The 241,131-nt window shown below is 22.8% G+C and overlaps 23 protein-coding genes across 24 annotated transcripts; 16 read left to right on the forward strand and 7 right to left on the reverse strand.

The window, feature by feature from the left end:
• Window positions 1-3,107: 3,107 nt before the first annotated feature.
• On the reverse strand, window positions 3,108-26,064 carry LOC128955617 (Wilms tumor protein homolog A-like). Its single transcript, XM_054301290.1, has 5 exons — window positions 25,981-26,064; window positions 10,203-10,455; window positions 6,099-6,719; window positions 3,489-4,172; window positions 3,108-3,421 (listed from the first exon to the last, which is right to left on the reverse strand). The coding sequence occupies exons 1-5, from the start codon at window positions 26,062-26,064 to the stop codon at window positions 3,108-3,110; spliced, it is 1,956 nt and encodes a 651-aa protein (XP_054157265.1).
• Window positions 26,065-27,059: 995 nt separating this feature from the next.
• On the forward strand, window positions 27,060-34,933 carry LOC128955618 (uncharacterized). The gene is made up of 4 exons (XM_054301291.1): window positions 27,060-27,110; window positions 27,508-27,754; window positions 34,350-34,478; window positions 34,584-34,933. Exons 1-4 carry the CDS (start codon window positions 27,060-27,062, stop codon window positions 34,931-34,933), a joined length of 777 nt encoding a protein of 258 aa, XP_054157266.1.
• An 11,793-nt stretch (window positions 34,934-46,726) lies between these two features.
• On the forward strand, window positions 46,727-54,573 carry LOC128955619 (zinc finger protein Gfi-1b-like). Its single transcript, XM_054301293.1, has 3 exons — window positions 46,727-46,750; window positions 47,640-48,231; window positions 54,266-54,573. The coding sequence occupies exons 2-3, from the start codon at window positions 47,745-47,747 to the stop codon at window positions 54,571-54,573; spliced, it is 795 nt and encodes a 264-aa protein (XP_054157268.1). The 5' UTR covers window positions 46,727-46,750; window positions 47,640-47,744.
• Window positions 54,574-62,520: 7,947 nt separating this feature from the next.
• On the reverse strand, window positions 62,521-65,595 carry LOC128955620 (enolase-phosphatase E1-like). The gene is made up of 2 exons (XM_054301294.1): window positions 64,754-65,595; window positions 62,521-62,553 (listed from the first exon to the last, which is right to left on the reverse strand). The coding sequence occupies exons 1-2, from the start codon at window positions 65,576-65,578 to the stop codon at window positions 62,521-62,523; spliced, it is 858 nt and encodes a 285-aa protein (XP_054157269.1). The 5' UTR covers window positions 65,579-65,595.
• A 17,692-nt stretch (window positions 65,596-83,287) lies between these two features.
• Window positions 83,288-84,054, forward strand: LOC128955621 (ctenidin-1-like). The gene is made up of 3 exons (XM_054301295.1): window positions 83,288-83,405; window positions 83,582-83,972; window positions 84,042-84,054. The coding sequence occupies exons 1-3, from the start codon at window positions 83,288-83,290 to the stop codon at window positions 84,052-84,054; spliced, it is 522 nt and encodes a 173-aa protein (XP_054157270.1).
• A 3,607-nt stretch (window positions 84,055-87,661) lies between these two features.
• LOC128955622 (major facilitator superfamily domain-containing protein 4A-like) lies at window positions 87,662-90,075 on the forward strand. Its single transcript, XM_054301296.1, has 7 exons — window positions 87,662-87,757; window positions 87,879-88,005; window positions 88,079-88,225; window positions 88,288-88,740; window positions 88,964-89,316; window positions 89,402-89,745; window positions 90,072-90,075. Exons 1-7 carry the CDS (start codon window positions 87,662-87,664, stop codon window positions 90,073-90,075), a joined length of 1,524 nt encoding a protein of 507 aa, XP_054157271.1.
• A 50-nt stretch (window positions 90,076-90,125) lies between these two features.
• On the reverse strand, window positions 90,126-97,280 carry LOC128955623 (uncharacterized). Its single transcript, XM_054301297.1, has 19 exons — window positions 97,105-97,280; window positions 96,910-97,037; window positions 96,446-96,812; window positions 96,183-96,325; window positions 95,844-96,099; window positions 95,496-95,786; window positions 95,291-95,407; window positions 95,065-95,213; window positions 94,875-94,991; window positions 94,657-94,752; window positions 94,472-94,576; window positions 94,299-94,363; window positions 94,054-94,205; window positions 93,861-93,927; window positions 92,130-92,603; window positions 91,863-92,068; window positions 91,600-91,766; window positions 90,569-91,522; window positions 90,126-90,454 (listed from the first exon to the last, which is right to left on the reverse strand). Exons 1-19 carry the CDS (start codon window positions 97,252-97,254, stop codon window positions 90,253-90,255), a joined length of 4,206 nt encoding a protein of 1,401 aa, XP_054157272.1. The 5' UTR covers window positions 97,255-97,280; the 3' UTR covers window positions 90,126-90,252.
• Window positions 97,281-102,007: 4,727 nt separating this feature from the next.
• On the forward strand, window positions 102,008-103,125 carry LOC128955405 (putative per-hexamer repeat protein 5). The gene has a single exon (XM_054301073.1). The coding sequence runs from the start codon at window positions 102,143-102,145 to the stop codon at window positions 102,998-103,000; it is 858 nt and encodes a 285-aa protein (XP_054157048.1). The 5' UTR covers window positions 102,008-102,142; the 3' UTR covers window positions 103,001-103,125.
• A 2,006-nt stretch (window positions 103,126-105,131) lies between these two features.
• LOC128955443 (N-acetyllactosaminide beta-1,3-N-acetylglucosaminyltransferase 4-like) lies at window positions 105,132-106,146 on the forward strand. The gene has a single exon (XM_054301114.1). The coding sequence runs from the start codon at window positions 105,191-105,193 to the stop codon at window positions 106,142-106,144; it is 954 nt and encodes a 317-aa protein (XP_054157089.1). The 5' UTR covers window positions 105,132-105,190; the 3' UTR covers window positions 106,145-106,146.
• An 838-nt stretch (window positions 106,147-106,984) lies between these two features.
• Window positions 106,985-110,268, forward strand: LOC128954942 (NFX1-type zinc finger-containing protein 1-like). Its single transcript, XM_054300558.1, has 2 exons — window positions 106,985-107,637; window positions 107,711-110,268. Exons 1-2 carry the CDS (start codon window positions 107,131-107,133, stop codon window positions 110,210-110,212), a joined length of 3,009 nt encoding a protein of 1,002 aa, XP_054156533.1. The 5' UTR covers window positions 106,985-107,130; the 3' UTR covers window positions 110,213-110,268.
• A 444-nt stretch (window positions 110,269-110,712) lies between these two features.
• LOC128955334 (uncharacterized) lies at window positions 110,713-112,408 on the forward strand. The gene is made up of 2 exons (XM_054300998.1): window positions 110,713-111,593; window positions 111,664-112,408. Exons 1-2 carry the CDS (start codon window positions 110,985-110,987, stop codon window positions 112,348-112,350), a joined length of 1,296 nt encoding a protein of 431 aa, XP_054156973.1. The 5' UTR covers window positions 110,713-110,984; the 3' UTR covers window positions 112,351-112,408.
• Window positions 112,409-114,129: 1,721 nt separating this feature from the next.
• On the forward strand, window positions 114,130-117,012 carry LOC128955034 (axin-1-like). Its single transcript, XM_054300667.1, has 2 exons — window positions 114,130-114,187; window positions 114,704-117,012. Exon 2 carries the CDS (start codon window positions 114,715-114,717, stop codon window positions 116,971-116,973), a length of 2,259 nt encoding a protein of 752 aa, XP_054156642.1. The 5' UTR covers window positions 114,130-114,187; window positions 114,704-114,714; the 3' UTR covers window positions 116,974-117,012.
• An 11,455-nt stretch (window positions 117,013-128,467) lies between these two features.
• On the forward strand, window positions 128,468-137,456 carry LOC128955624 (peroxidase-like). The gene is made up of 9 exons (XM_054301298.1): window positions 128,468-128,640; window positions 129,617-129,820; window positions 129,909-130,126; window positions 130,192-130,365; window positions 133,401-133,577; window positions 133,768-133,869; window positions 136,046-136,504; window positions 136,582-137,230; window positions 137,363-137,456. Exons 1-9 carry the CDS (start codon window positions 128,468-128,470, stop codon window positions 137,454-137,456), a joined length of 2,250 nt encoding a protein of 749 aa, XP_054157273.1.
• Window positions 137,457-140,732: 3,276 nt separating this feature from the next.
• On the forward strand, window positions 140,733-148,878 carry LOC128955626 (G-protein coupled receptor 83-like). The gene is made up of 3 exons (XM_054301299.1): window positions 140,733-141,088; window positions 145,218-145,613; window positions 148,437-148,878. Exons 1-3 carry the CDS (start codon window positions 140,733-140,735, stop codon window positions 148,876-148,878), a joined length of 1,194 nt encoding a protein of 397 aa, XP_054157274.1.
• Window positions 148,879-154,640: 5,762 nt separating this feature from the next.
• On the forward strand, window positions 154,641-156,339 carry LOC128954954 (chitin deacetylase 8-like). The gene is made up of 4 exons (XM_054300572.1): window positions 154,641-154,739; window positions 154,821-155,118; window positions 155,238-155,409; window positions 155,517-156,339. Exons 1-4 carry the CDS (start codon window positions 154,685-154,687, stop codon window positions 156,258-156,260), a joined length of 1,269 nt encoding a protein of 422 aa, XP_054156547.1. The 5' UTR covers window positions 154,641-154,684; the 3' UTR covers window positions 156,261-156,339.
• Window positions 156,340-159,087: 2,748 nt separating this feature from the next.
• Window positions 159,088-161,613, reverse strand: LOC128954933 (protein tramtrack, alpha isoform-like). The gene is made up of 5 exons (XM_054300550.1): window positions 161,545-161,613; window positions 159,892-160,780; window positions 159,736-159,823; window positions 159,530-159,673; window positions 159,088-159,420 (listed from the first exon to the last, which is right to left on the reverse strand). The coding sequence occupies exons 2-5, from the start codon at window positions 160,720-160,722 to the stop codon at window positions 159,170-159,172; spliced, it is 1,314 nt and encodes a 437-aa protein (XP_054156525.1). The 5' UTR covers window positions 160,723-160,780; window positions 161,545-161,613; the 3' UTR covers window positions 159,088-159,169.
• A 3,754-nt stretch (window positions 161,614-165,367) lies between these two features.
• LOC128955627 (transmembrane protein 107-like) lies at window positions 165,368-166,283 on the reverse strand. The gene is made up of 4 exons (XM_054301300.1): window positions 166,194-166,283; window positions 165,963-166,030; window positions 165,753-165,853; window positions 165,368-165,528 (listed from the first exon to the last, which is right to left on the reverse strand). Exons 1-4 carry the CDS (start codon window positions 166,281-166,283, stop codon window positions 165,368-165,370), a joined length of 420 nt encoding a protein of 139 aa, XP_054157275.1.
• Window positions 166,284-169,393: 3,110 nt separating this feature from the next.
• Window positions 169,394-172,329, reverse strand: LOC128955628 (nose resistant to fluoxetine protein 6-like). The gene is made up of 10 exons (XM_054301301.1): window positions 172,308-172,329; window positions 171,926-172,216; window positions 171,647-171,743; window positions 171,104-171,348; window positions 170,930-171,023; window positions 170,605-170,863; window positions 170,296-170,492; window positions 169,653-169,836; window positions 169,468-169,563; window positions 169,394-169,426 (listed from the first exon to the last, which is right to left on the reverse strand). The coding sequence occupies exons 1-10, from the start codon at window positions 172,327-172,329 to the stop codon at window positions 169,394-169,396; spliced, it is 1,518 nt and encodes a 505-aa protein (XP_054157276.1).
• Window positions 172,330-181,523: 9,194 nt separating this feature from the next.
• On the forward strand, window positions 181,524-185,190 carry LOC128955629 (G-protein coupled receptor 83-like). Its single transcript, XM_054301303.1, has 2 exons — window positions 181,524-181,684; window positions 184,785-185,190. Exons 1-2 carry the CDS (start codon window positions 181,524-181,526, stop codon window positions 185,188-185,190), a joined length of 567 nt encoding a protein of 188 aa, XP_054157278.1.
• Window positions 185,191-188,478: 3,288 nt separating this feature from the next.
• LOC128955630 (substance-K receptor-like) lies at window positions 188,479-188,979 on the forward strand. Its single transcript, XM_054301304.1, has one exon. The coding sequence runs from the start codon at window positions 188,479-188,481 to the stop codon at window positions 188,977-188,979; it is 501 nt and encodes a 166-aa protein (XP_054157279.1).
• A 6,240-nt stretch (window positions 188,980-195,219) lies between these two features.
• Window positions 195,220-199,316, forward strand: LOC128954937 (uncharacterized). Of its 2 annotated transcripts, none has more exons than XM_054300554.1 (7): window positions 195,220-195,743; window positions 195,831-196,163; window positions 196,714-197,009; window positions 197,092-197,319; window positions 197,410-197,977; window positions 198,079-198,711; window positions 198,790-199,316. In XM_054300554.1, the coding sequence occupies exons 1-7, from the start codon at window positions 195,626-195,628 to the stop codon at window positions 199,209-199,211; spliced, it is 2,598 nt and encodes an 865-aa protein (XP_054156529.1). In that variant the 5' UTR covers window positions 195,220-195,625; the 3' UTR covers window positions 199,212-199,316. The 2 variants fall into 2 exon arrangements, with proteins under 2 accessions (XP_054156529.1, XP_054156530.1); XM_054300555.1 differs by having other exon boundaries at window positions 198,079-198,705.
• Window positions 199,317-199,781: 465 nt separating this feature from the next.
• On the forward strand, window positions 199,782-201,306 carry LOC128956346 (surfeit locus protein 4-like). The gene is made up of 4 exons (XM_054302063.1): window positions 199,782-200,096; window positions 200,233-200,496; window positions 200,583-200,910; window positions 200,986-201,306. The coding sequence occupies exons 1-4, from the start codon at window positions 200,046-200,048 to the stop codon at window positions 201,153-201,155; spliced, it is 813 nt and encodes a 270-aa protein (XP_054158038.1). The 5' UTR covers window positions 199,782-200,045; the 3' UTR covers window positions 201,156-201,306.
• An 11,146-nt stretch (window positions 201,307-212,452) lies between these two features.
• On the reverse strand, window positions 212,453-229,111 carry LOC128955631 (neuropeptide SIFamide receptor-like). Its single transcript, XM_054301305.1, has 4 exons — window positions 228,652-229,111; window positions 225,118-225,217; window positions 217,616-217,775; window positions 212,453-213,072 (listed from the first exon to the last, which is right to left on the reverse strand). The coding sequence occupies exons 1-4, from the start codon at window positions 229,109-229,111 to the stop codon at window positions 212,545-212,547; spliced, it is 1,248 nt and encodes a 415-aa protein (XP_054157280.1). The 3' UTR covers window positions 212,453-212,544.
• Between the last annotated feature and the right edge of the window lie 12,020 nt (window positions 229,112-241,131).

Below are 241,131 nucleotides of genomic sequence, written 5' to 3' on the forward strand. Positions count from 1 at the left end.
AACTTCTTATTTTTTGCCACAATTCGACTCAATATCCTGTCCTGTTTAGCACTGGTACATCTTTTTCGACCACTTCTTGCGAGATTTCTAACTGTCCCGTACTTTTCGACTTTCTTTACAATTGATCGGACAGTATTATCAGTTGTTGTAAACAGTTCCGCTATTTTTGCGTATGACTTTCCGGTGCTGACTCTCATATCATAATTTGTTGGCGAATTGCATCTGAAAATTCTTGTATTTTAACCATTTTTATGATAATCACTGCATTTTGTTTATTTACGTGTATTCAAATTAATAACAATGCATTGGAATCAATAATGTGTCTGAAATCACGCGCGTTTTAAAAACACGAAAATAATTTTTGTACCTAAATTATTAACACCTATAACTTTACCTTGATATATTTTGTTATTTAAACCATCTAGTATATCAATTTAATTGTGATTTATTACTCTATTATTTGATATCAAATATTTAAGTTAAAAAATAAAAAAGTTCTTAAAGTTTAAAGTTAATGATATCAATATTTTTACGATACGAAATTAGATTATGTTTTTAGTATATATATAATATTTGTGATAATCTGTTTAAACATTGATTTTTAGATAAATAATTTTAACATAGAAAAGTTATTTTAAACTTTTAACAACAATAATATTTAGTATTTTTTGCTATGCAAAATGTATAGTAAAAAACTAATACAACATTATTATAAAATTATTATACAATATTGTGTATAATGTAGTATTACTCATATATGAATAGTCTGTATAAATAAATAATTAATTGCTTAGACATGTGTTTAAATGTTGTGATAAGCCATTGGCACAGGTAGTCAGTCAGCCCATCGGTCGCTGACATCAATGATTTAATAATTACACGAAAATACATCACTTTTTGTGATCAGTCAATAATTTCTTTATATTTTATAACAATTTATTATTATTATTATTATTATATATATTACGCAAAACTAAATTTTATATTATATTAGTTCAATAATTGTGTGTTTAGATTAAGTCATTAACTTTTTATATTATAGGTTTTTAAACTTTCATTTACTTTGAATTTTATTGTAATTTATTTTGCGCAATAAAAAAATTATTTAAATTTTATTACCTTATGTATGAAAATTTATTTGAATAATTTGCTAAATAAAAAGTTGATATTAGAATTACAATTATTTTAAATTATATAATAATAATAATCAAATAGTGTGTCTATAGATACCAATACTTAATTAACATGTGCTAACAAATAATCCTATACTAAAAAATCATTGTATTTTATGTTTAAAACCAAATATAATAATATATATATCAATTCATTGTTTAACTCTATTATAAGCTTAAAATTATTGCACAATAAAACACTCAAACATGTTATTCAATCATATTATTCATTTTTTTGGCCCAAAATTTCTGATATAATAATTTGAAACAAAAAAACACATAATTTACGATTTATTCAATTTATGGTATAGTTTTTTGATATAAAATGAATTGCTTTTACAGTCAACATGACATCTGATGTTTTATATGTTTTTAGTTATATTGTTATTATTATTAATAATAATATACTGTATATATAATATATATTTTAATAATTCAATCGGTCATTGGACTTACAAATAATATATACATCAGATATTAAAATAAAAAAGATGTGTTTAATTGAATTATAACCCAACAAAACAATGACTTTATGTTAAGCAAAGTTAAAACAGTTGTGTTTTATTTTATTTATAGTTTTTGTTGTTTTTTTTTGTTGAAGAGAGAGAGACATAGTATCACAGGTAATACAAATCCTCAATCAATTACTTGTTTGCTTTAGACAACAGGTGTGACTTAAATATACAGTCACTAAATATCTGTAATATAATAGTAGACTCTTTAGGCATGTATTTGAAATCAACAATTGTTACAAAATATATATTTTCCATTAAAATATTATTTATAAACTATAGTAAATTGAAAATAATTTGTCTAATAATATATTAATTTATCAATTTTAGTACAATAAATATTTTATATTAATAGTTTATATTTATAATAATTATAAATACTGTATATGATATATTTATAAGAATAATATACTTCTACTAAATTTAGATATTTACAAAAAAAAAAGAAAAAGAAATAATATGTACTAAAAGTTTTTAATAATTTGAATTTTGAAAAAATATAGCATAAAAATGAAAAATAAAATTAGACTAGATGATTTATACATTAAAATTAGATCATCATATTTAATAAATATCAATATTATATCGTATATTGAATAAACAATTACTGTATGAATTGGCATTGATTGTTTGTGCAAACAAACATTTAATACATTGCAATAATTAAATTTAAGTTAAAACTCTATAAATATCTAATATATAATTTTAATTAGTAATTAATATTTTTTTATATTTAAAAAAGACATTATATATTTTACTCAATATTTTAAATTTATTTTATGTTGTTGTTGTTTGTAATTATTTTGTATTAATTGTATAATTAAACTTTGTAAATAAAAATTATTTAGAATAATATTCTATAATATTAAAATAATGAATAATATAATTATTTATTTTATTTAATAATTTGATTTATTACAAAGTTTTGATATGTTTAATTATTATGATTATCTTATTAATTAATTTAATTAATAATATAAATACAATAATTGAAGATTATTTAAGATTGACACAACAATTTTGACAATCATTTTCAAATATATTTAAAAACAATGTGAAAATTATGATTAAACATATTAATAACTTTTCATTAATATATAATTTGTGTAAAACATTAGTAGATTACAATATTAGCACTACTATTATAAAGTGCTAAAAAATAATATATATAATAATATGTAAAACATATAAGTTTACATTAATAATAATAGAGATTTATAGTTCATAGTTAAATGTAAGAGTAAACAATAAATATACATTTAATATTTATAAATTTGTAATAACTATTAATATCAATAATATAAGAGAAAAGACAATCAAATGGCAACAATGAATATGAAAATGACATTACGTTTTACATCAAAACAAATATAATAATAATTTTTTCTTACATTTAAAAAGTATTAATAAAATAGTTATAATTTTATTTAAAGACAAAATGATTTCGCATTTTGAGATCATTTGTTGCGATGTTTTTATTGGTATTATTGGTTTGAGTGTTGCCATTATGGTTCAGGTGCTGAGTGTCGCGGTGTCGCCTGAGATCAACTTTCCTCTGGAAAGCTCGGGGACAGAGCTCGCATGAGAACGGCTTATAACCGGTGTGTTTGCGGGAATGGGTTATCAAATTGGATGACTGACTAAACGCTTTGCCACAGACCACGCATTTGTGTGGCTTTTCGCCGGTATGTATGTACGTGTGTTTCTTCATATCCGACTTCTGGTGAAATCGTTTGCCTACAGGAGCCACAAGACATTTAGCAAAACATAGCTTAAAATAAACTACAAATAAATATATACGAACCACAATATATACATGGATAGGGTCGGGTGTCCGAGTGAATCAATAAGTGTGTCGACAGTGTGGACGACCGTTTGAATACTTTACCGCATTGTTTGCATTCAAATATGCGGTCATTTGTCAGATTACGGTAAACCCGCGGATTGTGATGGTGTCCATTGGTCTTAATCATTAACGGCATTGACATCATTGTGTTGGTCGCCGACTTCAATGACTTGTATGGCGGCGATTCCATACCTGAGCTCAACGGAGAGCCAACCGGCGAACTAAGTGCCGAATAGATTGAAAGCGGCGGCGAAGAGACACTACCGCTACTGTTGCCGCCGTCGCTGTTGAAGAAGCACTTCTTCGACAAATTCATCGGTTCGTCGTTCAAACGCTTTGACTGATTGTTATATCTGTTGTAATGACTAAACTCGTGACTATTGAAATTGTTTTCACTGTTATCTCGTTTGAGATCAAGAATGGCATCGATTGAATAGTCGGACATTTTTCGTTTCGGTACCAATCGATGGTAACTCTGATAATCACGCATTTGGTCGCTCAGAGATTGATGATCCATAAGCTGTCGGGCGTTCAAAATGTTCGGCAGATTTTTCAAATGCGATGGACTGATACTCGATGGAGGTATGACTACTGATGGTGACGGAGTGCCAAACCGTCTGTTAAATGTGTATACATTCATCTCTATATAAAAGTGATGGCAATTTAAATAATAATTTTTTTTAAGTATAATAATCATATGAAAATTATTTTTTAAAAATTACTATTATTGAAATAAAAACAAAAAATATTTAAATGTGTTTGTAGACCACAATTGAAAATATGTAGCATATATTGAATAATAATATTCAAGCTAATTTACATAGTTAATATATGACATAACTTGTTGTTAAAAAATTATTAAATGATAAAATATTTCTCTAATAATAAATAGAAACAAAAATCATATGAATTATGTCAATCAAACCTAATAAACAAGTTATTATTGTTTGATATTAAAAGATATTTTTAGTTTATATACCAGAATATATTAATTTTTCTACATATAAATTATTTTCAATATAGATTTATATACCGGTATATATATAATGCATGTAAAAATTTATTTGTTTAATGGGCATAAATATTATAATTTGTTTGAAAAAATAAGTAATATTTCTCATCCCATGTATTGAACAGTTGTTTAAACAATTGATTTTACGGTTTGATTCTATTATTATATTTTATGAAATAAATATCCGTTTATTTTGTGATTTTACTGAATTTATATATTTAGATATTTTGTTATCAACTATAAAACATTGCACTTTAAGGCAAACATATAACCAGCAAAAATAACAAATGGTTGATAATTAATTTTAATTGTCAACCAATATATTACAAAACATTATTATATATATAAAAATAACCATAAATTTTTCATATTTGATATATCTATATTATAAAATGTGTTTTTTAATAAATAAAAACAGCATAAATAAAAATATTTCAATTTGTTTACATCAAATTTTGAAACAACTATACTATAGAAATATTCTTTCAAACAATAGATCTATTTTTAACAAAATAAATATAACACTAAATAGAAATCTGTTATTTAATACAATAATTGTTATAACAATTAAGTTGTCTAATTTTAGTGTATGGCATCTAATTTTTAAAAATTGTGTAATTGATAAATTGGTATAATTAATTTTATAAATATAATAATAAAGTATATTCAACAACAACAACAACAAAAATACAAATAACATGTTATAATAAAAATAAAATAAAACTATTTATACTATATATAAATTATAAAATATATAATTTATATATAGTATAACATAATATTGTTGCATAATTTTGATAGTCAGACTATATTGAATGAGTCAAATATAAAATAAGCAAGGACATTTGTCAATATTAATATACTGTATATATAACTAAATTTGTAATAACAATATTTGTAATAACAAAATAATGAATCATTTCATTTTGTTTTTCTATTATTACATGGAAAAAATATTTTGAAAAATACTAATTTAAAAATATTTTTTACTAAAATTTTCATCACTAAAAATCATAGGGACATACCATATGAGATGATTTTGACAGTAAATTGTTAATGAATAATGACAATAAATAAGTTAATCATACAATATATGTACAGTACATGTTATTATTGTAGCTATAAATATTCATTAATAAAATAATAATGATAATAATAATAATAACAAAAATAATAATTTAAGTTAAAATGAAACAATCCCTGAAAAAATGATATTAACAATAAAAATACATAACAATCATTTATGGATTGATTTTTACCGCTAAATATAATCATTTTAGTTTTGAATACATAATGCATGCAATGTATGTATATATATATATATAGCTTATTCATATATTTGGGTGATTTAACAAAAAAGTCGAGTCATAATAATTACATGCATTGATAGAGATAAAAGCAAGAGTGGAGAGAGAGAAAGAGAGAGAGAAAGAGAGAGAGAAAGAGAGAGAGAAAGAGAGAGAGAAAGAGAGAGAGAAAGAGAGAGAGAAAGAGAGAGAGCACAAAGATAGTAGAGTAACCCATATATGAAATTATGATTATAATAGAGGACTCACCTGTATTTACAGCACAGGGCCTGCTATCGGTGGTTCCATTTGCGTGAAGCCAACTGTTATTAAGTGGCAATACATTGAGACAGCAGTTGCCACTACATGTTGGCCTTAGTGTAGTGCCAGTACTGGGATGAGTGGGCGCGTGCCACGTGTCGTTGCGCGTACCAGTTGTTGCCAGTTGATGCACAGGTGCGCCACTATTAGCTTTTGGCTCGTAATTAGTGGCACTAATGTATGGCATATTATACAGCGATACGGTAGTCAGCGATAGTCTATGGGTCGGAGGCATAGGTGAGCTCTGAATGCTATGTTCGCCATATGGCTGATGCTGTTGTCCATAGACACCAGTCTTTATATCAGTGCTGCTCTTAGACAATGAGCCATACATTGTTGAGATCTGTTCCTTATTGGGGACAACCGTAGGGCCTGAATGACGCTGCGATATGAGAGGCGGTGGCTTTGGTAGCACTGGTTTGATGTCAACAGAAGAGCTACATCTTCTCGTCTCTTCTTCCATCCGTTTCTTTGACTCTATTTCTTTGATGAGCTTCTTATCGATTGATATCTCGCCAGAAGATGACGAATAGTTGTCGTTTTCGCTGCTCATCGATATTAATGTCATATCTGGTGACAACAAAAACAACAAAATAGTCCACAAATTATTATTATTATTATTTTAAAATCTTATACAGTATTATATAAAGATTTAAATAAAAACAAAATTTGAAACCACTTTTGCAAATGGTTTTTGATTAGACAAAAAACAAAATAAAAAAAAGTTTTTTTTTACAAAAATTAGAAAATAGTTTCAGATTTTAAAAATATGAGATTTTTTTTAATAAATTGAAAGTGTATCTAAATATAGAAGATATACAAATATTTTATATCTAAATAATTAAAAAAATGTTTTGTTGAGAAATGTATTGAAAAAATTGTGTTTTTAAATCTTTTAAATAATAAAAAAAAAATTGAAAAAGCTGTAGAAAAAATAGAAATTAAATTATAAATAAATACAAAATTAATTGTATTTTTTAAATAATATTTACAATAATATTACTAAAATACCTCTATATAATATACACAATACAAATATAATAGATAATTAATAACTAAAATAAAAAGTTTCAACAACACATTGTAACACAATTACTATAATAAACATTTAAAATTTTGATTAAATCAAACTAAATGAGTTATTTATATTGGATTTATAAAAGCAAAACATTTCGTAAAAGCAATAGATATGTTTGATTATCCATTTATTATACTGTATTTCATGGATGGTTTATCATTACAATACTGTTTGGTTATCAAAAAAAACAGTTTTTTCAGATATCATAAGTTTGTTTGTTTAAAATATTTTAAACTACTATATATACATATATATATATATATTGTATATATTTATATATATATAATTGCTTTTCATAGCATTGGCACATCAAAAATGTGTCTATTTTCCCTAACCACTTAATTAGAGATATCATAAATTTGATTAAAGATTTAAATATCTGTAATCTCTATATAAATATTATATTATATATAATTTGCAATAATATTTCATAAGAAATCAATGACTATTTCAGAAATAATTATTTTTATATTGCAATCAAAGTTTTATTATTTAATAATAAGTTGAACTTTTTTTTAATATTGATTATACGGTATTTATAATTTGCATAGATTTTTATTATTTATTATCATAATAGACAATAAATGTAAATGACATTATAGAAAGTACAAAGAACTTTAATTAATAATATAGTTTCCTCATTCATAGTAATTAATAGATATATAGTAATAATAAAAATAACAATAAAATAATAATAATAATAATAAATAATATATTGATTTATAATCAAAATTATACCGTTAGTCCATATGAAAAACCGGCCAAACATTAAAATAAAAGTAATGCATTGAAATATTGTGTGTTTGAAAAATACAATACACTTTCTATACTAAAAACACATTTTAGTTTTTAAAAACACTGTTTTCGCAAAACAAATTGTTAGCCGTTATTATCGTCAATCAACTAAACAAAACAAACCAATTGGTGGCCGTTATCGTTACCGTCGTATATAATAATATTGAACACATTTTTATAGAGTACTCTATATATACACTATATATATATATTATATCACATTTTGAACTTATTGTTTGAAGTTTGAGAAGTCAACAGGTGTTGACTCTCAATACCCTTTCTCTCTCTCTCTCTCTCTCTCTCTCTCTCTCTCTCTCTCTCTCTCTCTCTCTCTCTCTCTCTCTCTCTCTCTCTCTCTCTCTCTCTCTCTCTCTCTCTCTCTCTCTCTCTCTCTCTCTCTCTCTCTCTCTCTCTCTCTCTCTCTCTCTCTCTCTCTCTCTCTCTCTCTCTCTCTCTCTCTCTCTCTCTCTCTCTCTCTCTCTCTCTYTCTCTCTCTCTCTCTCTCTCTCTCTCACTCACTCATTGACTATCTATCGTACGAACAAATGCAATATAAATTCATATTCTGGTAATATATTAATTGCGGGCATTAAATAAAAGTCCTTATTATCTAAAATCAGATATTTGTATTTATATCTAATATTATATACAGTAGTTTTTTGTTGTAATAAATAAAACTTTGATTGTAATTAAATTGTTTTATACTATTTATGTAGTGATTTATATATCTATTTATATACAGTATATATAATATAATTGTAATTAAATTAAATTAAATTAAATTATTTCTTTTAAATAAATGTTATTCTGTGTGAATATGTTATTGTCTTAAAATATAATTACTGTTTTTCAATAATTAAAACAAAAAACTGTATATTTTATAATTATAGTTTAAATAATAAATTTTATAAATATTCCTGCCATTAAGTATAATTTTTTCGATATTTATTGACTAATTTAAAAACTCAAAATTACTTTTTAAATATGTAATCAAATTATTTGAATTTAAAAAAAATATTATATATATCACGAAATATACTATAATTATATTTTTGATTAACTAATGAAAGTATTGATTTAACAATCTTTTGTAAAAGTATTGCTTATATAAGTTTAAGCTTTTATACTAATTTATATTATTATAATTTATTATTTGACAAAAATATATTTATTTAAAAATATTAAATTATAAATATTAACTGAGAAAAACTATACACACGACAAAAACTTATTTTAAATATAAAACATTAGAGAAAAATAAATCGAAATTTATTATTATTATTATTATTATTAGGCTTTATATATTATATTATATAATTTTATAATAAAAAAAGATTTTTAAATTAGTTTTTTAAAAGATTATATAATAAATGAAGTGTAAGTTAAAATTTATTATATTAATATAAGAATAGTTAAAAATTATACAGTTATATAATTTTATATATAATATATATATATACCTTTTATCTCTATTATCTATACATATATATAACTTATGCCTGACTATCTATAATCACTTATTATTTATTTCTAAAGCCATTTAAAAAAATACAACAATTCTTTATATAAATAATTATTTAAAAAATACATTAATTTTAATAATGATAAAAAACTGTGTGTGTGTTTAAAAATATCATGATATACAATCGTATATATTATTTTTATTATCACATGTGTCTTTGTGCACAATACTTATACAATATATAAATGATTTGTTTTTATAGGGTAAAGTCCTGCACATTATATTATTGATATTATATATATTTATATACTTTATGTGCGATTTCTATATGTGATTTTATCTTATTCACAACACAACCAGACACACACACAGAGAAAGAGAGATAAATACATACATACAGGAGCTTTACCTATTGATAGATAATTGTATAGAAATAGTAAATTAATAGTAAATTTGAAGTAAAATCAATTTGTGTGTTATTTTTATCGATAAAAACTAAACTGTGAAAAAAATTCTCTACACTTATGTAATAGTATTATCTGTTATATAAAACACAGATATTTTTGTAATTATTGTTACAATGATTTTAATTTAATTAATTTCATTTGCATTATAATAGAAACTAAAACAAAGCATTGGATTTTAAATCAATAAACTTAAATGAAAACATAGTATAATAATACTACTAATAAAAAATAATAATTATATCACTAATTACCTCCGATTTCAATGCGATTAGTCTTTGGTGTGACGACACGGATAAGGCTTTCCATACCCTTTGGCGATAGTTTCGATAGTTTACTCGCTGTCGTTGTTGTAGTTTTTGCTGTTGTTGTTGTAGTTGAAGACAAATCTGTTGGTAAAATCTTTGAAGAAGACGACGATGAAGACAACGGTGTCGACAATGATGTCTGCAGTGATGACAGGGAAGTGTCGTTCAATTGGTTTAAGCGACTCTCATATTGCGATAACTTTTCCAACAAAAATTTTTTGTAATTTATTGATGAAGACATTCAATAATAATTTTATTTATTTTTATTTTTATCAAAAAAAAAGTTTTTTTTAAATCTTCGACTGAAGATTACTATAGTTTGGCCATCGAGAAGAAGAAGAAGAAGTTAATTATATTAAAACTGATGCAAAAAAAGAAAGACTAGTTGTTTGATAGTAATGTTAGTCAAACAATGTCGAGAACTTGTATGTGAGTTCACCACAAGTTATTTGATGTCTGATTGAGTATTTTTAAAAGAATAGAGATATGAATTGGTTTATATGTATAATAAAGCACAAGTAGTATATATACAGTATATATATATAAAGTATATCAGTATCTCGATCTCTGGGCACTAGTAGGTAGTTGTATAATCAATTGCGCGCATTCACTATCCATATGTGTAGAAGCGTTGACGTGAGTGGAGAGTACTGTGCAATCATTTTTGAATAATAGAATTATATGACTCCCATTGGCCTCTCCAGTGCTCTCAATGTATGTGCACTAGTATTGCATATAAACTACTCGATTAAATGTAAGATAAAATAACGATAAAATATTTATATTATTTTTATCATTGTTTTATTAATTAATAAATTTACATAAATAATACTAAAATTAAAATATTTATATATAATTTGTAAAATAAATATAATATTAATAATTTTTATATTATATTCTTTTTTTTTTGAGATTAAAAACCTAAATAAGTTATTAAATTGTCTAAATGTTATCATATATTTATTATTATTATTATTGTGAGTATTTTTAACCCAATCAAACTTATTGTAAGTATTATTAATAGTAAAAAATACTTGTGTATTAATAGTCATAACATTTACTATATTATAGTATAGTATAATCATATGACTCATCAATTAAATAATAATAATACAATCATGTGGTTAAAAATACTCACAATAATAATAATAATAATAATAATAATAATATATAACAAATGCTAACATTGAGAATATTTCCCATTAATTTATTAAAGAATATTCTTATATAGTATAGTAATATTAACAATAGAAAAAAATGTGTAACATTAATATAATGAAGTTATAATTATTGTGACAATTATATTACAAACTATTAATAAATAAATGAAAAAAAAACAAATATAACATTTACTGAGCGAGTGATCATTTAATTACTACAATATATTTCTATAACATTATTAATAATATTTATCTGATTGATTACTAGTAATTAAAATTGTTTTAATTTTTATTATAAAAAAATAATGATTAATACATGTATTCTATTATATTTAAATCTATTTTCAATAATCAAGGTGATATCTTACTATAACCAGACATATACAGTATTATCGTAAAATGTGTGCCAAATATAGCCATCAAACAAATTGTACGGTTCGTGATCTCAAAAACACATGTATTTAGTGCAAACATATACAATGTCTTATATTTAATAACAAAAAAAATAGTTTGATACTACAGTAGGTTAGGTTAGATTTTTTAAACAAAAAGTATTTCATAAACCATATGATATAGATATACATGAGTTAAATAATATGTTTTTTTTTGGTGGGGTGTCATGTCAATCACGATTTTTTTTCACTTTTGTCTAGAATAAACAGTATTAATATCTCTTAATAATATTATTATGTTTAAAAAAATTAATATTTTAGTCAAACCTCTTCAATTATAATTTAAAAAAAAATACATTTATAACAAAAATCGAGTAACATTAAAGTAACAATTTATATTATTGTCATATAAAATAATTATTTAATATTTTGATATTAATTTTAATATAATTTAAAATTACTTATAGATTAGTCATAGTAATTTGTTAATTAATATGTTTTATATAATTATTACACAAGTTTTTAAAAACATTTAATGTAATCATTTATAAAGCATATATTTTTTTAAAGTTAAATATGATCTAGTTTATTTTATAATAAATTGTTAAATAGGTAAACTGTGTATAAATAAGTGTAAGATGTCAACTATTGATATACACTAAAATAATAAATTTCTAATTTTAACTAGAACAGATTTATTAGTTATAAAAATATTTTAATATAGAAAATTGTACCCGATACTATAACAAAATGCACTAAAAAATAACTCATTAATAAACAAATAAATATAAATTAGAATTTTATTATTATTATTATATAAATCATATATATAGAAATTTTTTGGTGATTTGTCATTTACTAACACTATATTGATAATCATTTTTGCTAAAAAAACACATGTTTAACACAAAAATTTGTGTTACAAATAATTATTTAGTGATGTGTGTGTGTGTGTGTGTGTGTGTGATATAATTTATAGACAATTATTTTTGTAGTAAATGTTTTCTGCTATTGTCAATGATTGAGTGGATTTGTTAATGTAATGCACAACAAAAACAAAAGTTATTATTATTTAGCTATTAGTCCATAGAAAAAGTTAATATAATAGTACTAAATATTGTCATCAACAACAGTAAAATGTTAAATAATATACAAAAATAAAAATATTACTAAAATCCCATCAACAACAAAAACAGTTTATTTCAATGAATTTTATGATAATTATTAATAAACGATTCAAATAAAATAGGAAAAACTTATTGTGATCTCATTTTGAATATTTGCATATAAATCAATGGCACTGACAGGTGAGCTAACGGGCCAAAAGTCAGGGAAATATTGTATATGTGAATACATAGTATGTATTACATACTTCACTGTATTTAAAATTACAGTATACTGTATATAAAGTACTATAAATAGTATGTTATAGTATATAAAGTTTGCTTAAAAGCAAATGCTTGTGTGTCTGTGTGTGACTTATGACGGAAATGGGGTTAATCTAAATGACATGCGATTAGCAATCAAAATGACAATAAAATGTATTTCCTTTTGTTTGATAATACCGGTGCCGCCAATAGACTACTCTCTCTCTCTCTCACTATGTGTGTGTTTGACCACCGGAGCCAAACACAAGTATTACATAATCATAATAATGATAACATTAATGCACATTATGTTTATTCAAATACAAAATCATTATTACTATTATTGCAATTTAGAGGACAATGTGTGCAATAAATTTAATATAATAGAGACACACGTTTTATGAATATGTGATAACATTTAGACAATTTAATAACTTATTTAGGTTTTTAATCCAAAAAAGAGTATAAAATAAATATTAATATTATTTATGTAAATTTATTAATTAATAAAATAATGATAAGAATAATATAAAAATTTTATCGTTATTTAATATTTAACATTTTATAAATTAAATTACAATCTTTCAGTGTATACCCAAAGGTGTCTCTCATATATCACATAAAATTATTATTTATTTAATATACAATTTTACATCAATTTATTTACAATTTATTTACTAAACAGAAAAAAAGTTATTTGTAAAGTTTTGCAATTTATTTAATAATAATATTTACTCGACATATATATATCTGTTTTGACCAATTTTAATAATCCCTAACCATTAAGTGGCAATCATTATCAACAAAATTATTGTCATATATAATAGTAAGTGCTTATGAATCACTTGACTGATCGTTCAAATTATTGATAACACAAAGACTATACAAAATACTTTATATTAACAGTATTTTAATTTTGTGCCACAAATATGCTTATACTTTATACTTATATTTAAAGTTTTATAATTTCAGTTGTGTGTTCAAAAAAAGCTTTATATTTAATATATCAGTACAGTATATATGATATATATATTGTAAGCCTCCCTACACTTCAATCAATGTATATCTAACTTTGCATCACTCAGTCATTGCATTCAGTAATCCTTAACTAATAGACCCTTTAAATAGCGGTAAACCATACCATAGTATCCACAGTGGGAGTTGAAAGTTGACTGAAAATATAAGGTTATATCCAAAACTATATTAATTATGTTTGTATAGTATATACTGTACATAAAAAATTAAAACTTTATTAGAAAATATAGAAATTAAAAAATAAATGTTAAGTATAAAATATTGGAGAATAAAAATTACTTTAAAACATCCAGTATTTGTAACTGTACTGATCATACTATAGAAACCTCAATACAAAAAGGCATAGGCATTGGTAAGTTATATAACACGGTTGAGCAGCTAAGGGATAGAGAGCCCGGGCATAGGGCGCGTGTCAAGTCATGCATATTGAGTGGGCACGTGAGGCACGTGTCGCATATGAATTCGTGCTATTCATTCACTTTAGCAATGATATAGTAATAGTAGTGAAATGAACAGACAGACACTTAATAGGGCAGACAGTGCTGTATATATATATATATATATATATATATATATATATATATATATATGTATTTTATATGACCCTCACTATAGCTCACCGATAGACCAGAAAAAATGCCACAAAAATAATACCAACATATTTGACATATGGTGTGACCCAATAGTTGTCGATAGTTATTAACTTTTGTTTTCACTATTGTTATCATTATTTTAATGACAATAACTTTTATTCATTGTGTTTGTAGATTTGAACCAATATATTATAGGTTCTGGTTGTGTATGACTTTTCCGATACCATTATTATTATTATTATCATAGTATTAGTATTATTCAGATTGCTTTTATCTATTTTTACATTTGGGATCTAAACTGAGCCCCAATATGTTTAGTAAAAATCATTGATTTTTTGTTGTTGTTTTGTGTATAGATATCTATTGTAAATTTATTTGACTCCAAATCACTGACCCCTATATACAGTATATATACTGTATATCAATGAATGAAAACAAAACTTTAAAAGTTATACTATAATCGCAATCTGTTTGCTTGAGTAGGAAAGACAACTGACTTTTTCTTAATCTTTATATTGTATATAGAATTGCATTTTGAAGACAGTTTTCTTTCAAGAAAAATCACTGCCTTTCCCAGTGTAAGGCAGTGTAAACTCTCCCCCCCCCTAAAGGCACAGGTAATTATTATGGTGTGTGCACTGCACACACCATAATCACATACTGTACTCATATGTAAACTACTCATATATAACTTCTCATTCACAAAATATTTTTTACTATAAAAACTAAAAGTTTTTTTAATAAAAATATTTTTCATAAACTAAACCAAAGAAAAAAATAGTAAAATTAAAAAATTATTAAAAAACTATTAGTATATTTTATAATTTCAACACTTTGTAACAAAAATTAATAGTAATTTTTTAATTTATAAAATATTATTAATTTTTTTTGTTTAATGAAAATTTCGAGATATGAATAATTATTATACATTTTGTTGATTTCAAAATAACTATTAGAATTAACAATTAGTTTTCTAACATATAAATCATATGATAGACTTTTAAATAAATCTTATGAATCTTTTAAAATACGGATCCAGACATTTAAACATACAGTACAGCTATTCGGCCTTTTAAAAAGTACAGTTCCTTAAGGATTCATATAGACTAATGCCTGGAGAGAAAGAGAGAGAGAGCACCGGTAGGTAATTGCAGTGGACGCGTGCCAAGCGATGATCAAGACTATACATAAATTGTATATTTATTATTCACAAATAAACGCTTCATTGATTGTATTCAATAATACCATTCAAATATATAAAGTCCAATACTAATACTACTAATACTAATAATAATAATAATAGATTTAACTCACGTGTTATTAACAGAGAAAGTATTTAATAGCTATCTCCAAATGAGCGCACCGTTTGCCATATGCCTGTCCTCGAGGAGCAGCAGCAGCAGCACAGGTATCACTTTACTATCATATTTTTCTGACTGTGCTTTTCATTAACATACAGTATCTACTCTATGGCTGTGACTTGAAATCACATTAATTATAGAGTGATTTAACTTTTATTTGTATGCAATACTATGCATCTCTCCTCCGCTCCTTTACTATAGACTTACTTATCTATAATATCTATCTATCGGTGCTGTATAACAACAATCACTTTGTTTAACTCGTTTTTATAATCTAGTCTTTGATGGGGTGTCTATGTGTTTGCCATAAAAAATGTGTGTATTTATTAACATTTCTATTGTGATTATTAATATGCAAAACATAAAAATGTTAGCAAAAAAAACATTAACTTCTGTCACAAATAATTAAAAGCATATGCCTATTGCCATTCAATATGAATAGTATATAAAGTTATTAAATATTTTTTTGTTAAGGAAATCCCAATAAAATCCAATTTAATTATCAAATAATAAAACAATAATTTCCATAATAACTATCTTTATATCTAATAATAATTTTTTTAAAACTAACCATCAAATAAAAAAACCAAAATTATCATATTACTGTATAATAAATGTGCTTTCATTAACATTTTGAAACATTTTTATTGGATTTAATATTTTAATTGTTTGATTATATGATTTTTAAATTAGTTTATTTATGACTTCCTTATAGAAACATAATGATAATACAAAAAATAAGTTTAAATATTATATATTGTCTATATGTTTGATTGATTCATACACATATGGAAATTAATTAAAATTATATATAGACATCACTTTTAATAAAATATCGTATTTATTATTGACTAATTGTTATAAAAAAACTAAATGTTTGATTGAAAACATTATTATATTTTGGGGCAACAATTGAATCAATTTATTTTGTATGTTTGACTAATAAAGATATACAAAATTTTGTTTTTTTTGTTGGTTTCATATTTTCTTAATTGCATTTCACGGATATCTATCAACTTTATATAATAACTATATATACTTATACTGTATGTCTATTATTATTATGCCATAAACATGCTTTATTATATATCATATATGATATCTAAAAAAATATTTGTTGATGAGATTGGCGCCACAATTTACAGGAAATTGAGTTAAATATCTAATGATTTTAATACATTATTTACTTATGTCTATATTTTATTTTTGGTTAAAATTTTCTTATTATGTCATAAATATGTAATATTGTATAATAATTTGTATAATACAGTATCGTATAGTAAAAGTAAAGTATATAAAGTTTATGTACTGTTAAATATGCGTTAAAAACATAAGTGAAAATTATTGTCAAATATTGTGTGAATTATGTTTGCATATGATTTACGGCATTACGAGTCACTACATATTTGTACGGAAATTAGATACTGACTCTCTCTCTCTCTCTCTCTCTCTCTCTCTCTCTCTCTCTCTCTCTCTCTCTCTCTCTCTCTCTCTTTCTGTAAAGTAAAGCAATTGACGTTAAACTTTAAATCAAATACAATATTATTATTGGTAGTCATCAAAATGTCAAACATTAGGTCAACAAAATAAAAAAATGCTTAATTTTATGCTTAACTAATAGAAGTTTTTTTTATTAAAAAATTATTTAATCTATAATTTAATATTTGATGTTATACTGTATTTTATAATAATAATATTTATTAATTAAGTATTGTATTAATATTAATCAACAATATGTCAGTATATATACTGTATATATTTATATAATTATTTAAAACAATTTTTAGAAATTAGAATAATATTAACAATTATTGTTAATAAAATATGACTATCAAAACATATTTAATAATTTTTAGCTAGATTATTTTTATGCTATTATTTAATTTAATTAATTAAAAAAAATAAGTTATTAATTTTTGAGTAAATAATACTATAATTATTTATATGATCTAATAAAAAGAATACATTCAATTAATTATTAATTTTTCAATACTTATCAACAAATAAATTGAATGTATTTTTTAATAATGCATTATACGGTACAGTATATTGTAATATCATTATTTATTTATTAATTTTTTCATAATACATTGTTAAAGTTTATATTATCTGATTAATTATGATCTTATTTGTTGACTAATGTTTATATGTCGATGAAAAGTTAGCCATTGATTGAAGTGACACAATGTTTGTACGGTAAGCGAAACTTTCAATTCAATTCAAATATTCAAACTTTTCATCAAAAAGCGTGTCGACTATTATTAGGCAATGAAATGCACGCAAATGTGTCACAAATACATTGTGTTTGTGTATGTGTTTGTGTAGTGGTATTGTCTATAATATATAAAAAATAAAACTTAATAAAAAGGCATTCAATTTTCAGATCTATTTTTCTCATTTAAAAAGGATCAACACATCATCACAATATCTATTACATTTAGCTCTACAGTTATATCGGGAACGGTATGTTTGCCGTACAGTTGTTTCTTCTCTCTCTCTCTCTCTCTCTCTCTCTCTCTCTCTCTTTCTCTTTCTACTCGATATACTATATGTTCGGTTGAGATGATGGCAAGTGAAGTGAAAAGCAACAAACACTTAAAAACAACAAACTTTTATACTGTATTATACAGAGTATATTATGTGTACAGATAGTCATTTAAAGCACTTTTTTTTGTACACAATTCAAGCCAAATGACAAAACACATGACAAAACTATGACCACACAATTCACAGAAAATAAAACAACAAAAAATATTGTAATCAATTTTAATCACAACATTGTTTTAGATATAATGTCATGAGATGTGTGTTTGTGTGTATGTGTGTGTGTGTGTGCGTAACTGAGAGAGAGAGAGAGAGAGAGAGAGAGAGAGAGAGAGAGAGAGAGAGAGAATGAGAAAGAAAAATGCTATAAAAATTTATATAGCTTTTAATATATTAGGTAAAAAACAGTGATATCCGAGCCATTAGTGTATTAAAAGGTGTAGCTTTCAATACACTTGTGGCATCATATCTGTTATATGCGTCCAAAACAATGCCTACCTGTGCTCTCTGCTGAACAACACAAACCTATTTTCATCACTATTTCATATGAAACGTCGCAAACCATGGGAGGAATGTATGTGTCATGAGTTGCCTATTAATTATTAATTGACTACTTTTTGCATTACTAATGAAATGCTAGTCGAGTATTTGGTAGACTGACTCAACACACACACACACACACACACACACACACACACACACACACACACACACACACACACACACACACACACACACACACACACACAGTGTAATCATAATATTAGTGAGAGATCGGATAAATTAAAAGTAGTGATAATTTTTCAATATAATAATAACCATATTTTTTGTTTTATTTGCCTTTATTACTGTAACGGTATATCTATAGAGTATATTATATCATATTATTGGGAAAACCTTTGTTTGATATATGAGTTATATTTTTTGGTGTTGTCTTTTACAAAGGAACAGTAGATTTATATGTAATACCGATATATTTAGTGTAAGTGGTGTTCAATCAATGAGTAAATAAAAGTTATATTAAATATAATATAATGGGCTAACATTTTATTAATATATAATATAAGTCAAACACATTTATTTAATTAAATGCTTGTTTTATTAATGATTTTTAATAATATGATATTACAGTATTTTTATGTATTATATCAGATATAATTTATGTTAATATAGAGCTAAATAACAGTTGTTATATTTTATATGTTTCAAAATATTGTATTAAATTTTCAAAAATATTTAATTTTAAGTGTAATTAATAAAAGTTTTTTTTATTAGATAATTAAGCATAATAAAATTAGTTAACTTTACATGTATTATAATTTACTAGTTATTCTACTAATTTCTTAATAAAAAATTAATTTATGAAAAAATTATAAAATTTAAAAAAGATTAAATCAAATATTGTTAAATAAAATTGTCTAAAATTGTTACATAAAAATGTTTTCTTGTTAACTTAAAAACAATATTACTAAATTGCACTTAAATATTTATATCAAATGAAAACTTATCAATAATAACTATTATTATTACTGTAAATATTATTGTAAATATCTAATAACCAAAAAAATTTGTTGGTATTGCACAACAATTATTGTAATAAATATCTAAGAAGTTTAGAGTAAAGACATAAATCCACTAAATATATATCAAATATTGTTTGAATAATTTAAATTTAAAAAAAATAAATGATCCATAAGTATTCATAAGGTAATAATAATAATAAAAATATGCAAAATATAGTTATATATATGAATGAATTAACAATAGTTACACACATTGTTGGTAATTCACCATAAATCTTTATTACTAATTTATAAATATTTAATGAAAATAAACTACTTATATATATATTTATATATATTAAGATTTTCAGTTATTTAAAATTTTATAAATGTTTTTTTTAATAGTAATTTTTATTCATAAATACTTAAGAATAAACTGATATATTGTATGATATTAAATAATATGTTTAAATCCGCGTAAATATATATATATAATTTGAGTAATAATCAAATTGAGTAATTTATTACATAAAAAATAATAATAAATTGTTTATTATTAAAATAGATAGTTTTGTAAATAAATACTTAATTTAAATTCAATTTAATGTATACAATTGTGTTCGTATATACTGTATAATCTATTTTTATTATTTATATATATACAGTTTATGTAATTTAATAATTTTAAAATAATTAATCTTGATCAAAAATTTTTAAAAGTATTGTACAAATTTTATGAATATATTAAATAGATAAATTAAATACTAGTAAAACTTCATTAAAAATTTTTAAATAATTAATAACTACTAGAAATTTTTATATTTAAAATTATCTTTTATTATAACTTTTTATATTAATACACAAAATATAAAAATAATTATTTTATGGATAGGTTAGCTATAAAATACACTTAATTGAATGTAGAGATATATAAAATTGAATGTTACATTAATGCCAATAATTAATATATTTTAAATATATACTTATAATAAAAAATCTTTTATTAACATTCATGTCATTTGTAAATTTATAAAAGAGTATATGTAATATAATGTAAAAAAAATCATTACAACTATCTATTAGATAATATATGATAATAATATGATATAAATATTCTAATGTATATACAGTATATTTGTAATAAATCTGTATTTAAAAATATCTATAATATAGAAACTTTGTGGAAATATTGTCTGTAATATAAAATTCAATACACTTTAGGGCCTATGAATTGATAGTTTAAAAGATAGTTATAAACTTTTTTTTTTTATAAAATATACTGTATATTATATACAGTATATTGTACTCCAATGGCAACCAAAAAATATAAGACAAACATATAGTGTGTGTGAACTGATACAATCTGTGGTATAAATCTACACTACAAACAACAAAGTGATGTAATAAATCGCAATTATATTATGATTATAATTATTTTTATGCTTTCATGTTATGACAGGCAAATAATCATAACTAATATTATATATATTATACGATAATATTAATAATGTCTCCTAATATTGTATTTTTCGTTTGCTTTGCTTTTGCCATAAGCAGTAAAGAGAGAGAGAGAGAGAGAGAGAGAGAGAGAGAGAGAGAGAGAGAAATTTAGTAAAAATATCATCAAAATATACATAGAGTTATAGCAAGTATGAGACTTACAAAAAATATTAGACAATAGATGTATCCATACGACAGGTGCTGTCTTCCCAAATAGACTATTGTGAATATATATATATACAGTATCTACTCTTAATCTATCTCCCGGTGCTAAAAACATAAGCTTATACTACATGTATGATAGAGTAATACCAAAATACATATGATAAATGTTATATACTGTTTTATATAAAGTTTATATATAAAAAATTAACTAAATTAATGTTATTTTATATGCCGTGGCATAACTGTAACAGTAGTTTTTGTCTTTCATTTTTTTTTCAATGAAAAATCATTTTATTGCTAATGTTTTGATTGTTGGCGACACAAACAATCTATCATTGAATATTGTTTTTAGTATAGTATATATATATAATATTAATAGTAATAGTAATCATGATTTTTTTTCTATTGTATAATATATTTTATGTAATAATTTTTATATATTTTTTTTATTTATTAGTAGTATTATTGTTACTAATGTATTATTATTTCTAATAATTAATATAATAGTATGAATTCAAAGTACATTATACTCTATTTCTATTAATTTCTATTTGTATTTTTAGTATAAATTATTAAATAATATTTATATCTTTATATAGAATAAGTAGAAACTTTTATAAATAAAAGTTATATAATGATGTTTTGATTTTTTTTCTATCTATTGTAACTGTATTTATACTTTATTTTAACAAATCTAATACAGTATATATTAGGGATATTTTGAATATCACAATAATATATATAAATTATTTTTTAACAAAATGTTTTGTATTGTTTTTATAATAGTTTAAAGATATATGTATAACATAATGATCTTATATTGTAACGTTGTACAACAAATAATTATATTAATATAAATAACCATCTATTTAAATGTCAAGATATAATCAGTAGGTTTTGTAAAATGTATTTTAAGTTCAAAAATTATAATAGACAAACATATTTAAATTATCTATATTATTTATAAATACTATAGTTATATACTACAGTTATATCATATTGATAATGAGTCTTAATATTGTTTTTATTTGATAAAACAATAATATTTTCAGTTATCAAAAAAATGTGTGATAATATTAATATTATTGAAAATATTGTAATAAATTTTTCATAGTTTTTAATTAAACATTTCACGCCATAAAAATTTACATTAAACATTAAAATTTAATTAATTATTTTATTGAATTTGCATTGACTTTACGATAGAAAAATGTAATTATGATATATGCAAATTAACAAAAATAAGTTTTATTATTTTTTTTGATGGATCCTAAATTGAAATAATAGTATAATTATTTTATGTATAATAAGTACTAATTTAGAATTTTATAAATAAATTAATTGTTTATAAATTATAGTATTTTTTATTGAATTTATATGATAACAAAATCATTAAATAAATTTTGAAATAAGTTTGTTGATTAATGTTATTTGTTATTCAAATTTATTAATTATTGTACTTAAATAATCTTAATAATGCAAAAAATAATAATAATTCAATTAATATTGTTATTTTTAGTTATAAAAAATATTTATAAAGTTTTACAAATATGTATATATATTTATATGTATTTTCTAATAATATATAGGCTTAAGTTTACTCAACACTTTAACTTATATTAAAGTTATAGTTTTTGAAACCAATGGCCAAAAGTGTTTGTTTGTCGGCAAAAATCAACAAAAAATAAAATATAGTTTTGATTAGTTTTCTTAATATTAAACAATTATATTATTATCACGTAATGCAAAGACAATGTAATCGCCAAAAATTGTCTTCATATTTATAACTAAATTCAATGAAAATTAAATGCAAATATTGCAAACATACAGTAAAAATAATTATTTAGTAAATTAAATAGCAAACAAAGTTATAATTAAAACTATACTATATATGAATGTTTATATTAAATTAATTCATCTACAATTTACCTAGATAAACATGAATTAAATGTTAATGTTAGAAACTTTAATAATTATATTTATATAAAAAAATTATCACAATAATTGTAAATATACTGAGGTTAGAGTGTATTTGTTTTGAGACACACATATATAATATTATAATAAATGGTTTCGCATCAATCACTATACATATGTGAAGTGGTGGCCAAAAGAAAAACATTGAAAACATAAATTTCAATATTTATTTTGGCATTTGTTTGAACAATGAAAAAGTTGGAAAATAAAATACAAAACAATAACACTGTAAAAAAACTGCTCTCAAAAAGATATTGAAATATAAATATATTGCGATTATATTTATTATTTGACATATTTTTCGTATCATCTCTCTCTCTCTCTCTCTCTCTCTCTCTCTCTCTCTCTCTCTTTCAGAATCATTGAAATAAAATTTGAGATAAAACTCATAAATAAAACATATATGACTTTAAAATATTTCTAAACAATACAAAACAAATTGCTAAAAGATCACTATTGGAATAAATATAAGCAAGGTCATTTATTTAAAAAAATGTAGACTTTTTGTTAGTCAAAAAAACAAACAAACAAAAATTGATTATCTATTTATATTAAAGTTAGATAATTTTAAAATATACATTTAAATACAAATTAATGATAAAAGTTTATAATTACAAAATTACATTATCTTATTAAATTTTTATATATTACTATAGGTGAGAAATAATAAAATTTATTTTAGTTTATCAATAATATTATATATATTTATAATCTAATAAATATAATAAGATAATTATTATATATCATCTATATTTATATAACATATGATTAGAAATGTGCTAAAAATAAATAAATTCTTAAGATTGTATACATTAATATCTTTTAATTTATTATTAGATTGCATATACATTATAACAAACCTATAATAATAATAAATAATAATAATAATTATCTTACTTTTTTTAAATGTCTTATGATTTGTATTTTATTTTATATACAATAGGAGTATCACATGAGTGTCATTAAATCATATGAGTGCTCACATGAATCACATATAGTATACTATTCATTAAATTGTATAAATCTATTAATTGATTGACAAAATAAAAAATATTCAATTAATTAATTGTTTGAATAAATAATACAACAATAATTTTAATAATAATTATAAAACTAAAATTTCAATTAATTTATAGATACTAGTTTTTAGATAAACTTTAAGTTATAAATTTATACTAAAATGTATTATATGTTAAAAGTTTACTACATTAGAAACGACATTTTTTACAAATTATTTTTGTTAAATTTATGTTAATAAATAAAACTACAAACAGATTATTAAAAATTAATAACCCTTGTTAATTTATTTATTTAAATAAATTAAAAATAAAACAAAATTTACTTTATTAATAATAGTATTTGTTTATTTTTAATTAATTTAATTTCTAAAAATAAAATTGTAAATTTAATGTACAGTTTTATTATGATGTTATGCAGTGAAGAGGCTTTATAGTGATAGACTACAACAACTACAACATTAGTATTGAATTTTTATAACTAATCGGAAAACATATTGTAATAATACTGTATATCTATTGAAATAAATATTTAAAACTTTATTAACTATTGTATTTATATAGTTAGTAATTAGATAATTATACTGAGTTCATTAATAATTTGTATTACTATTAATTTTATAAAATTATTATTATATATATTTTTTTGTAAATTTGTTAATATAAACAATATAAAAATATTAGATGAAATTAAAATATAAAAATTATTTTGATTAAGTTAAGCTCTAGTGTAGTAAATAGTAGTCATCAACATATCATATGAGTCAGTCAGTGCTGGAGGACAGACACCATTGTAAGTAATCATTGCTATACTGTATTGTGATGTACAGTATTTATATGGACAGAGAGAGAGAGAGAGAGAGAGAGAGAGAGAGAGAGAGAGAGAGAGAGAGAGAGAGAGAGAGAGAGAGAGTAAGAGTAAGGGAGAGTTAGTGTTGGTAACGACGGCGCAGATCTAATGGATTGCATGCCATACATACAGCCTTTGACGGCACACATACATGTGATGTATGTATTTGTGAAGCATTATGGAGTGCTAACCACCGGAAAAAAGCACTGACACACAGCCTCACACACACACATACACTGAAAGGATACGATACATACCATACGGCACTGTTATATAACTGTTCATTGGCTAACAATATCTGCGACGGCTCAGAGAAGTCAACATTTAATGCTATTGTGATGATCATTATGTTAATATCCATCGACACCACCACTACCACCACCACTGATGGTACAGGAGTTTTTAGGCTAACCGGGCGATCACTTCATTATCTCATTCAATACCATATCACTCATATCGCATACCATACCATATCATATCATACCATAGATAGATAGACACATAGGTCACAGTTTATAAAGCAAAAGTGAATGAGTTGTCATTTATTAGACAACTTTTTTTATTGATATTAATATTAAACTCATTTATGTTAATAAGTGATCCGATAATAACTATTTGTTTTAATAGTTGAATAAAATATTTTTAAAAATTTATTATTTAAGATTATAAATTATATTGAAATTAATCACTTAAATTTAAAATCTTTTTTTATTGGATAAATGTGATTTTAATTTAATAAGACATTTGCATATACTAATGTACAATAATAATAAAAATAATAAATAACTATTTAAAGCAGTTTTAATTGTCAATAAATTCCTTTTATAACTTTAAACAATTGCATAGAATTTAATAATAAATTTAATTAAGATTTATTAGTTAAAAACATCAAAATAAATGATGATAAGATTTTTTTAAATGTAATCTATTGAAAAAAAAAGATTATATTAATGTACACTGGTATGCGATACATACATGAGCGCAATACTACACACACACAAACACACAGTTTGTGAATACAAACGATTGTATCAATGCATTTATTTGATGCTGTAATCCAATTAAGAGCTGATTTTTGACTAAATTATTGTTTTGTGTCTATATATCTCTCTTTCTAAAAGCATATATAAATTTTTTGATGCTTTTTTATGTGCAGAGATCATACTGTACTCTAACTTTATGTTGTTATAAATTTTGTGTGCAACAAGAAAATTGGTGATTAAACCTTATATATCGAGTAGTTTATATGCAATACTAGTGCACATACATTGAGAGCACTGGAAGAGGCCAGTGCTGGAGAATCTGGTGCCGAATGGCAGTCATATAATCTATTATTCAAAAATGATTGCACTGTACTCTCCACTCACGTCAACGCTTCTACACCTATGGATAGTGAATGCGCGCAATTGATTACACAACTACCTACTAGTGCCCAGAGATCGAGATACTGATATACTTTATATATATACTACTTGTGCTTTATTATACATATAAACCAATTCATATCTCTATTCTTTTAAAAATACTCAATCAGACATCAAATAACTTGTGGTGAACTCACATACAAGTTCTCGACATTGTTTGACTAACGTTCCTATCAAACAACTAGTCTTTCTTTTTCTCATCAGTTTTAGTATAATTAACTTCTTATTCTTCTTCTCGATGGCCAAACTATAGTAATCTTCAGTCGAAGATTAAAAAAAACTTTTCTTTTGCCAAAAATAATAATAAACAAAATTATTATTGAATGTCTTCAACAATAAATTACAAACAATTTTTGTTGGAAAAGTTATCGCAATATGAGAGTCGCTTAAACCAATTGAACGCCACTTCCCTGTCATCACTGCAGACATCATTGACGACACCGTTGTCTTCATCGTCGTCTTCTTCAAAGACTTTACCAACAGATTTGTCTTCAACTACAACAACAACAGCAAAAACAACGACAGCGAGTAAACTATCGATTGTCGCGCCAAAGGGTATGGGAAGCGCTTTCCGTGTCGTCACACCAAAGACTAATCGCATTGAAATCGGAGGTAATTAGTGATATAATTATTATTTTTTATATTAGTAGTATTATTATACTATGTTTTCATTTAAGTTTATTGATTTAAAAATCCAATGCTTTGTTTTAGTTTCTATTATAATGCAAATGAAATTAATTAAATTTAAATCATTGTAACAATAATTACAAAAATATCTGTGTTTTATATAATAGATAATACTATTACATAAGTGTCGAGAATTTTTTTCACAGTTTAGTTGTTATCGATAAAAATAACACACAAATTGATTTTTTCTAAATTTACTATTAATTTACTATTTCTATACAATTATCTATCAATAGGTAAATCTCCTGTTTGTGTGAGTGTGTGTGTGTGTGTGTGTGTGTGTGTGTGTGTGTGTGTGTGTGTGTGTGTGTGTGTGTGTTGTGAATAAAATAAAATCACATTTTTGTCTTTTATTTTTATATTTCACTAAAAGTATGAATCAATAATTATTTGCAACTAATAATAGTAATTATATTAAATGAAATCTAAATGTATAACTTATATAATACAAAAAAACAGATAGTAGAAATACTAAATTATATTTTTGAACAATATATATATAAAAAAAAGTTTTGAAAGCATTATTTACTATTATTCAATTGACATAAAATAGAAAAAAATAAAAAATCTTATTAAAAAAAGATAGTATCTATAAATATTGCAAAATATTAAAGACAAATATAAAAATCAATTTCATTTTTTTCACTAATCGTTTAAATCACAAAATCGTTGATCGATTATTAATGAAACAAAAAGCGTGAAACAAACAAATATATGATTGTATCAAATAAAAGTAAACAGCATTTATGATACCAAAAAACTTGGTGCTATAAATGCTATAAATTTATCCGATGATTAGTTTATGATTTATTTTTCAAGTGACTAATCACTTGATATAAGCCAAAGATAAGGACCTAATGTGTCAGTGATATAATTTATATATATTACTGATAATATACAGTAGTAGTCTACTGTTTATCGAGAGGTTTATTAAAAAATAAATTATGATATTTAGTTGAGTCCCTGTGCTATCAGTTTAATCATTGAATAATAACATTAGGCGTCAGCAAAGATTAAGTGATTGCTATCTCTTGTATATTAGTTTTATATTATATACTTTACTGTATTATTAAATAACATTATAGGCTATGAGGTGTTTGTCTAATAATTTAGTGCTTAAACTCATATATAAATATTATAATATAGAGATACTGTACTGATATATGTAATATATTGTGTATATAACATAAATTTATATAATAATTATTTACATATAGATATATATATATTTTATAATCAAGTTATCACTTCACTTGACTGAGTGTTGCCTTTTAATACTAGTCATTAATATCATATATAAATTTATATATCATTATTTTAAGTCATTATTGTTAGGATTTATAATAAAAGTTATTAACAATTAAATGCACTGCAAATAATAATCATATACACAGTAGTACAGTACTATATGTAAAATATATATACTATAACTATTTTGCCAATAATATTATATTATATATATTTTTTTGTAATAGTTGGTTATTATTTGTATAATTTATTATAATAATATTAGCTAATCGTTTGGGCAAAAAATATGACTTAATTTCTATGAGTTTTCTCTTAGGAAGGGATGACTCCAGACTCCTACCTAACTGTGTCTGTGTTTACTCATAGATTATTAGGCATTAACACACACAATGTCAATAGGCATATGCAATGATAATAATAATAATAATAATAATAATAACGGCAAATATCAATAGCCAAGGCCCCCATAACCAAAAAAAAGCAAAAGGGATTAAGCAATAAAACATACAGTCATATACAGAGACAGATACACCAGTGCTTTACGTTTATAATTATATTATATGACGAGTGGTTAACCAATTTCTTGAGCTTAAGTTTGAGTGAAATAAAATTATTTATTAAATATATAATACATTAATATAGTATTTATGATATAAACAGCTTATATATAAATATCATGATATTTATTGAGAGATTCATTTGATTGCTAGGGTTATTATATCATCATATGATTGCCTAATATTTGTACGACAAATAAAAGCCCTTAATTTGTATTAATAATAGCAGTTAAGGTTTAAAGTCATGTAAGCAACTAAATGATTGTGTTTATAAATATTATAACAATTTATGGGATAAATTGACTCAAAAAATATTTTGTTTTATATCATATATATTGCATATAATAAAAAAAAAAACTTTTATATTATATTATTACTTACTTGTATGATTTTTATTGACAATTTCAGGTATTATATTCAATAGTTTTAACAAAATCAATAATAAATAAATTGCAATAATCTAATAGCCATTTAATATATACCTATAATACTGTAATTTATTGTAAATATGTCTCATTATATCTGTATTTAGTAAATAATGCATTTTTATTGACAAATAAAAATAACTGCTTTAATGTGTGTACCATAAAAAAAGTTACAAAAATTACTATAAAAAATTTGTTTGTTTTTAAATGATAAGATTATTATAATTATTTAATAGCTATATTTAAGTTAATATATTTGATCGCTAATTTGCTTTTTAAAATATTGCAAAAAAATAAACATAGAAACTAATAGCATTTAAACACAATATACTATTACAGTATATACTGTACTTAAGTAATAATAGTAATACTGTATCGATAAAATATAGCAATGAATTTGAAAACATATTGTGTTTTAAAGTTTTTTTTTGGAAACAATAAACATTAAAATTTTATAACGATATTAGCACTTGAGGTATTAGTATTTAAATATTCAAATTTATTGATATAATATAATAAAAACTTAAAATAAATTATTTTATCTATAATTCTTACTCAATTTTATCTAAAAAATAAACATATTATGAACTAATAAAACTTTATTGAAGAGAAATTTCTGATATACCAATAGTAGTTGAAAAATAATATAACAATAAGTTTATAAAAGCAAAATACATTATAATATAAAGTTATATCAAACTAAAGTAGATTTTATATAAATATATCATTGCATGCATACAATAAATATATATATATATTGTTATGATATAACAATTAACAATATATTAGTACTGTATATAAAAAATTATATCTAAATCATTTTCTATTTTCAAATGGTGTAAAATATAACACATTTTTCAAAATAATTTTTAAATAAATTGTTATATTATTGTTCACAAACACATATGCATTTAAAATACTGTATATAATATAATGGAAAAAACTATTATTACAGTATATTATTGCAGAAATAATAATTACTAACGCAATGATAATTGAATTTTAATATAATTTATTTTACATTAGATATTTTACTTATCTATTACAAGTAAGATTGCTAATGATTTTTAGTCATCACATTTAAAAAGTATTTCAGCAATATTATAATTTTATTATCAATAAAAATTAATGTATTTATTAATATACATACTGTATATATATATATATATATATATATATTTAAGAATTATATTTTTAATATTTTTTGTATTTTACTAAAAATTTTATCCGATTAGTTTTATATTGTATATATTAAATTTAATGTTATATAAAAATCAATAAAATCTCTGTTATTATAAGTGATTCATTAATTCTCAGTACTTTTTATATCATCACTAATCTTGATGTCTGTGCAAAATATAATACTTAAATAACAACAACAAAAACATAATACAACAACTATTACTACTACTACTAATAATAATAATCATAAAGAAAAAGATGAAAAACTATATATAGAGTGTACTAACAGAGAGAAAGAGAGGAAAAAACAATACTCTTATGATATATGGATCTAATCTGTTATGAAATACATATTTTCCTATATATACACACATTGTTTTATACTAATATATTGTATACAGTTTTGTATATGATATGATCATCAATAATAATATAGCTATTTTTATAAAAGATTTATTTTTTCTAAGTATATATATATATATATATATATATATGTATAGGAATACTGTATTTTACTGCTATATTATTGAGATTATTATTATTATTATGTAATATAATAAAGTGAGAGTTAGTTGAGAGACAAAGTATTATATGCAGTGTTCCCGTCAGTAATGCCTTCGCTATCACTGAAAAACTAAACTTCTTATAGATTGATACCAACATTGGATAATAACAATACGGTATACAACATAAGCGCAACAAATTTAATCCCTTTCCATACTTTTATACTATTACTCAATGTTGTAAAGTGAAAGGCAGATGTGTTGTGTGGAGAGAGAGAGAGAGAGAGAGAGAGAGAGAGAGAGAGAGAGAGAGATCCTAAACCGCAAACATAACGGTGCGGCCAAAAGGCAAAGAAGCTTTAGGTTTTGCAACCGCTGGCAAAACTGATTTCGCACGTTCTCTACTGTACTACTAGTGCTAACAAAACATATATATATATAGTATGGTTTATACACATACAGTGATAAGTTTATATCATCACTGGTTACATAACAATCATCGCATAGTATAACTGATTACTGTTATGCGCTTGTATTGTGTATTAAACAGTATATACCGTATTTAATACTATACATTGAGATAATGACTACTGGAAAGTACAGGCATCACAAAAAAGCGAAGAAAAGCCACACTAATTGTCTGAGTTTTGACAACACTTGCGGTAAAGAAAAATCATAAACACATACACACATACATACACACACACACATATATATATATATATATCTATATATACACTGATAACTAAATGAATACTTTATTTAAGCCCACTTTCGGTACTTTTATTTGTACTTTACTTTTAGCATTTAACCCGATATTCTATTGTATTTTTATGACTACATAATACAGTATATACTGTACTATATATTATACTACAATATGCTAACAGTGTTGCCTAAAAGGCATTATTGTAGCAATGATTGAAATTAATCAAAAATTTTCTTATTTATGCCATGTTTTTATAGCTACAGTTATTTTCCAGTATAATATTCAATGAGTGTATGGTTTTTATTTTATAATAAAATAACAATAAAAACTAAAGCTAAAATAAAATTAAATATATAAAATGCTTTAAATAAATTAATTGATGAATCTGATGATTAATTGTTAAATTAATGTTTATGGCGTTATATTAACTAATTATTATCAAGATATATAGTTAATTTATTTTAATTATATACAGTTATTGGAGTTACGTTGGTTACTAAAATAATGTACATAAAAATATAAATTATTGAAAATGTTTCTAAATTGTAATAAAACTTTATGAGAATAAATTATTTAATATCAAATTTCACTGAATTTGATTGAATTTATTATCATTACTATTATTATATTTACTATTATTAAAATCATTGAGCTTTGCATTATATTATAACTACACTAAAAAATCTAATACATTATATGCATCGTTAGTGAAACAAAATAAAGCTCAGTATATACTTAGTATATAAAGTTTAGGATAAAAAATATTTTGCACACAATCTCTCAATAATGATGATGTGATGTTGTTGTTGTTGTTGTTAAGGCGGATCCCATACCAGTGCTCACCAACACTATATGGATGGGTAGACTGAGAGAGAGAGAGAGAGAGAGAGAGAGAGAGAGAGAGAGAGAGATCTGTGTTAAGCCACACATAAATATACAAATCTAACTATAGGAGCAAAAAATAAGTTATAACCACTTGGGATTTGATTGCTTTTTTATGCTACGCCATAGCTTATGCCTATGGTATGACATATACAACAACATCACCAGTTTGGTATGCCATACCTAACTCATGGTGAGCTTATGGATGCAAAATATGCCAATTTTTTTAAAATGCAGACAATACTGTATTACATTTAATAGTTTGCCCAAAAAAAATCTCTTTTTATATTTATTATTAGATTTTTTTTGCTTGTATTAGATTTTTATAAATAATAAGTTTATGATATATATATATAGTTACATATAGTTATAAATAAAATTATATTTATAGCTCATCACAAATATCATACAAATTTTGTATTTGTATTTGAGTCACATATAATAATTTGTCCAGGTATTTTCATAGATATTTTTTTAATCATATATCATACAAACTGTATGTACAGTTAATTTAAATTTATGGTTGTCTTTTCAAATATAATTTAAAAAAAATAATAATATAATGTATTTATTTCTATGATTATTCATCGCATAATATTGACTATTTTCTTATTAAATATAATATTTTCATTAAATGCATAATAAATTTTAAAATTGCGTTAAAAAACTAAATACTATACTTTTATGAAAAGTTACGATTGGCTTAAAATAGTTTGTTAGATAATATATTTGTTTGGCAATAGTTTTTTTTCATTGACTGTAAATAAAGCCAAAAATAGTATCACAAAAATATATATGTATAATAAATTAACTTAAAGTTTAGTGAAAAAATGCAAAAAAAATAATTAAACAAATTATTTGATTACATTAATTTAGATTTAATTAATTTAGTTTAGAATTATAGGATAAAAATATTTTAGATTTAATAACATTTATTTATTAATAGTAATTTATTTGCAATAATTTTTGTTTTAATAAAAAAAAACTATAACTAACTGATTGTTGTGATTGCAGGTGATCTTAGCTCTTCCTCGTCTTCTTCCTTATCACCCATTGGTATGTCGACCAGAGATCGGCCTTCCATTGGTGTCGACCGCAATAGTCGGCCGCCGCCTAACAGTCAGTTACCGCTACTATTTGCAGGTAATTAATTGATTAATTCAAATCTTGATGTTATTTGTAACAAAAATTGTCAAAAATTGATAATATTTTCATACAAACACATAATCCTTATTTGGATCAAATCAGGTGCCAATCCATACTACAGTCAATTGAGTCCATCGCTAGCTTCTATGTGGTCATCGGCGGCCAGCGAGTCGGCTACGGCTTTGTCATCGATGCCGTCGTCCAAACAGTGGCCAGATTTGTCCAACGCTTTGTCATTATTGCCATTTTTAAGACAGGGCACGCCGTCGGCCATAAGCGCGTGGACTGCGGCCGCCGCTGCAGCCTATGCTTCGTTGATGCCGACCCAAGCAACGGCCGGTTCTCAGGTGGACAGAGTTGCCGTCAATTCGGGAGCCAAACAACGACTGGACGATACTAACAGCGGTAGCGACGGACCTCTTAATCTCAAGAATTGTGAGTCTGTTTTTTAGATCAATCAATAGATATAAATATATTTTTAAAAACAATAATAATTTATTAATAATTTATATTTGTTTAGTTTTGAGGCATTATTATTATTATTACTGAATATTAAAGTAGATATTTTTATAAGCATTATGCGATTTAAGGCATTTTCTATAAAAGATAACAATTTATGTCTCATTTTGTATACACACATAAATATATGTATCGATAGATTAGATATACACTACAAACATAATTTAATTTCGTATCGCAAAAATATTGATATCATTAACTTTGAACTTTAATAACTTTTTTATTTTTTAACTTAAATAAACAAATTTGATATCAAATGAAAGAACACTTTTCAAAGTTTATAAGTCAATAAATAAAATTGCATTAATTATCATATTATCTATAAAAAAGCATAAGAAGTAAGAAATGGTAAAAAAAGTTATGTACAAAAAGTATTTTCGTGAAATCAAAACTTTAAATATTATTAACAAAATAAAGCTATTAATTTAGTAAAAACAATATTAATATCGAGTATTGCCTCCGTTGGCATCAATCACAGCCTGCAATCTTCTTGGAACACTTTGGATCAGCTTTTCTGTGACTTCTTCAGGTATATTTTTCCAGACATTAAATAACGACTCTTTAAACGCAGAAAAACTTTTTCTTTCGCTCTTTGGCACACGTCTGTCCAATTCATCCCATAGATGTTCAATAATATTGAGGTCAGGGCTCTGTGGCGGCCACTCAAGTGTCTCAATTTGATTGTCAGACAACCATTTCTTTGCCAATTTTGATGTGTGCTTTGGGTCGTTGTCCGCTTGAAATAAAAAATCATCGCTTATTTGTAGATCTCTGGCACTCTGAAGCAAATGTGGGGTCAAAATATCGTTAACGTAAATGTAGCGGTCCATAGTTGATGGAATTTCGACCAAATGGCCAACTTCCTGGCCTGTCATACACCCCCATACCATAACTGATTTCGAGTGCTTCACAGTTGGACATATATTATCAGGATTAATGCTTTCGCCTCTCTTTTTAAACACTCGTTGGCGACGTTTAGTACTAATAATCTCAAATTTTGACTCATCTGACCACAAGACCTTCCTCCAGTATGACATAGGCATCCGGATGTACTTTCGTGCAAAGTCTAATCGTTTTCTCTGATTTGTTAGGCTTATCATTGGACGTCTTCGCGCAATACCACTGTAATAACCCATTTCTTGAATCCGGTGTCTAATAGTGTTTCTGTGACACAAAATGTTTCTGGCGGCCAACTCTTCCTTAATCTCATCGGTGGTCAACTTCTTATTTTTTGCCACAATTCGACTCAATATCCTGTCCTGTTTAGCACTGGTACATCTTTTTCGACCACTTCTTGCGAGATTTCTAACTGTCCCGTACTTTTCGACTTTCTTTACAATTGATCGGACAGTATTATCAGTTGTTGTAAACAGTTCCGCTATTTTTGCGTATGACTTTCCGGTGCTGACTCTCATATCATACATTTGTTGGCGAATTGCATCTGAAAATTCTTGTATTTTAACCATTTTTATGATAATCACTGCATTTACTGTTTATTTACGTGTATTCAAATTAATAACAATGCATTGGAATCAATTGGTCCCAACAATGTGTCTGAAATCACGCGCGTTTTAAAAACACGAAAATAATTTTTGTACCTAAATTATTAACACCTATAACTTTACCTTGATATATTTTGTTCTTTAAACCATTGTTTTGACCATCTAGTATATCAATTTAATTGTGATTTATTACTCTATTATTTGATATCAAATTTGTTTATTTAAGTTAAAAAATAAAAAAGTTATTAAAGTTTAAAGTTAATGATATCAATATTTTTACGATACGAAATTAGATTATGTTTTTAGTGTATAGCCGACGGCTGGGTTTTGATTAAAAATAACAAAATTACTGATCATATTATCTAATATATTGTGTTGTCTTTTTAAATCAGTTGAACATATGTGAGGACAGATAGGAGTGGCACAGGGAGAGAGAAAAAGAGAGATTCTTTGTGTGGGAGAGATTGTCGGGCAAATCATATGTCAATACCTTTTGGCAATATTTTTGTATTATATAAGTTATGAATGAGTGTTACACTAAAATTTATTAATAGTATATATAATATATATATATAAAGAAAGAGAAAGACAAAAATTATTTGATAGATACACACATATTGTCTTAATATACTCCCGGAGCTAATAACATTCATACAATTTTATCATTGCCAGTTTTATCATACTAGTGCTCTGTTATCTGGCTTTAAGCAAAGTTATGTTTTTGTTTTACGCAAACTTTGATCTATTGCTACAAATTTGATACAATTGTATAAATTACTCTATAGGATGACATCCCAATGATAGATATGTAAAGTATAACATAATTATAACAAATAATTGAAAACTAAAAACAAAAATATATTTTTTTTTGTTAAAATTAAGATAAACCTATCATTTTAAAAATCGTATTTTAAGATTATTATATACAGTATTTTTTAAATGTTTAATTAGTTTGCATTACAATTTTGATTTTAATTGATGAAATCTAAATACTAGTATATACTGTATATACAGGTGTACAGTATTGTATTATTTAATAGTGGAACTACATGTATCATATGTTAGTCAAACAGTATAATCTTATAATTTATTATGGTTACATCCCTGTCCTCCCAATTTCTATAGTCAAGAGACTATACTATGCAGTATTTTATTGTTGTTGTTTTTTTATTATAATTCAATTACAGTGAAAAATCTATTTTGCATACAAATATAAACCAAACAAATATACAAAATAAATTTTTAAAAATCATAAAATATATATATACGGTATATAATGTACTTATATTATAAAGTATTATTTACATTTTAGTTTATATTTATATTTTAAAAATAAAACAATGCACACCAGAATATTCATTGTAATCCAAATACATACAGAATATGATAAATAATGAAATATATTGTTGTACTATAAAATAGATATTAAAATGTAAATTATTTATTACATGAAAATCCAAGAATCCCGAGAAATCTAATTAGTGTCATAACATTATGTTGTATTTTACATACACAGTATATATATATATTGAATTGTGATTTTATAGTATGTTATAATGCAAAAGCACAGGTATGTATTGAATACTGTATATGCGATTTTTGTGTTGCAAACTTTTTTTATGACCATATATATGATATAAAATACAATATGACTGAGTTTATTAAGTTAGACAACAACAATAAAAAATACCACTACTATTATAATTATTATTGTAAGTTAAGTTCAATGATTAATTTAACTAAGATTTTTGTTGTTGTTATAATGTTGTACACAATATAGGCCTAATTTTAGCCCTTTTATCTACTTTTATGTATAACAATCATAATAATATACAATAAACCTCTAATAATATAATTATTTTTATATACATCATTGAAATCATCAATCATATGATTGGCGTACAATTTGATTGTGTATGTATTCAAAGAAAAAAAATCTAAATATAGTTAAAAATTTATTGGGAATGAGAGCACATGTATGCAAAACTAGGGAAAGTTAGCTGACAACAAAAATCATATACAGTATATACAACTAATAACAACATTGACAACTGATTAGTTACTTTCCTCTCTTTATTGAAGACAACAATTGACAAAATTGTTTTGGCATTATATCTATCAATTGACTCTCTTTTTCTATCTCACTGTGTATTAGTCTTTTCTATGCCATCACTGATGTTTGCACTCACTTTCCCGATAGTCTCCCACTCCCTGTGCTCTCATTGCACTTGATTTTCTCATCTCTCGCTTTTTCCTCTCTTTCTGCTCTGCTCTCTGACCGCCTATCCCTGAGCTGAAGGCACTGGTGTATAGAGTGGCACTGTATCTGACTGTTCACTCGTGTGATCCTTAATATACATCCGATATATATATTGAACTGGAAATTGAGTTTACATCAGTCGAGTGCACTGCCAAATGTGATAATTATGATGACATACTCACTCACTCTCCCATTTTCATCTACCACTGCCCTAACCCACGCTTAATTGACTCGACAACATAAAGCACACACACATACATAAAATAATACATGTGCCGTATGTTACCATCATTTTCACTATCACTACACACATACCATAAATATATAATAAAGGAAATCATTTGTCGGATATGAGGAGTAGTGTAGTAGTACTATATATATGATAGCACTTAAAAGTAATTAAACGTTTAATAAATTATTATAATAAGTCACATCTCCTATAGATATATAACAATAATCATTATCATTGATAATATGATAGTAAAATAGCAGTCATAATATGGTAAATATCAATGTAAAATACATTACATTACATTTTTGAGAGATACAATTGTTTTTTAACACACATTATATTTGTAATCAAATATTAAATTGACTTCAAAGCCCTACCCATCACTCTATTGTTAACATTATTTTTATATTACTATATACACAGTATATATATGATAAACATTGTTTTTTATGTTGTTTTATATGTAATAAAATTAAAGGACCTTAGCTTTAATATCAAATATATATGATAGGATATAAAGTATAATAAATATAATACATTATATGTGATATAAATTGATATTTCGTTTATTATGTTAGAGAGACAATTAAAATAACTGTTAGTATAATATCTCTAAAATAAATACCTGAGACAAACATTATAATACTGTATTAATAGCAAGTAAAATGATTTTATGATATTTTTTTGTTGCAACAAAAATCCCATCTAATATTTAATGTAAAATTAAATATATACCGTACTATACATGTATACTGTATTATAATTTACATTATAAAGATATTATTATTATTATAATGACAATAAGTTAATGACAATATTTAATATATTGTTATTAAAAATTTTGTATTTATTATAGATGTCTAGTGTACAACCAATTACTTAACGATTCATTTAACAAGTTTTCAAACATAATAATTTAAAACTATAGCCAAACATAAGGTTTATAATAACATATAAAAATAATATCATAGATGATTGCAATCAATTGTTTTATTTGTTGTAATTTTTTTCAACAATACTTATATTATATATCATAATTGCTTTTTTAATTTTTTTTATTAATAAAACATAATATAATAATTATGGCTTAAATAGTTTTTTTTCAGTAGGTTTTACTATGATTTTTACAGATTATTTATCTTTTGTGAAATTTGAGTATTTCATGTGTGTATTTGTTAAGTAAAATGATCGCACACTAAGCCATCAATGGGCACAACACACACACACTTGTCGTCAATGATAATCAGTGAACTGTATCACCAATTTTTGTTATGTTGAAACATAACATACTTTACTATACCAGATATATACAGTATATTTTATCCACGATATTATTAGACAACTCAGTGAAAGCATATATAAACTCAAGGAGTGTAGCAAATGGATGGCAATGAGGCATACATTTGTTGAGTCGGCATCTGATCCCATAATAATACTTATTGAGCATACGGTGCACTGGCTTATAATACTGCCGTAATATTAGGCAACACATAGCAGACTCACACACACACATACAAACCGCAAGACATACCGCACACTAATATCATAGATATTAAATGAGAGATCAAAAGCCTTATGTTTTTATGATTGAATGAAAATAACTATATTTTACGCTTTTCTGTCAAATTTCAGTAAATTGTATGCGATTTATATTATAGATATTAAGAATAAAATACAGTATATAATCTTAATGTATATTTCAGCATTTAATTTGATTGCAGATCAACATTGTTTTATATTAAATATATACATTTTATACAGTATATATAACAGTCAGTTTATAAATTAATAATCTGTTTTTCAGTATTAAAGTAGTATTACAGATGAAACCTGTTTTATATCTTTATATTGATTTTAACAAAACATTGTTTGAATTGAAAAACAAAAGAGATCACAGAATTACATACTTTTTTCTCTTTTACTAATTACATGTCAACCACTATTCCCTTAGAATATTCTGTATCTTATTTAGTATTAAAAAAAATATTTAATTATTTTTTTGTAAATATGTTAAAATGTTAGATACCATATAATATTACAATAGTAATCATGTATCATTTATTTATAATATTTTGCAACAATCATTCAAATATAGTCTTTTATAAACAAAATTATATAGTTTTATAAAATTTTTTAAAAATTAATTAATTAATTTTTTAAAAATTAATTAATTAATTTTTTAAAAATAAGTAACTTTCATGATAATCATAGAATAAAATAAGATTTACTTTATTTTATATTAATTTATTGTATTGTATGTGTGCATAACATTTATGCAAAATATGAAAACTATTATAAAATAATTATGCAATCATTGTATTGATATTTTATTTGACAAAAGGGGATAATTTAATTGTGTTTATTGGCTATTGTATAACTATATATATAGTATACTTAAATATATTATATTGTGTATACATATATTGTGATTGTCATACACTATATATATATATATATATACAGTATATAAAACAATATATGTATGTATTGTATAATAAATATAACACAAATGTTAATCTGTGATAAAAATCGGATGAGATATTTGCCATATGGTTTGGTTGGCTTATATATATAATACTAATAACTATATATTGTATACAATGTATAGTACAGTATGTATTGTATTGTATAGTCTATACTCTACTAATTAGCTAATGGTGTCTCACGAGAATAAGGCAAAAGGTTTTATTAATATATTAATACAAAATCATATATTCAACTAACATATATCTGTGCACTGAACTCACTGCATATTCAGTGCACTCGTGTGCTATCTAACTGTCCATCTAATGCGTTGACCGGATTATGTCCAGAAAAAAACAGATTGTAAAGCAATTTGGGATTTCAAAAGTGAAAAATTAATTTTTATATTACAAACACACAGTAACTCATATATCAAATTGATGCTCAAAAATAAATTTGAATATATCATACAATTTATCAAAAGTCAATGTTTGTGATTATAGCCCATTATTAGCATTTTATTTAATAATATAAAAGTGTCACCTAATAGCTGTTAATCATTAAAATTGAGTTCAAACTTTTGATTTTAATTTCATTGATTACCAACAGTAGTCAAACTAAAATCTGAATATTAATTAACATATGATAAAAAAAATTTAATGCATATTTAATAACATTAATAATAATAATATTCAATAAAATCTAGAGTGAATTAACTAAAAGTGATTTTTAAATAAGATAAATAAAATATCTATTAAATTAAATTTTAATTATATTTTTGAAAGTATAATAGATGTATTATTTAATTATTATTTTTTAATTGAATCTATATAAACTAAAAAATTAATGCTATTTAATTATTTATTTTATTTGCTAAATTACAAAATAAATCACTAACCAAATAACTGATGAAAGAGAGAGAGATAATAGCTGTGAAATGATTTTTCCGATAATATAAGGTGTCATTAGTTTATAGCTCATGGATTTGATGGCAACGACAACAACAACTAATGGTTTCCTATAATAGCAAATTCCTATACTATAATAATCATAATTATTATTATTATCGCTATTTACTGTATATAAGACAATCAAATCTGCAAAATGTGGTGCCATTTGAATCCAAATATTTTATTATTATTATTATTATTATTATTTTCCAACAGAGTTTAAGATTTATTTATTTACTTTTATGTCATTAATTTTTGTTCAATCATAATCATTAGATCAATGATGAGAAAGAGAGAGAGAGAGAGAGAGAGAGAGAGAGAGAGAGAGAGAGAGAGAGAGAGAGAGAGAGATGATAGTTGCACTGGTAGTTAGTTGTGTTAGGAATGGCATCGCATTCAATCTAATGATTTTATTTTTGAGGACAAAATTTATATCAGAAAATTCCTGAGTGTTTGAAGTCCTGAAAATCACTTTTCACTTTCAATGAGCTCTTTATTATAGATATATATATATATTTATATATTATTATTATTATTATGTTCTAAAATATTAATAAAGACCTAAATTTTTTTTGAAAAATATTTAATATATTAAAGTTTTTGGGCTGAAAATTACATCCAATTTATTATTTATAAGTAATTCATATCATTTTATTTATAAATCTATGTTATTATGTGCTGTGTTTAATATTTGTATTTTAAAACATACATTCAGACTAATATAATTGAATTTAATAATATGTAATTTTATAGACAATTTTAAATCTTTACAAAATAAATCACTTTTTAATCAACAGAAAATTAATAACATTAAAAACTACCGATTTTTCTTTAAAAAATAAGCGAATGTTTTAACTGTTAGTTAAATATAATGTTATATAATAAGGGAGTAAATAAAAACACATTTTACTATAAATATCTTATTTGTAATTGACTTTAACTGTTATCTACTATTTCCCTAAACATTATGCCTTTCCTTTCCAAATAAATATACAAACATACAAATAAAAGTAGGTCTCTCTCTCTCTCTCTCTCTCTTTCTCTCTCTCTCTCTCTGTCTCTCTGTCTCTCTCTCTCTCTCTCTCTCTCTCTCTTCTCATTCATTGTTAATATAAACTTTATATTTAGTGATATACTCTCGGCATTTAATGGTACAAAAGGCGCCGATAATGTCATTTTCAGTTTACCTCCCATTGCCGACTAAATATGAATTGATGCCCATTCCCTCCTCCCTTTCCCCTCATTACTCAACTCGCATTTGTATTGATTTTTGAATACCGGAGCTTTAATAGTTCAACATTTATATATTATATATATCATATATCCATCTTTAAATATCAATGGAGATATAAAAAAATGTGAATTTTTATTTGAAGTAATATTTCATTTATTTAGCACACAATTTTATGACAATTTTAACTCAATAATATAAACAAATTAATAATAATAATACAATAATATACACATAAAAAATTATGGCAAATGCCAGCAAATATATGGTTTAGTTTTTTTTATATACAGTACAATGAAAAATATTTGATTGCATTGTTTAAATAGTATATCATAAATAAAATCAGTTAATAGTTAATATCATTTTATTTTTATTATAATCACATATTATAATCTAAAATTTATGTTATACTAATTAAATATGCAAACTAAATATATACATATATAAATGAATAATTGCCAAATAAATTTGAAACAATAAACTTTAATGTTGTTTCCATTATTATTATTATTATTACCAAATGTGTATATATATTAAGTTATTGTAAAATTCAATTACAATTTATATATCAACTTATATACTGTATATATAAATATAAATTTATATGAGTTTTCACATTAACTATTCATTTATAGTAATTACTAATATTTTTATTAGTTATTATTAGTAGTATTGTTAGACAGTGTTTGACTTTTATAAAAAAACGTCATCACTTGATAATAACAAAGAGACCACCAGAAAAACATCATAATTGTTATTATGATTGTGTTATTGTATTTAATATGATTTTCATATTATTTTACTGGTCTACACATTAATGAGTCTAAATATATCAATAGATTAATGATATTAATTTCAGTTTTGTATGCAAACCCGCTGATACAGAATCATATGAAAAAAAATGTTTTATATATAACTTATATAACTTTATTGTATATTTATATACAATAGTTATTTTGAAATTAAATGTCTTTACATTTATATTCAATTAAAATATCTTTTATCATATTATTTTAATAAATTTAGTATAATAAGTTTTATAAAATACGTTTTTTAATTATTTTAAAATTATCTATGTCTTTTCGAATTAAATTATTTAAATATTTAAATTATTTAAATTTCGAAATGTTAGCATAATTTTTGATATAATAGTTTTAATAACAATCATAACTTTTATTATTATTATAATTGTAAATTTTATATGAGATTATAAAAATTAAATGATTTGTTGAATTTGTTTTCTTTAGTATTATTATTGTTGTTTTATTATATAGAAAATAGTATAATAAGCCATTATTTTAAATATAAAATGCTTTATATTTTAAATGAAATCATATATAAAAAATATTACTACTTTTTATTGACATTATTATGATTACAATTATTATATCATTGTTGAAAAATATTTCTTTTATCATAATCATTAAAATAATATATTATTCAAATCAAATTCAAAATCAAATAAGAAACTATATATAAAAAATATAAACAAATATAACATTAAATTGATGTAATTCTTCAAATGATTTACATTTTATTTGAATTTTATAAATATTTAAATGTAATCCCATATACAGTATTACTTTATATATACAATATAAGTTTTATGTGAGTTTATATGAATAATAATTCAATTTATTTTATCAAAATGATAATTTTAAAAATATTTTTTTATTTTTAAAACTTTTATGTTTTTGTTTATGTAATATTTATACTAATCAATATATAATACAATATAATACAATATAGTGTGTGTGTATGTTTGTGTGTGTGTGTGTGTGTGTTTTATACTGATATTTTTATATCTGAGTTACAAAATCAATATATGATTACCGGTAAACTTTTTTTCAAATAACTGGTCGATCTATTTATTTATGTCTCAAAAAATATATAAAAAAGTCTAATAATGAGGTTTAATATTTGAAGGCAATAATAAAATAAATATAATGTAATAAAGTACTGTATATTAAATTTTATTATTATTATTATTATTTGAAAAAATGTTATCAAATAAAATAAAAGTTTGAGACAATTGAGGTTTTGGTTATTAATCTCGCAAAAGTCAACATTGAAATTGAATTTTTTTTGAATACATTTAATACATATATATATATAATAATATACAGATTTAATATCTAATCAATAGTTCATTAAAATACACGAATACTACTCAGAATTAAACAAATATTTAATTTGAAAACCTATAATATATTATACAATAATAGGTTTTTATTGCTAATCACTATCTGTTTCAACAACAATAAAAAAATGTAAAATAAATAATTTTTAATTTAAATATTTTTTTGCTTTTTATACAAATATATATATAGTGTCCAAACAATTTTATTTTAATAATAATAATAATAATAATAATGAAGACAGAGATGACAGTACTCGGGAATCAAGTGGTGATAAATCATTAAATTTTAATAATATCCTAAAGTCTCGACAATTTAGCGAAGAATATTCATTGTCATCGCCGATATCTTCGCGTTCAGAGTCACCTGAAATTGATTTAGTAGATGACGACAATGTCAACAACAAGTGTAATGTCAATAAAGAGACCAATGATGTTGTGGTCAATGGTAAGAAACATAGGAATGTATTCAAAGATGAAGAATCGGATGATAATAATAATAATATTAAAAATAAAAGAAATAGATATAGTATTAGCTCTGACGGCTCGATGACTACTGCAAGTCAGTCACCGAAACCATTATCACTGTTAACAACTCAAAAGTTGGTTGTGTCGACCCATTCCTCGCCGGTATTGTCGTCGTCAATGTCGCCGCCGTCGACATCGTTGCCATCGAAGCCCATATCAGTTACCGATCACAGTATATCACAGTTGTTAGCAAATAGTAGTCATAATAGTAGTCATAAAACTGGTAATAGTCATCATCAACAACATCATCATCATAATAGTAGTAGTAGTAGTCATCACTTTAATGATAATAATATTAATAATGCCAACCAAAGCAGTGGCACAGTTAGTAAAGGGAGTTCACCGCAAGTTATACTCAACAACAACAATAACAATCTGAGTAGTTGTGAATCGCAGCCAAATCTGACATCAAATCCAATGGGAGACAAACTTTTCAGACCATTTCAGGTATGACTGTGACTAAACCTATACATCAAAAAGCATTGTACCGATAGGGGAGAGAGAGAGAGATGGTATGCCATAAACATTAGTAGGCTTTATAGTTGCTGTTTATAAGCAATACTAAAATATAATAGAAATATAAGTCCAGAATATATAATAATTATTAATAATTATGATTAGACTTTTTTTCTGGTTTACGTATTGTCATAATGTTATATACAGGTATACAGTACTGTCTGTATATAAATTCCCAGTTTGACATTATAAGGGACTTTTCATTTATAGTATACTATATATAATCAAAGCATTCAATTTAATGTTAGCTTTCATTCAATTATTAGTCAAAGTTTTTTTTTGGGTGTCTGTCTCTCTGGTTTATAGTCTCAACACTCTTAATATTATTGATAAATCAGAAAACAATTTCTACATTTACTATATAATACATAGTTATTGCTTTATTTTTTATATAAAATAGTTTTTATCATATATAGCAAAAAAATAAAAATAGAAACAATCACTACTAATTTGACTGATTGAAATATTTGTTTTTTTATTAAATATTAATTATAGTTATATATATATATATTATTTATAAAATAGCTGTTAAATTTCTCTTTTAATAAATTCATTATGTAATTATGTCATTTTTTTATTTTTGTTTATAACATAAATTTATTGTACACACATCATAAACTGAAAAGTTTCACACATTGAAATTTATTGTACAATACTATTGTAAAACAATTATGTGATTTAAAAATCATGGATTGATTTATATTATTATTTTTTAAATCTCTATTCAACAATAAATTTTTCTAATATAAAGCCATATTCTTTAAAGAATATTCTATGATTTTTAAAATCTAATCTAATTAATTGATTTTGATTTTTATAGGACATTCCTCGCTATTTTAATCTACCATTATATGGCTTTACTGGTAACCCATTCCTCAGTTGCAACAGTAAACTGTCGCCAACCGAAACGTCTGCATCGGCCGCAATGTCGCCATTCCTGACCGCTGCGGCCACACTCGGCAACGGCGGACCGTTCAGTGATGGGTCGCCGCTCAGTGCAGCACATCATCACCATTTGAATCACTATAAGAACACGTTTTTCGGTGCCGTCGGTGGCGGTCAACCGTTTGGCGAGAGTATAGTCTTTTCGTGTATCAAATGTGACAAAATGTTTAGTACGCCCCACGGCCTCGAGGTTCACGCCCGTCGGTCGCATTCCGGTAAGCGGCCGTTTGCTTGCGAAATGTGCAACAAAACGTTTGGCCACGAAGTCAGCCTATCTCAACACCGGACGGTACACACGGCAGAGAAAACGTTTGAATGCAAACAATGCGGCAAACAGTTTAAGAGGTCGTCCACACTGTCCACCCATTTGTTGATCCATTCGGACACTCGGCCCTATCCGTGCCAATACTGTGGCAAACGATTTCATCAAAAGTCTGATATGAAAAAGCATACATACATTCATACAGGTTTGTACACATTTTTTTGTGGGTTTAAACTTTTTTTTGGTGTTTTTTTGTAGTAAATATTTTTATTAAATAGTTTTCTATACTTGTATAGAGTTGTACCGATATTATATACAGTACTCTACCAGTATTGTCACTGTTTTTTTACAGTACAGTATTATTATATACCGGTATATACTCTACTAATAGTCATTGAATTTGTTTTATGAATGAATGGATTTTCAATTTTCACTGTCATTTAATAGCCATTACTACACATTACAGTGAATTACACCACAAAAGTACTATACATAACACACACACACACACACACACCCAACTGTTTTTGTATTTCAGTACAACAAATACTACAGTAATTAAAATGAGAGTCAAAACTACCGTTTTTTTCACTTTCCAAATGATGACTTTCCTTAATGATTGTCTAATAGTGTATTAGTGAACATAAAAAAGTGTTGTCCACTAAATTGAAAACTTTTATTTTATGGCAATATTATGATATTTTAGTGGGCAGTAACTGTGCTTTTTTTTTATTATACCATATATGATATATTAATAATTTCTATAATACTTTTAGTAATATAATTGAAATTTGTGTGACCACTAAAAACATATAACACATTAAGTGCTGATATTATTCAGTCAACTCCTACTTGTAATCAAAAATTATTAGCAAATGATTGTTATTCAAAGCCATATGTTTATAAAGATAACGAAAAAAGGCATATAATAGTAATTGATTTAAATATAATTTGCATATTTTGTTAGTTAAAAATCATTTAAAAGGCATCAGTTTATGGGGACAAAATTAATTTTACTATTATTACCATTGTATATATAAGTGTAATACTGTAAATGGACTAATCATTGAGTTGTTATTACGATATTAATGTAATTTTATTTAATGTAATCAGAAATGAGATTAAAAATCATTATAATAATTGTAACCTTTAATAGTTTTTTAAGACTATTTATATTTAATATATATATATATATTTTGTTTAAAATATGATTTTATTTGTCATAGTTTTAAACACGAATTAGATAATTAAAAATATATTGTTTTCTATTTACAGTATTATCTAAATACTATAAAAATTGAAATATTACTTATATTTGTTATTTTTCTTTTAAATAATTTAATGATTAATGATTTTGCGTGTTTATGTTTAGATATTTTCAATGATTAAAATAAATTTTTTAAATTAGTAATAGTGGTTTTATAATATAATATATAACAACTGTTATCTTATGGCTTAAGGCATTTAAATTAACAACAAATTTTAAATATATTAAAATACTGTACCATTTATAATATTATAAATTATGTTATTTATGATAATGCAAATGACAATTGTTATCTAAATAAAACTTCAAACAAATGATTAAATTAATAAAATAAATAAACAACAAATTTGTTTTAATTAGTACACATAAACTAAAACTAATAAACATTTTAAAAATAATAATTATTTTAATTTTATTTCAATTGTTTTTATATATGTTTATTTTTCCGGAACGGTTTTCCGGTTATTTTTCTCTTATTATTATTTTTTTTTAGTTTAAATTAATTTACTTTTAGACCACCACTCCTTTAATTAAAACAATATATATATATATATATATATATATAAATTATATTTTTCTAAACTATTGAATCAAATTGAATTAACTAAAATTATAGCTTTGATAAGTTTTATATAAAATAATTAATGTCATGAAATAATGTATATAACTTTTACATTATGTTTATATACAGTACTTATAAAGTGTATATAATAGTACTGACTGTTTATATACAGTTATAGGAGTTGGTAATCAAATCAATCTTAATTCAAACAATCTTACATTTGATAGCCAAAGACAAAACCAATTACAGTGATGTTGACAGTGACTATCAATACCATAGGATTGAGTGGAACAGATGGCCTAACCATTGAGTGCAATGATTTGATGCATACATACCCTACTCTGTATATACTGTATAATAGGGATTACATGCTATGAGAGGGGAAAGAGATAGAGAGCTCATAGAGGCGTAAGAGTGGTTAAGACTTGAATCAATTGTTAGTACTTTTACTTAGAAATAATAATAATATGAATCAATTGAATATTTGTTGTGAGGATTAATCACTACAACAATACTTAGAGAGAGAGAGAGAGAGAGAGAGAGAGAGAGAGATGTGACCGCAATATTATATCGTTTTGATTCAATGGTTGACCAAATATCATGAATATGTGGCACTTTTTTAATGCTAATATACAGTATATTTATGTTTTACTATAACTCAAAGATTATATGTGTTTATCAGTTGTCTTGTACTAAGAGGTACTTTACTGACGAGTAGTGATCTCTGTGCGAGAAAATCTACTTTTGTTTTGTCAATCAGTGACCACTCTTATGATATCTACAGACAAATCCTATTGTTTTTTAGAAATTCAAAAACGATAATTATTTTGATTTTTTTTTTAATAATTATTATAAATATCTTATTATAACAACTTTATTATTAAGAGATCAATTACATTAGAGATTATACTGTATAGATTATAGTGATAGTTTATAAATTAAATATAAATTTATTTAATATTATTTATATGAAAAAATACACAACAATAATCATTGTTGTTTAACATAAACGATACATTGACTGTAGTATTGTATTTGGCGCTAATGATTGCCAATCATTTGACAAAACTATGGTTTTGAGCTTTTGATGGCAAACAAGATTACACCAACAAATCATTGATTGTTATTATTTGCTCTCTCTCTCTTTCTCTCTCTCTCTCTCTCTCTCTCTCTCATCGTTGATCATACCATACCATCACTGATGTAAAGCCTATCGGTTTAATCAACGCCTCGCATCTCTTCACTCTTTTATTCTCTCTTTTTCTCCTATTTTTCCTACTCTTTGTTGATTCACATTTGGTTTTATCTATAAATATAAGATGACATACACTCTGAAGTCTTATATTTCTCTCTCTCTCTTTCTTTCTCTCTTTCTCAGCACAACTAGCTATACAATACAGGCACCTATAGGTTGATTGGATTATAAATAAGAGATACATAAAAGTGTGAAAATGTCTATGAATGAGAGCAAAGAGAGAGAGAGAGAGAGAGAGAGAAAGAGAGAGAGAGAGAGAGAGCATACATATGAATTTGTACTTCAATTTGATATAAACCTCAAAGGATTTAGTGAGAGATTTGAATTTCAATCGATTTGTTGCCAATAATTACTTTTTGTGTGTTTAAAGATTTACAAATTTTTTTTATTCTGTATTTCATTAATTATTTAAAAAAATCTTTATTTTTATCATTTATCATTATATCGTTTTCTTATATCAGTAAACCCTAACAAATATTTATTTGAGTATTTTTTTCCACACAAACTAAAAACGCAAACTTTATTTTTATTATTCACTAAATAAATTAAACCATTTGATAGATAATGTCTTTTATGATTAAAAAAAAAATAATTTTCTGCTGATTTTTCAAAAAAAATAAATACTTGTAAAAACCTCTAAAAGTATATATATTTTTATTGTCAAATTGTGTGTATGTTTTGTGCGGCAAAAACACTTTGTTTGTTCACTTCATTTGATGTTCACATTCATTGCCGGATAACCTAATAATCAAAGTTTTAATTAGATTTCATAGCAATCTCTATGTAAATCAATTCATGTATTTTTGCAAACACCGAACAAAACAAAAAGCCAAATGGTTTTCAATTTTATTTTTATTACAAATATTTATAACATTTTTTTTGAAACACACTGTTAGCTATGTAACAGTACATCTACCAGTGTATATTATCTATTAGTACTACAATATAATACTAGATTTTTATAGCCACACATATATAAAGTATTGTCATCCCATAGTGTCTGTGATTGTATTGACAATAGGCTTATAGGGATGACATAATCTATGAAATGGTTTTATTTTGTTTGCCTAAATATACTGTTTTATACAATATATATATATATATTGCTTACCTATTTTTATTTTTATACAAACAAACTAAATTAAATCTAAAATTTTTTATTATAACTAAATTATTGTGTCTTTTATAAAATGATATATATAGACATATACTTGTAGACGTATACCTAATTAGATTAGTTTTGCCCCAAAACAATAGGCCAAACAAATTGTGATTGAATTTTATTGTTTTGTTTTTGTTTAAAAATTTAATTTAACAAAATGTATATTATTAAATAAATTTAGATTTTAGACAAACATTTCATGGTTTTAAAAAAGTTTTATTTTATTATAAATGTTTTAGTTTTTTAAATTTATATACGGTTTATATTTAGTTAGATAAAAACTTATCATATAATCTTTACATTAATTATATTTATTAGTATCAACGAAATATTTAAAAATTGTTTGATAAAATCAATATTTTTTCAATTCATATATTTTATGATTATATACGAACTACAGTATAACTTATATACAGTATATAAATATCAAATGTCAAGTTTTATGACCAAAAAATACGCTTAAAAACCATAATATTGTAAATATTTTTTCTAGTAAATAAAATCTTGTTTTGATCATAAAATTTTTATATACATAAGACAATAGGGAATGAATAATATCAATAAACAATATCAAAGTTCCTTATGTAATATACAATATAATTTACTATATATCACTATACTATATATACAACATATACTATATGTCATATAATATACTATACAATATATACTATAGTAAGTGGCATATATTATATATACACGCATTTAGTTTGATGTTAGCTAACGATTCAAACCATAATCCATCCAAATCATAGTCATAGTGTTGGATCCAATATTGTAATACATTTGTCTTTTGTTTGGTTGCAATCATATGAATGGATGGCATAAACTATTATAGTGTGTGTGTGTTTGTGTGCAGAAATCACCTAACTGTGCGTTAGATTTGATGCCCAAAAATTGCTAGATTTATAATAATATTGTTATATAAGCTCATTGTTGTTTAGTTATATATATAACAATTGAAACTTTTTTTCTTCGCTTTCTCATATCGTTTATGTGTTTGCAATAAGTGTTGGATGAAGTGTTTAGGCGATTGTATTCCCTATATATTCACACATAGACTGCCTAATGATCACATCATACTTATGGTTCATTATATCGGCTGAACCTCATAGGTCTCTGTAACATAACTATCCATATGATACTATAGTTTCTCTCACTTGAATACAATGTGTGAGAGAGAGAGAGAGAGAGACCAATCTTTTTATTTTCGGGTAACTCTCTTGAGATCTCATTTTGCTTGCAATGTTTGCAACAAATTTTTATTTTGTTATTTTCATTTGAAGATTTTATTTAATATTATATGAATCTCTCTCTCTCATCCTTTCTAGTACTTACTCTATTACAATACATTATATATATCTATATATATATATATATATATATATATTTGGGAGTTATTATGAAAACTCATTTATTTAATCAAAATTTAAATTTTTATTTTTATATCATTATTAATATTTTATTATCAAAGAAAATCTATTATATTAATAGGATAAAAGTTTAAATAGATTTTGGAAAATAATAATAATAATTGTGTATTACTATAGTTAGAGAAAATTAAAAATATTACCAGAATTTTTGAGTTGATTTTTTTGTGTGTGAATAACTATGAATTGACTTATTTATTGTAATACAAACTTAATTCTCTATATTTAATATAAATAGTCTAAATCTACACTAATGTTATTTGTTATATAAAAATAAAGTTATTTCGATTTAAATGAAACGGTTATACTTTGTGATTCAAATACTTAACAAAACATATTATAATAAGACTAAGTTTTACATACAGTATTCAATATATTAATAAAATATTGTTTGTATAATATTTTAATATTATATAATGAATAATTTATATAATAAATTCATTCATTCATTCATTTATTTTATTTATTGTAATACTATATAATAAGCAAAAATTTTAATATTAGAATTAATATTATTAAAATTAATTATTAATATGATTTTCGGAAATAAAATTTGATTTTAGGTGAAAAACCTCACAAATGCTCGGTTTGTGGCAAAGCCTTTAGTCAGTCATCCAATTTGATAACCCATTCCCGCAAACACACCGGTTTCAAGCCATTTGCCTGTGATGTGTGCGGCCGAGCATTTCAGCGTAAGGTCGACCTCAGGCGCCATAAGGAAACACAACACTCGGACATCAGATCACCCGGAGGTCATATGCCGGCCGTATCGGCGACGACAATGTCGTCATCAATCAATGGCAATCCTGTGATGCCGTCATCGCAGCCACCATTAGTGGCCAATACAGACCATATGAGATGTAATTATTAGTTTGTGAATAATATAACATATAATATAATAATATGTTATTTACAAAAATATTGGTGCATAATCTCTATGCTTGATGTTGTTGTTGTTGTTGTAATATGTTTTTATTAATTTAAACTAAATTAATGATTTAAAATTTAATAATTTAATTTAGACGATAATAATTATTATCATATAAACAGTACAGTTAACCATTAACAGTCATACACACTAATAATAACTGCACATAATTTTTTTTATTTATTAAAAACTATAGAAATTAAATTTTAAGCTATAATTTTTCCTGAACACTCTAAAAAATTGAAAATATAATTATTTTTAACAAACAAAAATATAATGAAAAAACTAATATGTTTGGATATCTGTAAAAATATTGTTTTTTAAATATTACACATGTATAAAGTTGTTATTTATTAATATTAAGTTTTTAATTGATTATTATTACTATTATTATCGAGTAAAATATCTATACACTAACATTTTTATAAATTAAGATAAATAGTATTTAATGTATAAATTATAAAACATAATTAATTAATTAATTAATATACTAAGATAAAGGTATTTATTTTGAAAATATATCAATTAAATTAAGTTAGTTAAAAATAAGGTTAAAATATAATTATACAGTATATTAAAGTGCAATGAATTTCTAAATTAAAATTTTATTTTTTATTTTAAAAAAAAATTTAATTAATAATTTTAACTCAATTTGATTATTTTTATTTTTTATTTCATATCAAATTAGTAGTTATAAATAATAGTTGATTAAATAATATTGAATATCAATTAAACTATTTTTAATGAATTGTATTTGACATAAATATGTATAATTATATTATCTAAAACTACTTAAAAGTAATAACAAAATTTCAAATTAATTATTATGTACTATATTTATAAAATTGTGTGTTTATGTGAGTGTATATTTGTGTCAATTATAAATATTTATAAAAAATATGCTTTTAAAAAATTGTAGTGTCATTGATAAAGTTGGACACATCTAAATATATTGTTATTATTAATATTATATATATAAAGTCATAATAATTAACTATTATTAAAATTATCGATTTTAGTAAATGATGTAGAAATTATTGTATAATTGATCAATAAAAAGTTGAATAACAATTTTTTGAATGCTAAAACATTGTTTAATCATTTAAAAGTTTTTTATAACTATTTTTTATCAATTAGTTTTAATTTTTTTTTTAAATTTAACAATTTTTCAATCTTTGATATTTATTATTTTCAGTTATATGGTGTCTATTATACAGTATTTTTCAATTACGATTTCAAGTCACAATATTTATATTAGTTTAAGTCAAGAGTAGGAAAAAACAAATAATATTTTAAAGTTTTATGTTTGTAAACAAAATCTTATGAGACGTGATTTTTTTCCCAGTCTAACAAATTGTATCCAAAAAAATCTATACAAAAGTTGAGTAACTAATAATCAAAGTAAATCTACAATTTATTTTTTTTGACAAAAATAAGTTTAAAACTAATATTTACTTTACAATTGAAAATAATAGTTACATAGTTTTACTCAATTCAACTAAGATTTAGTATAAAAGGTAAAAATTAAATTATTAAACATGTGCTAAATTAAGCAAACATTTATAACTATTACTGTACTATCAATATAATTATTTAATATATATATAAAAATATTTATTTGTGGTTATCATCGGGAAATAAATTGGTTAATATTTAGTATTAGTATTGTAAATAAATTTGGATAATCAAAAACATCCGAAATTATCTATCTGTCTGTCTGTCTGTATGTGTTAGTGACAGACAAATATGTGCGCAAAAATTCATGTCATATACCGTAAGGAAAATTGTTTGAAGAGATCCCACAGGACTTTCCACAACATAACTGTGCTCTCGATGTTATTGAATGAACGGACGAAACTGGATGAGAGTGGAGAGAGAAATGTGTGTAAAGTTGTGGCAAATATAAAGATTTCAACCACTGTTCCGGTGTGTGTGTGTGTATGTATGTGTGTGTGTGTGTGTGAGTGAGTGAGTGAGTGAGTGAGTGAGTGAGTGAGTGTGTGTGTGTATGAGTGTGTGTGTGTGTGTGTGTATGTGTTGTCAGTCAGCTCACGTCTCACTATATTTTTTTGTGGTGTGCAATCACTTTGACTACAGGGCGCTCAGACCTACTCATTGATTTAACTAAATACTAAGTTTTCGGTCAGTATTTTGATTATCATAACTTATAGAATACTGTAGTATTACTCCAACATTTTTATGATAACAATTGACACAAAAAAAACTAGATTATCATTTATATAAATTCATATTTTTAATTATAATAATTTTATATTTTGATCTAATTCATATTGATGATGAAGATGATTTATTAGAATATCAGGGTCATAATTGATTTAATAATAATTGTATGATTTAAATAAGCATAAATAAATCAATTTTTATAAAAATTAATGAACAAAAAATATGTATATTTATACTCCAAGTAATCAATGGGGTCTCATCTGTGATATACTATATGTTCAATATATTGGGAAATATAAATATTATTAAATCAAACGTTTGTATCAAATGGAGTAACCGATTACTGTATGAAAAAGGTCTGTACGATGGCATAGATTGGCATCAATTGGTTGTGTGTTTGGATGTGGAGTGCAGATCACGTCCGGAACAATCAGCGAACGATGTTTTCAAACATCCCTTGAGAGCCGATATCCCAACTCAATAGCACTGTTACCATCCATTTGCTCTCTCAATGAATGAATCCCATCCATGATTTTCTAGTATATCATTCAATTGCAACACACAATATATATATAGTATATACAATATAAGTTTGCTATGATTTGAAGCATCAGTTTTTATGGTACTCCTAGTCATCTAATGCTTCAACTCTATCTTTATTATTATTATTATAACATCGTCTCTCTCTCTCTCTCTCTCTCTCTCTCTCTCTCTTTCTATCACTCACTCACTCACTCACTCTCTAATTGTTGTGTCGTTTTCTTTTATTAACACAAATTGGTCTCAATTAGTAATGTCATTAAATTAGGTTAAATCTCTTGACTAATAGTATCCGATAATAACATGTACTGTAAAAAAAAGTTAGAGTCAATCACTAACTTTATGTGTAATGAAAGCCTAAATAGTTTGTGACTATCTTTTTCCTTTATTTTGCTTTATTTTATTGATTGTTTTTAGCAAATTCTATATATATATATATATATATATATATATATATTGTATAAGTTTACATTTTCTTTATTAATATCTACAATACTTTTTTGTTGTTTGAATAATTTATAGTTCATTATTACAAAATTTTTTTATAGAGTATTACAGTTGTTTCAAAAATATAATTTTATCATTTAATACTTTCTTATTACTATCATTATTATAACTTTAATTTAATCAAACCTATCGAAACATTTTATTTTTATGTACTAGAAATTCTAAAATACTATAAATATATATATATATATATATAATGTAATAATATAATAAATGTTTTGTTTAACTCAAAACTTTTTAAATCTATTTGAAGTAATAGTAAACTATAATAATAATAATAATAATAACTTTTTTCTTTTAACTCTCAGAGAGTTTTCATTAGATTTGATGAACACTTTTAGCACTTTAATAAACCCATACAATGTGTATGTGTTTAAAAAAAATTTCTGGTATTATTTGTTGTGTGTGTGTGTGTGTGTGTGTGTGTGTGTGTGTGTGACCACTCCTATTGAAAACTCCTACGAAAATTGATTTTATTAGACAAAAAAATCTTGTTTTTTATTTTCCAATACAAGTCTCTGGTAGGAAAGTTAGCACAAAAAAGCGAGATTACTATTCCAGTGAACACTTGGCCTCAAAAAAAGTAAAAAATAAAATAAACACTAAAAATAAAGTTTCATCTCTTTGTTGCCGATTTCAGTACAACTCATAAAATACACTTATAGTCTACAAAACAATTGATTGATTTTTTCTATCCTTATTGTTAGTGTTAGTGTTGTTATGCACCCAATGTTTTATAGAATAACTGTTCTCCAATTTACTCCAGCAATGGTCCGGTGCTGAGACTTGTATTGTATATTATGAGAGACAAAGTGTGTCAGACCCTAAATATATGGCCAAATCTCGTGGGTAATTGTATTGTATTGTACGGACCGAAGCGAAAATGAGTACTAATGAAATCACAGACCACTTCTTGCTTTAGGGTCTCTCTCTTTTCCAGTCTGACTGTGCACTGACTGCTGGAGTGATTGAATAAAAATGTTTGGGCTCAGCATCTCTCTCTCTCTCTCTCTCTCTCTCTCTCTCTCTTTCATTCATTCATTCAATCACCCATAGCTCACATCTATTGATTGACTGTGTATACTATATGCATCTAAGCACTGTTAATACATGAGCTCCCTATATCTAATCGGATCCGATTTGATTTGCAATGCATTTTCTCTTTGAAAGATATATATATATATATATATATATATATATATATATATATATATATATATATATATAAAATAGAAATGTTGGACAAATAGTGTTACCAATTGATAAATGGCAAACAATTGCCAGTTTGTATCACTTACGTATTGTGTGTGTATATGAGTGTAACAATTGCCTCAATAATAAAGTTTGAGGACTTTTTTTTGCAGCAATAGTTCGTTACAATAGTCTATTGATATAAATATATTCATACAATATGTTAACATGATCTGTAAATTAGCATTCAATGGCTGAGGGGGGTAGCCAAGGGTCGCGTATTAAAATTATTGCATAGCTTATCATTGACATTGACTTTGTTAATAAATAAAATAAAAAATTTCTGATTTATAGCATATGGAAAATTATTGGCATAAATATTAAACAATCAATTTAATTAACTTAAATGTTTATAATTTATAGGAGGCCTTTACCAAACTAACAAAAGTACAATTTTATTAATGTTAAACTTTTAGTTAATGGTAGATTTTTGTTGTTATTGTATATAAACATATAAAACATTTTTTATAGTATATATATATACTATATATTTATATATTTAATCTGAATTTTTATTTGAAGCACAGTTAGCATTATTATGAAGTGGGATCCTCGCTCTTCAAAAAAGGCGTTACCTATCGATAAACATTAGATAAATTAGATTTTATTTTATGTGAGTTTGATATATAATATTAAATATAAGTATAAAACTTAATAACAATACATACTATTGTTTACCATAATGTTATATACATCGTATATCACTGTTTTTATTTTATTTTTAAAAAATACTGTATATATATATATATATATACTGTATATATTGTATGTATACAATGTTTATTCAATAAATATAATTATAAAGAAAAATATGGGTCCGTAAGCAAACAAATGTGTAAAATAATATTTAATATACAGTATAACAATAACAGAGATGATTAAAAGTATTTCAAAAAAAACTGTTGTCTAATAATAATAATAATAATAATAATAATACTGTTATAATATCGAAATTATTATACTGTAGTTATTCCCCCTATTGTTTGAATATATAATATTTTAGTATTTAGTGTTTGTCTAATACATTATTGGATACAAATTTGATTTTTATTTAATTTACTTTATATACTTAATATACTTTTATACAGTATTGTACTACTATTCACATTAAAATTAAATTTACCTAAACATGACATTCAAAGTGCTGACTAAAGAGTTTGAAACCATCAGAAAAACAATAATAATAATAATAATAATACATGTGTAGGCTATTATATACAGTCTGTTATATCCCTGTCCTCTATATGTTTATCCTCCCTATCTTAATGATATACTTCTATATGACTAAAAACATTACAATTGTAGGGACAGTACACTAAAGCAAACAGTGACACAATAATAGAGGTTTCAGTTCAATAGGGTTTATATAAAATTTATATATCGATATATATTATATACAATACAAACACTACTATAATGTATGTAAGGTATTGTAAATGTTAGAGAAATAAAGGCCAGTCATATAATAATAGAAAAGTAATAATAATTGTGTACATAAAGTGATGGTTTGTGTCTTCTATTGTTGATTATCTATGGCTATGATTAACACTGAGATCCCCAATAAATATCAGAGGAGGTACTCAAACAATAAAATACAGTACTTTTATCCTAAATTTGTGTGTCTGTATGAATGTATGTATGTATGTATCAAACATAAGCTAACTGTCCACACAGTGTCACACAGAGCCATTCATTCACTCCCTTTTTCCAACAAATAATATATTATTGAATCCCAATCTCATTAACCATTTATATATTGTGTGCACATTTCTGGACAGCATTTTGTGAACAATTTTTCAAATATTACTTTTCATTAGTCAGCTCTCTCTCTCTCTCTCTCTCTCTCTCTCTCTCTCTCTCTCTCTCTCTCTCTCTCTCTCTCTCTCTCTCTCTCTCTCTCTACAAATGGACTGTCATTTATTTAGGAATCTCTTAATATTAATGGGAATTCCTATCAATATGACTGTTGGTATATATATAAATTTATATCTGATTATGTGTTTGGATTTAAATGAGTCAAAACTTCTGAAAAACCTAATAATATTATATTATAACTTACAGTAAGGCATAAATCAGATTAATCTATTGGACACTAAACAATGTTTCATATAATTTATGGTCAAAACAAATCAGTCCTCAATATTCACTACAAATAATTGAAAATTGTATTTAGAAAAATACCGCATATCCTATCATTTCATATTATTTTCAATATCAGTGCTTTTATATATTTACTGATTTATTGATATAAATTATATAAACAACTATTGGGACTCAATTTTGCATATTACTAATGTAATGTAAAATGTAATTTAATATTTTGACATTTATTATATTTGTATCTATTATACTATGATTTTCAAGATTTCAAATATTTTATTGAAAAGAAATTAAAAATAACTATATTTATCTAATTGTTTTACTTTAGATAAATACTGTATAAATATACACAATGTATTTTACACAATGGTTAGTCAATTATAAATTATAATTTATAATATTATACTAATTTTATTCATTACTGTAATGTATATGTGTTTAATATATGTCAATTAAATTTTAGTTTTTTGCGCTATTTTTTCATAATTTTACTTTATATTTGAATGACTACGTTAATGGATGAGTAATAGTAAATGGTGAGTGAGTGGGTGAGTTATTATTTAATTTTACTTTATTTGTTTCATTTATTTTTAAATTGTAAATTTGTATAAATATAAAGTAAAAACAAAAAATATATAATTTTTTTATAAGTTCATTCTGATAATGCTATATTAGATTCTCAACTGGTTTTCTATAAATTATTATAGACTATAATATGAATATTTTTGATAGGGTTTGACATTATGCAGATGTTTGCATTGTATTCATTATAGTAGACAATAATATAGTCAGTCTAGTGATCTAAATATCAATATTATAAAAGTTTTATTGCCATTGCATTTGACTTTTTGTTAGCCGTTTTCATCAATCAATTCATTTTCATTATTACAAAAATCTTTTAGTGTTTATTATGGAAAACAACTGTAACGGATTGGACACAATAAATAAAGGTTAGATTTATATACAATATAATATATATATATTACGATATATTAATCTAAATGCAATATAAATAGTGATATACAGTATTAGTTATTGATTTTATATATAAAAATATATATATACTCTATGCATGTTATTTGTTATGCATATTGCAAAACTAAAAACAAAACAAATCAAAAATATCAATCTATTAGATTATGGTATAATTGCGCAAATAAGCAAACATCACTACTATATATATATATATATATATATATATATATATATATATATATATTGGTGGACATAAATATAAATATATAAATTGAATGGCAAACCACTTTTGTAATCATATTTACATAACTAGATTATTATTATTATTATTTGTCAAAAGGCATTGCCGTTTTGTTGTTGTTGTTGCTTTATATAGTAAAGGGACTGTTAGAGGAAAAACACATAACTATTTTTATTTGATTATGTATTTAGCAAATTATTAGACAAATAAAATCGGACCACATTTGACGAGCACTGGTATATAACAAATGTTCCCGTGATTGCTACATATTTTTGTTGTTATTATTGTTATATTGATCAGTGTATGCATATTACATATTATGTATAATGTTTTATAACATTATTTGCACAGGTAGCAAAAAAACATACTATACTAGATATACTTTACAAATACAGCAGTTTACATTAAACATTGACTGATAACTAACCAAATTTAATCTATAAAATATAATAGTATTGTAAAAACAAACTTTCAATAACAATACAACAAAAATCAATTTCTATTATAGCTATAAATTTTTATTATTTAAATAAATCTTATTTTTGAATAGCAGTGCAAAGTTAGCAAAAAAATTGATTGAATAAGTTATTACAATGTTTTATATCAAAATAATTTTTAATAGAGAGACTTATTATTATTATTATATATAGGTGTAACTGTCCATCGATTTGTCTATCCATCTATTTATCCATCTATTGCTCTAAATCAGCACTTGTAGTAAACAAACAAAAATAATGGTGTGAACTGTTTGTCCGATTGAGGCGTTTATCTATAATAATAAAAAAGTAATTATCCATTAATTCACACGCAAATAGTTTTGTGTACAGTACAGTATGTCTGTGTGACTTATATATATATATATATATATTTACCGTTTACTTACCGTTACCACTAATGCCCTAATAGTTTAATGACAAAAGTAACGGTAGTTTTTTTTATGTCGATGCTGTTGTTGTTGTTGATGGTGGTGATGATGATCGACGCCTAATGCAAACATCAAGCAAACACCACAACAAATCAAATATCTTTTATATATATGATTATAAATAGTGAGTAGTCGTGTGTCGGCAACATTGGCTAAGAAGAGAGTGTTTTATCAAACCATACCTTTCCTTTTTTTTATTCATACAAATACTGACTGCGATTATTATTAATCACTGACTATTGCAATAATAGAGTGGAAATGGAGTGAAAATGAGGGGAAACTGATGGGAGAAAGTGATGACCTGACGGTCGGACAGTTGCACAGGGAGTCAGTCGTACAATAAATGGTTTGGTTGTGTACGGGTATTATAGATTGATGGGCTCATGGAAAGGGCTTTTAGTCGGTTTTTATAGTTATTATTATATTATATAATTGGGTATAAAATTGGACATCAAATATATATATATATCTAATAGGAAAGTGACTGAAAATGGAGTGTCGTATGAATGGACGTGTGTCGGGCACGCGATCATCAATAAGTGTGCACTCAAATTATATTTATATATATTTATAGGCGAAACCATTTTTCTGGACAACCATTACTATCTACCAGAGCTATCAATTTTTTCTTGTTGTTGTTTGGTTGTTGATAATTATTGTTTAACATAAAAATAAATAATTGTATTAGTAGTTCAATCAAATCTTACTTTTAATAATAACTAATATTGATTGAAGTAATGTACAATTATTATTACAGTATTATTTTTGAATAAAATATAAATAAATATCAATAACAAAAATATAATTTTAATATATAATTTAAGTAATTATTAAGATCGTATAATTAATATGTTTTATGATTTTATTATTTTTTATTTAATTTGTTGTTACCATTGTTTGCAGTAAATATACAATACATTAGCTTATGCTCTAATATGCAACTCCTTATTAAAGTAAAGATAATTGATTTATCAAATTAAAACACATAATTAAATAGTTAAAAATAAACAATATAATTTATTGATTTATTAATTATTATTAGATTATACTATACTCTATAATTTATTACAGTAGTAGAAAATAAATTAATATAGACTTTAAATAATTATACTATGAAGATATTATTACCAATTTTTTAGTTATAGATATTACTAATAAAAATATATTAAGTTTCCAGTAATATGTTATAAAAGTTTCCATAAAATATAAAAATAAATTAAAACTATATATTTAAAAAATTAGTAACACAAAATTGAATATTTAGTAAAACTATTTAATTTATTTACTAATTTAATATACAGTACATTAAAATTGATCAAAATATTGTCAATCAATTAACACACAAAATAAATCTATTAGATGTCAATATATTTATATAATAATTATATTTTTTTCTCAACAAAATCAATATCCATTAGTGATGTGATTGTCGTAAAGTTAATCAAATAGTAATCCCTAATCTTAAAACTGGTGTCTCTGATCATCAAAAGACATTTGATCTCATTTTGTAGATCTACTCTTTCGGACTGTCGATTACGGGCACAGACAGCACTCCGTCCACTGCCTGTTACGTACAACACTTCTTCACGATGTCGTACATCCAATGCTTTGACTATGCGATCAAAAGTGTCGACTTTGGCCGAACTTCCGATCTGTTCGTCGAAAATACGATCAATATATTGGAAAATATCATCATTTGATGGCAACAATCGTCGGATAGTTGTTTCGTCATACGCTGAAAGCAACGCTATTTTAATGTCTGACAACTTGTCTCGGAATCGTTTGAGAGCCGGCACTACATCCGAGTATACCTTGAGTTTGATCCGATTTTTTTCGAGTCCATCCAAACAAACTAATTTCTGTAGTCTTAGAGCATCGTTAGAAACTCGATGATTGTTTGTCTGCCAATCGATATAAGTGACAACCGATTCGAGTATCTGTTCGGTTGTGTGTTCCGGTAGTTCATCGACAACAACGGGACACTCAGAGTATCCATAGTCAGCCCTATCGTAATTAGATCTTTGACGCAAATTTGCAATTATTTGATTGATTTGGTTATCATTTTTATGTTCAGTCAAATAGTTTAACATATTGTCTCTGATATAGGGCTCAATGTATCGCTGATCAACTTTGTTGTCCACAACGACACCTTCAAAGCACAGGATTATCACTTTAGGCTTAAATACTAAAACATTTTCATTGTCCGATTCGTTGGTATCAGTCATTGTACAGTAATTGGACAGTTAGTTAAAATTTAATGATTATTTTATAATTAATATGATTTGTGTAAAATATTTAGTATAATTTATTTTTTAAATTATTTATCACGAGATTTTTATTAGTTTATTCAAAATTACTGTTTAGTATATCTGAAGATAAATATTTGTATTTTATTTGTATTTATGATTTTATAAATAGTCTATATTTCTATTAAATATATAAATATTTTCAAATAGAAATGTCGTTTAAAATTAGATTGTTATAAATAATATTGGATTTTAAACCTCAAAAACCCTATTCACACTTAAATATATAGATATATGAAATAAATTTAGTCGAAAATATTTTTAATACTTATTTATTATAATATATATTTTTGCAATAAAACATATATTCAATATATTTATATTAATAAATTTTACTTATAGAATATATTTTATGCAATCAAAAAATATTTTCTAATCAATTATGGTTTTAACTCACTTTTTTAAAAATTGTATGATAGGATTATGAGATATAAAAATTTTATAATATTTATATAACTATATTTGAATTGAAATATTTTACTTATATTATCTAAAATCTATCAGCAAATATGTCAATATAGATATGGTATATTTATTTAAATATCGATTATTTTTAAGTATAACAATAGTATAGCATACATAATTAATAATTTTTTTAGCAAAAAAAAAATAATTTAATAGTAATATTTGCTGATTAGCTTTGACACACACACACACACACACATACATAGCCAAGTAGTTGATATGGATTTTAATTAAATAACATTTAATTGATGATATGTTGAGGAACAGGGCTAATGAATCAGTATATAAATGATTGAAATCAGTAATAAAAGTTAGGGAAAGTATGTTTGAGATTCCTGTGACACCAAAAATATGTACTCTAAATATATTTTATAAGCAATAAAAAAGTATTTTCAGATATAATTTATATATATTGTGTGTGTGCTATGAATGTTATTATAAGTACTGTACATACAGTATATACGATATAAAATATATATACAGTACAGTATGTGTGTGTGTTTTATCTGGTGATCCCATTCCTCTCTAAATCTAATACAATATAAATTATGTTAAAATACATATAACTCATGACAAATGATTATGCCATCAGTAATAGCACCGTTAGGTTTGTTGTCGGCATAAAAGATGTACATCATTATCACAAATAGCACAACTGTAACATTTCCGACTGTGGGGTTGTCGTATTAGGCACAGGGATTATAGATGTGAATTAACACTTGGATCGGAACCCACAAGTTATAATCAATTTTTAAAGTTACAGTTCTCACAATTAGGATGTCATTATTATATGGACAGTTAGATGACAAGTCTAGTTGTAATAATAAAGTTAATTATAATATTATTATTTTAAATGATAAATGCAATGTAAACTCTTATAAAACATTTTGATAAAATTTAAGATATGCTATATTTTTGTTGTTATTTATTAAAAAAGTAAAAGTTACAAAAATTTCATAATATATTTTAAGATCAATTTAATCGTAAATATAACAGTTTTTTCTTCAACATAAAAATATTAAGATTTTCTAGTGATAACCCTCTTAATAAAATTAGAAATTTTTGTTTTTTATTCTACATTTAATATATATATATTTTTTTATTTCTCATAAGAAACATAACAAACCGGAACCAAAAGTCAAATTAATATAAATGTTATATTTTAGTGAAACTAAATACACTATGATATTGAATATAAAGCTATAAAATATAATATAAAAATAAACTGATAATTAATATACTGTATTTATAACAATTGATTTAATTGATATTTATGCAAAAAGTGATATATTATTATTATTTTTTTATCTGATTAACCATTTTATTTTTCAATAAATATATAATAACTATTTTGTTAATTTTTAATTAAATATAAAAAATATCATAGAAATTAATTTCTTGTTTTATTTATATTTTGAAAGTTAGTTATGGAAAACTACTAAATAAAAAAACAAATCCTAAACACATAGAAAAATAAAAAATATTTTAATACTACTACTAATACTAATAATGATAATAAAAATCTAAACCTATTTTCAGTGCAACATTGAATAGATTTTAATGCTTTTATATATATATTTTTAATATTTAATTCCATATTTATTGCTATTATTAATTATTTTATACATGTTTTTTGTATATAGTTTATATAGTATTTTTTTACTTAAATTAATTTTTACAGTAAAATTGTTTCATTATCGGGAAAATGGAGCTCTCGGTGACCAAAGGGTGGTCATACATACAGTTCCCCACTGTTTTACAATGACATCAAAACTCTAACAGTTTTATATATTTATGTCATAATATAAAATAATGATAACATTACTTAAAGTTATATATATATTTGCTACCGGTTTGCAATTATAATGATTACTTATCTACTTATAGATTATAAGTTTGATTATTAAAAGCATGTCTATCAATGGTATCATCACTACTAATGCAACTACAGTTAGGTTTTATTACTGGTGCACACATTTATTAACCAGTGCTCAATATGAATGTACTACAGACTGTAGTCTAAATATGTACTGTATATATATATAAATATATACAAATTTATATTTATATATATATTGTATAATATATATTTAGAGGACAATTATTTATATATAAGTTAATTAATGAAAAGAGTTCCCATTAGTGATTCAGGCAATGTGTAAACAGTTTAGTCATTTGTATTGCCAGTGTTGGCTGGTCTGCAAAAAATTATTGATAATAATAATAAAGCACTGGTTATGGACACAAATGTAGGGCGGATTTGACTTTTATTTGATTAGTTATGAAAGTTTTTTTCGTTGTTATTATAGTACAGTATATGAAATGGTTAGACGGCTTGTGAAACATCCGTTTGATTGATCACTAAAACATGTTCTCTCTCTCTCTCTCTCTCTCTCTCTCTCTCTCTCTCTCTCTCTCTCTCTCTCTCTCTCTCTCTCTCTCTCTCTCTCTCTCTCTCTCTCTCCCTATAGATACACATATAGATATATGTATTGAATATATAAAATACAATCACGTGTTGCAGTCAAACAATTTATAATACTGTATGTTTGATAATTTGATTTTTCCAAAAGGTTTTATTATTATTATAAAACTAATTTCATATTCACAATATAGTCTACATATTATTAATTATAAGCTATAAATTTTTGGACAATTTTTTGTTATTGAAATTCTAAAAATAATTGAAACCCATTAATGTCAGGTAAAAAAACTAACTCCCAATTGTTATAAAAATCTCTGTGAATGTGATATAAATTATACATAAATATATTAAAAAAACAAATATAACTTTTATTAAAAAAAGCAGTGAAAAAATTGATTTTTTACTGTTTGTACAGTATATATGTATTTCAATCTCTTTTTTATAATAATAATTAGTGTATAAATCTATAGTAAAATTGTGTTATCGCTAATTAAAAATATTTTATATATAGTAATATCATATTGCATAAATAATACAGTAATACTGTATAATTACTTGAAATAAAATTTTCAATTTACTAAACTAATTATAAACTGTCTAAATACTAATTTAAATGCTCAATAATAATGCATTGCAAACAGCTTAACAAAATTGACTCACTAAATGATAAATATTATAAAGATCAGTGATATAAACCTCAAAAAAATAATAATATATTAATAATGAGAAAATTATAAAATTTTCTATAAAAACATATTAAGATGAGTGTCGTGTCTCTCATAGATATATTAATATAATATATCACAGTATAAGTCAATGCACTCACAAAAAAAAGTTTTCAATCATTTTGCGCCTTTAAACAAAAATCTCTCAATTTGTTGGCTAATATTATATTAAATGTAAAATCTGTCATTCAGTGGCACATCTGACACAACATCACTGACACACACACAGGAATGTATTATTATTATTATTATTATTATTATATTATCAACCAATACATCATCCGATTTTTATAATAAGCAAAATAATTTTGTGAGATTAATGTATGTGAGATTTACTTTTATAATTATGATGAATATAAATGAATGTAAGAGAGAGAGAGAGAGAGAGAGAGAGAGAGAGAGAGAGAGAGATAAAGATAGAGAACCGGTAGCTTATACTTCACTGTTGTTATTGTTATAGATTTTTCGCCCATCATTTTAATCATGTTATATTTGTTTTGAATTATGATGATGATAAAAGCAATTTAATTATTAATACATCAATTTATGAAATTGCACCGGGGCACCGGTGGTTATCAAAACGGTTTTTTTAAGTGCCGGTGTCTATGTATGTGTGGGTGTGTGTGTGCGTCTGTGTGTGTATACAAAGGGTATAAATTTATATTACTAATAGTATTGTCAAATGTATTAAAAAAATAAATTATGTTATTTCTTAAATTTAACTTTAATTTGATTTTTATAAACACATTTTATCAATAATTGAATTATAAATATTATATTGTGTAATATTTTATCAATTTATCAAAAGGGTTTAAACTTGTTAGCAATAGTAGTAGTATTTATCTTTTTTTAGAAATTTATAAATTTCATATGAAACTCAATTATATTGTTATAAATCTAATAAATCTAATAATTTTAATTGAATTAAAATTAATTGTAATATTATCTAATTTTATTTTTTTATTACTTTTGTGCAACAATTTTTATTTTTCTTTAGATTAAGATTAATTGATAAGTTTTAAGCATAATAATTTTACAAAAAAAAATAATATTACTTTATTTTTAAAATACTGTATTAATTTTTTATTATTATCATTATATAAACTTCAAATTATAAAGAATATACAGTAAATTAAATTTAATTGATTTTATTTTATAGAAATTTTGATTTATAATTATAATCAAATACTACGGAAATATTAATAAATCATTAATTCAATTGGAAATTATTGCTTATATTTTACTGTTTAGTGAGTTCTTAAATAATTTATTTATTTATTTTGTAAAACATTTTAAAATCACAATTTATTGGTTAAATTTTGTTTGAGAAAATTTATGTCCACTTTGTGTTCAATTATTTTAAATTTATTTCAATCCTAAAAAGTAATACTAAGTTTTTTTTAACAGTCAACTGCAGGTCAACTATACACATGAGATTATATATAGTACCCAGAGTACTTCAATAACTATATATTTATATATATATATACCGTATATATATATGCATTTTGTTGTTGTAGTAGTTGTACTCTATATAACTATAATTTATTTGAAACAAATGTTAAATATTTATATATTGAAATTTTTAGGTCAGTCCATATGTTTCATTTGTGTGTAAAAATAATTTTGAAATAAATTCATTGGCAATATCAATAAAATTAATTTAATATATTATTATTATTATTACTGATTAATATTATTGTTAACTATGATTTATGTGACTAATTGACAATTTTTATAATAGTATTTTGTCATGGTAATTTTTTAGATTTTAGATATCGACAATATATTTTATAGTATATAAGTTTTTTAATTTACAGTAGCATTAATAATAATAAGCATTATGTGTTGACTGTTTTTATTTTTTGGAAAATTTATTGTGATTAAAACATTTACAAAATTGATAACAAGAAAAAAATATATATTTAATCTATGAATTGAAATAGTGTTTAAACACGAGATCAAGTGATCATCATTTTGCCAGTCATTACCGATAACGGGCGCAAACATATATTATTAGACAAATAGTAAATTTTTAACCATTATATCCAATGGGAGATATTGCTCTCTTGAGAGGCACAGGGAGTTAAATAGCGGGAGAGAAGAGAGAAGAGAGAGAGAGAGAGAGAGAGAGAGAGAGAGAGAGAGCTTAACATTAATACGAGTCCTGGTAAGGGATCACCGGTGCTTACAATACCAAACAATAGAGAGTGAAAAGCTTACATAAAAAATAGTTGTATTAAGCAATACATTTATATGAACATCAATTGACAATCTAATAGCTAGTAATTCGGTAGATCACCAGTTCCCCTCTCCTTTTATAATATACTGATATTACCAAACATTGTTAGAGCACCCAATTGACATGACTGTCCCCAATTTAAATAAATCTGCACTTTTCGGCGATACTAATACCAAAACTACTACTAATACACAATGCCCTCTACGCTCATGTAAATCAAGACATACAGACACCCAATATCACAACACAACAACACATACCATATTCATACAGACAATCAAAACGATATAAATTAACGAAATAAAAAAACTAGATTTTTATTAATTTTGGTTTAAATTTATTGTATTTTAAAACTATTAAAATTTATTGTAATTTTCTCTATTATGTTAAGGTTTTTAATATAAAACAAAGTTATCTAATATAATTTCTATAATATATGATTAATTTTTAATTTTTATAACATAACTTTTATATCTATTAAATTTTTCAAATGTAAACTTAATTTATTTAAAAATTTATTTTATCATCTCTTATGTTGCATTCGTATAAATCCTATGATTTTAATTTAATTTTATTTTAGTTTAATACCGGCCCCTAAAAGCATCTTTAAAATACAAACAAAAATCAAATAAAACTATTTTTTTATAGCCAAAGGTTATGTTCTTATTATACAATCATTTAACAAAATGATTGCATTTTTTTAATAAAAAAATGCGAGTCTTCAAAATTTTTAAAAATTATTATATTATATTAATACTACTTATCACTTAATTTTGTTTTTCAAAAAAATTATATAAAAATATTTTATTTTTTTAATGTGTTCTTATAATATGTAATTTATATTCATAGCTTCCTCTATATTATTAATAAATTATTTTATATGTATCATTTTTTTGTACAAAAAAATTGTTTTGAAATTATTAAAAATTGTTTATTATATAGAAATAAGATTGCGATAAAATAATGGGCTAATATATTCAATAAATACAATCTTAATTTTACTTTTTTATTAATATTGACTTAAATAATCTCAAGAAATATATATACAGTATATATAGAGCCTCAATAATCGTTATCTCTATTATAATCAAAAAGTATTGAGAAATTAAAATATTATTTCGGATTTCAATCCATTAAACAAATATCACATGTTATGAATATCAAAGCCAGTATGTCTATCACCTAGGTGTTAATTTTTGTAAATATAATAATAATTGCCTATATTTAAATAAAATTAATAACAATATATAAATGTTCAATTAAAATTAAAATTTAAAAATATATATAATATAGTATTTACTTATAGATAAAATTACTAATAAAACAATATTTTTCAGTAATATTAAACATAATCTATAAATATTGTTATTTTTAAAATATTATATTATTTACTATATTTTTTCTTATGTAATTTTTAAATTTTAGTTCTAGCTAATTATATATATATATATATATTAAATATTTTTAATCTGTATAATTGTATAAAATGACGATAACTTTAATAATAAAGTTTTATGAGTAGTCAGTATATTTACAAAAAATTAACACCTAGGTTATAAGTATATCCGATCTCAAGTTTGAATAATAAAATTAAAAATATTTTCGCAAAAATTTATTTTCTTTACTTAATACTATTTGATTGTAGTATAGATAACGATTCTTGAGGCTCTAAGTATATATATTATATTGATATTAAGCTTATAACTATAATAAAAGCTAATTTCCCATCAATTGTTTGCCCCAACATTTATTAGATCGTATATTATATAGATTGTACAGAAAAAAATTATTGATGTATTTGTGATAATGATTGCCCAAAAAAAATTTGTGGTCCAAACAAAATATAGGCATTTTTACTGATATAATAAAAGTGATTTCCGATTGTCGGAAATGACTTATCACTATAACCAGTGGTGTTAAACGACACGTTGTTATTGTCACAAACATCTAACTTTAGACTGTTTTTTGACAAAATTATTTATTATTACAATGATTATTGATAAAAATGAAAATTTTACAAAAACTAATGGTTAAATAAAACAAAAAGTATTTTTTTATTTATTAAATTAAGTTTTAAAAATAAATATCATACTTGTTATCCCCCCACAAACTATTTCATGTATTAATCATTTTAAAAAAATAAGATTTATACTAATATGGTAATAAAAATAACAATAATTTAATTATTATTATTATTATTATTATTACTTTAAGACCCGTAAAATTTAAATTAAGTTATAAAAAACAAAAAATACAAAACTAATTCTGTATTTTAATGTTATAATAAATGCAATATTTTTTTCATTTCAAGTTTTCCTATTTATGAGTAATTTGATATAAAAGTTTATAGTAATTAAAGTCATATTTAACTATATTTTAACAATAAAATATTTACAATAAACACAATTTTATTACTATATAAACAATTAATAATTAATTGTTAATTAGATGCAGGTATAATATATATATAATATAACTTAAATTTAATTAGAAAATTTATTTATAATAATTTTTAATGAGATTGTTATATTTACTAAATATATTTAATAATAACTTTTATTTATAATTCAAAATTAATTAATTAAAAATTGAAATAAATTTGCATTTAATATTATATATAACATATTTGCTATATAAATTTTATAATTTTCAAAATATTTTTTTAAGATAACAAACATACAAATAAAACAAAATATAAAAATAAAACAAACAAAAAAACATAATTATAACGCAAACATGTATATGATTTGTATAATACTATTATAATAATCTTTTATTTTTGATGCTATTATTGTTTTATTCAAATTATATTTAGATTATCATTGTTATACATATTAAAAAACATTTGCAATATTTACATATATTTATAGACATAAAATTTTTTATATCATAGCACTAAACTCAACACAACATTTCCTATAATATTAAACAAAGCAAACAATACAAAAAAAAACATTATATTATAAACAATAATGCTTTAGGTTATAAAAATAGATAATTTTTGTTTATTGCTATTCAAAATTAAGTATTTAAAAATTTTAAATATTATTATTTTTTAAATATAATTAATGTACTTTAAATTTATAACTTGTTTAGCGCTTTAATGTAGTACTTTTGAATATTAATAATCTATTAATAATATTGCATTTTTTCAATAATAAATTAATAATAATTTCAAAGTAATTAATTTGTATTTTAAGCTATTTATCAACAACAACAACAAAATCTGAATACTATTTTACTATAATCTCTTTTTAGTAAAAATAATATTATCAGTAAATTACATTTTTACGTGAAATCTAACTAAAACTTAATTTTTATTTTAAAAAATAGATTAATCATTGATTGAATAATTTGATGAATGAATTAATAAAAGACAAACCATTTCCTGAGCTTTTGATATATTCATAGCTTTTTATATATATATACTGTATAAGCAATTGTCCCCTCAATATAAAGAAAGACAACCTAATTATTATGTTTCAGAGAAATAAAAATATGTATCATTTTTAATATTATACTGTAATTTTATACATTATTATACTGTATTCAATAAAATAAACCACAAAAAAATAAATTAAATCCATATACATATATATATATATAAATGCTTTATATCGTAATATCTCTCATCGGAAACACAACACAACAACAACAGGATTTTTCTTCCTGTATTATACGGGGTTTAACATTAGCGGTAAATAATAATAATAATAAAAGTAATCTTAAGTGAATATATTTGTTTTATATGTTTTTTTGATACAATTATCAGATACCTAACCATAAAACCGAGAGAAAAAGCGAAAGTGTGTATTCAATAAAAAAAAGTGTAAAAACTAAGTCAAACTTTGTATATTAGCTAAGTATATAATTTACAGTACTGTTAGTACAGTAAATTTATATCATGATATGACATATAAGGGGGAGGGGGTATCAGTGCTCTCGCTTTCAATTTTGATGGCCTTTATATTTTTCAAAAAAGGCACTGTTGTTGTTGTTGTTGGAAAAAAATACTAGACTTTCAACATTTATTTATAAATAGATTGTATGGTAATATACAGTTTGATCTCAATGATCTCTCTTACAGCCCCTCAGATATATAGATATTTATATAATTAAATTTGAAAAATTGTTTTATACGTACAGACCTACCCAAACCAGTGCAGGTTTTTTTTATTTAATTTTAAAGTATATTAAGCACCTGACATACAGTTACACAAAATCATAGCAAATATTATTGTAAATCTCTTTATATATATTTATATAACACAGTACCTGTTATTGTTGTTTGAGTGAAGATATTTGTTTCCGATATCCGATCTCATAAAAAGGTATATAAATTGGATGCAAACCGACAAAAGTTTTACACAATTTTTCTTATTTTTACTAATCATTCACTTCATATGTGTCTATAGTTTTTGTGTTTTATTGTTGTTAGTGTTTTGTATGTTTAGTTTAATCGTCTATTTTGTTTAACTGTTATATATATTTATTTATTTGTTTGTTTGTCTGTTTGTTAATTTATAAAATAATTATATATATTGTGTGTGTTTTTTTGTGTGTGTATATAATATGAAGGAATTATCGCTTGCAGTGTTGATAGCCGTACTGTCCTATTGTCAGGGCTTCGGGTTTGACAATCATTTTGGTCCGGTTCATGTATACCAAACGGCCAAACATCCAGTCCATAGTATGTCTTTCCGCTCAAAGTTAATATATATATATATATATATATATATATATATATATATATATAGATTTTGTTAATTGAATACTTAATTGTTTGTCTAACTGTTATTTTCTAGTCTATAAAAAATTTCGGGTACCGGTTCCAGTTCGTACACCTGTCATAATTAAACCAATTATCAAAACAGTGAAAGTGCGAGTCCCAGTCAAAGTGCCCTATCCAGTTAAAACACCGTATCCAGTGAAAGTTCCCGTTGTGGTCAAAGAGAAAATTCCAGTCCCGGTTCCAGTTAAAGTTCCCGTTCCCGTAAGATATCCGGTCAAAGTGCCCGTTCATATCAAAGTTCCCGTACCCGTCAAAGTGATTGAAAAGCATCCAGTTTACATTCCCGTTAGTCAAAGTTATGGCAACAACGGTCCCAGCTATGCGTCCGGTAGTATAGGTGCTTCTTATGGTAGCAGTTATGGTGGAAATTCCGATGGAAATTATGGAGGAAATTCCGATGGAGGTTATGGTGGAAATTCCGTTGGAGGCTATGGTGGAAATTCTGGTTATTCTAGCGGTTCCACATACACAATTGGTGTCAATAATTATGGCGGCACTTACAGCAACTCTGGTAGCTCAGGGTATGGAGGAGGTAGTAACAGCTATAGTCCGCTGTCCAGCGGTGGTTACATTGCCAGCAGTCACAGCTTAGGCAGCAGTTATGATGATGGAAGTAACGGTGGCTATACAGCCAGTAATAGTTACGATAATGGACAGGACAGTCATGCTAACGATGATGGATACGGAAGCGATGACGGCAGCTATGGCAAAGAAGTGGCTGTTACTACTTATGGCAACTCAGGTGGTTATGCCAGTGGAGCTGGAAGTGGTGGTTACGGTGGCTCATCCCATGTCGAGGCCGGCTATGATGGAGGCTATGGTAAAGGTGTGCACGTGGAGGTCGGCAGCAGTATCTATGGTAATGCTGGTGGCGATGATTATGGAGATAATGGGTTTGTATTATAAAATATTGTGATTTTAAGCACTAAATTGCTTTACTCTCTCTTTTTTGTAGATATTCAAAGAGTTCATAAATCATTTAACATTTATTTGTAATTAAGTCAAAACATAGTTATATTTTTAAAAATTTTTAACTAAAATATTTGTTTTGTAAATATCAAACGTAAATGTAAACTCATTAAATCATTGATTCATTATGAAAATATATATAACGAGCATGGTCATCTATCAAATAATATACTGTATATTGTATTATTGATTTAAGAACTATTAATATATATATATATATATTTAAATATCTAAATAAAGATAATTATTTATGTTTAAATAATATTATTTATTATTTATAATTATAAAATATTTATGTTTTTATATATGATTTTATCTGTGAAAATGGATATTTTGGTTATTTTTTCTATTATACAGTATTAGATAGTTTATTGTTGATAAAATAAATTGTGTGTAACTAAAAGTTATATAATATTATTTTTTATACAATTGTACATGATCAAAATAGATTTGAATACAAAATAAAAGTAATAATAAAATTTTTATTAAATTATACAGTTTTATAATAATATGTTATTATTCAAATGTTTTAGAAAATTATTTAATAAATCTTTAATAATTAATTATAATGTACTGTAATATTCAAAATAAACATCAAAATACAAATTTTATGAATAGTATAAACCGGTTTTATTTTCATAAATTAAATAATTACTTAAAATGACAAATAATATACTATTATAACTTAATTTTAAATAAATAAATTATTATATAATAAAATAAATAATAAAATTTATTTAAATAAATTAAAATATTATTATTTTTGATGACAAATATGATGAGAGTTTTTTAAACATATATTTTATCAAAACACATTAATTTTAATATAATAAATTTAAAATTGTTTTAATTAAAAAATATATAGTTATTTACATTTTTAATCCATATTAATAATATAACAATTAAATAATAAAAATTATTTTAGAACTTTGATACAATGTTTATTTATAAATATAAGTTTAGATTATAATTTTAAAACAATACAATATCTATAGTAAACTTTAATACTGTACTTTATTATACTTTACTGTTCAAATTTTACTTTTATTACTTTTATTTTTCAAATAATTAAATTTACTTTAATAAAAAATATTAGTAAAATTCAAATTTTAAATTTTTTATATTTTAAGTTTAGTATAAATTTATCAAATAGTTTCCGCATAATAGTCTAATGAATCATAAATAGTTTGATAATTACTAAATACAATTAATTTAAAAGATTATCTTAAATCATTTTTTAGTCAAAAGTTATTTTAAACATAAATAAAATTAAAATAACATTATTAAAAAAATCACATTTTAATAATCATTAATAGAGTCATGATCTTAAAGATTAATTTTTGTTTTTATTAAACATATTTCTAATATATATATATATTTATATATAATATAATATCATACATAAAATCATTATATATTTATGTAATTATGTTTATTGCATGAATTTGAATAAAAATAACAAATAAATTTTACTAAACAATATAACTTTTAATCAAATTTAATAGAAAATAAATCTTATATTTGTAAAAATATATTTTATAATACAATACTACCGGAAATATCGTAAATTTAATTAAAAATCTTTATTAATTATATTTATTTTTTGTTATTTACTTTTTTGTGTTAAATTGCAAGTTAATGCTCTAATTATATATTTATGATGATTATAATAATAATAATAATACAATACATTTATTAATATAATTATCACTATAAAATAATAGTAATTATGACAAACTAAACAAATATTAATCAATATTATACAATCGTATTATAAGTAAATTATAATTATTTTGTTATTAATATTATTATTATAATATAGTTATTATTTTTGTTGTTAATAATCAAATTAATAAATTAATCAAAAAATATGTATTTCGGCTGTAAATCAAAATAATATAAATTATATTGAATTTTAATTAATGTTTTTTCCTTTTAGATAGTCATATCTAATACAACAAACAAGTAATTTAATTGTTTGCAATTATTATTATTATTATTATTATTTTCTCTCTCAAATGATTGTGTATATATATATGCAAAAACAAAATTATAATATTTATTTGTAATGAAAAAAAAACTTTTGCTCTCATTTGACAATACAAAAGGTCTTCAAAAAGGTTACACACATAAGGTTTATATGAATTAGACTTATTGCTCATATATATATATATATATATATATATATATATATATATATATACTGTACTTAAGTTATATTGTGTTTTAAATTAGGTGAGAGTAAGTGTTTAACTCTATGCACTTTCTGAGAGCACAGGTATGACTTCAGGCTAATCTACATTTTTTTCAGTTTCACCTTTGATTTATTTAATTTTTTTCAAAGTGCAACACTTGATATACTTAAACTGTAGCGTAATTATTACAATTTTACACCTTTTTTTTAATTATTATAAATATTAGCAAATTGTTGAAATATTTCACTTATTTAGGATATTTAAAGATTTTTATATTTTCTTAGCAATTCATTTATAATTAAAAATCATGATTTTCTTTTTTTGTTTGAAAAAATTTGTTATCATTATTAGAAAACTTATGATACATTCATACTGTATATCATATATGTTAAGCAAATTAGATTTAATCATCACTTTATTTTTGGTATTTAATACTTCCGGATAAATAATTTTAGAAACAGATTTGTCATAATATTTTGTTTTTTATTAAATTATAATATTAAATCAACTTATTATATAATAAAAACAATAATTTTGTAAATTTATTTATGAGTTATTTTAAACCAAATCTATTGTATTCATGATTTTTAAAATATTAAATCTAATATATATATATATAACTGTAAATAATATACATTACATATTTAATAAAAACAATAAAATCGTGAGTAAAACATGACTCTATTAAATGTAGTTATACTTAAAATCAATTACAATTAAACTAAAATTTATAAGTTATGTAATAGTATTTTTCAAAAACAACTTTGTAATACAGTATTTATATAATAAAATTAAATTAATAACAAATATTAACATTTAAAATTAAATATTAATTATAGTAATTTAAAAATATTTTCTTAAATCATATCCAATTAAATCTTTTTATAAATTAATATACATTATAATTTTATATTATAATGTTAATATTTTCAATAATTATTGTTTTTAATGGATAAATTTAAACATATATATAGTTATACCAAATATATCATATAATAAATTTATATTACACTAAAAATAATAATTAATAATAAGATATTAAAATTTGATAAATTAAGAAATATATTTTAATATATTATGTACTTAACACATCAAACAATTAAACTTTGTGACAAAATAATTAATTTAACTAGTTTATTTAAATAAAATGTTTTATTTTTTATTATGGCATAATAACTTAATATGTTTTAATGCTTAATAAGTTTTTTTTGTCTATTATGACATTATTATTATTATTATATAATTATTTAATAAACACCGGAATTATTTTGAATTTTAATATTAATAATCAATCAATTTTACCATAAAATTCAAGGTAAACATAAAATTTTAATAATTTCCTAATAATTAATCCAAAAATTTGTTTTTTAAATATATATTATTATTTTTTGTTTCTATAATATAATAACCCATTTGAATAGCTAATACATGGCTTACATATTTTATGCTAAATAAACTGATAAGATTTTAATTTATAGTATCACTAAAAATCAATATGAATATAATTACAGTCACAATTGTGATTGAAATGATTTATATATTAATTTTTTTGAAAGTTTTATTTTATTATACGTTTGTGATAGCATTTGATTGAAAGCATTTCAAATTTACTATAAAATCCATATCAGTATTAAATATACTTTAGATGTTTTGAAACGCTTTTATAATAATAATAATAATAATGTGTAATATTTATTGTCAAATCATATGTTTTTTATTCGCTTGTTTTGATGTTTAGATCATTTGCTTAATAATATATATTATTAAAGTAATAAAAAAATATATAATATATTTGCTCAGAGAAATCTTAGATAATATCTACTATTTTCTCATTGATTAATTAGCTCACAAACACACACTCACTCACTCACTCACTATTACTATAATTTTTTAGATAAAAATTTGTCCTTTAATTTTCTAAAGTTTATCTTTAAATAAAAAAATTAAACAATTTTTTCCAGTGAACTTTCAAACTTTTTTTCAACGTAAATAAAAAAATTATTTAATTAAAGTTAAATACCCTGTTAATTTGGATTAAGTCATAAAAAAGTTAGATTTTTAAAAATTATTAATTTTATATAATTTTTGTTTTGTTTTTTTTGTAATAAACCAAATAATTTGTCAAATAAATAAATAGTCAATATATTTATGTTTATATTATTAATGGCCTTAATTAAAAAGGGCCTGGTCACATTTTTATTTATTTTTGTTTGTTTTAAATATTCAATGTTTCCGTGTTTAATGAATTTTATTTTTTATAAATAAATATATTTTATCATTATTATAAAAAAAAACATTTAGCTTTACCCACCATAATATAGATGGGTTTTTACATGGGTTTAACAATTATTTTATTTTGTTACAAAATATTGACCACAATTTTAATTTTTATTATAAATACTGTTTATACTAAATTAAACAATACGTAATTATAAATTATTAAATAAAAACTATTAATTTTTCTAATAAATTAATTTATTAAAGATTTAGATATATCATAGTATTAAATAATTTATTTGTTAAAACCAATTTCCATATAAAAAAAATTATTAACTAAAAAATTTAAGTTCAGATAACACTTGAGATTATAGTCTTATTTGATTAACAATCAAACATTTTTTTTAATGAAATATAAATTAATAAAAATTGATTGTAAACTCAATCATATTAGATCAAAATCACTTATAATATACTTATTTCAGATAATAGTTACATATATACAGTATATATATTGTATATTATTATTTTAAAAATATTTTATAACATTTTTCCCCTCTCATACAAACAAACATTTTTTTGTGTGGTTTTCCTAAAACAATGCCCTAAACGAGTAATATTACACAAAAAACAATACCTTATTCAAGAAACTCATATTAAAAAAAAATTATAAGTTTTATTACATTTCATATGTGAACCCCACACGTACTGCTGAGAAGATTAATGATTATTATTATGATAATTGTAATAAATAAATAAAACATACATTTATTGTATCACATATTTTATATACCATTTAGCTGTATATGTATATCAATTTAAAGTCTAATGAGAAAAAAAACAAGAGAAGTTGTTTACAGCACTGGTATATGACATTCAGGTAAACATGTTCTTCCTCTTTCAGCACCCGATATATGAAAAAAAAGATTTTATTTGGAAACTGTTTTCACTGTTATTATTGTTATTATTGTTATTAAATACATTTTAAATTGAAATCAGAAAAAAGTAGATTGTGTTACAACTTTATGACCTTTTTTCCACTCACTATCACTATCGCCACAGTCTATCTCCAGTTCCCCTCCCATAGCACTCACTCAACACTGATTTGATGTCTGATGTGTTGACCTCCAAGTCTAAGCTGTCATTAAATAACAGTTCTCTTTCTTTCTTTCTTTCTTTCTCTCTCTCTCTCTCTCTCTCTCTCTCTCTCTCTCTCTCTCTCTTTGGTTTTCTTTATGCAAATCTAGTGCTCTGGAGACTACTAATTGGTATTTGCCATACATCTGAAAGACCCAAAGATCTGGTATTACATATACAAAAAAAATTATGTAATATTTGCCCAATTAATCAGTCAATTAAAACAACAACAAAACAACAAATGCCAGTAACTCTGGTATATGAGTGTAGAGATCATTGTATATAAAAGCCCGACTGACAGTTGGTTTGTCAGACAAATAGATGATAAACATCGTTGAAAGTGAAAGTCATATAATCTTTGATAATATAAAAGCTTTTTATTTAACAAAAAAAGTGATAACTATTTAATAGTGTTTTTCAAGTGTATTGTTAATCTATAAAATTAATTTTCGGCCAAAATCATGAAGAATTTGATTGCAATTCTGTTTCTTTTAGTCTTATATTTTGTGGCCATCAGTGACGCCATATTTTTTAACAAAAAAGATGACGACCACAAACATGTTATCTATATTGAAAAAGGTAATTTAAGTTAATAATAATTAAAATTAGTTACTATTAGTTAGTTAGCTTATTAATAATATATCAATTTTCTATTCAATTAAAATCATTTTTAAATCCATAGTATCGCTAATGTAATGTGAAATACTATTATAGTTTAATGTTATGCTATTTATTATACTCTTGTAATACAATAGATGAGTACCATCCGGTCCACATCTACAAAACCTATCCGGTCAAAGTGCCAGTCAAAGTGCCATACTATGTGAAACCCATCATCAAGACAGTCAAAGTGCCCAAACCTTACCCGGTTTACGTTGAGAAGAAGGTACCGGTGCCCTATCCGGTCAAAGTACCCGTTTATATCAAAGAAGAGAAGGGATACGATAGTTACGGTGGAGGCTATGGTGGCAGCAGTTATGGCGGAAGCAGTTATGGCGGCAATGACTACGGCTCGACCATCACTCATGACTATGGTATAGATGACGGAGGTTATGGAGGTGGATATGGAGGTGGATATGGCGGTGGATATGGTGGCGGCGATGATGGCGGCTATGGAGGAGGACATGGAGGAGGATATGGTGAAGGGTATGTACAGTATTCATTGCCTATACATTAGTCCTAAATAATTATGTAATTTATTAAATTTTGTTACAGTTATAAAAAATAAGTGCAACAACTGTTTTCTACACTCAAATTATTTAATTATAAAAGTTTTTTAATTATTGTTAATTGTGTATATTAATTTGTTGTTAAATTTTTTATAATTATCTTTTTTTTAAATTATAAAATCTAATTAATTGTCATTTTACATATACAGTAATTTTGAATACTAGTAAATATGCTCAATATATATATTTAAATAATATACAGTATATAAACATACATTAAATATGAGATGACACGCTTACAACACTATCATATAATTATCAGTATTTATATTTAAATATATAATTTTATTCACATTAAAATTTATTAAAAAAAAAACATACACATATAATTCATAATAATTAAATACAAAATTGTTTATTTAAAATAACAAATAATTACACATAACAAATACACATAAATCACACGCCAATCCCATAATTATAATAATAATAATAATGTAAATAAATTATAGTCAAAATGTATCACAAATCAGGAAAAAATTGTTTATAATATAACATTGTTTGTATTAATTGTTACTGAAATATGATAAATAATTTGTGAGATGACGTTGATAATAAAAAATCAAATAAAATGTCTTATAAAAGTCAAATATTTGTTAATTATTTTTAAAAAACAATTTTTTTAACAACAATTATAATTTTATTTGTAATTCAATATCTGTTTATGGATAATAATTAATAAAATAATAATTATGTGGTTTTTTACAACAACAAAAAAATTATGGGGTAAACTAAATACTTATCAAATAAAATATCACTTTTTATTTAATAGTTTAAAAACTTAAGCTTAAAAAATAGCTGTAAAAACAAATATTTGTAACTTAATCTTATATTATAATAAAATCATTAAAATCGGTTTTATTTGCTATTATGACGTCAACAACAAATATAAAATATTTTCATATAAATAAATGCTATTTTATAAAAAACATATATTATTATTTGTAGTATTATTATCACTAAATAAATAGAAAGTGGATTATTATTTTATATTACAGTAATATTAATACAGATATATATATATAATTAAAAAATAGGTTTAAGGATTGGCAGCGGTTTGATGACTGTATTCATCAGAATATTAAAATTAGTATAAGTTTACAGAGAAATAGATTTATGATATAATACATTAATAACTTATTTATTTAATTTTAAATATTAATAAATAATTTTCTTTATTAATTATTTTAGTTATATTTTTTGCTGTATAGAATAACTTTAAGTTTTATTAAGTTTTATTAGATTTTATTTAAGTTAGGTTTAATTTTTGAAATTGACAAAAAAAACGTTATTTCATTATTAAACTGTTGTTTGAATTTTGACCTAATATTTATTCAGTTATAATTGATTATAATTAGGTCATAGACTATACCTTAAAATTGATATATTAGTTAATACTGTATTTTAGACTATCATTTAATCTCTAGACCTATCTTATTTTAAGTATTGATTGTCACTTATGTATCAATTTAAATACACTTACTTTCTCTCTCTCTCTCTCTCTCTCTCTCTTTCTCTCTCTCTCTCTCTCTCTCTCTCTCTCTTTCTTTCTCTCTCTCTCACACACAAATAAATAAATATTTCTAAACAATTGACCTTAAGGTGAGATTTTTTTGTTTAAGAGAAGTCCTGTTTGGAGCAGTCATTGACTGATTTTTAAATTAAATTTTTCCTCTTATTGAAGGTCGCCCTCACACACACACACACACACACACACACACACACACACACACACACACACACACACTCACTCACTCACTCACTCACTCACTCACTCACTCACTCACTCACTCACTCACTCACTCACTCACTCACTCACTCACTCACTCACACTAACTCACTTATTTACCCTCAATGTTGTTAATATTGTATATTTGGTTTATTCATCTCACTTGTGATTAAAAAATATATGTTTAAATTTATGCAGATTAATATATACATTATGTAGACTATAATATAGACTTTACATAACATAGTCAACAAATCATGTCTACTGTATAGTTAAGGGAAAACTTATATAATATACAATACTATTTGTATTTTATGTACGATATTATGCATAAAAATAATGGAAAAATTAATTTTCTCTCTTCAACGTAAAAAAATAACTTTAATGTCAACTAAACTTAATTTCCATAAATATTATAATCAATGATATATCATATCATAAATTCAAAATATAAATCTACAGTATATAAGACTATTATTTTTTTGTGAATAAGTTTTTTAAAACAAAAACTTTTGTCTTATAAATGATAAATCATTTAATTTTTATGAAATATAAATATTTTTTGCAAATTATTATTAATAGTAAAATATATACAATAATTTGATATAAAATAAAACAAAACAAAAAATTGCTGTTAATTTATAGCACGTTTATCTATTAGTTTTTAAGTTTCAACATTTGATTTGCATTTTGTATGAAAATATATCAAAAAATATAAACTCACGGGAAATATACAGTTCAAGCAATTGCTTATTACTATAATTGTTTGCTTTGCATATTTTAAGACTTCTTACTGTATATAATATAAAAAAATAAGATTATATTTAATATAATTTATGAGAATTTATGATAACATTGTTAATTTAACACTATATACTGTATTACTGTGTCTATAAATTTTTGTAAATTTGCTTTTAAAACAAATGTCTTATAAAATCTTATGTTAATATTTTGTATTGTATTTATATATTTTAGAAATACAATTTATATTTAACTTTAAGTCCTATAATTTTGATTTTATATTTACATATAATTAATTAATTTATTTATTATATGATTAGATAAATATATTTATTTTTTTATTTGATTTTTTGATTGATGACTAATTGCTAATAATATATATAAAAAATTATTTATTTTAATGTATTGATAAATTTTAAGAGATCTATATTTTCAATATACACAGTATATTATCAATAAAATAATAGCAAATAGTGATAGTTTAACTTTTTATTTTTATTTTATTGTTTAATTGTTATTTACTGTATATAGTATTTTTTTATAGATAATATACAATAATTTAAGGAAAAATTAATTTATTTGCAGAAATTTACACTTATCTTATATACATATCTTATATTGTATTATAGCATAATTGCACAGTAATAAACTGCAAAAATAAAAAAAAGTATATTTTATTTATATAATACAATTTGAATCAATAAATATTATATCATATGAATTAAATTTGTACTCTATTTTTATACAGTATTACTGATATACTGTATCATGTTTTGCATCTAAATAACATGTTATACAATACATAACTTTAGTACCGTATGTTTAAGTTAACAATATTTATTTAGCTGTCCTTCAATATTAATTAATAATTTTTTTTATGACAAATCATCGAAACATGTTTCCAAAAATAATATAAATATTTATAAAAATTACAACATTAGTTATTAATTTTATTATTAATAAAAAATAGTAAAAACGTAATAAAAATTATACATTTTATCAAAACAATTTGTGATATTTTGATTTTTCATATATATTGTATATACATATCAATAAGTTTTATACAATAAACTATTAATAATTTTTAAAAATTTTTTTAATTATCAATTATATATTAAGTTAATATTATTAAAAAAATGGATAATTTAGAGCCACCAGTGCCAGTACGAGCACCGGGAAAATATCATATACTGATGACAACATTTGCACTTTATTTTTGTTATATTTCTTATGTAATTAAAACTTTTTTTGATAATTTGTTATTTATATAAATATTTTATATTAAAAATATATGATATATTATTTTGATTAAGTTAAAAATTTATTTATCATTAACTTAAATGAGTGCAATAGGGTTTGTCGTATAACATATGGGGTCCGACATGGGTCGAGTTGGTCGGCCTATTGAATAGTACACAGAAGGACATGTCGTACGGCAACTCATTGATGGCCATCGGGTATACAATCGGAGCATTTTCTGGTTTTTATATATTATTTAACGTAATATATAATCGTTATTTAAATATAAATCATAATATTTTTGAAATAAAAAGGTCTATTTCTTCACAATCACATCAACCGGCAACTAATGGTTGCATTTTATTTGATTTTAATGGCATTGTCCACATCACTGACTCCGGTACTTAAATCATACACTGTGTTCATGGAGTTGTCAATTATATTTGGTTTTGGTGAGGGAGGTATGGTTTGTCAAATATTTTATAAATCAGTAACAATTATGACATATTGTTTACTACTTAAGGATTTGACACGGCATGCAATGCCTGGTTACTGGAAATGTGGCTCCGGGATAACGGTCCATACATGCAGGCCCTGCACTTTATGTTTGGTTTGGGCTCATTACTGGCACCGTTGATCAGCATCGGCTTCTTGAGCGACACAACAACATTACCGTCGGTCAATAATATCAGCGTAGATATAATGCAACGGCAAATGTCAATGAAAAACATGACATTAGATGCACCACAGTTTGGTGTTCATCACCACAACTATATCTATTACAATCAAATTATATCATCATTTGAAAAACAATTGACAAATATAAGCTACGAAACCAACAATACCAGTCCCGAGGCCACCGATTCTCGTATTTATATCCCGTATTGTATAACAGGTTCACTATTGGCCACATCAGCGGCGATCATAATTATCATGTATTTAATTAAACCGTATGAACCTAATTGTCAATATTTAGGTATAATATTATATTATCCTGATTTTGCTTATTAATAGTATTATACTATAGAGTACTGTATACTGTATTATTGAAAATTATATTATCTAATGATAATATTTTATTAATAATATAATAATTATTGTTATTATTTTAATTTTAAAAATTATTTATTAATTTTACTATTCATGCATTTGTTTAGTTTGAATAATATGTAACATTTTTTTGTTATTTATATACTTAGGTAATATCAACATCAGTGGTGAACCCACTGTAAGCTCGACAAGAAGGATATCTTCATTATCATCAGTGACTCATACAGAGGAAAGACAGTCAACTGACAGTCTGACACAAAATCTTTTGCATACAAGTATAGACTCAAAGTCTATACAGGATTGCAGTGATGATGAAAGACCACAATTAAGCGGAAAATACTTGATCTCAATACTGATCACCGGATCCATTATGCTTTGCTTTTACGAGGGAATGGAAAATATTAACTTTGAATACTTGTCCACATTTAATGTCAACACTGATCTTAAATTATCGGAACAAACATCTGATGTTATTATGTCTGTAATGTCTGCTTCTTATACGGTAAGACATACAAAAAATATTTTTTTTTAAATAGAAATCTAGTTTTTTATAATACATTTATTATTGTTTTCCAATAATTTGATAGTTAGGTCGTGGAATCGGTATAATACTGGCCATCAAAGTACAGCCCAAATACTTTTTATACACAAATTTTATACTCATATCAATCGGTAATCTAATACTCTATCTGTCGGCCAATACATCCGAAATTTGGTTATATGTCGGAACCGTTATACTTGGCTTTGGCTTCTCAACTGTATTTCCTTCAATATTCTCATACATGGAGTCTCGTATACGATTGACAAACACAGTGTGCGGCATACTATCCGTTTCGTGTGCAATAATAGCAACCGTAGACCCGATTATTGTTGGCCAATATATAAGCAATTATCCGTATATTTTATTGTACGTAAACATCGCCAGTATTGTGTTAGTGATCATTGCATTTATAATTATTGAAATAATAGCTTATCGTATTAATAGAAATATATGTCAATTAAATCAAACTGTTGTTGTTGTAGACAATGAATGAATAAATTATTAAATAAATATATAGTTAATTATAATAAAATTTTCAATAATTTAATTAACAATTAATTAATAATAATTACATAATACAAAATGTAAAATAAAATAATATTATTATTTAAAAATATTTAATTTCATGATTATTAATTTATTATTATTTTTTTAAAATAAACTCATCATTTCATATATAATCTCATATTTTCACAATTCAAATGACTCGTTGATAGATAACATTGTTTTAAAAATTGTTTTTAAAAAGTCTTAATCAATGATTTGATTAAAAAATAATATACAAAACAATAAGTTGTATATAAATTAAAATTAAATTATGATATTAAAATTTACGGTAAACTTCGTTAATATCATAATCATTAAAATAATGTCCGTTTGGTTGACAGTCAATCAGTTTTAAGCGAACGACGGTTTAAGTGTATTGTATTTTTGGCCTCTTCTTCGCTTAATTATCTTAAGATAGACACAAATGGTCAGAAGTATGGCCGCCGACGATATATACAATATGAGTAGTAAACTATAGTCCATATTATTAAATACGTTAATTGCTTTGATTGAAGTATTGGCCGATCGTTGACTTTCATCGCCTGATTTAACACTATTATTAATATCATTATTATTAAAATAATTATAATTTTTGTTATTATTATTATCATTTAAATCATGATTATTATTGTTATTATTACTACTAATTAATCCCTGTTTGTCTAACCTGTCGGCCCGTAATTCGGCTTTCAATTCCGATTCGTCTTTAACAATATTATCGGCCGAATAATGTCGTAACAAAAACTCGAATACATTTCGTTCGACAAACTGGCCATTTGGGTCATAACATTCGGCACAGTCCTCTCGAGTAGGATATTGTTGTTTCGGGTGCTTTGGATCTTCACTGGGGTCTCCATGAAGTCGTTTGTTGACTCGATTGTGAGCCCTCCACAGCCATAGTACCGAACTGTTCGGATAGGTTAGCGTAGACTCCAGTTCAGTGGACATCTCCTGGAAGTGTTTCGCACAATACGTACAGCCGAAATAGTTTTTAATGTAATCACGCATTGCATATAACACTGAATGCAATGTCGACCACTTTTGTGACCGAAGAGTATTCTTGTATTCAGCAACTGTTAATGTGTGAAACATAGTCCACATAGAACAGGGATATCCCCGATATTTGGCATCACTGCCAGCGCACGTACTCCACGGCTTCATCTCTGGAAAGTGATAGTATTCTTCGTATGTCTTCATTGTGGCCAACATGTCCTCTACATCCACATCAGTTACCCGCTTCTTTGACAACCATTCGTTGAGGTATTTAACAAATGTTTGCATTTTGTTTGATTGGAACGGAAAATGAAGTTCAAGTACTGTTAAGTAATTCTTGAGTGCATTTAAATGAGTTGAGTTTAATGTCTTCTTGAGTGCCACCTCATGAAAAAGTGAATTTCGGAGTGCATTGTTGAGGTCAACCATCGATAGACGTTGACCAGTGGTCGGACTCTCGATACTACCCATGATTTTGGCCACCGACGAGTCTTCAGGTTGTTTGTTGGGCGCTAATTGTTGAACACTGACCTCTCTATCAGTGTCCAAGTCGTCACTATTGGAAACGAATTGTTTTTTTATAATTCGGATAAACTCTGAACGAATATCTTTGTCTGAATAAATATTCCTAACAGAAAAAATAAGATAATAATCATTGGATCAGTCAATCATAAAACATAAATATTAATGTAAAAGTCTTCTCACTTCGACAGCAATTTAAACATATAGTCTTTGTTTGTGATGCTCAACATTATTGGCAGTTTGTAATTGTTCAACGGTTCCGGTAATATCTCTTTGATTAAAGTGTCAGTCGACTCCAACATACGCAACACTGTAACCGATGACTGGTATTTGTTTAGGTCTAATATCACCTAAAAAACAAAAGTAAACCACAACAACATTAATCATTATATATAATGACTATAGTAATAGTCACTATAGTGACGGCACAGGAAGTCAATAATTACCTGTCGTCCCAAATATGACTTTTCGTTTTCGATAATCAATACAATTGGAAGTCCTTTTTCGATGGGAAGCAGTTTAATAAATCGCTCTTTCGATTCGGCCGCCACTGGCATCAGGTCTGGCCATTGGCGAGGCACTCCTCGTGACCAGTTCTCGCCCATCCATTTAATAATACCTTTTTGTATGCCATCCGATGATCGTTCATCGGCTAAACAAATAAATAAATTATTAATCATAATCTGATTGTCAGCTTATCTCTTAGCACTTACTATTGAGTTCAACGCCTTTATCGTCGTGTTTGGGATTAAACCAATACATTTTGAGCGTCGGATAGACATTGATATTCATATCGCGACATAGTTTAGTGTTGATGTCTTGAGCGCAGTCTACGACCCGAATGGCCAACAATTGACGCCACGTGCGTACCTGTCGGGCCAACTCCTTGAACGTCGGCGCAAATGCAATACAATGGCCGCACCAACTGTTGTAAAACTGGATCAATTGGACGCGACCTGAGTTACGTTTGTCGTCGTAGACGTGATGAGTAAAGTTGGTGTCAGTCAGCGATCGGATGTCCGGATCGTTGAAATTGTATAGCGATTTGATGGCCGAACCCGATAGGAAACCGGGAAATGCCGAACCAATTGTCATCATTAATGCCAATACTGTGATCGCCAGCGATTGTGTCCAGTATTTGGCGGCATTTGACCGCCGAAGTGACGCCATTTTTGTTATAATTATTGTCAATCAATCAAAAGCCGATCTGATCTTCAAAGTGACAATCAATTGACGACTTTGTTGTCGTTTTTGGTCGTGTTTTCTCTTAGTCTATCACTTCGGCATAAATGTGGTCATTGTTTGGCCGCCAGTATCGGTAGCGGCGGTCAGTGTCTATGTATTGGTTCCGTCGGACAATTGATTTCTACTATTAATAATTGATTGTAAACTCAAAACATATGACTCATTCAAACACAACAACAAGTTATGCAACAAATCACAGATATTTGTGAAAAACAAAAATAAAAACAAAAATAAATCAATTGATTAATGAGTTATTGATTTATATTATTATTATTAACACATAATAAATGCATTACTAAATAAATCAATTAATAATAATAATAATAACAATTGAGAGTATTATTAATAATAATTTATATGATTTATGTATTTATAAAATGTATTGTGTGTTGGCATCGATGACATCAAACACTTGTGTGTAGTGTTATGTGTGTTACATATTATGTGTATTACTGTAATAATATTGTGTAGAAAATTATAGTAAATAATGTTATTTTTAATGTAATGTTATTTAAATGGTTGTGTATTTTATGTTGATATTAATATACAAATGTATTTCATATTTTTTAATACCAGAAAAACTAAATGACTAGTTATAAGCATTCACTATACAGTATAGTACACTGTAAAGCATAGTATTATGCTATATATATATATATATATATGTAAAGATAGTAAATTTATGGACATAACTATAACTGTATTATTTACTGTATTTTATTGTTACAATTATTGTGAAACAAAATTGGTGCAAGCGCAATTTTTGGATATAAAAAAATTAATAAATATTTAAAAAAATATTGAGTTACACATGTGTGCACTAATTTATCTAATTATAGAGTTTTAATTATAATATGTAATTAATAATAAATAACATATTGCCAGTTAATTAATAATTTATTAAAAATTATTATAAATATATATTTTTATTTTATTTTCAGAAACTTTTTTTTTGAGACCCGCATTAAAATTTTATTTATTTAAAAACAAGTTTTACTATTTATTTATATTTACTGATATTTAATAAATTAATATGCATTTAGCATAAGTTGATAATTTTTATAAATATTATAAACATTTTACGAATATAAATAAAAAATTTAAAAAATAATAATAATTATTATTCAATTATAATTCAAAATAATTTAATAAATGTTATTATTTAGTTGCAATTATAAGCAATAATTAATTTATCAAACGTTGTTTGGGATAATCAATATTCAATGAATTCAATATAAATGATACGATATCTGTATACTCTTCAATCTATTTGGTATTAATACAGATAAAAAAACAAATTAATATTAATTATAATAATATAGATTATATACTGGAGATGATAATAATGTAGATAAAAATAGCATAACATTTATTTAATTTTAAATTACAAACCCATTTGGATATCGGTTTTCCCGCGCCGTGACCCGAGTTGGTGTCTATTCTAATCATGAGCGGAGTGTCCGGTAATTTATTGCCCAATTGGTACTGAAGTTGTGCGATAAACTTGTATGAATGGGCCGGCACTACCCTATCGTCGTGATCGGCTATATATTTAATATAATATATAATATAATTTTTTAAAAAAATAATATATTATTATATAATATCATAGTATAATAATCTATTAAATAAATTACCGGTCAATACAAGCATTGCTGGATATTTTGGCGGAACATCTATTATTGAATGCAACGGTGAATACCTATATATACAGTATATATATATAATATAATTAAATGCTATGATTGTAGTATATGTTTGATAAATATTGTTTTTTTTAAATAAATAAATTATTAATTGAATGAATTACTTGAGAATATATTCAAACTCTGTTTGATTAGTTTGAGGATTTCCGTACTCCTCAGTCCAGGCCCAGCCTACTGTAAAATTTGGGAACCGTATCATATCCATCACACTTTATACACACAAACAAAAAAATACATAATTTTGTACCAAATTTAACAACAAAATAATTGAAAATTAATAGCAACTAACCCCACGTTAGCCAATGAACATCCAATTATATCGGGTCTCTGATTGCTAACTGCGCCCACCAATAGACCACCATTTGAGCGACCATTGATTGTCAGTCTAACAATTTATTGATAAGCCATGAATTTTTTATTTTAGACAAACATAAGTGTGTATTTAATAAATTTTGTAAATATTATTAATAGTTATAAAAAATATATTATAATATTAATAATAACTACCTGTCCTTTCGTGTGTACTTATTATTGATGAGCCATTGAGCAGCTGAAGCAAAGTCGTCGAAAACGTTTTGTTTCTTTAATTTCATACCCGACTCGTGCCAACTCTCACCGTACTCTCTGATATGAAATCAATTTAATCAAATTAATTGAAAATAATTTTTAAAAAATAAAATAACATTATAAACCATACCCTCCGCCTCTAATATTAGCCAACGCATAGACTCCGTTAAGATGTTTAATGAAAAACGTGGCCAACGGGTCATATCCCGGTTCGATGTTTATATTGAAACCTCCATAAGCGTAGAGTAGGGTTGGATTAGAGCCGTCAAGTTTGATATTCTTTAATTTTTGATTATTTGCGAAAAACCATATGATTTATACTGAATTATATACATTAATATAAAATAATATCAAACCTTTCGGTGTACTAAAAACATCGGCACCCGTACTGTCTCGTCCTTACTCTTGAAAAATACTTGATTTGTCTCAAACTCAGTGATGTCTAGTCCTTGAACTTTAGATTCTTTGAAAATCTATATTCAATTACAGAATATTTATTTTTAATTTTAGATAATATTTTTTTATAAAAAAAATAATATTCAAATCATAAATATATTTTACACTAATAGTGTTTGGATTAGTATTGAAATCATATCTATAGATAACTCCTGGACTCAGAAACGATGATATCTTGTAAAATAACTCTTTGCCATCTCTGTCACCACTAATACCATTGACAGTACCAATGGGTGTGTCGACGTCCCACAAGTATTGTCCATCACTTAATCGGTGTATTTCAATAATATGGACCACATCTCTCATATAAATGACTGCCATATAATTTTTATTAACTGCCACAACATCGTTGAGAACACTGATTTCATGTTCGGGTAGTATAACCTCCCAATTGGACTAAAAATTATAAATTAATTACTAAAATAATTAGTTTATTATACAATTAGGTTATACCTCATCGGGTTGATTGAGATCAACTCTCACGACCCGAAACTTTGCTGCATTTCTATTGGTACGCATATAGACTAAGTTGTCATCACTGGTCACATAAAAGTATTCGGCGTCGGCCTTGTCTTTTACGGGCGTAAACGGCAGCTCTTGATTGATGGGCTGTTTCGACAGTTTTGCAAAAAACCACGAAACAGTTGACGTTCCCTCCTGTGGAAAGATGTGTACATATTTGCCATCATCACTGACTATAGGTGTACCACTTTAAGTGTACAAAAATTTTTTGTTAATATTTTTTTGTGGTTAATATTATAGTTATGTTTCAAAATTATCATTATATCATACATAAGCCATTTAGGATGTTCCGGGAATTTGGTTATCATAATGTCTTGATCCTGGTTTGTATTAATCTTATGATAATATAATTTTTGATTTTCCGGTGGTTTCGGATCGGTTCCCTCACCCGGTCCGGTATACTCATCATAATACTGACAAAACAAATATTATATAAATTTATTTGTTTTTTTCATTAAACTAATATTATATAAACAATATACAGTATTATTACAATATTAAACACTATTTTGTTAAACATGTTAAGTACTTACGGCATAAAAGAAGCCGAGATTATCGTGAGTCCAGGCGGTCGACGAAAATTTAATTTTGGTCAGAGTTTCGGGTAAATCTTTTAGTGTTTGCGTATCTTTAATCTTAATGGTAATCCAATCGGATCCTCCTTTGCTGATACCATAGGCACAGTATTTGCCGTCTTTGGAAAATGAAATAAAATGCAAAGATGTGGTGCCGTCGGCACTCAATTGGTTTGGATCTAAAAATACTTTGGCTTCAGATGTCAACGAATCGGCCGAGTAATAGACATTTTGGTTGAGTAGACCCGTATTGGCCCAATAATAGTATTTATTGCCCTTTTTAAAGGGAACGCCATATTTTGGATAATTGTAAATATCTTTAAAACTACAATTTCGTATAAAAATATATTGATATACATTACAGACATTATATATTTACAGATAATATATTACATTAGATATTAAATTAAGTTATTATTTACTTTTTAGTGATCTGATCCCTGTTTTTGTTTTTCTTGACATATGGTTGGGTAACACCATTCTGATCGTTGACAAACTTTTTAGTCTCATTGCTATCCGGATCCTCTAACCAACGATAGGGATCTTTAAGCTATTGAATATAAATTAATCATATTTTTATTATATAATATTAAATATTTTTAGAAAAAATTGGATACTTTTTTGCCCCAAAAGTTATCTTCAATTTTATCATCTCGTCTAACATTAGGATATTGATAGGCAGCCAAAACATTGGTTATAGATATACCAATTAATAAATATAATAATAATGACAATAATTTTGATGCACTTTGAATTGATGAATACATTTTGTTATAATACTTTTTTTTACTATTTAAACAAATATTTTTAAATATATTTAAAATTAGTTATATAACAGTAAACTGTGTATATATATATACCAAAACAATAATTATTTATACAGCATTTTTATTGTACTGTATGATTTATGAAAAATAATTTTTTTTATGATTGTTATAATAAATAATAATATAATTATCACAAATGATTTAATATTTTATTTAACAATATATCAGTGATTTATTTGATGAAAATACTGCTAAATAAATAATTTAGATATATAAATCAAATAATATCACTATTTTATTATATTTTAATAACTCAAACAAATGAAATGCATATTTAAATATTGGGTTATATATGTGTTACTAACTGTTAGATTAAATTTTTTTTATGAAAAAATATATTTTTTCTTAAAGTAGTTTTTTCCAAAATAAAATAAAAACTTGAAAAATCTTTTGACGACAAATATTTAACATCAAAATACTTTTTAGTTAATGACTCTAATATTTGACTGCAATCATCATTTACAGTGTGATGTATATATACAGTCAGGTTATTACTGTATATTATGATTGTAAACACTAAAAGCATTTTTTTATGGCATCAGATACGGGTGCAAAACATATACACACATCAGGTTTTATATCATATCTTAAATAAAATAAATGGAATTTTTGAACATATAATCCATTTTATAAAACTTAAGTAAATTTTATTTTTAAAAAATAATAATAATTCAAATGTCAAATCAAACGTTAAAAAATATAGAAATTTTAATTGTAATTTTTAAAATTTGTTCATTTTATAATTTCCATAATTATTTTTAAATAATTATTTTTTGTTTATTTAATATATATATATATATACTAAAATAAAAATTTAATAAGTATACTAAAATATATAATTTTATTGTTATTATTAAATTAGTTTAGTATTTTTAAATAAATGAAATGCAATCTAAATATAATTAATTATTAGTTATTTAACTGTTGTTTAAAACAATTATGTTTATTATTATTATAATTTTTTTCTATTTTATTAAAATCTGATGAAAATTGAGCTATAAATCAAATTTTAAGTTCAATTATTATTTTCAATATTAAAAATTTGAATCTCAAATATTATTGGTTAAATAATTAAATTAATTTATGATTTTCACACATACTTATTAAACACGAGGTTTAACATACTTATAATCAAACATTTATTTTAAATCAAGGATGTAATTGTTGTTAATGTATTATTTGCTAATTAATTTATATAATCAATCAAAAATAACTTATAAATACAATGAATTACCTTTAAAATATGTTTATTTGATTTTTTGAGTGTTATTTACAAATTATGTAATATTTTATTGTTTTTTATAATTATCATACTTTAGTATTTTAGTTTAATTAAACTTTATATATGATATCATTCACTATTTTTCAACATATGTAATAAAATGCTATACATTATTATTATTATTACTTTTTTGATAAGTATTTTTCAAAGTAAACTTAAATTGAGTATTTTAAATTAATATTTTATCTTAAAATATTTTAACATAGTTTGACATTAAGTTTTTAATTTAATAAAACTAGATTAATTTACTATATAAACAAAATATTTAAATATTAATTTATTAAGTTTTTTGTAGTTGTCGACACTCATTATTATATTAATGTAAGTTTTGCTTACTTTGTTGATCACAACTTTGTATCCGCAAACTAGCGGTAAATTTCTGGACAATTGTTTCGAGGAGATCGGCTCCTCTTCATCAGCAGTAATGGTCAACGGCCATAATATTAAAACTTTATTAAATAAATTTTTAAAATTTTTAAATAAAATTTATTTTTAATTTTTTTAATTTTTTTTAATTAATAAAATTGCTTCAATTATTTTAAATACATTTTATAGCTTTTTTTTTTATTAATTATATATAATTATAACAAATCTTATAAGCAATTAATATAAATATATTATTAAATAATTTAATTACAAACTTAAAATACAATCATTTCAATATCATAGTTAAGATTAAAACAAACATAATTAATAAATATAATATTTATTTACTTTAATATATATTTTAATAAAATTACATTAATTTTTTTAGACTAACATTCCATCCGTTCATAACTTTGTGACATCAATAGTACATTATTTGCCGAACCTGTTGGACATCCTAAGTGTCTCATCGGTGGCCAATCTTTTGCCAAATCTATTAGACATCCGAAGTGTTTCGAAATCGTTATCTCTTTTGCCAAACCTGTTACTCATCCGAAGTGTTTCGAAATCGTTATCTCTTTTGCCAAACCTGTTACTCATCCGAAGTGTTTCGGCATTATTTCGTTTACCAAATCTGTTAGACATTCTCAATGTGTTTGGATCAGACTTTTTGGTCATCATTGACATCGACAACAATGGATAGCATTGTTTGATTATTTCATGACAATTGTCTGGTCTATCAAATGATATTAATGAGTCCTCTTGTGGTTGTTGTTCTTGTTTGGACACATGTATTATAACATAAATAAAAATTAATAATATTAGAGATTTTAACGATTGATTCATATTTTTGTTGTATATATTTATAGAAATGTTTTTTAAAAATACAACTAAATATATATATATAGAGTATATGAAACAAATTCTTATACAAGTCTATGAGTTCACTATTGAATTGTTTGTTTTAGAATAACAATAATTACAAAATTTTCAAAGTTTATAAAACTCCTGTAAATGTTGTCTTTTTTTAAACAAAAAAAATTAATCGATTTTGTGTTGAATAATACATAATGTGTAATAATATAATATTTTTAAAAATTTTTTATACACTTATATATTATATATTTATATATTGTTTAAGTAGACATACGTAAAATGGATTATTGTGGATCAATTTTAAAAATTAAAAATTATACAGTAGATACTGTATAGTTATATTTACACAAAATATTTCATTTCTATATATATATATATATAGTATAAATATTGTAATAATTATTTTGCACACCTTTAAATAATAAATATTATAAAAATATTAATAATTTTGAAAATATTTAGTTTTTTTTGAGAAAAATAATACTCAACTAAATAATTAATTAATTGACCAAATATTTATATGGTAATAAATGTTTAGTGAAAGTTATAAATTTTTTAATAATAGATTAAATTATATGATGATATCTTTATCAATATTTTACATAAATTTTGTAATAATTATTGTTTTGTTTAATAATGTTTTTTTTATTAGATCTTATTTTTTTTAAATGAATTATTAATTTAAAGATTACTACCGGTATATAACAATATACACAATATTACAATACGATATTATTGGATAAATACCCTAAATTATTATAAGTAAACTCTATATTTATAATTTTAGTTATAAATTATTTATATAATTTCTGTATATTAATAAGTATCGTATTTGACGTATTTATATTGCCTATATATTACGGTAGTTAAAAGTTAAAAAAAACTTGAAAATTAAAAAATTATTTTTTCAATAGTAAAAGACAAAAAAAATATCTAATAGTGAATACATTTAAAAAAAAAAAAAAAAAATAAAATCTATGATATCATAGAATTGTCAATAAAATTGATTGTCAATCATCTGTTTCAGAGGACAACTATATTGACACCAGTGTTATGTCCGACAAAATATAACAGAAAAATAAACTAATCAAACATTTGAAAATATTTTTGGCTAAAAAAACTTAATGTATAAAACTATTTTATAAATTAAAAATCAATATTAGTATTAGTTTGCTATCAATTAGTTCAATACATTATTATTATTACAGATATGAATAACAATTTTAACAAAACAAAAAATAGTCAACTATTTAATACTGTTTTTTAAGTGATAGGCTTTTTAGGTAAATCTAATTAATTTGAATATAACTTTATTTTAATTTTGTCTAACAATTTAGTGACAAAAAAAACAATTATAAATAGTGAGACAATTGTTGTTATTAATAATAAAATTTATATATGATTCAAATATCCCTTTTTTAGGGTTCAATAGGAGACAGTATCAGTGCTCGAGAAGACACTGGCCTCAGAGTCATCGGTAGTGATAGTACTGATGGTCTCAGGAATGACTTCTGCAATGAACGACAATGTATGACACGGAGGACTTCTTCTGGTGACAGCGCAAGACGTTTGAAGCGCCGATAACTCTGATATCGATGTCTCTGTGCTGTACACCACTGGCGATGAAGACGAGCCAAATGAGTCCAATGATTGTGTCGATGAATAACTGTTGAGCGAAACAGTTGTCGACTGTTGCCGATTGTCATCGCTTTCCTCCAAACCATCCGAAGAACTCGCGGCCGAATCGGAAATCTCAGAAATAACTGATCGATTGGATGAATAGTCACTGGAAAGTCCGTCGCAATCGCTTTCATCTTCGCTGTCATTCAATTTGAAATCATTTTTTATATTACTGTCTGTTGACTGTTGTTCTTCTGCTTCTTCTTGTTGTTGATTACTGTTTGGGTCTTTAGAGCCGAACAGCCGTTTGCCTACAAAAGCAATGGCTATAATCGGCAAAATGAATGGCATCTTATCTTTTTGATCGATGATATCAACTAATTGTAGCCTAAATTGTGTTATTTACTAAAATAATAAATAATTTTAAATCCATTTCTAAGTTTAAATAATAAAATTCAAATAAATCGCGAGATATTAATTGAGTTAATAATTTGATGACTAATTGATAACAATTATTACAAAATCATGAGATTTATTAAATGTAAAACTTATTTGAAAATAGTATTTGATTTAAATATCAGTTGAAAAATAACGTTGAAAGCCATCACTGAACAGTTGATACACTGAAGTGTCTGAAAAATAAATTTACATATAATAGTCAATACATTAATAGTTTGAACAGTAATGGGTTGTTGCGGATCAAAACAAGAAGAGGAAGCACCGGAACAACAACCGGAGACACCGGCCGTTGAAGACAAACCTCCGTCTCAGACGGCAGAAGATGTGACGCCCTCTCAACTCGGATCCAAACTGAATGATGAATCGGATTCAAAGTTATTGGGACGACCATCAGGTTCGGGAGTCGGTTCGTCCACCGGATCTAAAAGTGGTTCAAAGACCGGCTCGAAAACGGGTTCTAAAACGGGTTCGAAAACGGGTTCGAAAACGGGATCAAAAACAGGATCAAAAACAGGTTCTTCTATTGGTTCGTCTATGGATTCGGGCACCGGTTCTTCATTATCAAACACCGGTTCTAGTAGTGGTGGCGGCGGTTCTTCCATCAGTTCATCAATAAGTTCTTCTGGTTCTAAGGCCGGTTCATCACTTGGGTCGTCAACCGGCGGCTCATCAAGAGTTGGCTCAACAATCATTTCTTCGAGAACTGGTTCGGCAATTGGCGGATCAAACAGTAGTTCGAAAACCGGCTCAAAAACAGAATCAAAGTCGGGCTCAAAGACCGGTTCACAAATTGGTTCCGAATCGACATCAAAGTCGGGCTCAAAGACAGGATCTAAAACAGGATCTAAGACAGGATCAAAAACCGGTTCAAAGACTGGAGATAGTAGTGATACACTTGGATTCACTTCGGGATCAAAAAGTGGTTCAAAAACTGGATCCAAGACTGGCGGCTCTTCAACGGGTCCTAAAACAGATGATACAGACAAACCGTGGACAAACACTGAGGGATTAGACAAACCGCCGTCAAAAGCCGGCTCAAAGATATCATCAAAAACTGGATCAAAGACAACACCAGAGACTTAAAAGTAATTCAAAAAACAGAGTAAAGACAACCATTGAATGGCAACTCATGTAAAGAACCGTTCATTAAATGATTATTTTGTTTGCTTTTGTGTCGAAAATATGTTTTAAATTAAATCTCAATTTGTGTCACAATTTATTAATTGATTACTTATTTCAAACAAATATATTTAAAAAAAAATATTTCAATAATTTATTACAATTACATAGTGTTATAATTTTTAGTATTTCAAATAAGTTAACATAACTTTACATTTATTATAATAATTACTGTACTTTAATAATATAACAAAAATATTGAAACGATTGGTTTATGAAAATATTGTGAAAATGTTTTACTTAATGTAAAAACATATTTGAAAGATATTGATAACAATTGGGAAAAAAAATTATTTAACAATCTCTTTAATAATTTAATTTTGTCTTATTTAATGTAAATCTTTTCAAATAAATATATAATAATTATTAAAAATATTTTTTAAAATATCAACTAATAAACTTTTTTATTTATTATTCAGTTATATATTAATAGATTATCATAAATTAATGATATATACTGTACATTATTTTAAAATAAAATTAATAATTTAATATTACTACAAAAAAAATATATATTTTACAGTGATTAAGTTTATTATATTTAATATCATTAATGCTAAACTAACATACAGTACTATAAATATATTATATAAAAATTACGATTAATTTATTTTAAATATTAATTTTTAATTGTAATTTAAACAAATATGGTAAAACTCAATATTAATCAATTAAGTAAAGTCTAATAAATTACAATAAATATATTAAATACCTGTGTTTTACTATATATCATAACCGATTGATTAATGTCAAACATTATGATCGTTTAGTGGTTCCCAATTTCCGTATATCATTAATTGAATAATAAATAATAATAAATATATAATAATAAATATTAATTATAATAATAAAAAATTAGATTAATATATTTACAGTTATTTTTACTATAAGTATATCTTTATTAATAGTAAAATAATAAATTAGTCAATTCTATTAAATTAAATTAAAAATTTTCTTACTATCTTATTAAAATTTAATATAATTAATTGATTTTTTTTTTATTTTTAACATTTGTTTAGTATCTCATATTTTTCTAATTTTTTATTTACTTATTATTATTATTTTTTATTTATTTATTAAGAAATTGTTTGATTTCAAAATTAAATGACAAGTTTAGCAAAGTTTGTATCACTGATTGTGGTGTTAGTCGTCGTCAACATTGGTCTATAAAATAGACTCTATATAATAATATTACTACAAATAAAACAAAAATCTAATCATATAAATACAAGTTATACTATTAATTTAATATCTAATTAAATAATTTTAAAACTATTTTTAAATTATCAATTGTTTTCTAATAATTTAATTTTTTTATTTAATTCTGTTGTTTTGAAATTTAGTTTAAATTATATTGTTATTATAGTTACTAGTAATAAATAGTTATTAATACAGTATTTACTTGTTATTAGTATTAGTATATAATTAGTAAATGTTAATTAAAAAAAATTAATATAATAGTCAATTGAGACTTTTAAAGTTGATGTCACACATTATATTAATATTATTGTAAGTTTAACTTACTTTTACAACTCAGTAGATAATTGTTGTTAAAAGTGTTATCAAAGTAAGTTAAACTTACAATAATTTTAATATAATAGTATTTTTTATTTTATAATTAGTTAGAAATCATTTAAAATCAGTAGATTTCACTAAAGTATTTAAATCTATATAAGATTATAATCTAATTAATTAATAAAAATAAATTTTGTATTTCTTAATAATTAAATTAAAAATAATAATTTCATAATATAACTACATAAAAATATGTTTTTTTATTAAATTATTATATTTTATATATGTCATAACATAATATTAATTAAGCAAATCTAAAAATTAATTAATCAAAACTCAAAATTAATTATTGTTTTATATTTTATATTAAATTCACTAAATATATTATTATTAGTGAATTTTAGCAAACAGTATAATAATCAATTGATATCCAGTGTATTGGATTGTGATTAATCTATTTATATCATTAATTGGTTTTATGTTTTATTAAACAAAAAATTAATTTATACTTTTCTTACAGCATATTCATTATATTTTAAAATTAATTAGTTATCAGTCATTGTTGTATTGCAAAAATAAATGACAAGTTTAGCAAAGTTTGTATCACTGATTGTGGTGTTAGTCGTCGTCAACATTGGTCTATCACTGTGTGGTAACCGACGATATGTTTACAGCAATGAAGAGATTGAATTGACTAAACAAGTAGTCATTGATCCAAAACATTGCAATACAGGACACGACCTGATTATTGTTATCTCAAGCGGAACATCGGGTAATTTCAATGAATATAGACAACAATTAAGGTCGGGTTGGATCGGAACTGCCAAAAGTCATAACATTGGTGTCTGGTTTGCACTGGCAGTCAGTGATAACAAAACGGTTAATGAAAAAATTAAGAAAGAGTCGGACACTTATCACGATATCATTCAGTTTAATATTATCGATGACTACTATAACCTAACTTTGAGAGGGATTGCAATACAACGATGGGTACAAAAGTATTGTCAATCAGTAAAATATTTTCTGAAAGCCGATGACTTGGTTTTCGTCGATGTCGACCATTTGTTAAAAGTATTGCCGAACTTTAAAACAGGTATTAATGGCATTACGGTTGATGATCGTACGGTCAATAGACAACCGACCTATAGATGGCACGTTCCCATTGAGTACTATTCACTGGATAAATACCCTGAATATCATTACGGTTCGGCAATTATTGTGGACAATGTAACCCGCAATCAATTACTAACCAAACTGGACGAGTATAGAGTCATACCGGGAAACAATGTTCTGGATGTTAAAGATGTTTCTCTGTGGGGTATTATCGCCAATTGGGCGGGTATTCCACGCCATAATAGTTCTCACTTTGCATACGACGACTGTCTTTGTATACCCCGTTTGCATACCGTTCCCATACATTATGATTGCCGACAGCGAACTGATACGTGGCGTGACTTTTTGGATAAGTCGAAGAATACTAACGCCTACTGTAATCACAAAAATGTTTCCAGTGTTGGCGGTTATTGGATATAACTTATACCTATATTTTTATACTTATAAATATTATAATGAAAATAAATTACTTATCATATATTCTTAATTGTGTTTCATATTAAATAAAATAATAATTTTTTATTTGAATATATTTTTAAACATTGAATTCAATTCATAGACAATACTAAACCATATTTTCATTCATTTCTATAATAATTATTGTCTTCAAGTATGACATCAAATGAAACGATTAGACAATCGTTTGATCGCTTTGGCGATGATTTGACTGAACTATTGTTGTCTTATCTGTCATTTGATGATCATTTGTGTCAAAACAATGGCAACGATTGGTATTTCAAAGCTATAACTTATGGACAAATATCGTAAATATGTAAAAAATTAATACAAAATTAATAAATATTTATACAAAATTAAATATTAATAAATAAAAATTACTGTTTAATCGGATTATTAATTAAAAAGTATATTATTGTGTATTACTTAAAAAATAAATAAATAAAAGTTTACTAATTATAATTATTAGTTAAATCTGTAATTTTTGTTTAGACTATTAATACTGTATATCTAATAATTATATAAATTTAATTAATGTAACTGAAACTAAATGAACCTTGGATTATTTATGTAAGTGCGCCAATATATTTTAATTGAATACCATAAATAACGTTAGTTAATAGTTTTATAAAAATTAAAATATCTAATGTTTAATGTAAAACTTTTTTTGTGTGTATTATAATAGGGTTGACTAATATTTAACACAACATTATTGATGACACAAATAAAAACATAAATTATAAACAATTTTTAAAAAAAGTTTACTTAAAAAATATATAATAAATAACTAACTATTGATTACTTATGTATTGAATTACAGGTTGTTTTGATTGACAACTCATTCAAACATATCATATGTTTTTGTTTTCTGGTGATAGTCGTAGTCGTCGATGAAGAAGATCTTTAGTTATTATATGGTTGTTGTTGTTGTTGTTGTTATCATCTAAAGTATGGTTGTTGTTGTTGCCGATGATGGTAGTAGTCGTCAACAAAATTTTTGGTCAAATTTTCGGTCAGTGACGGCACACACAACGGTCGATGACATCCGTCGAGAATATGAACCCCAATTGGAGCCCAATTTGGTCGACAAAGAGTATGAAGACTGTGACCATTATCTTAGCACTCAATTTGGTTTATTGCGCGAAGAGTTAGTCCGTCCGCTGGTCGACGATGTAAACAGATTAAGACAAGTACTGATTGACTATCAAACGGAACAGGATTTGGAAAATAGTGGACAACAAGACAGTCAACAACAAGAAGATGGACAACAACCACAACATCGAAGAGTATTTAAGAAGAAGAAGAAGACATTGCGTGAAGTGATTGACAGTCATCCGGACATTGTTTCAAATGTTTACTTTTTTATTAAACCGGTCAAAGTTGTTGTCCACAATCGATACGGACCTACCATTGACTTTAGCTTTGATTACTCGCATCTCGAATCAGTTAATCTTCAGGTAAATTTGATTTTAGGTTAAATCTATATCATTGAGATTTGTCTAAACAATTATGATATACAAAAAAATAAAGGATTTTCAACCACTGCTTGAGGGAAATCTAATGTGTCTTTCGTGCGACAAATTCAATAATTCACTGGTTTTCGGTGTGATTGTTAAGAGTAGACTCAATGAACCGGCGGAACGCAATTCAAATGAAATTATTTGGGAGTTCAGTCTTAAAGTGGATTTGGATGAACTACAGTGTCAACAGTTGTTTGAATTTGCACTCAAACCAAACCTCGAGTACATTGGCGTCGAGTCATTGACTTATTTCGAGGGAATGACACATACATTGACTAAACTTCAAAAACTAATAACTGTTCCCTTCGAGGAATATTTGGTTAAACTTAAACGAAAAATTATTGAACCAAAATACTTAAATAATGAGTCGTTTTATGATATGTCGTGTATTGCACCGGAAAATAATGATGCAGTTAATGGTTTGAATGGTGAAGTCGATGATACTAAAGACCCGTTAAAGTCAGTTAAACTTATTGACTCAAATCACAAATTATTAGCCAAAAATGCGTCCATTTTTGATGGCCAACAATTTGAAGCATTTTACGCGGCCATCACTAAAGAATTTGCTATAACTCAAGGTCCACCCGGTACTGGAAAGACATTTGTTGGCCTCAAACTAGTCAAGTGTTTGTTGGATAACGAAAATGTTAGGAATCCAACCGACAATCGCCGTCCGATTCTCATAGTCTGCTATAAGAACCATGCGTTGGATCAGTTTCTCGAAGGGATTTTGAAGTTCAATCAAAATGTTGTCCGAATTGGCGGCAAATCTGAAAGTAAAGAATTAGAAGAGTTTAAGTTGTTTAATATTATGGATAAATTTAGGAAACAAAAGAAAAAACCTTTTAATTTGCGACCAAAGTTTTATCCGTTGGTTTTCAAACAAAATATTAAATGTTTGAAAAGACAAAAAAGATTATCAAATTTGAAATCAGAAATGGAAAACATATTTAAGATGATTAAGAAAAGTTTTTCCCTAATATTGGATTACAATGTCATCGATCCGTTTATACGACCGAAAAATAACATCTTTACCGCTTATTTTGATCGTTTAAGCCGTGAAATCGGCGACGAAGAAGAAAATCCTATAAAGCACTGGTTATTTGGTAAGACATCAGTCATTGATTGGACAAAACTCAAACAAAAGCGTTTATCTTCAACAAAATTATACGATATTATTGAGGATTGGGTCAGAGATGTCTACTCTATGAACGACATTAGCACGAAGTTTGATGATATAATTGGATCAAATGATAACCAATCAGACAATCAGACAGAGGAATCACTGATCGAATCACAAGTTAATAAAAGATGGAAACTTTATCTCTATTGGAGAGAATTATTCTTCGATCACATGAAGAAAAGGTGTAATAATATTTGGGAAACACTTAGCGAAGAGATTACTGAATATCAATCAAAATATTGTAAACTTCAGCGCTTGTTGTGCTCTGAGGCACAAGTGATTGGCTGTACGATTACCGGTGCCGCCAAATATAGTCAACTGATAGATATGTTTGATCCACAAATTATGATTGTCGAAGAGGCTGCAGAAGTACTTGAAGGACATATTGTTGCGGCCATGCCTTCAAACATTGAACATATCATTCTAGTCGGTGACCACAAACAGTTGCGACCGATCACCAATGTCCGTGAATTGACTACGGAATACAAAATGGATATCTCTCTATTCGAGCGTATGGTCACAATGAATATGCCGTACCAGCAATTGCAACAACAGTTCCGTATGAGACCGTGTATTGCAGAACTGCTCAAAGTGGCCAACTTTTACGACATCAAGTTAACCAATGCTCAAAAAGTTACCGTTTATCCCAATATCAACTATACATTTGGCAAAAATATGTATTTCATTGATCACAAACACATTGAAGACAACACCCATTCCAGACAATCACATGACAGAAGCCGATCCAATCTTCACGAGGCAAAAATGATTGTAGAATTTGTTAAGTATCTACTGTTACGCGGATATTCAGGCGACGACATCACTGTTCTCGCAACCTATAACTCCCAGTTATCCGAAATCAAACATCTGATGTTTGAACAGGAAGAGGTGTTTGTTGTTAAGAAAGAACTGGTAGATGAATGCAATCCATTGTTTAGTCAGACCAATGAACCGCCCAAACTTAAAGTACGGGTCAGTTCGGTGGACGGCTTTCAAGGCGAAGAAAACAATATCGTTGTCATATCGTTTGTCAGGAGCAGCAAAATGGGATCAATTGGTTTCCTGCAGAACGAAAACCGTGTGAATGTCGCCCTTTCCCGGGCCAGACATGCCCTCTACTGTGTCGGCAATTTCGAGAATATGTCACAAGAGTCGGATATGTGGAGAAAAATTGTCAAACATCTCAACGAAAATAACTATTTGGGTCAAGTGTTTACTATTGGATGCAAATGTACCGATGAAGTGGAAATTGAAATGCCGGGACAGTTGGCTCTGTTTAATCTACAGCTTAAAAACGGTCGGTGCAGATGTCATACAATTGCTGTTTAAACAGATGACAATAAAAAGTACCGCAAATTGCAATATTATGACCAATAATTGTGATACAGAAAAAAGTCAAATCAAAAAAAAGTTTAAAAAACTATTTAAAAATTGTTTTATTTTTTTTAATTATCTAATACTATTTGTAATTTTTTAAAATAATAACTTTATTAATGTTTGTATGTTTAAAAAAAAATGAATAAAAATATTATTTTTTTCAATTGAAATCTAATTAATTGAAAACTTAATTAATATTTAATTACAGCTAAAAACTTTTTAAATGATTTTATTTATATTATAATTTAATTAATTAATTAATAACTTATTGTCGATACAGTTATATAACAGTTAGTCAAATAGTGTTAACTACACAATAAAATAGTTGCTATCAAATAGCACACAAACACCATTGCAAACACTATTTGTTTAGTATATTATGAGCACTAAAAATGTGTTAACTGTATACACAATAATATAGTTGTCTGTTAAGACATTTAGTGTTATCACTGTTTTGATTGAAAACACAGTGTATTCACAGAACTGTATTATTATAGCCAATCAAATGGATTTATGGCGCGAATCGAACTCTAAGTGCAATACAATCATGTATTTTGACAGTCGATTGAATGACACATTGTTTTCAAATAGTATTCGAATAACTAATTGATTGAATTGTTTTGATTTTTTAATACAAAAAAAGTGATTATTGTTTTGTACACCAAATTGATTGACCACTCGATTCGGGTTAAGTGACCGAAACATATTACCGATCGAAAGACAAATGGATTTTATGGAGACGACGACAACAATTCGCGACAACTGTCCTGAAATGGTGGCCGAAACTTCTTCTTCCGCCGCAATGACTATCGGTTCTCAATCGCCAAAGGTTTGGACACAATTGGAAACGTTGGCCAATGTCTCGACCGACGCGACCACCGCCGCACAGGTTCTGCTGCTGACCAATCAAGAGGTCGCCGCTGACGAGAATATGCGCACCGAATCGTTTACAACAGAATCGATGGCCAGCGATGATAATACTTGCGTTGAAGAACCGATGACTACTGGCGGCGATAACGACGGCGGTCAGCTGCCAACCGATCGACCAGTATATCAGCTGCAGTGCATGGAATCGGGCGGCGATATCGGCAACTATTCTATGTTATCGGTGATGAATAGCGATCGTTCGCAACGTCCATACTGTCCATCACATGAAGCGCGCGAATTGCATAATCATAAGGAACGGCTGCGTCGGTCGCGTATGAAGTGCTCGTGCGAGGCCTTGCGGGTCCTCGTGCCGGGCGTTACCGATAAGACCGATAAAGCGACAGTTCTCGAACATACCGTTGCTTTTTTGCTACATCTCAGCAAATGTCAGGGCGTGAAGTGTACCGTAAGCTCATTGATATAGCATTTATTTGCACCCGAAAAGCATTGCTATTAGTTTTATTATTTGATTGTAGGACTATATGCCAGTAATTCCGCCGCCAATGTCGGCCAAACTGCTTGATTTGTACCCGACTCTGATGACAGGACAGTACCAATACTACGAATCGACGACACCTGAGAGCTCTTTTGACACAACACAGGTGCTCGAAGTCCAGGAGTCAAACGGCCAGAAATACATAACCACTGCCGACGGATATCAATATGTGATTGTAGAGGACGCCGACGGAGCCAGTGTTACAACCGATGGACACCATATGATAGCTCAACGAGTCGGCGACAGTGCACTCACACAACCAATGGAACTAATGACGGCAACTAATAGTAAAGATGCCATCAATGATAATACAAAATTGATAAATAGTGAAATCGCTGAGTGTTCGGCCGCCAAACTTGAGGACAACGACAAACTAGAACCGCAATCGTTGGCGTCAGCCGTCAATCTTGACGAATGCCAAAAGTGTGTCCAACAAGTGGTGGATATGTTAAGTGAAAACAAAGAGAACATCGATCCGAACGGCGCCAACACTTATAATATTGTAAAGCTGAAGAAAAAGCCGGGACGGAAACCAAAGTCGTTGGTCAACAATGTGTTCGGCGACAACAACAACAATACGGCCATTACTGCTGATTCAAAGCCACGAATACCGAAACCTAGGGGACGGCCGAAAAAAATCAGACCAACACCCGAGGCTAACAACTAATTGTTAATTTTAATTGAATTAGTTTATAATTTATATTTTATAATTATTATTATTATATACCGGTATCGGTAATTGTTTTTTATATACACTGTTTCATATATTTTTAATTTTATATAAATCTTATATACATTTAAAATAGTCATTTTTAATTATCGGTAATTTTTGTTTTAATACTGTTTGTATTTAATATAATTTTATTTGTTATGTAAAGTATAGATAAGTTTTTCTTATTATATTTAAGTTTAATAGATTGTAATGCAATTTTAAAGATATATATAAGTTATGTGTGTGTTTGTGTGTAAAAGTTATTTTTGTATTTTGAATAGTTTTCTATTTTGAATAATATTTTTTTTAATCAAATTATTACTAATACTATAAAATTGTTGATTGATTAAGATATAGTGTTATCAAAATAAGTCTATGTTTAGCGGATCCATACATAAAGACATTTCAAGTTAAAGATAGGTTTAGAAAAAAAATTTACTTATATTAAAATTTTTAAAATATGATATTCATTTGGTGAAAGGTTTTTTTGGACGTCCTATAAGGTGTACTGTCTCTCGAAAAAAAAGTTTGAATATATGAATGAAATGCTATTATAACGTCAATTGCCGTAAAATTACTCAAAACATACTATGCTATGGATTTTACTATAGCTAAGGGATCGTACAGTTAGTACAGCGATTGTAAAACACATGAGAGAGAGAGAGAGAAAGAAAGAGAGAGATAGTGAATGAGTGTAAGAGAGAGAGAGAGAGAGAGAAAGAGAGAGAGCTATGATAGAGACCATTGAGAGAGAGAGAGAGAGTCAGTGAGTGAGTGCTCTCTCAATGACTGCTATTATAAACAGTAATAAATGGCTGACAAAGACATGACATGAGTTTTGTTACGATTTTTTTGTGGTTTATATTAATTAAGTTTTGGATTTAATTTGATTTTGTTTTTTTAAATCATTAGTTAGTAATCATAAGTTGAATAATGTATTCAATAATTAGTTTGAAAACTTTATTATTATTATTATTATTGAATTGTTTTATGTTATGACAACACAGTGTTTGTATTATGTAATTGTTTTTCATGTGTTTTATTATGTGTTTAACTCAATACACAATTCATAAGACAAGAGACGACAATAATAATAATAATAACTTTTATTTTTAATAATTTTTTTTTTTTTTGAATAAATAAAAGTAAAAACAAGTTTGCAAAACAAATAATTATTAGTATCATATATAATAATAGTATGTAATTATAAATAATAACTAATAATTTTTTTAAAAAAAATTTACTAAAAGTATTTTGTTTTTTATTGTTTTTAAGTTTTGTGTCTATAGTTTTGTTTGTGCTGTCAATCAAAACTTCATATTGAAATTAATGTAATATTTTTTTTAAAAAAAAAAGAGATAATTATTATCAATAAGAAAATATTATCAAATGATATATTATTATTAATATGCAAAATACAATCAAAATAATCGTAATATTGTTTTCATCATTAAATCATTGGTTAATTAGTTAATTAATTAATTATTATTACAACAGTTATTAATAATGAGTACAACAAATGCAATAAGGGTTACAAATATTAATAATAATAATAATAACAATACTGTTATTAATAGTAATTGTAATTCAATTATAGCTAATAATAATAGTAATAATAATAATAATTTGCCACAAATTACTACTACAAGTAGTAGTAGTAATAGTAATAATAATAATAATGACAATAATAATGTAAATAGTAATAGCAATCAAAGTAGTGATACAATTAATATTATTAATAATAAAAATAAATTAATTAATGCCAATAAAATTAATTTAAATGCCATTAAAGGTATGATATTATATTTTTTAAAATACAATATATCACTCAAATAAAATATTAAGTGTTTTAAAAGTGTTAATTCAAAAAAAAAAAAAGTTTTGATAACAATTTTATGTCTATAATTATTTAGTACTAAATACAGCTATTAATTACAATATAATGACTTGCATGTGAATTAATATCAATATATCAATTAATGATATATTATTAATATTTTATTTTTTTCTTATCAATGAATTAATTATATAAAAACATTGTTATTATTTTTTTTAAAGTTATCAATTGGTTATCAAATAAATTATTATAATAGGGATTTCAATTAAGTGATTAAAGTGACAGCAATTATGTTTGTCTCAATAGTTTTTTTATGTGATAATACAATATCAAGTATTATTTAATAGACTGTATTTATAAATTGTATATTATTTTAGTTACTGATATAAACTGTGTTTTATATTCAATAATCAATTTTTAGTAACATTTATGTGAATATAAAGTATTTTAATTTTTTTGTTTGTTTAACAGATAAGTCCAATATGAGTGTCGGCGATAAACTACAACAAGATTATAATGGCCAGCAAACTGCTAATACCGTAAACCCGACGGCCATCGGTAAAAAGCCATCGAAATCTATTGCTCATCATTTGTCATCATCACAGCCCACATCATATTCTACATCCATTTCATTGCCATCTATGCCACCGATGCCAACGCCACGAACCGCCAATTTTGCTGCCGCAACACCAACAACGACAACTGTCAACAACTCGTCATCTATGAGTGACCCGTTGATTGACCGAACCCCATGTGGATCGGCCTCATTGACTCCACACTCGGACGTGTCCTACGAGACACCGCCGCACGTGCGCTGGAGTCACGATTTTTATCATTTGATTTACGATGAAAAGGGCGCCGACCTGTTCATGAAGTTTTTAGTACAATCGGGCGGCGGACTAGAAAATCTACTAAAGTTTTGGTACGCTTGCGAAGGTCTCAAACAGATAGCACCGGAGGACAGGGAGAAGATTAAGAAAGTTGTCGGTGCCATATATAAGAGGTTTATCAAGTATGCCAATACTATACCACTGTCCGACAATGTCAGAGAAACACTCAAAAAAGACTTGTTGAGCGAACCGACAGCTGATCATGATTTAGATCCGCGATATAACCAACAGGTGTTCAACGCCGCCCAACAAGAAGTCGAGGAGCAACTAAAGAGTGACATTTATTTAAATTTTTTCCAATCGGATACGTATATAGAATATATTGCAAGCATCAGTGATGACCAACCAATGGGTGCCGTCGGTGGCACCGCCGAAGTTGCAGCCAGTGATTACACAGTCAACATCACAAACATTGATGAAACTCATTCGTCAAACAACATCGATTCGATGTCATTCGTATCGATGGAATCCAGTCTCGAAGATTACAGTTCTCACAGCGAGTTCGGTGATTACAAAACACTGCCCACAGTTTTTGAAGACTCGGAGTTTCAAACGTCCGCCAAATCTGGTGACGCGTCCAACAACAGTGCCGATAGATCTCACATTAGTCACAAGTTTAATATGTTTATGGATGGCCGGCCAACACGGGTATCGCCAAACATATTGAATCGTCGTCTAAAAAATTTGAAAGCTCAACGTAATACTAGCGGCGGTTTGCATCTGCCAAAAGTTATCAACGAACCGCATCCGATTGGCAACAACAATGTCCGACGGCTGGGAATGCAGTCATATATGAGGTCAAAAGCGATGCCCACTCCGCCAAACCCGTATCACGTGACATATGCGCCACATTTGCCACCATCGGCTCAGGACACCAGTACCAATGTGTCCACTTCTTCTCATTCAACCAACAATTCAATGTCTTTAACGAACGGACCACAACTGGAGGGTTCCCGTGAAAACAGGAATATCAGAAACAAGAAGATCGGTCAGTCGAATCTGGAGATCCAACAGATCCAGCAAAATGCCAAACTCAATACAATCAATGGTCAGATTAAAAATAATTTCTTATTACATCAGCCGCGAACAATGCGTCCAATGGATGGTTCACATCGTATTCAGCCGTCAAATGTCGACGAATTCGCTAAAGTTTTGATGATTAAGTTGGAAGCCGTCAGAACAAAGATGGAGAAACTCGACACAAATGACAAAAGTCTGAAAGAAAAATTGATTGTATTGTGTGAACAGCAAACAGCCAACAACAACACCAATGTGACAGAAGTAGCCGTTTGTAAGCCAAACATTCGGGATCTGATTAAAGAGAAACCGTTTGCACCAGAAGAAGATAACGATGATATACTCGGCAAACATATTGCTCTGACTATTGATACGCCCACTGAGACTCCCGAATCAATTGTCAGGTGTCGTCTGTCACCGCCCAAGAGTTACGGGAATCACGGTTTTCATCCAAAGTCTTCTTTTGATCACAATCCCGGAACTGTTCCAACAACTAAGTCTATGCCGTCAATACAATCAATGCCTCCGCCGCCCACGACGATGTCACGCGTGAGCTACGGTAAACAGCCAACTGTGGTCATTATTGTTAAGTATTCGACCGAACCGATGCCTTATCGATTGCCAGTGGCCGGTACTTCGGTTACGTTTCGTCAATTTAAACGTACGATACCATACAAGGCCGGCAATTGGCAGTACTATTTCAAACGCAAATGCGACTCAAAAGAGATAATAGAGTTGTCCACACCGTTTGTCTTAGAAAAGATTACCGAAGATAACATTATTTTGCCGCAAATCGATGGTAAAGTTTATGCCGAAATCCAAGAATCCAGTTGACCGTAAAATATGAGCTGACATAACAACACTTCAAAACCCAGTCATCTAAATCAATGTTTACTCAATTTTTTTAGTAGAAATTATTTTATATCAAAAATTTATTTTTTGATATAAATTTTATACATATTTTTTAAATACAAGTTTTCAATTGTTTTTTAAAAAGCACTATTATTATTATTATAAATAATTTATTATGAATTGTTAATTATAATAACATCAGTAATATTTTTTTTTGGAAAAAATATATTTGAATTAATGTTAATATTATATTAAATACTTAAAATTTGACACAATAGACGATTGCAATTATAAAATACCATCTATTTATAAATAGAGTAAATTATTATTATTTTTTTGGTAGACAATCTACTGTTGAATTTAGTGCCTAAATGTTGTTTTATTTATCAAAACAAACAAAATATGCCTTAAATAAGTGATCATTTAAAAAAAAAAAATAATAATATATTAATAGTTGTGAGTCATTATAAATTTGATATTAATATATGTTTTTTTTAAATATTAATATTAATTGAAATTAATGAATGTATTTTTCATGGTTATTTTTTTATTGCTTAAAAATCTTTTTTAAAAAAATCTTGAAATCATTGTTTTTTAAATAATTATTTAATTAATGATATTATCCTAAAATTCTACCTCAAAGTGTATTTTAATGTTTTTAATAATTACAAAAAAAATAATCTAGCATTTTTTGAATCACAATTTTTATCACTAATATCATTTTTTTAATTAATAATATTTTCATTAAAACTTAACACATTATCGAGCTTCTTATTTAAAAAAAATATTAATATTTTAGTTTAATTATTATGACGTTTTTTTGAAAAAATAATGTTTTATTTTGTTTTAGAAATATTTGATATATTTTTTTAATAATTGCTATTTTTAATCGCAAAACAATTGCTATTATCTGTCTAAACTTTTTATTTTTATTTAATATTTATTTTGTGTGTCATATTATTGTTTTATTACATTAATTGGCAAACTATTATTTATTGTAACATTAGGCAATTTATTGTTAATTTTTTTTTATTAATTAAAAGTTATTTGCAATAAAAAAACATTGTAATTCATTTATATTGATAAATATGAAAATAACAACATTATAAATGTTTGTATAATTTTTTATATAAAATTGTAATTATAATAAACAATTGGAAATCGTATTAATTATTTAATTTTGCCATTTTTAAATGTATTGCATATTTAGAAATTAGTTATAAATTATTAAATGATAAATAAAATCATTCATTAATTTATATGACATAAAATGTTTATTTGATATTTATTTAAAATAATAATACGGTAATTATTATTTAAAATAAATACTGTATATTTAATTTATAAATATTTCTAAAAGTTATTTATTTTATACTGTTATGATTGAGTTTGAATTGAAAATATTTTTTATATGATTATAATTATTTTACATTTAATGTAATTGGCTAAAATAAAAACTAATAATTATTTTACTTATTATTACTACTACTACTACTAAAAAAACTATAAATCACAAAATAAATTTGAAATATTTGATTGAAATACAAGTTTTTCTTTTAAGAAAATTATTAAAGAAATTAAACAAAAATTATTGCTTTTTAATAGACAAACACTCCGTTAAAGTCAATGAATCCTCGTGTGAGTGAAAAAAACGTTTTTATTTTATTTATTTATTATGTTTTGTTTTTGTCGTGAATTTTTTGTAGCTATGAATTGGTTATCAAATGAATTGAATCATCAAAAATAGCAAAACTAAAATAAAAAACACAAAAAAATGTATTACAAATAACTCATGATATAGCATACAATACCCTATTATAAAAATGTTATTTTTGAGTATATAAGTCACTGATTTATTTAAAGTTAACCAAATAATAAGCCATTTCTTGTATTACAGTATACGGTGTGTGTGTGTGTGTGTGTGTATGTAATACTATGTATAATCTTTGCCATACCTGAGCTTAAGGCACAGGTATTTTCCTATCTGTGTGTTTCCAAGTACTGTATGTAATGTTTTGACCTATAAAAGTTCATATAATTAAAAATCACATAAATATTTAATATTATATTATACAATATTGTATTGTTTTTTTTAAAAAAATATTATTATTCTGAGACTGAGATATATTTTTATACAAACAAATAAATCCATTGAAAACAAATTAAACTCATTATATATATAGAGTTTAATATATCATATGAATGACTTTAATAATAATAATAATAAAAATCTTTTGTTAATTTAGTAATAAATGTATTTATTTAGTTTAGGCTTTTATCACACTGTAATTTTGTGATAAAATTTAATTACAATTTAAAGTCACTCGTTTTTTATAAATGACAAATTATTATTATAAGTTATTGTTTCAAAAATTAATTTTTATTTTATTTTTAATTTATTAGATAACAACACATAGAGAAAGTTTGCTTTTAATTATATTTAATCACTTAATTTATTTTAGTCAACAATTCAACTAAAATTTATTACATTTTGAATGGTATACAGTATTGTTGTTGATTTTACTTTAAAATAATAATAATAATAATAAATTATTATTTTTGTTATTATTAGTGTAAAATTTTGTTAGGATAAAAATATATATTTATAAAATGTGATACTAAATAAGTTTTTACTTTTTTTGTTGTTGGTTTGATTGTGTATTAAAATTGGATATATTATTATAATTATTATTTTTTTAATTATTTTGTAATTTTGTTATCTATTAAACATTTGGAATTTATATACTTTATAGTCACCAATACATCAGTTACTAATGTCTGGGTAAGTGTGGAATAAATTTTTAAAAAATTAAAAAATAAATTTTGATAATATATATACTAAAACTATAATAAAATTAGAAATTTAAAATAAAACTACAATTAATGTATTACATATATTGCAGATTTACCAATAGTACTGAAGTTTTAAAGTAGTTTTAAAGTAGTTTTAAAAATATAAGATTAATAATATAAAAATAAGACTTAAGATATAAGATATATATATATAAAATATAAAAATAATACAGTTTAGTAAATGCATTAAAAAAATAAATACTTATTTTGTAGAATATACTGTTCTGTAAATGTTATTGTTATATTAAAATAAATATTTTAGTAAAAAATATCAAATTTATATTTATAACATAATAATATAATATTTAAACAGTAAAACCAAATTGGACTGTACTTTACAGTAAATACATGTAATTTTTATATTTATAGCTATTGTATTAGCTATTATAGTATTATATAAGATTTTTTGTTTTTCTAAATAATTTTATATTTATAAAAGTATTATTTTTAGTGTTTAATTTAGTAAATTATGATATAAAATTCAAATATAATCTTATAATTGTTTAAATATAATAACCATCAAAACAGCTTGAGTTAAATATAAATGTGTGATTAAAATTATCATTTACTATGAATTATAATTATGAATTAAATTTTAATGACAATATGTTTTATAAATAGGCGCATAAATACATTTTATACTAATTAATTTCAGATTAAAATATATATTAAATTATTATTCTTTAATATGGTTTTAAATGAATTTTTATGAGCTAATTATAAAATGGATACATTTAATAGATAGATAAGTTTAGTATATATACTATACAAACAATAATTGTAGTTAATCTAGACATACATACAGTTAATTTATACATGAAATTATAATAATAATAATTATTATTATTATCATCAATTTTTGTATAAACTGTATTTGTATTTAGATATTAAAACTAAATTAAAAATTTCGAAACATTAAATAATATTAATATTTTTTATATAAAATTAATTAATATACAATTTTTAAATATAAAAAAAAATTATGTAATTGTTTTGCATGAAAATCAAAATTATTGATGCATTCAATTTAATTTTGTGATTTATATAAAATAAAAATACGATTTTTTATTATAATTAGTATTATTGAAAACATCTCAAATATATTTTTTTTAAATATATATATAATGTATTCTTTTTGATGCTTTAAAAACAATATTAAATTATAGTTTCAGTTGTTTTAGTAGCTTTAATAAGCCCTATATCTAACATAAATTTAATTTAATTTACAATAAAAAAATGGGATCATAAGATGTTTACAAAAAATTAATTTACTCTTAAATAAATTAGTAGTTTTAATAAAAAAGTATATTATTAAATATCGGGATTATAATATAATATATAAAATTTTATGATATATTAGTTTTTTTTGTTTGATTTTCTGTTTTGATGTCAAATGTTTATTTGGCATTACGTCTAGTACTACTCAAAACAACAAAAAATTAATTTTATTTACTTTTAGCATTAATATAAATTTAAAGAGATTTATATTATAGTAAATAAAGTATATAAAAATAATATAATATATTGTAGAAAAAATGTATGGTATTATGTATTACTATATATTTGATATATTCTATACAATATAAATATACTAAAAAAATAATACAGTATTATTATTGATCATAACGATAAAGTAATAGTGTTTTTTTAATATAAAAATAAGATATTTGAAAACATTTAGTGTTGTTGTTTTCGACACAGAAATCCTTTATTATTAAATTTTTCAAAATTTTTTGTTTTATTTTTATTAATCAATATTTAATATCCGATGAGAAGTTGACTTTTTAGTTCATGTAATTTTTTAAAAATACAATATATATATAACAAGTTATTATCTACTCTTACAAAATAATATTATAACAATAATAAAAATGTTTACAAAAACTATTGTATTTTTATATATCATATATTTTTAAAATTTACTAAATAATATACTAATAGCTAAAAATACTACAAATTTTCAAATGTTAATACCTACAGATAATGAAAAATTATTAGTCACATGATAAGCAACTAAATTGTTTGTAACTATTTATTTTGACGATTATTAATATCTTTATACAGTATAGTATTAGTAATAATTAACTATAATATAAAATTTATTAGTATTATTACTTTTGAAATACATTTGAGTGATCAAACATTTTGAGTAAAATGTTTTAAAACAATCATGTTTTGAAAATAATAAACACTATAAATATAAGTATATATATATATATATTTAATTGTAACAAATGTTAATTTAGTTAATTTTTGTTTTGTTTTATAGTATTATATACTTTTATAAATTAAAAACCAACAAAACAAACATTCAATTATTTTATATAAAAAAACTTATTTCACAGATATTTATTAATATGAGAGTACATTAACTTACTATATAATTGACATTTGATGTTATCATTTTGAAAATTAATTTACTGTAGAGAATAAAACAAATGGGAAAAGAAAAAAAAGTTAAATATTAATTATAAAATTATGATATAATTAAATACAATTAACTAAAGCCTATTATTTTCAATTGAAAAAATATGTTTAATTGCTCAATATAAAAAACATCTGTAATTAATAATAATAATAATAAACAATACAATTAAACCAAAAATATCTGAATATTAGTTAATTTGTATTCATTTACAGAAACAGTTGCCAAACAATTTTTCAGTTGATATGCACTTTAGTTATGAAAATTTAAATTTATTAAGTGTTCAGAAACTTCAACAATAAGCAACTTATGAATATTTAATTAAAACTTATTTATTTAAACAAGAGGTAAGATATTTGTTTATAAAATTTTAATTTTTAGATAAAAATTATATATTTATTTAATTTGATTTTAAATTTTTAATATTCTATATTATAATATTAAATTAACAAAAATATTTGTCTATTATAATTTTAAAAACATAAAAAAAATTTATTTTTGTTTGTGACTACTATTATTTATTTAGAAAATTTTTGCATGTATTTGTTGGAGAATATTTTTTTATAAACATATCATACAATTTTTAAACATATTTATATTTTTATAATTTATAATTTGATTAAATATACAAATTACAGTGTTAGCACACACACACACACACACACACACACACACACATACATACATACACACACACACACATACATACATACATACATACACACACACACACACACACACAAACTACATGCATATGTAATGTAATGTAAATATACGGTAAATTTAATTCAGACCAAAAGTTTAGATGCCATTTCCCTTTCATTAAATACAGTTCCTATTAATACAATATTGTATATATCGATAAAAAGTTATAAACAGTGAAAATTTATATACAATATACTGAAAAAAGAGATAAAAAAAATCCAATTTACTTTTGGTGTATCATTTAAAATAAGAGATAATTTTAAATACATAACACAAATTCAATATTGTTTGTCATTAGAAAAGTAGTTTTAACTTTTTTTTGTTTGTTTTTTCTTTGTTGAAAAATGTTTTAATTATTTTTATTATTCATTTATTATTATTTTGTAATAAAAGTTTTTCTAAACAAACCAAATGAACGAAAATAAATTATATTATTATATTTCATGATTTTTTTTGTGAAATACATAAAAAAATGAATCTACGGTTTGACTCTGTTTTTAGTGGTCGTTACGCAACAATTATTATTTACCACATATTATTTATACAGTATATATATATATATATTGTATATTTACTATATATCTCAATCGATTAGTTAAAAACTAAAATAATAATTAATTTTTTTCAATGTGATATATACGATATTTGCTATATAAGCTTTATTTAATAAATATACAGTATCTATACTGTATATATAATATAACTATGATATTAAGCATAAGATTAAAAAACTTAAAGTTTACAATTACCGGTAATTAAAAATATTGACATAACATTAAAATTAATTTATTATTTGCTCATTTGTACTGTATATAAAGTACATAATATTAACACTTTATTATAGTAGAATATTTTATCAAAATTTAAATAAATATATTTTTATTTTTATTAGATAAGATAAAAGTAGAATATAATTATTTGTACTAATAATAATCACACATAATGTTTGCAATCATTGTTATCTAATGTTATATTTTAAAAGATTATTATTATTTTTAGTTTAATTATTAAAATAACAATAAAATATATTTTATTAGTAAATAACATTTTGTGTGTGAAGATGTTATCCAAATAAAAATAGTTGTACATAATTATATGCTATTATAATGACAATAATTTGACAATTAATTTGACAATTAATTTGACAATTAATTTCCAAAATTCATAAAATATGATATTTTCTAATCTCTATAAAATTATTTATAAAAATATTTATTTCACAATTTATTATATAAAAAAGTCACTATTGGTACTAATTAAAAATCCATTATAAAGTTTTTTAATTCATTTTATTAAAATCCTTAAATTTAAATTATTAATATTAAAATAAATCTATAAATAAATAATTTAAATATACTCATTAACTTTAAAATATGTGTATTTTAAATGAAATATTTAATTTAAATGTGATCTAATATTAATAAACACATTTGTTTCATTTTTTAAAACCTAAAGAATTTTAGATTCAATAATTATACATTTTTAACTAATTTAAATCATTAATAGCATAATTATTTATTCATATAAATATAAGGTCAAATAAAATTGTTAATATATCAGTAGTGTATTGATTAATAATTTTTTATACTCTATTAAATAGTTGTTATAATAGTTGCTAAAAAAAGTCAAATAGTTGTTAAAATAGTTATTTAAACTGTACTAAATAGTTGAATATAATTGCCAAAAAAGCCAAATAGTTATTGAAATAGTTATTTATTTTCTTATAAATATTTCAACTGATATATAATTCACTTGTTTTCAGCATATTTACAAAAATGATTTATATAAATAAACTAATTATTTCTATTGTTGAAAAAGTAATATGAGTTGATAACAGTTTACACATTTTATATAATTTATATAACTATTACTTTTTGTTTTTACATATAATTGTGCAATATTTTACAATTTAATGCTTATATTTTTCAAAATCAATGAAATAATTATTTATAAGTTTTTATAGTTTCTAACCCAACAAATAGTTATTTATAGTTATAATAAAATTTCGGAAATAGCGTCCACTGGTCAAGTTAGGTGGACATACTAAGTCCCAGTTATAAGCGCTGAACCGACAAAATCATTTTTTTTAGTTGGAAATCAAGACACTATATATCAGTGATCACAGTATATCACAAATTATTATAGTATATTATATATTATATAGTACTGTATGTAGTATATAGTATAGTAATGTATTAGTATAGTATAGTATATATTAACTAAATATATTAATAATAAATAGAAATCACAATGAATTTATTATTTAAAATCTTATATTATTAATTTAAAAATTATCAATTGTATGTTTATTTAATAATATAATTTTTTCTTTATAAATTTGACATTGATTTTAAAATGATTGTATATTTGTCTATTTTTTATTGATTTATTGATAATACATTATTATTTTGCTATTATATCATATTTAGGTATATAAAAAAAATTATATCAATTTTTATTATAAAAATGTTGTCATCTTAGATAATAAACTGTATTGATTTGTCTAATTTATACAATTTTATACAATTTACAGAACCATTGATAATAGTTTGAAATACAAATATAAAGTTATGTCAAAAACACGAAAGATATTATTATTATAACAAATAAATCACAAACTGTTTTAATAGATTTATTATCAATTATTTCATGCATTAATTCACATGTTATCGATATATCTTTTATTTTGGTTATTAACTGAATAACATATAAGTTGACAAAAATAGTTTAAACAAATTTTCATTGTTTTTTCTGTATGAGACTATATTAGAAATTTATAATTTTTACAATAATTTTTTTATCTAATAAGAAAAATATCATTTTTAAAAAATACAAACAACAAAAAACACAATTACATACTTTAAACAGTGAACAAAAAAAACTTGAAGATTACAATTGTGTCAATCAAAGAGACACATATTGTAAAATGTGAAATTTTTTTAATACATGTGTTTAGCTTTATATCAAAAAATTTTATAATACAAATTTTTAGAAACAAAATTTTTAAAAAATCATATTAGTCATGTAAGATATTTGTTAAAATAATATCTTATTGATATATACAGTATATCATACAGATAATTATGACAAATATGTTTTACAAAAATTTTTACAAATAAACATCCTATAATAATTATTAGTAATTATAAGTAGTATAATATAATAATAATTATTTATAATGTGTATTTGTGTATCTATATAATTATTAATTATCTTATAAAATATAAATACAACTATTATCGATATTATTTATAATTTGTGCTTATATTTGAATTACACTTTTTTATTGATTATTCTTACAATGTTTTGTTTTAAAAATTATTTTATTCATAAAATTTTAGATATAATCTAATTTATTATAATTCATAAAATGGATTCAAGGAATTTAATTAAGTCCAGAATGAAAATTAAATCAAATTTATGGTATGTATTTTGAATATATTTATTTGTTAAAAAATATTTACATAAAGATTTTATTTTTAATAATATATATACTTAATTGTATTATTATTATACAACATAAAATAAAATTACAGAAAATTATTTTTATTTAACTATGCATCAATAATTTGTATACATTATAGTCTATATTTTATCATAATTATATTAATAAATACTACTTATTAAATTGTATAAATGTACAATAAAATTATGTAATTAATGCATAAAATATTATGTTTTACTAAATTATTGTAATCATTAAAATATGATTTAAAAAAATAAATTTTTAAAACTAATATTTATAGGATTCTCTTAAAATATGTTAGAATTTCTATACAATCTAAACCCAGAATATGATTATGAATGTACTGTATATTGATTTAATGCAATTTTAATAGTAAACTTTAAATTTATATTGTGGTTTATAAGATATTTTCAATATATATATATATATATATATAATTTATATGTATTATAATAAAATTTATGTATCATTTTTACAAATATTTTCTAATAGAATTTAATTATTTTTAATATTTACAAACATTTCCTAAAATGATTTTTAAAAAAATATTTATCATTTTTTTTAAATAAATAAAAAAAATTGGAAAATATTAGATTATAGATAATTTTTACGATTTAATACAAATAAATAAATAATTTATTCATTGGAATCTACATTCAAACTAATTATTATAAGCAAATAAACAGTTTTATAATTTATTTGAACAAACAAAGTATAAATGACATATTGATTGTTATTTTTAATAATTTATAAAATATAGATATATTTATTACAAAATTCTAATTTTTAAAGTTTTTTAGTTTATTAAATAAAAAAAATAAATTATGAAATTATTGAAAATAGTAAATTATATTACCATATTATAGTAAATATATAATTTAATATCTAAAAACAATATTATATTGATATATATATATATAAATATAGATTTTATGATTGAATGTATTCAATAAAATAGTAAATTCTTATTTGCTGTCTTTTCTTATTATTTAAAAACTGTAAAAATTATTGTTTGCGAAAAAAATCAATTATAAAATTTGATATTTTTTGCAACAAAAAACAGACTGAAATTAAAAAAAACATACCATAAAGTCTAGATAATCATATAATAATAATAATAATAATACAATACTAATTCAATATAGAAATAGAAATATTTCAATAGAAAGTAATTTTCGATATATTTATATATAAAAAATAACAGTTTATTCATTGGAAATATATGAGAAAATACTAAATTAATAATAAAGATATAAATGTAAGAAAACATTGAATATTTTATGTTGGTTTTGATTATATACTGTAATAATAATAACAAGAAATAAAAAATATTTTTTTTATGAATGAAATTAATTGTTAACCAAGTTTTATGTCAAAGTTTGTTAACCCTATTTTTTATAAGTTATATATTAGATGAGTAAAAATGTGTAGTATTTCTTAAATGTATTGAATTTAACTCTTTGTTAGATATTATATATATATTTACTTTTTTTGCTATTTTATTGGCTTTAACTATAATATATTGTAGAAAATAGCATATAATTTAATAGTTGTGTCACGCACTATACATTGATCATTGTGTTATACAGTGTTATTAGTTAGCCGGCAAATTAAATGCCATTTTTATTTAGCATTTGTTTGTTTTTTTGACACTAATTGCCAATTAATTAGAGACACTGATGACCCTTTAATTTAAAGACATTAAAATTCAAAACAATAATTACAATGAGATTTTAATTATATGCTAACATTAATGTAATAAAAGTTAGTAAATATGATAAAATTGTTTAGATCTTATTTAAATGTATTAAAATTTTTTTGGACAAATATACTTAATTTAAGTTTTAATTTAGTTATTAATAAACTTATTTTTTATTATTAAATAGCTGATCAATAATTAACATTATTATTAATATAATTATTTAAATTTATTCAACAGTGTATTTAACATAATAGTGAGAATATGGATAATATTTACGTTTAAGAATATATTAATAAACGGACAGTTATTCCTGACGGACAGTCCAATGTCAGCCAATGCGGTAACATATCTGCCATTGGAAAGCAAAGACTCGTATGGATACCAACAGTCCTCAGAGTGCGCCCTAATATTGCAGAGGACTTACGCTGCCGACGGCAAACGTACCAAAAATCACGCCCCTATTTATGGGGGATTTTTTGAGCTTTTTAAAGGCGAAGGGTATGTAATGGCAGTATTAATATTAATATTATTATTATTTTTTTGGTAATTTATTTAAATGAAATATTAGTTGAATTATTGTCAAGAGATTTATTAATGATTATTGAGTTCATTAAATTAATTGAAACATTATATCATATTTTTTATGTACAGTATTTTTGCTATAATTCATAATATAGTTTATGTACTGTACTATGAATTATCATATAGTAGAGTACAATACAGTATATGATTATTAATTTATTTATTTAGGATATTATTGTATATTTTTTATAAATATAAATATAAAAAATAAAATTATTTAAGTTTAGAAATTTATTTTATGAAATTGTTTTTTTTAAATTTAAATTATTTACAAAATCACGAAATTTCAATTTGTTGTTTAGATGTCTCTTATATAAGTTACAAAAAACTAATACTATTATTAAATACAAAGTGTAGGAAATTATAAACATTTATTAATATATGCATTTAGGCCATATATGATATATATATATAAATATATATAAACTCTTATATTTAATAGTTATATATTATTTATTATAAACTTTTTAAATATGAATTTTTTATTATACTGTATTAAACATTTAAAGTAAGTACACTGATACTTAAAATTTAATGTTAGCTAAAATGATTTGATTTTACACATAATGTTAATTTAAAACAACAAATAGCCGGTCATTTATTGCGATAGAGAAAGAAAGAAAGAGAGAGAGAGAGAGAGAGAGAGAGAGAAGACAATTTAATTGCAAATTCAATAATAACACACCCATTATAATGTATATATATATCTTATTTAATATTATAAGAAATTTACTGTATTTACAAAATTAGGCTATTCTTTAATTACATATAAAAACAAAACATTCAGACAATTAATAGACAGTAATAGACAAGTAGTAGACACTTAGTAGTTAATCATTTTTATTTTTCTATTTATTAATATTTTTTTATTTAAATTTGTTAATTATATAAGAAATCTTTACGATGGAGACTACGGGGACAACCAGTACGATGAGGTCTGTATCAGGTATTCTGATGTAAATGCGGTCATCAGGTCAGCCATGAATCGGCTCAACTATAAGCGGCCCAACGGTATCGATAGTCTGGAGCCGGCGCCCGATATGATTGGCGAGACGTCCGAAGTGTCACTACTGGCCACACATATGTTGGCCGATAAGTAATAAAACTAATTTTACAAAAAAAATAGTGAAAAGTTTTCGTGAATTAATTAACAAAAAATAAATTAAATAACAAATACTCCATAGATTTGATTTAACTCACGACGAGATACTAAACGGTTTGCCACTAATAGATATGTCGCGAACCATATACTGGAATCACTGTCCACTTCATGTAAAACCAATTCCCTGTGCTATTAGCCGATACCGGACTTATACGGCTCACTGTAATAATCTAAAGAACCCGAGTTGGGGCGCATCCAACACACCGTTTGTCCGATATTTACCGCCCGTCTATGCCGACGGTATTGACTATTGTTATAATAAAACTTTAGTATTAAGTGTGTCTATAATTTTTTGTTGTTGGTAGGTATTGAAGCCGATCGTATCAGTGTTATAAAAGGGGCCAAATTGCCAAACCCGCGACTGGTGTCGGCCGTAGTCCATAAAGATCATGACCAGCCGTCGCCCGAACTAACCATTCTAATCATGAGTTGGGGCCAATTCATCGACCACGACGTTGCACTGGCGGCACCTCCTAGAAGTGAGTTATCATTTTTATTTTATTTTATTAATAATAATACAGTACTAATCAATAATAAATACTATACATTACTTTCATATTTTTATTTTATAATATTTATAAAAAATACAGTAAATAATTACTATATTTTTTTATAAAGTTATTATTCGATATTGAATCGATAATCTTAAATAATTTTAGATCTTTAATAGCTATTATTTGACAATTTAAACTATATATTTAATAATATTAAATATATTTTCCATTAATTTATTTAACATTATAACTTATAATTTATAAGTTATTTTGAAAAAAATCGTAATAATGTACTTAACAAATATAATTAAATTAACTATAATTTTTTTTAAAAAAAATTGTAGCAAAATATTTTAGTTTAATTTAATTATAATTTTTAAAAAATTATTTTTTTATTAAATTATTTTTATAATCTTTATGCATTCTAAACAATTTTTTATTTTATTATTCATATTAATTATTAAAAAAATTAATTTTTAATAGTTTAGAATATTTAATTTAATTAATATTATTTTTATTATAATACTTTAGTGATAAAATATACTGTTTTCATTATTTAAAAATTAATTGTTTAAAAAATGTATGAAAAATAGTTAGATAAAAAAATAATAATAACATATATAGTAAATATAATTAATATCAAAAAATTGATAAATATTTTAATAGACTAATTTATTAATTTAGTATTTAGTATAAAAATACACACATAATAAAATTTTATGATTTTGTATATTTTTGCAAATTGCAAAGCATTTTTAATTTAAAATATTTGTAAATTTATTTTAATTGAATTTTCAGACTAAATATTTTTTAGTCTACTATTTTTTATAAATTCTGCTTATTATTTATTAAATAAAACTAAAATATTAAAATAACTGATTTTTAATAATATATAAAATTTTTAGTATTATTATTATTATTATTATTAAATTACATTGATATAAAATTTTCTACATTATTAAACTTAAAATAATTTTTATACTTAACCTTTATTTAGTTATCAAATATTTTATGTCTCACTACTATAAAGTCGACTATTTTTACAAACAATGATAAAAAATTATTATTTAAAATACTAAATATTATATAAAATTAATTAAAAAATGTTGTAGGTAGTTTCGGGAGTTACAAATAAATATTTTATCAAAATAAACATTATAGATCATTATAGTAGAGCTTAAGCAACTTTCCCATAGAGGGAAGTTCCCTAATAAAATCCCTCTAATTTTCCTTGAAAAATATGGAAAATAATATATTTTCTCTCCCATCTTTAGAAAGGAAAAATATATTTAAATTATTACAATAAATAGTATTAAAACCTAAATAATTTTTAAAATAAAATTCATTGAAATATTACAAATTAGATTACAACTCAATAAAAATTGTGATACTATTTATCATCACTACTTAAAATACAGTTTAATATAACATTTGTTTTTTCAAATATCATAATAAAATGTGTTGTTTAGAGTTCAATAAGTAGTAGAACAAGGAAATAGATTCCTTGGGAATTCCCAGTGAATATAAGGAACTTTTGGAAATTAAAAACGAGAGAGAATTTAATCGAAACATACATTACAGTAAATTAAAGTTAAATATTATAATAATAGATTTTTAAAAATTAAATATATGTTATAATTTATAATTTTATAAATAAGAATAAATTATATTATTTAAATATGTAGTTATATTATAATAAAAATACTAACTTAAAATTGAGTTTTAAAAAATAATTTGAGTTTTAGAAATAAATCATTAATAACAGCATACTGTAAATGTATATAATAATAAAACAATATTATATTACATTATAATTTCTAAATTATTATAAGAATATTTTTTTAAATTTGCATATTTTATATTTTAAAATAATATAAATTTATTTACTATATATAATATTATAAAGAATTTGTTTTTATACTTTTATTTTAATTTATTATATTGTATTTATTACTATTACAATTATTACGATTATAGTAAACATTATAATATAATATAATATAAAAACAAATTGTTTACACATTAAACATAAAATTCAAATTCTTAGAATTTTTTACCATTTCATTAATTTTATTATCATTTTATTTTTTAAAAAAAAGTAAACATTAAGTTATTTTTTTAAAAAAAATAGACAATAAAATTACATGCATTAGTATATTACTAGAATTTACTTATAATATAAATATTGTAATATAATATTACATTATAAATAATATATTTAATATTAGTTCAATGTTATTTATAATAGTATTATTTTATTAACTTATATTGCTAAGCTTTCAAATAAATTCTTATTTATTATAAATATTATAATAACAAATATTAACATTACAATATAAAAATAAATAAATATTAAACTACTATAATTTTAATACAATATAATATTGTTGATCAATATATTGTATTTATTTTGATACAAAATAACAGCAAATACACAGTAATCCTAAAGCTTTTATTAATAATTAACTTATACTATACTAAGCATATAATATAAGGTATGTTGAATATAATATGCAATTTGACTACTAATTCAAATGACTGTGTAATTTATAAGAAATTGAATAAAAATAATTTAAATATATATACATTGTATTAATTTCTCTAATCAAAAGTTAATTTTACCAAATAATCTAATTTGTATCTAATTATTCAAGATTATATTATTTGATCAATAATGTAATTTATTATTAATACTGTATTATTGTATTTACTAGTATATCGCTGTAATATATACTATAGCTGTTATATTTTTGTATATATAGTTTATAATATATAATGTATATAAACTTTAGATACATTATAATAAAAATATATCAATGCATTTATGCTACTGTATATAAATATAATCATTAAATCTAAAATATATTACAAAATTTATTATTAATTATTGAATATAAATGTTTAATTATTACTTTTTTAAAAAAAAAATTATTAATCAAATTATTTTTGAAAACATATAATCTTATAAAAAATGTAAATTTATTATTTAATAAAAAAACATAAAATATTTGCATCGCTAGTGTTTCCCGACGGCAAAGAAGCCGATTTTGATTGCTGTAAAATGCCTGTCAATGAGAGACACCCGCTGTGCAAACCGTTTGAATTAGCCGACGACGACCCGCTCTATGGAGAGGTCGGCCAAAAATGTCACGATTTTAAACGATCGGTTGCCGGCCATCGACCCAACTGTGCATTAGGTAATTGTAATATTTTTTTATATTGTTTTGTTGGTAATTCATTGTTATATATTTTGTTTGTTTGTTTGCTTTTTGTTTTTTGTTGACATAAAACAATGTTTTTATGATTTCATTAATATTATATGACATATTCATCCATTATAATTATACCATTTTTTTGTTGTTGTCCCCCTTTTTATTTGCCTAACAGGTCCACGGGTACATGTAAACACACTGACCGCCCCCATTGATGCCAATTTTGTTTACGGCTCAACTGAGGCCGTGGCTCTCAGGCTCAGGGCTTTCAAAGGAGGTTAGTGTCAAAAATTTATTTAACTATAAATATGATAGTATAGTGATATTACTTTATATATGTATAATATTTATTTATATACATATCCAATAATCTACGTTTGAAAAATATTTTATATTTTTTTTATCAATTACTGGATATTTTCTACTATTAATTAGTATTATATAATTTTTTGTTTAATTTCTATTTCTAAAGCATTGATAAATCAATTAATTTAATCAATAAATTAATGAAATGTCTTATTTGTTTTGTTGTTGTTTCTGTGTATTTGAAGCACTCAAAGAATTTAATTAAAATAATAGATATATATATATATTTATATATTTCCCGAGCAAATAAAATCAATGATTTATTGCTAAACAAATTTTTAAGCAAATAATAATAATAATAATAATATGTTATTTTGATTTATCTATAATTTTATATATAAATATATTTTTATTTTACTGGGAAATTTAGTTTAAAAATAAATTTTTAAAATATACTACTTATATTTATTATTAAGTTCAATAATCATCATATTAATGATAATAATAATAATAATAATGATAATAATGATTATGATGTTCAAATGATCATTTCTATCATCAAAGTGTAAAAATTGCTATAAAAATTAATGATCATATTATATATATATATATAAATATATAGTATATTTAGCCATAAAAAGATACCGCTTTTTTATACCCTATAAATATTGAAGCGGTAAACATAAATAAAACTGTGCGGTATCTATGACTTAATGTTATTTATAAGTAATTTTTATGATAAAAATATAAGACAAATTAGATTTTTGTAAATATTTAAAACAGTTTTTCATTTTCATATATACAGTATATAACTATACTGTATATATATTTACTAAATTAACACAAATATTACAAAAAGTGTTTTATAAAAAAATAAATATAAATTAAACATTTTTCAATATAATTATTTATTATAATTAAATTTTAAAAATTCATAGTATATTGCAATTTAGAAAATACAATAAGCAATTAAAACATGGTCAATAAGCACATTATAATAAAATTGTATGCAAACAAAATATAAATAACATATATGTACAGTAGCATTATCTAGGTTACATTATTTTTTTAATGATATTTTTCCTATTACTATTATTTTATGAGATATATTTTTTTTTGTAAATTTCATTTTACACAATGATAGACAATGTTAATATTACTGAAATATTTAATATATGATTCATAAATTATTATATACAATAGCATACAGTAATACAATTTAATATTAAACAAATGGATTTGAATTTTTATTTTTTTAAATTTTGTATTTCATAATGAAAAATATGATTGATTTACATATTAATGTTATTTCAAAAAATAAAATAAATTCACTTCATATATGTATTAATATGTTAAAATAAAGTGTATAAAAAATATTTATATATATCATCCATTACCTCATATTAAAGATATGCTACTGTATTGTATGATAATGAAGCGCATATCATCGCAAACAACACTAAATATTATATATCATATTATAATTTTGTTGTTGTATATCTAAACTTCATAATATTTTTTTAATAAAAATATATATATAAAAAAATTATAATGGATATTATGTTTGCATATTTAACTTGCAAACATTAATTTATAGACATCCTACAAAAATAATATACATATAAATATATTTTTTAAGGAGTAAAAAATATATTTATTTATTATAAGATAGTTAAAAGCATAATTCATATATTGATATAATTGTATGTACACACTATAACTCATAACTATATACCGATATATAATAAAAATTTCAAGATATATATATATATATATATTATATATATATATATATATTGTCTAATTTCCTGACAGACAGCCAATTCCCAGACCTTATGACCGAAAAAATCAATGTTATAATAAATAATGATAAGTATAGTCATTGAAAAAAAGAAAATACAACTAAAATAATGACAACAGAGAAACAACAACAACTTATATCTATAAAAATAAATATATTTTACTAATTCTACTAATATTTCTTAAACAAACATAAAACACACACAAAATGTATTTCAACGATAAAAATATTATATATAAATTTATATATTAAGTACTGTATAGAGTATATAGAAAAAGTATAAAAAAGTAAAAATATTAAATAAATAACGATTTTTTATGTGAAACCCGACGCCAATATCAATCAGGTCTGATGCGAGTCTGGGATCGTTTCCGTGAATACGGTCTGAAACCATTGTTACCGCCGGAAACCGAAAACCCTGAGCTGGACTGTGCCGGTCGTCCTCGACATCTGTTCTGTTTCATTGCCGGAGACGTTAGGGTTAACGAACAAATTCATTTGACAGTATTGCACACCTTCTACGTCCGCGACCACAACCGTATAGCCGTACAGTTGGCCAAAATGAACCCTCACTGGGACGACGAAAAAATATATCAGGAAACCAGACATATTGTGGCCGCTTCGGTACAACACATCACTCTTAACGAATTATTGCCGCTACTGATTGGCGAAGAGTTGGTCCATCGGTACAATCTGACCGAAGAAAAGGATGGCTACTGGAATGGCTACGATCCTAACGTTCATACGGCACCGGCACAGGGATTCACTACCGCTGCCTTCCGATTTGGACACACCTTTATTCAAGGTATTTAAATATCTAAATCATATTAACAAAAAAAAAATTACAATTAACTGACACATCGTTTGGGTGATGAATGACAGGACTTGTCAGACGTTACAACAAATATCACGAGTTTCTCGGCGACCATCATCTGAGACATCTACTGAAACAACCGTTTATTGTCTACGAACCGGGAAAGCTGGACGAACTGGCGTTGGGTATGATCAACACACCGGCCCAGGACTACGACCCGTTCATTACTGTGGAAGTGTCCGGACATCTCTTTCAAGGACCCGATGGAAAGGTTGGTATGGATTTGCCAGCAATCAATTTGGCCCGTGCCCGGGAACAAGGCGTTCCTGGTTATAATATATACCGCGAGTGGTGTGGCCTACCGCGGGCCGAAACATTTGACGATCTGGAGCCGTGGCTCAACAACGACACTGCCTTTCATTACTCGAAACTCTACGCACATCCGGACGACATTGATCTGTGGAGCGGCGGTATATCTGAGCGCCGATTGCCCGGCGCTATGATTGGACCCACTTTTGCCTGTATTGTTGCCCGAAATTTTGCAAACATCAGACGCGGCGATCGATTCTGGTTTGAAAACTCCGGGTTTCCGTCGGCCTTCACACCGGAACAGTTGCATCAGATCAAGAAGTATACTCAGGCAAAGATTATCTGCGAAAACGGCGACGATATACCAAACATTCAGATGTGGGTTCTTCGCAAAGCACATCCTATTTTGTATGTCTAACACTTTTATACAATACAATATAAATTATGACATACCTGTCCTTTTGTTTGTTTATTTGTTTTTTAATTTGTCGATTGATATATGATTTTTAATTGTTTTTAAATAATTTTCATTGTTGTTAGCAATCCGAGGGTCAGGTGCGAGGATCTGCCCGATATAGACCTGAGCTATTGGCAGGAAGACTCCATCAATGGTGGCTATCCATTGAAAAAGTGATAAAATAAATAAATAATAATAATAATAATTTTCTAACTAATAATTTTGAGTGACAGTCATTAAACAACCAAAATCTGTGTCTAAGTCTTAATATTTTTTTCAAATAATTTTTTTCTAACAATTCTTAATAATTACTTTATTTTATAAATGATTTTTTTAAAAAACAAATAAATATTTAAGAAATAGTTAACTAATAAATTTAACATTTTATACAACAAAAAATTAATTATCAAATTAGAATCTGTTTAATTGAAATAATGTAATAAAATAAAAGATATTTTTATGATAATTAATGTCATATGTTTTTAATGATAATTTTATTTTATTTTTTTTTTGATTTTTATTTCGTTGAAATAGTTCAACAATTTATTTAATATAAAAACAATAATAATTTAATATAAAATAATTTATAAAAATATGTGTGAAAATGTAAGAATTTTTATCTTGAATATTATTACTAAAATGAAATGTTATAGATTATATTTTTTCATATTTAATATAAAATATTTAATATTTTTAATGTTATATACAATATAAATAATTTAATATATTTATATATACAATATAGTATATAAACTATATATATATATATATATATATATATATATATTTAAAAAATAGTGTTGATTTTGAAACCCAATACTTTTTATTATTATATTGTAGTAAAAAAATTAATGGTAATACACATACACTATATGAATATTTTGGATAAATTTTATATAACTTATATAAAAATATATTTTATGTACATAAATATAAAATATATGCACCTAATATCTTTAAGTTTGAAAATAATTCTATGATTTTTTATAGTGGAAATTTTTTTTTATATGATATATGCAAAATAAATGATATTAGTTGTGATAAAATACAGTAACACTAAATTGAAAAATAGTTTTTAGTTTTTATTAGATTTTTATATTTTGTTATTTAAATGATTGAATTTCAATTGCTTACTAAACTATTAATAATTCATATTACAGTATTACTGTATTACTAACACATTAATAGATAAATAAATCTAAAATATTAACAATATTTTTTTAATACAAATAGATTTTATTCTGAAAAATATTTATATTTTATTATTTGTCAATTTATTATATATATAACTTTCAATAATAATAATCACATTTTATATATTGGTCAAATATACTGTTATATATATATAAATATTTTTTTCAAAATATATTCAAAAAGTATTACTAAATTTACAGTATTTGCTTTTTAAAAATTGTTACAAAAAAAATATTAAATCTGAAACAGTGTTTAAATTTTCAACATAAGTCTATTATGAAATATAAGTATTAATTTATATTTTATGTTATATTTTATATACTGTATAAATTAAATTAAATAAGTTATAGTAATTATTTGGTTATATGAACCATAAATACAGAGATAATAAACCATACGATGACTTATAAGGGATATTAAGGGATAATATTAAATATATGAAAACAGATAATATATATTCAATGATAATTTTCTAATATTATTAATAATTTTTTTTATTTAAAAAAAATTATATTCAAAATTATGATATTAAAAACACTATTTGTTTACCCTTTTTTCAATTTTACTAAACAATTGATTATAAAATACAATATAAATACATTGATATCAATCTTTTTATGAATTTTTGTGAAAATTCATTAATAATATTATCAATACTATTAAATGCTATGACAGATATTTATGTAATAATAATAATAATAATAATAATAATATGAGATCTTTGTTAACTCTGTTCAAAAGTAAGTGATTGACAATAAATAATTATTAATTGATTTAATTGATAGTTAGTGTGAAAGCACCGGTAGGTCTAAGAAAATAAATTGTTTGCTTTTGCTTATGAATAGTAGGATTCTCTTATAAATATATCAATCATGTAATATATATGCCTATTATAATGACTACGGGTAGCCGCAAAATAAATCAAATAAAGTTATTTTTATACTAGACATTACATTACATTAAAATTTTTTATTTATAGTATTATAATAGTAATAAGATTATAGTAGCTATAGTTTATACAGTAAATACAGTATATATAAATAAATATCAATTTTGTCCATTATTTGATGTATTTGTGTTATTTATTGTGAACTCAATTAACAAAATAATTATTAATATTATAGATTATATTCTATATATATATATATATATGTGTGTGTGTGTGTGTGTATTATATAAAACTTATTAATAAAAACCGTTTTAAAATGTAATACTCAGGTGTATTACTTGATAATATTTTTTTTTAAAACTATAATTTTATGAGTTTGATTACACTAATATTTACTATAAATCATTAAATTAATGAAAAATACTAATAAAAGCGGCAAATATTATATATAATTGTACTGTAGATTGAATATCAAATAAAACTTTGATGTCAACTGGTTTGCACTAAACGGATATATGGATAGACTCTGTTTGGAGTTAACCCAGTAATAGAAAAGCGCATGAATTTTGAGACAACAAAAATCTTATGACTGTATATATACTATATATGTATAGATTATATATATATATATTTATATACCATTAATATTGTATGTACTGTATAATATACACTGTGTAGTATCTGACAATACCTAACATATATAGTATATATATATATATATATATATATATATATATATTTATATATTGACTTTACTTTTAGTCGACAAATATAAGTGACTGAGTGTAGACTTTCGCACAGATTTTATTATGAGATATATATTTATAAAATTTAGATAAAATCTTATTATTAAAATTATAATATTTGTAACTTATTTGTAATAATTTTGTTCAAAATAAATATTTTATTTTAAAAGTTTGTATGAATCATTTTTGTTGTTGTAAATATTTATTATTATTTTTTTGTGACCATCTATTTATCAAAAATTATGTTTTTGACAATTTAAAAATATATTTATTACGAATTATTATTAATTATAATATAATGTATTTTTGTATAAATATTAAACCATCCATCAGTCTATCTACTGATATCAGACAACAATAACAGTTTGTAGACATTAAAAGTGCATAAATATTAATAAATTATAATTTTAATTAAGTTTCATAACTTCTAATAAGGAAAGTGTAGTTCATATTTAAGACTAAACAATAGAAAATTAAAGTTTTATAAAATAATAATAATAATAATGGGTTTTATTTTATTTAATAAAGTTGTCAACATTTCATTATCATAAATAATAAACATAATTGATAATAAATCAATATCACCTATAATTTATATGTAATAATAATAATAATATCAATAATATGAATAACTCGACTGATCTTTCACTGAATGATTTGCTGGAAGACGGCCTAAATATCGGTGACATCGATGGCAACAATATCTGGGAAAAGGATCTCTGGAAGAATATTACGATTATAACCATCTATTCATTGATTTTTGTTGTCTCACTTTTGGGCAACTCTTTAGTTATTTATGTGATAGTATCGAAACGTCGGATGAGGACAGTTACCTATTGGTATATTGTCAATCTGACTGTAGCCGATCTACTAATCACCATGATCAATTTGCCATTCAATACGGCCAGGATCATTTTGGAAAACTGGCCGTTCGGACAGTTTATGTGCCAATTTGTGCCATTCATACAAGTTTGCTCAGTGTAAGTTTAATTTTGTTGTTGAAAAATTTAATTATATAAATTAGATATATTATATATATATATAATTATTATAATTAAGATGCATTATGTAATTTCAAAAAAAATATTTTTTTTAACAAAATTATTTAAAAAACTAACAGTTAATAATATTAATTGCAATTTTATTTATTCAGTTAATATATATATTTTGTTCATAATTATTAATAAATTTATATGCAAATTTATTAAAATTTATTTAAACATTATATAAGTTTTATTTAATTATAACTAATGCAATGGTTTTTTCAAATTCCTGTTATTAGTTTAAATATTGTATATTTATTTAATAATATTTAATTGATTATATATATATATTTCACAAACTAAAGTATGATATTTGACGTATAATTTTTACATATAATTTATAATATTATTTTTATAATAATTAGTTTGAAAATTAAAAAACATTGTCAGTAATAATATAACCATATATTGAAAACATATTATGACACCCAAAGCTACTATAAATTAACATTTAGATATTGAATATTATTATAATTTGCATAGTAATCTTTAATTATGAAAATATTTATACCATAATTATTCTAAATTTATAATAATTAAAAAAAAATATTTTAAAATATACAAACATATTGTGTTTTGTATTATAAATACAGTAAAACAAAATCAACTCTTAAGTTATCTAAAATAATTACTAATAAAATATTATATATTATATATATTGTTTGTTTATTTTTCATAATTAAATTATAAACGATATAAATTTAGAAATTAGATTATAATATATATTTAAATTATTAATTAGATGGCCATATAAGTTGATTTTTCATTAATTTATATTTAATACAATTATTGTAATATTCATTTTTGCTTAAATAAACAGATACTATATAAAGTATATCATATATTAATTAGAATAGAATTTAATTATTTTTTTATTGTACTATAATAATAATAATATAATTAATATGTAGATTATGTTAAATATGTTTTACACAAAAAGTAAAACAACTTATGTAAAATTGTGATAAGCAAATTGTTTGCTTATTTAAAATTAAAATAACATAAAAATTATTATGTAAACTTTATAGTTAATTGTCTCATTATTTGAAATATATATACAGTTTATAGTATACTATCAATTGGGAATTGTTTCTAAATAAAAATAATTTTTATCTATTAATCTTATTAATTTATTTTAATTCAAGTAATACAAGTAAATATTTTTAATAAATTTTATGTTAAATAAAATATAAGCATAATAATTATATTATTATTGTTTACTTTTGTTTATTGACTATAAATCTTATCATTTTTAATAAGCAAACAATTGAATTAAATGTCATTATTATTAAATTTAGTTTTATTTTAAATATTGACTAAATTTTAGTATTTCACAAAAAAAATATTTTTAGTTGTAAAAGACAACAACGCATATGTTCTATAAAATGATAATAAAAATTTAAATTTTAAAGAAATGAATTTCTGAAAGCAATTTATTTATTATATATATATATAATATAAATTTTAAATGATTTTTAAATTTAATATCAATAAATTGTTTCCGTATAAACAATATTAAAATTTCCATCATATTTATAAAATTGAAATTTAATACTTAAATATATATATTTATTTATGAATAACAAATTTAATCTAGTAAGAAAGTAAAATAATATTTATAAAATTTTACAAAAATTTTATATATTATATTACTATTTTTAGTAATTTATTTAGGTATATAAATTATATTGTATATCAATAAAAATTTTTAAAAATGTTAAGTAAAAAAATATATTAGTATACGTATTATATTATTTATTATAAAAATCATCTTTGTAAAATAATTAAAAATATTTATTATTGAAACAGTAAATACGGTTTATAAATTAATTATTGTTTTAAAAATTTATTTAACACTATTAAAAGTAGTAATATTATATACATACCGTATATGTATTTATTTACTTATAAAAATTTATATTTAGTGATTTTAAAAATAAGCAATGTAACATTTTTTAATTGTAATATAAAAAGATAAATGATTAAAATAAGTGCTATATATTAAAATTTAAACATATTATAAAATAAAATAAAAATAATTTAAACAATAGACTATTGTAGATAATATGATAATTATATTTTCTTTGTTTTTTATTATACAGTAATTTACTATGATGAATATTATACGGTATTTACATAATATACTATTGTTTAATAGATATTTTTTAAATTTATCTTATTTAAATATATTATGTTTATCAATATAATGTAAATATTTATATATGCATGGATTTCTAATAAGTATTCATATACCTATATATATATATATATATTTAAAAAAAATTAATTTTAATTCCCAGTAATGAGAAAAATAAATGTCAATAATTGAAAATCATTATTTAAGTTTATAAGTCATTAAACTATATTATTAACTAAATTATTTTGTAATTGCATAGAGAATAGACTATTGCGAAAAACATGATTATAAAATTTTGGAGTTTTATTTCATATTATATGAAATAGTAATTTAAATAATTAATTATAAACATTAAAACTTATGCTAAAATAATTGAAATATTTGAAGCTTAGCATGTTTTCATATTTATGCATTTATATAAAAATATTAAATTTTGTTTTTACAACTTTCTCTGAGAAAGTTTCTAGAAAATTTATCAGAAATAAATTTCTATAGATATTTAACTTTATTATTATACTATGGGATCCCCATATCTATAGCTATTGCAATACTATATTAATTAGATATAATACTATACATATAATATTATACAGTACTAACAATACCTATATATAAAATAATTATAATTATTTAATAATAATCTGTTTTGTAAAATTTTATTATATATATATATATATCATAGATAAATATAATTTAATTAATTAATTTTTTACATTAATTAATAATTAAAATACTAATAATATTTAAGTATTTTTATATGAAAGCAAACATCAAGACAACAAAATTAACCATGGGGATCCCATAGATAGAAATTTCTTTTAGAAACTTTCTAGAATTTTCTCTATTATTTTATAAATTTTTCTTTTTTTTTGCCAACACTAACATATATTGTAGTATAAATCGGATTCTTTGATTTTTAAAAATAATTATTTGAGATTTTATATCATTTATTTTATTGAATATTAATGTAAAAATAATTAAGTTTCATATATGATATAAGTATAAAATTTAAATTGCACTTCAAATTAAATTTGCATTAATTATCATAAATTATTCAAAATAATCAAATATGACTTATTTAGTATAATTGTACAAAAATAAAATATTCTTTTATCATATATAACTGATTTAATAAAAATAAAATTTGTTTTATTAAAAAATATAAATTTGTAAAAATAATTTTACATCTAATAAAATAATTGAATTTCATTAGTAGTGTATTGATTAATAATTTTTTATACTCTATTAAATAGTTGTTATAATAGTTGCTAAAAAAAGTCAAATAGTTTTTAAAATAGTTATTTAAACTGTATTAAATAGTTGTATATAGTTGCTAAAAAAGCCAAATAGTTATTGAAATAGTTATTTATTTTTTATAAATATTTCAACTGATATATAATTCATTTGTTTTCAGCATATTTACAAAAATGATTTATATAAATAAACTAATTATTTCTATTGTTAAAAAAGTTATATGAGTTAATAACAGTTTACATATTTTATATAATTTATATAACTATTACTTTTTGTTTTTACATATATATATTTGTGCTTAATTTTACAATTTAATGCTTATATTTTTCAAAATAACTGAAATAGTTATTTATAAGTTTTTATAGTTTCTAACACAACAAATAGTTATTTATAGTTATAATAAAATTTCGGAAATAGCGTCCACTGGTCAAGTTAGGTGGATATACTAAGTCCCAGTTATAAGCTTTGAACCGACAAAATAATTTTTTTAGTTGGAAATCAAGACACTATTCATTAGTTAGATATATAAAAATGATTGAAGAATTGATAATATTGGTAATAAACAATACATATAATTATATATAATTAATACTGTATTAATGCAATTGTAATACATGTCTAGACAATAAAATTAGATCATTATTTGATAATATGATATGTTTTTTCATATAACAGTTATGCCTCAACATTAACGATGTGTATCATAGCATTGGACAGACATCAGGCAATCCTCTATCCATTTGGCAAACGACTCAGTCATGTCTTACCTCCGAAAATATCTTTACCGTTGATATGGACGGCCTCTGGAGTGCTATCCTTACCGCACGCCCTGTTCAACCAAGTGGTCGTCTATAGAGAGATTTCGCTAATCAGATGCAGACTCGTGTTGTCCGACAAATACCATTCCCGAGAGGAACAGTACCGCCAATGGCTAACACTATTGACGTTTGTATCGCAATATGTGATCCCACTATCGATAGCAGCCTTTTGTTATTGTAAAATAGCATTTCATATACACAGAAGAGGTATTGTCGGCCATTCAACACCACAACAGGTGGCCAACAATCTCAGGTATAATATAATTATTATTAAGAAATTTGCAGATAATTTAGATTATAATTAAAGAGTAATGTGTTGTTGAGTAGTCGACACTGTTGTTGACAATAATTATTGATTTTTTTATTTTTATGACTTTTAAAATAATGATTATAACCTTTTAATCTTATAATTTTCTAAACTATTAATAGTCTACTATTCTATAATTATTTGTTCAGTTATTTTAGATTTAAAAAAAAAGATTTCTATTCAGTTTTAACTTTAATAACACAGAAAAAATATATTTAGTAAATGCATAGAAAAATCTGAAATTTGATACAACAGTGCCGTCAGATTTTATCGTCAAAATAACTTTTATTTCAGCTTTTAATACTATAGTATAGCTTTTTTTTAAAAAAAACATCTTCAAAAAAAAGGTTTACCTTATTTACCATATAAAACATGTTTACGTGTAATATTGGAGTTTAATCTACTATAAAATAAATTGAAATTGACTGTCAATTGAATTGTGATATAAAAATTTTCATTTTTATTTTCACCATCATAAATTGTTTGTCATATATATATATATATATATATATATATATATATATATATATATATTGATACCGCTTTGAAGTTTTTTTTTTGATTTATTTGAAGTTTTTTTAGACAATGAAATTGATTATATAAATTGATTGTTATAAATTATATACTGTATAATATAAGTTTATATCTGAGCCACTACATTCAGGCTGTATAGACTTATTATAAAAATATATAGTATAAAAACTCTATAATAATAACCTGGACATTGTGTGTGTGTATGTGTATGTGTTTTGTATATATTATATATATAAAAATCTAATTAAATAATATATTTTTATTATGTAATCACTAAAGCAAAATAACACTTTTATTTTTCTACTAATATAGTAAATATTGTGTGGATATATACTGTATTATACAATATATTAATAAATTAAACAAAAATAAAATAAAATAAATATAATTATAATTATAAGCAGACTCAACATGTAGTGTATTACTTGGTCACCCCATTGACGTACATTAATAGATATATTGTGCAAATTTTTGCTATAGCTTATAAAAATATATTAGTAAATCATATTTATAATAATCTATTTATTTTAAAGAGAAATAAATAATATAGTAATTTAATTATAATTGATTGAAGTACTGAAAAATTTGATCACACAATTTTAAATCATATATTGATATTAATGTTTATTACTGTATTATCTTATTTTTTTTATTTGTCATATAAACTAATATTTCTATTAGATTTATAATTTAATTTTTAAATAAAAATTTCCTGCTTAAGGTTTTTATTTAAACAAACTCAATATTTTTTTAAAAAATATTTATAAATAAATATATAAACTTTTTTAATGTGTTTATAAAAAAAACTAGAAATTGATTTTGAAAGAATAATATTTTAGATAAAAATATAATATTATATCTTAAAATAATACTTATTATATTTTACTACTTTCTAAAAATACATATCAATAAAAAATATATATACTTTTTTAAGTATATTTTTAATTATAGGTTTTTCTTTGATTTTATTTTATTATTAGTGTAAACATAAAAAAATATCAATAAGATTCTACAGTTAGTAGACTATTGGATATATTTTTTACTTATACAGTAAAAACTTTACTAAATATAAAGCTTAAGTAAAGTATTGTCCAATATATATATATACAGTACTGTATTTTTATAGATAATATTGATATATCTTTAAACTAGAATAAAAAAGATCAAAAACTATGTCCAAACATTGACTATAAGAAAAAAATACTAATAATGATAATAATAAATTAGACAAAGACTGAGTCAATGAGTGAGTGAATGAGAGAGAGAGAGAGAGAGAGAGAGAGAGAGAGAGAGAGAGAGAGAGAGAGAGAGAGAGAGAGAGAGAGAGAGAGAGTTAATAAAATATTGTATTGATTTTCATATTTATGTAGTGGATATTATTTATTTTATTTATTACTATTTCTATCACTATATATATATATATACTGTACTGTATATGATATGAATGGTATGTTATATTTTGTAATGTTTTATGGGTTTATTAAACAAACAAAAAAAATGCCAAAAAAATAAAAAATACAAAATAAAACTATAAAAAATAGTTGGAAAAAATATTTATTTTTCTCGGGTAAATCAAACTATAAAAATCATTGTTTGCGTCCTCTAAATGGTTGTATAAATATTAAGTATATAAATATAAGTATGATTGCTATGAAGTTGCCATCAAACATAATGATAATGCTTAATTTTTTTTATATTATATTATTCTGGGAATAATTGCATCAATGGTTATGAAAAAAAGTATACAATATTATCTATTATTCTGATTTATTGATTCATCTTAATTGTAAAATATTATTTTTAAAACTATTTATTAATTATATATAAATTAACTTTTAAAATAATTAAAAATTTGATATGTATTTATATATAATATTTATTTTTTTTTTAAAAAAAATACTTTACTAATAGTACTATTATATTTAATAATAATTATATACATTTAGCTAAATGATAATATAGTTGTATTATTAAAAAAGGGGAAATTTGTTTCAATCATATATATTAACCAAAAAAAAAAATTAGAAAAACACTGAAAGAGACATAAAAGACATAAAGACTCATCAGATTTAATAAATTGTTTGTCATTATCATTATGTTTTGGTGTGTTGTTTAATATAGGGATCGCAACAACAAAAAAATTGTGATCACTTTAGACATAATAATAATAATAATAATAATAACTGTACTAATTTAGTCACTAATTCATACATCATTTTACGATTATAATCACAGATTTAACCGCAAAACGATAAAAATGTTGGTTTTAGTGCTATTTGTTTTCGCCTTTTGTTGGCTACCGTTAAACGTCTACCATATAGTGGCCGACTTTGTTACCGACAATCGGTTAACTCATAACTTTTCCCTATTGATTGCCGTACACTGGTTGGCCATGAGCTCCGTTTGCTATAATCCGTTCATCTATAGCGCCCGAAACAGCTATTTTCGCGAAGGTTTCCGAAGTCTGGTCAAAATGATGTGCTGTCGGTTCAATCGGGAGGGCCCGGACTCACCCAATGGTCACAATAACGGCACAAACAGTACCAATACAGCCATTTATCTATCAATCCGACGGACATCATATGCCAACCGCAAGAACTCAGTTATGGTTAACGACAACAATATAAATGTTATGAATAATTCAATTAACAATAAAACCAATGAAAGTGTTATTTAGATATAAATATATATATAAATTGTATTTATTTTTGTTTTTAGATATTTTCATACAATTAGAAATATAAATATATTTGTTGTCTGATTGATGGTGTAATATAATCATTATTGTTATCATTGTTCAACCATTTGATAATATTATGATAATGACAATAATCATTGTGAAATATGATAACATAGTTAAACATAATAATAATAATATTATTATTATATATATTCTAAATATAATAATCATAATATATAACTTACTATAAATAATAAAACAACAATAAAAAACCTAATTTTTATATATATCACATTACTTCTAATATTTATATATTTTATTCAAAATTTTATCAATAAAAATATTTTATTATAAAATTTTATTTTTAAGATTTAAAAATTATTTAATTTACATATCTGATATTAATTAATAGAGTATACACTATATACACATATGTATGTTTGTGTGATATTATGGTAGGTTTTATATAATATGTAAATAATTATTTTTAATATTGAATTAAAATATATTTTAACAATTATATAACTGAATAAATATTATTATTGTTATTATATATAATTTATGTATAAAACAATCGTCCATTTAACCAACAAAATTAACAAAACAATTGTTTAATATCTTTGCCATATAATGATATAAAAATTATTTTAAACAGTAATATAATTTATATTTGAATTAATTATAAAACATGTTAATAAAGTTGTGTAAATTATTAATATTCTGGTCATTATCATTACTAATAAAAATTTTATAAGTATTCATGTAAAAGATTTAATTTTGTAATTATTTGATTATATAAATTTATATGATAATTAGTTTCTTACTAAAAATAACTAAAATCTAATTTATATTACATATTTAAATTGATAGTATATATATATATTAAAATTTTTATTAAATATACAGTAATATGTAATGTAAATATTGTTGAAATTTTCAACAAATGTTATTAAACTTTAATAATTAATATAAAATTATTTTTAATTAAAAATATTTATATTAACACAAATTATATATATAAGTATAATTATAGATTAAGCAATAGTTATTACAATATATATATAATTTAAGTAATTTATTATCGCAAACATAGAGATTGAAAAAATATAAGAATATGTATTTATATTAAATATATTAATGTATTTTATTTTATTTTATTAATATAGTACAATATATGTATAATATTACGATCGTATAATAAATAAGTATAATAGATTATAAATTATATAATTTGTTTTTATAAATAACATGCAATTATCATAATAATCATCAAAATGATACGATAATGTAGTGTACATCACGATAATGAATCACAATTTACTGATACAGTGAATATGTTCAACCATTATATATATCATATTTATATACTATATGTTTGTTTCACTAATGAGTAAATACTGCTATTATATAAATTTATTGAGTTATATATATATATATATATATATATATATATATTATATAACTAATACAGTACTTAATATAAATGTCTAAAAATAATGACAATTTATACAAAATGTTTATCAAAAGTGTTTTAAAATCTTTATAATAAATACTATAATCACATTATTTGTATTATTTTTTTTAATTTGATATTATATTAAATTAAATGAAATTGTTAAAAAATTAACGAAACATTTTTTAAAATAACTGTATTTAAGCGTATATTAAACGTTTAAGATTAATTTATAAATCTAATATTAATATATATATATATTTATATATATGTACGATTAGATTAAGTTATAGAAAATAATATAAATAATTATTTACTGTTATAATAACAATAAATTATTTGTATATTATAAAATAATGATATCAAAACATGCAATTGATATATTATAATGTATTTACTGTACAACGTATTGAGTAAAATATTAATATTTAATAATTCATAGTAAATCTCTACTAAATTATTGTAAAGATATTATTAATAATTATTATAAAATATATTTCTATATTTGTCTAACTATTTACCAGTTTGACTAAATTTATATTAATATATTACATTAATACTGTATATACATTATAATATATAATAATACAATATATTTCTAAAACTTTTCTAGATTTATAATTTATAAATGGGATAAAATTAAGACATAAAAAATTAGATAATTATTAGAAATTTCTATTTATGTGATATCAATGTTAATCTACACTATGTTTCACTAATAAGTATTAAATATTATTATTATTTAATTATTAGTAAAAGTTGACAAAACTATCACGTTTTGCTTCATATTTGCTTTAATTATATTTTTACTTATTATTTGTTATGTTATGCATTCACTAAATAAATATAAATTAAATTATGTAATAAATATTAAAAATAAAAACAACATTTTTGTAATTGACGACTATTTTATCTAATAATTTTTATTTCATATTTTTTTGAACTAAAATTTTATCAAATAATCGATTAAAAAAAATTAACTTACTATATATACTGAATTATTATTAAAATATATGTAATATATTTATAAATATCTTATTTTTTAAATCATAAAAATATATTATTTTTTTTAATAAATTCATTTACATATCGACCTATTTATGGCTGAAATGCAATACTCTATGATTCAGTTTAAGTGATAGCACTGACCATATATTTTATGCATGTGCTTCACAATTGCATTATTAAACAAAACAAAAAATTGTAGCCAAAATCATATATATATATAATTATTTAAAAATACAATTAAGTTTAATATGTACAGTATTATTGTATTCAACATTTTTATAAATGTTATTTTTTCTAATAATATGCGGAAAAACTAAAAGATATTTTTTTCAAATACTAAATAAAAACTTAAGGCAAATGACATATAAAATTATAATCAGCTTTTATAAATAAAAAAAAATACATTAAAAAATTAACATTAAAATAATTTGAGTAATACGAAAATTACAACTACATAATTAATACGTGAGTATTTATCATCACCTAGGTTTATTTATTTATTAATTCAAGTATTATAATTTTATAGTAATTTTAAACAAAAAATAAATAAATACATAGTTAATTCCTGTTAAAATACAAGTTAACATTGCTTTTATGTTACTAACAAATTTTTATTAAAAAATAATTAAAATTATTGTAGTAATAAATAAATATAAATGTATGTATAAATTGATATACAGTATATACCAGTTAAGAATGCTAGAAAGCATTTTCAGAAAAAAACTTGAATAACATTGAAAACCATTAGTTATAGCGGCTATATAATATATAAAAATTTAAAAACTGGTCAAATATACATTATATAAATATTGTCATGTAGAGTATCAATTGACTCGATATGACAAAATAAACAACTATAGTCATGTAGGGTATCAATTGACTAGATATAACAAAATAAATTCAACTATAGTCATGTAGGGTATCAATTGACTAGGTATAACAAAATAAATTCAACTATAGTCATGTAAGGTATCAATTGACTAGGTATAACAAAATAAATTCAACTATAGTCATGTAAGGTATCAATTGACTAGGTATAACAAAATAAATTCAACTTTTGTCATGTGGGGTATCAAATAACTCGGTTTGACAAAATAAACAACTATAGTCATGTAGGGTATCAAATGATTTAGTATAACAAAATAATCATTTATAATTATACTTTTGCCGCTTATACTTATTCTTAATGTTCCCGTAGATATCAAAATTTTAATGCATATTTTTTTACTTTTGTTTTTGATTCTTTATTCAAATCTATAATTAAAAAAAATTCTAAAATTTTTTTATACTTTTGCCGCCATTTTATAAAAATATGCTGAAATATTATATCATATTTTTGATGCTCTTTACAATTCTAAACGTTAAAATTTTTACCTAATTTTTGTTACTTTGGCCGCCATTTTCTTTATGATCCCGAAGAGATATGAAAATTTTAATTCATATTTCTTATGCATGTTTTTGATGCTTTATTCAAATCTATACTTTAAAAAAAATTTCTTAAAATTTTTTTTACTTTGGCCGCCATTTTGTCCATGTTCCCGAAGAAATATCAAAATTTTAATGCAACTTTTCAATACATTATTAGTAGTCCTCTAACCGAATCTGAAGTCAGAATTTCAAAATTCGCAAAAAAATTGCTACACACACACACACACAAAAGGCTCGTATAGATTTCAGAAAACAAAACTTTTCAAGTTTTTTTTGAATATTAATATAATGAATAAGTTTTACAATTATAACAAATTTTAGTAATGATTGTAATTTCTTATATTTTATTCATATATATTTTTTAATAATTAAATTTGATTTTTCTAACTAAACTTATATAAAATAATTACAAGTTATTCAATTCTTTATTTCTGTTATAAAAGTATTGTATTATTATTATTATTATTGTACTAAACATTATAAACTTTATATAATTATTTATTTCTCAATATTATGGAAACAAATAAAAATAAAATTCTAATCATATGTTGTAATCCTATTGTAAGTTAATATCAAAGTATTAGAAAAGTATTATTATAATAATATAAGTTATTTACATAATAAATAAAAGTATTTTATTTAAAAAAAAAAATAATTTATCGATTTTCTAAAACTAATTCATAAATAATTTTGGCACAAATATAAGCAGATTAACTAGATGAAATTTGTGTAAAATTTGAATCATATTTATAATATAAACTAATACATTAAAAATAATATTTTTTACGAATATTTTCATATACAATTTATTTAATATTGAAATTATTTGAAAACCTAATAATAATAATCTAATTAAATTTAAGCTCATTATAAAATTAAATAATAATAAAAAAAATGTATTAAATAAACACAACGGAAAAGTCACTAAACAGGATTATATTACTGTTTTTATATATAATATTATTATTTTAAATATTTTTGTTTAATACTTTGAATTATTAAAATATAAATTTTAAATTACTAATTTTACCAAAAGCTATACAATTTATTTTTAATAATGTATTTATTTTGAAAAGAAAAACATTTTTTTTCTATTAGTTTGGTTTGTTGTTTAATTTAGAAATTTTAATATTGTTAAACAATTATATATTTATTTTATTTATACTTAAAATACTGTAAATAGTTGGATATCTAGTGAAGATAAATACAATATTAAACCAAATAAATTATCAATATAATAAAAATTAGTTTATAAGTGTCTAATTCAAATAAACTATAATAATTTTTTTTAAGGATATACTTGAAATAATTAGATATAAAAGTAATTAGTATTAAACTACTTAATAATATAAATTACTTAATAAAATGAAATTTTTCAAATTAATTTCTAATAATTAATTACAAGTACTAAATAGATTAATGTTATTGTTTCTGTGAAAATAACAGTGAAAATCAATGCAAAAAATATTATCTAATAAATTTTTTATTTAATATTTTATCATAAAATATATTAATAAACATTTTTGTCACTTTAATGTTAATTTTGTATCAATATTTAAAAAAAACAAATGTTCGAGTTTTTAGATTATAAATTCTAATGAATTGCTAACACATACAACAAAAATATAATTTTAGTTAATCCTTATAAATTATAATAATAAAGTATATTAGTTTTATATATATATATAATATATACAATAATCACCAAATAAATTACTTCAATAACAAAAACATGTGTTATCAGCTAATCGTCCAATACTAATAAAATTTATTTATAAAAAAAACTAATATCTATAATAGATAAAATTACAAATATTGAAATAATATATAAAAATAGGTAAGTTATTATAATAATGATTTTTATATATTTTTTATTAATTAATTAATTATTTTTGCACACAATAACTTGCAATTATGAAATTAATTTTATTTTTGTTCACTTTGATTTGTATCGCATATATTGTTAATGGTAATTAATAAAATAATATATTTATTATTTGAATTAAATACAAAAATATTTTTTTTACTTATAAATACTAATAAATTGTAGGCCAGGATGATAACGTCCAGTGCACTGTCGACAACTGTAAGGCACCGCACTGTTCATGTTTTAGCTCAAGTGCACCGTACGGTCATAAAACCGATGACATCCCACAGTTTATTATCATGAGCTTCGATGAGGCCGTACGAGAGGAGTCGGCCGACATCTACGACCGTATACTCAACTACACGAATCCGAACGGCTGTCCCATTGAGGCCACGTTTTTCGTATCACACGTCGACACTAACTACAAGCGTGTGCACGAACTGTATCGTAGAGGACATGAAATTTCTACCCATTCTATAACGTACGACATATATATATATTTTTAATCAACAATGTTATGTTTGATGAGATAATAATAGATTTTTTATTAATATAATAATTATTTAACAAATATATATATATATATATATATATGTATAGTAAGACAGTGTTGGGGGGTCAGGAGCACTGGAAAAATCTGGATGTCGATGGCTGGAGGGCTGAGTTCGGTGGTATGAAAAAGATTCTGTCAAAGTATGCCGACATTCCCATCTCAGCTATAGTCGGCGCCCGCGCCCCGGAGCTACAAACAGCTGGAAATGTGACATTTACTGTAAGACAATAGTTTCTAATTATAAGTATTATTATCAATAATAATGATAATTCAACTTTTTTTATTTAATTAAAAAATATTTCTATTGAAAAAAAAACTAACTATAGGCGCTCAAACAGGAAGGTTTTCTATACGATAGCTCACAACCATCGCGCGCTTATTCAGCTCATCCACTGTTTCCCTATACTCTGGATTTCGGCTTTCAGGCCGACTGCCAGATCCAGCCGTGTCTGAAACCCGATCAGATCTATCCGGGCTTCTGGAGCGCACCTATGAATGATTGGGTCACTAAACTGCCGATTGGCGACAATAAAACTATTGACGTACCCTGTGCTGAGGTGGGCTCATGTATATTATATGATGAAAACGGTACTTACATCCAGAATCCGACACCCGAAGAATTTCTCGCCGTATTTGAAGACAACTTCAATCGCTTCTATACTACAAACAGAGCTCCCTTTCCATTATTCTTGAGAGACGCGTGGCTGACCTATGATGAGAAGCGTATCGACGCTCTCATTGAGTTTATCGATAGAGTGACCAAAAATAAAAACGTCTATTTTGTATCCATCAGCGAAGTTATCGATTGGATGGGACGGGGAGCTAATAATACTCTATTGAAAAACTTTAAGCAAACCAAATGCGAGAAGAATCCGCCCAAAGACAAGTGTGGCGTTACCTCAACTGTAGGTAAGGGTAACTGTGAGTACAAACACATCAAAGAGCTTAAAGGTATCGACAAATTGGTTGTCATCTGCAATGATGTCGAGTGTCCGCTAAACTACCCGTGGATTGAGTCGAAACGTAACGAAACTTTTGATGAGGATTTTGGTGATGAATATATCGATTAACATATGTTTGATAATCATAGAGAATCTTAACTCTTTATATATATTGATTATACAGTACTGACTCAATATATTAATATATGTATAAATATATAGATATAATATTATTAATGATATATCAATAATAATAATAAAATTATTTATTTTTGACGTTATATTATAACTTATATATTGCGATATACAGTATTATTGTAACATCTCATATGATTTCTCGCTGCATAACTAATATAATTTATATCGTATTCATTTGATATGCAATATTAAATGTACAATAATTTCTTGTTATAATACAATACTAATCAAAAAAGCATTTTTTCAAACATAAAAGCATTGATTTTTATTTCTATGGCTATAATTAATGTAATAAATTACAATTTGATATATCAATGCGTTATAAAGTTTGCATAAAGTTTAACTAATGACACTAATGGACATACAGTAGATTATAGTTCAAAAGGAAATGCCTACTTATATATATATATATGTATAGAAATTTCTTCAACCATTAATGTATATTTATTTTATTTTCTTTTATATATATCATATGAATCATATGATCTGACAATTTCAATATACTGTATTATATATATTATATATAGTATGTGTTCAGATAATTTTCAATTCAATGATCAAATAAATTTCAAACGATAGTTCAACACCTGTTGTATTTTTAAGTAATACAATCAATACATTGATAATAACGATAAAAAAAATATATTCAACATTTTCCACCTAAAAGCAATCATAAAAAAAATAATATGACTGGACTGGGTATCACAAGTCAGTCAGTTTAGAGTGAAAGAAAATTATTGATTATTGAAAAACAAATTGTATTTATACTGTAGTTTAAAATAAATATTTAAAAAATATATATATATAATATAAAAATACAGTAAATAATAAAATTTGTTTTTAAATATTAATATTATATATAAGAAATGCATATTAAAAAATTTAAATTATTTAAATACTAATAAACAAATTATTTAATCGACTATTTTTAGTATACCGTATAAACACTATTTATATTTTTCATTTAAATATTTATATTTTATATTAAGTATTTTTTCTAATATGATTATTTAATTATTATCAAAAATATAAAGATAATTTTTATTTTTATTCATAATTTTAAAAATAAAGATTAATAAAAATATTATAATGAAAATAAAAATTATTAATACCTGCATGAACTAATTAAATACTGAATAATTTTATGAGTTAAATTCACTTATTTAAAATAATTAATAAATTTTAGTCTATTTTTAAACTAACTTAAGCAGAGAATTAATTATTTAAATTGAATTTAATATAAATTTAAGATGTTTTTTCAATAAATAATTAATTATTAAGTTTATTTTATTTTGTTAATTTCTACTATTGTTTTATTTATATTTTAGTAAAATTAATTAGTATTAAAATAAATAAGTAGTATTATAATATTATTTTTCAAATTTAATCTAAATTATTCAAATAAGTAAACTTACAATTATTATTATTATCATCATTTAAGTTACATATAGAATATTCTGTAAAATTATTATTATCTATAACTTATAGACTATAAGGAACATCTACTCTAACTTAAACACTCAATTCAATTCATATACCTATAAATATTATACTACCAGTGAAATCTACCGGTGCTAATACTGTACATTACTATAATCATAAATTATGATTCATAATGTTATATGCTATTAAAATAAATGTTAAAATAAAATACTAAAAACATGTAAAAACAAATTAGTTATTATTTGTATAAAATTTAAAAATTTCATAAATAAAATTTTGTTTGTAACACTAAAACTCATTGCAAATTATATTTAATTAGTAATATTTTCTTTTACTATAAATAAACAAATTTATACATAATGTTTATTTATTAATTAATTTAATAAATATTTCATAATAATTATTGTTAATAATAATAAAATATAAACTTGCTAATTGAAATTATAAGTGTGTTTCTACTCAATAGATTTAAAAATAAATTTTGTTTGTCATTACATTTTCATATCTTTATTATCAAATTAAAATAATAATAATAATAAATTATTGATATAAAAAAAAACTTTCAACTAATATTCATATTTAATATTTAATATTTATATTTAATATCAATATAATATTTAGTATTCAATAACAAAAATAATCTAATCATAAAATAACAATTTTTTTATCTAACTATGTGAGCTTTTAAATGCCTAAAAGTTATACATTTACATTTGTATATATATAAAACTGTAAATTATAATAATTAAAAGAAATGTTTTTAACTTAAAAATTTTTAGCTAATTGTATATTAAATAATAAATCAATATGAGGGCATTTGAAAATTTATATTTTGTTTATCTAAATATCTAATGTATACATAAAATGTATTTAACTATTAAGTTAAATATAACTTTTTTAATTAAAAATAAAAGCTCATACATACAGTATATATCGTAGTTTTAATCACATTTATAATACATGTGTTATAAACATGGATAAGCAAATTACTTCTAAATCTATATACTTAAATGATTAGTGCTTTTTCAATATTACTGTAAATAATAATAATATCATAATAAATAATTTTTTAAGAAAAAAATAACAATAATAATAAAATAGTCATTTGAAATATAATAACATCAAATAAAAATTTATAATAAAAATAAATTTAAATTAATTACATCTGTTTAACATAAAAATTACTGTACTTTATATTACATATGTATAACATATATATATCAATTTAATGAGTGTATATGTATTTGTTAAATGTGTTTATTATAATGTTAACAATTAATGAAATGATTAGTACCAATGTTGCACTTATTTTTTTGTATATTTTAAAATATAGTGTATAATGACATCATTTAAATCGTATGTCGGAGTGTTTGAAAAGTTGCCCAAAAAAATAAATATTATTCACAGGCAATAGTGGTCTGACCCGTATTGGCCGTCACTTTGGTCTGGCAGCTGATTGCGTGCCTTTTGCACCAGTCCTGAGTGGTAAACAGTTTGCCACACGAACCGCACGAAAATTTGGGCCTAAAGTCGCTGAAGTGGGTGTGATAGTGACGGATCAGTTTGGACTTCTTCAGGAATGTCTTACAACACACCGGACAGGTAGTCATATTGTTGGCCTGTATTTGTGCTAATAGTCGTTCGTATTCTGTAAGAATCGGAAATAAATATAGAGGACAGGTATTTGTGAGTCAATTGTTGGCACATATATCTAGATTATATAATAAGTGGTAATAACTTCAAGTCATATTATTAACCTTCAATGGTTTGTGGTGTATTGGATGGAATGATGTCGTACGGCCTAAACCTACCGATTCGGGTCGAGTCGACGATTGGCCAGTCGTTCACATCCGGATCGTTTTGGTCCATACATTCATCGCTCAATGATATCTCTTGTAGTTCTGATTGAGTGATAGTTTACTATCAATAACAATGGATTATTGATAGTGTCAATGATTCTTACCATTGTCTGCATCGTCCTCTTGTGGGTCAATGGGAACGATAGCTTTGCATACATTGCTACCACTGCTGGGATATTCATAACTTGAATCCTAAATGAGGAAAACAATTAGCAATAGTTGGGATTAAATTTATTTAAGACAATGAATATCAAAATTACTTCTGGAGTAGACATGGATTGTTCAAGAAGTTTGGTCGGTTCGATGTCGTCCATACACATTGTTATCTCCCGGTTCTTGTCTTTGACAGAAATTTCATCTGTATTTTGGCTTAACTTTTGTATTTTGTTTTGTTTGTCCCGATAATTGCTATAATTAATACCCGATTTGTCTGTATTGCAACTAATATTACTATTGCTATTATTATTATTATTAGCACCGGTAATGGTTAGTAGGCCGTGTTTATCGACCAGTTCCTCATCACTCGTCAAATTACCACTTATTACTAATTTGTCAGACATATTGACATTTTGATTGTCATTGTGTTGATGAACACTGGGATTAACTTTTCGTTTTCGTCGCCTATTCCTTGCGAGCATCGATTGGACCGTTTGCTGTCCACCACTACCACTACTGATGCTGACAACACCACCACTACTACTACTACTTCTAATGGGCGACTCATGTCTGTCCCTGACATCTGTCAAACCTTTAATACATAGTGTCTCCGCTGTCTTCAATAGTGAGCTCAGCTGATCCTGAGGTACGTTCACTTCACCCGTATATATAAAGTCGATAATCGACTTGAGGTCAGCAAATATGACGTCCTTGAGTATGACAATCGGATGTTTGCACGGATTAGCGACAAACAGATTGTAAAAGTAGGGACTGCTGGCGGCCAACACCATCTTATGGGCCTTAATGTTGGCCCCATCGCAGGCAACGGTACAGTCGCACAGGTTTTCGTGGATCAGCATATTTTGAAACACTTCCGACAGGTTCTGGTTGAAGCTGTTCCACTTTAGACGGTATTGCGGCTGATTTAAAGCCATGTGTTTGTGTGTTATTTTGCGCGCGTGAGTGGGTATGTATGTATGGGGGGAAAGGAATCTGTAAAAATCATGTTATATAATAATGACATACAGTATATGTAAAATAAAATTTTTTTAATGATAAGGAAATATTAATAATAGAAGGAAAAGTTTGTATAGCCTTATCCCTTATCTATCTCTATCCTATCTACCAGTGCTATGGCAATGGTATGCTTACTATGCAATACAAATTTATACATGATTTAGCCTTTCAACGAAAACAGGTATTTTTCAGTATTTCAATAGGAAAAGTAAGTCATCTCTCTCTCTCTCTCTCTCTCTCACACACACACACACACACACACACACACACACACACACACACACACACACACACACACACACACACACACACACACACACACACACACACACACACATTCACTTGCAAACTCAATATATGTTTAAACCTACATTTGGTTAAATATTTTGAATTTCCTACAATACAATATTATATGGTATTCATATTATAACGTAGTATACATATGACATAATATCTATTTAGTTATATAATAAAATTGTTATATACATTAAATATACAGTACATATGTATTTTTCACTGTTATTTATATATTAGTATCTATCGTATGTTAACACAAATACTGTATATTATGTAAGCACCAAAAATAAAAATTATTTAATTTTAATATTAAATACTACTGTATTGTATAGTACAGTAACAATCTACAGTGGACCCAATACTATCATTATATAGACTAGATAATTGTGATCCAGGTCATTGTAATTAGTAAAATTAGAAAGTTAACATTTATTAATACATACCCAATCAAATGCTGGACAAATTGAGACAAAAAAATGGATTTTTTTAATAAGAAAAATAAAATAAAACACCAGTGTTTGGATTTTTTTCTTCTAATTATATATACGTATATGTTTTTAGTATATACAGGTATATCACAAAATAGTAATATGTATTATAGCTTGGAGTGCCTAAGAGACTGACACAACCAGTAGTATACTATGGAGAGACCTAACCGATGCTGCGCTCAAATGAACCACCAGTTGTTGTGGTCTCTCCATAGCATAGCACAGGGGCGTTGAAATTTCTATGTATTATCTAATGACGTGGACGGACCTAACAATCAGGCACTCACTCCCCGTATGTAGGCTTTGGGTCTTTCCATTTGCTGTGTGTCGGTGTGTGCTAACTCACTCAACCACCACTTCTCTCCCATACAAACCATTTAGTTAGGGAAAAAAAGGGTACAAACATTGCAATCATATAATACATGCGCTTAGCGTTTGTACCGTTTAATAGGGAACTCCAGGTATTGTAAAAAACCTAATTGGCCTAGTTAATTATCCATGTATGATTATGTATGTAAGCGTTTTGTATTTAATGCTCAATGTTAGGCATATTTTAAAGGGATAGTCATATCTTAATTGAACACAATTACGATATAATGTTGTATATATATAATGTTTATGGATATGTAATTAACATTATACACTGTCATCATTAACCCTCACAGCAGAAGTGATTAGAGTGTAAATATTAAACATAAATAATGTATAAATATTACAATTAAACTTAACCCCTAAATACATAATATAAATAAATAATAATAATAAGTAAATAATAATAATAAATAAATAATAATAATAAATAAATAATAATAATAAGTAAATAATAATAATTTAATTTTAATAAATAAATAAAAATAATTATTTTAATAAATTGTTTACACATTTTCCTTCATTTACATAACAAACATTAATTCGTTTTATAAAATTATTAACTACTTTATTATAAGTTTCATTTTTTATATTTTTAAATGCATAAATTAATCTATTTTTTAAATCCTCAATATCTGTAGGCAAATTATCATATTGCATAATTTTAGATTTTATTGCACCCCACAAATAAAAATCACAAGGCGTTAAATCGGGTGAACGACTGGGCCAAATATTTGGGGTTTTTAAGCTGACCAATCGATCACCAAATACTTCAGTTAAATATTCAAGTGTTTGGTTTGCTATTTATAAAAAATAATAATATAAATAATAATATAAATAATAATATAAATAATAATATAAATAATAATATAAATAATAATATAAATAATAATATAAATAATAATATAAATAATAATATAAATAATAATATAAATAATAATATAAATAATAATATAAATAATAATATAAATAATAATATAAATAATAATATAAATAATAATATAAATAATAATATAAATAATAATATAAATAATAATATAAATAATAATATAAATAATAATATAAATAATAATATAAATAATAATATAAATAATAATATAAATAATAATATAAATAATAATATAAATAATAATATAAATAATAATATAAATAATAATATAAATAATAATATAAATAATAATATAAATAATAATATAAATAATAATATAAATAATAATAAATAATTAAACTGATATCAATTGTAAATGAAATTAAATTTTATAAATTATACCTGTGTGGCAACTGGCCCCGTCCTGTTGAAAAATTTGGTTATTAAAATGACGGCCAGTAATTTTTTTTAACTCAGGGACGAAATAGTTTTGTAACATATTTTGATATGTTATTTGATTAACAATCAATCGTTTCTGGTTTTCGTCTTCAAAAAAATAAGGACCAATAATACCTTTAAAAATATAAAAAAAAGTAATCATGTATTTTTATAAAAATGCTAAACATTTAAATATTAAATATGTTTGTAATGTCAACGATTGTGGCAAATGTTTTACTAGAAATACACATTTAAATCAACTGATATTACAATTTAAGTGTTCAGTAAACGAGTATTTGAAAACATTTACAACAAAAAATAGATCATTCAATTGAACCACAATTTATGTGTGATTACAATAGCTGTAGAAAATATTTTACAAATTTAAAACATTTAAAACAATTGTAATAAAATAGATACCTTGACGAGAAATAGCTGCCCATACAGTTACATAACTTGGATGAGTAGCTTTTTCAATTACGAAATCAACAGGTCTTTCTGTGGCCCAACACCTCATATTTTGCTTATTTATGTAACCATCGAGGTGACAGTGAGCTTCATCCGACCACCAATAATTATCTAAATAGTCTAAATAAAAAAATATATTAAATGTTTGTAATGTCAACGTTTGATGCAAATGTTTTACTAGAAATTCACATTTAAATCAACATAAATCTAGCGTTCATTTTAATAAAAAGTTTAAGTTTTTATGAAAATTGTAATAAATAAATTAAATAAATAAATTAAATAAATAAATACCTGGTTTGTTTGCCAATTTATTCATCATTTCAAAACAATATTGTTTTCTCATATTTTCATGTTTTTTAGTTAATTTTACAATAAATTGTAATTTATAGGGGTATAATAGTAATTCATCAGTTAATATTTTGTGTAATGAGCCATAACTCATTTTAACATTACGTAATTTTAGTTGATTTAATAATTGATTAATTGTTTTAAAATTATGTAATAATTGTTTAATTAATTCAATATTATTATTAGTTACCACTGTTTTCATGTGTGGAACTTTAAAATTGGTTTCAACTCTTTGGTCATTTTTAAAATCTTTATAAATTTTTGTTATTGTTGACCGATTTGGAGGATTTTTATTAAATTGTTGTTCAAATTTTATTTGAACATATTTATCGCGTGATTTAAATTCTTCAGATTTTTTAAATGTTAAATATGTTTCGATGATAAACACTCTTTCTTTTGGATTATAATATTTACTCATTTTCAAGTATATCACAATTAAAATAAAAAATATAAGTGAATTCGTATTAAATTGAAATAGACTTACAATTAGTGTTCAAATTGCATAAAAATATTATTAAATATATAATATTAAAATAAATTTATCACAATTTACTATTTTATTAATATTGACTAAATATCACAGGCTCTGAATTATAAAATAAAAATATATAATTATTGTTATAATAGCACAAAAACATGTGCTCAATCCCCCCCTAAACCTGTTTTTACGCGCGTTATTTTATAGAGTGACTCACTTGAGCCAATGTTTTGATGTGACGGTTACTGATAACAGTGTATTATATGGCATAACCATATGATAATTGGATTAAATGTAACGATAGTGTCAATTTGTCAATCTATTATATTATTTAAGTTTGCTATTAAACAAATTAGATAAATAACATATAAATTGTTATTATTATGTTATTATTAACAAATTGTTTATAAATAATTATTTATATATAATTTATATACTATACAAATACTGTATGTTAAGTATTGTACATTTACTCTTTTTTTATTATTAAATAAAAATAATAAAAAAAACGCATTATAATGATAGTAATTAATAAAGATAATAACGATAATAAAAGTAAACTATTTGCTAATTATACAAAATTTTTTATGAAAAAAATAAATAAATTTTTTTACAATGAGATTATATGTATTGATAGCTTAAGACATGTGTAAAAGTTGTTTTAGATTATACTTATATTATAGTTAGTGTACAAAAAAACATTGAACAAAATTATAATATAATAATAATAATAATAATACTATACAATTGAAACCATGAAATAGAAATATTTTCTATAAAACATTATTATTATTAAATCAATTTCAAGGTTAAAATCTTTTGAACAATACGGCGCTAATTATAATATACAACTCGGATAGGGCTGGCATTACACTGAACAATGAAAATATCCACCAAAATAGGCTACAGTCCCAAACATCAGTGATGAAATAGCATAGACACATACAGGCCAGTGCGTGAGCTAACAGTGCTGACAAATTATTTATAAAAAAAAACAACAAAACAAAGTTATCAACAACAAAATAAATTATAAAGTAATTAGATAAATGAGTTATTTTTAAAAAGTAAAAATTGAAATATCATATTATCCTTTTTTTTAGGTTAGCAGTGATTTTGTTGTTGTTTTGAAGTTTCATAGTTTTTAGATTTAAGTGAAAATTGAAATTTTAAATAATAAAATTGATTAACACTTACAACACAAACAGTGCATTGAGTTGAACATTGAAAAACCCGATAGGAATCCTAAAAATTCAATGACTATGAATATCAGTGATAAGGATAAACCAATAATTAATCTGAAATTATTAATATTTAAAAAAATCAATAAATTTATATACAATTTAAAATAAAGTTAAAAAAACATAATTAGTTAGAAATAAAAAACAACATTAATGTAACACTTACTCGACATCTTTGGCATAATATTCAGATTTTTCAAATTCCCAGTGAATACATGATCTAACGCTATGATCCTTAAATCAAAATAAATAACAAAATTAAAAAAAATAATAATTAAATAAAATATAATTTAAAAAAATTAAAGATTAATTAAAAACTTATCAAGTTGAAACTTATTGCCAGAATATTCTTAATAAATAAACTATAAATTAATATAAATTGAAAAACAACACCTACTCTATCCCATAATAACAGTATGATAAGCACCAGATGGCCCATCATCACAATAAATCGCATCGGTATCAATTGACTGGCCACCATGGTCATATTTTATTTAGTAAATAATAACAAATAATATTTTAAAAAATATATTATAATATAAAATGTTGTGTGTTTTGTATGTTTGTTTGTTTCAATAACTATTAAAACATTTCATTGCATAGCAACCATAATATTTAATTTGAATTGGGCGCTTATTACATAACTTTTTTTTAATATTATACACAGTTATATAGTTATATTTTTTATGAAATAATTAGTGATGTACCGATTGTAAAATGCGCAATTGCATTGCTTGGAAATTGCGTGAAATTGCCGCAATTGCAAAAAGCTCGATTGCGAAAATCGCAATTGTAACATAAAAAAATTTATAATTTTTAAAAAATTTAAATGGCAAAGCAATATGAATAAAAACAAATTAATTATATAAAATTTAATTATTTTATCATAAAATGTTGACATCTAAAAACCATGTAAAAATAATAATAAATTAGTAAATTCTCTTAATCTATTGTAAACAAAATTTATAACATTGTCAAAATTAATTTTTATACATTCCCTCATGCGCGCAATTTCAAGCAATTTCACGCAATTTTCCGCAATTGCGGCAATCGAAAATTGAATTGCGAAAAATTACCAACACTAGAAATAATATTCAAGTGATACAATTGATGCGCCTAAACGTTACAATAGTAGAAGCCAAATATGGGCGGAGCTTATATAACATTCATATTAAAGTCAATTAGTATGTATATGTTAAACAATAATCTATGGATTGGATAGTTGAGTACTAAATACTTTACTATATTAATTGATTTTTTGATACCAATAATAATTATTGTAGTATTATTTATTGTAATGTAGATGGCACCTACCTGTGCTAATTTAATCAATAAATTTATTTATATAATTTACAGTACAATCTAAAGTAATCTAAAGGTATTACATGTTTCCAAAAAATGTTAACAATTTAATTTATAATTGTTTAAAAATAGATAATTTTAAATCAAATAGTATTACTGGTATGCAATTAATTAATGATATAAATTGTTATTTAAGAAAAAATGCTAAACATTTTATTTGTCACTTTTTAAAAAATATAAAACTAAAAAATATAAATGTATATAAATTTTATTAACAATAAATTAAAAATCTACAATTTGTGGGATAATACTATAAATTTATATAAAAAATTAATTACAACTGATTTAATAATAGGAAAAATTTGTGTCTTTCTCTAATATAATATTATTTTTGTTATTATTAAAATTAATAAATATTATAATAGAATAGACAATAAATAAATGAGAAAAACTTTAATATTTTGTTATTGTTATTAAACTTTTATTTAATATGATTTATACTAGTTTTTAATTATGAATATTAGTTATTAATAAAACATTTTTACAATTAAAATATTAGTTTTTTATGATTTATATTTGCAAATTTGCATTTATTTATTTTTATTATCAAATAGACTTCATTATTATCTTTTTTATAATATGAATAACAATTGAATAATATTTGGTTTTTATTTTGCAAAATAAAATATTAATTGTTGTCAAATAAAATAACTATAATCTGACAAATATTTCAATTGGAATATTAAATCAATTTAAAAATGCGGTAAATATTTTGCTAATTATTTAAAATTAATTGTCTAATATTATTATTTAACAATATTGTTTTATAACCAATAAAATAGCTAATTTTTAATAATATTGTGCAATATATTAATGTAAATATAAAGTAAATATGTTTAAAACATTTACTATAACCGATGGGCATAAAACCTTTACTGTAGTGTCAATTATAATCTAGACTCTTAAAGTTCATTAATATTTACACAATATTTATATAATTAATGGTCAAATAGGGGGACAAAAATTTTTCAGAAAATAATTATATATAAAGTCATTGACAGAAGGGTGGTAACTGGTTTTTGGATACTATCTCTATAACCAATTGAGCTAGAACAATATAAATTTTTTAGGAAACATGGAATCATGGAACGGATAGCATAATATAGTTATATTATTTCTCATTGCGCTTATGTAGCTTAGCACCGGTATGTGCATTATCTCAAAAACTACAAGAGATAGCACAATAAAACCAAAAGTATAATATACTAGGTAAAATTTCATTAGACACGTGTTTCAGGATTTTTCTAAAAATTATATCGTTTTTTAACAAAAAATTAAAAAATGGGAAAATTATAAAACTTTGATATGGAATATTAAAAAAGTGTCAAGGTATTTTATAAAATTTTTAATAAAATTAAATTTTATTTTTAATGCAGAATAATTCGTATATTAAGTGTTTTTAATTAATTTAATTAAATAATAGTTTATTTAATATATTATGTATTTAATGTATTAATATAGTAAATTATGTAATTAAAATATAAAACATGTTATATAATAGAAAAATAATGATTATTAAATAAACTATTATTTATTGAAATTAATTAAAAATACTTAATATACGAATTGTTCTGCATTAAAAATAAAATTTAATTTTATTAAAAATTTTACAAAATACCTTGACACTTTTTTAATATTCCATATCAAAGTTTTATAATTTTCCCATTTTTTAATTTTTTGTTAAAAAACGATATAATTTTTAGAAAAATCCTGAAACACGTGTCTAATGAAATTTTACCTAGTATATTATACTTTTGGTTTTATTGTGCTATCTCTTGTAGTTTTTGAGATAATGCACATACCGGTGCTAAGCTACATAAGCGCAATGAGAAATAATATAACTATATTATGCTATCCGTTCCATGATTCCATGTTTCCTAAAAAATTTATATTGTTCTAGCTCAATTGGTTATAGAGATAGTATCCAAAAACCAGTTACCACCCTTCTGTCAATGACTTTATATTTATTTAATTTTTTTCATAAATTTAATTAAAATATTTTTCATAATTTATTAATAATACAATTAAAATAGAAAATATATTTTAATAGAAAAATCAATAAAACTAATTAGTTTATTCTAGCTATCCGGATAAAATTATTTTTTCAAAATTAATATCACACAAATTTTTTTTTCTAAAATGCATAATTAATTTCCTAATATGTAATTATGTTGGTATTGATTATTTAATTACAATTTATATTATTATTATTATTATTTAGTAACAATTGTTTTGTTAATTTCCTGAAGCAATAACTTTGGTTGAGATCTGTTCAACGATTTTTGATTGATATTCAAATAAATTGTAACTTTTTTCTGTATATGTAATATCGGGTATTCAACGATTAGGGCAAATATAAAGGCCAACAAATAGGAGCCCAACCATATGGATAAAAATATCATTGACTATTTTAAATTTTAAAAAAAATTAAATATATTACTATCCAATACAAGTAAATAAATTAAATTTTGTTTAATTTAAAAAAAAATCTAACCATTGAATATCTACTTAGATCGACCCGTTCCCTTAATGTACCCATAAAGGTCCACAGCCACCATACATGGGTCAGGTAGACAGAGTACGTGAGCCGAGATAACGGTACAAATGCTTTCCAACTGAGAAACGTGTTGACCGGTCGGCCGTAACCGGAAACACAGCCCATTATAAGCCATAGTGTGCTAAATGCCCAAAAAAATCGGCATAAAGTGTACACAATTGCAGCTATTAATGGATGATAGGGTTTGCCATAAATCCAGTAATACGAGTCATACGGTATGCCAACAAAACTGATTACAGTTAATATCCAAAATACTGTAGCTTTTGACTGATAACGACAATAAAAATGATTGTTATTCAAAAAAAAATACTATACATAAAATTATATTAGAAAATAATAAAAAATAATTTTTTTAAATAATTCAATTACTGTAGATATTTTTATTTGATAGTTGTTGGCCAAACAGTAACCATAAATGAGACCAACAAGAAAACAGGGGGCGTGTGAATAGGGTTTCCAAAATAAATCTCTCACAAACTCATCAAATAATTTGCTATTTTATAAAATTAATTTTTTTCTCATTTGTAAATTAATTATTATTTTAATTGATAATATAATTAATAGTCAATATTTTGTTTACCTCCTCTGCGTATTGATGACCGCAGGAGGAAATTGGCGGACATATATGATGGCAGCGGTTGTCAATCCAAATCCAATCATAACCGCCGTATTTAGACTCATACCCGCCGATCGACTCCTGTAAAAGGCTATTATAATCAACAATGAGATTATATGAAACTGCATATCACAGGACAGGTACCACGTGTGTAATAGACACTATAGATAATTGTAAAAATAATAACATAGTTATTAAATTAATTAATTATTTTTTTGGACTAAATAATCTGAATGTTTTTTTTTCTTAACAAAAAATAAAATTAATATTTACTATTTGATCGACATTTATATAATTTTGTAAATAAATCAAATTCAACCACCAGTTTGTTGTGCACCTGTCGATTATAGGCTCAACAGTTTCGTGCCAATAGGGACCCGAACTGACCAGTGGTAATAAAAATGTAAACAAAATAAATAGCCCTAACAGTGGTGTCAGTCGTAGATAACGGGACATCAAATAGCCTAACATAGAGAAGCCGTTTCGGTCGCCATTGGTTATCGAAAATGTTACATATGTTGTCAATATTCCGCTATTTTTTGCAATAAATTTATATTTTTTAATTAATTATTTACTTAATAATTACATCATTTAATACCTGATGACAAAAAAAGTGTCGACACCGTAGGAGGTGTTCAAAAACGGCTGTAAGTCAATAGCCGTAAATATATGACGGGAATCAAAGGTACGATCTGTAAATTTTTATTGATATTTAAGATTATTATAAAATATATTTAAAAAAATGATGTTATTTTGTATAAATAGGACTAACCGAAGGCCTGGTAGTTAGAATAGAGCATACAATGGCCTAATATAACCCATGTTATTGTTACTACACGTATACCGTGAATACAGGACAACGATTGAGATTCAGTATCAGTGGACATAAGCTTATGTAGATTATGTCTCATTGAAAATGCCGTAATTATCCAATCAATATGTAATGGCCAATCATTTTGATAGATATCAAGCAATGTTGACGTTATGTTCAATAATATAAATGCAAATAAGACGGATCTGTTAATGAAAAATAAAATAAAATTTTTATCTTTAATTATTACTAAATACTATTAAATGTCAGTAAACATCAGTTAAAAAGAGTTACTAAAAACTACTAAAAAAAATTGTTTATTAAATAAAACTAACATTACTTATAGAAAACTATTTTTTATAAACAAAATAATTACTATTGAAATACTACAGTATATATATTTTATTGTAATTTAAATTATATATGACATCATATTTGCATAATAATAAATTATTTTCTAATGAATTTTATTATATAAATGTGTTAATATAAAATAACACTTACAGTGCAAACCATTGGATACCAGTTAACAAATCAATTGAAAATGTTTGCTGTGTTTCGCAATGAATCTTACGATTAACTATATGCCAGTCAATGGCAACTAAATTAAAACATAAATTGATAAACAATAGTATTATAAATCAAATTGAAATGAAGTGGAAATAATTTTTTTTAAAAAAATCTACAAAAAAAAATATTTTTAATTAAATAAATAAAATCAAGTGTTTATACATTTATCAGCTAAAAATTTAATATCTGCTGTCGAGCACTGGGAGGGCACACAGATGCCCACTCTCCATGAGATGTAATACAAATAGGCTATGTTGTCCTCAATGTGACGAAACACATTGTTTGCCGATATATTCAATTTGGGATCAATTAAAGTGATTTTATGAAATATATTCAAGTTGTCGGGTGTGTCAACCATTGGCGGCACAAAATCCAAGAGACAATACTTAGGTTTAACTAATTGCTTATCATTTGATTGCTGAAGGCACTGATCATAGGATCCTACATCAGATACGGCACCACTTAGAAAGCCCGGAGCCGGTAGTTTACCCCATGAGTTGAGCACTTATGGCATACATAAACAGTTATTTAATCATAAAATATAACAAATTTATCTAAAAATAATAATATTTTATATAAAAAAACATATTATTACTTTTGACTGCCCAGAGCTCCATATTATCCAAACCATTGAAAACTTGTTGAACACTTTGAAAGCATTTGTCGGTTATATTATTTGTTTTAAATTTATAGGTATTTATATTTGTCGACAACTTTATAAATTCTTTACGATATTTATTTGATATAAATTTCATAAATGATTCACTTTTATTAATCAATTGTTCCCAATTTAATAATACATTTGCTTTACTGTTATTATTATTTGAATTAATATCACTTAAATTTATATTATTGCTTAAATTTTTACTAGAAATTATATGTATAAACTTAATAATAAAAATAATAAAACCAATATTAATATATTTACTGTTAATCAATTTCATGTTTATTATGTTAGTTTATTAAACTAAAAATTAATATTTATTATTATTATTTTGTTATTTATTTGTTTAAAAATTATTATCAACAAATAAAACAAATAAACATATTATTTTTATATAATTTTTACAGTTAATTATTATATCTTCTTATTTGTTAAAAAAAATTAATCATAAGTTTAGTAGTATTGACTAACAATACAAATACAAATAAAATTAATAATTAATATAATTGTTTATTTTATTTATTTATAAAACATCAAAAATTTAAATATAATTTTTATTATTTCAATTAAAACAAAAAGTTATTGTTTTGTCATTATTAATGTAGTTTATATCATAGGTTAACTTAAATTTTAAAAATAAGTTTTGTTTGAACTAAGTTTTTAAAAAATTAGATAAAAACATTTTACACACATTTGACAAAACAGTAATGAGTTTAACATAAATATATTTCCCTTTATTGTACTGTAATGTCATGCAATGTAACAATTGTTGTCTATTTTTAAATACAGTAAACTTATTATAGCATCACTTATAGTTAACATTAGTTTATATAGTTTGTTAAGTTTTTTTTGTAGGCTAGACCTGTTATAAGTTATTACCAATATCTTTAAAAAATAGGTTTATTATTATTTTATTATTTATTTTATTATTATCATTTATAGCTATTTAGTTGTTGTTTTTATTTAATTATAGTTTTATAAAAAACTAAATATTTTAGAAATTAATTATAAAATTAAAATTAAGTAAAACTCATTTTTTTGTGTCTAATGTTTTTAAATGCAATAAAAAATTAAATGTGTTTTCACTATCAAAAAGTATATAAAATATTATATAAATTTATTAAACATCACCATTTGTTATATTTAATTTTAATAATAATTTATTTAAAATCATTTAATCATATATTATCATAAGTTAATCCATTTTAACTTAAATTTCCTAATTTATAAAGTAACTGATTATTAGACACAATTCATTGAACATTTAATGATTGTTGGTCTCTAATCATTAGAAACTGATGTTATGATAAAACAATTTATTGAATCTTGAAGTAATGGGAAATATATATATATATATAATAGATGTTTTTAAACAATACATTTATTGAATTCAGTATATAATTGAATCTTATGTTTGAAAAAATAGTTATAAACTCGATTCAATTAATATAAAATACATTGTTATATGATTGACTTAAATAGATAGATAAGTGATTTATTATTATTTTTTATTTTTGTAAACTGTGATATCTTTACTAAGCAAAAAATTAATTTTAGTAAACTTTTTTGGACAATAATTGAATGACAATTGAAAATATTTTCAGATACTATAAATAAATAATAGTAATTTACGACTATTTGTTTTGTATGTTTTTTGTTTTTAATAATAAACAAAAATTATTATAGTTTAAAAGATAATAACAATTTTAACTAATTTACGATATATTTGTCATTAATAATATATATTAATTTTAAAAATAACAATTATATGTTGTATTTTTATTTTCTGTGTGTGTGTAAAATACTACATTAATTAATAAATTATTATTAATAAATTATATAAATAAAATATTTATTAGTGACATAAAGTTTTAGAGATTTTAATAATAAAGTAAAGTAAATATTTAATTTTTTTCAAACTAAATTTGAATACATTAATAGAAATATTAAAATAATGAATTAATCTATTAATCCTATTATTTTAAAATTTAATTTTCTATTTGAATTTTAAAACTGTTATAATATGTAAATTTTTGTTTGTAGTATATTTAATATAATACATACTATTAATGTTAATTGAGTTATTAAAAAATAAATAAAAGTTTAATATTATTAAAATTATTGTTTTATATTCAGTATTGAGTGGGTATTAAATTAATAATTTAATTTTTTTTAATAATAAATTATTTTTTAAATAATAATTTATATATATTACAATTATAATATTATTAATTTTTTAATTTTATTGTTTAGTTAAAACCAGTTAAGAATGCTAGAAAGCATTTTCAGAAAAAAAACTTGAATAGCATTGAAAACCATACGTTTATATTATTATAGCGGCTATATAGAGTAACATTTAAAAATTTAAAAAACGTCAAATATACATAAATTAAATATTGATATCAAGTGACTCAGTATGACAAAATAAACTACTCATATGTGGTATCAAATGATTTAGTATAACAAAATAAACAACTATAATCATACTTTTTAAAATTGATAATTTTGATCTATAATATCTTATTTTTAATGATCGTTAAAATTTCTAAACGTTAAAATTTTTACCTAAATTTTTTTACTTTGGCCGCCATTTTCTCTATGTTCCCGAAGAGATATCAAAATTTTAATACAACTTTTCAATACATTATTAGTAGTCCTCTAACCGAATCTGAAGTCAGAATTTCAAAATTCGCAAAAAAATATGCGACACACACACAGACAGACAGACAGACAGACTCAAAAAGCCATTATAGATTTCAGTAAACAAAACTTTTCAAGTTTTTTTTGAATATTGATTACTTATGTGTTTTGACAATTGCGTTATCTTATATGAGTTAAATAATAATTTTTTTTAACTACTTGTTATATACATGTAACTAAAACTTTGCAACTTATTCTATAATATACTGTATATAAATATATTTTTACTTATTTTTTATAATAATTATATAATTTATGCTAAATAATGACACTAAAAATAATAAAAAAAAACTCATTTGACTTAAATGACCAATCTCATTTATAGTATTATATTATTATGTAATAATTTTCTAGTTAATTGTATCAGATTTAAAAAATAACAAATTTGATATACTGTACCTACTAATATATTTATAATGAAATATTTCATTTAATAATAAAATGTTTACTATAGTTTGTTGTAATATTATATCTTAATTTAAGTGTTAGATACTAAAATATAATTCAGTAAACAGTAGACTACATATCATACACGGAAATGATTTTTTTTGTACATTAATATGATATATATATATAACAAAAATAAATCTTGTACTATTATAAGATATTATTTTTTATATATATTAAAATAACTTATTTTTTCATAAAAATCAATTATCTTTGCTAACTTGAAAAAACTATATTAAATTATTTTCTTAATAGAGATAAAAAAAATATTTTTTTTAGAAATTTATTGTTTTTGTAAATAATAGATTTTTTTAGTTTATTTGTTTGTGATCTCTATAGACACTGTATTTAATTATATTCTTTATATTTAATGGATAAACTATAATATAATATTTCATTATAGCAGACATAAGACACAATTATCTATAAATTATATATAATTTCAGATAATGCATAACACAATTTATAATACTGTATTACAAATTAATTAATATTTATTAAATGAATTAGAAAATTAATAGAGAAATATAATATGTTTAATAAATAAATATCATATTTAATGTAACAATCAGTAAAAGATAAAAATAGTGAATATATTTATAATATTGTATAATTTGTAATAATTTTTTAAATATACGTTTTACATGTTTTTATATTTGATTTATAATTAAATATAACATGATATTTTTACAAAAATTTATTATCATTTATATTATTATTTTTTTTAAAAAACATATAAAAAATTTTATATAAATTATTTTTTAATAATAACAATATGTTAACAAATATTCAGTTATAATTTTTATATATATTTTTAATTAATTAACAAATGTTTGTTATAATGTATACATTATTTTTAAGCTGTCGCTATTGTACAGTGTATTGACTATTATTAAAAATATTAGATTCAATAGTAATAACTAAAACATATATACAGTATATATAATAAAATAGTAATTATAGACTTTTGATAAAAAATAAATATCTTTTATATAAGTAAATGTTTTTTTTTATTAATCTATAGATCAAATTTTTTATAAAGTACAATATAGTAAAAATGAGTTTTTTTTTAAAATGATTAACTTAATTTAGTCTAATTTGTTAAATGTCAAATTATAAAATATAAAAATAGATTGAAATAATTTTCATTTAGAAATATATTGAAATTGAAATATGATAAACCATATAAAATATATATCTCTAATTTAAAAAAGTTTATAAATTTTGTTTTAAAAACAAAATCAAATAAAACTGTCATTTATTAAATTTATAAATAAATTTTAAATAAAAATCAAATAATAAGTAATAAAAAATATGTTAAATATTATCAATTGAATTGAATTTAATAAGTATTTATTTTGTTTCAACAAATTAATAAGATTTTTTTGAGAGATTAGAAAATATTTTGAAAATAAACTTTTATTTATTAATCGTTAAATCTTATTCTTGACAAAAAAATATTATTAACTAAAATATTATCGCTATAACTAGAGATGGGAATATAAAAAATTGCTAGAAAATTTCTCGGAAATAAATTTCAATAGAAATTTAACTTTATTTTTATACTATGAGATACCCATATCTATAGCTATTTTAATACTATACTAATGAGAAATAATTTCATAATATACATAAAACATATAGTGCACATACTGTATATATATGAAATAATTATTTAATAATAATCAGTTTTGTAAAATTTATTCATCATTTTATTTTATAATATTAGAGTTTAATAAAATTAAATAAATAAATTTTAATTAATATTTAAAAATATAATAATATTTAATTATAACGTATAAAAACAATGTATTGATACAAGATAACAAAATTAACCATGGGCATCACATAAATAGAAATTTCACTTTTTTTTTGTCTACACTAGCTATAACTAAAATATTGTAATTGCATTATTGACATAAATTTAATAGTTATGTAAATATTTAGTTTTTGAAATAATGATATTTTCAAATATGTTATAAGCGATTATTTTGATTGTTAAGTAATTTAAATAAAAAATTTTTAAAAAACATTATTATTTTTGAATAATTTTAAAAATATTATTTATTTGATTAATAAAATCTTTTAATTTACTATTACTAAATTAAATAACTAGTATTTCAATTTAAATAGTTTCAATAAAAATCTTCGACTTATTATTATAATTAAAATTTTATTTACTTTTATATAACTTATTTATTTTCTAACTATAAATAACTTATTTAATATATTAAATAAAAGTCTGAATTTTATATAACAATGTTTATTGAAATGAAAATCTGTCAAACGATAGATTCATTAAATTAAAATTATATATAAAATAAAATCAGTTGAGAATGCTAGAAAGCATTTCCATACGAACTCCATATCAAAAGTAGAAATTTTCTATTTTATTCTCAATGTTTTTGAAGAGATAAAAATTTAAATATAGATCCCCTTATACTTTATTTTTACATTCTTTACACAAATCTTAAACTTAAAAATCAAATAAAATATTTTTATTTTATTTTGGCCGCCATTTTCTCTATGTTCCTGATGAAATATCAAAAATTCAGTGCTGATCACTATAGTTTATTTTTGATACTTTATTCAAATCTGAAATCAAAATGTAAAAATTCGATAGATTTTGTTGGACAGACAGACAGACAGACAGACAGACAGACAGACAGACCGACAAACATATAAAATTCAGATACTCCTTTCAGAAGTTGTGAATATAATGTATAATTAAATGATAATAATAATAATAATAATTACTAATATTTAAAATAACAATTACTTATAAATTTATACAAAATATTTATGTTTTTATTTCAAATGTTTTATTGAAAAGTTTCGTCAAATAATTAAAATACTAAATTTTTTTACTAATATTTTGTATATTAGTTATAATTATTTTTAAATACACATTCATTGCTCTATATTTTGACGTTTGATAAAAACAACAACAAATAATTATCATTGTTTATGGATCTCATAAAACAGATTTTTTTTTATTTAAATTACATTTACATCACTATAAGTGATATTTTGAAAATAATTTCTTTTTAAGTGTCAATTTAAATAAACACTTATTTGAATGAAATTGTTATAATATTATTCACACAAATGTTTTGTAAAATTTGATTTATTATAAATAATAACTTTGTATAATGTTATACTAAATATTATATACATCTACAATATATTATTATATTTAACTATATATTACTAGCTATACTACAATGTATAATGTTTTTAAAATATATGTCTTTTTTAGTATATGTTTTTAAGATCTGTAATATTATATTTATAAATATTTAAACATAAACTACACAAAACATTTTAATAATTTAGTTTAAACAAGTATAAAGTTTTTATATAAAATTACATAACTTATAATGTAATACAAATACTAAATTATTTAATAATAAATTATTAAAATATTTTAGTATTAAAACAAATATTTACTATATTAAATACAAACATAATTTATTATATTTTGTAATATAAAAAAGTGTTAAAATATTTGGATAAATAAATTATTATTTTTTTGTTTAAATTTAAAAAAATATAATTTGCTAAACAAAATGGTTTATTTGTATAAATATTTTTTTTTATTGTGTCTGATAACTTAATAATAATAACAATTACTGTGAAAATTAATAATAGAAAATATTTTCAATTGACGTTAATAATAAAATCAATTGTTAAAAAATACATTTTTTTTGTAATATTTAGTTTTATATTAAAGAGTTTCTTACTAAATATTTTTGCAAAACAAAATAATGTCAAAAATAAACATTTATAAAAATTAATTAATGTGTAAACAAAGCTATTATTTATTGATAACAAATTATTATAGTATTATTATAATTTATTATTTATAACTTAACATAATTATTTTTTATGTATAATACTATTTCTATGAAAAAATATTTTTAATTATTAAAAGTATTTTAAAGATAAAATTTTGTCAATAGTTTATATATTTTGCAATTTTCTAATAATTATAATAATTGAATACAAAATACAAGTAAACCAATAGTACTAATATTTAAGAATTAATAATTATTCAATATTTATATTATTTATTTCAATAAATATTGCATTTATTTTATTTAAATAATATTTGATATCTATTTTAATTAAATCACAATTTATTTTAGATAATATATTTCAATTTGGTAATATATATATAACAATCAACAACAAAAAAACTAAACAAACACACATATACTGAGACAGATACAAAATTATTATTTATTTACACATATATTCACTAACCATCTCTCACTCACTCGTTCACTCACTCACTCACTCACTCACTCGCTCACTAACCATCTCTCACTCACTCACTCACTCACTCACTGACACATATAAAAGTCTTGTTGAGAGCACGCATGTATAAGAATATTCTGATTCTATATATATATATTATACAAGAATATTCTGTGTCCTTAAAACTTGATTTGACTAACAATACTATCACTTCAACTCTCACTACTTCTGGCTTAAGAGTGTTTTGAAACTTTATTTTATAAATATAATAATAATAAAAAAAAATATTTTTTTATTTAAGTATAATTGATGTACTTGTAAAATACAAGTTGTATAATAATATATATTTTTATTTATAAATTAATTTATATTTGTGTTTAATTGCTTTAAGTAATTTTATCAATCAATTAACAAAATAAATATTTTGCTAACTATGAAATTCTAATAATGTGTTTAAATATACATATTTTTACTTTTATTAACAATTTCAAGTATACTAACTATATTAATTATGATTATGTATTAATGTATTATTTAAAATTATAATATTTGGACATTAAATATTAAATTAATTTTTTATATAATATAAAATTAATATAAACATCTTTTTAATAATTCAGACATCATTACAGTGTATTGAAATAATATTGATATAACAAACGCAATAAAAAATATACTGTAAATAAATAAAAATAAAAAAATATACAGTATATATATAAAAGGTTAACATAATATAAATACACTATAAATATACTTTTTAAAAAACTGTGTATAATTTATATATAAGCGTTTGCTTTTGACAAGTACTTAAAAAATTGTGTAAAAACTATAATAATTTATTTAATAAAACTATAATATTATATTTACTATAAAGATAATCTACAAAAAAAACAACTAATATTTTTATTAAAGTGTAGTAACTATGAAATGCATTTTTGTTATTTAATATACTTCATATAATAACTTAGTGTTGAGAATTATATATATATATTATACAGTATTTTATTTTTATATTATTTTGAAATAATTTTATTTATTAATTTCTATTCCGTATATTTAAGATTTAGATTACATATATATATATATATATATATATATATATATATATATATATATATATATATATATATATATAGTAAACATTTATATGAATTTAATTTATTAATGGATGAAATTAGAAATCAATGTTTAATCTAAACAAACTTATATAAAGTAAATAATTGTTGCACTTTATGTATATATATATGAAGATCTTCAATCTTATATTATCTAAATCAAAAATAATATCTATACTACTAATGGTCATTATATATTATTGTGTTAAATGTGGTATTAAAATTAGTATAATAAATTGTTGATAATCAATAATTAAGCTGTAATTAAACTAATATCATATAATCACTTCAATCTACTGTACTAAGTATTAAACACTATATACAATATATCTATTATATATATTATTAAATACTATTAAGTCTACGAAAAATAAAATAGTCAAACAAAATGAATATATCGGTGCCATCGATATCATTGACAACTGATGGAGACGAATATGATGAGGAAAGTATAGTAAAGCTCTGGGAGCTATTCATGGCCAACAATATGAGCCAAATTGATGACAATATTAACGATGAAAATTATTTGAAAAACACAATAATTATAACACTGTATTCATTGATATTTTTGATATCAATTTCTGGCAATTCGTTTGTGTGTTATATCATAATAAGTAAGTGTCAGATGAGGACAGTCACCAACTACTATATCGCTAACCTAAGCTTCTCCGATCTATTGATGACATTGATTAACATACCGTTCAATACGGCCCGACTGTTGCTGAATGACTGGCCATTTGGACAGTTACTCTGCAAGTGTGTGCCATTTATTCAGGCTTGTTCTGTGTAAGTATCTATTATTTTTATAAATTATTTTTAATTAATTTTATAATTTGCATAACATTTTCCATTAAATAAACACCATTTCAATAAGTGTTTATAAATTTAATAAATTCTGTAAATCTATTTATATATGTATATACATAAATATTATAGGATATCATATTGTATTTTATTTTTATATTATTCCTGCACTTTATGTAATAAAATAAGTGAAAGTAAATATTATTGTAATATCAGATACATAACTGAATAAAATTATTTATTTAAACTTTTACATTACTATATATTAAAAGAAAACTGTGTTAAATATCAAAAACTATAGTATTTTTTTATTGATAACTATGAAAGTTTCAACAAATCATAAAAACTAAATCAATATAAATAAATTTCAAATTTAAAAAATAAAAACATTAAAACATCTACAAATAAAATAAAATTAAAATAAAATAATTTTTTCTAATTGTTAGTTTGCCATCAAATTTTGATTAAATTATAAAAGATAATAATTGAGTTAATAAAATACATTAACTTGATTAAATATTAAGATAGTAAATTATTTTCATAATTACTACTCATAAATAAAAGTTAACGTTTATTAAATTTATAAAAATTCTAACTTAAGGTTAAAATAAATATATTTATAATATTTAAGTTTTGTTTATTTAATTTAATAAAAAAAACATGAAAAACATTTATTTCTTATAATTATTCATAATTACTAATCTATTTATAATTCAATTTAATTAGTTTTTTTTAATTAACACATTGAATCTATCTAAATATATTTAATTTTTAGTCTTAAATGTTTATTTAGTAAATAACTTTTTATAGTAGTATAATATATCAACCAAAAAAAAAAAAAATACATATAATCTGATAATATAGAGTTTCTAAGAAATTTTCCATTTATGATTATTTCATTAAATCATAGATCAATATGCAATTTAATATTTAATAACTATTTGATAAATAGCATATGCTTTTATCAATATTTTTTTTGTTATTATATTCAAACAGATAGAAAGCTTTCACAAAACATGAATTATAAATAAGAAACTTATGTAATAAGTGTTAATGCAATTTTTATTTTATAATAAGTGTTTCAATATTATAGTAACAAAAACAATGTATCCAAAAATCTAATATCATTGTAGTTAAACATCTTTTTGTTTTGTTTATTAAATTAACTAATTTTTGTTGTTGTTGTTATTTTTGATTAAATTAGTTATTACTTACATTTACATAAAATTATTATACCTGTAGTATAATGTATGATATTAAATAAGTACTGTATGTTTAATTTGAAACTTGTGATAATACAAATTTCACAAACTTAATGCTCATTTACTTTATATATTTACATACAATATATATATATATATTATTGTATGTTTAGTTAAGTAATTATTTTATGCAAAAATTTAATTATATTAATATAAAAACATAATTTTTAACTTATAATAATTACATACTAATTTAGCATATGATAAATCTAGTTATCAATATTTTGTTGTATTTATATACATTTAACTAAGATTAATTGTCATTGAAAATGGTCTAAATTTACATATACTTTACATCAAATTAGATGATAAAAATTATAACTGTGAAATATTTTGAATTTTTTATTTAAAGTAAATACTTTAGATAATATACATTTACGTAAAAATTATTTGAATTTTTAATTGTTTGCAAATTTTTTTTCGCATAAATAGTTACAAAGTCAAAAATTTATAATTATATTATTAATATAATTTAAATATTAACTTTATTATAAGTATCTGATTTTTTAAAAGATTGAAATTTTTATTCAATAACAAAATTTGTTTACTGAAAAAATTACATAATTAAAAATATTAATAAAATACATTATGTAATTTTTGTATTTTAAAATGATTAATTATCTATTTTTAAATTATTTAAATGATTTTAATATTCTGAATACAGTATTGGTTAATAAATTATATAATAAATGATTTTTATTTACTAAACATAATTATTAAATTAAGTTCATTAACATTTTATAAATATTTTATTTAAATTTTAAGCATCAGTTAACTTTATACCATTTTTTCAAATAATTTTTTAATTTACTAATTATTTAGGGATTGATTTGTTAGCATTAAAATATTTAGATTATTTAATTGTAAAATCAGAAAAACACTCAGTAATCATAGTTAATGTAAAACATTTGGTAATTGTCGGCAAATATAAAATAATTAGATTAATTTTGTTCACTTTATAAATGCAAATGCTGTTTACATACTGTTAAAATACTATCATATAATTTCAAATAAAATGTAAATTAAAATTAGTAATCTATAATATTACAAAATAAAAGGTAATGACCCTATCCTTAAATACATTATTATTATATATTTTTGTTTTTATATTTTAAGCTTAAAAAATCATTTGAAAAATATACCCAATTTAAGACTAATAATATTATTATAATAATAATATTTTATTGATCTATAATAACTTATTGATTGTTTTTATTTTTGTATTATATTTTTTGTTGTTGAAATTGGACTTTAAATCCTTAAACTATAGATGAAGTATAAATTATTATCAAAAACAAGTAGTTTATATTTATTTATTTTTTTTATATAATCAATAGTTGTTAGTCAATTATAAATAAAGTTATTAATACTTATGGGATTAAAATGTTGGAAACAATTTATTATAAATTATAATTTATAGCATTAAAAAAATATTTATTAATTTATACTATAATATACTATTATATATATAAAGCAATTTGTGTTAATCAATATAACCAATAGATTTTATATATTTAATTAAAAAACTAATTGGACAGTTATTATCAACAAAAAACTAATATTAAAGTATAAACATTTAATAAATACAAAAACTACACGTACAAAATAAATAAATAACTTTTTTTATGTCTATAAAAAAATAACAATATTTTTTTGTTGAAAAAAAACTCAAATAAACAGTAATCCAAACAAATAGGTTTGTTATCACGTTATTTGAAATATTGACAATTTATTCATAGCTAAGCATTTTATTTCACACACAAATATATATATATATATATATAACTATTTTATTGTTTTTTATATATATAAAACTATAGCTATGTGTCGACACTGACGATGTGTGTAATTGGTTTGGACAGACATCAGGCAATACTCTATCCGTTTGGCAAACGTCTGAGCGATGTATTGCCCATAAAAGCGATTATAGCGCTCATGTGGTTTGTGGCCTCACTGTTATCCCTTCCGCACGCCTACTTCAATCAGGTCGAGCCGATTGAAGTACCGATGTTGGCCTACACTCTGCCATTGGTCCGGTGCCGTATGCGACTACCGAAGCCGGAGCTACGGTCGCGACAAATATTAACAGTATTGACGTTTAGCTCCCAATATCTGATACCACTGTCCATAGCGACCATCTCTTACTGTAAGATTGCTCTCCATATCCATCGGCGACAGATTGTTGGAAATATAACTCAACAACAAATTGCTTACAATTTGAGGTAAAAAAAATTATGTTTCAATTTATTCATAACACATATTATTATTATTATTATTTTATCTTTACTTAATTTTATTGTTTGCATAAAATATTCTAATATTATATTACTAAAAATATTTAGATATTATTATATTACAAATTATTTGAATCATACGTGACTTATTTTTAAATTAAATATTTTAGAAATTAGAATTATTTTATATAATTTTATATATAGAAATATTTTATTATAATAAATTTATTGCATGATATAATATTTAAAAATTATACTGGTTATTAAATTTTTAATATCTTTGTATAAAATATTTTAAAAATGTTGTATTTTTGTACCTAAGCTTATTCAAAATATTAATTTTAAATATTTAAATTATGAAAATATTAAAGTTAAATAATGTTTTAATCTAAATTAATATATAATTCATAGAAATAAAGTGTATATCTATAATATTAAAATTATACGAATAAGTTAATATAATTGTTTTTTTACAAAAATTAAAACATTATTATTAATGATGTAGATAAATTAAGTGATTACTATATTAAATAAATTTTTAATTAACTTTAAAAATACATAATTAGATATTTCCAAACGACTACTTATGATTGAATAATATTTTAATATTAGAAAATATAATAAACATTCTTTAAAAATTTAATTTAATAAAATAAAATGTGTTAATTTATTATTTGAATATTTATATATATTATACTAAATACAGTATTAAATGTAACTTTAGATTTCTAGAGATAATAATTAACTTTCAAATAACTTAGTTTTATTAAAACTAAAATTTTTTAGTTTAGAAAATATGAAATATTTTAATAATTCATAGATATTAAACTTAAGTTTAATTTTTAAAATATTTGTATAAAAAATTATTTTTTTTAAATTTAATAAGCTGGAGACAATTATTGTTATTGTAAATTATAAGTCAATTATTATAAGATTAATATAATTGTGTTTTTAATCTTTTTATTAATTTAAAGCATATACAATAATTTCTTATAATCTTTTAACAATGTTTTGATTAAGACTTTTTTTATTTTTATTAATATTAATACAAATGTTAATAAAAAAAATAATTTCCGTAATACTAGTTTTGTTTGATAACTACTTAGTGATATATTTTAGGTTAATTTTAGGCTATAATTAATTTTACAAAAATATTTTGTAATATTTTAATTGTTAAAAATAAGATAACTAAATTAATGCTTCAAATTAATATACATAGTTTATTTGATGTTTATTTTTGTTATTTTAAGTTACTTAACATTTAGAGATGGGCGATAAGAAATTTTTAATAAATCTATTTGGAAAAATTTCTAGTAAATTTCTCAGAAATAAATTTATATAGAAATTTTACTTTACTATTTTACTATGAGATCCCCATATCTATAACTACAGCATTTTGCAAAATTATTGATAATCAATTAAAATCAATTTTAAACATATTTAATAAATTATAATTAAAAATTATCAATAAAAAAAGAAAAGTAAATATAAATAATATAAATAATTGATTAATTAATATTTAATTTTTTCTCCATTGGCCGCAATGCAATCCTCAACCCGTCGCGGCATACTCTCAATGAGAGACTCCAGGTGATTGGGGACAACCTCATCCCAGATCCTTTGGATTTTTGAAGTCCAGTTGGCTATAGATCTGTCCGGGTCTCTTTCCAACTCGGACTTCATTATCCCCCAGAGGTTTTCGATGGGGTTTAAGTCTGGAGAGAAGGGTGGCCAGTCCAAAACGGTATACCCTTCTCTCTCCAGCCATTCCCGAGTGGATCGGGCTTTATGAGCTGGAGCATTGTCTTGTTGGAAGACAACACCATCTGGGTACAATGCCCAGATGGTTTCCATATGCTCCGCGAGGGTTAACTGGTAACCCTCGGCATTGATGGTCCCTCTGGTCATCATGAGTGTGGTGGTACATCTCAATGAGATACCACCCCATATCATAATGGCGGGACCGTGTCTCAAAGATGCTCTGGATGGTCGTTCCCGACCCCAGAGCTTAATTGTGTTGCGATAGAGTTGAAAATAACTCTCATCGCTAAACACACTTTGGACCAGTCCCGCCTCCGGTTAGAATGGCACCATTCTAACCGGGTATTTTTGTGGACAGGAGTCAGGGCCAGTGTCTTTTTAGGCACCCATTTCCTCAGCCCTGACTTCTTCAGTGAGCGCCAGACTGTTGATTGATTCACCGAAGGACTTCCTCTTTGGTGAATCTCTGCAGCAATGTTTTGGCTGCTCCTCARAGGGTTGTTGAGGGCCAGTTGTGTGATGCGTCGCCTGTCGTTGACATCAAGTTTCGATGGGCGACCACTTTGCGGGGCTCTCTCGGCTCCCAAGCCGGCCTCGAACCGCTTAACACAGCGGTAAACGGTGGCCGGGGGTATCTTCGTTACCGCGATGAGGTCTTTAGCCTCAGATACCCCCCGCCTCCAGTGCCAATGGAGTATTCTTCGGGCCTCTTCTTCTGGTCCACACTTTCTGTTTTCCATGCTTTTATAATAACTTTTAAATATATTTGATATATCATATGATATATCAAATGAAAGGTATTTTAATCCTTTATTTGATTATTTACTTATAATCACTATATCTATAATAATATAAAAGTTTATCTCTATTTTAAATTTTTAATATTTTATCAATATATTTGCAAAATGCTGTATTATAATACTATATTAATGAGACATACAGTATGTAATTTTGCGGTATTAACTGTTTGCTACTATCGTTAGCACAATTCAAACAAAAAATATTATACTTATATTTTAATATATTATAATTTACTTTCGAAATCTCTTTAAAAAATAAAATACATTTTAATTTAATTCATAAAAGCTGTTTATTAATTATTTTAAACATTATCATTAACATTAAGTTATAACTTTATATAAGCATACTTATTAAGCACAACATTGTTTAGTAATAAAAAAAATTACTATAATCTAAAAATTATATAAATATATTAAAACTTTTAGATATCCACATGTTTTGTTGCATATAATCAACATTATTAAATTAATCCTCAGGTTTTATGCTAAGCACATTATTGTACTTAACATAAAAATGTTAAAATATATATATATTATATATAATTTAGATATTACAACATACTATAATAACAATATTTAATAATTTATAGTATTAAAACAAAAAATTAAATACAGTACCAGAATTTTTATTAGATTAAAAATACAGTAAATAATATAATAATATTAATAATTCATTTTCATTTTAATCGATTAACAGATCTAATCGCAAAACAATAAAAATGTTGGTTTTAGTTTTGATCGTATTTGCCATATGTTGGCTACCGTTAAACATGTATCACATTTTGATGGACTTTTGGCCGCAACTGTTTTCCCATAATTTTATTGTCTTCATAGCTGTCCACTGGCTGGCCATGAGCTCTGTCTGCTATAACCCGTTCATCTACAGTGTCCGCAACTTTTACTTTCGACAGGGAGTCAAAAATTTGCTAAATTTTCTTATTTGTCGTTACAATAAAATCGGACGATCGAGACATTCACCGGAAAGTATTGTATCAGTCAATACACGTATTACTAATTCAAGTATTATTAGACAACAGACCTGTAAGACGTCTAGTGAAGAATCGATGGAAATGAATGGCACGACAACCAAACAGACAGACCTTACGGCAGCAGACAATGACAACAATAATAGTACGTCTAATAAGTCAAACATCCGATGGTTGGACTTATGTAGAACTGCACGCATTCAGACTAACAATACTAGTATTAGTAATGTATGAGAGAAACAAAGAGAGAGAGAGAGAGAGAGAGAGAGAGAGAGAGAGAGAGAGAGAGAGAGAGAGAGAGAGAGAGAGAGAGAGAGAGAGAGAGAGAGAGAGAGAAAGAGAGAGAGATGGAGGAAACAAAAAATAAAATACATATCTTATACAAAATGTACTTTTATTTATATTAATTTATTTTATTACTTATATATATATATATTAGATGTATAATTCAAGTAAGGTATATTATTATCTATTTATTTATAAATATATAAATATAAAATATACAAAATATCAACTATTATTTTATGATATAAATAATATATACAGAAATATATTTAATTCGTTTATTAGTAAAATAAATATATACAAACACAGTATAAATACAGAATATTCTTGAAATATATATATATAAACAGTATTTTAATAAATAAAATCTTTTATTTTATTTATTTTATATTTCAATAATAATTCATATTATAAATTAATACATTATTTATAATGTTTAACGTACAATGTATTAGTATCATATTATATTATGTATTATTGTAATGTTGAAAATAAAAACAATGTATTGTATATTCAATTTAAATAAATAAAAATAATTTTTGAAAAACTTTTCATACACTCTATTAGTAATTATATTATTTAATAACAAATAAATGTAAACAAATATAACAAATTTTATTTATGTATTTAAATTAGATTAAATATTTAAGTATATAATTCAATTGATGCTATATTTTATTACTATTATTATCTAGTTTTATATAAAAAGTTTTCTTTGTACTAAAAAATAAATCAACATTAGTGATTGTTTGTAATGTTTGTTTTTACATTAAGTAACTTTAAACAATTGCGTTAATTAATTGGCACATTTTGTTGCAAACGAACTTAATTTTTTATTTTAACTAAAAGTTAAGATAATATTATTTTTATCGATATAAACATTTATTTAATTAGCGATTACATTATATTAATTTGTTTAAACAAATGTCAATAATATTGGCTCAATACTGTCATTAAAAAGCAAATCTTTAATTTATGACAAATAAAATATTTATTTTAACTAATTGTAAAAACTATAATAATTTTTGTTTTCTGTTTGTAAATTTTATATATATATAAACAAAATTTATAGTACTATAGTATATGTTTTTTTTAAATATTGTTTAATAAAATACATATCATATATATAATTATATGAAACTTATATGAAAGTTTAAGTAATACAACTGGCGGTTACCCTATGAGGACATTTCCATAGGGTTTATGTTCAATGACTTTATTATATTAGACATGCTGTCAATAAAATGTTATTTTATTTTCAACAATAATATTATTTGTTTGGACATTAATTAGAAAAAAGAGAGATTTATTTTGATATTAAATATTTGTCAAATTTACTATTATACAGTACATATAATAATAATAAAAGCTAAATAACTTACTAAAAATAACAACAAAATTAACTTATAGATTTTTTTAACTAAATCATATTATAAAAGTCTCGCCAAACATATTGACTAAAAAACACTTTATTAAATAGTTTTGATTAAATATATTTGTTATATAATACTTTATGCTGTATATATACAGTATATATATACAATATATATAGTTTTCTAATCATTTAATCTAAAATAACATTTAATTATCTTTTAATTTTCTTTTTTCGTCAATTTTACGTACAGTGTCTATGATTTTCTAGACTTAATTTATTTGATTAGTTATTAACTAAGTAATAATATACAATTATTTTATGCAATAAAAACAACAAATAAATCAATGGATTGCATAATCAATTAAGCAATTTATTATACAGTAGTAAATAATACCCTATTATTAGTTGAAAATCGTGTCTTGAAATAAAAGGTTTCTTTTATTTATATTTGTTTTGATTTTATTTGATTTCGAGTCCATATGTAATGTCCAATCAATTGGAAATTAACATAAGTATTGGCTAACTATACGTAATATTTACTGAATATTATGTTTGTAAATGTATTAGTAATACTGAACTATAGTTCAGTATATATTATTTGTCTAATTTTGTTACAAAATAATAATTAGATTTTATTTTATGTTAGCTATGTTTGTAAAATTGCATAAATTAATATTTTAATGATTTATATATTTAAAACATATTTGATTCAAATATATTAAGATAATAATATAATTATTTTTTTAAAAACTTTTTTCAAAAATTTTATTTTAAATATAATGAAGTTATTTAAGATGATTTAATAGTTTATAATATTGTTAGAGTGTAAGTCTTAAATGTAAATAAATAATTAAATAATATTTAATATCTATAAAAATTTATTTAATACTCTTTGTGATTACATAATGTGTTTTATAATAAGATTTTTATCTAAATGATATAGTTTTAAACATTATTAAATTTATATAATAATCTAGAATAATGATAATTTTAAATATAATAATTTATTATAAAAAGTTTTTATTAAATTTTCATATTAAGTTATATTATAAGTTTTATTAATGTATATGTAATTTTTTTTTTATTAGTTTATATAAATTTTTATTTATTTATAAATCAAATGAATGCAATACTTTTGAAAAAACTATATATACTATATGCAACAAGTTATAAATATTTAATATAAATGCTAAATCAAATTTATAAAATTAAATTAACATAATCTTTTGTACTATTAATATACTGTATAAATAATTTTATACATAAAACACTTTATTATTAAGTTTTGGATATATTTTCTGACAAAATTTTATTTTTTCAAAAAAAAGTAATTAATTATGATTGTCATTTTATAATTATAAAAAAAACTAAATAAAAGTCTATTGTGTCTACTGGGATGTCTAGTCAGTACAGTACAGTCTATGCTTAATATAAATAACATTACATTTAGCTGTATAATCTAATGAGATTTAACTGAGTGTATACTAACTATTTTATTAATTAGATTTAAAAATTAAACAATAGTAATAATTATTATAATTATCGTTTTGAAACTTTTAAATTTATAAATTTTATTGTAAACAAATAAAACTTTTTTTTGTAAAATAAAAAATATGAAATTTTTGACAACTAAAAAGAAATATTGTAGTAATTTCTATCTAAAACATTGCTATAATTTAAACTATATTTGTTTAATAATAATAATATAAATAAATAATTCAATTCATTAATGAATACTGTAGTGAAAAACACAAAAAAATAACACAAAAAAACAATCCTAAAAACATATAAATCAATTTATAACATCATTGTATGCTTTAAAGTTTAGTAGAGTTTATAAGTATAAATAAAATAATAAGATTAAAACAATTTTTTTAAATAAAACAAATTGAAACATAAGTTTATTGTACTCTAGTTTTTTCACTGTCTATTAGATTCAGTTATTTTTCTAAAATAAATAAATCTTAATCAAAAAATATTATCTATGGACTATAAAAATAAAATGCAAAATTAGTCTAATTTACTATAAAGTAAAGTCAATGTCAAGTTTAATAAACTTTATAAATTGTGAGAAAAATTTGCATTATTTTTTAACTGTTTTAAATTATTTATTTAATGACTATTAATAGCTAATAAACGGTTCATTTATTAATTAAAAGTAATTATTTTCAATCAATGTATTGAACTTTAAATGCTATATAATAATACAAATATCAAAACGACAGAAAAACTACATTATATTTAAGGATTATGTTTGTTATTATTAAAAAAATCATTAAATATATAACTAATGTACAATAGTTATGTAACGTATGGTAATGTTTTTTGAGTAATGCTTATAAAATTGTTTTTTTAAAAATAATAATAATACTATTAAACTAATGTATTGTATATAAGTATAGCAAATTTATTAGAAAATATTTTCAATAAAATTGAAATAAATAAATATTTTGTTTGTTATTTAAAATAATGTCAATAACTTATATAGTATTGACATTTAAATAAATATAAACCCTATAATAAAAATTATTTAAATTAATATACAGTGTATGTGTATATAATTAAAATATTTGAGCTTGAGCACTGTATTTTTACTTTGATTATGTATTTAAATTACAATTTTATATAATATGAAATATATAATTTTAGTCATTTATCTACTTTATATATATATATATACACATTTGTAATCAATACAATGTCAGACTCATTATGTTTTAATATCTCTAAAACTATAATTATAAATAATATGAAATTTGCTTACCGGTAAAAACTTTTCAAAAATTTATTATTAATAGTTTTTAAATTATTTAAATATAACTAAGAATTTACATTATAATTATAAACAAAACAAAACTTGTGTTTTCAGCAAATTGTCACTCCTATGGAATCCATTGAATTCACCATTGATTCTAAAAAAATTAGAATATTATTTAAGTTAAATCAATACTGAGTTCAATGGAGTCCACTTGAATGACAATTTGTTAAATACTAAAGTTTTTAATTATAATGTAAATTCTTATTTATTTTTAAATAATTTAAAAACTATTAATAATAAACTTATGAAAATTTTATACTAGATTTTTTTTTGGGGGGGGGGAGTCTATCTATATTTTATGCAAATGTCATATTATTTGTAATTATAGTTTTAGAGATATTAAACCATAAAAGAGTTTAACATTTTATTGGTTCTGAATGTATATATAATTACTAGAAATATGATTATGCAAATCTAATAATATTAATAATAATAAAATAATCTTAAAATAAAAATTGATTGCATAATAATATTATAAGATATAATTGAATTTGATAATAATAATAATAATAATAATATGATATATAATATAATATATCTAAAGTAATTTGATTATAAATCATTTTAACAATATTATGATTACTTTAACTGAAATTGATTAAAGAAAATAATATATATATATAGTCAAATGTAATTTGTAAATGAGCTAGAATAAAATAAATTCTACAAAAAAAAACAAAATTTATAGGTAATACAAATTAAATATAAATTTTCTATTATATACTATATATTTTATGTAGTATATAGAATAAATTATTATCAAATAACACAATGGTATTAAAATACTTTAATAAACTTATACAGTATATAACGGTATATAAAGTATATATTTATTTATTATTTTAGTTGACATCATCACAGTTGTAGTCAATAGTGATTTATATCAATAATCAATATGTTTTTGATGTTTAAAATTATTGAATAAGATATACAAAATAATTTACATTTAATTAAAAACATAAATATACAAAACAAATATATGAAATTTATATTATAAAATAAATTTATGGAAACTTGCAATTTATTAATTAGTTATATACATTAAATTAGTAAAAATAAATTTTTGTAATTACATTGTATATATTTACTTAACATTATATATTAAAATAATGTATATACTATTTATTGTTAGCAAAATTGTTTATGTAATTGTAGTTTATTATCAAAATTTATTTAATTAATACTAATTTTGGATTTAATAATAATATATATATTTATTATATTTATATTAACTTTATTTTTAATGCAATATTTTCCACCAATCAATTAAATATTTACAAAAAAATTGAATTTTACATACAGTAATTATTAATCCCATTATTTATTTTAATTATTGTATTTTAATATATACAGGTATATAGTATTATAAATAACAAATGTAACCTTGGTAATCCCTCCAAAAAAAAGATCATCTAACAAATATAATGTTATAGAAAAATTACAATATATTAATACCCTATTTATTTTATTTTATTTGTTTGAAATAAATATACATTAGTAATGTTATCATTACCTACATTACTAAATCATAATAAATAGCACCTCTCTCTCTCTCTTTCTTTCTCTCTCTCTCTCTCTCTCTCTCTCTTTCTTTCTCTCTCTCTCTCTCTCTTTCTTTCTTTCTCTCTCTCTCTCTCTCTCTCTCTCTCTCTCTCTCTCTCTCTYTCTCTCTCTCTCTCTCTCTCTCTCTCTCTCTCTCTAATATATAATACTAATCTATGCGTTATTTATGCTAAAAATATTTCATCACTATTAAGGCTATGTGTATTACATTAATACAGTACTATACAGTGTAGTACACATATTATATACACACACACACACACACACAATAAAGCGGCAAATGTGTGGCAATAAAATAAATCATATATCGGATCGACATTACAACACATAAAGCAAGTAATGGGCGGATCTTAGACTATAGAACTATAGATACAATTTATTTAATGTAATGTATTGCAGGCGTAATCTATAATAGAGTTATAGATACAGTGTTTATGTGTTTGTGTGTATGTATTGCTGACCATACGATACGGCAATTCATTGGTTTTTATATTATTATTATTATTATTATTACTATTAATACAAATAGTCTGTTAGTGTGTCTATTGTTTGCATTTCAATCAATTCATTGATTAGTAAATTGATTTGAAAACACGTTTTTGAAATCAATTGGTTTGTTTGTCATCTGATATGACTATTGATTGATTGATTCAATTGATTGGTTGATAATGTTATTGACATTGAATTGAATTGAATGTTCAAACCGTTGAACTATAGTTGCTATTTGTTAACAGTTTTTTTTGGGTGTTTTAAAGATTAAAGTAACCGCTAATTGATTTGTTGGTTGTTGTTGTCGTTAATTTACCGTCGGATCAATTGATCAGTTAAACGACGACAAAATGTCTGACAAGAATCTGCTTTTAACGGACACGAAGACTATCATAAATTCATTGGTCGTTCCGCACCCGAACGGCATTGGACTCAAACATCTGTGCAATGAATACTATGATCTCGAGGGTAATGACATCGCCGATATGTATCGGCCACTTGATAGACGATGACATCGATTTTTTTACTGACCATAAGCTTCTATATTATCAATAGGTTCGGAGATTCCGTACCGCGATTTAGGGTATCATTCGTTGACTTCATTTCTCAAATCTATGCCCGATATGATCCGTTTGTACGGCAATCTGCAGGACATACACAATGTAACAATATTTCCGGTTGTGTCCGAAGCCAATAAGCATGTTATCGATCTGGTCAAAGGTCAGAACAAGACCGACAAAAAACGTGGTCGCGCTAAACGAATATTTTCAATTGGTATGTGGAATCGGACGGCAAACAGTGTCCACAATCCGTACAAATATTCGACGACCACCGCCTCTGTGCCACCGCGTTTTCGGGGACTGTCCAACTCGTTGGACGCAAATAGAGGTCAGTATACCCGAGTTTTTTTTCATTGACATATTACCGATAATTTTTTGTTGGATCTAAATTTAATTACAAGAGAAGTGTATTTATCACTTTATCAACATTTTATAAGTCATGTCTAACAACAACATCACATAAAATATTTGTTTTGTTTTTTTTATTGATAATTTGTGTGCCAAACAAATATAATGATAATCAAATGTGTCGATCCTTGAAATTAAAATATATTACAATCATTTATCACAAGTGTTTGTTTGTTTTGTTGTAATAGATTTTTACAATCAGTATTTAATTCAATACAACATTCAATACTTGAATTCATTGTATGCAATGAAGACTGGATTACTTAATGACTACTTTTTGGCTAATTATAGATATCAGTTAGCATTGAATGCTTTGTTGAATCCATCAACAGGTGATTGTTGTTTGCAGAAGACATGCAAAGACTATTTTAATTGTTTTTATATAATTAATTGTTTTTAAATACATTTATTTATTTATTTTCAAATAAAAAATTTGATTAAATTAGAAACTAATAATAATTTTTTTACAGGCAATCGGGTTACAACCAATTTGAGTACAAATATACCCCGAGTTAACGTAAATATGGTAAACACAAACTCGAGACCAACGCTATCGTCAACCGCTTCTTCAATGAATCCATTGACCAAAAAGTTTGAAAATTTTTCGATCACAAGAGGACCGCCACCGGGACTAACACGACAACAGAAAAGTGCGCCAAATCTTATGAATAATATAATTGGTAATCAACAGAGAACATCGCTATTGCCGACACCACAACAGTCACGGCCGGCTTCAAGTAACGGCGTTATTCCTCCCGATATTAAGGTATTAATTGAGAGATATTTATTACCGTTTATGGTATTTATATTGAATTTGTTTTTTGATAATTAATAATTTTTTTTAAAAGGAAAAAATCAAGATAATGATGGCCACACCAGACTTAGTCGACGGCATAATGTTATTTAATTTTGCCGCACAATATAGAAACCAATTCAAAGAACAGTTTGATTCGCAAAAGTTTGGTTTCGATACTTTGGCCGGTTGTCTACAATCAGTACCCGAATTAGTTAAAATGATTCCAGTGGGCACCTGTACCTATAAATTGTTACCCAATTTGGATTATATTAATGAAATGGTATTTATCTTATCAATTGTTGAACTGTTGGCAAAGTGTTTGAAACTAAACTGATTTTTTATTTTTAAAATTTTTTGTTTACCCTAATAGACAATTCCATCTCAAGAAACAATACCAAAAGTTATTGCATCGACAACAACGACACCAACAGCAGCAGCAGATAATCAGTTAACTAATGGACACACGAAAACTACAATTATCACTACAGTGTCCACATCAACCTCAACAGTGTTGACGTCAAAGGCTTCTAATTTGAAATCCATTACCCGAACCATTAATAATACTAATTATGGCAAATGTAATGGTGTTAATAATAGGGCTCACAAGCCGACAGCCTTTGCAAGATTTCAAGGCGATGACGACGACAGCGAAAGTATCAGCTCTTATGGTTCACTTGAAGACAACAATAGCCGAGCGATTCGTTATTTCCATCATTTACTCATTAGTAATCCAAACGGTATCAATAGTATAGATTTTCCCAAACTTTGGGAGAAAGAGTTTGATCGGGTTTTTCGTCCGAAAAACTGGGGCTTTGACTGTGCGATGGAATTGTTTGTCAGTTTGCCTAAAGTGTTTGCCATTGAAAAGACTGGAAACAATGATATTATTTTACACGACGCCCGATACAAGAAGTTTGAGACCAAAACTAAGGCTAATGGTATTGTAGTGTTTTGTTTTGTTTTTTTGTTGAAACGATTATCAATAATAATCTATTTTATTATTTCAATTTATGTTTACCGATAATTACTAATTATAAAGGTTATATGGATGAAAAGGAGGCATTGCAACGGTTACAGGGTATACCCGATCTAATTCAGGCCAAGATTGTCAACTGTATTAGCTCAGAAATGCCGGCCGGTATCAGAATTGACGTTTTTATCTCTGTATTCGACGCCAAATACGAACAGTTAGATTTGAAAGCTTTGCGCTTCTCCGATGTCGACGAGTTTTTTGCTGTTCTCGAAAAAGATTTGCCAATTATTGTTAAACGAGTTGATGGACTGAAATTTATTTATACTAAACCATTGGAACAGATTAAAGAATGGTTGGGCAGTTGCTGTCGATTGAATCGATATATTATACCAATTACCTGTAAAACAGACGTTCCCCGCTATGTAGTACTGCCCGGCGAAAAGTTTCAGCCTCCAGTACTGCCTCCGAAGTTTCAGGCGGGTCTTAATGAATATGTGGCCTCATATATCTCGTCAGCTGTCAGTCCTCACGAAATGTATATTCAATTCAAAGGCAAGAACTATCATCAGGCGCTCGAGATTCTGATGCACGAAATGGACTTCTATGAAGATCCAGCTCAGGCTCCTACAAGAGAATGGTCCGTTCCTTATGAATACCTGTGCGTTGGATTGCCCTGTGTTGCAAAATATCCAGGTATTGGTGAGAATCTAGTTTTTTTAAAGATTTATTTTTTAAATTTAAAATAAACATTATTTGTTTGATTGATTGATTTATTAGGTGATCAGTCGTGGCATAGGGTGAAAATTAATAAGATTTTCTTGAATCAGACCCGTACTGTTCAGATAACTTTTGTCGATTACGGCGGTTCAACGATTACCGATTACAGTGATCTAAGATTAATGAAACGAGAGTTTCTCAAATTGCCGATTCAGGGCATCAAAGTGGCCTTATATGGCATTAAACCTGCTGGCGGTGCTCTAGGCTGGACCACCAAATCGCGCGACAAAGTACTCCGTTTTTCGAAACCCACCTACGCTTTGGCCACTTCAGTGATCGAGTACCGTAACGGTGTACCAATGGTGGCCATCTGTGATACAAATAGCGATACCGATGTTTTCATTCATAATGTGCTGATCGATGACAAACACGCCGTCTATGAAGAGGACGTGTTGGACACAAACATCGATTTGCTTAAGTAATAGCCACCGATTGCCTATACTTTTAACACAAATTGAAACTCAATATTTAAAAAGTAATCGAAACTATCATATCATTCATATTTTTTTATATATATATATATATATTCATTAAGCATTCATTTTTTTTATTTGTTACTGACATTAGAATTGATTACTAACTTTATTACCGTAATATGAAAAATAAGTTGAATTTAAAAAATCACATTTATTACGGTATAAAATAAATGGATTATTTTGTTATTAAAGTCAAAGTTACTAAATGAAAATAATTTAACTGATCGTTTAATATCAACAAATGTTATGAAAATATGATAAAAATATCATAAAATTGTTTTTTTTTACTTTAAATAATATCACTATTAGTATATTGTATATGTTAATTACAATTTAATATTATTGTTATTATTATGATTACTACTATTACTACAATGAATGCGCAAAATAATAAATACTTAATTTAATTTTAGGACTTATAAAAATGTTTGTTAACAAAATAATTTCAATAAATAAATGTTTTTTTTAACTATAAAATAGTTTAAATTACTTGAGATTAAAACGTTTTATATGTAATAATGTATTATTGAATTGATAGTGAAGTCCATATGATTTGCTGTGAAGTAGAAAAATATTATTGTATTTACACTAAACAGTAGTGTTTGAGACAAACAAATATATGACTTGAAGTTAAGTATAATTGTAATACACGTGGCATTCAAGTGATAGTTAAAGGTCTTAAATAGTGATAATCTGATCCAAATTGTCTTCATTGGTCCGACAAATTTGAATGCAATAATCTGATCATCAATTGGTTGCTATTGATTGTCATCAAAAGCAATGAACAACAGACAAGAGCTCATATCAAAGGCTGAAGACGTGGCCGACGAGGTCTGTGTTTATCTGTTGTTGATCTGTCGATTGTCACTGTCTTCCCGACAGACTTTTCTGGCCATAACTTGTCTCAACTTCGGCCACAGATTCTTATATGTGTCTAATCTTTGTTTGTTTTGAATGACCCGAACAGGTATTGCGTCGCTCGAAGACCATATTGCCGACCATTGCCCGACTATGTCTGGTGTCGACATTTATCGAGGACGGCATCCGTATGTGGTTCCAGTGGTCAGAACAACGGGACTACATGAACAGCCAGTGGGGTTGCGGCTATTTTATTGCCTCATTTTTTGTCTTAATCAATATGTTGGGCCAACTGATCGGCTCTGGACTAGTGGTGGCCCGATTTCAGGTGATGATTGCCTGCGCAATACTGTTCGGTAATGTTGTCCTTCAGGTACGTCTACTTTTTGATGCTTTAAATTGTTACCAAATTTTTGACTATTTTTTTAATGTGTTATTGTTTTTCTTTCTGATGGCCAGACCTTTGCGTATTCAATACTATGGGACGTAAACTTTTTGTTACGAAATATGAGTCTTTGCGGCGCTCTATTGCTTCTGTTGGCCGAATGTAAAGCCGAAGCCCGAACTCTGTTTGCCGGCGTTCCGACACTCGGCGAAAACCGACCGAAAACCTATATGCAGTTAACCGGACGCATACTAACAGTGCTGATGTTCGCTACTATCTTGCACTTAGACGTCAATATCTTCTCAATCATACAAAATATTATAGCCATCGGACTCATGGGTGCCGTTACTGTTGGCTTTAAGACAAAACTGTCGGCTCTGCTGTTGGTTTTATGGCTTAGCGGTAAGTGTTGACGATTACCCTAAAGTTATTTATTTATTAATACTGATGATTGTCTTCAACCTACTTGACTGACAGCTTTGAACTTATATTTCAACTGTTTCTGGACGGTTGACTCACACAAACCGATGCATGACTTCCTTAAATACGACTTCTTCCAGACATTGTCTGTGATTGGAGGCCTATTAATGATTGTCCTGTTGGGACCGGGAGGTATATCGATGGATAATCATAAAAAACGATGGTAATTGTTGGCCCACATAACCACTACCACCACAAACACTCTTATACATACATAACACCCATAAATATATTAAATATCTAACTCTTCATATATTGTATTTTTAAAAATTATATATATTTTTAAAACTATAATTAAATTAGTTGATTAACTATATTACCAATTAAGTGAAATCATTAATGAATTGTATTGTATTGTGTGAGCTGTTTTTATTTGCAAATACACACTGAATTGAATCCATAGTTCAATATAAATGTTATTATATTTAATATATATATATATATATATATTATTTTATTTGTTTTTATTTTTATTTTTTCCAAATTTTTTTTTTAAAAATTTACTCTCATTTTCTTAAACATTGAATAGCTATCAGAATTCAAAATTATATTTTAAAAAGTTTGTTTTTATTGTGTTTATAATTACAAATCTATGTAATTTTAAATAGGTACTGTATAATTTTGTACAAATATTTTAATAGTTTATTTATTTAATGTAATTAAATTTATTGTTAATTTATAATCTTTAATTTTATTTTCTCTTACAATTACTATTAAGAATTCTGTTATATAATTATTATTTATGTTTGTATTTATATTGAATTTGGATTATATTTTTTATACGGATTGTCTTCACTAAAGTGTCAATATATTTATGAATGAATTTAAATGTTGAAACATTTTTTAAAAAAAATTTAGTTTTTGCCAATTTATTATATGTAAATGTTTAAAAAAACGAGTTGTTATTAATATAAAATTATGCCATCGATAATATCAATTAGAAATGTATGATTATAAATAATTATATATATATATTACTATTTACAGTTATAAAATAAAATTTTAAAAATATTTTTAAAAATTAATTGTAAACCATTAGTAAATTTTATTAACAGTAATTTTTAATTAATTTAAATAACTATTCTATACAATAAATATGTTGTATTTTAATTTACTTAACATTGTTTATATTGTTGAATATTTAAAAAAAAAAACAGTATTCATAATATAATTAATTTCATATTATGCTTCAATGTTGTATTTTGTGTGATTAATAACAATAATAATATAAAATATTAATGTCATAAAAAATAAAACTAAAATGTGATATCAATAAAATACAGAACATATTTATTTTGATTAATATTGAAAATTTCCTTGCTAATTATTGATATTAAAGATTCATATTGAGTTATAATTAATTATGATTTCTAGTCAATCATCAATTATATATATATAAGCATCAAACATATGTTTTGTTAAAACATTGATAATAATACTATTTATTTATTGATATTACTGTCATTTCCACATTTTCTAAATTTTTATATATTATAGAGAAAAATGTGAAATCAATAGTTTAAATATAAATAGATTTTGAAATTTGAAAAAATACTAATTTTGTATTAATATTAATAATATAACTGACAAATATAAAATCAATTTTATGGCAAAATAAGTCATTTGATGTTAACAATTAATTTATAAGTTAATTTCATTCATAGTATGACATCAATCACATTAATTAATTTTTAAAACAAAATATTAATATATATATATATTTATTATAAATAACTCAATTATAAAATATAGATTTTGCTTAATTTTTTAGATAATTATAATATTAGAGAATTTTTATATATTAGGAAATTACTTTTAGGGTAAATTAGTTTTTTTTAATACAGATAAATAAAATAAAAATAACATAAAACATTTCATTAAAATATTTTATACATTATATACTTATAAATTTACGATTACATTATATAATATAAGTTATGCTGTACTGAATCTATCAATTAACAGAATATTATTGACAAAATAATTTATTTTATTAATAAAAACGACATATATTTGGTGTTTTTATGAAATATTTTTTGTTTTTGTCTATTAATTTTAGAAATTTATTTAAAAATTTAGTGATCATGCATGTCATAAATATTTTTATGTAAGGGAAAAATTGGGAATAAAATAATTTTTCTGTATTTAATAATAAACTTTATGCAATTAATGTCACATTTTATATAACATATCGTCACTCAAAATAAGTTTTTAAAAATATGATTCAGCTTTATATACAGTATATATATATATATATATTTGTTTAATTGTGTTTAAAGTGTTTCATATTTGGATAATTTATTTAAGTTTAACGGTTATGTTATACACTATTAGTTTATTAATATGTTTTTTGCAGTAATTTAATGATTAGTCATAAATAAAATTTATTTAATAGATTTTCCATAAAAAATTTGTTTTAATTATGTAAAAAATTTTTAATAAGATTTTATTTTATTTTTTATATGACAACGTAAATTTATATATATATAATATATATTATATATTGTACAACTACAGTAAAATATTTATGTAAATTTACTGACATTATCATAAGTATCATAAGTCAGTCAAATGACTACACAAATTTGTTTTAATAAAATATTATGATTATGTTTAGGATATTAATATTTTTGTCTTTATTGTCAAATTAGGTCAAAACATTTAATACTTTAAAAAAACTTTTTATTTTATTGATAATCATTTAAAGAAAGTGAAAGAAAACGAGAGAAGAGAGAGAGAGAGAGAGAGAGAGAGAGAGAGAGAGAGAGAGAGAGAGTTATGTGAATTCAAATCATTTTTATGTTTATTTATATTATATTTAAATTATTGATTTTATTTACATCCATTTATTCAATAAAATTTTATATTTATTATACAAATATTAAAGAATAAGTATTAAAACTACAAAATATTTTGTAGAGTTATTTAACAAAATTTTTATATTCATATAAAAATAAAATAACATTTTTAAAAAATAATAATGTATATCTATATTAATATTATCGATTTTTCATATTTTTATTGAATATAAAACAATTATGAAAAAATGGTTATACACGTGTTAAATGAATTTGTTTATTTTTATAATTATACTTTTTATATTTTCAAATTTAAAAGACAATTTAATTTTAAATTAAATTACAAAAAAGTTAAGTAATTAAATAATGTTATGCTTACAATTGACTTATATCATTTAACAAATGTATACATAAATTATAATAATTTATATGAGTCTATTTACACAATTAATCAATTTTAATCAAACAATATTGCATTTTCAAAACACTTTTTATTATTATCTAACTTAAAAGTATTATTAAATAAAAATTTGAGAAAAAAATTAAATTATTTGAACGAAATTTTCACTTAAATTTTTATAAAAATTCTAAGAAAACAATTAATTATTAGCGGTTTTTTAAAGACATATTATTATAGTTTTAAAAAAAAATAAAGTATATGTAGAATATGTATAACAAAAAATCAATACCGACTTTCATATAATAGAAATACTGTAGTTATTATAAAAACAATTTTTTTGTGGGTAATAAATACTTTAATCTTAACTTACATCATATTTATATTAATATCTTGAATAATAATTTATTTAAAAAAAACTAATGCTTTTATGTAAATAAGATTAAATTGAAAATATTTATTGACAAATCAATGTGCAATTTAAATTTGTTATCAAATATATATTAAATTATATATAATAAATTGTATTCAATATTATAGAAATCTTTCTTTTTTTAGTAATTTACTAAATAATGCTATATTTATAACAATTTTTTGGAAAACTTAATGAAGTGTAGAGTATAAAATATAAAGTTAGTAACAAATAAAAATAAAATCAGTTTTAATTAAATTTTCAAAACATTTAATTAATGACCAAAATATATAATCAGGACTTGAGTGCAGTGCAAGTCTTAACTTTGTTTTATTATAGTCAGCAAAATAGGCTATAATTTACAAACACATGTATAGGATATTATATATTTATATATAAGAAAACAAAATAATTCAAAGTCATTGTCTCTTAACTTATTAAAATTGCTTTTATATTTGAGTCAATGATTGAATGAATGAATGAATGTGTGTGTGTGTGTGTGTGTGTGTGTGTGTGTGTGTGTGTGTGTGTGTGTGTGTGTGTGTGTGTGTGTGTGTGTGTGTGAATGTATGTATGCATGTATGTATGTATGTATGTGTGTGTGTGTGTGTGTGTGTGTGTGTGTGTGTGTGTGTGTGTGTGTGTGTGTGTGTGTGTGTGTGTCTTATTAGCATTTTATTGTCCTATAAGTTAAATTAAGACAATTACTGAGTATATAAAATAACTAGATATTTAATACAAAGTCATTGTACATCACTATATAATATAATACTATGAATAAAACGATACGTTGTATATAATTATTAGATAAGATCAATGTCTCATATGTTGGCTATTTTTGTTCAGTGATTTAATAGGAAACAAGTAGTCATCACATCCTATATATGTTCAGATAATTGTCTTGAGTTCAGAGGCTTATCAATGAAGAGAGAGAGAGAGAGAGAGAGAGAGAGAAATAAAAATCAAATTATAATACAACTAAATGTGAAATACTTTTGTATTGTTGTATACATAAAATATTGTCGACAAAAACATAAGTGTCGGGAGATTTGTTGAGCAAAATATTTTCAATTTTCGTCATTATTAGTTACAAACAAAGTGTGATTGAATTTAATTATTATTTTTGTTATTATTTTTTGTAAGAAAAGTTCATTGTTTTATCACTGCCGATGGTTTTGACCGCTTGTATACTATTAATACTAAACATAAACTAAATATAAATAAGAAATAAATATTTTATTTTTTAAATAATTTATTAGCAATAAATAAAATTAACTAATTTTTATTATTTTATTTAACAAATGTAAAATTTCAATTATAAAGTTTTAAAAAATATAAGTTTTCTGTTAAATTAGTTAATTAAACAATAAATGTTTTTTATATTTTAAAATACATAATATACATATAAAATTTTTAAAAAAATAAAAGCTAATTGAATTTGTAATGCGATTCCATATAAAACAATATTTAGAGTAATTTAATAGATTTATATATATTTTATTTATAAAAAAAATTATATTAATAATAAGCTTATTTTAGTAATTTTCTTAATGTGTTTGCAAATATTTAAATCTTATTAACAATTTTATCGTAATTTTCAATCACGCTTTAATAATTTAAAAGTATTAATAATAAAATTTTACGTTAATGTTTTAGTTTTCATTAATAATTATAAAATTAATAAATAAATACTATCAATTTACTTATAAAATAATGCTTATGTATATTTTGCAATATTGAATTAATGTAGTATTTTATACTGAAATAAATATCAAAATACTTTCTAAAAATATAATATTATTTTTTATTAAAATAAGATAACTTGACTAATACTTATTAAGTAAGCATAAAAATCTATTTTGAAACTTATATTGTCATTATAATAATTTTATATTTTTATAAAATTTTATATATTATTTTCTTTATAATTATAAAAGTCATATATAATATTATTATTGTACATAAATTTTATTTTTATTTTTATAAATATTATATAAAGTATATAAGTTATATATAAAGTTATACATTGTATAAACTAATATAATGGAAATTGTTTGCTAACAAAATTTTGTAACATTTGATGAAATTCTCAAAATATAAGTTTTATATTTATCAATATTATTAAATCATTTTTTATAGTATAAATATACTGGTATTTTATTAAAAATGTGGTGATTTTTGGATCAATGAACTGATTATAAAAATGATTGCATCGATGTTTATAACTTAAAGCCCATGAATCGACTCATTTAACACTTTTTTTTATCGCTATTATTGAATGCCATTTGAATAGACGATCGCACTGTTGGAAAGTCATTTAGATTTGCATTTCTATTATATCAATAATACTCTAAACACCAGTCTTTCCAATGAAGTTTCAATAATACAATATTTTCAATGAAAAGTCAGTGTAATATAACTGTATAAACTGATTCAGACACTATTATAGTCCAAAAAAAGACAGTTATTTGCTTATAATGTAAAACCAAATGTATTTTGATTTTAGTTATGATTACCCGATTATCTCAAACAATATATATATATATATATATATATATATATATATATATATATATACTGTGTTATTGTCTATCTATTGGTATTGACCCCTGTATTTGGAGGTCAAAAGCCTGGCATTGTTTTAATAATTGAATACTACTGTATGATATAAGTGTTGCGAAATCACGATATCAATGAATTTATTTTTATATAAGATATATACGAAATATAATACTATATATATATAATAGTATTATGTTATATAATTTATTTTATAGATAGAAAAAAATTATTACCAAACCGTGTTTGGCTATTGTTTATCTTTCTGACACAATGTTTGCCCACATATTGGGGGATAACCATAGTATTAGACAATTGATTCAGTAATACTACTATAATACTAATAATAGTAGTAGTAGTAGTAATACTACCACTACTTCACTATTATTATTACTACTACTGTATATGATATCTACAGTTCATATGATTTACACTTCTGGTGTCTAAATAATCAATTGATTAATAGTTTGTCAAACCCTAACACACACACACACACACACACACACACACACACACACACACACACACACACACACACACACACACACACACACACACACACACAAACTGTATACAAAACAAACCAAAATAAAGCAATAATATAAGTGTGAATTACCTCATAATCAAATAAATAACAACTGATTGTCTTATTGTTTGCAGTTATCCAATGATTTATTTTATTATATCTTATTATTGTAATGGAGTTTCAAATAAAATAAGTTACAAATTTTTTGTGTATATGAAATCATAATTATATTAAACATGGCAGTTAATCAAATTTTAATTTAGTTAAACGAAATAAAATAATTAAAATAATATAAAAAATAATTTATTGCTAATTTATTAATTTATAAAATAATAATATATCATAATATATAGACAATCTTATAATTGTATAATATTTCGATATAAATAAATTAAATTAAAAAAATATTCTATAAATTTTATGAAATAAAATACTTAAAAAAATATTATACTTTACCACAAATTTATCATTTATTAGTATAAATAACTTAAATTTTAACTTTTACTTTACAGAGACATTAATAAATAAAACATTCGTTTAATTCACACGAGATTTTTTTTATATTATTAATTGACAGTAAAAAAAGTTCAAAAAACTTTATATTTTATTATAATACAAAACATATTATACGTGCATTATTAAATAAATTATATAATATCATATAATACATATAAAATAATAAAATATAAGGTAAATATTGGCCAATAGTATAACAGTTAAAACATTTTTAACACACAAAAAATATTTTGCTGCTATAATAACTTGAAGCTATTTTTTTCGCTAACTTAATGATAAAAAAATATATTTTACTATATATTGGTTAAAAATATTTTTTTATTTATGATTCGGTCAGGAATTGCAAACAATATTTTAAATTATTTTTCAATAAAAAACTTTTGTATTAATATTTTTTCTCAGAAAAAAAACCTTTCAGCTAAAAAATAGATAACAATTTGAATATATAATATAATCATATATTTTATTTAATATTATAAATTGAGACATAAAAATTTTGACAAATAATTTATTTAATAGGAAATGATAGGTAATAAATTGTAAAAATATTAAAATTATTTATATTATTTTCAAAAAATATATTACCTATATTATCATTTTAACACTGTAATATACCAATAATTTAACAATAACTATGATAAATTATAGTATTAAATTTTAAATAAACTATAATATATAATATTATATTTTCAAAACATTAGTTAAGAACATAATTTTTTTTATATATCTATTTAGCCTAAATTTAACTTTATAAAAAAAGTTATAATTAATTTTAGCTAAATAAAAATAATATAACATTCATACTGTTTATAATTACTTAGAAATTAGTTTTTTTGTTACTATTAAAAAAACAAACGGTTACTTAAAAGTGATGAAATTTTCTAATTACTCATTTGAATGCATTTTAAATGCATTTTAAATGCCTACAGAAACTAAACCTCAAAACAAAGTGAAAGTTTTTTTGTTGCTTTTTATTGTTGAGTAAAATATTAAAAAAATTTTTGTTGTCTTTATAATGTATCAAATCTTATATATCATATATATATATATGTTGTGTTTTAAGTGAAAATAAATTGCATTTTTGCATCAAAATAAAATACTTTTGATTTTGACCTAAATTTCTCATTAGACGAAAATTTTTTATTTTGACTAATATTAGGCACTTATATATATAAAAAACAAAATTGTTTTTTACTGTTCATTATATGCAAAACTTTTTTTATGTTTTTTAATCCATAAGCTCACAGTTATATCAGTGCTTATTATTTTCAATGAATCTTTCTTTTGGGGCCATTATTAAAGATTTGTCTAATAATACATTATATGATCACAAATAATAATTTTTATTATTATTTTCCTATTGCTTGTTATTATTGAAAACTGTACAAAACAACTATAAATAAAAATTTCAATCGATATTACAGCAGTATTAAAAAAAAATAATGTTTTCAATCAAATAGTAAATGATAAAAGTTATATAACATAACTTACGGTATATTATTTATAAGTATACAAATGAATATTATTTCAATAATACATATTTTAGCGAAACAAATGTTTGGCAAAAATCAATTTTTCTTATAAAAATAATAACAAAATAAATTGTATTCATTAGATTGATTTTTTTTATAAGTATAATATTAAAATATTTCAGTTACTGATCATAACTTATGTCTATTTTGATTTTGTGTAATATCTAAATATAACATTAATTTAATAGTCAATAATAAAAATATTATAAAACAATATATCTTATTTTATTATAATAAAAACAGAAAGTTTTAGTAAAATTAATACTTCATTGATTTTTGTTTATTTATATTAATTTATATTTATTATTTAAATATTTGTTTATCATTACATTATGTACATTGATTATATTATATAATATTTTAATAAGTCTTATTTATATCTTATTTTCAAAAAAATAAAAATACTGTATAAAATTGAATTTTGAAAATCAGATTAAAAAACAAATGTCAAAATAATTTTTGTTGTTGTGTAAAATTATAATAAAACTTTTGATAAAAACATGACTCAAGTTACACACACAATAAAATAGATAACCTAGTGTCTAAATTAATTTAGATTATTTTATTATATAATATGCTATTATTAAAGTTATAATATATATTATTATATAATAGGAAATTTCTACAATGTTTTAAAAATAAAAATCCTTTTAACTTATAGAATCATTAAAATTATTTTTGTTTTTTATATTTGTTATATTGTAATATCATATTAACAGCAACTAAATATAATTTATTAGTAAATTTATTAATATTTGTTTAGTTTTCCTATAGTTTAATACTAATAATAAATAAAATTTTTATAGAAATGTATTTCAGTTAAATTTTCTAGAAATTTTTTATTTGTTTTTTTCTAGATATCATACAATAATTTTGAGCTATAATATTAATGTTTGTTTATTTGATCGACCGATTGTCACATATTTATTATACAATTATATTGTGTCCTTCAAACTAAACTATTGGCAAATATTGACTATTGATGTGTCAATCATATAAATATAAATGTAACAAATGTTTTATATTGGATTCATATTAGTGTTAAACGAGTTATAGACCATAACTTATGGTCCATTAAATAAATGTTTATATAAATAAAAAAAAGTGAAATTATATTGAAATAAAAATAATTTTATTTTTTGATTGATATATAATTTAAACCTATAAACTATAAAATTAGTTGTTGTCACAACAATATTATTTTTATTATTACTTTTCCCACAATTGTAGCTTATTTTTTGACAATTTTTGATCATTGAATTATTATAATATCAATAATTGACTAATACTAATAAAAAATTATTTGATAATCTAGTTTAGTCACTGATTTAGTCAAGTTTTTATTTATTACATACACGTGTTATCAGTCAAGCACATCATTGGTATATTATATGATTATATATACAGTATATATATATAACATTTATAGTTATATCAAATTATTATGACAAAAATAATAAAATTTTAAAAGCATTTGTATTCAATAATAAAATTAACTAAACAATTAATATTGTATTTTTTGCAAATGGATTAGAAATAATTATCTACTATAAATTATTCATATATTTGTTTTAACAATTATTCAAAATAAATATATAATTAATTTAGATATTATTTGTTTTTTTCAACATATTAATAATATTTCACATAACTTGAGCTTTTATTTAAATAATTATATTAATATATTTTTTACATGTCTAGACAATAAAGTTTATATAATTTTAATAATACATAAATACATACACACATTACATAATATTTGGTATTATATACAGTAATTATAAAATAATAAATTTTAATATTAAATAATTTTAAACATAATATTATATTTGATGATGTATTATAATATTTTATATTATAATAACAGAAAAATATAAATTTAATTGATAAAAATATTGTCTTTGATAATTAAATACATTAATATATTTACTAATCATTTACAGTATATTGTGTTATATGAAAACACAAATAGTTTAAGGGCAATTAATTAAAATTAAATACATATACAAATTTTGTTTTTTAATTTAAATAAATTACAATTTTAATTAAATTATCAAGTAATCAAATTTCTTTTAAAGATAATGTATAATGTATTATAAAACAAAGTTAACAATATTATCTTATATATAATATTAAATTACAGAATATTCTTTATTATACATATATTATATGTATATATATATTGTTAGTACTGTACTAATTGAATGCTTATGTTTTTTAAAACAAATTATACTGTTTTTAATGCTTGACTTACATTTCACATACATTAACCATTAGTCTATTCAGAGAGCAATTTAATATTTATTATATAGTTTTATATAAATTTTTAAATAATTTAAACATTTTTGGAGTTTTCTGTTGTAATCATTCACAATATGTTATTAAAATATTTATTTTTATACATTTTCTATATCATTAAATTAATAATGCAATACTTTCTATATGTATTATATATATCTTCTTTTATTTTTTATGGCTAAACATATTTACACAGAACTGTGTGTCTAAGGCATTGAAAAAACAGTTTTTTGATTAGTATTTTGTTTGTCATTGTCTGTGTTGTCTGTGTTGTCATTTTTATCTTAAATCATTAAATTTGCCGTAAAAACCTCTTTAGGGACAAGTCATCACTCACTCATTTAAACTCTCTCTCTCTCTCTCTCTCTCTCTCTCTCTCTCTCTCTCTCTCTCTCTCTCTCTCTCTCTCTCTCTCTCTCTCTCTCTCTCTCTCTCTCTCTCTCTACTCACTCACACATACACTCAACCCATATACAGACTAATAGACAATTAAACATAAATAGTGATTATATTTGTTGTTAAACAGCCGTCACAATAGTCTTGTCGTCTCTTTGAGAGGACAGACACGAAAAGGTCTTTTTCCACGAATTTTTATAAAAACTTCGAAACTTATTGTTAAAAAAGAAATACAGTATCGGATTAACACATGAATTGGATGCACCCAACCATTGAGCTATCGGTGCTCCTGTGGTCAACAATTGTGTTGTCCAACTGTTCTCGTCCAGAGTCGGCCCGAGTTTGATAAATGCAAATATCACGTACAGGGGTAGCCATGACAGGGCAAACAACATTACAATTACGATTAACATTTTGAATACTTTTATTTTGGACCTCTCGATCACGTGATTGCTCTGTTGGTTACCATCTTTAAGATTGGCCGGTAAATGTCGGGCCAGTTTGGGTAGCCGTCGGCGCCCTATCTTCAATAATATCAGTATATAGAAGAATGCAATGATAGACAACGGCAACAGATATTGAAAGCCAAGATTGACGACTAAAAAGTAGGTTTTGGCGGCACTAGGAGTTGGCCACACATCTTGACATATCTGTTCAATCAAAGACATTAAATGTTAATATTAATGTATTATATAAAACAATATTTTGTATTTTTAAAAAAACTAATAATTTTATTTTAAATATAATCATATTTTAAACTAATAATTTAAATAGATTTACGTCATATCAAAGTAAAAAATAAAATAATAAAAATAGATATAAAACAGTAAACTATCCAAAAATATTTTTAATTGCAAAATGCTAGTTACAAACAAAGTAATATAGACTTTATAAATAAATATATATATATATATTTGACCTGTTTTTCATATCATACATATTTAATTTTAACTTTTGAATGTTAAATTTAAAAATAGCATTTTTTATCATCAAATCTCCCGACTATTTAATGTCTGATATAAGGCATTCAACTTTTCAATAAATTATATAATATTTCACAAATTAGTTTACTGTAAGTATAGTAAATATTATGTATAAACCTATGATATTAAATCTATGATTAAATCTAACAAAATGACTATTTATTACATTTTTCTTACACTTGTAATGTGTAGTCAGTAGTGTTTATGATTTTCAAGTATTACATACATTATGTCTAAACATTATTAAATTTATTAAAATAAATGAATCTATTATATTATATTAGGTTATTACCAATGAACTATATTAGTTTCAAAGTTTTATATATTAGTATAATAAATTTTCAATATGATTATACTTATTATTCTTATTAAATTAAAAACAATATACTGAATAAAATTTAATAATATATTTCTTAAATCTATTAAAAAGATAATTAACTTTTTCCTATACAGTTTATATTGTATATATTATTATATATTATATGCCCTAAAGTAATAAATTATATAATAATTTGAAAATAAAAATTATCATTTATATTTATAATTATTTTATTATACAAATTTTGCAGTGAAGTACTCTTTAAGTAATATTCAATATATTATTAGTTTCTTTATATAAACAATTAGTGCTTTTAAAAAAACATTTAAAATTAATATAAAATTATTTATAATATAATATAGAATATTATCATTATTAATAGAAATTGCTATAATATTATTAAATTTTATAAATTTTTAATATCATATATTTTTTATTTTAAAATTACATGTATATTAATTTTTTATAAAATATAAGTTAGATACAGTTTAAATATATAATATTATATACAAGTATTAAACAAATGTTTATAAAAATGTATATTTTTATAATTTAAATAGTTTTTAAAAAGAGTTCACTTGAAGCGTATGAAAAATATTGATTATTTGTAAACTAAATATATATATATATTTATATAAATTTAAAATCAATTTTTATCAATTTTTTCTTTAAAAAAGAAATATTCAATAATATAATAATAGATCAGATGATGTCTAATATATATATATAGCTTTGTATTATAATATATTTTTTTCAATAGCTATAAAACAAAAAGAAAATTGTTTTAAATTTTAAATCCCATGGCTTTGGCGTCAAAATTGTTTTACAAAACAACATAACAAAAAAAACTTATTTATTGTATCGATTTATGACACTATTTATGTGTCAATAGTCAGTGAGTTTTTTTATGTTTAAGTAATTGAGTCAATAAATTCAGTCATCAATATATTTTTATTCAGTATATAAGCAAATGTTGACTATTATTATAGAAATTTTACGAGAAAATCAGTTATATTATTGTATTATTTTAAGTTTATTTAAATGTGTTTTGTGTGCAATTTTTTATTCAAAATGTTCTGCCAATGTATGCAAAAAAATATATAAGAAAAATAAAAGTAAAATAAATTATCCGAAAAAAATAACGTAAATGTTTGATATTAAGTGTTGAGTTCAAAATAGTATTCAACAAATATAAATACATACAATAATAATGTAAATAAATAAATCATTTATAATAAAAATAAAATTTTTGGTTATTTTCTTATTTAATTAATAAAATTTCTAAAAATAAAATTTAATGTATATCAACATTGGTTAATACAATATAGGCTTAATTAATAAAATATTTATAAACATTTACTGTATAACTTATAGTAATAAAAGTATATAATTTGATCTTAATTATTAACTGTTAATAATTTAAATATTTATCTGTAATTAAATATTATCATTAAGTATATAAACTAACTATAATAAAGTAATTGTTTATTGCCTAGCAACAATTATGCTTTAATTATTGTATTGCTAAAATTATAGTATATTTATTATTTAACTATAATATATTATCATTTAAAATATATGCATTTTATGCTATTTACTAATTTAACCTTAATTAAATACCATTAAATCTTAATTATTTTGGGCCCTTATTATTTATATTTTAATTTTGATATGATTTCCTAGAATTGTATTTAACTAATTTTATCCACAATAAAAAACAACTAATATATAAATTTCATTGACAACCAATAAATTTGTAATAAATTTTAATTTTATTAGCTCTAAGCTGACATTAATTTTGTTAATAAATGTATATTACTAAGTGACCATTACTGTCAAATATTTCGCAAATACAATAAAACCCTACAAATAAAAACAATATATATATATATTTTTTATTATATTTTGTTGTTGCTATTTATAAATATTGAATAAGTTTTTCTCTAATATAATATTATATATTTTGTGTTTACTATAAGTTAGACAATAAAATTTCATATTATGATAAATATTAGATTTCACTTAACAATATTAATATAGATACATATAAATCAAATGAATCAACAAAATTATAACTTTATATTTTGTAACAATATACTTATTAAATGTTAAAATAAATAATATAAATAAGTAAAAACTTAAGTGAAATAAATAATTTATTAGTTAATATCATATAATTATAATTCACTAGCAATTTACGTTTTAATAGTCATTAACTACAAAAAATACTGCATTTATTTGTTTATTTATATTTATCTTTATTTCAATATATAAATCTAAAACTGAGTTCAAGTACCTAATAGTGTATCTCTTATAATGTCATCATTTGTGGGTCAATAAAGTATTGAAAGAAGACTAAAAAAAAAGTTTTTATTATTATTAGACTCAAAAAAATGAAAGTAAAAATGTTTTTAATAGTTATGTCAATTGATTTCTTCATTTTATTAGTTGAAATGATTCACTTGGGACTCATTTATACGGTTAGTGATGACTGACTGACACAAACAACTGCACATAACTTAACAGTAAAAAACATTATTATTATTATTATTATTATTATTATTATTATTATTATTATTATTATTGTATGAAATTATTTTATTATATTATCAGTCAATGAGTTTGTGTGTTTGTGTGTATGTGTGTTAGAAATGGGCAAATAGAAAATTTCTAATAAATTTCCCTAAGAAAATTTCTATAAGGTTTTTCAGAAATAATTTTCTATAGGAATTTTACTTTATTGATATACTATGGGATCTTCATATAAAGTTATTGTAATACTGTATTATTGATAAATAATATACACATTACTATTATAGAAAATGGGATTTTTATATTTAAAAATTAATAAAATAAAGTTATTATACATAGTTATAATATAAAATTTGTTAATAATTTTATTAAATATTTTATTAATTGAATAATTTTGACAGAAATATCTTTTTATTGTGAAACTTTCTAGAAATTTATCAATTATATTAGAAATTTATCTTTTTTGTCAACACTAGTTTGTGTATATATGTGTGTGATTTGAAAATTGTTTGAATATAACTAAATAATTTAATAAATGAAAAATGTTTATATAATAATAGAATTACATTTAAAACAAAATATATTTCCACAAAAAAATGCCTGAAAAACAACAACTGCTAAAAAAACACTAAAATATAATTAGATTATTAACTCTATTGTCAATTGTGACGTGAATTTTAATAATGCAACAAAAAAACTATTATATTATAAAAAAAATTCACTATTTATACAGAATATACTGTTGTTAATAAAATATGAAATTGTATGATAAAAAATTTTTTTACCGAACAAAAAAATTCATAAATTAATTTGTATGTTTGAACATTACATTTTTTAATACATAAAAGGTTATTATACCAGTTTAATATGTAGATAATATTATTAGTTAACCTTGATACAATCTATTAATTCCGCTCACGACATATGGTTTTGGCATTTAATGTAATGATTTTTGTTGTTGTTTTGTTTTAGTTTAGTTATTGAAAAAAATTGTCGCTTTTGACACATAACATAACGATAAGAGACACAAAAACAATATTATATAATTGAAGCTAATATTAATACACATAAAAATAAAAACAAAAAACAAACATTTTATATTATATATATATATATAAAAAAAATTATATATATATATATCTAAGTTTTATATCAATCAGCTATTTAACAGCTGGATATCTGTATAATAAACTTTTATTTTAGACATTAATTGGACGTAAATTAATTAATTATATTTTATCTTTACTAATTGTATAGTAATGAAATGTTTTTAATATGATTATAGATAAAATTCAGATAAAATAATAATAATAATAAAAAATAACAATTGAGATAAAATTTAATAATAATAATAATAACCTGTAATTCGGTGTACTTTTCAGTAAACATTGGCATCAATTCAAAGTATATGAGCCACGGGAACGACACGCCAAACGATAGGATCCATATAAGTGTTATAACAATACGGCACAAGTTTTTGCCACATTTACGGCCCAATGGGTAATATATGGCGTAAAATCTGTTTGTTATTTTTGAAAAGACAAAAAAAATAAAGTATATATTTAATAATTTAAACAATATGTTTGGGCAATAAATATATTGACGTAATAAAAATTTTGTTTTATATATTGAAAACTTTATAAATTTTAAAGTTATTTCAAACTCAACAAAATAAGGTTTATTATTTTGTTTTTATAAAAACTAGTTTTATTTTATACTAATGTTGTTATATATATTTTTAAATATTTTATATATATATATCGATTTATTTTAAATTTTATTAAATCAGATTTGAACGAAAGATTTAAAAATTTAAAGTTTAATATTTAAAATATTAAGTATAAGTACAATATTGATATTTAAAATAATAGTATTATATTAAGTTATATTTTTATGTCTATTTTTATTATGTTATTGTAATATTATTATAATATAATAATAAAGCATATGTTTTTAAGACATATTTATAATTTATAAAATTATAGTATTATCTTTTAGTATTACATATTTGAAATATTAAATATTATTGATATGCACTAACCATATGCAAACATATATACAAACATTTTAAACATAAGTTATATTCATATTACAGTATACTGTATACTAACTTACGATTGAAATTTATAATTAAAAACGTTATTAATAATAAAATTAATTATTAAAAATATTACAGTATTAAATTAAATTTTGTAAAAATATAAAAAATATTTAAATAAATATAGATTTAATATTATAAACATGTTTTCTTGTGATATATTGTATAAAAAATAAAACCTAATGTCTAGATGTGTAAATAAATCTCAATATCAAATTAAATAAGAAAATAAATCATTTACTTTAAGTATCAATAATTGATTTAACACACAATTGCATAAAAAAGTTTATTTTATTTATCTCATCAGCAATAAATACAAATGAAATAACAAAATTTTAGGTCATTTTTATTTTTTATTCAATTCACTTGTGTTTTTATATATAAATATATTTTTTTATTTATTCAATCCAATAAATAGTTTTTATTTCAACAATGTCAGCAAATTGTTTACAATAAAAAACAATAAAAATTGGTTTTATTATTGATATCTATGTGGTTTATTTTCTAAAAATAAACAATTATCAATTTGCAAAAATAAAATCGTCGTAACTTAAATTACCAAAAAAACTTGTAAATTTCAATTTAATAATAATATAATTAAATTTACACCATCAATAGTAACATTTTGTAAAAATCTATTATATTGTTAAGATATAGCACCTAATATTAAATAAGTAAAAATACAGATAAAACACGATTTAAAAAAAAATAATACTATATATGTATAAATATATATAAACTTGATTTTACCAAAATAAAAATAATCAAAAAGAAACAAATAAATCAAAATAAATAGGGATGAGATAGGGATAACTGTGCGCACACTTGAGGTCAGGGATCTAATAAAATATGTTTTTTTTGTTTTGTTTTTTGTTTGTTGAATATAAATCTATTTGTATGAAAAATTGTATCACGTTATGTGATTTCGGATATTTTTTATTATTTGTTATTGCCATTTGTCTCCATATATTTATATTAATATAATGCTATTATAGTAGTAGTAGTATAGTAATAATAGTAATGTAATAGTAGTAGTAAGTTATATATGTATTATATATAAGTGTGTATGTGTATGTGTGTTTATATATATATATATATATATATATATGTGTGTGTGTGTGCGTGTGTGTGTGTGTATGTGTGATCAGTCACATTTAAATAAAACATTTAATATAATTTACAATCACACACTTTTTTATTATGCAAGTATATGGTATTAATAATAACGTCACGTGATGTTAAATATTTAATATTGTCCACTAGTTGTTAATATAAACTACAGTATAGTGTAGTTCAATGATATCACGCATTAATAACATTTAGCAATAATTTAATAATTTCACTGTACTTTATATCAAAACTATTTAATGTGTTTCAAGTTTCAAGCTTGAAGTATGATTAAAAAAATATTTAATATTCGAGTTTAACATATTAGTTAATTATACTTATTAAAAGATAATCTGTTTTTTATTAAAATTTTATTTATGTATTTATTTATATTTTGAATAGTGATTTAAAATTAAATCTAAACACTTATATAACATTTTTCTAGTTAATAATTGAAAATATAAATACAACTTAAAGGCAATCAATATAGTGGGTGAGTAAATGACTGAATGGGTGAGTAAGCAATAAAAGATATTATGGTTTGTCTGATAACTTTGTGCGCGACTAATGTCCGACCCATCAGTCCATGAAAACCTCGGGTATTAAAACTCATTCATAGAAAGCATTTAATATTAATACAACTAAAGTCTATATACGATATATATATATAAATATAGTATATCAGTATATATTGTATATAAATAAATTGTATATACGATATAAAGATATTACTCTACTATTAATATAATACTGTAATATCAAGTATTAGTTTTTAATATCTTTTTTCCTACTTATCCTTTGTTATCTATTGATTACCAAATCAATTGCTAATTATTGTCTAATAAAAAACAATAAAAAACAACTGAGACTACAATAATTGTTGTTAAGCAAAATGTTTAAAAGGTATTATTATTATTATTATTATTATTATTATTATTATTATTATTATTATTATTATTATTATTATTATTATTATTATTATTATTATATGATTGCCTAATATTACTTTGACGTTAAACAGATATTATTATAATATATAAATTATATCAACAACAACAACACAGACTATTGAATAGTCTATACATTATTATTATTTTTTCAATTTTGTTATCTAACATTTCAATGAAAATATCTATTCATATATCAATAAAAAATAAAAAGCCCGTACAAACACACACACACACACACACACACACACACACACATCATATTATAACTATAATCAGACCCAACAACAACAAAACCAAACTAACTGTCCAAATGTTTAATACCAGAAACAATTCATCAGTTGTTGGTTTTGATAATCAAAATAAAAATAAAAATAAAACTTATAATCAAATAGTATATAACTAAATAAGACATCACTGGAGCAATATGTTATGTCATGTTATTGCATATAATTTAATTGATTAGATAATATATATGTATATACCGTATTATAATATAAATATGATATTATAATATATATATATATATATATAAAATATCAATATCTTATGTAATGACTTAAAGAGCATTATCTATTTTGCTAACATTCAAAATAAAAGATGATTATATCAATAGATATTCATGAAAAACAACATGTGTTACATAACAGGAAATATAAATGATTAGAAAAGTGAAATTGAATTCAATGTATGATATTATTTATTAAAATATATAAATAGATTTCTAAACAATTTTTTTATTGATCTTAAATATAATACATTATTTTATTTTTTTCTGATTAAATAAAGTAAACATCCGCTTCACAAACAATATTGATTTTTTATAACTTACAATAAGTTAAAAAAAAAATTAAAATTTAATTTTATATAATTGTAATTAGTTATAGTATCAAAGATTATGTTGAATATAAATATATTTGCATAAAAAATATATTATAATTGCTAATTTATTTAATAATAAAACATTTTGATGTTTGTAACTATTATTATTTATTATTAGTATTGTTATTAGTGACTGATATTTTTTCTGATATAAAAGTCAGCAAATTATTAGAATTATAACAAAAAAACCGTTTTCTGGTTTTGATTTTTTGTAAATATTTTCTGACACAAAATGAAAGAAAAATAAAAACGAAAATAGACTTTAAAAATATAGATTCACTTGATTTGCAGTAATAATACTTTTATTCCTAAAAACATTATATATATATATATATAAGTATATTCTTAAAAGAAAATAATAATAATAATAATAATAAAAGAGGAAAACCTACAAAATATGTTTAGAACTATGTTTAGAAAAAAACTAAATAAAATATCCAATAATATAAATATACAGTTATTTGTTTTGTAAATCTTATGGCTATCCCCCGTAGGAATTACCCCATAATGTACTGGTATGTGAAGATTCTTTACTATTATTGAGAGAGAGAGAAATAGTCGATATATTTATATTTATATTATTTTATAAAACACAAGACACGACTACTTAATGTCCATCAGTAATGGTTAGCAATATGGGAATGTAATACCATTTAGCCAATAATATAGATAAAAGTAAGACAAAAATAAACTGTCCGATTTAAATGAATAAATTTTGTGTCACTATGTACTGTATATGTGTGTTACTGTTTACTGTCGGAACATTACTATAATTAAATGCAATGTATTTGAATGAAAATTGCCGACAGCACCCTTACAATTGGCATACTGTTCCTTATATACTGTATATTGAATATATATATATACAATCTATAACAATCAAATGTATAGCATCTGCTTAAGTTTATATTGACTGTGTATCTCATTATTGAAACTTCAAATTTGTGCTAAGCATGCAATTATATTGCCATTTACCTAAAAGCTATGTGTTATGCATTGTTGTTTATTGCCAATTTCACTAATACTATATATCTATTTGTATGTATGTATATATGTATGTATGTATGTATGTATGTATGTATGTRTGTGTGTGTGTGTGTGTGTGTGTGTGTGTGTGTGTGTGTGTGTGTGTTTATGTATGTGTTTGTCTCAAATACTCTATTACTCTATTGTTGTTATCAACAGATATACAGTAGTTTAATATTATTGGATGCAATATTTGTAATATACAGTAATATAAGGCAATAAAAAAATCTCCCAGTGCACTAATCAAATCTAATTTTAGTCATGAATAAAATAATAATAATAATAATAGTTTTAAAAGAAAATAATTGTTTAAAAAAATAACATTTAATTAAAATAATATAAATAAACTTTTGTCGGTAAAACTTAAGTTCAAAATAAAAGTAAATATAATTTTTCATTTGAAGATACAATTTCTTTTGAATAATATATATTATTAGGTAACATACTATATAAATATATAATAAAATATATTGTGTTTTAATCATATAAAAAACAATCAATTATGCTATTCATTAAAGTATAATCTGATTAAAATACATAATATATACAGTAAAATGCATAAATAAATCTTAACAAAATGCAAATATCTAACCTCAAGTTATGTCACACATTAATTAATCTTATTTTTTATATTCATTGTATGGGAAAATAGCTTATGTCTAATCTATGGGAATAATCTGTGTCTCAAAATATATATATATAACAATAAAAAACATTTTAATAATATAAATTATTTGCATACAAAAACTGAATATTCTGTATAAACTTTTGTATAAAAAAAACATTTTTTTGTGTTGTTTTATATTTTATATTTGGCAACACTTCAAACCAATTTATATATAACTTATTGTATACTTTAGTATATAATCAAAGTTTTAGTAATTGCAAAATTTTGAATATAAACTATAAAATTGCAAATTCATAGTATATAATAATCAAATAATTTAGATTTTTCCACTGAAACATATAAATTAAATTTCTGTTACTTAATAAAAATATATTTTTTTAATTAACAAAAAAAATTATTTAATTAAATAAGTTTGTTGTCTATCTGTGTTTATATAAAATTCAATCAAAATAATTAAGAAGTTTGTGTTGGTGTCAAAATTGTTTTGGTTATATATATATATATAATTTTATTTTTATTTAGTTTATCGCTTAGCAAATGCTAAATAAAGTAAAAATTAATTAATTTAACCCAAATTTTAGTGTCCAAAAACAAACATTCATTTTAATGTCTAACTTTGAAATAGCGTTTAAGTAATATATTTATACATTTATACAATATTTAGTGCAGACATCAATAATACATAAACAATAAACAATTGTAATAAATATAATTATGACGTTAAAAGCAGTATTTTAATTAGATTTTTGTTGAGATTTTATCAACTATTTTTTGATAATTAAATTCGTGTTCAAATTTTTATATATTAATCTTATTTATATATTTATTGAACAAATAATATAAAGATATAGTAACAATTATATAAAATAATTTATAAATATCGTATCTATAATAAATATTATTATTAATTTTATGTACAATAATTATAGTTGATATAATTAATCAAACTTAAATACTATATTAATATTAATAAACAAAACTTTTATATATTTTAATTTTATTATATTTTTAATAATATTATTTATTTATAGAAATAATTAATTTTAACCGGTAATTATCTATTATTATTAATGATATTATTAAAAATATAATATTATAAAATATTAATTTTCTTTCAATAAAATCTTTAATTTAACTAAATTATTATTATAAATTATTTATATAAATACTGGTAGTCTATTTTTAATAAGAAAATAAATAACTTAATAATAAAAATTATTATTTTTATTAATATAAAGTGAAGGATCTATCTTACAATCATAAATAGATTTATACAACTATTTTATAGTTTATTAATGAGAGTAAAGACTAGAATATAAGTAATGAAAAATGTGTTCAGAATTTATGAATTGAATCCATATATTGGAGTCGACATAGAGTTAGAAAATAGTTGGCAAAGAAATGCATTGAACATAACATTTGTAATGAAATGTATGAAACATAAAGTCAAACAACAAATTGAATTGTTGTCCACTAAAAATATACGGTAGTCTTATTGTATAAATCATACAATATATTATATAAACTTTATAAAAAGTATAACATAACATATGGTGCATATATTGTACACAAAACTCTGTATAGAAATATATAATACAGTAGTTATATTGGAATAAAACATTGAAAGAATATTCTTGTATTAAATTTGAATTGTTTTACTTTATATTGTATATATATATTCTTTGTATTGCATTTAATAATATTTATACACTTTTTTCAATATAAAAGTATATTTACTGAAACAATAAGTGATGATATAGAAGGATTAAGTTCAGGGACCTTTATCTCTTTTCTACTATAGTAGTAATAACACTATAAACTGTACTATACATGTATTAGTGACGCCAACAAACGTGATGTTGTGCCACACAAACGGCATTTTATTTGTGTGTAAAATTTGATTTCAAAAGACTATTAGGTAGGCCTAACCTTACAGACACACACACACACACACACACACACACACACACACACACACACACACACCGACAGTGAGATAACAATGTTGGTTAAGTGAATAAATAGGAGTGAAAATAATATATATATATATACCTTATATACCTTATAGAGTCTTATATAATTTATCATAATAGAAAAAGGATATATTGTGTATAATAGTAGTATATAAATAAAATGTATATAATAATATAGTGATAATCAAACGGGGACTGACCTGTCTATAGATATGGCCACTAATGTATACACCGAAGCGTTAACCGATACGCCCTGAAGATAGGGAACGGCTTTACAGATGAAACGACCCAAAAGCCAAGCTATAGATCATCGATGAGAAAGTAAATGAATGGCATATAAAAAGAAAGAAAGAAAATATTAAGAAAAGGTTAGATATATATAGATATACTGTATATATATATATAACTAATGTGAAAGAAATGTGAGAAAATAAATTTTATGGAAAAATATGTTTTCATAGCTATTATTTGTTGTTACCATATATTTGATATCGTTGTGATTAAATACACACACAATGTGTCAATTAATTATACCATTTATCTATTGAATTGATTTACTTTTATACTCTTTTTCTACTCTTTTTTTTGTTGTTTTTGGTTATACACTATGTTTTTGATATATATTAAAATCAATGTCAGTGTGGGTGTGAATGAACTCTTTTTGTGTTTTTAATGCATTGTTTAAAAAAGTATGAAATTATTATCATATCATATATTTAAAAAAAAGGTTTCAAACATTTTCATAAATAAATAATCACTTTTTTCAAACTATATAATACTATAACTATATAATACAAATGCAATACTATACAATAAATGTAATATACATTTACATTTTGTTTAAGTACATATCATATACATGTCTAACTGAAATAATGTTTAATATCATATAAACTATTAGGTAGTTTTCCAAATCCTTGACTATTGAATTATTTACTTATGTTAATAATGCTTATAAAATAATAATTTAGTAAAGAATTTGTTAGATTTTTTTTGTTTTTGTTATTTATATATATATATCTGTTTAAGAATATTCTGAATGTATAAACATAATGTTCTGTACATTATTAAACTTATTGGCATTAAATCCCCATTAAAAATATATATTAGATTATTACAAGGGATTCTACTGTATTACAATAAATACGTATATAAAATAATATGTTATAAATAATAATAAAATTGATAAATAATTTCCTGACAGTTAACATAGCGTAGAGAGAAATATAAAAATAAATTCCCTTTTTTACACAACAATAGGCTTTCAAAAAATGCTTTTAAACACATGAAATATTTTGTTGTTGTTGTAATTATTGAATAGATTTTATACATTTATACCGTATATTATACTGAATATATATATACATATATTGATATATTAGAAAATACAATATTTTGAATGGGTTTTAAAGGGATTGTCTGAGGGATCAAATTTCTATTTAATGGTAATGATTTTAAAACTTTAAACAATGTTAAACATAGCAAATAAGTCATTAAATGTTTTAAAAATAAAATTATTGTTTTCTAGAAAATTGCTAAAATAGTTGATAAAACCAATTTTCGCAACGAAAAAGTATATTTTATGCAAATATACTGTTAAATGATTAAATTAATCGACATAAACAACCAAAACTAACACTTTTTTTTACTTTATTACAATACAAAATCAATTTAACGCCCGACACGTAGTTATATATATATATTGTTTTAGTGTCAAATTCATAGCACATAAATATATTTTAAGATTATTTAACGGATAATAACAAAATCCAGTGATTAGTTAATAACAAGTTTTTATAAGCATATATTTTTTAATAGTCTATATATATATAGTATACAGAATCTATATTATATTGTATTTTTATATAATACAGTAAACTGTATATAATTTTTATAAATACTGTATAGTCATGTATTGGTATTGTATACGTTATGTACACTATGTGTGGGATAATATCAATAACTAATCCAAACATTTTTCTCAGTTATGTTTTTAAGTCCTTAACACACAAAATGCTTTTAAAAGGTATTTGACTGCACTTTCATTGTTATATGATATGAATTGTTGTGATATACTATAATGTTTGTATATATAAAATTTAAGTTTATATTTACGTTATATAATATACAATGGACTTACAATCAGGTTTCATATCTATAAACTCTAGGGCTATAAACTTTGTGTAAAGTTATTAATGATATCTACTTTTCTATTAATGTATCCATTAATCCTCGGAATGGGAGATAAAATTTCATCAATAAATCGGATGTCTGTTTAATACAATAAATACAATAATAATAATAATAATACTCGAAGATTACCGTAAGATTGATTCAATATATATTTTATTTAATTTTTAAAAATTTAGTTTAAATTAAATATTTTTTTTCTATAAAAATTCTATAAATATTTTAGTAAAATCTAATAAATAAATTTTATCAATTTAAAACATATAAAATATTGATAGTGACTCGGATTACATTGATGTCATTATTAATATTTATGATACAAAAAACTAAAACAATTGGCCAGTATATAACATTTTGATACTAAATATATATATATAAATGTATTATATGAATAGTTGAGTGGTTAACCAATAAATGATTTTGTTTTTTGAGTTAGATGAATTTAGTGATTAATGATGATTTTTTTTAATTAAAATATTTCACGTAGTTTATTTTTAGGACACACAGTTATAAATTATAACTTATAATAAAATATTTAGCTAGGTCTAGGTCAATATACTGAAATTTTGTCAAAAATTTTGATCAATAAATTAAATTAAACAATTAAAAATATATGTTTTAATAAGCAAATAAAATTTATTGTTAGTTATGTGAACTACAATTTGCGTATCATTTTTATTATTATTTATTTTTTGAATGTAACTAGGGTTTCAAATAAATAATCATAAAACTTTATTAATAGCAAATTATATTAATTAAAAAATATTTATTTTTATCCTATTATTATTTATTTGTAAAAATTATTAATTAATAATTCATTACTAGTATGTTTTCAATGTTTAAAAATATAATCAAATAAAAAACTTGGAATATTAGATAAATAAAAAAAGTAATTAATTGCTATATATTAAAAATAAATTATTTTTAGATTTTTAATATGTGTAATAATTATAATCAGGTAAATATTAATATTAACTTTTAAAAAATTTATTTTAGAATATTAAAAAAAATTCTATAAATAAAAATTTATCAAATCTATGGTATATTTACATTATTAGCTCAATATAATACATTCAATACTATAAAAAAAATTATTCATAAAAAGTTTTATTCTTAATAAACATATTTAAAAATATATTATATATTAAAAAATAATAATAAAATATTAAATCAAAATTTTTGTTTACTTTAAACTTATTTTATTAGCAACCTACCGTATATAACATTAAATATTTTAGATTAATATATATATAAACTTTAATATTTTATTAAAATATTATTTTTATAATATATATTATATCTAAATATAGAAAAAAAATCCAAATTCAATAAAAACTATAAAAAAGTGTGTATTATTATTACTGTCATCAAATGATGTGTAAATTTTTGTGCTAAACTTTACATTAAACATTGAAACAACAAAAACGTGAACATCATTTCAATGGTGTGTTTTATTTATTGAATTAATTCAACTAAAGTTTGCTTTTAATAATATTAAAATACTAAATCAAAAATAAAATGTTAGTTATTTTAACATTACTTACGGCCAAAAATATTTCCAATTAGTGTCGGCGGCAAACAAAACAAAACAACCAATAGGTCGGCCAACGCCAGATTACCGACAAATCGGTAAAAGACTTTATTGGACGATACGGACACCGAACTGTTAGTCTGTTTGCGTAACGCATAGATTATCCAAAGCACCGATAGGTTGCCGATTAGTCCGATGAGAAACACTATTATATAGGCTATCAGGTAGGCTATGGTCCATGTGATGGAGTGCCGCAAATAGCAGCCAAACGATAGGTTGCACAGAGAGGCGATATAGTCGTCCAGATCTTGATGTTCGGCACCGGTATTCAGGTCTACGCCAAGATGTCGACCATTTATGCCGGCGCTGACCAACTCTTGCATCAATCTGTCGTCAAATGGCGCCAAAGTGTATGAGCTGTTAGTGTCCGTCACAACATGTCTTAACGTTTTATTGACAAAATTATTTGTCATTTTATTATTATTATTATCGCTATAGTTATTGTTAATATTATTAATATTATTATTATTATTATTATTATATATATAATTATTATAAACTACTTTTTTGGACAGTTTAGACAAATAAGCAAATATTAAAAGACAATATAATATCAATTCTTTTCATAAGTTACTGTATTTTTTTATTTATTTAATTTTATATGTGTTTGCTTTTGCAATTGAGATCAGATGTATTAAATAATATATTGTTTTTTTGATGAGCAAACAAACTGTTATTTTTGTATCAAATTTCGCAGATTTTTTCATAATTGTTGTTTAATTTGCCGATGTATTATATTTTTTTTGGTAAATTATATTTATTTCGCAATTCACAATTTTATTGTTATTATTTATTTATATTAAAGCTTAAATTGAGTCAAATTATATGTTAATAATTTTTTTCATTTTAATAACAAAATATAACTTTTTAAGTAATTGAAACAAAATGTCTTAATTGTTTTTAAATTATTTGTTAATTATAGCACTTAGAAAATTTAGAGCAATTTAGAAGAAAAAAAATATTTTTGAAACTTTATTTTTTAAGTATTTTTTTATACAAAATACTAGCTTTAATTTTAAAACAAATATAATTTTTCATGTTGTTTATTTTAATGTAAATAATGTAAATAGTATGAATAAACAAAGTTTACAAATAAAGATATTTAAATATTTAACATAAATTTTTAATGTAACATAATTAGCACATTTATTAAATAAATAATAATGTTTTTTTTAAAAAATAACTTACGTAAAGCGCATATAACTTGAATGTAATAAAATATTACTTAAGTAAATATTATAATATTTAGTTGTAATTAATATATAATATTTATTATTATTATATTAATAATTTATTTACCATTAAATATTCTTTTTTTATTATTATTATTATTTAGACATGAATATTTTATAAATTTAACATAAATATTGTAGTTTTCAAGATTAAACTGATTGATGGATTAATTCAAACAAACAAAATAAATATATATATATTTAAATGATGAATACATTCACTGTGTGATAGACATTGATAATACACTTACAGTTTATAACCAACTCTGAGCACAACTCATCAGTGACTGACTATCTAATCATCGCTTATAATATTTTAATAGTCAGATACAGACACACTCTCACAAACAAAACTCATACCATAAATATAACACAAACATAACATTTTCATAGTATGTATGAACACATTGACTGAAATTCTGTATACAAAAAGTTATTTGTAGTCAAAGAATATTCTGTGAATTTGTTTGTTAGACAACACAAGAGTTTTTTTTCTCTCTCTCTTTTCTCTCTTTTTTTTCTCTCCCTCGTTGTCGGCAACCGATGCCTATGAATGAAGATTTTTATGTGGTGTGTGAATGAAGATGAGTGAGCAAAACACTAGACTATCGGTTCATACAGTCAACGGCACCGGCAGTTTGTTTGATAGAGTTTTGCACACACATAAAAAGATTGTTAAAAATGTTTGTGCGTGTGTGTATGTATGTGTGTGTGTATGTATGTGTGTGTATGTATGTGTGTGTGTGTATATGTGTATGTATGTGTGTGTGTGTGTGAGAGAGAGAGAGAGAGAGAAAGAAAGAGAGTATGTATGCGCACACATGTTATAGTTAGCCAATTGTTGGATATATATATTCTTATCAATACTATTATTTTGCTTAAAAGGCTTATATATTGAGAAATACGAGAAAAAGGAAACAAAATTGAAATTTATATATTATTTTATACAATATATAACAATATATTTCAATATTAATGCCAATAAAATGTGTGTTTTAGTCGTTTGTTTTTGTGTTTTTTTTGTTTGTTTGTTACGACAAAATTTATTTTACAAAAATATTTCTAATTAATCTGCTTTCAAATAATGTACAATACATGCACAGTACATATAACACTGTGTATATTCCGGTATATATATATATAACAGTAAATCCTGTATAATATTAATATTTAGGTAAAACTACATTTTAGTCAATATTAAATTGTAAAAAATTAATTAAACTAAGTTTTAAAATTTCAATATTTAATATAATATGTAATTACTTAATGAACACGGCGTAATTATTTTTTTAAAAAATCTAATTAAAGTTTTAAAATTTAATTATAATTTATACATAAAATTATTGCTAATAAACTCAAAACAAATAATTTAATAAAAATAATATAACAGACTTGAAGTTCATTTCTGATTATTTACAAATATATGAATATGTATTATAAATTATAAAATTTATTAATAAAATGTGTAAACATGATAATCATTTTAAAAAATTAAAAGTCTATATTATAGTATGCAGTAGTTATGTTTGCAATAATTTATATTCAAATAATTTTGATAAAAATTATAAAGAAAATGTTTGATATTATTCATAATATGTATTTATATTCATAAAACGTAATTATTTTATATTAATATTAAAATAACACACAAACACACACTCATAATACAGTAATTATTAGCTTATATAATAAAATTATAATATATTTTATAATAATTATTATACATGAAAAAATTATATACAGGTAAATATATATATAAATATTATTGAAAATAAACTTGAAAATATTTATTTATTAAGTGCATATGGTGTAGGCGTCTATTATAATTAGTGTTGGCAAAAAAGAAAAATTTCTAAAATAACTGACAAATTTCTAGAAAGTTTCTAAAAGAGATTTCTGTCTATAGGATCCCCATGTTAATTTTGTTTTATATCAATTTTTGTTAAAATATATATTTATTAATAATAACTAATAACATTATTTTTATTAATTTTAAATACAGAGATCCCATTTATATAATAGTAATGTTTATATTATTTATCAATAATAGAGTATTACATTAACTTTATATAGAGATCCCATTGTATGACAATAAAGTAAAATTTCTATAAAAATTTATTTATAAGATACTTTCTAGAAATTTTCTTAGGGAAATTTAGTAGAATTTTTCTATTTGCCCATCTCTAATGATAATCAATAAATACATAAAAAAACATATAAAAACATTTTCATTTATATTTATTTATATTATAAAGTTTATATTTTACAGGAAAGTACAGTATATTATAATCTATATATTGAAACATACAGTATTATAAATAATTTTGTTTATACAGTATTCATAAACATAATATAATAATAATATTACATAAACATAAAAATATAAGTATAAAATATTTATATATTAAAAACATAACAAAAATATTGCATAAAATATTTGTATCTCAAAAACTAACGGTTCATTTAACGGTTTTATTTAAAAATCCGGTAATGACTTCCTTAATACTATCCCTAGATTTCATATAAATAATTATATTATGATATTATTTATAATAATAATAATAATACTTTTGTTAAATTTTATGTACTATTAGATTATTGTTTTATTTAATGTTAGTTTTTATTTGATTGTTTTAAAACACCCATTAGTCTGATGTAATAAAGTATACTGTATTTTAACGAATTATAATTATTATTATGACTTATTGTTATAAAGTATATATTTTAAGCAAATTAAACAAAAATTTATTTTATTATAATTTAATTTTAAACTATAATATTAACATTAATCCTTAAATGTATTTTAAAAAATTATTTGAATGAATATATTTTAAATTTATAAATATTATTTTTTTAAATGTCAAATGTTGATATTTTTATTAATTAAAATTTTTAGTAAAAATGACATTTTAGCGTAAATTTTATAATTCAATTGAAACCTTAGGCTTTATTTATTTATATTCAAAATCTTTGATTATGTTATCTATATATTAAAAAATTTAATTAACATAAACTAATAACTAAACAAGTATTTATTTTATTTTTCACTACTTATAGTATTTATAAAACATATTAAAATTTGTTTGAAATATAAGTTTTCATCAAAGATATTAAAATTATTAGTATATTATGCATATAATATTATATCTGAATATTGTAATAAACATAAAGTTATTGAATAAAAATGCAATTTTGTGTTATTATATTATAATTATTATTACATACTATGATTTCAATAATTATTTTTTACTCAATAATTATGCATAAATTGAATGTAAAGATAATAAAAAAATATAAAACATAAAAATTGTATATCTATAAATGTTTTTATCTATTATTCAAATAAAAAAATAAAAAACTAATTTATTTTTATTGTTGCATTTCTATTTTATCAATGACAATAAATACTTATTATTATCTATTATAATATATTTATTTATATATTTTTATTAATAAGTTTTCCATGTAACAATTATAAACGTTTATAATAAATTTTAATAATTTTTTTTTACATTATTAGGTACATTTAATAATAGATTTTACTAAAAAAATGAACTTGTATAAATATTTATAAAAAAAATAATATATAAATAAATTTAATAGTATTTATTGTATAAATAATTTGTAAAATGCATAACATTTATTAGTTAACAAGTGGAAAATATTTAGAAAATTATCTATAAAACGTTTTTTTATATTTATTACAATAATCAATATAATGAAAACAAAAATTATATATGTATAAATGTTTAAATAAAATAATACAAAATAATATAATTTTTAACAAATATAAAATAAAACAAATTTTGAAATATTAATATAAAATTTTATAATAATGATGCAAAAAAATAATAATAAAAATAAATTGTAACCTTAAACTTTAAAATAACTAATTTTCAAAATTATCATTTATATTTGATAATTTAGATTAGATATTATTTAGATATTAATATGTCTATAAATTTTCGTATATATATTTTAATAAAATTTAGATATTTACAACGTTAAATAAAAAAAAATATTGCATAATATTATAAATGTTTATATGTATTCTAAGCATATATACATTTAGAAATATTTAATTAAAATTAATGCATATATTATTCAATCAAATGATTATTATAATAATGGATTTTTTTAGTAGACGACTGAACCGAAACCGAAAAGTGCAAAACGGTTTTGGTTTGATTTATTATTTTGTTATATATGTTAATTTTAAAACTATTTTTATAGACAATTTTATAACAACAAAATATATTTATATATAAATCAAACAAATTCAGGTTTAATATTAAGTTTCGGATTGGTTTTTTGTGGTTAGTTATTAATCTCTAGTTTATTCAATATAGCGTATACACTGTATATCATACATAGTATAGATACGATTGATTTATAAAAAAATATATTATAGTATATGAAAGTGTGAGACAACTTTCCGACATTACCTATGATTTATTGTCATTAAAAGCTCACGTATTTTTTTCAAGAGTTTATTATATAATACAACAATAATAATGTGCATAAAAAAAGTATTAGTACTTTATTTCTATATAATAATATATATTATTATATATTATTTAAAGTATATTGTATTAGTGATTCAAATAAGTCGCTTAAATTCCCAATGAGATGACATTTGCTTATTATCTAAAAATAATAAAAAAATTAACTATAAATGTCAACAAACTTTCTACTGATAATACTATTAAAAAAAATAGTTTATTAGAAAATATTTATCAAATCAATTTTGTAAATAATGATTTAAATAAATAGAAATACTTACTTAATAAATATAATGCACAAAAATAAGCTATTGTTGTCATAGAAAAACATCATAATAAATAAAAATATATTAACTAAACAAAAATGTTAAGAAATAGTTATTTTCAATAACATTTTATTATATTTCTAATATTTATATCTATATATATAGTATATTTAATATAATGTATATTATTATTATTATTACTGAACATTATTTTAGTCAAACATATCAATATTATTTCATAACAACTTATTGCAATATAATTATAATAATCATCAGAAATTTGTCGTCAATAATAATATAGAGAAAGAAAGCACCGGCAGATTAATTGATGATAATTTTAGACGTATTCAAGCGGATGACCCATTGAGAGGAACAGTTTATGAGCACTGGTAGATCGATCCCTACATAATCATCAATAATGTTATACAGTATTAAGTCTTTATTTTAATTTTATAAATTCATATTAATTTATGCAATTTATATATATATATATATATATCTAAATATATAAATCTATATCTAAAATGCAATTATAACGCATACTTAGATTTTAATTATTATTTCTATAGTTTTTAAAGTGCATTCAATTTTTCATTTGAGTTATTTATTCATAAAAATTAGTTTTCTATTAATTTTATGCACAGATTTTTGAAAACTTTTAAAAATTATATATATAAATAAAAACTTTGAAAATATTATGATATGCTATGATTACTGTGTTTACTATATTTAAAAGTTTATTAAATAAAATACTTTAATTAATTAAACGACGTTTTCTTATTACTGTACTGTTAAAAATATGACAAATATTTTGATTATTAAAATAATGTTATTGCAATTAGTAATAATAAATAATAAATAATAACATACAAATTAGAAAATTTTAATTAAAATAGATTTTTTAAAAATTTAATTAATCTGTTTTAATATTTACAGTACTTTATTATTAATATAATAAAAATGTTATTATGTAATGATAAGTATATAATGAGTTTACTAAATTATAATTTTTTAATACTCTAGAAGTTTATTATGATAATTTAATTTTATATATGATTTTAGTATTAATTACTAATACAACAACATAACTAAATATTTATATTTATTTGTTTAATAAATTAAGTGAGTTTATCAATAATAAAACTATTTTGTATAATCGTTTTAAATAAAAAATCTTACTATTATTACACTTATTAAATAAAAAGGTCATTGATTTCAATATTAACCTTTAAATCTTTTAAAAGCATTTTTCCAGTAAAACAACTAAAAAGCATTTTTGATATTTGTTTTAAATACATTTTTATTTTAGTTTTAAACTATTAAACAAAACTAATGTTTTGACAATGAAATTCATCTTATTTTGTTTAGATATATATAAAGTATATATAATACACATCAAATTTATACTGCAATAGTTAATAACTAAACATAAAAAATATATATATTGTGTAGTATACATTGTATACTATACTATATATATATATATATTGTATGTAATATATAATGTTTATATACATTATATATATACCTAAAACTATATATAACTTTGACTAAAATTACATTAAAATAATAAATATTTATATATATACTGTATATATACTAAGTTATAAATATTTTCAAAACATTGCTTTCAATTTTGATTTAAGAATCTAATATCAAAATTTGTATTTTTATACTGAAAGATAAATATTTAAATGTGTTTCCATGAAATTGTGGGTGTTTTGGATATTATGTGTTATTTTTTTATAATAAATTTATACAATTGTAAGATTTCAGAAGCCAAAGATCTCATTGCAAAATAAACAAAATTTTCAATTCATAACAATTTTATATATGATATAATATTTTATAAATATTTGTTACATTTGTCATTATTTATTGAAAATTTAGATAAAAATAGATAAAATACTAAATGACTAATTTATTTTAATTAACCTTAAATTACTTAGCAAACTATCATCAAATTAAAGACAAATGTATTTAAATTATATTCATTTTACTAACAAAAAAAAACAAAAAAATATTTAAATAACTAAAATAAATGCTTACTATAAACATTGAATAATTTTAATTTATTTAGTTAAATTTAATCTATATATATATATATTTTTATTTTAACAAAATTACTTTATAAGCTTTATAATGCCATCAATTTATAGATATTTCTCTACAATATATAAAACTTTTGTAATTAAAAAAAACTCTACTAAAGTTATATTTATAAATATCTTATATAAAATTTATGCAGTTGATAAATTATTTTAATTCAAATAACAAAAAAATACTATTACTAAATAAACATTTTCAAATACACTGTAAATATTAAGATCACGTTTTTGTATGATAGCCTGATTTGCATATTAAGTTAATTAGTTGAAAAACATACAAATATCATTTATCTATTTTAAAAGCATGTGTAAATAGTAATTTTAGCATTTATTTTGTGTCATTGACACTGAAATGTGTTTTAAAACACACAATTTAAAAAAAACAAAAATATATATATATATATAAGTTTTACATTACGTTCATTCAAGTGCTAACCTATACTCATATATTAAGTATTATTTTTAAAAAAAAAGACAACTATATATATGCTGTTATTTTCCAAAAAAAAAATAATAATAAATAAAAATAGATGGACTCTACTTTTATCCACATATGTCATACATACAGTACTTGCAGTTATATATTTGACATTATATGAACTTTAATATAGACCTATCTAATAGAAGAGTCAATCTATCAAAATATGATTTAGGTCTCTCAAAAAAAAATGTATTGAATTTTTACAAATAAAAAAAATTGTAAATAACTTTAAAGTCAACATATGTATGAAAATATTTAATACAAGTTATAGAGAGTAGAGAGAGAGAGAGAGAGAGAGAGAGAGAGAGAGAGAGAGAGAGAGAGAGAGAGTTTAGAAAGTTAGGAAATGTTTATTTGATTGGTCACGAAATCTGATTTTATTTATTATTTTTATTTAATATTAAATATACAATACTTTAGATATATTTTATTCCACTATTTGGTGACCATTGATAAGTCAAATATCAAAATAAATAGTACAGTTGTGTGTGTTATAAAATAAAATATTGAATGAGTATCTATAACCTATATATACTCTTATATGCAATATTTTATTTTTATTTTTTGAAAATACCTAACATTAGCAATTATAAATTTTTACAATCTTATTTCAAAAAATAAGGTATCTATCGATCATATGATAGTACAGTATATTTATATTGATTGAAAAATTGTTTGGTCAGCTAAATCATACAACTTTGAAATAGTTATTTTGAAAGTTAGATAAAGTTTACATTATGATCTAAAGAGTGGATAACTCATGTATTTATATATAATAATAATAATAATAAAAAAATAAAGATTAAATTTTTGAAAAATAAAAAATATAATACATTACATTACGAGAAAAAATACTGGTATAAAAGGAAATGATAAATTGTTAAAAACATTTTGTATTTAATTCATCAATTTTTCTGACTGTAATTGACATTTAAATCATTAATGAAATAAATGAGAAAATATTTAATAAAAATCATTATTTCAACAAATAATAAATAATAGGACTTTACTATTACAGTACATTACTTTGGGATAATTATATATTATAACATATATATATATATAAAATAGTGAAGTTGTATTACGAAAATTAATATATAAATTATTAATAATAACATTGAAAAAAATTAAATACTAAATAAAAATAACTCATTGTATTAACGCTATAATCCAATATAAAAAAGGCAATTAACAATTATGCCATTAAAATAATATTATTATTTTTTATTTGTAGTCATTTTTTTCTTGTTGTTAAAATAGATAAGTTTTAATTATTTTATTGTAGAGTACGACTACTCCGCAAAAAAAATCTTAATCTTAAAATCAATTTACTATTGTATTGTCACCAAAATTTCTGGATAAAAGAGACCAATTATTTATGTTTAACAAAATAAGTATATTTATAATAGAAATAACCAATAAAATAACATAATATTTTTATAAAATAATTGGTATTTTATTATACATAAGTAAATTTTAAAAAATTAATTAAAAAATTAATGCTTAATTGATGATTAAAATAATTAATTTGTTAATTTTGTCCAGAAATACAACACTAGTATTCAGTTACTATATTATTTATTTTCAGACATGTATTCTCTCTCTCTCTCTCTCTCTCTCTCTCTCTTTCTCTCTCTTTCTCTTAATTTGTTGTTTGAAACGAAAAAACTTGAAGTGAATGTCCAATAATTAAATCACAATCGGTATCACACGTGTGAACATATATATATTTTTTTAGATACAACTCTTATCAGTTATATGTGTATAAAAATAATTGGTTAATGGTTGCAATGCTTATGTAGTGGGTTTTTATATATCATATATATTTATATATAATATTATATATAATATATACCGTATATGTGTGTAAGCATGAAAAAAAATATTATTAAGTAAATTGTGTAGGTGTTTAAATTATCTGGTATTGATTTATACTCTAATATAATATATATATATATATATATATATATAGATTAGATGTCAATATTTTGGTTTATAATTTAGATGCTATAAATAAATAATATAACAATTATCAAAAAATCAATCTAATTATAACTGAGATATATATACATAATTAATTAATTAAATAAAAACTTTATCACATACTTTATAATTTTGTGCATAAAATTAATTTATCTAGTTTACATACTTTATATATAATTTAGATAAAATAATGATATTGTTAAATTTATTTATAATGTTAAAAATACTGTAATATCACTTATCCAAGTTAATGCTAAAATTATATGCTATTAATTAAGATTATTATTTATTTTTAGAAAATAAATATGAAAAATATGATTGAAAACAATAACAACTTATAATATATTTTTTTGCAAACAGAGATTAAATCCTCAATTTTACACAAATTTTGAGGCCATTAGCATTACAAACGATCTGATAAAACAATACTTGTTAATTATGTACAAAAAAACAACAAAATATTAATAATAATAATGCATTTAACTAATCGTTGTGCGCTTTTTATTATGCATTATATAATAAAAACATCAAAAAATTTAAAAACATATTTTAAGAGCAAATATAATGTGTTAATACATTGGTTATACACTATATGTAGTTATTATTATACATCAAATATTAATGACTTAATGACTTAGAATACTATTTTTAAACTCCATTTAATCTTATATTATAAATGATAATATATTTACAGTATATCTGCATCTTATAGTAAATGCATTGCATTGTTATAGTTTTTATTATGTTATGCATATATAAAATACTATATATTGTATATAAATATTTTATATAACAAACGGATGGTTTCACTTATAAATTCATTTATCATAATCACATTGATTTGTGCTTTTCAAAAATTTTATCAAAAAACTATAATCACAATAATGTTCAAGAGATAGATTAGAGAGAGAGAGAGAGAGAGAGAGAGAGAGAGAGAGAGAGAGAGAGAGAGAGAGAGAGAGAGAGAGAGAGAGAGAGAGAGAGAGATAAAGTGAGAGAGAAAAAAGCTTGTGTGACAATATGTGTCTTAAAATATGTTTCATTAATATATCATAAATTTGTTTTCAATTCATTAAACATAAATTTTAGCAATAGATTTGTGCGCTAATAATAGTAATAATAATAATAATAACTATTTTATTATTATTATTATTATTACTGTATTATTATTATTTATATTAATAATAATAATAATAATAATAATAATAATTATTATTATTATACAAATTTTAAGAAATATAGAGATAGCAATAGATAGTTTATGTTATTGAACCTAATTTTTTGTTAATAATTATTTATTGATTGTTTTTTAAGGATAAATGAGTATAAATTTAATGCTAAATAAGCACTTAATAGATGTCTCACTATAATGTATGAGCGCCGGAATATATAGCCCATAAAACACGACATTTAACAGATATACACAACGTTTGATTGAAACATAACTGTCCATTGAAAGGCATGTAAAGACAGCTAATGTATGAAAAATAATTATTATCAGTACTAAACTAATACATGTGCCATAAATTAAGACATAAATTGTTTTTGTGTAAATGTATGTCTTTGTTCAATCATTTTTAGTATTAAATATTGCATCACATGTTTAATATAAACTACTGTCCACCGGAACTGTCAGCTGGATATAACAGTGCGCGTGAAGTCTCATTATATCATCATAACTGTCCAATAAATTTATTGCTTTAACCCAATAATGTCCAAAGTTTTTATTATTTTACGATAATTATTATTATGTATTATATCGAGATATGCGACGATAACATCAAAATAAATGTTTAGAGAAAGAGAGAGAAAGAGAGAGAAGAGAGAGAGAGAGAGAGAGAGAGAGAGAGAGAATTCATTT

This window comes from Oppia nitens, unplaced genomic scaffold (assembly GCF_028296485.1).
Source record: "Oppia nitens isolate AA-2021 unplaced genomic scaffold, nextdenovo-longstitch-racon4-pilon3 scaffold2_pilon_pilon_pilon, whole genome shotgun sequence".
NCBI lineage: Eukaryota > Metazoa > Arthropoda > Arachnida > Sarcoptiformes > Oppiidae > Oppia > Oppia nitens.

Coding starts and splice junctions, on each gene's coding strand:
- LOC128955627 (XM_054301300.1), bottom strand. CDS start 166,283: ATGACCATGGTGGCCAGTCAATTGATACCGATGCGATTTATTGTGATG. Junction 165,854..165,962: donor TATTATGCCAAAGATGTCGA/GTAAGTGTTACA, acceptor TAATAATTTCAG/ATTAATTATTGGTTTATCCT. Junction 165,529..165,752: donor CTCAATGCACTGTTTGTGTT/GTAAGTGTTAAT, acceptor ATAATTTGTCAG/CACTGTTAGCTCACGCACTG.
- LOC128955624 (XM_054301298.1), top strand. CDS start 128,468: ATGTCAGCCAATGCGGTAACATATCTGCCATTGGAAAGCAAAGACTCG. Junction 130,127..130,191: donor ACCGCCCGTCTATGCCGACG/GTATTGACTATT, acceptor TGTTGTTGGTAG/GTATTGAAGCCGATCGTATC. Junction 136,505..136,581: donor TGGACACACCTTTATTCAAG/GTATTTAAATAT, acceptor GATGAATGACAG/GACTTGTCAGACGTTACAAC.
- LOC128955034 (XM_054300667.1), top strand. CDS start 114,715: ATGAGTGTCGGCGATAAACTACAACAAGATTATAATGGCCAGCAAACT.
- LOC128955628 (XM_054301301.1), bottom strand. CDS start 172,329: ATGGAGCTCTGGGCAGTCAAAA. Junction 171,349..171,646: donor GGTATCCAATGGTTTGCACT/GTAAGTGTTATT, acceptor TTTCATTAACAG/ATCCGTCTTATTTGCATTTA. Junction 170,493..170,604: donor ATATAAATGTCGATCAAATA/GTAAATATTAAT, acceptor AATTATCTATAG/TGTCTATTACACACGTGGTA.
- LOC128955631 (XM_054301305.1), bottom strand. CDS start 229,111: ATGACAAATAATTTTGTCAATAAAACGTTAAGACATGTTGTGACGGAC. Junction 217,776..225,117: donor GTGGCCATATCTATAGACAG/GTCAGTCCCCGT, acceptor AATAACAAACAG/ATTTTACGCCATATATTACC. Junction 213,073..217,615: donor AAAAGTACACCGAATTACAG/GTTATTATTATT, acceptor TTGATTGAACAG/ATATGTCAAGATGTGTGGCC.
- LOC128955619 (XM_054301293.1), top strand. CDS start 47,745: ATGTCGCCATTCCTGACCGCTGCGGCCACACTCGGCAACGGCGGACCG. Junction 48,232..54,265: donor GCATACATACATTCATACAG/GTTTGTACACAT, acceptor ATTTGATTTTAG/GTGAAAAACCTCACAAATGC.
- LOC128955405 (XM_054301073.1), top strand. CDS start 102,143: ATGGGTTGTTGCGGATCAAAACAAGAAGAGGAAGCACCGGAACAACAA.
- LOC128954933 (XM_054300550.1), bottom strand. CDS start 160,722: ATGGCTTTAAATCAGCCGCAATACCGTCTAAAGTGGAACAGCTTCAAC. Junction 159,824..159,891: donor AATCCATGTCTACTCCAGAA/GTAATTTTGATA, acceptor TTCCTCATTTAG/GATTCAAGTTATGAATATCC. Junction 159,674..159,735: donor AGAGGACGATGCAGACAATG/GTAAGAATCATT, acceptor TCACTCAATCAG/AACTACAAGAGATATCATTG.
- LOC128955618 (XM_054301291.1), top strand. CDS start 27,060: ATGATTGCACTGTACTCTCCACTCACGTCAACGCTTCTACACCTATGG. Junction 27,111..27,507: donor CGCTTCTACACCTATGGATA/GTGAATGCGCGC, acceptor TTGTTGGAAAAG/TTATCGCAATATGAGAGTCG. Junction 34,479..34,583: donor GTTACCGCTACTATTTGCAG/GTAATTAATTGA, acceptor GGATCAAATCAG/GTGCCAATCCATACTACAGT.
- LOC128955629 (XM_054301303.1), top strand. CDS start 181,524: ATGAGGACAGTCACCAACTACTATATCGCTAACCTAAGCTTCTCCGAT. Junction 181,685..184,784: donor TTTATTCAGGCTTGTTCTGT/GTAAGTATCTAT, acceptor ATAAAACTATAG/CTATGTGTCGACACTGACGA.
- LOC128955622 (XM_054301296.1), top strand. CDS start 87,662: ATGGATAATTTAGAGCCACCAGTGCCAGTACGAGCACCGGGAAAATAT. Junction 87,758..87,878: donor ATTTTTGTTATATTTCTTAT/GTAATTAAAACT, acceptor TGAGTGCAATAG/GGTTTGTCGTATAACATATG. Junction 89,317..89,401: donor TAATGTCTGCTTCTTATACG/GTAAGACATACA, acceptor ATAATTTGATAG/TTAGGTCGTGGAATCGGTAT.
- LOC128954954 (XM_054300572.1), top strand. CDS start 154,685: ATGAAATTAATTTTATTTTTGTTCACTTTGATTTGTATCGCATATATT. Junction 154,740..154,820: donor TATCGCATATATTGTTAATG/GTAATTAATAAA, acceptor AATAAATTGTAG/GCCAGGATGATAACGTCCAG. Junction 155,119..155,237: donor ATTTCTACCCATTCTATAAC/GTACGACATATA, acceptor ATATATGTATAG/TAAGACAGTGTTGGGGGGTC.
- LOC128955623 (XM_054301297.1), bottom strand. CDS start 97,254: ATGTATTCATCAATTCAAAGTGCATCAAAATTATTGTCATTATTATTA. Junction 94,992..95,064: donor GCTAATATTAGAGGCGGAGG/GTATGGTTTATA, acceptor ATTTCATATCAG/AGAGTACGGTGAGAGTTGGC. Junction 90,455..90,568: donor GCCGAATTACGGGCCGACAG/GTTAGACAAACA, acceptor TATTAATAATAG/TGTTAAATCAGGCGATGAAA.
- LOC128955626 (XM_054301299.1), top strand. CDS start 140,733: ATGAATAACTCGACTGATCTTTCACTGAATGATTTGCTGGAAGACGGC. Junction 141,089..145,217: donor TTCATACAAGTTTGCTCAGT/GTAAGTTTAATT, acceptor TTCATATAACAG/TTATGCCTCAACATTAACGA. Junction 145,614..148,436: donor CAGGTGGCCAACAATCTCAG/GTATAATATAAT, acceptor TTATAATCACAG/ATTTAACCGCAAAACGATAA.
- LOC128955620 (XM_054301294.1), bottom strand. CDS start 65,578: ATGACTGATACCAACGAATCGGACAATGAAAATGTTTTAGTATTTAAG. Junction 62,554..64,753: donor CACTAATGGATATTGATTTT/GTTGAGAAAAAA, acceptor TACTATATAAAG/CAACAACAACAACAAAACGG.
- LOC128955630 (XM_054301304.1), top strand. CDS start 188,479: ATGTTGGTTTTAGTTTTGATCGTATTTGCCATATGTTGGCTACCGTTA.
- LOC128956346 (XM_054302063.1), top strand. CDS start 200,046: ATGAACAACAGACAAGAGCTCATATCAAAGGCTGAAGACGTGGCCGAC. Junction 200,497..200,582: donor TCGGTAATGTTGTCCTTCAG/GTACGTCTACTT, acceptor TCTGATGGCCAG/ACCTTTGCGTATTCAATACT. Junction 200,911..200,985: donor GTTGGTTTTATGGCTTAGCG/GTAAGTGTTGAC, acceptor CTTGACTGACAG/CTTTGAACTTATATTTCAAC.
- LOC128955617 (XM_054301290.1), bottom strand. CDS start 26,064: ATGATCATCACAATAGCATTAAATGTTGACTTCTCTGAGCCGTCGCAG. Junction 10,456..25,980: donor AACAGTTATATAACAGTGCC/GTATGGTATGTA, acceptor TTGTTGGAAAAG/TTATCGCAATATGAGAGTCG. Junction 3,422..3,488: donor CTATCCATGTATATATTGTG/GTTCGTATATAT, acceptor TGGCTCCTGTAG/GCAAACGATTTCACCAGAAG.
- LOC128955621 (XM_054301295.1), top strand. CDS start 83,288: ATGAAGAATTTGATTGCAATTCTGTTTCTTTTAGTCTTATATTTTGTG. Junction 83,406..83,581: donor TGTTATCTATATTGAAAAAG/GTAATTTAAGTT, acceptor GTAATACAATAG/ATGAGTACCATCCGGTCCAC.
- LOC128954942 (XM_054300558.1), top strand. CDS start 107,131: ATGGTTGTTGTTGTTGCCGATGATGGTAGTAGTCGTCAACAAAATTTT. Junction 107,638..107,710: donor TCGAATCAGTTAATCTTCAG/GTAAATTTGATT, acceptor AAAAAAATAAAG/GATTTTCAACCACTGCTTGA.
- LOC128955334 (XM_054300998.1), top strand. CDS start 110,985: ATGGATTTTATGGAGACGACGACAACAATTCGCGACAACTGTCCTGAA. Junction 111,594..111,663: donor GTCAGGGCGTGAAGTGTACC/GTAAGCTCATTG, acceptor ATTTGATTGTAG/GACTATATGCCAGTAATTCC.
- LOC128955443 (XM_054301114.1), top strand. CDS start 105,191: ATGACAAGTTTAGCAAAGTTTGTATCACTGATTGTGGTGTTAGTCGTC.
- LOC128954937 (XM_054300554.1), top strand. CDS start 195,626: ATGTCTGACAAGAATCTGCTTTTAACGGACACGAAGACTATCATAAAT. Junction 197,320..197,409: donor TGGATTATATTAATGAAATG/GTATTTATCTTA, acceptor TTACCCTAATAG/ACAATTCCATCTCAAGAAAC. Junction 197,978..198,078: donor GACCAAAACTAAGGCTAATG/GTATTGTAGTGT, acceptor CTAATTATAAAG/GTTATATGGATGAAAAGGAG.